This window comes from Carcharodon carcharias, chromosome 9 (assembly GCF_017639515.1).
Source record: "Carcharodon carcharias isolate sCarCar2 chromosome 9, sCarCar2.pri, whole genome shotgun sequence".
NCBI lineage: Eukaryota > Metazoa > Chordata > Chondrichthyes > Lamniformes > Lamnidae > Carcharodon > Carcharodon carcharias.
The window spans coordinates 131,786,546-132,074,903 of record NC_054475.1 but is presented as its reverse complement, the minus strand read 5'-3'; the positions used below and the strand labels follow the sequence as shown (position 1 = coordinate 132,074,903).

The following is a 288,358-nucleotide window of genomic DNA, read 5'->3' as shown; positions in this document are numbered from 1 at the left end:
AATTCTTAAGTGTATATATGACTTTTCCAGTATACCCATGCATTTTTGTGTATTCCTTTGTTCATTTCTCTGGATATCTTTTTGCCCCACCCAAAGCACAAGAAGAGAACACCGAATGCATGTATTGGTGTGTGTTTGTCTGTGTATCCATGTGAATGATCTCAACTAATAACAATATCAAAGCAGTGAGTAACTGAGCGAGGAATGTCCCAGACTCAATCCCTGGCCTGTGCTGAATTAGCTTGATCTCAGCAAGAGAAGTTGTAGCAAATTATTATTGGTCCCAGTACCACAGATGAAAGCTTGACTAGGATTTGTTTTCTTGATTGCAATCTAATGACTGCTGCTGTATATGCCTGTGTGGATGTTGGGTGAGTCCATTAAAACAAACGAAGCATTTGGGTCATTTCTAGCTGGATAGTATTGAAAAGCAGAAAAGCTTGTATAAAGTTGTATAGAACTTCAGTTTGACCACACTTGGAGTACTATTCATAGCTCTGATCTCCATATTATTAAGTATTGTGGCAGTGGTGAAGGTACAAAAGAGATTTACTATGATGATATCAGAGCTGAGAAGGTTATACCTGTCAGGGAACATTGGTCAAGATGGGATTCCCTTTTCTGGGAAAGAGAAGGCTGAGAAGTGACTTGATAGAAGTTTAATATTACAAAAGATGTTGATAGGATAAAAGCAGAGATGTGTGGAGACCAAAGCTAGGGCCAAAAATATATTCATTAATAAGTCCATTTTTCTTTACCTAGAGAGTAGTCAGAATGTGAAACTTGTTAGCACAAGGTATAGTTGAGATGATTAGCATAGATACAATTAAGAGGAAGTTAAATAAACACAAGAGAGAGAAAGGAATAGAAGGTTTTGTTGATGGGGATAGATGGAGAGGGGTGAGAGGAAGCTCATGTGGAGCCTAAACACTAATGTGGACTAGTTCAACCAGTGTGTTTCTGCATTATATATTTTATATAATTTTAGAAAATGATTGGGCTTTGACTGTGATGCTGACCTTTGCTCAATAGCCTTTCAACATTCAGTTTCTTGGCTCACATATGAAGACAAATTGAGTCAAATATTGGAGGTTGCCAGTGGAATCATTTGATGCCATGGAGTCAACTGGTAGAAAGGAGAAACTTGGTAGGAGCCAATGAAATCAGAACTCCTGGACCTTTGAATTAATTATTCCAGCTGTAGTCCAGTGCCATAAATGCAATAAAATCTACATCTAAATCTCAGAACAGCAGTCCCTGCTATTTTTTCTTGTTTTGTACATGATCTTTGTTAAATTAATGTTGTCTGCACTGAAATGGGGGTGGGCAGGGTTTGTGCTGGGAGGAGGCATTCATGTTGGTAACTAATATTAATCCCGAGTGTCATTCTGTGTATTGTAACTCTATCTTTTTCATTTACAGATATATTATTTTGAGGGCAAAGAGATATATATAAACAAAGAGTTCAAAGGCAGATTACTGGCAGCACATACCCCAGGAAATGCATCTATCACCATTGAAAATCTGCGTCCATCTGACACTGGGAATTATCTATGTGAAGTTGATAATCCACCGGATTTCACAGGCACTAACATCAAATCAATAGAGCTCACAGTGTTAGGTAATGCACAGTCACTATATCAATTTTCCCATAACCACTTTCCCCTCAATTTTCAAGCTTGTGCTCATCAAACTGAGAGGTATTAATGCTGGAGACTGGACACATGCATCCAGTGTCAGGTATAGCATGTCTAAATGTTTAGCAAAGTTCATCTACTCTGCCCTAAAAAAGCTGTCTCAGCCCCAATTTCAGCAGGTGTAAGACTGATCACAATGAACCAATGCAACATCGTTTCCAGTTCATACATTAGCCATCATCTGTTTTCTCTGCATGAAACTACTAATTACTAATTATTAGGGACAGTTTTGAGATGTTGATCCTGGAATTGGGTAGATTCTGAGCAAATGTTCCAGAGGTAATAAACAATGTTGTAAGCACTGCACTACCCAGTTGCAAATGCTCTTATTATAAGTTCCTAAAGCTAAGCTTACAGGCTGATGTTGAGGCTGGGCTATGCAAGCGACAGAGTCAGGGAAGATCGATCTGAGTGGAGATGCAGGATTAGGTTGGCAACTGTTGGAGTGGGAGATCAACTGGTATTAGAGAATGCTGTTTAACATAGTAGCAATTAATCCTCACTGATTTTCACTTTAGGACTGCTGCAGACAATTGTAGTACCTCTATGGTCACCTCTGCTAAGATTGCTAATTCAGCTTAGACTAGAGATGAAACCTGGCACCTTCTATCTTAGTTACCTAATGATCTTCAGAACTGAGGTTTCAGCGAGGTCTTTTAAGTCAATCTGCTAATTCAATGGTAAAGTATGCCAAATTCAAAGACCCACCCAAATAGCTCAACATGAAGGGAAACATTTATCTCATCTGTCAAGCAAATCCAGGTCCCAAAGAAGAACAGATATATTCCTCCCTGACTTTTCCCAGGATCCCAATGCGCTTTTGCCTGTCTTCACCTGATGTAACAGAGCTCTGCCTCCTTTTTCTCTCTGTAGTGCCTGGGAGCTGAGTGTTCCCCAAACTCTATGGCAAGATATATATATATAGTTTCTAACCAGTAACACTAACCGATGAGTCTTCGTGAACCCTTAATTATTATGGAGCATTTGTAGGAAAAATTATGCTTCTTTGCCGGTATGAGTTGGTCTCAGTCCAATGCAAAGCTTTCAGTTGGCAGCACATGTTTAACAAGAGGAGCATCTTATCCAGAAAGCTGTTTGTACGTAGAAGAGTCATTGCAATACCACGAAAACTATTGTTTGCTGCACATAAATGCGGGATATCAAAAAGATCATAACTGGAATATTAAATGAAATTTTCACAACCCCCCCCCCCCCACCGTCCCCAGCTGATACAGTTGAATGCTGAGATACGGGAGTCAGAAGGATGAGATCAGAAGAGCTAGAAGGATGAACTTCCAAAGTTCTTTTGCCAACTGTAATATGATGTAATATTGGCTGCATTATTTTCTCAGAGGCAACTGTTGATGATCCAATAATACATAAAAATCAATAATCTTCCAGATTGAAGATTAGCATGCAGCATAATAAGATTCAATGCTAGTGTAAAAGAACAGAACCCCACCCCAGCCCACCCCCTCTCCACCAAAAAGAAAACCCGTAAAAGGTTTGTTGTATAAATTATACATATTAAACATTTATTAATTTAACAACAAATTAAACACATACACGTCTACAAATACTACCAAAATAACTTTTAAACAAATTCTCAAATTAATCACTCCCAGGTAAATCTTCACCAAGGCAACAATAACCCATCGACTTTAAACAGACACCAGGCAAAGCACATTTGACCTTACAAATTCAAAATGAGGTTCCTTTCAATTTGGTTCCTTTTCAAACACAGTTGTAGGCTTACAGGCTGGTTAAATTTTAAATGCCTCTGACCCACACACACAAACTCTTTTCTGTTATACCTAGCTTCCCCTTTGAATGTAAATTTTCTATTGTAATACTAGTTTTTTTTAATTTTACCTGTCCTAACAATAATCCTTTCATTCCACCAATTTTATTAGTAATGCAAACACATTGCTTGGTGTCACCCAGCTAGGTGCAAGATTTTACCCATTCTTTTGAATGGTTTATTCAACAAATGCAAATATACTCTTTACCTTCTAGCCTTATGTTTATCTAATTAACATCTTAAACTACTACACATCAAACCACATGGACTAGCTGGCTTAAATCCAATTAAGCCACACACACAGACAAACACATAGGGCAGAATTTTGCCCTTGGTGGGCATGTGGGCCACACCGGCTCGGCAGCAGGCGGACAGCCGGGGCCTGCCACCATTTTGAGTGGACGGGCCAATTAAGGCCCGCCCAGCGGCCTGCCCGACAGGATGCGCTATGCCGTCTCAGGGAGATTAGTTACAGTCTAAAAAACTTAAAAAATAGAAAAATAAAAACATTAACATGTCCCCCTCATGTGACAATGTCACATGAGATGGGACGTGTTAATAAATATAACATTACATTTAGTAAAATTTTAAAAAAGGAACTTGAAACCTCATCCCGCCAGTGGATGAGGTTTTATGTAGTATTAGAAGCCTGCTGGGGCTCCCGGCCTGCACACCAGCCTTAAGATTGGACGGGCAGGGCCTTTAATTACTTTAAGTACCCTGTCAATGGCCTCAATTGGCCATTGACAGGTCGGCGGGTGAACAGCTGATTTCGCTGCCCGCCCGCCTTCCTGAAAATTTAAAGGGACCAGGATGACATCGGGGGTTCCTCCCGATGTCATCCCACGTCATTTTCCTGTCAGTGAGCGGGCCCCGCCCCCAAATCGCCGACGGGAAAATTCTGGCCATTGACACACATGTAGATACAGACCCCACTACAAGTCCAATTTAAAAATAATTTCCAATAACATTATACACATGAATATCTCTTCATGACAGTTGCTATGGTGAAATGATGAACTTTTCTCATATGTTGGAGGGAATGTAAAGAGTCACAGCCAGGCCAATTTTGAGCAGCTCCTAACAGCAGAATTCAGGACAACATTAGTAGAGATCTGGAAGCACATCACTTTCCTGCCCTTATTTTCAGGTGGGATGTGGACAGCTGGCTTCATTTCCATGAAAGACACTAGTGAATGAGTTGGGTTTTATGGCAAGCCAACTGTTTCATGGTATTGGTACCACCTATTTATTTCCAGATTTTATTAAAACTGATTTCAAATTCTTAAACTGCCAGGGTGGGATTAAATTTGCATTTGCTTTGGATTAATAGTCCAGTCACAGGACCACTATGCTCCTGAATGCAATTTGATACCAGAAGCAAAAGACAATTAAAACCTTTATTCTGGACCATAATGAAAAAAATTGATTGATAGCAAAATACATTCTCCGAACAAATGCAGCTAATTTCTAGGGTCAACTGTTAGGTAGAAGGGAAGGAATTCAATATTAGACTTTAATTTGGCTTTAAACAGTTTGAAATTTGGGCATTCAGCAAATGAGCTTAAGTTTGCCAGATTGAAATAATTTCACAATTAGATGTTCCTTTTTTGTACGCCCATATCAGCTCTGCAAACTGTTGTAATAGAAACAGACAGTCGAATACGCAGTGGCCAGAAATCTCCTGGATAAACAATAATATACTGCTGATTTAGGCTATTATAAATAACAGTCTACTCATTCTACATTGTTCAAGTTATAGTTTGTTGACCATCTCTGGCCCACAGACCCTGACAACTTAATCCATGAAGCCCAGGCTTATGTTTCTTATTCAGCAATGTTGCCAGTTTGCATTCTATGGGCATGGAGTTTCGAAAAGGACAGCTTTTAGTGCTATCACCCCCACTGGTATAAATCCTGTGCCAGAACCTCTAGCAGCTTCAGATATATGTAATTTAATACTAAATTTAATACTTGGGCCTTGTAACTCCATGGTATGCATCTAAGCAACCTATGAAGACAAGAAACTTGAAAATTCCTGGTTCAGACTGTACTATTTTCCTCCACCTTAGAAGCTCTCCTTGCCAATTCTATAATATTCCTCCTTCTCTTGCCACGGTATTGTGTTTATCGCCATCTTTTGGGGCTGAATTACATCGGGGGCATACTGCCTGCGCACCCCCCAGAATAAAGGTCAGTCCCAAACAGGTCGACTTTAAAAAAGGCCACTGCACAGTGACAGCATGCTGGGGGCAATCTGAACAAGCTCACAGTGGGACTTCCGCCCCTCAGTGGGAGGAAGTCACGCCCTCGCGAGCTGCTGGCCAATCTGATTGGCTGGAAGCTCTAAGAGTCTCAGCAGTGCCAGAATTCAGTAGTGGGTGCTGCTGGGACTATAAGCAGGCCCCGGGAAAAAGATCAATGGCATCTGAACCTAGGTAAATCCTGGGCTTTTAGGGTGGGAAGGTATCAGGCACCCTAAGGAGAGGATCAAGGGGGCTTGGGGGGTCTGCTTTGGAGCCTGGTAGAGAGGAACAAAGTGGGTGGGGGGAGTGCTTCTGATGTGCACAAGGCACCTCCTGAATGATGTGCCACCCTTCCTTCCCACCTTTTCAAAAAAGTTACTTCAAAAATGGCTTCTGACTCCCAGCCGCTTGCCAGTGCCCAGGTTTTATGGCAGCGGAGGTGGATTGAAGTCCTTAAATGGGTAATAATTGGCCACTTGAGGGCCTCAATAGGCATAAGGATGGGCGGCCTAGTGGGCAGCTTACCCATGGGGACCGGGTCACAGGTGGGCGGAAAGGCAGTGGACTAGCTACCCAACATATTTTGCATTCCTCCCGGCTGAATACATTCCCGGTGAGGGGGCTGTAAAATCCAGCCCTTGGTCTCTTAAATGTGGCTTTCAATTGCACTGCCCTCCAGGGGTGCTCAAAGAGTACAAAGAGTCAATTATAGATAAAGGTTGTATCCAGTACTCTAATGGCTTTGATCCAGTTCTTCCCTAGCTGAAAAGGGCAATGGTCCTGAGTGGAAGCTTATGCATAGAACAATTAGGAGAAAACTTGACTTCTCCCAATTTTAAAGTTTTTCAACTGCTCCTTGTTCCTGCAAATAACATTAGGGAACATAAATTATTTTAAAAAGCACTGTAAAATATTGTTCATTAATAACTACATGTAATTTATGCATACAAATTAGCAAAGAGAGAATTATTTCCTTCTAATCTTTGCAAGTTTATTCATAAGATTCTGTAGAACAATTTCACACCTTACAAGAGATTTGGATAATGTGAAATGTTCTATCATTTTGCTTCAATAATTTTGTTTTAAATGAATTGCCTTTGAAGTAATTTAATTTTTTTTGCAGTTCCACCCTCAAAGCCAAAATGTGGTATTGTTCCACATCCTGTGAAGACGAATTCGGCAATCTTAACTTGTCATTCCTCCCAAGGTGTACCTGCTCCAACTTATCATTGGGAGGAAATTGTAAACAATGTTCATCAAAATATCCCTGGCTATCCTGGTAAGAATGAAAACCCAATTATTTTAAATATTTAGTAAAAAGATAGCCAAGTTTTTAAATTTTCTTTCTTTCAGCTCTTCCCATCAATTTGTCCCACTAATAACTCTTTCTACTCATTTCCTCACCAGTTCTGAGGTCATTTATTTTGTTTAACCTTTCAGATCCAAGGACTGGACTGTTGACTATTTCAAACATTTCAGAACATGGACATGGTGTTTATGTATGCACAGCATCCAATTATTTGGGAAACCAATCATGCACTGTCGACATGTCAACACTCTGTAAGTCTCCCATAGCAATCTTGTTAAGCTTGGGCATATAGCGGGGTGGGGAAGTCAGTTATGACGATCTTTGTTAATAGGATTGGAAATAGCTTTCATTGAACAGTGCAAGAGATGGAGATTAGTAAAAGTAAGACACCTGAAAGCAAACTTATGACAGTCATTTGCTGTCAATCTTTTAATCAAAACTTGAGAGAATGACATAACCAGAGACATAATCCATAGATGCCAATGTTGCAGTACTGATTTTCTATAACCACGCTTGTTGCACTTCATACATACACTATATTGCAGCTACTGGGGGAAAGAAGAGTGAGATCTTGAACTGGGGGTATAGGGAGAAGAATGCCAGATTGAAATGAAGGGATGGGATGAAAAGAAGAATGAAGTAGGATAGAGGAATGGTATCCTGAACAGATTGGAGGAGGAATGTCAACTTCAGCTGAGATGAGAGGGAGGGCAGCAGAGAAAAGAAGGAGAATGTTAGAGGAGAGTATGCTATATTGAATTGGGACTTGCTATAGTAAGTTTACAAACTATCAATGGGAGTATTAGAGGGAGGAGAGTGACTGTTGAGGTAACTTTTGGGAAGGTGCTAGTCTGTTGAAAATCTAAATGTCACATTACTTTGCTTAAAAATCTATTAATTGTGAAGAACAGGGTGTTTAATAATGAACAAATCTACCATTTTAATATACAAATTTAATGCTCCTGGAAGAGCATGTCCTGTACCTCCAATTTCATGCCATTAGCTTCTGGATTTTTCCCTTCAAGCTTTCATGTATTTACTTTTTTTCCCCCCTCCAATACAATTGAAGGAATGTTGGGTATCCCTGCAGTTTAAGTTACAAAGCCTGTTACCATTACTTTTCACATATCACAAAATGGCAATCTTGAGTTGTCACTTTATATAGGGCTGTTTTTAAATCTGTTCAGCAGTGTTTGCTAGTTTTCTAGGTTATGTGTGGGTGTTATATTAAGTAAATAGCTAAAGCTTCGGGTCATAATCAGAACCCTGATTTTGGGTTTTCATCATATTCACTCCACAAGTCCAATTGTAGCCCTTCAATGTAGGCAAGGGGACGTGAATGGAAACTCTTCAGTTGGTTACTTACTTATATATTTCTGTTATGTTTTGGGTGAAAAAGTTCTACTGACAATGGTGTTAATGAGAAATCTTGCATGTACAATTACATCGGGCTGTAACTTCCGAGCTCCCCAGCATCGGATTTTGGGAGTACCCCAAGGATGCATTGAGGAATCCCTCTTGGAAGTTCCCAGGTAAAAGTTTGCACAGCAATTGCCCATAAGTGCACACTTCTTCTGGACAATTAAGCTGTGCTGGGAACCATCCAAAAATGCGGTTAAATTGCAAACTTCGGATGGTTCCACCAGGGTTACACCAGTAGTTACTCAGAAAAAGTTGGAAGAATTAAAACCTCTTCTAACTTCTGGGTACCTATTGTAAAGACCCAGACGACCTTACAGGACTTCCCTGAGCCCCCCAACCCCAAACTCCTACCCTTCCAAACCCCCACTCCCCTGACCTCCGAACCCCACCCCCCCGACCTTGGACACCCTCACTGGAACTCCGACCCCCCGCAACCCTGGACCTTGGGCACCACCCCGGACCTTGGACCTCCCCACCCCAGACCTCATACCTCCCCTTGACCTCTGAACTCCTTAACCCCCAACCCCTGCTGGACCCTCACTCCGCACAAACCTTGGACCCCCCAACACGGACCTCTGACCCACCACCACCCCCATCCCCCCCGGACCTCAGACCACCACTTTGGACCTTCGGACTCCCCCCCACCATCTCCCGGACCTAGGACCAGTCCCCAAACTTCCGACTCCTCCCGGGACGTCCGACCTCCCCCAAACCCCACCCCAGACAATCCCCCCCAACTCCCCATAGACCTCTGACCGCCCTCCCCACTCTTCACAGATTTCTGACCATCCCCCCCCACCCCACCGGACTTCTCACCAACCACCCTGCCTGACACCCCAAACCCGCCCCCCAGCAATTCCCCAAATCCTATCCATTTACCTTCTCCCTGGCTTGTCAATTTCCCTGGCCCTTTAAAATTACCTGCTTTATGGCAGCCAGTGTCGTAAAAAAGGGGACATGGCTTACTTGAATCTGCCAGAGCTGCACTTTGCTGGGGCCTGCAAGGAGTCTTTCAATGCAGCCCCAAACAACTCCGGAGAATGGGAGGGTCAGCATAATTTTCAAATGTGCATTTATTTTTTCTAATTTCTGCAGGCCAGCTCTTTCCGACGCTAGTTGGAAGTTATGACCCAATGAACCTGAACTGAAATTACACAATATGGTCACATTGGATTATTTTACCTTCCAGTGTACATCTTAGTTTCTTACTTATTGGGCTTCCTAAATTGAACCCACAATTTTAAAGCAATATACCAGAGAGCATCACTGAAGGGTGACAAGTTGTTTAGAATGGTTGTATGAGCGCTCTGCCACATATATTTGACTGACTGGTTGGATCAAATGACTTACTGATTGTGATTTTTCCCCATTTTCTTCTTTTTGCTCTAGATACTGCAAGCGATCACATTATAGGAGCCATTATTGGGGCAATACTGGCAGCAATAGTCATTGGAGCTATTGTCTGGGTAGTTACAAAGAAGGCAAAGAAAAAGGCAAAGAAAAATGTCGAGAAAGATACTGAATTTCAGTGAGTGCCATTTTCAATTCTGTATCGTTTTTAATTTTCGGACCTTGTGGGTTGGATTTTACACCCCTCCCCCCTCCTTGTGCCACGGGGTATTTGAAGGTAGGGGGTTTGCCTTCTTGTAAAATAAAAAAGGTGGCCTTTCCACCACCTTTCCACCCACCCCCCGGCTTGTCTCCCATATTACGGTGGGCAGGTGCGCTACCTGCCCGCCCTTGAACCTGTTGAAGCCCTTAAATGGCCAATTACTGGCCGCTTAAGGGCCTCATTCCACCTCCGCCAGTATGTTACATGTGGCAGGGGAAGGCAGAAGCAAGGCAGGCAGCCTAGCAGCTTTGCACGGGCTGCTGTTGGGGAGGAAAGGGGGCACTTCCTTTGGGGGAAGTTCCCTGTGACTAAATGAGACACCCCCTTCCAAGATCATATCCTACTTTAACCAACCCACCCCCACTTCTAAAACCAGTCCCCCACCACCCCCTTTCCCCCGCTTGCTGGAGTTGCCAAGCCAGGCCCATCCAAAACACTAGATTTATCTCTGAGTCCAGGCTCCAGTCCTCTTCATTCTCCAGGGTTTGGCTGTAGTCTCAGCAGTGTCTACCACTCGATCCTGGCACTGCCATTTAGATTGGCCAGTAGCTCTCAATGACACGATTTCCTCCCAGATGGGGGCAGAAGTCCCACTCTGAAGCAATATAGGCTGCTCCCAGCGTATTATCACTGTAGAGCAGCTAGATTCTGAGTCAGTGGGCTCAGGACTGACTTTTCCATCAGTGGGTGGGGGGTGGTGGGGAATATGCCTCATATTCAATCCAGCCTCAGGTTTTTTTGCCATCTGTTTTCAACTCTTCATAGCAGACACAGAGGAAAACATTAAAACCTGCCCTCTCCTAGGAGAACCCCTTCCTGGGGCACCCATCAACCAAACTTTTGATTGTCTAAGAACAGCCCACAAGCAGTTCGCATCTGCATCTAGTTAGTTGATCTCGCTCAGACAACTGTCTGGTGCTACAACCTCCCTGAGTTCCAATAAGTTCGAGGAGCCTGTGGATTTCTTTAACACTGTGTTCAGCTGCCTCTGCCAACCTCTCCCTTCTTCTAGCCTACCCAGCCAAATTTCCTCTGAGGTCCCCTGGCCTAACCCTGAATTTTCATCTTTCTCTAGTTTCTCTCCTGTCCCCTCATGCCCTTTCTGAGCTCATCTTCTCCCTGAGACCCACCTCCTGTTCCCTCAACCCTATTCCCATGAACCTGCTGATCACACAAATTCCCTTTCTGGTCCCCATGTTAGTTCATACTATTAATGGTTTTCTCTCCCCAGCTGCTGCGCCCCCCTTCCCTTCAAATATGCCATCATCTCCTCAAAAAAGCAAACCTGGAGCCCTCTCTTTGTACAGACAACTATCCCATATCCAACATCACATTCCTTTCCGGTCCTTGAATATGTTGTCATCTCCTAAACTCAATGTATGAATTCCTTCAATCAGGTTTCTGCCCTGCCACGGTACCTTGTCAAAGTCACAGATGACATACTATGTGACTGTGGCTTTGGCAAACTATCCCTCCTCATAATTCTTGAGCTGTGTGCAGAATGACTACGCCATCTTCCTCCAGCTGGGTAGGAATACATTTGCTTGGTTCCATTCTTATCTATCTAGACATCTATCTACCAGAAAATCACCTGCAATAGTTTCTTTTCTTTCTCTCACGCTATTGCCTTTTGAGTCCTGCAAGGAACAATCCTTGGCCCCTCCTGATTATTAGTTAACTGCTGTCTCTCAGCAACATCATCTGACACCACAATATCAGGTTTCACAAGCACTTTGTTAACACCCAGTTCTATCTCATGACCACCTCCCTCAACCCTTCCACTCCCTCTAAATTGTCTGAAATCCAGTGCTGGATGAACAGTAATCTCCTCCAACTAACTATTGGAAAGACTGAAGCCATTGTCCTTGGTTGCCACTGTTCCTTAGCCATCGATACATTCCCTTACACAGCAACTTGCTGCATTTGGGCATGGAGTGCAGCTCCCACAACACCCAAGAAGCTTGACAAAGCAGCTCACTTGATTGGCACCACATCCACAAACATTCATTCCCTCCACCGCCAACGTACAGTAGCAGTAGTGTGTACCATCTACAAGATGCACTGCAGGAATTCACCAAGGCTCCTTTTCAGCACCTTCCACACCAACTACCATCTAGAAGGACAAGGGCAGGATAAATGGGAACACCAGCACCTGTAAGTTCCCCTCCAAGTCACTCATCATCCTGACTTGGAAATATATCACCATTCCTTCACTGTCGCTGGAACTCCCTTCTTAACAGCACTGTGGGTGTACCTACACCACATGGACTGCCAAGGTTCAAGAAGGAAGCTCACCACCACCTTCTCAAGGGCAACTATGGGTGGGCAATAAATGTTGGCCCAGCCAGTGAAGCCCACATCCTGTGAATTAATAAAAAAAACTGCTTGAGGCTGAAACCTGAGTGTTTGCTACCTTGGTGTCATATTTTTCCCCAAGTTGACTACATATTCATGTCATCAGTAAGACCATTTACTTCCACCTCTGTAACATTGCCCAACAGTGCCATACTCCTGTAGCATGCCAAGACTCTCTATGTAGGTTCATAACTGAAGATCATGAACTGCACAAGAAGCAGGGGATTGCTGCTGCCAATAGGACTGTACTCCAGAAACAATCAATACCATTGGCTGGGATTTAAATTAAGAAATTCAGAGAGAAAAAAAAAGTACTTGTTAATTTGCATTTCTCAATCATGTCGAAAACATACGGCTATAAGGGATATCATAACTGTTCGTTATTTCTCTTTCTTCAAGGCTCAATCAAGAAGTTAGGAAAACATTTACTCCATATGCAGCTGTCCCCACTGATGGTGCTGCAGCAGCATCAATAGATGTGAATGATGCTCAGTTGCCAGAGGTAGGCCTGAGCGGCATGGAGGCATCTGAGGTGCACAGAGCTCCAACTGAAACTCCACTGTTGAGTAAAAATGCTGTCCCCTCTGGCACTGAAAAAGAAGCAAAAGAAGAGATTGAGGGAGATGGTTCACAGGCCACTTAATTTACCCTTCTACCAAAGCAATGTGCTACTTGAGCTGTGTCAGAATCTGAAGTCATAACATAAGTCACGATGTCTTTTAACATAGCAACATATTCTATTACAATACGTCTATTACTGGCAATGACTCTATGACAAAGAACTAATTTTCCTTTATTACTGGAAGTGTAAGTACTATGTCCAGGCCCAAGAACTAAAATCATCATTAAAGTCAAAATTAACATTGTGTAAGGCTGTCCCAGGTATATTTTGTTGTGTGTAACGTCTTTTTTTTTGCTATTATAAACCTTCCCAAATTAGTGAAACAATTTTTCTTTAACTTTGCACACAGAGCAAAATATATCCATCCAATAATACTTTTTAAATGTAAGTGCCAGATATCTACTGACCCATATGATTAGTCTATCACCTGATTTTTCCAGCCCAATGACTAAAGCACAACACTAGTAATTAGGATTTTACATTTGCCTAACCCATAGAGTCAGTGGTGGGGGTGTGACAATCAGCCACAGCATTTTTCAACTAAGGAGGGGAAAAATTAATCCAAATTCCTGCTCCTAATCATTGCCCAGAGACCCAAATTTGGATGTCAAGTAAGAAGAGGATTAGATTTGGCTAAAATCCCTTAGAATCAAAGCAGCCACTGATCACAGAATAATACCCAGCAAGTGTCTTTAGCAGAGGAGGAGGGGAAAATAAAAAATGAACAACCAAGGCCTTTGTGAAACTGGCCAAGCTCATTTCATATAGGACACTTATATCCAGCATTGTCAGATAATTTTTACCCTGTCAATATGGCCCAGGTTCAAATTTGGCTCCCAAAGATGAATTCACGCTACCTTATATTTGTGAATGTTCCAGTTATCCAATTATTCTAATTGATGAGGTGTCTCTTAAATGGCTTGCACTGTGTTGTATTATATATATATATTTATATAAAGTAAACACCAATGAGGAATGGGTTATTGAAGAACCAGTTTATGATGCAGCTACAAATTCCGTAATTTTTGGCGCAAGACAAAAGCATATATTATGAAACTGTGCACAGCCAACTTACGATTTTCCATCTATCATTATTAATGAATGGGAAACCTTGAGCCAGTTTTTTGAATATATGTACCCCTTGGGTAAGTTGGGAAAATACAAGTGGCACTTTTGCCCCATAATTCCTTTAATAGAAAGCTTGTTTGCACAACAGCCGAAGCTGGTAATTAAACTCTTAAAGAAAAAGCTTACGGGGTACAAGAAGGAACATAAAAATTGGATTAGAATAGATAGCTCCAAGTGAGCTTGGGTATGATGGCTGAATTGCCTTTCCTGTGCTGAAATCTTTATGGTTGTATTTTTTTAACCAAATCCTTCACTAATCAAGTTGCTCATCACATTTATTTTGTCGTAACTTGCTGCATTTTATAATCAACATCATTTTAAAAACATTTTCTATTTAACAAACAGTTCTGTCCAAGTAGCTATACACAAGTTAAAAGCTGGACATTCCTGTGGATTCTGCTGTTCCGACCCCTGTTGAAGCCAAATTAATCAAATCCAAAGCATAAGCTTATAAACTGCTAATACCAGATATTTGCTTCAGTGACGCGGTATCTTCAGAAAAGGACTGGAAAATTGAGTTTATAATGTTGTGAGCAATGTAATTTTTCAAAAGTTAAAGAAATGAAAGAGAAATAACACAAGCCTGCTTCCAGGTGATGAATTCTTGTGACACAGACTGAAATGTTTTTTGAAAAGCCTGTTGAAAAAAATATGGTTTCTTTTATAAAAATTTATAACAGATATCCTATTAGATTAACTGTGTGCCTGTACCTTTGAAAGTTTTATAAACCCTCTTAAATGCACTGATTTTGTGGGGAAAAATTTGTTTACATAGGCCGCTTTAAGCAGTGCTATGCAGACCATGGGCTGAATTTTGCCCTTCATGGGTGGGTGGGCAGCTGATCGCTGCCACCGAAATGGGCCCCGCTGCCATTTTACGTGGGCAGGCCAATTAAAGCCCGCCCAGCGTGCCACCTGACGGGAAGTGCTATGCGCTTCCTGTGCGGGCGGGGGGGGATGGGATTCCCCAACTGTGAGAGTGCACACATCTCCCTGAGGCTAAGTGCTGCCTCAGGGAGATCACTGAAAGGCTGTGAAAGAATAAAAATAGAACAATAAAAAAATTAACATGTCCCCCACATGTGAAAATGTCATACGAGATGGGACACGTTAATGAAGTACACAAAAACTTTATTGAACATTTTTAATTCTGAAAACAAACCTCATCCTGCCACTGGATGAAGTTTGATAAAAAAATCACTTACTCGCCTATCCATTGGGCCCGTGCACTGAGCCGGAGTTCGCACAGGCTCCTCAAAATCCTCGTCAATTGGTGACTTAATGGCCTTAACAAGGCCTTTAATTAATGGCGGGCACGCCGACCGGAACATCGCAATGCTGCGTGCTGACGTCGGGATGCTCACGCGACATTTTAAGCACTGACATGCGGCCTCCACCACTTGCACGTCAGCCAGAAGAGTCAGCCCCATGTTGATTCCCTGAGGGCAGACAGCGCCTCAGGCTATGCAACCAGTGCAGTGCTCGGCAATGATATCAATGAAGAAAGCTGTGCCGGCTGCATAGGCAGCGCCCCACAGTGTTGTCTGCCCCTGGGGAGTTGGCATCATATGCGTAGCGCTGCTTCATGAATGAATTTCCCAATATGGATGGAATTTTCCAAGATTTGCACCAAGTGCAGTAGTGGGTGCGTAAAAGGCCATTTCGTCCCAAACCCGCCTCATTATTTGTGCACTTTCTGGAAGCATGCCGTTTCCAGGATGGGTGGGCTCTCATTCACCTTGCCGGCCATCACCCAGCTGCCGCATCATGCCGGGCGCCATGTTTAAAGTCCACTGCAAGCACAGCGTTCACTGCTTCCAGCTCACCACTGCTGCACAGAAGGCATGGCCAGCAAAGAAAAAAAGACCACAGCCCCCCAGCTTCAATGACAGATCTCTTGAGGACTGCTGGATGCCGTGGAGGCCCACTGGGATGTCCTGTTCCCCCGCTCTAGCCGCAGGATGGGCAGCAACATGACCAATCTAGCTTGGGAGGCGGTGACAGCAGTGGTCAGAGCCAATGCCATTCAGAAGAGGACAGTCACCCAGTGCCGCATGAGGATGAATGATCTCCTGTGTTCTGCCAGGGTAAGTCACTCTTCTCATCACTCTCAACTCACACTCACAAACCCATCACACGTCCACAGGGCCCCTCACTCACTGCCAATGCAAGGGACATCACCATTCACTCTCTCACATAAACACAGTCATTGCCCTCACCCTGTCCATAGGACCATTCACCACCCAAACAGGCCAGACATACTTGCCACCTGGCCTGGCAGGCACCTTGCTTACTCTTTCTCCATCTCTATCCATGCAGAACAAGCTGGCACACAACAAGAGAGAGAGGTTGCAGACCAATGGCAGAATGCCCAAAATCAAGGTCCTCACAGACTTTAAAAACAGAGACATCCAGCTGGCTGGCCACGATCTGGACCGGTCCTGTGCTGATGGTGAGGTCAGCGTAGCTCTACCAAGTGAGGGTCCAGCAGTGCAACATGCATCAGACAACCATGCTGTGTGACGTGTTCCCTTTCACAGGTCACTGCCATGTACTAATTATCTCCTCTTGCGAAATTTCGCAGGCACATCTGCCAAGCCCCAAAGAAACTTCTGAAGAGTAACCTAAAGGCACCCTCCCTGAAGTCCCATCACAGCACTCATCCACACTCTCCACCGGCGCAGAGACACACACCTTGGTGGGACCTAGCTTTAGAGTAGCTCCGGGATCACAACCTGGTGAGCACATCACACAGTCTGATCCACAGCAGACGGGGGCAGGAACTCCCCAGGTGTTTAGCACTCGGAGGACTGCTGGAGGCCAGAATGTTGCTGAGTACGAGTCAGGTGACGAGACTCTGGACTCAGTCATGTTACAGTTGCTGGAGCTGCAAAAGCAAGCTTGGGAACATCAGCGAGGGATATCTGTTGCACTCCTCAGATTGCAAGGCACGACGGAGCAATCCATCTGTCTTCAGGCTGAGGTGATAGTTCCAGCATGCTGCGCACCGAGGTCAACACTGGCAGGATGGCGGCCGCCATGGAGACCTTGGTCCAGGATGTCACTCCTGCACTGCTGCGTGGGCTTAACTCCATTGCTGATGCCATATTTGGCTTCCAACAGTGTGTACTCGAGAGAAGTGCTGGGCAGCTCGATCACACTCCAGCTACCCCTGCTCCTCAAAGAGTCAGCCTAGTGCCCCCGGGCACCCATAGGCAGCAGGATCAGCAGGTGCACACTCCGGGGCCACCTATCCAGCAGACTCCGGGAGTGTCCAGCCCATCCGAATCCCCTCTTCCTGTGACCTTAGCAGCTCCAGCTCCACAGGCTGAGGAGGGGCCACTGCCATGCAGCAGGATGCTGAAAGCAGGCCAGAGCCCTCCAAGTCTCAACCATCCAGAGGACACCTGTCAAAGTCATCACAGACAGAGCCTCAGAGTCAGCAGGCTGCCTCCACCTCTGCTGTGGATGTCCAGGGAGCACCAAAACATAGCGGCAGGGTTAGGGAAGTTAAGGAGAATTAACTCTTTTGGAGTCAACCAAATAAACTAAATTAACAAAATCAGGGATAAAATAAACGCAGCCCCTAAATTAGGGAGACTGCAAAACCAAAGACAAAATTTAAAGGAAACTTACAAACATTAAACCAAATTGTGATTAAGGGGGTCAATAAAACACCCCAGTTCCCATGGTGCCCACCGAGCATGGACGGCCTTGACGGTGCCTGCAGACACCGCATGCTCCCTCTCCAGAGATACCCAGCCATGAACATAGCCGCGGAAGAGGGGCAGATAGTTGGGTTAGATGACCCCCTCAATCAACTGCTGACTGGACCTGTTAATGGCTAACTTGGCCAGGCCCAGGAGTTAAGGAGAATTAACTCTTTTGGAATCAACCAATTAAACTAAATTAACAAAATGAGGGATAAAATAAACACAGCCCCTAAATTAGGGAACTGCAAAATCAAAGACAAAATTTAAAGGAAAGTTACAAACATCAAATCAAAATATGATTAAATGGGCAAATAAAGCACCCCAGTCCCTGCGGTCCCCACTGAGCATGGAAAGCCTCGACGGTGCCAGCAGACACTGCGTACTCCCTCTCCAGGGACACCTGGCTGCAAACGTAGCTGCAGAAGAGGGGCAGACAGTCGGGTCAGACGGCCCCCTTGATTGTCCGCTGCCTGGACCTGTTAATGGCTAATTTGGCCAGGCCCAGGAGTTAAGGACAATTAGTTACACAGCCTGGGCACAGGCATTGATCACTTATACACACTGTTCACTATTGTCAATAAACTCCTAAGAGAAAGTTTCCCAGCCTATGGCTCCTTATTCTGATGAGCAATGTTCATGTCACTCAGATGTGAAACCTTTTTGCACAAGATTAAGACAGGTGTCTCAGTCCAGGGCCTCTTCCCTGTGCTATGTGCAGCTTTTAGACCAAAGTGATGGTCCAGGCTCACACTCCTCACACTTGCTGGAAACATTACTGATGTCTGCACCTCAGCAGTGCTGGTCATTGCTGCCAGAATGTAGTGGGCAGGTGCCACATAGTTCTCTCATACTCTTGATGTGCTCTCAGCGTCTTTAAGGAGGGTCTGGCCCCCATCTCTTCAGCATCTGTGACCACTGATGCTGTGCTCCAGCTCCTGAAGGGCTCAGGTGTTGAAGGCGGACAAAGCATCAGAACTTCCAAAGTTTCATGGCTGCGTCTTTGAGATGGCCCTGATCACGGAGCGCAAGTGAGCTGCCATCGGCCAGACAGGAGTCAGACATTCTCAGCGGCTGTGTGATGTTCTATGGAGTGTCCTCACTGCATGTTGTCATCATCCTTCTGCAATCGAGTGACTGTTAGGGCCTCCTCTGCATCCCCATGTCAGGAGCATTCTCACAGAGGTTATTTGTGCTGCCATAAGTCAGACTGGAGTCAAACATTCACAAATGCAATGTGAATATCCATGGGGTCATCTCACTGTATGGCGTCATCATCCTCCACAAATCTGGCAGCTATGAGGTCCTCCCAAGCGTACCTGCCTCGTCTAGCCAGTGTGAGGACCTCATCCCCATCATTGTCACCTCCGAGGGCCTTCTCAGCCTCATCCCCATTGGCGTCCTCCTCATCAGAGGAGACATACAGCTCCTCCATCTCCTCAGCCAGCTCCTCTCCCCATTGCAGTGCCAGGTGTAAAGGGTGCAGCAGACGACGATGATGCGTGATACCCTCTGCGGTCCAGGCACTGGAACTTCATCTTCAACATCCTGATGGTCTGCTCCACCAAGTTACGAGCTGCAGCATGAGCCTCATTATACCGTTGCTCTGCTGCAGTCTGAGGCCACCACATGGGTGTCATCAGCCACGACCTCTACGGGTAGCCCTTGACCCTGAGAGGCCAACCCTGCAGCCTCTGTGGACCCTGGAAGACTGCAGGGATCTGTGAGCGACTGAGGATGTAGATGTCATGCACACTCACTGGAAACTGTGCACAGACCTGCAGGATGTGTTTCTGGTGGCTGCATACCTGTTGCACATTCAGTTGCGGCAGATGTAGTCCACCGTGTGTAGCGACGAAGACCTGAGCATCATATGGGTGCAGTCAATTGCACCCTGCACCTGTGCAAAATCCGAGATCCGGGAGGATCCAATGGCCCTTGCATCCTGGCTGTCACGGCCCCGGGCGAAATGCACAAAGTTGTGTGCCATGGAGAAGGTGGCATCTGTGACCTCATGGATGCATTTGTGGGTGGCGGATTGTGAAATCCCACAGAGGTCGCCTGTGGAGCCCTGAAAGGAGCCACTGGCATAGAAATTGAGCACCGCGGTCACTTTCACAGCCATTGGCAGTGGATGCCCTCCATGTCCCCTTGGCACTAATTTCTGCAGTAAGTGGCAGACGTGAGCCACCAGTTCCCTAGACATGCGCAGTCATCGGTGACACTGGTCTTCGGTCATCTGCAGGAATGATAGGCGGCATCTATAGACACTGGGTGTTGCTAGGCGCTGACCAGCCACGGCTCGCTGTCACTCCTGGGCAGCATGTGCGGGAGCCCCAGCTGCCCCTTCTTCCTGAGGCTGCTGCTCCTGCCTTTGTGCAGCCAGGAGTCTCAGTCGCTCTCTCCTCAGTCTTCTACAGTCTCTGTAGGCATCAGGCATTCAGCTAGGTCACCAGGCTCCAGGCTCCTGATGTTGTCCTCCTGCAGCACGAAAGAGAGAGAGAAAGACGTGGTTATCATGGGTGTACTTAGCACCTTTCCTGGCCCTGTGTGACCGCCCCTTAACGCTTCCCGGAGAGTGTTGGCCACCCCTCAGATAGCCAGCGATGAGTGCGCTGCACGGCTGCCCTGTCAGACTGCGACATGGGGGAGACAGTTCCTAACCGGGCTGCTGAGCTTACAAGGGGTTGTGAGTGCCTAGAGCAGTGACTGCTACGTAGCCAGTGTTGGTGAGGATATTGTACAACTTGTGCAGTCCAGGAAAGTAGTCACGGACTTGCAGTCTGTCCCGGTGTCGTGGGGGAGGGTGGTGGGAGGGGGGGTAAGGTCTGAAGGGCTTGGTGGCACTTTGGTGCCTCCCATTGCTTGTGGATAGTCTAGGAGCCCGACCCCAATCACATCACTGTGGGTGCGCCTGAACTGTCTCGTTGCAGAGAATGGTCAGTTTATACAGGTGCCCCTACTGCGTGGCCACTTCCCTTGCCCACCCTGCCCCCCTCCTCAATTTTTTGTGTGTGGGATCCAACGCCAGGGCAGCAGTTGCCACTCCCCCCCAACAACATTCGTCTCTGAGGCTGAGCAGCAGTTGCCCCCAGACACCCCCCTGAAAACAGTCACCTCCAAGGCTGGGCAGCAGTTGTCCCCAGACATCCCCCAACCCGACAACAGTCACCTCCGTGGCAGGGTGTCACTTCACCCCGGCCCCCTGGCGCCCCTAAAGTCTGCAAAGAAACAGGCGACCCTGGTGAGCTCTGCAGAATGAAGTTGTTCACTCACCTCAGGTGCCCCCAAAGTGAAGGCCGCCAAGTGCCGTCATCTGTGTGCTGTTGTGAAACACATCGATTTGCTTTCCCACCGACGTGGATGGACGATCTGGTGGGGGTCCAAGAGCCTGGTGGGGTGGCCTTTTAATGATATGCTGATGTATTACAATGAGCTCCCCAATGACCATTGGCAATCTGCCATTGGCGGGCTGAGCAGAAGATCACGACCTGCCTTCCCGCCGTAATGAAACCAATCGCGCCATATTGTCTGCACACGGCTGCCAGCGGGCATGGAAAATTCTGCCTTATAGCTTTATATATGGCACACACACACACACACACACATACACACACACGTAGAATGACCTGTGAAGGTTCAAATGGAAAACCAGGAAATCAGTTTAAAAGGCTGAAGTGATGTTGACATGAGATAATACAGAGAAGCTGTTTGAATAAAATTAAAGACATTTAAGAGACACCGAGATTGAGCAAGTAATTGATGTGCTGATGATGGTTTGCTGAGGGGTAAGGCAGGCATGAAATAGAAATAGGAAAGGCTGGTATAATGGAACAGAACCAGGTTAACAAGGCTATGTATATATATATATATATATATAAAAATAAAGACCTGTGGCTCATTTCCAGAAGGATAGATTTGAAAAACAGAGACGTGATGTTCAACTTGTATAAGCCATTGGTTAGACTAGGAGCACTGTGAACTGTTCTGATCTCCACGTTATAAAAAAGATATAGAGGTACTGGAGAGGGTTTAAAAGTGATTGACTAGAATGGTACTAGAACTGACAGGTTACACCTATTAGGAAAGATTGAACAAGTCGGGGCTTTTTTCTGTAGAAATGAGAAAACTGAAGGACGACCTGATTATGGCACATCAAATAATCTTTAAGATTATGGTAGGGTTTGATAAAATAGACATAGAGAAGATGTTTCTACTTGTGGGGAAGACCTGAGCCACGTGCCATAAATATATGATAGTTACCAATAAATCCAGGAGGTCTTGTGTTTCAGTGGGTAGCAACCCTGCCTCGAAGAAAGAAGCTCCAGACTTAAGTCCCACTCCGGGATTTGTTGGCCATAGAAGGATTGTCCATGACACGGCTAAACAAGTTGATAACAAATGTATATGGTAGCCTGTAAGAGTGGGAGTGATTACTAGTTAGTATGCTTAATGTTGAGTGATGCCCCTCATGCCGTAACCACTTGTCTCTTTCTGAAACAGAGAGATGCCTACAGTCCCTTGCAGACTCTGGATAATTACAGGCAGACAGGCTAATAAATCCAACAGGAATTCAGGAGAAACATTTTTATGCAGAGAGTGGTTAGAATGTGGAACTTGCCATCACATGGAGTAATTGAAGCAAATAGCATTGATGCATTTAAGAGGAAGCTATGTAAACACATAAGGGAGAAAGAAATAGAAGGATATATTAATGGGGTTAGATGAATATGGAGCATAAACACTGACATGGACCTCTTGGGCCAAATGTTCTGTTTACATGCTGTAAATGCTTTGTAATTCTATGTCAGAATCCAGCAAGGGAATATAAACTGTTACAAAGGATGCAGACTGACCTGCCAGCACAGTTTTCCAATAGAGGGTTCTTACCTACCCAACATATCTTCCACCTCCCCTCAGAAGTTTTGACACACTATCCCACATACTGGTGATGTGGCATTTGTGTGTCAGCATTTCTGGGGCAATGTGAGAGATAGCTGACTGCTTGGGATGGGAACCTACATAACAGTGCTGACAGGTCATGTTGCACCCTTGGTGTCAGCTGGTTTTTCTCTTCTCCTCGGGTTGTTATATTCATTTTCACTTTGCCAGCTTTTCCTGTTTTATTTCACACTTACCATATATTTGTACCATTTAAGGAATTCACAGGTTTTCTGTCTTTTAAATGGCTTTAATTTATTTTTTATGCATTGTCATATAATTTAATGTTAATAGCATCGCAGCTATTTAAAGGTCTCCTGTTTTCCATTCAAACAGGCTATGATATCTCATTTTTATATGTGTTTGTGTTTAGGTTTTGCTTTTTCTCAATAGTGTTCATTGGGAACAGAAATGTTAAATTGTCACTTCCTCCAAATACTGACCTGCTGATTGTTTCCAGCATTTTCTATTGTTGATTTCCAGCATTTACAGTTTTCTACTTTTAATTTTTAGTTAGTAAACAGCTTTCTTTAATCATCTGATTCTTAATGTATTATTATAGAATTATCTACTGTCCAGGTGTGGGACAAGAATTTATCTGACAAGAGATAACCATGACTTGTCTTTAAGACACATGTAATTGATTCATTGCTTGTATTAGATTGAAAATACTTTAATTAATTGTGTTGTACTTTGTAATTCTATAAGGAGCAGCCTAAAGTTAAAGTTTTAATAAAACAGGAGTGGATTAATTTAACCTACTTTTTAAATAAAACTCCTGATTTCAATTTCAACAATGTGTAATTTCATCTCTTTTTATCAGCACAATAAATCAGAGGAATCATGACCATTAACTGTGAGCCATTTCCTACCCGGATATTATATTGAGGCGATCAAGTATTCTATGGGATGTAACAGTTACCGGGGAGGGGAATATTTTCTGTAGAAAGCAGCAGACCCTGGTTACATAAAAATATGAACTTTGTGATGGACAAATGTGCTGGAATTTTGCCTGACAACTTTTGGGGATCTATGGTCCAAATTTTGCCGTAGTAATGATGATGAAACTGAAACAGAATATTACTTCACGAAAACTGACAGCTACTTCTGGAGTCCACACCTGTGCACAATAAAGTGAAATCCCAGATGCTGTCAATAATCCTACACTTCTCCACAGGGTGCATTGCTGAGGCATTATTCTACCTCCACCAGTCATTCAGTAATCAGGTAAATCATTAGAATTATAAGAATTTAAAAGCTGTTAGTCTTGCTTCAAAATCTCTTGAGGCAGAATTTTCTGATTCTTAACATGTTATAAAATTGCCTGCTGTCCAGGTATCAGTCTGAAAATTGTCTGACTAAAGATAACCATGACTTGTCTTTAAGGCAACAGATTTGTAGTTGGGCAGGGGCTTGTAAAATTCCCTGGGTGGCCTTCCCACCCTTCTCTCACCCACCTGCAAACTGTCCATAATTTTAGTGGGGGAAGAGTGAAGCCTAGGGTAGCCCACCCACCCTCGCCCTAAATGAGCCACCTAAGTGGCATATTTATTGGTCACTTAAGGACCGCTTCCTACCTGACCTCACTTTTGAGGCTGGCAGGCAGAAGCCCGGCAGGTCCTCGGCAGGAAGTGGGGATGCCTCCCTCATGTGGCACCTTTCCACATCAGGTGCCACTCTAGGTCTTCCCCCCTGCAGGTGCCCCATTCCTCTCCCCTGTGTCTCTCCATCAAGACCTCCACCCTGACTCTCTCCAATCCCCTCCCCTCCCCTCCCCTCCCTTCCATGAGAGTCCCCTGCACTTAGCTGGTCCTGGAGTCCAGACTTAGAATCTGGAGACAGCATGTGGTCCCTGTCCTGGCCACTGGTGCTGCTGGGACTACAGCGCTGCTGGCATATCAGATTAGCTGGCAGCCTTTTTGAGCCAGGACTTCTGCTCAAGTGAGCGGCTGAAGTTCAGTCTTCAGCTGCATGGCTATGGCGCTGCTGTGCTAAGGCGGGATGCGTTTCCTATTAACCCTTTGGGAGGTGGATTGGAAAATGCAGACATCTGAAAAATCCTGCCCTTGTAAAAGTTACAGTTTGTTGAATGGGATATAACTACATTTTTCACAGCACTCTAACTTCATAATTACTGCTGAGGACCCTCACTGGTACTGGAAAACTAATTTTATACTTGTGGAATGTCAAATTTCTCCATAATGTTAAAAAATTTCACATTTAAAAAATGCCTTTTTAAATGTTTATCTTCATTTTAGCTTCTAGCTTTATCCAAATATAATCTTTTTTTAATTCATTCAAGGGATGTGGGCATCTCTGGCTAGGCCAGCATTTATTGCCCACCCCTAATTGCCCTTGAGAAGGTGGTGGTGAGCTGCCTTCTTGAACCGCTGCAGTCTATGTGGTGTAGGTACACCCACAGTGTTGTTAGGGAGGGAGTTCCAAGATTTTGACCCAGTGACACTGAAAGAATGGCGATATATTTCCAAGTCAGGATGGTGAGTGGCTTGGAGGGGAGCTACCAGGTGGTGGTGTTCCCAACTATCTGATGCCCTTGTCCTTCTAGATGGTAGCAGTTATAGGTTTATAAGGTGCTATCATAGGGGTCTGGGTGAGTTATTTTTGCTATAAAAATTTGAATTAAAAGTGAATGATTTTAACTGCTTTTAACTACCTAGTTTGCTGTGAATGAATACTTCAGTGTGATTGGCTGCCGACTTGCTTGCTGACTTCACTGCTTCCACACGCCAAGACATTCCGTTGACTTTACACCAAATTTAAACTGTCATCCAGAAAGGAAAAGATACACCACAGAGATCGCTAGATCTTTGTGGGAAGCTTTTGTTGAGATCTCCAACTCTCCAACAGCCTGGTTAAGGACCAGTAGCATTTTTTTTAAAGTAGACAAACTTTGAAATCCCATGTACTTACTAAGAGATTAAAGCCACAAGATTCCATGGTTTTAAACAAACAAAATAAACTTTACTATACAAATTCAGTAAAGCAAAACAATCTACAATATCTATCTTAAACTCTAGCATTCAAAATGAACATGAGGTAAATATGAATTAACAGGTTGAACACACCACACAGCACATTAAATGGCAGCTGCGCACAAGATAGAACCCACAGATTTCTCAGCAACCATCCAGAGGTCAGTGACCACTGTGAGTCACAAAATCTAGTTAAAACTTTGTCTCCTCATGAGGGATTTCAACTCTTCACTTTTGAAGATCTAGCCTCTGAATTCCTTCACAAACTTGGACTGCCTCAATGACTGCTCACCTCCCAATGATTCAACATCTTCTCCTGAGACGTGTTCCATGGATTCACAAAGTTTCACTCCCACCGCTAATTACCAACACACTCACACTTCCAACTCTTTTGCTAACTAAGCTGGCACTGCCCCTGGTTTTATCTGAACTTCAGTCTCCCAGCTGCACTAAGCTATAAATAGCTCCCAATGCTTCCCTGAACCCTAACTACCTGGTTTGGAACCAGGGACTTTCTGCCCCATCTCAGCTCCCCAGGACTTCTCTGTGAGCTGCAGACCACACAGGTCCAAGTTGCAATTAAATCCCTCTCCCAGCAAACACATAGATACATTGAAACTAGAGAATTTTCTTAAGCGCTACCCATCTCCATGACAACATAGTCTTTCAGGCTTCACTGAATTATCTTAGACTAATTTTGTTCTAATTCCGAAAGCAAAACATCTCTCTGGACTGCACTTCTTTGCAAGCAGTGGAGACATTTTGTCTCCAATTCTCCAACTAAATAAGCCCACCTGCTGTTTTATGGCTCCATCTCTTCTACTCTGACTCTATTACTCAAACATGAGTAACCTTCTGAACTGCCATTTTCTTTTTGGTGTTCTGGCAATCTCTAAACCCCAACATTTTAGTTACCTTACATTCACAACAATAATCTTCCCAGAACTAAACATTATCTCTAAAATATCAGCATGAACTAGATATTCATCACAGATCAGTGGGGAGCATGCTTGTTTCGCTGCTGACCACAAAATCTGCCCATTGTTGAAAAAACTTTGTGATTTAATATGAAATTATGTGACATGGGACCACATGGGAAAGATGAGTCCTTTGGGGAATGGGAGAATAAGCGAGCAGTAGGCCAGAAGAATTTTGTCAAGATCAGAGTTACCCTCCTGCTCATTATGGCCCTGGAAAATTTCCCAGTTTGGAGAGGTCTCCAGCAGTCCCAGTAAGGATCCAGGGAGCCCTTTTAGGACTGTTGAATCACCATTCCACTTCTCAATGCTTGGAAAATTGGGACTAACATGAAAGTGCAAGCTCTGCTCATTTTTTTCTTTAAAACTGCAATCGAAGTCCTGCTACAAACATAGATCCCCAGTTTGCACATCTAAACAACCTCCAACCTGTTTTGGTGGTTGTTCTGGATGCCCATTCTGGACGCCCCTGGAAGTTGATTTCAGTCAGATAAATTGGCCTCCAACAGACTTTCAACTGTCATTCACCATTTTTCAAGTGAGAAACAGGTGCCGGCAGTTAAAAGTCTTCCCCCACTCCAACCCAGATTATCATTTCACCAATCCTTGTCATTTAGCTGGTGCTGTGAGGAGTCTAAGACCTCACTCTGTACATTTTTATAAAATAGATACAGATATCCTGATGAAAATTTCTAAAATTTTAAGAACTAGACAAAGACCTTATAAAATGGCTGGAGCTATTTCTGTCTGTAACCCTCGAACCTAAGGAGCTTTCTGCCATGTCAGGGAAATTTGCACCTTGTTATCTCCGAAGAGATACTAACGACACCCTTGTCGGCTGCACAGACCAAACTTAAAGAAAACTACACAAAGACCATCTGCATTTCTGAACCCAGGTTGGCCAACTGGAGTCTATTCATCTGCTCGGATAAAGGACCCTGCAAGTCTTAATAGCTGGACCATTTAACCACCTCAGGGACACAGACAAGGGCTACACATTCCTTGTCAAAGAGAATGTGGAGAGATGGAACATGAACTTCTTAAAAAGGGGGAAGCAAATTGTAGTAATTATAGTTTTGGGAAATGTTGGACTGTAACTTTAAGAATAATCCTTTGCTGTAAGATCACATGATCTGTATAGACCAATGTATTAGCAGGGTGGGGAACCTCTACAGGGGAGTTCTTCTTTAGTTCTGGAATTTGTTGAACACATGGTAGTTGCTACTGCTGTCTTATAAATAAAGTCAAGTGTTTCCACTGAGAATAGTTGTCTGAAGATCAACTCTATAACAAACTGGCGATGAGGATAAACCAGAATCTGTGCTGTACCTCGCACAGCAATTGTATCTAAGTTCATTAAAAATAGAAGAAGATATACTCATCTGAAATGCCACAGTTTGGCAGAATCAATACCTTTGAGCCAGCCACAAATGATTAGTCTCAGTATATAAAACGTCTTACGCTCTTCTTTCAAGCAAATAAAATTATGGGGAAGAGAAGAGGAGAGCGATCCTCCTGAGTACTTGCGGGAGCAAGACCTACAGTTTAATTTGAAGTTTGACAGCCCCCAGTGCCCCAGATTTGAAGACTTTCAGTGAATTAGTAGACCTTGTTAAGGGACATTTTCAACCTAAGCTCTCAGTCACAATACAGAGGTTCAGTTTCAATTCACAAAATAGAGCCCCTGGTGAGACAATTGCCACCTACGTGGCAAAATTAAAGCAACTAACAGAATATTGTGATTTCAGTGAAACCCTGAATGACATGCTCAGGGATCATTTAGTATGTGGCATGCAGGAAGACACTATACAATGTAATGTATCCAAATTTGCTGACAATACAAAAATAGGTGGGAGGGCATGTTGTGATGAGGACATAAGAAATCTGCAAAGGGATATACACACAGAGTGAGTGGGTGAAAACTGGCAGATGGGGTTTAATGTTGGAAAATGTGAGGTCATGTTCTTTGGTAGGAAGAATCAAAAGGCAGACTATTATTTAAATGAAGAGTGACTCCAAAAAAGTGCAGCACTGAGGAATTTGGGTGTCCTTGTGCATGAAACACAAACAGTTAGCATGTAGGTGCAGCAAACAATTAAGAAGGCAAATGGAATTTTGGACTGTATTGCTAGGGGCCTGGAGTTTAAAAATAGGAGAGTCTTGTTACAACTGTACAGAGTGTTGGTGAGGCCATACCTGGAGTACTGTGTATAGTTTCAGTCCCCATATTTAAGAAAGGATATACTGGCACTGGAGGCAGTTCAAAAGAGGTTCAATAGACTGATTGCTGGGATGAAGGTGTTGACTCATCAAGATCAGGTTAGGCCTTTATTGATTAGAGTTTAGAAGAATGAGTGCTAATCTTACTGAAATGTACAAGATTCTGAGGGGGCTTGACCTGGTAGACGTTGAGAAGATGTTTCCACTAGTGGTGGAATCTCAAACTAGGGGGACATAGTTACAGAATAAATGGTCACTCATTTAAAACTGAGAAGCGAAGGATTTTCTCCTCTCTGAGTGTAGTGAATGTCTGGAATTATGGAGGCTGGATCACTGAAAGTATTTAAAGAGGAGGTAGATAGATTTTTGAAATATCGGGGAGTTGAGGGCTATGAGGAGCAGGTACGAAAGAGGAGTTGAGGCCTGGGGCAGATCAACCATGGCCTTACTGAATGGTGGGACAGGCTTGAGGGGCCAAATGGCCTACTCCTACTCTTATTTCTTATGTTCTTGTGACTACTGGCTGAAGTGAATCTTGATTTTAAAAAGGTATTAGAAATAGCGCTGGAGATGGAAAGTGCTGTAAGGGATTCACAAGCAATTCAAGGGGCGCAAAATGGCACCATACTCCATATCAGGTGGGAACAGTCAGCTGAAAGTGGCGTGAAAAGCAAGGACTCTGCCATGAAGTGGGAAACAGTCCCCACTAACTGAAAAATGAGAGGAAACAGCCTAGCAACTAAATCGAAAAACAACTTTCAATGATGTGGAAACAATTAAGCTTCTAACGATTGGCAATTTAAAAAAGTAGAATGTTATTTTTGTTGCAGAAGTGGGCACATAATGAGACAGTGCAAAGCAAGTCTTAAACAGGCTTCCAGGCAACAAACAAAGTCCAATGAAGTCTATAGTGTAGAGGAGCCAGAAACAACCAATTTTGACATTTATTCATTATTCAACATGAAAGTTGGGATGACAGAGCAAATATTTGTCACAGTGTTACAGTGCAAGTGAATGGTAAACCATTAAAAATAGAAGTGGTCACAGGAGCTTCTACCACTGTAATAGGAGAACACACTTTCAGATATTTAAATAAAGGTGATCAACAATTAAACTTGGAACAAACACCTGCCAAGTTGAAAACATACACAGGCGAAGAAATCCAAGTAAAAGGTATCAGCAGAGTAACTGTTCATTATGGAAACCAATTGGCATATCTACCAGTGATTGTATTGAAAGGCAGAGGACCAAGCCTTCTAAGGCAAAATTGGTTGGGGGAAATTAACCTTGATTGGCCAGTGAGATTTCAAAAGGAAGCTGGAAGAGTTCCTGAGTTGAAAAACGAACAAGGGCAAGGTACTTCAGAAAGAGTCTGGAGAGTCAAAGGACTGCGATAGGATGAAAAAGGAGTGTACAAGTATTCAGCAACCTGAAGAAATGAAGACTGTCTTAAACAATGACAGAGATGAGCAGCACAAGAAACTCAAGGAGACTCTGCTGAATGACAGAGTTCAAGATGAAGTTAATTAACTCTGCAAAGGAAAGGAAAGCCTGTTGAAAGACCTTCACATGCTACAAGATTCCCTCAGGTCAAAGGGTGTGGCTCTGGAAAAGTACGAAGAGAAATAGGAAGAATTTAACACCTCTTTGAACAAACTGAAGAACCAGTTGACAGAGAAGACACAGCACTGTTCAGGTCTCCAGGTGGAAGCCAACAGATACAAGAAGGAGACAGAAGAGCTTAAGAATCAGCTAAATGAAGCAAAAAAGTTTTTGAAAGCAAAAGCCATAGAACTTTCTAAGAGGCGAGCAGATAATGAAGTCTTGGGTAACTCAGCTTTTGAACTAAAACAAGTTGAGATTGCATCTGAGAGAAGTCTGGCTGACAGTGAAGTCAAAAAGAAGGCCAAGTGTAAATTCTGTGGTAAAAAGAAGACGACACATAGAAAGAAGATGCAGAATTATTGATGAGGCACCGTCTTTGACAAGACTCAGTCTGATACTTCCCAATTTGGAGGGGAAGGTGGAGAAAAGTCAAGGGAACCAAAAAGTGATTCATGATTTGCATAGCCGTGAGAGACAATTTACTGTTGGAGAAGCAGTATGTATAAAAAATTTTGATGGAGGGCCGAAGCGGTTACCTGGTAAAGTAAGTTCGGTGACCGGACCATTGTTGTACCACGTGGAAGTGAGGGCCGGATCACCTGTAAGCATGTGGATCATTTAAGCAAAAGAGAGATACTAAACAAGATATTGTTCCACCAGTAACCATTACTGAATCAGTGGTTACTATTGAAGATGCTCAACCAAGGACAGACATGCCTGATGTCTCAGTTGGAGCGGAAGACACTGAACTGCATGTGGCTAATGAGGTACCTAATGTTAATGCGGTTCCAGAGAATGTGTTTCCTGCAAAAATATCTGACGTCGTAGATCTGCGATGTTCCACAAAGATCAGGAAACCACCTGAAAGACTGAACTTGTAATTTAATAACCTGTGTAAATATTGTAATGTCATGAGTTAAATATCCTTGTAAATACAAAATGTACAGGAAAGTTAAAGGGGGAGGAATGTAGTAATTATAATTTTGGGAAATGTTGGACTGTAGTTTTAAGAATAATCCTGTGCTGTAAGATCACATGTTCTGTGTAAACCAACGTGTTAGCAGTGTAGGGAACCTCTTACATAGGAATTCTTCTTTAGATATGGAGCTTGATGAACGTGTGTAGTTGCTGCCGCTGTCTTGTAAATAGTCAAATGTTTCCACTAAGAAAAGTTGTTTGAAGATAACTCTACAACACAAATCAAAACACTTTTCTGTTTACGGACAGGTAGTGAGTGGAGAAATTAGTGCTGTTTAAATTAACCCCACTCCTGTCCAAAGCAGAAATTGCGAGCTCGAGTCTGGAATCACTCATTTGAATTTGACCAGAGTCCAAGTTAAGATAGGAGCAAAATTTGATATGAAAGAGTCAATTGGAATCCAAAAGGGGAAAACTCGGTGACTGGAACAGATTTTAAAACACAAGTAACTTACCGCAGCAAATTCCTTTTCCCTAACACTCAGAAAATGGCAACTTTTGATGCCCAGACATGAGTCAAACAGAGGAAGTTGAATAGTGAAATTTTAGCAGCCCTTAGCACAGAGCAACTGAAAGCTGTGGCTAGGGAGGTACAGTTAAAATTGCCCAGTAAAGTGAAGAGAAGTGAACTGATCCAGTTGTTGGTAGAACATTTGGATCTCATATTACCAATAGAGTGGGTAGATGTAGAGCTCAGCCATCACTCTGAATTCTCCTCCCCAGCCCAATTCGAGCTGGAAAGGCTCAGAATACAGCTAGAATTCAAGGAGAGGGGCCAAGAGAGAGAGAAAGGGAGAGTGAAAAATTCCAGCTCCAAAAATTAAAAATGGAGCTAGCAGCTCAAAGGGAAAGAGAGAGAGCAGACTGCTGAAAGCTGCAAGGGAAAATCAGTAGCAACCCCTATCTCTCTAACCCAAAACCACTCCCTGAGGTCCTCAAGTATGCTAGATTCATCCTCAAATTCAAAGAGAGTGATGCAGAGTCAATTTTTTGGCACATTTGAGAATAGGATAGCTTAAATGGCCATCAGAGATCTGGACATTGTTAATTCAAGAGGTCTACTCCATGCTGACTCCTGATGTGTCTATGAATTATGAGCAGACTAAGGCTGCCATCCTCAGTGCCTATGAGTTAGTTTCAGAGGCATATTGCCAGTAATTCCGGAATGCTCGTAAGAATCCCACTCAAACCTACATCGAGCTCAAATGGCTGAAGCAAATTACAAATGGGTAAGGTCCCTAAGAATCCCATGCACATGTGAGGGGATGCATGAGTTTGCAATGTTGGAAGAATTCAAAAATTGCTTAGCCTCCAATCTGTGGGTGCACTTAGAGGAGCAGAAAATCCTCACAGCAGACAGCTATGATCTCACCCACAGGTCTGGAAATCAGACAGACCCTTTCCAAACCATTCCCACAAGCATTGGAAAGAAAAGCAGAGTGACCTAGATAGGACAGGCACCCCGCACCCCCCTCCCACCCAGAAAAGAAAGCACAAAGGAGGGTGTGAGAAATCCTCCTGCAGCTCAAGAGGAGAACCCAAAAAGTGTTCTCATTGCAATAAAATAGGCCATTCCAGATCTGAGTGCTGGAGATTGTGAGGGAAGCCCATAGGTCTATAAGACTCCATATGTGTAGCTCCTTGAAGGACGCCCCAAAGGGTAATGCAGCAGAGCAGGCAGAGACTCTCATTACAGAAACGTACCCCCAGGAAGGCATGGCACTATGTGTGTCTGAGCTGCACAAACTCCCAGAAAGTTCCTGGAGTTTTGCCCTTTCAGAAACAGTGACCCCTACCAAGTCCGTTGTATTGCCCTGGGACATGGGAGCCACTCATTCCTTAATGTTAGAGGGAAAACCTAAACCTATCCCCTGAGTCCTCCCTGAAGGCCAAAGCCCTGATCAGTGGAGCGGGAGGGGGATCTGCATTTTCCCCCCCCTCCATAAGGTCCACCTAGAGTATGACCTTGTTCCAGGCCCAGGTAGGAACTTACCTAAACTGCCAGTAGGAGGAATTGATTTCCTCCTGGGAAAGGATTTGGCTGACAGTAAGGTGTTAGCCAAAAGAAAAGAGGCCCACGTCAGCCAGCAGAGATCTGCAGGAGAGCAGGAACCTGGGAAAGGTCCAGAGGTCCAAAAGGGTGAAATAGCACCAATAAAGATTGAACGAGTGCTCTCGAATGTAGCAAGAGCAAAGCCTGGCCCATGAAGTTAAAAGAGGAAAAGGCCTCACAGAATACCCCCGAGTTATACAGGGAGCAGAGAAATGCTAGGGCAGGGGAAGAGATAGTGAGGGATATGCCCCAAATAGTCGAAAAATCTGAAAGAAGGCTAGCTATTAAACCCAGAAAGGGTAAACTTAAGGAATTGTCTGAAGGATGGTTGGCAGAAACCTTTTCTTCCAAATTTAAAGAGGGGCAAGGGGAGTCCCCAAATCAATGAGCAAATAGGGAGTGAGATGCCTCACCCAGTTGAAAAAACACAAAGGAGTGTAGCTGGAGCTGCACCTCCAATTGAGTGCAGAAGTGTTCCAGGACTCATAGAACAAGTTAGGAGAGCACCCCCTCCAAAGCCAAAGACCCCAGCTAGGAAGCCAATGATTGGCTTAGCCAATAGCCATATAGCTATTTTAAATGGATCCCAGGAAAGTTCCCAAATTGGCCCAGAAAGAGTGATGGTGATGCTTCACATAGTTGAAAAGCCACCAGGAGGTATAGCGAGAGCTGACCATCCACCAGAGGGCAGTGGTGTTCCAAAAGAAATGGAGCCTACTATCCAACTGACCAGCACAGGGTTCCCATATCCATAATGCAGAATTATGAGGCAACTTGACAGGGTAAAATGACCCATACCAGCCCAACAGGCTGTAGCACTGTAGCCCTACCTGATATGGATGTGGGAGAGGCCCCTTACAGAAGGCCAGCTTCCTACCATCTGGGCCCAGAAAGGCTGGCCCAAGATCAGGAACAGACTGTCCGCCTGTTGCTGTATCAATCTAAAGCACCTGACAACAGAAGCTGGAACACTCCAATTGTGCTAGCGCCCAAGCCAGACACTGAACCAGAATCCCTGAAAGAGGCTAAAGTCTCATTAAAACACCCCAATATCCTGACCATTGGCCACAGTCCCTGGGCATGAGCAGCTGAACCCACAGGTTAACAAGGTAGACAGGATGGAGCTAAGCTGGACAAGAAGAGCTCAGCTCTATGATCAAATGACCTCACCGAGTGAGATACCCAGCATTTCCCTAAGAATAACCCAGCGCAGCTTGACCCTCATTCAGCCATTGAGTGCTAGCCACCCTGTAAAACCCCCAGGTCTTTTAGAGGATACTTAATCAGGGGCAGGATTTTCGGGTCGTCAGGTGAGCAGGGTGGGTGGGCCCGGGTGGGTGGGCCCCGAAGCGGCTGGGAAACGGCCCGCCGCCCGTGATTGGTCCCCGACCCACGATTTCATGCTGGTTGGCCAATTAACGGCCAGCCAGCATGATACACGCACTGAAAGGCTCAGCGCTGCTGGAGTGGGGGTGGGGTGGGAGGGGGTGGTGTACGGGGGGACAGGAGGAGGGTGAATGCTGAATTTTACACGAGCAATGAAAGCTCCTTGAAGGCAGAGAGCTGCCTCAGGGAGCTGAAGAATTTGAAATTTGAAATAAAGATTTGGAAAAGCTAGAAATAATGCCCACACATCAGACTCACTCACATGAACATATAGGTTATAAAAATTCTGTCAAAACATTTTTAAAAAATGAATATCGGAAACCTCATCCTCCCATGGATGAGGTTTCCTCAAAAATCCAAAGGCCGCCTGCCCATTTCGCTCACCCGCCAATTATAATGTTGGACGGGCAGTGAAAAGTCACACTTAAGTAATACGTTAATGGCCTTAATTGGCCTCTTAATTGTCAGTGGGCGTGCTGCTGACTTTCGCATGTGCCTGCCGGCCAAAATCTCAGGTGAGTGCGCGATGACATCGGGACGCTTGCCTAATGTCATCGTGCGCTATTTTACACCTAATCGGGTTGGGGGCGCACCCATCTGCGGACGTTAAATTCTTCCCCAGGGCTTGAACAAGCAGAGTTCTGAAACCAATGGTTTTGCTTATGCCTGATCCCGAACAGAGGAAATTCAGAACTCTAGCCCTAAATAGACTCCCCCATTTCAGGACAGGACAGTGTCCTTGCTCAAGCACTACCCCAAGTTTAAAGCTCAAAAAAGGAAAATGCAGCAGGGAATTGCCATTGGCCCTGCTAGCTTTGTGTCTGACCTGCCAGTGTGAATGACAGAATGCATGTATACTTCTTTACTTGCTATTCTTCCTTGATAAAACTACATATATTTAAAAAATGAAATAGAATTATTTTTTTTCTCTGAGGCTGCGAGGACTGTGAGGGGATGAAGACCTTACCCTGTATATTTTTATATTTAGATATAGATCCTCATGGTGGTTTTTTAAATTTCGAAAACTGGACAAAGACCTTTTAAAATCCCTGAAGCTATATCTGTCCCTGACTCTCAGACAAAAGAAGCTTTCTGGCAGTGTCAGGGAAACTCACACCTCTTTATTCCTGAAGAGACACTAACAACACCTCTCTGGGCTACACAGACCAAATTCAAACAGAACTATACAAAGATCATCTGCATTTTCTAACCCAGGTTGGCCAATCGGGGTCTATTCGTCTGCTACAACAAAAGACCCCACAACCTTCCTTTCAAGCCTTAATGGTTGGAACATTTAACCATCTCAGAGACTCAAATGAGGGATACACATCCCTTGTCAAAGACAACGTGGAGACTCCCAACTCTCTAGCTGGAAATACCAGTAATATTGTGTTGCTGTACTGCAAACTCAGTCTGCCATTTTACTACCTACAAGCAGCCTCTGAAGAAAAGGGACTCTGCCTACGCTCAATACCTGGCATCATCTACACTGTTTCTGCTGGAACATCTGTACCAATATTTATAAGACTGATTCATCTCTTTGTGCCATATCATTGTATAAAGTCAACTTCACTGGATACAGCATCCTTTTTTAGCTTGCTGGCCTCTGTGAAGGAATACCTTATTGGACTTTGATTTTGGACTCTGGAACCTATGTGAAGTATCATTTATTTCTTCTGTGGTCTTTGCACAGTCTTTCTTTTCTCAATCCCTCTTTTACTGTATGAGGGACAAGGAGACAAAGTTGCTACCTCCGTTCATGTTTGAGTGTGTGCAAATAAACTAACTCTTAGAGCTCATCCTATCTCAAGTTTGCTGTGGGGTTATTACTAGAAATTGGATCACATCAAAACCGAGGGGTTGGGAAATACATCACTATTTATAAAGGGGGAAACAAATCAACAACAGCTTTCTGTTTACAGATGGATGGTGAGTTGAAAAATTAGTGCTGTTTAAATTAACCCACCTCTTATCCATAACAGTACATTGAATAAAAAAGAATGTGACAGAGACCAACTACAATGCTATGGAATCCAATTACTTATTTATTTACCTCCCATTTTCTACTTTTCTTCCTTTCTTTACATTGCACATGTTGGATGAAAGGATGGCTAGTGATTTGTCCTAGACATCAGGCAATGAAAGTCCAAGAGGTGGATCAAACAACCTCTAGATGTGCAACAGGTATTTTGATTTTCTCTCCCATTACAATGTCATGTACAGTCACTATCCATTGCAATGTCATGTACGGTCACTATCATCCATTGCAATGTCATGTACAGTCACTATCATCCATTGCGATGTCATGTACAGTCACTATCATCCATTGCGATGTCATGCAAATGTCAACCCATGCATTATGTTGTCATGAGCAATCCCTCTCATCTGCTGTAATGTCATGTTTAATGAACCCCATCTGTTGTTATGTTATGGTAGTTTTCTTTCTAAATGAGTAAAGTCATGTGAATTATTCTGCACGGAACACTATGCAAATGTTCATTAAATTATTTCTAAGAGCTATGATATATTCAACTGAAATTAGTAACCCAAGAAGACACCAATGTTTGCAATACTTGAAGACATTGAGGAATTTTCAGAATGATGGACTTTACACTGTTTATTTGGGTGAAACTCATATTTCTGAAAATCTGATCACAGGTGACATCTCCTACAGTCTGGCCAAATCCAAATCTCCATCAGAAGGATTGACACTGATGCATGCTGGGGGAGTCAGAGGATGGGTTCCATGGCAATACAGGGTCTTCTTCCAGTCACAAGAACTGTGGACATCTCCAAAGACTATAGGCTCCAAAGAAGAAGTTTTCAAAGAATTATGTCAAGTGCTCAGGAAGTCCTATGGAAAATGCACAGTGGTGATCAAACCAAAACAGTGGGCTACTCCTTCAGGATTGAAGCACCAAAATCTTACTGATGACCCATCAGAGATTCCACCACAGAAACCAGAGGTCATCCAGAATGCCTTATTACGATCTTCATCAACCATCCAAATAACCAATATTTCTTACTGTCCTAAAATTGCTAGACATTACGGCCATGAGCTTTTGTACTTTCCTCCCAGTTATCCTCACCTCAGTCCTTTAGAATCAGCATGGTCTTCACTCAAATGGGCCATAATCAGTAGTAGGAAAGATTTTACTGTCACATCTTTTCCAAAAATAAGTGATTACAAGTGTATCTACTTAAAGGCTCTGATCGAAAATGGCATTGAAGGAGTAACTCCATGTAAATGGAAAACATCTTTTAATAGAGTCAAGAAGTGGGAAAATCGTTATCTTTACAGCCAACCTGAGTAATATCTCTGTCATTTGAGACCTGCAAATAAAATGTAAATGGAACATTTAGGGCTATTATTTTTTAACCATTTTAGAATGCCTTTAAGAAAGGCACTTTTTCATTTTTATAATTCAGAGATATTATTGTATCTCACCATCTACTGTTGATGGAATTCAAGGCAGCACTAATTACTGGGAACATATGAGGGCTACTTAATTGAAAAAAAATCATTTTTTGTAGGACAGTGCAGGATCTTATTAACCAATTAATTTTCCACCTTTCCCCAGCTCACTGCTTATCTTGCATTCAGAACTTGATCCCTGTGGTAATCTGAGGTGCAATACTCCTTTAAGAGAATATGAGCAGATTGACCACGTGACTGTATTACCCAATTGCTGTGTAGCGCGGGCTACAATGTTAATCAGTAGCTTAGAATAGGGCCTGGTTTGAGAGGCACACGTGTGTTAGTGCTCTGTTACTTGTGTTAATAAACAGCACGTGCTTCATCTTACATTGGTCTCTGCATCTGCAGTATCTTGTTTACCAACTCACTCACCAGTAGATAAGCGTGCAAACGTGTTCACTGAGCAAAGCGACCCGACAGAGAAGGAACATAACAACCCCATTTTTTTTTAATCAATAGGATCTCACTAAAGGTAACAATGTTGAATGCCTAACCCTCCATCACTCACAGCCTCCACTCTGGTGAAAGGGTTATATTTGTATCTCTAAATTTTCTTCACTGACCCTTTCTCCTTTTATCCTGTATCTTAACTTAGAAATGGAGCTAGTGTGTCAGCTTGAGCCAGTTGGTTAACAGTATACCCTCTGTGGCAAACAGCAATTAATTCAAGACCCCCACCACAAATTTCAGTTTATAATCTAAACTGATATTCCAATGCAATATTGTCAGACATGTTACTTTTTCTTCAGATCAAATGTTAAACTGAGGCTGTGACTGCCACATCAAGTGGTACAGGTGATTATTAAAAATCTAATAGCATTATTTGAAGGTCAGTGGGGAATATTTCAAAAAGCCTCTATTGCCATCATCAGTAACATGACTGACATTCATACTTGTCTATGTGATAGCACACTTGCCTCTAGGTCTTCAGGTTGTGGGTTTGGAATTGTGGTATTAGGGTGTTCAAGGCTGAAAATGTTAATGTGTGGGACTGGAGAAACAGTGCCCCCACATGATGATGTAAGTGTCATATGGCTAGGAGTCCAGAAGGCGAAAGCTCATGGTTTAGACTGAGTAACACCTCTAGTCTTGTATATCTATAAATAGTTATGTTCATCCAATAAACCAGTAATTGTTCAGATATATCAATGTCTCAGCAACCGTTCCTTAGCCAGTCACAAAAAATATGCAATATGGTGGCAGCTGTGTAGGGCCCTGAAATCTCTGCAAATCAACTTTTAAAAAGTTTGCAAGCCTGACCTGAGAATTATGCCAAAACTGAAGACTTCAATAAGACAATTGAAAATCTCCAAAATCTCCATAGAAGATGTGGAGGCTCAGAGGCAGAGAAAAAAAAATCAACTAATCAATTTACTAAGGACTACACAATAGCATGTGGTGGTGCATGAAAAATCCTGATCCAGAGGCAAAGAACTTGGTGACAATCCAGGAAGGGAGAGCAAACCTTGAAAAGGGTCAAAGTCTTCAGATTATTGGCACAGTAAGCAGGCAGCAATGGGAAAATTCTATTTTTAGTGAGCGCAGGTTTTGATACACCCTGCAGCCTCGGTCCGAGGACGGTGCCATTATACATGGCAATCACATGGCAGCAATTGAAAAACAAAAATGGCTGCTCAAAAACGTTTCCCCAACAGGAGGGGAGCAGTGAACACAGCTTGATAGTAACTTGCAGTAATTACTTTCAAAATTCTGCGGAGTTTAGAAGACAGGAAGTGTCAGTAGCTGCAGCTGGTATCATGGAAAATTCCGTTATTGCAACAGTAGTTTAAAAAATAAAGTCAAAAATCCTAAGAGCTTAAAACAGCTATGGATTCCAAATTCACCTTGCCAGACCAATACAGTCAAATGGCAGGGCCAGACAAAACACAGAATTGGGCACAATGGAGGAAGAGACCTTTAGGATTCAGAATGGCATTCGGATTAAACAATAAGTCAGAGACTGAACAAGTCAATACATTACTGTACTCTACTGGAGCAATTGTTGATGATGTCATAGCAAGACAAGGCATTAATGAAACACCAGACAAATTTGAAGAGGCCTTTGATGATTATTTTAATTAACAGAGTGACCAGATATTTAAAGATGCCAAGTTTATGAAAAGGGTCGATATAGTAATCTGAAATCAGAAGAACCAAAAGTTCCTTGCACGGTAGTTGTAACTAAAAGAAAATTTCCTTCTTGAGCGTCGAAGTAATCCTCTTAGAGCATGCTGCAATTTGGAAGAATGAAGCCTTTTGATCCAACCTCGGATGACTGGTCTCACTATGTTGAACAATGTTCTTCCTCCAGGCAAATGACACTGCGGGGGAGGAGAAGAGGCACGTGACCCTTCAGTCCACGTGTGGGAGTGAGACATATGTATTAATTCAAAATCTGTTGGCACCCAGTGCCCCAGGCTTAAAAAGTTTTGATGACTTAGTGAACTTCGTAAAGAATCATTACCAGCCCAAGCTGTTGGTGATGAAGCAACAGTTTAAATTTAACTCAAGAAATAGAACTGCGGGAGAGACAGTTGCTTGTTATGTGGCAAGTCGGAAGCAATTAACTGAATATTACGAGTTTGGTACATCTGTCAATGATATGCTTAGAGATGATGTGGTGTGCGGTATAAACGAAAATGCGATTCAGAAGAGATTACAGGCTGAAACAAATTTAGATTTTCAGAAGGCATTGGAAATTGATCTGGCAATGGAAGGTACAGTGTGAGACCCATAAGCCATTTGGGGAGTGCAAAATGGCAGAATCCTCCACATTGGGTGGGGAGCCTCAACCAAAAAGAGCGCGAAAGTGCAGAGCTTTACTCAGAAGTGGGAAGCAGCCACCACTAGCAGACAAATTAAAAGGGATAACTTAACAGCAAAAACATGGCATAATAGTAACAGAGATGGAAGCAGACAACCTTGTACTGGACTACAGTTTAAAAAGATTGAATGTTTCTTCTGCCATCGATATGGACATCTCATGAGACATTGTAAAGACAGACTCAGGCAGATTGTCAGGCAAAGGCAAAAATCCAATGAAATTAACAGTATTGAAAAGCCTGAAGTAATAGATTCTGATATCTATTTGTTATACAATTTAAAGGTAGGAAGAATAAAGTCTATCAATGTAACCACGAGAGTGAAAGAGAAGCCTATCAGAATGGAGGCGGATACTGGTGCAGCCACTTCGGTGATGGTGAGCATACTTTTAAATACCTGAGTCAAGGAGAATGTGAGCGGAACTTAGAAGAAACTGATTATAAATTAAAAACTTACACGGCGGAAGATGTACAAGTCAAGGGCGTATGTAAATTCACAGTACACTACGGATCTCAAACAGTGAAATTACCCTTGATGGTGCTAGCAGGCAGAGAACCAAGCATACTAGGGCAAAACTGGCTGAGGGAAATCAACCTTGACTTGTCACAGAGATTCCAAAAGAAAAGTGAAAAACCTGCCAAAAGGACTTCACACACTATCAGTTTCCCTCCTACCTCTGGTAGGGAGGGAAGAGAAACAGAGAGAGTTCTGCACTTCCTGGAGTAAAATGAAGGATGAGTTGGCAGAGAAGACACAACAATGCCTAATTTTCTAGGAGGCAGTACACCAATGCAAAAAAGATGGAAGAACTGAGAAGTCAGCTACATGAAACCAAAGAGGCTTTGGATGCAAAAGCCACTGAATTTTCTAAGAAACAGACAGATGATGAAATTCTGGAAAACTCAACCACTGAGTTCACTCAAGTTGAGCTTACATCTGAGATTAATCTGGCCAATATGGAAGTCAAAAAGAAGGCTGAGAATAAGGTCGGTGTCGGAAAGAAGGATGCCCATCGAAAGGAGACACAGAAGCACAAATAATACCATTAATCTTGGCAGCATATGAGTATACTTTCACTCACAGACCCGGAAGTCTAATTTCAAATGCAGGTGTAGTCAGTCGTTTACCCTTGCAAGTAAAGGATGAGGATCCTCAGGAATTTGTTTTGTTATTGAACTTCCTGGACTCATCACTGATATGTGCAAAACAAATTAAAGATTGGACAAACCGAGATCCAATCTTATCCAAAATGAGAAATCAAGTTCTAGATGGTTGGTTACAAACACAAGAATCTGATGAAATGAAACATATTTCCAGAGAAGATATGAGATAACCAGCCAAGACAGTGTTTTATTGTGGGGAGCTTGTGTGATTGTTCCGCCAAAAGGATGAAAGCCATCATTATCTGAACTTCATAGTGCACTTTGTAGAGGGATTTCTCAATTACACTTCTTGGGGTCTATTAATTTGCTAAGGGCTTCCTGTCAAATTAGTGTGGCCTAGACAAAACAAGAGAAAGCCACGAGACCCCGGCTAGAGGCAGACACAGTTGATTTTATTATCATTGCAACGAGAGATGTGGACTGCACCAGAGTCACATCTAACGAACACAAGCCTGTACCCAGTTTATATAGTAAGACAGTTTCATTCAGTGCTATGGCTAACAATACACCAGAGATAGTAAACATTACACGGAGATTGCTTTCCATTTCATTTAACGATTGTACACAGTCAAGTTCATGTTACAATGCAGCCGGCGGTAAACTCTGATAAGTATTGATAGCCTGTTAATGATCGGAGGTGAACTCCGATGAATATTGAAAGCCTACTATTGTTTACTTATAGACATCCATCTCCCTTTAACTGCCCTCCCATAATAACGTTATGGGTGTTCACAATGCCCAGATGATTCCGATTTTTAAAATACACAAAATACACATACAACCCACGTCAACGTCTGTCCCTATCTTACACAGATTTACATTATTAACTAGCTCAGCCTATTACCTTTGTTCTCAACTGACCCAGGTTGGCTCACGAGCAGCAGGGGTCTGAGCACTGGCACCAAGGAGTTGTCCCTACATACCTTTTCGTCTAGCTAATGTCGGGGGGGACCACCACACAGCCAAGGAACCATGTTCCGTGACTGAAAATCCCCCACAACAACATCATGGAATTTCCAAAATGAAGCCAATAGCAAGTGGCTATGTGTGGTGGCCGGGAATGGATGGAGAAATAGAAAACCTGGTGAGAAGTTGTATGCAGTGTCACCAAGTACAAAAATTACCTGCAAAAACTCTGTTACACCCCTGGGAGTGGCCAGGAAGACCATGGGTATGACTACAGATTGACTATGTGGGACCTTTTATGGGAACAAAGTTTCTACTTGTCATAGGACTTATACGAAGTAAGGTCACCCACATCTACAGCAACAATAGACAAGCTTTGACAAAGTCTTGCAATTAATGGGTTACCTGAAGTGCTAGTATCAGACAATGGAACAGTATTCAAGAGTGCTGAATTTAACCAATTTACAAGCCTCAATGGTATTGTTCATGTGAAAACATCTCCATATCACCCTTCTTCAAATGGACTCACCAAGAGAACAGTTCAGATGATCAAATCTGGTATGAAGAAATTGTCTGGAGATTCTATAGCGACTAAATTAGCACAATTTCTTTTCCATTATAGAGCAACACCTCATTCGACAACTGGTGTCACTACTGTGGAATTTTTGATGAAGTGCCGCCTCCGATCGAGACTGAGCCTAATTATCCAAAACTTGGGTGGGAAGGTAGAAAAGAGGCAGGAAGGTCAGAAAATGGGACATGATTGTCACAGTCAAGACAGAGCATTCAATGTAGGAGAGAAGTATTTGCGAAAAATTTTAGAGAAGGATCAGCATGGTTGTTCGGTGAAATAAGAGCAGTAATGGGACCTTTTTCCTACCATGTGAGAGTTGGAGATCGAGCAATAAGGGGACACGTGGATCACATAAGAAGGAGAGAAACCAAATACTCAGAAATGATTCCACCAGTGTTTGAGAGTGAATCAACATCTCCTGTTAAAAGAACTCAACCGAGTACAAATATATTTGAAGGGCCAACTGTACCTGAAAGAGTTGAAGAAATAGATTTACAGGTTTCTAGAACTAGATGCTCAGACGACTCCAGTAAGGGAATCCTTAATGAAATCCCCAGAGAGGCTGACATTGTAAATAATTGATCTGTGTAAATAACTTGATATATTGAAAAAATTGTAAAATGTATTTTTAGTAAAGGGGGAGGGATGTAATAATCTGAAATGTATTATACTTTTAAGACAAGTGTTGTAATGTAAGATTACATGATCTTAATGTCCAATAGCAGAGTAGTGAGGGCTACCTCTGAGTGAGAGAGTCTTGAGTTAGACACTGAAGAGTGAAGACAGAGTTTTAAGTTGTGAGCACACAAAGTGTAGTTGCTGAGTTTAGTTTGTAAATAAACAGCATGTGTTTATTCTAACAATGATCTACTGATGTTCTCTGTCTCTGCACTAACTCAGTCACCCCAAAACAAGGGTGCAGCCTGGATCCTTTAGCACCAACAAACCGAGGGTATCCGATCCCACAGTCCATAAACCTGGTAAACCAGTAGATATCTTTATCAATGACCTGTATCGACTGGCTGAAGATTGTGAATATGGCAATCTTAAATCTGAGCTGAACCAAGACTACATTGTAGTCGGGGTTACCGACGACACCCTATCTGACCAAGTGCAATCCAAAGAAAACTTAACTGGAGAGGGCAATACAATTAGGCAGACAATCAGTGGTCCATCAACATAATAGAGCCACACTAAGAGGGGAAGAGAAACTGTGGTTCAGAAAACCCCCAATGACGGTATAGCTTATTAAACAAAAGAATGCCAAAGACACTCCAGGGAAAAATACACCTTATGGAACAAAAGCTCAAGACGCCATTAAGCCATACCAGCACTGTGGTGCCAAAAAGCCTCACAGGTGTGAACAGTGTTCTGCAAGCACAGCAGAATGCTTTCATTGAAAAAGTTTTAGGCATTTTGGAAACATGTACAGAACTGAAATCTCTAGTTATGCAGAGGATAACGAGAGAATCTTCGCACACAAGGCCATTAATGAAATAAAGGAATCTCAGCAAACTGAGGAACAGCAATGTTTGTGACAATGGGCATACCACTTATTTCAAATTGAGTTCAGGAGCAAGTCTTGTCTGATAAAGAACCATTGCTAATAAAACAATGGCCAAAGACAACTGAAACCCAGTTATATGGTGCAGGAGGGATCAAACTACAAGTCCTTTGCATGCTACAAGCAATGCTCAAATACAGGATCAAACAGATACTGGAAACATTATATGTTATTCGCAGACAGGAATTTTATCTTCTGAGCCGAAACGCTTGTGTCATCCTCAACCTCATAAGACAGTGGAGGACGGTAATGAACAGATGTTCAATGATGATACCAAATCTGAGGCCCTCAAACCATCCAAATGCTCTGACTCCAATTGGGACTTCAGAGAATCACATAGTCCAGATTCTTTGGCCCATCGAGTCTACATTGACACGTGAGAAACACCTGACCTACCTACCTAATCCCATTTACCAGCACTTGGCCCATAGCCTTGAATGTTATGACATGCCAAGTGTTCATCCAGGTACTTTTTAAAGAATGTGAGGCAACCCGCCTCCACCACCCTCCCAGGCAGTGCATTCCAGACCGTCACCATCGTCTGGGTAAAAAAATTTTTCCTCAGATCCCGCCTTAAACCTCCTGTCCCTCACCTTGAACTTATGCCCCCTCGTGACTGACCCTTCAACTAAGGGGAACAGCTGCTCCCTATTCACTCTCTCCATGCCCCTCATAATCTTGTACACCTCGATCAGGTCGCCCCTCAGTCTTCTCTGCTCCAATGAAAACAACCTAAGTCTATCCAACCTCTCTTTATAACTTAAATGTTTCATCCTAGGCAACATCCTCGTGAATCTCCTCTGCACCCCCTCCAGTGCAAACACATCCTTCCTATAATGTGGCGACCAGAACTTCACACAGCACTGCAGCTGTGGCCTCACCAAGGTTCTATACAACTCCAACATGACCTCCCTACTTTTGTAATCTATGCCTCGATTGATAAAGGCAGGTGTCCCATATGCCTTTTTCACTACCCCACTAATGTGCCCTCTGCCTTCAGAGATCTATGGACACACACGCCAAGGTCCCTTTGTTCTTCAGAACTTCCTGGTGTCAAGCCTTTCATTGATGACTTCCTTGTCAAATTACTTCAATGCTGATTTTTTGACACTCTTCACTGCAGCCAATAAGCTATCCCTTTTCCAAGATGATGTCTGGAATGGAGAATAAACTTGTTCTTACTGAAGTGGTAACAAACCAACTGGACCAATGAGTACCTGAGTGTGACTATGATCCTCCATCATTCCGTTTGTCAGCTGAGAGGGTGGAAGCTGAAACTCAGGCAACAGAATACACTGGTACAATACCACATTCATCTGACTGTTGTGACCCCATGGTAAGTGCACCCACACCTATCCATTCATCAGAAGTGATAGTCTAGGATGCAAACAGTCAAACAAGTCCAGAACTGAAGACAGAACTGAACCAGACAATGCCCACCTCTTCCACGTTGGAAAGCACTGACATTATTGCTACACCAGGGTAATTGGAATTTGAGGGAAAGCAAAGTGTTGATCAGGTCCCTTCCTCACAGCTACCGGTCCTACCTACACAACTATTTCTGGAGGCAGCAATCCAGGATGACTCAAGGCTCCATGAGCAAGAAACTACAAAGAGTCATCACTCCAGAAGTAAAGGCAGCTGGACAAAATGGTTAAAAGGTGACAATATTAGAAATGCAGGCCCATTTAAGAGTAAACCAGGACAAGATTCAGAGTGAATTGAGAGCAGGTGATACTCATTGAAGCCTGTATTTAAGAACTGGGTTTTTTTCTCCCCCCCCTAGCAGTGGGATTTTTGTTTCTGGATGTGGAAAAGATCCAGAAAGGAAGAGTGCAAACTGGTATTTGTACTGAGCTATAGTTTAACAATATAACAGTTGTGATTCACAGAATTACTTCTGCCGCCTGATTTGTTAAATGGATATCCACCTATTAAACATGGTAGCAGAGGAGTGACCTCGACCTCTTCAGGTGGGAGGATAAAGAAAACCAAAAGCAATCCCTAATTATGACAAAAGCAAAGCTCCGGGTGGCTTTTAAGTGAAATGGCTGAGTCAGGCTGCAGGATCACAAACTTTGATTACCCACCGGTCTTTTCGGAACTGTAACCATACGAATAATGGAAGAATAAGGTGGAGATGTGGACTTGGGTTACTTCTCTAGCCAAAAGGAAGCAAGGTCTGGCTTTGGCCTTGTCTTTATCAGGAAGAAATAAGACTAGAAATAAAGTATTTTTGGAACTGTATGTAACTGACTTAGATGCCGAAGAGGGATTGCCAATTTTGCTACAATTTATGATCAGAATTTACAAAAAAGATGATTTATTAGAAGCCTATGAGGCGTGGTCAATATTTGATAAATTTAAGAAGATGGACAATCAGTCCACAGAAGAATATGTCATGAATTTTGAGAGGTTATATAAAAGACTAAAGACATTCGATCTAGAAATTCCAGAGTTTGTACTTGTGTTCAAATTATTAGACTGTGTACAAACCTTACACATGGATAGACTTTTGGTTTTGAAAGGTGTTCAATTTCGTGGTGATTACTCTCTTTTTGAACAAATGACTACTGTTCTAAAAAGATTTTTGGGGAAACAACCATCTGCAGTGGTACAGATAATGGAGGTCTCCATGATTACTGACTCTTGAAATTGACTGGGGCCTAGTTGCAGGCGTCTGTACAAAGAAGGGATTGGGTTGTACTTTTAATAGATTTAGGGATCAAGACGAAATGCAAGATTGGGGTGATAGCTGACAGCAAATGAATCCCAGAAATACACAGGGAATAATTAATAGGTGTTTCTGGTGTAACTCTAAATAGCATTACTTAAGGAATTGTCCAAAAATCAGAAATCAAGTACTTGAAGCAACTCACGAAACAGACAGTGCTGATGATGAATATGATAAGGATGAATGGCAAGAAAATGTTGTATTAGTGACCAAAAATTTAAGTCAGCCCATGAGTACCTTGGTTGCCAATTCATTCAGCTGTGCTGCAATAGAAAGTGGCTGTACCTTAACAGAGTGGTGGGGTCGATTGGCTAAACTGTTATTTGGAAGCCCTTGACAAAACATATAAAAATAGAGTCAAGGAATATGAAAGTACTACCTGCTTTTGATTTGGGGACGATAATACATTAACACCTTTAGAGTGATCTTCCCGTGTGAAATTGCAGGAATGCGCCATTTCATCAGCACTGATGTGGTGCAGAGTGACAGACCATTATTGCTGAGTAAGTCATTGATTGGAAAAAACAAAAATTATTGTATTTCACTGAGGAAACTGGGAGTTTCCTGTCAAGAAGTGCAAGAAATGTTGTTGATCTCTGGAAATAAGTGCCTGGCTAACAAGAAGAGAATTATCTAGAAATTGCATAAACAACTTGGCCATCTTTATGATGCATGTGGGCAATTTTTTGTGGAGGTGGGGCACTAATGGGTTTGAAGAAAATGTTATTAATCAAATTAGGAAGGGATTTCAAATTGGCAGTCAAACTTCTGGGGCTTTCAAATTTGTGGGTTTGGAGATGAAGCAGGGTGAATCAGATGTAATTTTATATCAATAGTCTTACTTGGACCATGTCAATCCCATCACAATTAGTTGTACCAGATCCAGACAGAAAGATGTGGCTGCTACCACGGATGATATAGAACAGCTGAGGAGTCTCATCGACAGCCTAATTGGTTAGGCACACAGACAAGACCAGATGCAAGCTTTGGTGTGCTGGAATTTAGTCTTGCCATGAAAAGTCCGAAGATGGAGGACATCTTTAGAAAATAGAGAAGCATTTGCTGATGTACTCAGCTTTGGGTGATTCCAATAACATGAAATGAATCATTTTTAGTGATGCCTCAAATGTAAACCTTGGTGATAGATTTTCCAGTGCAGGAGGGTTTGTGATATTACTTGTGGGAGAGAATGGGATAAGTTGCCCCTTGGCATGGAAGGCAAAGGAAATAAGAAGAGTGGTGAAGAGCACACCAGCCACTGAAACCCTTGTTTGAATTGATGCTGTTGACGTGATGTTCTATTTCTTCAATTCTTTGTTCTATTTTTTTTTGGAGGAAATGCTATATAAAAAAGAAACTGAAAAAGCAATACCAATAGAATATTAGATAGATAACCGATCTTTGTGGGATAATGTACATTCTACAGAAAGTATAAATGAGAAAAATCTTAAGATAGCCTTAGCCAGTTTAAAGCAGACGTTTGGGAGGAAAGAAGTCTCTAAGCTAAGGTGGGTAGATACTCGTCATCAACTATTGGATTGTTTTACTAAGAGGAATGCCTCTACAGAAAAATTGTTGAATGTTCCAGAAGAAGGATGTCTCGCTATGTGACACTGGGGAATCTGTAATTATTTTCTCCCATGTTTATATCCATGTACCTTTGCCAAAGTATAATTGTTAATTTTTCTTAAAAGAAAGGGAATCTGACAATGTTAGAAATGCAGGTCCCTTTAAGAGTAAACCAGGACAAGCTTCAGAGTGAATTGAGAGCAGGTGATGCTCATTGAAGCCTCTACTTAAGAGCTGGGTCCCCCAGCCCAGCAGTGAAGTTTGTTTTGGGACAGGGAAAGGATCTTGGAGGGAAGAATGGAAAAAAAACAGTTGTGATTCACAGATTGTCTTCTGTTGCCTGATTTGGTAAATGGATATCCAACTATTAAACTGAAGGAGCTAGTGACCCCAGTTCAACAGGCAAAGATAGGGAGATTGGGGTAGATTCTCCCGCTGCTGGAAAGGTAATTTTTTGAAGATTTTTTTAGCCGTTTTAACAACTTATTCTTGGAAATGTAACTCCGTAGATATCAAAGCAGCTTCCCTTCAAGGTACTTGAAATGTCAACTGGATTCCTCTCTGCAGATGCTGTCAGACCTGCTGAGTTTTTCCAGGTATTTTTGTTTTTGTTTCAGATTTCCAGCATCTGCAGTATTTTGCTTTTCCCTTCAAGGTAGCCTGCTCAAGAGAGAAGTGTCCTTACAACCTCTGAAGGAAGCACCAGGAAGAGAGAGGAAGCTCTGGAAATTGGTTAAATGACTCTTATCGGGTGTGGTTTTTTTTGGTAAGGGCAGTCTTAAGGTGTTTGCAACTGAAGGTGGACCCAGCCATGTTTTATTGGCACTGTAATGGAAAAGGTTTGGGCATCTTTATGATGCCAATCATAAGTGCAAATGCAAAGTGAGGGATAAACCCACAAAATCCAATCTTGAGAGAACAACATTGGATCGAGAGGTATAACAGCAAGGAGAGGAATGAGAGGGTCAAGTATAGATCCAGATAAGAGTCTTCCATTTATACATTTGGGTGATCCAGGTGTTGAGTCAAACTGACCATGCCCCAGATACTGCAACTCTTATCAAAGACCAACCAAGTCAAAGCAAAGAAGTTCAAAGGGAGACTACCAATCTTCCAAGTCTAACAAAAACATAATCAGAGAGAAAATGAAATCTCCAGACTGATTAAACCTATGAAATCAGAGACTTGGGAGGAGAATGGGTAGTATGTAAAATATATTTGGAGAAAAGCTTGGAGAGATGTAGTATTTGGGTGTTCAGGGCTGAAATGGTTAATATGTGGGACTGGAGAAACAGTATCACCCACATGATGATGTAAGTGTCATATGGCTAGGAGTCCAGAAGGTGAAAGCTCATGGCTTAGACTGAGTAACACCTGTAGTCTTTATAAACCAGTTATTGTTCAGACATGTCTATATTTCTGCAACGTTTCCTTTACCAGGCAATCATAATGCAACAGGAAAAATATCAGAATTTTGAGGCCATGGAACTATGGCATCATAGTGGTTATGTTAAACAATTAGTAATCCTGAAACATGAGTTCAAATCCCATCACAGCAGCTGTGGAATTTAAGTTCAATTAAATAAATCAAGAATAATCAGTAAAGGCGACCTTGATAGGTTTTTTAAAAAAAAGTCTGGTTCACTAATGTCCTTCAGGGTGACTGGCTCATTTCCTTCCTATCTTCTTAGGCAGTCCCTAGAGAATCAAGGATAACTTACTTCTCTGGTTTGATAGGTTCTGAAATGGTTGATAAGTCCAATGTGCGATTTTCAGACTCTGACACATGTGGTGCTTGAAGGGTTGGGTTGATGGATTGTTTGGAGGTTTATTCATTCCCTCTGATGCCTTGACTTTGCCTCAATGTGTTTGATGCCTTCTCCATTTTGGTTGGTTGCAAGCATGGGAGTGTCAGGAGGTATGTTTGACTTCTTCAGAGATGCTTTGAGGGCATCCCTAAAGCATTTCCACTGTCCTCCTGGGAGTTTCCAGCCATGGCTGAGTAGAGCAGTTGCTTCGGTAGTCTGGTGTCAGGCATATGATGACATGTTCCACTCAGTGGAGTTGGTTTTGAATGATTGGTGCCTTATTTTGGACAAGTTGGCTTGCAAGAGGATGCTGCTGATGGACCGCCTTTTGTGCCATTTAGATTTAGACGATATTGTGAAGGCACTGCTTGTGGTACTTCTCCAGTGCTTTGAGCTGCCTGCTGTAAGTATGTCCTATAAGTAACTCCAGACCCAGAACAATGTGGCTGATTCTGAATTGGCTTAATAAGACACTCCATTGTATTCAAGAAGGTGGTTTACCATTATCTTCTCGAGGACAATTCAGGGTGGACAATTAATGCTGGCCTTTCCAAAAAGGCTCATGTCTTGAGTGATTAACAACTGAATAACTTTTTAAGGGAAGTATTGACTGAATACCTCCATCGTTAGAGGTCCTCTCTTCAAATAAGTCATTAAGGTAAGATCTATTGTCGGTTCCAGTGTTTCCGGTAAAATTAATTTACTTAGTTAAATCTCCCTGAAAACATGGGAACAAATAATAAATCTCATGCCCTGTGCCTTTCATGTGTTGAATTTGGCAATATCTTTCTTTCAGAACATCTCTAACTGCAAAAAAAAACCTCATACATTTTTAACTTCTGGCTGAGTCTCAGTTTTTTTTGGTTAAACTTGACTGTCCTGTGCACCTTTACTCCTTCCCCATTAATTCTGGCCCCAGAAACAGGAATTCAACCAAATTGACTATCCCTTCTTTCAAGAATATATCTTCCTCAGATGCAGCATGAGAGGTGATATAGACAGAATTGTCGTCTTCACAATTTGTTTGAATATACTTTTGGTCACTGAAAATGAGGTGATGGCCAGGATTTTCCTTGCCCTCCTGTGTCGAGCGTGTTTGGTAACATGAGCGGACAATATGGCAAGAAGGCCAAAAATTGGTTTCACGGTGTCGTGAAACCAGTTTGCAATCATCAGCTCTGCCCATCAGTGGCAGGCCATATTTTATAAGGCCAGCCCCCCAGAATCATCCCCCATGCTTGATCATGCTGCCCGTGTCAGTGGGAAAACACGCCAGTGCAGAACATGTCTTGATAAGTGTGACGTGCAGAAGTCGGGACTTAACGCCAGGGCCTTGCTCACATTGCAGACATCCGAGGAGCAGAAGATGCTGGAGCCTGACACTTAACGGGACCCTGGAGGAATGACCATGGCATGCTGGGTGGATTCTCATGGACGTGGCTCTGCCGAGAAGCAGCTCATGGAAAGCGGAAAGTCTCCGTTGAGGGTCTGCTCACAACAGCTGATGGTTGAGGGAATGGACAGGAAGGTCTAGGATCGACTGGGAGAGGAAGAGGTGTCAAAGGGGGGGGTGAGATTGGGAAGGTGGCAACGAAGGTGGTGGGGGAGAGGTTGGGAGAGGAGGAACAAAGGTTTTGTGGAGGTGAGGTTGTGGGGTGGGGAACAGGTGTTGGGTGGGGGGACTACCATGCTGGCTAAATCAAAAGTGAAATGAGAGTTGTGGTGGGCAATATCAGGTGCTGCATTGGAGTGTGATCAGTGGGTGGGCAGAGATACAGCTCAGCTTAGATTGTTAACTGAAAGTGAACCCCAGCAGGCAGCATTGAAAATGCTCAGGACATTGAGGTGAGTGTGATATGAGAAGGATCCACATGTGTGGCAGAGTGCTTGCACGAGGCTCCGAAAGGCCCTGCCAGGCACACTTCTTCCTCCAGAATCACTCACGGGCTGGCTGTGTGCAGCTGAACTGCTAGTTGGGGGGATGCAGTGCGAGGACTCATGAAGCCTCTCAATAAAGCTGAAAGGCACCATTACACATTATTCAGTGAACATGAATATATTTCCAGATTTTAAAGTGACAAAATGTGTTCACCCATGCAACCACTTGTTATCAGAAATTCTAGACTTTTGAATGCCTTCGACTTCTAGTTGCTGCCCTGGCATCTGCAGTAGGGGTGGAGACAGCTTTTGCAATGGTTTGCCTTGTTGCCTTCAGTGAGAGTCCTCTGGAGAGCTGAGACCTTGGGGTCCCTGGCTTGCTTTGGCTGTCCTTCTGTGGGCCAGTTGCTCTCTCTGCAGTGACAGAGGATGAGGTTGAGGGGCTCACAAGCAAAGGGACTCAGGGAGAGGACAGCCTCTGAGATCCTGAGTGGATGACCCAGGGGTGTCCAGCTGCTGCTGCTCCTCCTTCCTTCAGGTGCCCAAACGCCCCAGCCTGACTCCTTGAGGGGAAGGAGCACGTAGGGGAATGCCAAGCTGCCCCCATTTCCCTCTTGTGTTTCTACTGCAGGAACTTACGCATGACTACCATGATGGAATGCAGGTCTGCACACTTCTCCACATTCTGCTGGGCCAGGGTCTCCACGATGTCCACCATCCTCCCCCATGGAGACCTCCATATGCGCACATGTGGGCACTACTTAAGAGAGCAGGTGGATGCACTCCTCCAACTCACATGCCACTCTGTTGAAGGTTTCCAACAGCTCTGTGATGTTCCCCTGACTTCTGCTGACACCCCAGGAGGAGTTGGAAGACCAAATCCAGAGGCTCGTCATCTGACTTGGACCTGACAGATGCCTCTCCTCCAGCAGTCCTCTGAGAGCCAGGGAGCTTGGCTGAACCTGCCTCCTCCTGCTGCAGGCATGTGTTCATGCAGTGACCACCAGATTGTGAGCCTGATCTAGATCTAGGCCCCACCGAGGTGTGTTTCTGTGCTGGTGGAGGGTGTGGTTAAGCACTGTGATGGGTCTTCCAGGCTGCTTATTTCCAACTCTTCAATGGAGGAGGTGTCCTCATGGCTGGAGGTGAGGATGTGGATGGAGCTGAGGGATTGGCTGGCTGAGGGTGTTGGTTGCTTGGCAGAGCTCCCAGTGAACCAAAGCAGAGATAATTAGTGCATAGCAGCACTAGTCAAAAGCAGGAGAGAGCACTTACGATTGCATTGAGAGGGGGATGACGTGGTGCAGGATCCTCATGAAGGTGGTCGTTGCTGACCTCACCATTGCTGCAGGCACAGTCCAGGTCCTCACCAGTCAGCACAATGGCATGCTTCTCAGTGAGTGAGAGGCCTTATGTAAGCCACTTCATCAGGGACCTCTCCCTGCAGTTCTAAGCCAGCTTCTCCTGCACGAAAACAGATGGCAAGAGTGTGAGCATGATGCATAGCACTGCATGGAATATTTGCGATGTGCGGAGACATGGACGGGCTGAGGATGCAAGCTCCAGAGGATGAGCCTGATGGAGATGTCAGGGTGTGTGAGACAATTAGTAGCGTTGTCCCTTGAGGTGTGAGATCCCTCTGTGTGATGGGTTTGTGACTGAGAGTTGAGTGATGAGAATAGTGACTTACCCTGGTGGAATGGATGAGACCATTCATCCTGTTGCAGCACTGGGTAGCTTTCCTCTTTTGCAGGGCATTGGTGCTGAGCACCGCTGCCATCGCCTTTCATGTTGGATTAGTGACACTGCTGCCCATCCTGCGGCCACAGCGGGTGTAGAGGACATTACAGTGGGCCTCCACTGCAGCAAAAAGGCACTTGAGGGACGCATCATTAAACCGGGGGGCTGCAGTCTTTATGCCTTTTGGGGCCATGTCTTCTGTGTTGTAGTCCTGGGCCACAAGCACAGATGTGTGTATGGCTGCATTTTAAAATATGGCGCCCAACGTGAGGAAGCAGTGAGGTGATGGCGTGACATGTGAATGAGGGCCCGCCCACCTGCCGTCAAACTGGTGTGTTTCCTGGGAATGCATAATTAATACAGCGGGATTGGGACAATATGGCAGGAAAACAGTGGCTGGCAGATAAAAGATTTTTCCTGCCCACCACTATGCTCAGTGCAAATCTGGGACGATTCTGCCTGATGAGTTTAATATTATAGACCTCAAACCTCACATCAGTTGGAGATTAGGAACTTGATGAAATTCAATTCATGGTTGATGGGTGACCATTTTACAAATCAAACTATTCCACAAATCTCCATTGAATTAAAGTAAATTTAAATGCTTAATGCAAACATCAATTCCAAGTTATTTTCCAATCCATTAGCACTGCCAATTCCTTTTACTAGCACTAATCAAAATTCAGCCCAAGTTACCATTGCATAGAGTTAAATGTATTTGATTTACAAAAGACTTCCTGTTTAATCAACAAAATAAATCCCTCGATGGAAGCTCTGTGGCTGAGTTTTCAGGATGTATGCAATATCTGTACATGATCGGTACTATCTTAAGCAAAGGCTATCTGTCAAATCTTTAGCAGCTAGTTAGTTGGTCGTAAAAGCATCTATTTGATTATCCAGATACTTTGGAAACATTCTGATTAGTTTTCAGCTTTCACTAAATCCCCCCAGGAACTTTTTTAATCCCCTCCACACCTATGGAATTAGTGCAAGAGGTAAGGGGAAATCTGGTCACTATCAGCCTTGTTCAGTGAGGGTGGAATTTTAACTGTCATGGGACTGTGCTGGAGGAGATCTGGGGTTGCTCAGGTTCAGATAGGGGTGTTAAGCCCTGGAAAGTGGCATCAGGTCAGCAACCAGACATAACCCTGCCCTTCCAGATTTAACCTGGGCAGGTTTGAAGGTGAATGGGGAAACCCCCAGGAGTTGTCAAGTAAATCATTAAAATATTTCAATCCCCAGTGAACTCAGGATTCAATTCAGCCTTCTGATCTTAACCGCCAGTGCAGTGGAACTTGCCAGGGTCAACCAGGCAAGAACACAGTGGGGAGTGTGTTCAGTGAAACTGACAGGCTGCGAAGATTTCAAACAGTGAAACTGATTAGCTGCAGCCCGTTCTAAGCGAGAGGCCACTGCTCACAGCACATCTTCTGAGACTGTTCGATCAGTACTTGACAAATGACTTTAAACTTCATATCACCGGTCTTGGACTTCAGTCACCTTTTAAACTGATCTTCCCTGCTTTCAGTCTTGACTGCAGCATGGGAGCAGCTCATAGAGCTCTACCCTGGACATCTGAGGAGGAACAAAAGGAGCAGCACCAGGAGTGACACCAGCTGCCTTCCCCTCAGCTACATGGCCCTACACAGGACAAAGTCTGTGGACAGAGATCCAGCTCCAAATAGGCAAGGCCCTCAACACAGGGTCTGTAGGCAGAGGATCAGCTCTCTTGACTTGTGTGAGCACCAGTGCCTCAGGAGGCTCAGGTTCTAAAACAGGTTATTGTGACATCTGCAGCCTTCTGGAACAAGGCCTTCTTCCCAATGAAGCAGGTGGGCATACTTTGTCAGTGGACATCACTGGAGGTCAACCACAACCCCACCACACACCTCCAAACCCTGGTTCTCTGCATCTCTCTGGAGTCCTGTGCTCTCTTCTACAAGGAGAGAAAGCAGAGTTGTGAGCATTAGAAATGGATTAGGGGAGATAAGGGAAGACAAAAATTTGTGGAGGGAGTAAAAACAAAAAAGGCTGGAAATATTCAGGTTGGGTAGCTTCTGTGGAGCGTGAAGAGAGTTAGAGGGCAGAATCTTCTGCTCTCTCTAGTGGTGAGCTCGGAGGCAGGAAGGGCATTTAATTGGATAGAATGGTGGCGTACCTGAACCCCACCACTTTCCTGCCTCCACCAGAACTAAGTTCTGGGAGGGAAGACCCTGCCCTGCCGCCAATTGAGGCCCTTAAGTGGCCAAATAAAGACCACTTGAGGGCCTCATCCCACAGCCGTTGGTATTAACTCAGTTGCAGGCTGGCCTGTAGCCATATGGCAAGCATAGCAGCTAAAACCATGCAGCCATCTTGTCACCTCCGGCTGGGGGAGTGGGGGGGGAGAAACCGGAACGTCCACCATTGGTCTTGCCACTGCTTGATTGGCTTGTGGATCGGTGGTACTTCCTAAAAAGAGGCAGTGCGGGTCTCTCTCCAGCTGGCAGACGAGACACCCAATGCCTCAACAAGATTCTGCCTAATGTTTCAGGTTTGTGAAAGGTATTCCTGCTGAGTATTTCCTGTATTTATTTCAGATTACCTGCATCTGCAGTATTTTGCTTTTGTATTTGTGGAGGGTGGGTGAGTATGAATGGCTGTTTAGATGGGGATTTGAGGAGGTGCCTTGAGAGAAGATGAGAAGCTGCATGTTTGCTGACCTGAGGGCTGTTGTGCAACGGAATACTGGGAAAGTCATACTTGGCATCTGAAAGTGTTATACTTCTTGTGTCCTTTCCTGAGACCCATGATTGGGTCTATCTCCAGGTTGGAGGGAGCATACTCCTGATGACTTCCTTGGCCTTTTCCACCCACATTTTCTTGCTTTGAGAGGCTGGCCTCTTCCTCATGTCCTTGGCGAACATTTCTGAAAACAATAAAATGTATCTGCAACAGATTAGGTCCTCAGATCATAACATGATTATGGGTAAGGAAAGTCATTTACCTGATCTTAGTTTATCAATCCTATTTGATTACTGTGTTCCCTCTTTCCTCTGAAGTTAGCCTTTTATATAACTGGTTCCTATATGTCTGGAAATGTTTGAATTCTGTATCAAGTTGAACTTCTGGTCTTCAATGCCTTGTCTTCCATTTCCTGAGTCTGGTACAAGTTTCAAGTCAAGGTGTATACTCCCCCTCGTGCTCTCTCACAGGATGGCAAATATAAGTAGGGAGTCACACCTGGAATATTCCTTGCTGCTTCTTGATGACCATTATATGGTCACTGATGGCAGCTGGTTCTAATTATCACAACCAGAGACATCGGACCAAGAGATCAATAGAGGGAAAAAGATGCAAATTAGTGATGAATTACATAAAATACTCCATAATGAGAAAACAAGATGCAACTGAGATATTATGCAATAGATTTCAGGAGATTGGATAGCACCAACCTCTGTACTGGTATGTAATTGGATCCCTGTTGTCTTTGAGTGTAAACATCTCAAGGTAGGATTGGTTAATTCAGATGGTTAAGGGTGTGAAGTTTAATAATGCCAACGGCATGGGTTTAGTCCCTTTACTGGCTAAGGTAGTTGCTGGATCCTGCCTCTTCTACATGCCCCATTGTGATATCAAAGCATTACTGATTAGCAACCCTTAGACACCAAGGGGAGAGAGGAAATTCCTGAGCTTTTTTTAAAAAAAAATAAGAATTATCCAAAGGTGAAGGTCTAGCATAGGCCTATTTCGGTTTATTTATCAAAAATGTCTCTATCCCTGACAGAATTTAAGGGTGCTACACTCTGCCTCACTGATAATATTTGCCTTTTTCAAATGAATTGCAACACATAATGTCAGATCTTTAACAATTGAGAGAGCAAATGGGGCAATTGTTAGTCATCAGAGAACATAGGAACTACTGTCTGTAGGGGGAGACATATCATATTTACAGAACTTTTGTTAAGTTATTAAGGATAATTAAGCACTTTCTATTACTGTCCAATTGAACACTCCCAGGTCATATCCAGTATGGAAAATAATGTAATTCAAATAATTTTAAGCATTGCCAACTGGTAGAGCATGAGTCAGTGGCTACAAAACAATAGAGGGAGTAACCATTGTTGATCATGGACTGTTAACAGTTTACAACAAGAAGATAACACTTCTGAACCAGCAACATAGTTTACTGAAGGTGTTTTTTAAAATTTATCTTTGGTGTTGCCTTGGTATTTTTTTTAGCCCAACCCTCTGAACTTCCCTCCATATCACTGAAATAACAGCATTGAGGGTGAGTCCAAACATGTGTAATTATCTCATGATAGAGGTGACATAACAAATGAATTTTGAAAATGGCAGTCTGAATTTATTCCAAAAGTTTTTATGCACATTTTTTAAAAGGCAGGGTGGAAAAATTAGGGATTCAACCAGCCACTGTGCCAATTACAGAATTCTGCTCCTTCAGCAGGTTTGATTAAATATACTGAATCATGCAGGTGATGTTCTATTCCTAATCCGTGTTGAGTTAAGTGATCTCTTCTGGAGTAGAAGTAATCTACTGTTTAAAAAAAAAAGTTTAGTCACTTGCTAATAATCTCCTATCTAAGTGGCTTTGCTAGGGTAAACATTTATGGGACAGTTGGAAATCTGGCTTGATTGTATGGTTCCCTCTTCTCCTTGTCTAGGATTACCCTTGAAAAATCATCTCTTGGATGAGATACTGGAGAGCTCTGATAACCTTGCAATAGTGTTTTAGCAAAGACCTAGCACTTCAGGGCAGAAAACTGAAAAATGGCGTTTAAATAAATAAGGAAAGACTTGCATGTATATAGCATCCCATGACCTTGGGACATCCCCAAAGTGCTTTATGGCCAATGGAATATTTTAAGTGTAGTCATTTTGAAAAGTAGCAGCCAATTTATGTGCATTATCATAAGCACCCACAAACAGTAATGTAATAACCACCAATCATTCTGCTTGTAAATGATGTCAATGGAGGGGTAAGTATCAGCCAGGATGCTATCATTATACCTCATTCAAACTTAAATTGTATTAGCAGTGAATATTTAAATGAATTCAACTTGCACATTCAAATAATCTATTGGGGTCAGTTGATAACTGGGGTAAATCCAACACTGGACCATCAACATCAAGGGCTGAATTTTTGCCATGGAGGTCTAAAATCCACCTTCGGGAGAAACTGATTAAAGTTAAAATGTTCTTGTGGATGACCCCTTAGTTGGTACAGAGAGGTCCAATTAAGGGTGGTGGGCAGGCTCTTGATGCTGAAGAGCCAATTAGAAGCCTTCCAGCTTGAGTGAAGCACCTGATTACAGTACAAGGTAAATTGCAGGGATGGTGCCTCAACAGCCACTTTTTTAAAAAAAAAAACTAATAAGACACACAGTGCAGCCAGGTCATCACTGTGAATGGTTGGCAACCTTCCAGGATTGGACTGGAGTCTCCAGGAATTCAAGATCAATCTCTAGGACACTGCTGTGTACAACCCTGGAGGAAAAATCATCGGGACATTAAAGAAGATTTTTTTTTTGTGATTTTCATTGAACATTTATCTTTATCAGATTATAAAAAAATATTGAAAATGGAGGGAAAAGGCTGTTTGGCTGACAGTCAAGCATCATCCAACTGGATAATAAGTCATTTTGCTTTCCAATTGGCATAGGAAGGCAGTGTATCACAAGGATGGATGTGTTGGCCGACTAATGGCTAGGGGGGGAAGTCATGTGATGAAACTCCCAGGAATACACTTCATCACAATTGGCAATCTAACTGGGGCCGTGGAGGTGGTCTTTGGCTGTACCCATATGCAGGCAGGAGGGTGGGTAGGCCTGCTTGGAGCACTGGTACCCTCGTCTGTGTTGTGTGCTCACCTCCAGCATTTGATCACATTGGTAAACTGGAGGCCAACTGAAATATCTTATTTGGCCTCCTGAACTTACCTTTAACAAAGTTCTTAATGAGCCTAATTGCCTGTACACCTCATGGGGGATGGGTAGTTTTCCTGAGGCCCAAACCCACCTTCTGCAAAATGGCTGATGCCAGGAACAGGGCCCCAATACTGACACATTTGCCCGTGCTGGTATTTTTAGGCTCTCCCTGCCTCTGCTATGGACTTCGGGGAGGGGCCTGAAAAGGTAGCCCCAAGTTTATAATTAATGCTGAACCATTTGCACCGGTCCAGCTGGCATCTATTCATCCACCAACAGCCTTCTGAGCTCTGAATCTATTCTCACCAATCAATCGCTGAGAGTCAGGCACCTATTCTGCTCACTTCATTGACTGGAAAGTATTTCTCCCATTTTTTCCAACCAACATTTTGATACATACCCAGTGAGAATAGAGTGGCATCAAGTCAAAAACCCTCTCCTCCTTTTAGATTAAAGCTGAGGGTAATGCATGTTCCTCTTTCCTTCCTGCCAAACCAATAGGTAATCAGATTATCATCATTGCCCCCCGATATCCTTTTCTTCATTTTTGTTAGGTTTTATGCATACTTTTGCATAAATATTAATCCTCATGATGCCGGGAAATATGACTTCATGAAGAGGCTGAACTTTAAATCTGCAGAGGTATGCTCACTAATCTAAGGGACAGCTTCAGTTTCTCATATGGAGTTCTTATTAACACAGTTCCCTCATTGTTCTCAGGGATAGTAAATCCTCTGAGTCAATTTTCCTTGGCATTAACACCAAAATTGGTTTAAACTGGAATTCAAAAATGTATGGAGCAGTTTTAAAAAAAAATAATAACTATATTTCTATTCACCTTAAAAATAAAATGCAGATTGTGAAGTATTAAAGGAAAGTGTCTCAACAGCATAATTTCCCCTTTAAAAATGAGACTTACAAACAAATAAAAACAATGTATAAATGTTAAAGAAAGGCGAATATCCATGAACATTTCCGTTGGGTTGGGGTTCAGGCTCAATGCACCCTACTTCACCAAGAGAAACATTTTGGTGACCAAACAGGAAGGGAATGAAGGCGGGTAACTGTATATTTTCCCAATGCTGGTTGTCATGCCGACTTGGCAACACTGTCGTGATGGTCATGAATTTTGTTCAGGAGTGGGGAAGGTGGGACCTGGAAAACCACCCAATTTGGATCAATGCCCAATTGAGCTTGTTACTGAGCTTCTTGTCAGCTCGTTTAAAGTTTATTCTGCATTTTTTTTTTTGTGGGAAGGTACAGTTTACAGGATGGATCAGGTACAGTCCAAGTAGAAGTAGGTGGCAACACATCAGGGAGCCAGTCATGGCTGCGCTATTCAATGAGATGAGCTCATAAAAGGGTACATGGCTGAGACAGGCACTCATTGATGCACAGGGGACAGTGGGTGAGCAGAGTTAGTGGAGCGAGTGTTCTGTTGTGCCCAGTCCCTTGAGGGGGTCATGAATTTCAGGGATCATAAGGGGGTATAGTAAGTATTGAGTGCCGCTGACCACAAGCAAAGCAACAGCTGGATATGGGGTTAAGGTACTCAGACAGAGTTGAGTAGCAAGAGGATCAGATGCAGACTTTGGGCATGAGGAAGGCACAGGAGAACAATGAAGGGCAGGTCGGCAACAAAGGCCATATGCTTAGAACTGAATGTACTGCTGAAGAAGTAGCTACGTGAATATGTCGCTGAATTAATGCCACAGGAACTTGTGCCTATCCAGGCAGATGGTAACAGATTTATGTCCTTTTGAGGAAGACTTCAGATCTCGTAATACTGCTCATCATGCACTGCCAGTAGCCTTTAAAGACACTGTAGCCTTGAACTTCTTTGCCTCTGGCTCATTCCATGGATCAAGAATGGAGCTTTGGGGCATCGTTCTAGCAGCAGCACACCATTGCATCTCACAGGTCACTGATGCCCTATTTGGGAGAGCTGGGCAATAGATATTATTTCATACAGATGAGGCACAAAGGGCATGGGATTCACCTTCAGTGCTGGATTCTCTCAGGTGCAAGAGCTCATCACTTGCACCCATGTGGCAAACGAGTGGCCAGTGGGATTCATGAACAGGAAGGGCATCCGCTCCCTAAATGTTCAGCTGGTATTTTCCCATAAGTCTTTTATGCATGCTCACTATCCTGGCAGCTGCCATGACACCTTCATCCTCCACCAGTCTAGGATGCTACATCTCCATTTCACCACCATGGATGGGGGGGGGTGGGGGGGCGGTGGGGGTGGTTAGTTACTGCCCATAGCTTCTTCGTCTGCCTTTCTCACTTCCTCCTGCTCACTCATGACATGCTCTCACCCAATGTCACCCTTTCCGATCATGCTTAAGGACCCACCAATGTGAATGTAACTGCGCTGCTGGAGGATGTGCTTAAATGATGTGACGGTGTTGTCTTTGCAGCATCTACCTCCTCTGAGGACACCAGTGATTTTGCTGCAGCACTGGCATATTACCCCTCTCCAACCGGGCCTGTGGGAAATATATGACGGAGATCATGAGAACCCTCTGACAGCAGATGCCATTGCAGATCTGAGGCTTCCCAATGCAGCTGAAGTTTTGGCATGCTGTCAGTTGAGGAGTGCACTCCAGCCCCTTCATCTACAGATTTCAAAATTTTTTTCACCCTCAGCTGCAGGTATTCCCAGTTCTCCATCGCCCACTTCCTCATGCAACGCCACCTTCATGATGTCCACTGCTGCCTCCTCCATTCTAGTAAGGATAGCGAGCTTGGGCACTCCTCTGTCAGTGGAGGCCCTCTCCCTGGAATTGTGTGCCCTCTTCTGTAAGGATGAAAGGGAGAGAGACATGGCAATAGCAGTCTCTCTCACCAATTCCAGCAGCTGATTTAAATAAGAATTAGCATTTATTAGCACTGCCAGCTTCTTGACCCTTGCTGACAGGTCCATTATTATCCTGGGTACACAATTCTCCCAGGTTCAGGAGCATCATGCATCCTCAGGTTGCTCAGCTGGTGTATCTGCTGGTGGCTGCAGACCTGGAAGCCTGTTGTTGGGCTGCACTCACCTTGCCAGAACAAGGGAGTGTATTGAACCTCTTTCAGCACTGCACCTAGATCCTCTGGACAATACTGCGACTGCTCACATGCTCTGCCACCTCCAGCCAGGCCTGCTTAGTGTGGTTGGGTAGCCTTCTCTTGTCACCCTAAAGGCACAAGACTCCTCATCTTTCTCACACTGCCTTCAGCATGACTTCAGGGATGGCAGCCATTTCATGGCCTTTGCCTCTCTCCTCCTCCTCCTTCAATTTTGCCTGCCATTGCGGCACAACACAGCTGCCACAGTAATGGCTGCCACGTGCCTTTAAGTTGAGCCTGTGCTTTCAGACTCCTGCCTTCATCCTGCGTCCACTGCCACTAATTGGCTGTCAAACCCACCTTCCTTCCAATTAGGGCTGACCTCAGAAAATCAGGACTATTGGCTGCTTCTCGCTCAAAGCAGAGTTGGTACCCAGATCTTGACCCTAAACAGAAAATCCTGCTGTAAGTACCTCACTTCATTAGCATTGCTCTGATGTACGGGGAATCAGGGGCAGAGGTTTCAAGGAGTATTGTGTTGTGAAACTGCATCACCCTCAAGCACCTCCCAACATCCAGACCATGAGTTGCATCAGCTAAATCATGGGAATGGGCCACTTGTTTAATCTCTCAGTTTGTCTCATTATTGGAAATTTAGAGAAGTGGTAATAGTAGGGGTGTGGAGACTACATAATTTGTCAAATAGCCTCTAAGAACAGTCTAACATTTATAGCCTGAAAGCACAGGCTCTGACTTGTATTTTGTTCCATAAGAATGTTCCATTCTTTATTTGTGTAATCCAACTAATAGACCAATGTGAGAGGGAGGTGGGCAGAGGAAGTTATTGAAGCTGAGCTCAATTGTGCTCTCTCCTGACAATCACAAACATTGTCTTTCTACCAGGGGTTACGGGATAACAATCAAGAGCAGAAGGCTTGGCCATTTTCCTCATTGCTAGCTTAGTGACACTGAGGCCAGTTAACTCAGGGTGCCTGAAAATGTGGATCTCACTACCCCATGGATTGTATGAAGAATATTGATGCGTCTAAGATTCATACACCAGTGAGGAGGTCATGAAGACGTAGTTAGTGTCCACCTTTTGTTGGGCCAATAGGGTGACCCCTGTGTCACCAAATAAAAATCAGCACAAGCGTCTCTCTTAAAGCACCACTAATACACCAATGAAACTAAAAAGATGCCAAAATAAGCATGACATGCCATGAAAATAAAAGGATGCTTCTCCACTAAATCATGATCTATTGTTATAGAAGCAAAATGCTGCAGATGCTGGAAATCAAACAAAAACACAAAATGCTGGAAATGCTCAGCAGGTCAAACAGCAGGGTCATCACAATGTGAAACATTAACTCTGTTTCTCTCTCCACAGATGCTGTCTGACCAGCTGAATATTTCCAGGATTTTATTGTCTCATGCGATGCCCACTGGTAGTGGAAGGAACCAAGCGTACTGGTAGACAACACAATAATTAGAGTGCGAGGAGGCTAGTGTGGAGTATAAGCACTGACCTGGACCATTATGTTGAACGGCCCATTTCTACCAAGTTCGAAGTAATCATGTTCTACCACTTATATTGTGGGCTAAATTAACCCTTTTATATCATTTTTTAACCAGTTTCTCTTTTCCCCTAAAGAACGTCACCAATGATTTATTTCATATGTGAAAAGTTATTATTTAAAACATCACAAGCCTATTGAAATTTATTGGAGTTCTTTGTAACAATCTAATGTTTTAAAAATTTGATGATGGTCCCTCCCTTCACATTCTATATGCTTCTGTTCACACCATATGAAATCCCCAGTAATAGTTCTCCCCTACTTTGGGGAGATCAAATACAGATTGGGTGACTGCTTTGCAGAAAACCACTGTTCAGTCCACAGGCTTGATCCTGAGCTTCTAGTAGCCTGCCCTTTTAATTCTCTGCCCCTTCCAATCTGACCTCTCGTCCTTGGCTTCCTACACTGTTCCAATGAAGCTCAACATAAGCCAGAGGGACAGCGTCTCATCTTTCAGTTAGGCATTTTATAGCCTTCTGATTCAACACTTGAGTTGAACACGTTCAGATCATAACCGCTGCCCCATTTCTTTCAGACAGTACTGCTGGTAGTGATTCTGCTGTTGTCATTTACATCTTTCTGAACCCATCTTTTATTTCTTGCCCTATTACCATCTCCTTTTGTCTTGCGGCATCATCCCTTTTGTCATTTAATCACTCCTGCTTTCTACCTTTGATAAGGCCCTACCCTTTTGTTAATTCCTCTCCTCTTTTCCCTTGCCTCTGTATAACATGTGAGATTTATAACTTTTGCAGTTCTGATGAAAGGCCGTCGACTTGAAACATTGGTTGGGGGGGCGGGGGGGGGGGGGGGGTGGTTAGGTGTGGCAGGAGCAAATGGGGTCATAAAGTGGATTTACCAGCATTTTGTCCGTAAATGGGCAGCACTCTCACCACATGCGGAGGTTACAAACTTCTTGGACACTGTCTACCTGCTCGGCGGGGGTGGGGCATTGGAGTCAAAGGTGCCATTGGCTGAAAGAGGGGACTGTAGGCTGAGAACGCATCCATCGCAACAGCAACAACATTTCCCAGAGCAGTTTCTCCTCTGAGCCCTCTGCCCTGAATTTATTATTTTCTATTTATTTGTTTCGAGGTCCCCTAAGGTGCCTTCAGCAGCACTCACCTTTCCGGCTTTAGAGCTGCCGGCCCTATGATTTGTCGGAAAGTGCGCCTGGACGCAACTGATTAGGAGGCTTCCCCTGGTAAAATCACTGAGCCAGTTCCGCTGCTGGCAAGTATAGCCTTGGAACCTACATTTGGTCCTGGCCTTGGAGTCCTGAAATCTGCAGTAAAATCCTGCCCATTAACTCTGTTTCCTTCTTCACAGACTCTCCTCGACCTGCTGAGTATTTCCAGCAGATTCTACTTTTGGCGCGGATTTCCAGCATCCGCGGTACTTTATTTTTGAACAATTGGACAACAGTGTCTTTATCGCGATTGGGAGTGAGCAGAACCTCATATTCCAGTTTTATTGGAGTGAAACAGTAAGGTGGTCAAGATGCAATATATTTCAATGTGAATCATAACAATATAGCGTTTTCTAACTAAACAAAAACAAAGCTTAGAAAACACGTTACAAAGGCCATTTTACGTTTTAATTGCCGAAACCTCTTTCAGATGGACGATTTTATTCAGAATATTTTATCCCTACGGAAATATTACTAATTTGACCATCTGAGACCCAGCACTCCTGTGGTGGATTTACTGATTCCCTTTTGCTGTGAAAATCCATTTCGGGTTTTCCCTCTGTTGGTGGCTGCTTATTGAGCTGGGTGTGCACAGATATCTGGTGAAGAGATCCTGTTAGGGTGGTGAGAGGACAAGCTGTAAAGTTTTCCTACTTAACGTAACAATGCTGACTTCCTCTTAACACCTGATGCAATTTATCAGAGAAGGTAAAAGTTTCTTTGCACTCTTATTGTGCTGATTGTTATATGTACTGCTTGATATGTTTAAGTTGTTTAATTTTACTCGTGTGAATCCATGTTTTGGAAGTTTTTGTTTCATTTCGAAGGAAGCCAATAATCCGCCCTGCCCTCAAAAAACACGCATGTTGAGCTTGGATAATTTTAGTTACAGTAGCTGGCTGGATTACTTTCTGTCATGTCAGATTGTTTTTCTTCATCAGGTGTGTGGCATATGCATATGTCAGCGCTCTGACTATACAGTAACTAGTTAGTCATTGATCTCCAAGTCTATCCCCTGTCCAGTTAAGTATCTTTTCCTTCCCCATCCTGCTCCTCCAGCGCTGTTCGGTGATTTTTTTTTGCGATGTCATTGTTTGGGTTTGAGAACGTTGTTCCCCTAGTGAAATGTAAAGAAGTGACGGAGAAGCAGGGTAAGGCCATTCGGCCCCTCGAACCTGTTCCTTTATTGAGTTGGATCATGACTGACCTGTACCTCAACTCATTATCCAGCGTTGTTCTGCATCCCTCTATTAACACAACAAAAATCGATCTAATTTCAGTTATTAAATTTCAGCTAACCCAGCATGTATAGCCTTTTTGGGAAGCGACTTCCAGTTTTACCATTTGAGTGAAGATGTGCTTCTTAATTTCACTACTAAATGATTTAACTCTAATTTTAAGATTATGCCCTACTGTGCTAGATTCCACCACCAGAGGAAATAGTATCTGTGTATCCTCTATTCAATCCCTTCATAATTTTAATTACCTTGATTAGATTACCGCTTAATCTTCTTAGCCCAAGGTAATAGATGTGGTATTTATACAAACTGTCCTCCTAATTTAACCCTTAAGATCTGGTATTATTCCAGTGAATCTGTGCAGTACTGCTTCCCAAGATCATTATATCTTACCTGAGGTTTGGGGGCCAAAAACGAATTAGGTATTCCAGGTGGGGTCTAAACAAGGTTCTGAGCAGCTGGAATCACAAAATATATTGGCTAGGAAAGCAGTAAATGGTAGACCACCAAAGCAGATACAGTTTGGATTCAAACCAAACATATTCCCGTAAAGAGGAAAGAAGAACACCCAACACTAGAGTTTCCTGGATGAGAAAAGAAATAAAGCTTAAACTAACACAGAAAAGGAGGTCTATGGCAAACGTTAGGTCGAGAATACAATCAAAAAGCAGGTGGAATGCAGAGAGTGCAGGGGGAAATTGAAAAAGGATGAGCAGGTAACACATAATGGAACCCAGTTTTTCTTAAACTTAAAGTAAAAGGATAGTTAAAAGAATAGTAGGGCCAATTCAGGACAAAGAATGAAATCTTGTGCAAGCAGAGGGCATGACTAAGATACTGAACCTGTCTTCACAAAATAAGAGAATGAAATTAATGTTATATTAGAGAAGAGGCAAGTAAAGATACAGGATAGAATAATAGATAGAAAGCGATGCTAAATAGGATGGCATCACCCAAAGTCAACAAGTCATCCTGTCCAGATATGATACGTTCTAAGTTGCTGAGGGAAGTTGGGATGGATTCACACACTCTGATCATAATCTTTCAATCCTCCTTCAATATTTGAGTGGTACCAGAGAACTGGAGGATTGCAACTGTTACAGCCTTGTTCAAAAAAAAAGGGAAAAATCTGGTAACTACAAGCCAATCTGTCTAATGTCAATGGTGGGAAAACCGCTAAAAGCTAATGTTGAGGGCAAGATCAGTTCTCACTTGGATAATTGTAAGTTAATAAATGGCAGCCAATATGGATTTGTTAAAGACAAATCATGTCTAACTTACCTGATTGAGTCCCTTGATGAAATAACAGACGATTGATGAAGGTAGTGCAATAGATGTTGTTTGTATGGATTGTCAAAAGGCATTTGATAAAGTATGTCATGAAAGACTTATTCATAAAATAGAACACATGGTATTAAAGGGATACTTGTAACACTAACTAAAGGAGAGGCAGAGTGTAGTAATGAACAAATGTTTTTCTGACTTGACAAGTGTATAAGTGGGGTTCCTCTAGGGGTCAGTATTAGGACCATTGCGCTACTTGTATGCATATAGATCTAGGGCAGGAGTTTGGGTTTTGGGTCAGGACCTTGATGACAGTGCAAATGGAGGTCATGACCCAGCACCTGGCAGTGATTTTCCCCAGTTGGCCACTTAGTGGTCAGAGGGTGAGCTTGCCATCCAACTAAAGATGATGGGCAAACTCTCAAAGCTGGAAGGTCAGTAGGAGGCTTCCCAGCTCAGAAGGAGCAGCACATTGTGGTTTAGACAAGTGAGAGGGCGCCTCCAAATTGAGGCATCCTCTCTACAACTTTTAAATTTTTAAAATTAAAACGGCATTAGCAATGAGGCTATCACGTTGGAGGTACAACCTGTCCACAGGGTGGCCTGACACCAGCAGGCAAGGAGGGATTCGAAGTTTATACGGAGCAGTGCTCTCCCATTGGGAGGCCTTCTCCAGGCAGCTGGCCTGGTCCCTGATGCCTTGGAGGGCCAGAGGCCAACTGGAAAATTTCACTCAGTCACTGACAATTGACTTTTAAAAGACATTAACTTACTTCAATTGGCAGGTAGCCCTTCAAACCATCATCCTGCATCTGAGAAAATGGCCTATGTGTGGGATGGTGCCAGGAAACTAGCATGCTGTCTGGCATGAATTTTCGCACCTGCTCCCTCCATACTTGCCCCCATATAGGAGTGACAATTCAGCTGCTGGACTTGGGTATAGGGAGTACAATTTTGAAGTCTGCAGGTGAAACAAAACTTGGCAATGTAGTAAATAGGATGTTGATAGCAGATTTCAGGAAGCCATAAACAGACTGGTGAAATGGGCAAAACATTGCTGATGCAGTTTAATATGGATAAGAGTGAAGTGATGCACTTTGAAGCAACATGGAGAGGCAGTATAATGGCACTATTTTGAGGGAGGGTTGCAAAATCAGAGGGACCTCAAGTCTTTGAAAGTGGCAGGGTTTTGTTGAGAAGGAGTTAAAGCATTTGAGATTCTTGGCTTTGTAAATACTGATATTGAATGCAAAAACAAACAAGTCATGTTGATCCTTTACAATCTCTGATTAGGCTTCAGAGTCAACCAGGGTATGACATAACAATTCTGAAGTATGCTGATGATACAGTACTTGTGGGTCTCGTAAGAAATTATGAAGTAAACTATAGGAACTTGGTGAAGAAGTTTGTGAGAATAATTCTCTTAAACAGAATGAAAACCAGGGAAAAGAACTTGTTATAGACTTTAGGAAAACGCCAATTGTTCCTACGAAGATTCACGATGCGTACGTTGAAACATGTATCTAGGTATCAAAGTAGATATGAGTTGAATTGGAGGGAACAGTGTAGAGATGTGGTGACCCAAGAGACTTACATGATTATACTACCTCAAAGTTAAAATCTTTTTGAGTGGATCATATAATCATGGAACTCTTCTATATGGCTGTGGTTGAGAGTGCTATCCTTTTTGAATATCTCCCCTAGTACTGTTGTCTTAGGAAAGGGTACAGAGATTATTGAACCAGGCAGGAAGGGTATTTGATGAGCAGATCTTTCCTGATGAAATATGCTCTTGAAGAATTTTGACAAAAGTAAATAGAATCATGGACGATGTCACTCCTTGCCTTAGTATTGCTGCTGGTTGTGTTTGGGGAAAAGGCTCCAATCTCTCATGCAGGTTTTTGAACTCATTTGTGCCCTTCTTGATAAAAACTTGTAACAGGAGTTTGATGAATGGATGAGGATATGCACTCATGATGGGAGTAGCTGATTTTAGAAAAAAAATTATTCCAATGCGTTAAAATTAATACATTTTAATTAAAGTTGGAGCTCTGTGATAGGGTAACTTTTTCTTTCTTTCTATTATTCATTTATATGTAATTTTTAAAGGAATGAGCAATGTACCTGAAATGAATTTCCATATGGACATAGTGTGAAATTGAAAGCTGGAGTATTATGCACAATTGTGGGCACTAAATTTTCGGAAAGTTGTCCAGACCTGGAGAGGGTATTGAGAAGGTTCATCAGCATGAACCAAATAATAGAAAATCAGGGGGCAACAGGGAGGAAGCAGCTTAAACAATGATTATTACTAAAGAAAAACTACTGGGAAAACTGAGTCTAAATGCTGACAAGTCAAATGGACCTAATGGCCTGCATCCTAAGGTCTTAAAAGATAGCGGATGCATTAGTTGGAATTTTCCAAAACTTTTTAGATTATGGACAGTCCCAGTAGTTTGGAAACAGCAAATATACTGCCCCTTTTCAAGAAAGGAGAGAAACAGCAAAAAACTGTAGATAAGTTAGCCTAACATCTGCCATTCTGAAAGTGCTGGAATCCATTATTAAGGGCGTAGTAACAGGACATTTAGAAAGTCAAGCAGAGCTTGGTTTTTATGAAAGGGAAATCATGCTTGACAAATTTATTAGAGTTCTTTGAGGATGTAATGAGCAGGCTGAATAAAGGGGAACTAGTAAATATAGTGTATTAAGGTTCCCAAAAGGCATTTGAAAGGGTGCCAACTATTTCTTATGCTCTTACACAAGGGATGTGGGAATTCAGTCTGACAAGTTGGACATTTGGGGTTGTTCTTAAGAGAAGCCTAAGAGAAGACTTAAGATTGAGGAGTTTTGACTGAACAAGTAAGGAGACACTATTCCCTTTGACAATTACGTTAATATCCAGAGGCCATAGATTAAAATAATTTACAAAAGAACTTGGGGGGAAATGATTGGGAATTTATTCTCAGAGTTGTGAAGATCTGAAACTACCTGAAGGGTGGGTGGAATTGAATTCCATAGGGACCTTTAAAAGACAATTGAATGTACATAAGAGGGTTAATTAGCAGGGTTATGGGGGAAAATCTGGACTGCAGGACTAAATTGTACTGCTCTTTCAAAGTGTGATGGCTTAAATGGGTTCCTCAGTGCTGTGAGATTTCAATTGAAGCAAAACTTACTCATTCTGAATTTTTCAACCTCCTGAGATAAAGACCATTTCATTTTGTGCACTAGCTTTTAGTAATCTGTGTATCTAAATTATTTTACTCCTTCAGCTCCTAGTCTCAACGTTAAGAAAATATTTCAATTTAACTTTGGACTTTTTACTTTATCAAAAAGATGATGTCTACCCTTTTTTCTGCCAAGCCACTGCCCCCCCACCACCACCACCACCACCACCAAACCGACCCTTTTTTCACAAAGACAAGGGAAGGAGTATTTGGTAAACATATTTAAAAGAATGAAGAGCTCTATGCATTTTTAAGCGTTGTTATGTTCTGACATTGCTTTGATTTTTTTTTTGTTTTTAAATTTTCTAATGCAAATGGCATCCCTACTTGGGTATAACAGTTTCAGGTGCGATGTGAAGATTTTAATGAATGTGTTGTACTCATGTCTCTGATTTTTTTTGTATGCCTTAAAGTGGGATTTATTTTACCTCCAAGTTTCTTCACTCCTTGTTAAGACAGTGCCTATTTTTGCTGATGTATCATAAGTTGCATTCTGGCATCCCTTGAGGCCTCATCCATTCAAAGGGTAGATAAATTGGAAGTCTTGATGATGATTATTGGCATGTTATTTGACTGCTGGGAGTGGCATTTGTGCAACTGGGGGAATAGGGATATGAATGAAGGAAAAGGAGGCACTACAATGAGCCCAATTTGACCCCCTCCTAAAACGCACATTCCAGCAGCAGTCATTAAGTAGCAGTCAATGGAAAATTTGGCTGCTTTTTTTTTTAAAGTCCTTTGTATTCCAGGGAAGCTGTGATCAATTGCACAATACTTACTGTTGTTCAACCTTGGATCAACTAACAGTATAAAGATTGATTGAGTCTTTCATAGTCTGTCTGGTCCAGTATCACATACAGCATTGTATTTAACCCCAAAGTATTGGTGGAGTTCCACAGGTTTATAATTACTACGCTCCTGGAGGGATTCCTGTTTGTCCATGTGCTGTAGTATCTTTGTATCAGTGACTGCCACTATAATTCTTTCTTTGGCCTTGACATAGGGGCTGTCAAAAATATATTTTATTGCTTAATCTGCGTCTGCTTTATCTTTTTTAAATTCAATTTTGGGATGTGGGCCTTGCTGGCTAGGCCAGCATTTATTGCACATCCCAAATTGTCCTTGAGAAGTTAGCAGTGAGCTGCCTTCTTGAACCGCAGTAGTCCCTGTGGTGTAGGTACACGCAAGGTGCTGTTAGGGAGGGAGTTCCAGGATTGTTACCCAGTGACGGTGAAGGAACGGTGATTTATTTCCAAGTCAGGATGGTGAGTGACTCTGAAGGGCTCTTCCAGATGGCAGTTTTCCCAAGTATCTGCTGCTCTTGTCCTTCTAGATGGTAGCAGTCATGTGTTTGAAACCAAGATAAAAGCAAAATACTGCAGATGCTGGAAATCTGAAACAAAAACAGAAAATGCTGGAAAAACTCAGCAAATCTAACAGCATCTTTAGAGAGAAAAAAAGAGTTAATGTTTTGAGTCTGTGTGACTCTTCAGAGCAAGTGCGCAATGATGTTGGGACGTTTACCCGATGTTAACGCGTGTCATTTTACACTCAGTTGAGTTAAAAATTTTACTCTGAGTAGGTAAGTCTGAGGCTGCCCATAGTAAAGCTAACTGCTCCTTTCATTGTGTACAGGTGTGAAAGATGGCACTTGGTTTTCAACAGGGCTTGACCTGGGCCCTGGCCCCTCTGCCCCCATGGCAACCAGGTCACAAAGGCTTATCATTGGGCAGAGCTAGTAGGAGGTCATATGCCTATCTCCTAGGCATGTGACCTCCATTTTATCTTTTTTAAAGAGGCAGCTTAGGACATAATGATCTTAAAGCTTTGTACTCATAACAACTTGCTCAGTCAAGTTGTGAAATTAAATTCAATAAATCTTGTAATTTGAAGGGTAGCAGTAGAAAACAGTCAATAAAAGCTGTCAGGTTGTCATAAACATCTTCAGGGAAGGGAACCCATAATCCTGCCATACTATTTGTTGCTATCAAGGTGACTGCAGCCCTCGTTTTCTTTTCCTCTGGCCGTTCCTTCACTGTCACTGGGCCAAAATCCTGGAATTCCCTCCCTAACAGCACTGTGGGTGTACATACATCACAGGGACTGCAGCGGTTCAAGAAGGCAGCTCACCACCACCTTCTCAAGGTCACTAGGAATGGGCAATAAATGCTGGCCCAGCCAGTGACGCTCACATCCTGTGAATTAATTAAAAAAAAAACTCAAGCCCATCACACATTCACTGGCACCTCACTCACTACCAGCTCAAGGGACATCACCACTTACTCTCTCACATATACCCTCACATCTCCATCTGGCCTCTTCTCCTCTGGAGACTGCCTCCTCAACACTCACCATCTTGAGGCCACTTGCACAGATCAACATGCCCCCATACACACCCTGGGATACCCCTTTCCCCAAGCAAGCCCTAGCCCTGAAGCTGTTGAAAAGCCAACCCTGCTTTACCGCTGGTCTGATAGGTGGCAACCTGCCCATGAGCTCTCCTAAAAGTGATGTGGTGCTGTCCATAAGGCCTGGCGCTGATGACCGTGAGTGCTGCCTGAAGCAAGGTAGGCAAACAAACCTCACAGTCCCAAGCAACATGCAGGTCATCAGGTGCATGCCGCTTATGTACAGTTGTGAAACACGTTGGCATGAGCTCATGATCCAGCCTGGGGATGATTTTGTGAGCAGGGTTTATAATGAGATGCTAAAGTATTGAAATTAAGTTCCTGATGTGCGATGGCAGGATACATGGCCTGCCATTGAAGGGTGGAACGGACAATTGCAAGCTGGTTTTACGATGATGTGAAACCAATTTTTGCAATCCCCCAATATTTTCCACTCCCACTTGCTCTGATGCGTGCTGCAAAAGGGAATGGAAACTCTTGGTGATTGACTACTGTTTTAGAGTTGTACAGGAGCTGGCTCTAATATTTCTCACGATGGCTAGTCTTCATGTCTCGCACTGTGCATTGAGAGAGGATTGGAGCTGAGCTTGATTTTTTTTTTCTTTATCCAGTAGCCTTCATTCATTTCCCAGCAGTGACTTACTTGATGAAGTGGAGCTGGAATGAATCCTGGCTGATTTTTAAATTTCCATCTGTACTCTCCCTTGAACCTCTGCAGGGGTGGGTCACTCTGGCTAACTGCAGCATCTCACCATGACTGAGATGGGTTAATTGAGCACAGATCAAAGAGACGAATGTTATTTTGACACTTACAATATGTACTACCTTATTGCTTTTCTGGGCCATAACCTGAAAATTCTTTTGTAGTGCTAAGAAAAACTGTGCAAGGGAGTTTTGGAGACAGTTTCAAGACAATACTCTCTAACAGCAAATAACTCTCCTAACAGAACATTTAAAACATGCTTTCATAACTTTCCAGCAATGCCTTCTAATTGCATTCCCTGACTATGTAAAAATGATCAAGATCACAATTTCGAAAAGGAAGTTCAGCACAAATTGGTTCATCACAGCATCTAGGAAGATATAGATTCCATTACCCAACCTGAAAGTCCATTCAAAACAAACTTCATCCTGTGTGAAGAAATTCCTGACATCAGTCCTAATGTTTTCCATGCTCCTTGTTCTTGCTATCTAGCTTTAATTTGAAATACTGTTCCTGACTTGCCTTTAACTTTTACTCTAGAGAGCCACTTCTGTCATTATGGGGTGGAAATTCTTTCAGGCCTGTTTTCAGCTCCGAAATAGACATTGCATAGGGAATGAGGGCTCGACTGAGTAGCCTGAGGCTGGTCTGGAATTAGGTCTCAGGCCTCATTAACATTATTTCACTGAGCTGCTTGATGTCTTTCATGCCCCCACAAAGATGAATATCAGGCTGTTTGCCATGCTAGCCCCAGATATAAGTCTCTGGGGGCAGGTTGGAGAGACAGCAGGGGTTTACTGATAGTACTGTAGAGCCAAGGGAGCTTTTCTGCAATACCTTTGGATCTCTTTCAACTGCATCCATTACTATTTGGACGACATTCATGGAATACTTGAGCCTTTTATTTTCAGTATCTGCCATTCTTACATTTGGTCCATATTAAACATCTCATCCTTTTGTTACATTCACTTCACTCCTATACTTCATGAAACAATAGGTGTACACTGGTGTGTGGTGAATGAACATGTTCAAATTCTAGTTTTAATTCCATGAGATTTCAGGGCCACATTTTGAGATACTATCATTTTCTGAGAACTCAAGCAATTATTGATCTCTTTATTGGAGATCTTTAAATGATCTCCTGAATACATTGATGGTATTAGGAACTTTATTGATGCTGTGCTGCTAGGGAAACTTTGAAAGCAGCTATATCTCTTTATTTAATTTAAAAGGTCCATCGTTTTTCATGAAGACACCTGAGCAAGAAGGAAGGAATTCTCGCAAGTATCTAATTTTGAATCAAAGTTTATAATGAAGGTCATTGTCAAAGTTTGAAGAGAAAATGAAGTATATAAGATCTCGAGCAGGAATAGGCTACTTGGCTCCTCGAGCTGCTCTGCCATTCAATAAGATCATGGCTGCTCTGATTGTAAGCTCAACTCCACATTCCCACCTACCCCCGATAACCTTTCATCCCCTAGCTTATCAAGAATCTATCTAGCTCTGACTTAAAAATATTCAAAGACTATTTTGAGGAAGAGAGTTCCAAATTCTCATCTCTGTCTTAAATGGGCGACACCATATTTTTAAACGGTGATCCCTAATTCTAGATTCTCCCACAAGAGGAAACATCCTCTCTACATCCACCTTGCCAAGGCCCCTCAGCATCTTATTGGTTCAATCAAGTCATTTCTTACTCTTCTAAACTCCAGTGGATACAAGCCTAGTCTGTCCAATCTTTCCTCATAAGACAACCTACCCGTTCCAGATATTGGTCTAGTAAACCTTCTCTGAACAACTTCTAACGCATTTACTCTTCACCAGTGCCCTGTACAACTGAAGCATAACCTCGCTACTTTTGTATTCAATTCCCCTTGCAAGAAATGATAACATTCTATTAGCTTTCCTAATTAATTGCTGTACCTGCATACTAGCCTTTTGTGATTCGTGCACTAGGATCCCTAGATCCCTTTGCATCTCAGAGCTCTGCAATCTCTCACCATTAAATTTTTATTCTCTCTGCCAAAATGGACAATTTCCCAATCTCCCACATTATACTCTATTTGCCAGATTTTTACCCACTCATTTAACCTTTTGTAGCCTCCTTATGTCCCTGCACAACTTATTTCCCACCAATCTTTGTGTCATCAACAATTTTAGCAACTATGCCTTTGGTCCCTTTTATTCAAGCCATTTATATACATTGTAAAACATTGAGGTCCCAGCACTGATCCCTGTGGTACACCACTCTTTACATCTTGCCAACCAGAAAATGATTCATTTATGCCTCTAGTTCAATCTTCTATCCATGCCAATATATTACCCCCTACACTATGAGCTTTTATTTTCTGCAATAACCTTTTATGTTGCTTAATGGCCTAATTCTGCTCCTATTTCTTATGTTTTTATGTCAAAAATTGAGGCTTTAGCATCTATAACCTGATGAGAGTTAAAATAAGGTTCCGTAGGCCTTAAAACTACTGCGGCAATTTTCTTTTCCAAACTCAGTAGGCATCACGTACCAAATGTTTTGGGAAATTGAGTCAATAATTTATCCCAAGTACTAGATTTGTTTATGCAAACGCGCTTAAGACTGAACAGAGATAAAAATCAAATACCAACAAAGCTTTTGAGAGACATTCGACACACCCTTGCTTTTCAAAGCGCCAGCTTTAAATCAAGAATAAGGTATGTACAAGAAATGTACAAGACTATACTGTGATATGAGGTTACCCCAAATTGAGCAAAATGGAATGGGCTATTTTTCACAGCCTTCCTTCGAGAGGTATAAAGCTATCATTTTAACAGCTCTGATGTGTAGATAGGCCTGAAAGCTACGTTCAGTTTTCATGATAGCATTAGTAAGGTTAGAAATGTTAACTTCTCTCTCTCAACTTAAAATCTTCCTCAATTTTACTATATTTTGGATCATAACATGTTACTACATTTTGAAGACTTGCAAAAGATCCAAAAGGATTCAGAAAGTTACTGTAACACTTGCCTGGATAAGATAGCTAATTTACCGAAACGTCTGTACAGAGTATCATTAACCTGTCTTTTCAATTGCTATTTTATAGCTTGAATGATGGTTAAAGTACGTTCTATGTCATTCCATCCTTAATGCTGGAATAATGTATACTGGATATATCCATTCAATCCTTATCCAAACATGACATTTACATTTTCAACTAGGAAACTATTTGTTTTTTGTTTGTGTCTCTGTATTCAAATTAGTTAGAAACTCAGACTGAAGATTTTGAGTTAGTTTTGGATATTTAATGTTTTGATCCCTAGTTTTTGGATACTGAATTCATTGAATTTTTCATCAGAATCCAATTGTGTAATTAGTTGCGGTCTTCAGTGTGTTACTACTGAGGACCTGATTGATTTCTCTTGTACTTTTCTTTGAAGGTAGATTTTAATTTGATTTTTAATTTGATTTTTAACAACCTTATGAAGATGTTAACTTTTGCTGAGATGTGATTCCATGTGTCACTCTCTAATACCTTATTCACACCGCCATTCTTCATGTATGAAGATAGGCCATAAGTATTGGCAGGCACTTCGACTGTAGAATCTTTGTATCATAACCTATCTTGTATTCAACCTGTATCCACACATGTTCCAATGGGGATCCCTGGATGGCAATTTGGAATTTCATCTATGCTTCCTCTCCAACTGTGTCCACAGGCTAACAATTCTAAGACCAGTTGTAACATCTCTAACACCAACCTGGCTAGAGGGGCTCACTCATTATAGATCCCCTGATCTTTCTACATTCTGTGGCTTTGTACCAAAGTGGGCAATGCGTCTTTGAACTCAAGAGGGCCCACATTTTAAGAAGCATTCTTGGACCAGTGATGCACTTGAGAAAAAAATGGAAGCAGCATGAGGGGCTAAAACAGATGTATGGTATTTCCATCACAATCATGTTTTCAAAATTCAAAAGTAAAAATGCATGACTTTTTTCCCCACTCTTGACAACTACTTTTGGATGACCATTGTACACTTCCTGTGTATCTCCTCCTTCCAGCTGGAAGTTAAGAATGCTCACAGCTAGATATCAATGCACTCATCATCGTCATTGGCAGTTGGATTCCAGGATGATGTCTGCTCAGGGTTGCAAGTTTCTGGGACTTCATGTGACTGTACAGGCCAATTCTTGACTCCCCAGTCTTTGAGCAAATGGGTAAAGGTGTCCCAAAGGCAGTGGGATCCAGAGTGCAGGATTTGCTTCCCTTTCTTTCCTTCTCTGCTGCTGTTCTGTCTCATTATTAAGTGGTTGTGACTCGACGTGCAATGCAGCTTGATGGGCAAGTTGTTGCCATTTTGAATGATGGGTAACAAGCTGCCCCTAATCATCAATGCCAGATTGTCTTTGAAGTATTTTCTTAACCCTCCCCTGGAACATTTGAGAATTAAAAAAAACAAGACATGGTGGGGTGCCATCTGGTCCATCAAAGTTGAATTTGCAGGAGTTCTGCCTGAATGCTTGCGGAGCTAACTTTGAGAAACAGTAGTGTTCAACAGCTGTCCCATTGAATCAATGGACTAGTCAGATGGGCAAATGGAGTTCAATCCACAAGTGAGGTAGTGCATTTGAGGAAGGCTGTTCTAACTATACCATATATTGTCCCCCATCAAATCTGACTCTACTTTGGCAATAATGCCAACTTGACCTTGTCAGCATGTTGAAACCCTTGTACACCTCAAACTGCAATCAATGGAAATCAATTGAATTGTTGGGAACTTCCACTCTTATGCTTTTAGTCTCACTGTAAAAGCCCTTGGAAAAAGTTACACTTTGTTGAATGAGCTGTAAATGGCTTTGTTATCGGCATACTAAGTTAATAATTTCTGCTAAACAGCCTCACTGGCTATGAAGGTGCAATTTTATATTGTTTGAGTGTCAAATTTCTCCATTATAAGAAATTTTACATTTATTTGCTTATATGAGCCTTTATCTCCTCCTCCAACCCCTCTCCCCATCACTGTTCTTTCACTGGAAGAGCCTTCAGCTTTCTCAATCTTACTGTCTGGAAGAGAGATGTCAGAGGACTGGAGGACAGTCAATGTCAAGAAGGTAGGAAGGGATAAACCAGGGAACTACAGGCCAGTCATTCTAACCTCAGTGGTGGGGAAACTATTGGAAGCAATTCTGAGGGGCAGAATTAATCTACACTTGGAGAGGCAGGGTTTAATCAAGGACAGTAAGCATGGTTTTGTTAAAGGGAGGTCATGTCTGACCAATTTAATTGAATTTTTCGAAGAGGTGACCAGGTGTGTAGATGAGGGCATTGCATTTGATGTAGTTTACTTGAACTTCAGCAAGGCTTTTGATAAGGTCCCTCATGGGAAACTGATAACGAAGGCAATGTGAAGTGATGCACTTGGGCAGGACAAACATGGCACAGGAATACACGATGAATGGTAGGACCTTAGGAAGTACTGAGGATCTGAGGGACCTTGGTGTGCATGTCCACCGGTCCCTTAAGGTAGTGGGACAGGTAGATAAGGTGGTTAATAAGTCAGATGGGATACTTGCCTTTATTAGCTGAGGCATAGAATATAAGAGCAGGGAGGTTATGCTGGAACCATATAAAATGCTGGTTAGGCCACATCTAGAGTGTTGCATGCAGTTCTGGAATCTGCATTAAAGGAAGGATGTGATTGCACTAGAGAGTGCAGAGGAGATTTACCAGATGTTGACTGGACTGGAGAGTTTGGATAGACTGGGGTTATTTTCCTTGGAGCAGAGGAGATTAAGGGGGCACATGATTGAGGTATATAAAATTATGAGGGGCATAGATAGGGTAGACAAGGAACTTTTCCCCTTGGTGGAGGGATTAATAACCAGGGGGCATAGATTTAAGGTAAGGGGCAGGAGGTTTAGAGGGGATGTGAGGAAGAATCTTTTCACCCAGAGGCGGTGGGAATCTGGAACTCACTGCCTGAAAGGGTGGTAGAGGCAGAAACCCTCATAACATTTAAGAAGTATTTGGGTGTGCACTTGTGATGCCATGGCATACAAGGCTATGGGCCTAGTGCTGGAAAATGGGATTAGAATAGTTAGGTACTTGTTTGACCGGTGGAGACTCGATGGGCTGAAGGGTCTTTATCTGTGCTAAAGACCTCTATGACTCTATAAACCTCTGTCTTACCATTTCTCTCCTTTTTAAAAAAAACATTCTCAAAACATATTTTCATGCAGTGCCAAAATTCCTAACTCTTCTTGCTCATTGTCTACTGTCTCTAATGTGAAGATATTACATAAATTATACAACTTGTTAAATATCAAGTTCCAATCTTTTCAGTATCATGCCAATATTTCTGCTCCTCCATCCAGTTAGTTGCAGTGGGAGATTCTATGATGCAGATTAAGCCTCTGACTAAGATCCTTATTGAACTGATGTCTGAGCTGCCCTCTCTTGTCTTTGTACATTGTTGCGTGAAGTTCTTTGACATCTACATACTCATTTGCAGGATGACAACACAGTAAATATCCTCACCCATAATACAAGCAAAGTATTCAAATATTTGCCTAATGTGTTCAGAATGCAATAAACCTGAGGTGTACTCCACATACAGAACACTCATCAAAATGCAGGGAAAGAACACAGCATTAATCTGGAAGTCACCTTTGTTTTGTTTTAAACATTTAAGTTCATACCAAGGGTGCTTGAGGCAGAATGCTATATGCAGTACTGTATGCGCTTTACTGGAATACAGCCAAATGATGTTTGGTGCTCTGTTTGCAGTCTGCGCTCTTAAGCGTATAAATCATGGGACCTACAGGGAATTGAGAAACAGCAAAGTGCCATAAAAAAATGTCTGCCTAAAATCTGCTGTTAGCTTTAGACATCCTGTTCCACAAAAATAAACTCAAAACAGATCCTGCATGTTTGCAGCTTGGGTCTCGTGTTACACAGGAGTCCAGCACCTGTTGCTGAATGAATAAGGAGCAGAGTCATGTGCAGAAGGCACTTACCAGGCAAAAACAAACTCTGATATGAAAAGGTCTTCATGTATATGTGCTAAGATTAAGTACAAATGAATTGTGGGTTCTTCACTGTAAATCTGCCCCAAGTATATTAATATATTGCAAATGTCCTCTGTTGTATTTGGTCAAGGTTACTTCTACTTTACCTGAAGATGGATACCCATGACAAAAATGTCTGGTACTCAGTTCAGAGAGACATTTGTAGCTTGCCTAGTTGTTTGCTCTATTTGGAGGGACAACAGTATGATGTGTGAGACTCGAGCGTAGAGAACTGGTTTTTAATATTCTAATGCTAAGAAGGGTGTCGTTAAAAATTCCAGAAGATAATTGTGCTGGCTGAACTTCCCTCTTTGTGTAACTCTGCATTGTCCCTCTAGTGCAGTGCTGTAAGGAGGGAGAAGATGAAAATAAGTGCGTCTATTCCCTGATGGTGTAGTCAAGCACTTGCAATGATAAATCTCGACCCCACAAAAAAAATCTGAATATGGATAATGAGAAATAGGAATGATTGCATTTATATTGTGTTTTGTTTAATCAACACATCTAAGCATTTCACTGAGCAAATGGAATAAGCCTTTTGAATGGTAACATGAATGGTTGCATTCTCACCTGAGTGATGGGTGTGGGGGAGGGGGAAGGTTCAAACTCTGGAGTTCTGGTTCTGAATTGTGGGTTGACATCAGGAGACTCATGTCCAACTGACTCTGTGAAGGAACCAAAATGCTGCTTCTGGATGGTAAACATTTTCATAAAAGTACATGATTACATTGCAGGGTACTTGTCATTGTGGAGAGGACAGCTGAGTTGCCATTTAGCCTATGCCACAGTCAATCTGAAGTGGTATAAGTAGACTTTACAGAAAAAGATGACTTCCGTGCTGTGACGAAAATCTGCTCATCACTTGGATCTCGAAGCTTGAGCAAAATTGGGAACTTAGTAGGATAAGCATCATTTGGGTTCCAATTCAAGTTACAAAACCAGAAAATAAAAAAATAATGTGACTGGTATGACCTCTATTGTGTCATCTAAATGGGTCAGCAGAGGTTTAGTGCTTTGGACTTCTTTTTGTTATTTAGTGGAAGTTGTCATCACTGGCTAGGCTAACATTTGCTGCCCATTACTAATTGCCCTTGAGAAGGTGGTGGTGAGCCGCTGCCTTGAATCGCTCCAGTCCATATGGCCAGGTGCACCCAGAGTGCTGTTAGAGAGGGAGTTTTAGGATTTTGACCCAATGACAGCGAAGAAATGGCAATATAGTTCCATGTCAGGATGGTGCATGATTAGTCTCCCACCATTCATGATTGAATGTGGCAGGCCTGTAGAGTTTTAATCTGATCTGTTGCTTGTGGGTTTGTTTAGCTCTGTTTGTCACTTGCTGCTTCTGTTGTTTAGCATGCATTTGGTCCTGTGTTGTAGCTTGTCCAGGTTGGTACCTCATTTTTAGATATGCCTGGTGCTGCTCCTGGCATGTTCTCCTGCATTGATCATTGAACCCCTGCTTGATGGTAATAGTAGAGCAAGGGATATGCAGGGCCATGAGTCTTCAGATTGCAGCTGAGCACTTGCTATTGCTGATGACTCACAGCACTTCACGGATGCCCAATTTTGAGCAGCTATATCTTTGAATCTTTCATGGGTGTGAGCATTGCAGGCGAGGCCAGCATGGTTGCCCTTCCCTAATCACCCTCTGAATCTATCCCATTTGCCTCAGTGGTAGTGCCACATAACAATCTGGAAGGTGTCCTCTATGAAAATGGGACTTCAGCTCCACGAGGACTGTTACGGACAGATGCATCTGTGACCAGTAGATTGGTGAGGATGAGGTCAAGTAGGTTTTTTCCTTTTGTTGGTTTCCTCACTATCTCTTGTGGGTCCAGTCTGGCAGATATGTCTTCAGAACTTGGTCAGTTCAGGCAGCAGTGATACTACCAAGCCACTCTTTGGTGATGGACATTGAAACCACACACCCAGATACATTCTGTGCCTCTGTTACCCTCAGAACTTCTTCCAAGTGGCATTGAACATGGAGGAATATTAATTCATCAGTTGAGGGAGGGCAATAAATGGTAATCAGGATGTTTGTTGCCTCATGGGGCCTGGAGTCAATGTTGAGGACTGCCCCCTGACTGTATATCACTGTGCTGCCACCTCTGTCCTACTGGTGAGGCAGGACATAACCAGGGATGGTGATGGAGGAGAATGGGATATTGGCTGGAAGGTATGATTTGAACTAGTTCAGACTGTTGTTTGATTTGTCTGTGGTACAAATACCCAGATTTCAGTGAGGAGGATCATAAAAGGTCAACTAGGCAGAATGTGCTATTGTCATATCTGGTGCCTAGGTTGATGCCAGGTGGTCTGTCTGGTTTTATTCTTCTTAAACCTTGCTGTGTCAATTTGATACAACTGAATGGCTTGCTAATCCATTCCAGGGGGCAACCACATTGCTATGGGCCTGGAGTCACAGGTAGGCCAGACCAGGCAAGGATGGCAGATTTCCTTCCTGCAAAGACATTAGTGAACTAGGTGGGGGTTTACAATGATCTGGTATTTTTATGATCATCATTAGAGACTAGCTTTTTATTCCAGATTTAGTAATTAAATTCCCTTGGCTGCTATGGTAGCATTAGAACTTGTGTCTTCAGAGAATTTGTCCAGGCCTCTGGATTACTAGTCCAGTAACATTACCACTATATTACTGTTCTGTCTTTGTACTAGGAACAACCTAATCTGAAAAATGCTTATGAAGGAAGGGTGTATGCAATGCAGTCACATGTCAGAACACTGCATTACGTTCAATACAGTTTAATTTTAGAACTTAACACCACCTTCATATGTACTCTCTTGTTTTCTGCAACAGTGCCTGCATTCTGAAACTGCTGCTCTTGATATAACTTTGTAACAGGGAAATGTATTTCCATTTTAAAAAGTGATTTCTGTTGTTACAAGATATAATGGCACAATGATTTTCACAAAATGCAAATGTGAAGTGTTATTATTTTGCCATAAAGGCGATGTGGGATTTGATCTTCCAACCCCTCTTTATTTTCCTTTTTTTTTCCCCCTCCCTTCCAGAACTCATTGATTTATTTGCCAGCTTATGGGAGCTGGGTGCACCCTGGTAGCATGCCTATATTCATGTAAGTTTCAACAGAATGTACGGACAAGCTGTTTAACAGTGGGGATGGGGGGGTGGCTGGTGAGGGGAACATCTTGGCCTGACTTAAGCCTATCCTTATCTGACCTCCTAAACAGTAAACTTCCAGAGAATTGGCTACTTGAATTCCTGGCTGTCAGAGTTTGCTCTGCAATACCAAGGTCTCAACAGTGTGGGAGAAAAAATGGCAGAGGTTCCACTCCTGATGACTTCTGGCACAGCCTACACTAATTGACATGTTTTAAAGGGCATTAGAATGAGTATCCCATGTGTGTGCCAGAAGCATGCAGAGCAAGCAGATCATGATGCCACTCGGCGTCTAAAGCTGATTTTGTGCATGATCTGCCATTTTGAATTTAAAAAAAAAGCCATACTCACCCCACCAGCTATTTGAAGACCTCGACATGCAACCTTCAGATGAGGTGTTTTTTGACTTTCTTTTGCTGTTGCAGAATTAGTGGATGTACTGTGTCGGGGGAGTTGACTGAATTTCTTTCAGTCAGTTGTGCTGGAGCTTTGGAAGAAGTTGTATGGTCTCTGAGCAGAAAACATGCTCTGAGTCTTGGGAGCTATGATATGGAGATGGAGAGGGGAAGGGAGGGAGGAGGAGGGAGTCTCTAACTAGGGTTTCTAGAGACCATTTTATCTACCTGCAAGTCTGCCAGGTGCAGTGTCAGAAGTGGTTATGCTTCTCCAAAGAGGTGGCCACAGAACTGTCACTTTCTGGAATGAGACAACCTGCAGCAGCGCAAGGTAAGAATGGCGCTGCCAGTGGCCGTCAAGATCACCATGACCCTCGATTTGTACGTCAGTGCATCCTTCCAGGCTAGAACTGTGACATCAGAAACATATCACAGTTTACCTCGCATCCCTGCAACAGGGAGAGCAGCAAGGCCCTGAACAAAGGAGGAGCTTCGTTGTCTTCGCTAAGGAGAGAGAAGCAAGAGGACTGGGCATGTTGCTTTGACCTGGTAGTGGGCTTCCTCATTGTCCAGGAAGCTGTCAGTTACACACATGTGGCTCTGCGGGTGCCAAATCTCAATGGGGAGATGTACTGAAACCACAAAGGGACCACTCCCTGAATGTGGAGTTGGTGTGCAACCATGCACAGATCATCATGTTTGTGAGTACCCATATCCTTGAAGGAGTCATGATGTTTTCATTTTCTGCCAATCTGCTCTTCCCAACATCTTCGGGTTATCACATAAAACCAGAGGGTGGTGCTCAGCTACAAAGGCTGCCTGTTGATAAATGGTTAATTATTTCCCTCTGCTACTCGATTACTGTACACATTCGTCAGTGATCCCATAATGACGGCTGTCATGGAGCAGTCCATCAGCGTCCTGCAACTGATTCTGCTACATGAACCACTTGGGGGAGTGGTGCCCTACAGTACTCACTGGCATGTTTCTTCTGATTCATGGTAGTCTTACATTCTTCACAACTTGGTAATCAAAAAGGTGTAACCATGCCGCCAGGAGTTCGTCAACTACCCCAGGTAGAGAAGAGGGGGAGGAGACATCTGGAATGTCGTTGCTCCGGGCAGGCTACCTGTAAGTGTCTCATCAGGTTCCAGTTGCTCAGATCAATGTTGCTTCAAACTTTCCCACCTTTCCATCCCTCTGTTACAGAACATCACAGTATTCTCTGGGACAAAATCCTGCATCCTTTAGAGAAGAGGCTGCAGAGATAATGGATGCATTGGTTGTAATTTTCCAAAATTCCCTAGATTGTGGATTGGAAAACTTCAAATTCAACACCTCTGTTCAAGAAAGGAAGGAAACAGAAAGCAGTTAGCTATAAAAACAAAAAACTGCGGATGCTGGAAATCCAAAACAAAAACAGAATTACCTGGCAAAACTCAGCAGGTCTGGCAGCATCGGCGGAGAAGAAAAGAGTTGACATTTCGAGTGCTCATGACCCTTCGACAGAAGTTCTGTCGAAGGGTCATGAGGACTCGAAACGTCAACTCTTTTCTTCTCCGCCGATGCTGCCAGACCTGCTGAGTTTTGCCAGGTAATTCTGTAAGCAGTTAGCTATAGGCCAGTTTGCCTAACATCTGTCATTGGGGAAAATGCTGGAATCTATTGGAGCAGGACATTTAGAAAATCCTAATACAATCAAGTAGCATCAACGTAGTTTTATGAAAAGGAAATCATGTTTGACAGATTTATTAGTGTTCTTCGAGGAGGTAACAAGCAGGGCGGATAAAGGGGAACCCTTTATTTGGATTTCCAAAATACATTCAATAAGGAGTCACATAAAAAGCTACTACACAAGATGGTCCAGAATGATTCCTGCATCGCTTCCATGGTGCAGGGTAAATGCACATTGCAATCCTCACTGACATTTTTCTTTATTCTTTCATAGAATGTGGGCATTGCTAGCAAGCCCACCATTTTCTGTCCACCCCTAATTGTCCTTGAATAAGTGGCTTGTTAGGCCATTTAAGAGTCAACCACACTGTTTTTGTTTTGGAGTCTCAGGTAGGCTGGACCAGGTAAGGACGTCAGATTTTCTTCCCTAAAGAACATTAGTGAACCAGTTGGTTTTTGCAACAATTGATAATAGTTGTCATGGCTATTACTGAGATTAGATTTATAATTCCAGATTTTTTAAATTGAATTTAAATTCCACCAGCTCACATGGTGGGATTTGAACTTGTGTCCCCAGTGTCTCAGCCTGGGCCTCTGGGTTTCTAGTTTACTGGCGTTACCCCACACCTCCATCTCCCTGGGCTTTATCCAATTTTTAGTCTTTGTTTTTTCCTTCACCCCTTCCTGGCACAGAGCCGAGCTGGTTAACTCTTCACAATATCTTTTCCTTGTGTTTGAGAATGAACTTTGAAATTAGGCCAGCTCCTTTGATTACAAACCAGCTGACTCTAATTTTATTTGGATAATATCTGAACTCTTAACGGCTCAGGATGTCTTCCATGGCTGCAATAGTGTAATGATTTATGGCTCTGGAAAGGCAATCCTGAGTCACAAGTTAACCTTGTTCATGGTAATTTGCGAAATTGAAACTAACAAATCTTGTAATTTGTGGCTCACATCAGAAGTTGAGGATGGGGGAAATGATCATAAAAATTGCCCAATTGTTGTAAAAATCCAACTAGCTTACTAATTCCCTTTGTGGAAGGGACTGTGCCATCCTTCCCTTGTTTGGGTTGCATATGTCCTGTCTGCATCATATCAGTCACATGACGTATCCGGACAAACCGCTCAATTATACAATTTCTATGTGAGGCAGCTCAAAGGCCTACCATAAGCTTCTAAGCTTCGCATTCAACTCAATTCTTTTGGCAAGGTAAAATATTTGGCTTCCAAATGACTATGTTGCTTGATCTTTAAGGAAAAAAGCTCTCAGACATGCTGAGATGACATTAGTGAGGGTGCTGTCCTTGCCATACATTTGCTCGACATTGTAGGTCTTAAATATTGTTTTTCTTAAAAATGAATTGTCCATTGATTAGAAAGTAATCTGCGTGCTCTCCAATTCTCACTTCAATAGCTGAGGGCAAGAGGAGAAAATAAACAATATTGGTAAAACACCTTTCTTGCATTTCCTTTCCCTTTCAGTAACAATGATTTAAATCTATGGGTTGGAACAAGAGGAAAAAAGGCTGTAAAATCCATTGGGAGTCATTGATTCCCTTTGCGAAGGGAAACATGCTATGCCCTACCACATTGTTCTTAACCTAAGCCAGACTTCTGGTTTCACGCTTCCTGTGTTGCCCATAAGCAGTGTTTCATCAAGACCTTGGCATTGAATGAACGAGTAATTGGATTTTCACTAAAGATTAAAAACCGAGAATGAAGCTTAATAAATCATATGCAATGTACCAGTGTTGGCTTGGAAACCAAAGTCCATGAGGTCAAATTGGAGTTATTTGATTCCTCACTCATTTTCTTATTTTGAGTTTAGCGACTTGGTAATCTCCAATTGCTAAGATTTGTTGAATTGCTTGACTTTGCTACAGTTAATAGCTGCCTTCAGACCTCTTCCTTATCATGCATCTTGTGCCCCTCCTACATGTACAAATGTATTTCCTGCTTCTGTATACCTTTAGTGGAAGTGTCACTTTAGATAATTAAAGATTTTGTTGTAATTGGAACTATAATATGAGCTGAAGCAAACTGTATTCATTATAAGCACTTTCATGTACGCTTCCTCTAGCTTTGCTACTTTTATTAAGATTGATCTGGTTCCTCCGTTCGAATCCTAGCAGTGGGCACGGGAATGGAGATCTAAATCTTCCTTCTATTTACTTAATAGAAACGAAAATAAACATTTTCTGGGCTGCCTTCCTCTTATACCATAATGTTTAGCAAAAGTACAAATTGAAGATTGAATAGCTGCTGAATGGATCTATCCTGGATAAAAATTTAAGGAATTTTTAAAATTCATTCACGGGATGTGGGTGTCACTGGCTAGGCCAGCTTTTGTTGCCAATCCCTAATTGCCCTTGAGAAGGTGGTGGTGAGCTACCTTCTTGAACCGCTGTTTCCATGTGGTGTAGGAACACTCATAGTGCTGTTAGGGAGGGTGTTCCAGGATTTTGAACTAGCGAACAGTGATATATTTCCAAGTCAGGATGGGGAGTGGCTTGGAGGGGAACTTCCAGGTGGTGGTGTTCCCATGTGTCTGCTGCCCTTGTCCTTCTAGATGGTGGTGGTTGTGGGTTTGGAAGGTGCTGCCCAAGGAGCCTTTGGTGAGTTTCTGCAATGCATCTTATAGATAGTACACACTGCTGCCATTGTTTCAGTGGTGGAGGGAGTGAATGTTTGTGGATGGGGTGCCAATCAAGTGGGCTGCTTTGTCCTGGATGGTGTCAAGCTTCTTGAGTGTTGTTGGAGTTGCACTCATCCAGGCAAGTGGGGAGTATTCCATCACACACTCCTGACTCGTGCCTTGTAGATGGTGGACAGACTCTGGGGAGTCAGGAGTTGAGTTAGTTGCCACAGGATACCTAGCCTCTGACCTGCTCTTGTTGCCACAGTATGTATATGGCTAGTCCAGTTCAGTTCCGTGTCAATGGTAGCACCCATGATGTTGATAGTGAGGGAATCAACAATGTTAATGCCATTGAATGTCCCGGGGTGATGGTTAGATACTCTTGTTGGAGATGGTCATTACCTGGCACTTGTGTGGTGTGAATGTTACTTGCCACTTGTTAGCCCAAGCTTGGATCTTGTCCAGGTCTTGCTGCATTTGGATATGGACTGCTTCAGTATCTGAGGAGTTGCAGCTGGTGCTGAACATTGTGCAATCATCAGCAAACATCCCCACTTCTGACCTTTTATATAGGAAGGAAGGTCATTTGAAGCAGCTGAAGATGGTTGGGCCAAGAATTCTACCCTGAGAACTCCTGCAGTGATGTCCTGGAGTTGAGGTGATTGACCTCCAACAACCGCAACCATTTTCCTTTGTGCTAGGTATGACTCCAACCAGCGGAGAGTTTTCCCCCCGATTCCTATTGACTTCAGTTTTGCTAGGGCTCCTTGATGCCACACTTGGTCAAATGCTGCCTTGATGTCGAGGGCAGTCACTCTCACCTCACCTCTGGAGTTCAGCTCTTTTGTTCATGTTTGAACCAAGGCTGCAATGAGGTCAGAAGCTGAGTGCCTCTAGCGGAACCCAAACTGAGCATCAGTGAGCAAATTTTTGCTAAGCAAGTGCCACTTGATAGCATTGTTGATGACCCCCTTCCATTACTTTGCCGATGTTGGAGAGTGGACTGATGGGTGGGTTGAATTTGTCCTGCTTTTTGCCAGAACGGCAAGTTCTGGAGCACATGTTCTCAGTACTATTGCTGGAATATTGTCAGGGCCCGTAGCCTTTGCAGTATCCAGTGCCTTCAGCTGTTTCTTGATATCACATGGAGCGAATTGAATTGGCTGAAGACTGGCATCTGTGATGCTTGGGACCTCTGGAGGCCGAGATGGATCATCCACTCGGCACTTCTGACTGAAGGTTGTTAATGATTCAGCCTTTTGCACTGCTGTGCTGGGCTCCTCCGTCATTGAGGATGGAGATATTCATGGAGCCTCCTCCTGTGAGTTGTTTAATTGTCCACCACCATTCATGGCTAGACGTGGCAGGACTGCAGAGCTTAGATCTGATCCATTGGTTGTGGGATCGCTTAGCTCTGTCTATCACTTGCTGCTTATGCTGTTTGGCACGCAATTAGTCCTGTGTTGTAGCTTCAAGTTGATACCTTATTTTAGGTACGCCAGGTGCTGCTCCTGGCATGCCCTCCAGCTCTCCTCTTTGAACAAGGGTTGATTGTCTGGCTTGGTGGTAATGGTAGAGTAGGGATATGCCAGGCCATGAGGTTACAGATTGTGTTTGAGTACAATTCTGCTGCTGATGAGTGCCTCATGGATGCCCAGTCTTGCGTTGCTAGATCTGTTAGAAATCTATCCCATTTAGCATGGTGGTAGTGCCATACAATGGAGGGTATCCTCAATATGAAGACAGGACTTCGCCTCCACAAGGACCTACTGATACTGTCATGGACAGATGCATTTGTGGCAGGCAGGTTGGTGAGGATGAGGTCAAGTATGTTTTTTCCTCTTGTTGGTTCCCTCCCCACCTGCCATAGACCCAGTCTAGCAGCTATGTCATTTAGGACTTGGCCAGCTCGGTCTGTGGTGTTGTTACTGAGCCACTCTCGCTGATGAACATTGAAGTCCCCCCTCGCAGAATACATTCTGTGCCCTTGCCACCCTCAATGCTTCCTCCAAGTGGTGTTCAACATGGAGGATTATTGATTCATCAGCTGATGGGGGGTGGGGTGGGGGTGTGGGGCTGGGTACGAGGTAATCAGGAGGTTCCCTTGCCCATGTTTGACCTGAAGCCATGAGACTTCATGAGGTCCAGAGTTGATGTTGTGGGCTCCCAGGACAACTCCTTCCTGACTGTATACCACTGTGTTGCCATCTCTGTTGGGTCTGTCCTGCTGGTGGGACAGGGCATACCCAGGGATGGTGGTGATGGTACCTGGGACATGATCTATAAGGTATGATTCCGTGAGTATGACTGTCCGGCTATTGCTCGACTAGTCTGAGACAGCTCTCCCAAATTTGGCACAAGCCCCCATATGTTGGATATCATAAGTCTGTGAGCCTACTCTTTGGATAGAGGACAACTTGTTCATAAATGACAGGGAGAAACAATGAATTCTACTATCCATGATTTAACAGTTTATGCAGTTAAGTGCAATGAGCTTGGATATGCCTCTTAGGCTTGAGGGGGGATACGAGGATTGGGGGGATGGGGGGGAAGGGTATGGGTGCAGAGTCGGGGAGTCTTGCAAAGAGAGATGGCTCAGAATGGGCTGAATCTCTTTCTTTTGTCCCTTTTGGCCGATTGGGTGTGGCTGCTCTATCTTCCTGCCTGTGGGCTGATGCCAGCTATTGTTTGCTAAGCAACTCATACAGCCATAAGAAAAATAAATTTCCATAAATAAAAATGACTTCATAAAACACTCAAATCAAATATATATTAAAAAAAAAAATTTTTTTTTTAATTTCGCTTTTTAAAAAATGCTGTGCTGTTAGCAATTTTCTCATTTGGAAGGCTATGGGTCTTCAGAGTATCAAGTTCAGGCATGCAGATGGATTGAAAAAATGTAGAGCTGATTCCTTGTATTGCGTGCAGGGACTTATTTATTTGTGATGCAACACATAGGTTTACCTACAGCTGGTACTACAATACAATACTAATGTTTGTTCCAGGAATTAATCAAACTCTTCAGCTCTGGAATCTATTCCTTAACTATTATACCTTTTTCATGCACACATACTATTAATCACAATGAGGGAAGTACTCTTTGTTTTTCTAATAGCTGGTTAAAAACTGAAAGCTGGTTTGTGTGCAGTTCTGCTTTCTGGTCACCCTGCCTCACTGCTTTACTAAAAGCTGTATGCAAAAAAAATAGAAAAGGTGTAGTACTTATCACTCATACAATTTTGTCACTTTCAATTCAGGATCATTTTAATATCTATCAGAATGATGGTTTTTCCTGTAATTTTTTTAAAGAAACCTCAAACTTGTGCACAGTGCACTATTCCTCTGAATATGTAAACTAAGCATTATTCAGTTCATCATGAACAACTTTATCATTGAGGATTTGGTCATAATACAATAACAAGTAATTATTCAGGAATTGATCGGACATTGGATAATTTTGCGGATTTAAAAAAATATTGGCTGGAATTTTAACAGCCCCTTGGGTGATGGGCTTGGAGATGGGAAGGCTGGCAAAATGGCATGGGGAAGCATGTCTGGCATCTCCCTGCCATCATGTAATTTTGCCAGCAGTGGGAAAGCTAGCAGAATGGCCCCAGGCTGGGAGCCCAATTGAGCCAATTAAATAGCCAATTAAGGATCTCTTCCAGCCTCTGTGGATACTTTACCAGCAGCGCTTGGCCTAAATAGCCAAGTGGTTATGGTACTGGGTTTGTAACCCCAAAATCGAGAGTTCAAATCTCACAATGGCAAACTATGGAACAATGTGACTTCATCTGAAACAGATGGAAATGGGTTTGTACTCGAAAGAGTTACATCCTCTTAATGCTTGGCCTAAATAGCCAAGTGGTTATAACAACTTGGCCTAAATAGCCAAGTGGTTATGGTACTGGGTTTGTAACCCCAAAAGCAAGAGTTCAAATCTCACAATGGCAAACTATGAAACAATGTAACTTCATCTGAAACAGATGGAAACGGGTTTGTACTCGAAAGAGTTACTTTACCAGCAGCGCTTGGCCTAAATAGCCAAGTGGTTATGGTACTGGGTTTGTAACCCTAAGATCAAGAGTTCATATCTCACAATGGCAAACAATGTAACTTCATCTGAATAGGAACAGATGGAAACATGTTTGTACTCGAAAGAGTTACAGTTTGGCTTGGCCTAAATAGCCAAGTAGTTATGGTACTGGGTTTGTAACCCCAAGATCAAGAGTTCAAATCTCACAATGGCAAACTATGAAACAATGTAACTTCATCTGAAACAGATGGAAACATGTTTGTACTTGAAAGAGTTACACCTAGTACAAAATTTGCTTGGCCTAAATAGCCAAGTGGTTATGGTACTGGGTTTGTAACCCCAAAATCGAGAGTTCAAATCTCACAATGGCAAACTATGAAACAATGTAACTTCATCTGAAACAGATGGAAACGGGTTTGTACTCGAAAGAGTTACTTTACCAGCAGCGCTTGGCCTAAATAGCCAAGTGGTTATGGTACTGGGCTTGTAATCCCAAGATCAAGAGTTCAAATCTCACCATTGCAAATTATGAAACAATGTAATTTCATCTGAATAGGAACAGATGGAAACGTGTTTGTACTTGAAAGAGTTATTTTACCAGCAGCGTAAGGGCTGCTGCTCTGTAGAGAGACCATCTAGTGAAACCTGGTGGTCCCCCAGCACACCTCCTGGAGGGATCTCCTTTTTTGGTCATTTAATGTTCCCTAGCGGCAATGGCCATCCCCGCAATGACAGCACTGCCTGCCTCCAGTGGACTCTCTCCCTTAATCACGTTGGGGGTGGGGGGGTTGCTGTTTGCCTGGCCCTGGCATCCCCAAACCCCACTTATCTGTCTTTGAGGGTGCATGGTCATGGATTCTCAGCTTGCAGATGCAGCCTCGGCAACAGCCACTGCTAGTGGTGGCTCTGCTGAGCTGCCAGCATTCTGACTGGGCTGGCAGCTCTTGGGGGTGGCCTGCCATCCTTAAGAGATGGCAGATGGCCACTTAGCTGGCCACTTCTGGGCATATGTCTCCCTGGGTCCTGCCGCCGAACAAAGCGGGGTCACCCCACGCTTTCGGAGCTGATGCTGGGGCTTCAGCTTTCCTCATAAACAGCTGTGGTGCTGAGGGTTTAAAGTTGATTTCTGGAAAGTGGCTGAGAACATTTGCCAAACTGATTAGACAATGAAATAATAGTATGGGCCTATTACTAATACTGTTGTTGTTCCAGCCGTCCAACCCGTTCCCTATTCCTTCTCCTCCAGGATGGAGGACGAATCTGATCCGGTTATACTTTGTACCCAGTGGACTTTGCAAAGCATCATTATGACAAGAGGCTTGGTAGCCTGCCAACTTCACAACCGAAGTAAATTCAGGTGGAGGATAAAAATTCAAGTGACTCCAAAAACCCCCGTAATGGCCCTCTTTTACTCAGTGTATGTGAATAGCGACTGTTTTATCTTGATAAGGCACTTCAAATTCAATGCAGTTTTGACTTAATTTCTTTACTTTTCTTTAATTCCCTTTCCTTCCACCACCAATGCAAAAAGCACTTGTTTTCCTTAACAACTGGGCTTGGAATTAGATGCTTGTCCCATTGTCCTCTTGTGTTCAGTGCCAGCTAATTGGTAACCATGGGAGTATTGAATTTCAAATCTTGTCTATTTTATCAAATTACGTAGAGCCAAGAAAGTGTAAAATCATCAAGCAGTGACCAAAGATTCTCTGCCCTTCCTGATGTGATATGTGACCCTGCAATGTTTACTGGATTATTAAAAACTTCCTATGATCAGTGGGATCTTCATTCATTAAGACCAACATATTATGCCTGATTTTACTATTGGAGACTTGTAAAGTATTTCTCCATTCTATTCATTGTCTTGCTGGGAAGAGCTGTTGATTTATTCAGGAAAGACCAGGGGAAATTAACCTATGTGCTAAGAGTTCCTTGTTTTTAAAGTTGCCTGTCATATTCAGCTGGCAGGTGTATTCAATGGGATTAATAAGGAGGGAAAAATTAGAGTGAGAGAAGGCTAGCTAGTAATATGAAGACGGATAGTAAGAATTTCTATAGGTAATTAAATAAAAGTGTTAACAAAGTGCGCCTTGGTCCTATAGAGAGTGCGTCTGCGGAATTGATAATGGAAAGTAGGGAGATGGCGGATGAATTAAATGGCCATTTTGCTTCGGTTTCACTATGGAGGACACAAGTAACGTCCAGGAAATAGCTGTTAATCAGGAAATAGAAGGGAGGGAGGAACTCAGAAAATTACAAGCACCAGGGGAGTGTTATTGAGCAATTTGTTGGGGCTGTGGACTGACAAGTCCCCAGGGGAAAACTTTTCCTGTTTGGTTGGAGGGGGGGGGGGTGTGTGTGTGTGGAAGTGTGGGCACGGGCGGGTGCGTCTCTGATTGGCGCCCCCGTTTGGGGGCGTGACATCTGCCAGGAAGTGTTATGTGCTCCCTGTGCGGTGAGGGGGGGGGGGTTCCCTCAGCCAGGAGTGTGCTCTTTCGTGCATGCACGTGAAGGAGCGGACTCATCTCCCTGAGGCTAACTGCTGCCTCAGATAGATCGGCTCCAAATTAATATTTGTAATACAAATGATAGAAAAATTTCCCTGACATGTCCCCTCATGTGACACTGTCATGTGAGTTGGGACATATCCATAACTTATATTGAAATCTTTATTAAAAATTTAAATACCCTCATGAAACCTCACCCCACTCGTGGATGAGGTTTCATGCTTTTTCCAAAGCCCGTCAGTGCTCACGGCCTGCCCGCCAACCTTAAGGTTAGACGGGCAGGTCCGTTAATGACTTTAATTAGTTTTTCAATGGCCTCAATAGGCTGTTGAGAGGTCAGTGGGTGCACAGCTGACTCTGCTGTGCCCCCACCGATTTGAAAATGGAAATGACATGGGGTGACGTCAGGAGTTCCACCTGACATCATCCTGCATCATTTATACGCGTTGGCGAGCGGGCCCTGTCCCTGCTCGCTGACCGGAAGATCCTGCCTCAGGTTTGGATGGACTTCTCCTTAAGGCCTTGAAAGAAGTGGCTAGTGAAATAGTTGATACACTGGTTTTAATTTTCTAAAATTCCCTATTTTCGGGGAAGGTTCCATTAGATTGGAAAATAGCTAATATAGTTCCTTTATTCAAAAAGGGAGGGAGACAAAAAGCAGGAAACTATAGGCCAGTTAACCTAACATTTGTCATAGGGAAAATATTAGAAGCTGTTATTAAAGATGTTATAGCAGGACACTTAGAAAGATTCAAGGCAATTAGGCAGAGTCAACATGGTTTTGTAAAAGGGAAGTTATGTTTAACCAATTTATTGGAGTTCTTTGGAGGAGTCACGTGTGCTGTGGATAAAGGGGAACCAGTGGATGTACTGAACTTAGATTTCCAGAAGGCATTTGATAAAGTGGCACATCAAAGGTTATTGCAGAAAATGAAAGCTCATGGCGTAGGGGGTAACATATTTGCATGGATAGGAGATTGGCTAGCTAACAGGAAGCAGAGAGTAGAGATAAATGGGTCTTTCTCTGGGCAGCAGGATATGACACGCAGTGTGCCACAGGGATCAGTGCTGAGGCCTCAACTTTTTACAATTTATATAAATGACTTGGATGAAGGGACTGAAGGAATGGTTGCTAAATTTGCTGACGACACAAAGATAGATTGGAAAGTAAATTGAGAAGAGGATGTAAGAAGGCTACAAAGTGACATAAGTAAATCTGGCAAATGGTGAAAAACGTGGGTAAATGTGAAATCGTTCATTTTGGCAGGAAAAATTAAAAAGAAGCTTATTATCTAAGTGGTGAGAGATTGCAGAGCTCTGAGATTCAGAGGGATCTGTGTGTCCCAGTGCATGAATCACAAAGGTTAGTATGCAAGTATAGCAGGTAATTAGGAAAGCTAATAGAATGTTATAACTTATTGTGTGGGGAATTGATTACAAAAGTAGAGCGGTTATGCTTCAATTGTACGGGGCACTGGTGAGACTGCATCTGGAGTATTGTGTACAGTACTGGTCTCCTTATTTAAGAAAAGATGTAAATGCTTTAGAAGCAGTTCAGAGAAGGTCTACAAGACTAATACCAGGAATGGGTGGGTTGTTTTATGAGGAAAGGCTGTACAGGTTAGGCTTGTATCCACTAGAGTTTAGAAGGGTAAGAGGCAACTTAATTGAAACCTTTAAGATCCACAGGGTGGATGTGCAGAGGATGTTTCCTCTTGTGGGAGAATCAAGAACTAGCGGTCACTGTTTTAAAAATAAGGGGTCGCTCATTTAAGACAGGGCTGACGAGAAATTTTTTCTGAGGGTTGTGAGTCTTTGGAACTCCTGTCCTCAAAAGGTGGTAGAAACAGAGTCTGAATATTTTTAAGGCAGAGCTAGATAGATTCTTGATTAACGAAGGGTGAAAGGTTATCGGGGTAGGCAGGAATGTGAAATTGAGGTTACATGAGGTTACAGATCTGCCATGATCTTATTGAATGGCAGAGCAGGCTCAAGGGGCCGAGTGGCCTACTGCTTGTAATCCCTATGTCAAAATGTATGTTTGTAGGAGTTGGAATGTTTCATTATATTAAAGGTGCAGTGAAAATATTAATTGTTGCGATTTCTTAGGCATGATGTACATGTCTAATATATTAATGTTGTGACTGTAATCTTTTTCTTGTTGCAGGTGCTTTTATATATATTTTCTCTGAAGCTGTTGATGAACATAATCTTTTGTGCACCATTTACAGATGCATGCATGCTCATGTGGAAATACACTGAGGTTTTTATTGAAGGCTCTTTCATCTGAAGCAAAACCTGACAACTCCTGGATATGGATGCTTTGATACTAATCCTGCAACCAAAACCTACTAAGAGAAATTGATACCTTTTGGAGAACTATTGCTGGGATTTATTATCCAATTGCTTGTGCAGCAAACTCTGATCACAGAGGATTGGGTTGAATTTTGCTTGTGAATCCAGTAGTAGTAGCAGTGCTTTGTGCTTTCTGTATCACCACCTCCCCTAACTCCCCACGCCCACTCTGTGCTACTAAAGAACGGAATGAAGGGAGTGATGGATAGTTACCTGGACCTCAGTTTCCTGACAGAGGATGAATATCAGGCAGTCTTGAAAGTAATTCAGAGGGATTCTGAACTCAAGGAAAGAGACAGTGAGCGAATCAGGTGAGACCCTTGTTTATCAATCTTCATTCACTTAGCAGCTGGAACTTGATCTGTGTTGATAATTGTTCCATGTTGTAATGTAGCTCTCATGCCAACATGTGGGTGTATGCATGCCATCCTTAAGATATTACTAGGGGCTCTAAAGAATGTGTATCTGAAAATCCTCCCATTGAAACATAGAATTGCTGCAGGCCAAAACCTTTTTGTTTTCGTCATCATCTTAATTCATCACAAGCTCTTCCTTAGCTTTTCATGCTCAATTTCCTAAATTCTAATAAATCCATTGCCAACTTCAGATACACAGAAATAGTCTTAAAAAAATAGAACTTAAAAATCTTAGCGTATTGAGATGCAGCAACAAGCTTTCTTTCTAACTAAAACTTTTCACCTGATGTTACGTAGGTGTGTTTCACTGCTGTTTGTTCATCTTGATCAATTTGGTTCAGCGCCACATCATGCAATGCATTTCCTTATGTATTACTAGATTGTTGAGCTTTTTGGAAGTATACTAGTCCATTGACATTTCAGCAAAGGAGAGGTCATGTTGGCACACTGTACTCATTTCTCCAACAGAGACTCCTCCCAAAAGCAGTTCCATTTCAAAGATCAATGACTTGAATTGATGATATAGAGAATTCTGCCCAAAATATTGGGCAACCTTTTATTTTTGCTCTTTTAAAGTATAAAAAAATGAGTAACTGAGGCAATGATTATGTAAAGTTATTTTGTTTTTATTACTGGGAATTCAAATGTCTATACTTATCGTTTCCCACTATTAAGCAATTACAATGCAAATGATTTGAGTTTAGATAATTAAAATGTAGCTCTTGATTGGCTCAGTCACCCTATTGCTGGTCCCAGAAAAGTGTTATCTCTGTTTTCCCAGCTATGACCCAGTAATCGAATTCTTCAAAACATTTAATATGCTAATATAACTTTTAAAAGTGATTTAAGGCATTCCCCAGATTTGGCTGCAAATGTGTCGCACATTGTTTCAAGGGCAGATTGGAAATATTTGTAAACAGTGCACAATCCACACACGACTGTCAGTGAAACAGCATATTGTTAGATTCATTATAAGCTATTAAGGTGATTGCCTAACAGTGCGACATCTGCAATCTTAAAATACTGGCGCTTCTGAACTTGAAACCAACTAGCACATTATATTGCAGAAATCTTGCTGATCAAACAGCTGTTAACCTTTTGAGTCTATGTATAGCAATTAGGCTGTTAGCCTTAAATTAATCTATCTCTTAAAAGACTTTCAGCAATATCATGTATTATATAGTAATAAAACACTGATCAGAATACTATCCAATTTATTGCATGCACTGTTTAAAAGGTTAGCTTCATCCGCCAGTGAAATTTTAAGATGTTTCTTGTGTATGAACAGTTCAGAGATCACCCTCTCAGAGCTATTCACGACAATCCTTTGCACGTGGCCTTGAAACATGCTCTAAGTAAACAGTGTACTTGTACCATTACACAGAAATCTTCAAGTTCTAAAATCAAGATAGTCAAGGTTGACTTATGAATTTTCATTTCTGATTGTCCATTACTTGTGCAATAATCAATGTGCTTTCAAACCTGCAAAACTCTTGCTCCGCTCCTTCCTCCTCCATTCCAGTCTTCTTGTAAAGCTTCCTGCTTGATTAGAAGATTCTATGACACTAGAATGTAACCTTTAATGTGAGGAAACTGAATACTATTTGAAACTGTTTGAAAACCCTCTCTGCTCTTGCTTCAGGACAGCACAGAAATCTATTCAAGATGAAAAGAGAAGGAAGTTAGTTACTGGGCAGTGGTTTGATGAAGTTAAAGCAAAGCGTTACCGGAATTCTTTACTTGGAATGGAACTGATCAAGGCCTCAATAAGGGGGAAAAAGCCCATAACACACGGTAACTTATTGCAAGAGCATTCATCAATTGAATCCATCAATGTTTTAACTTTGTACAAAACACGTGAGATCAATGACCAATAATGCATTTTGATGTAAGTTGTATATTTTCTACAAGCCATATGAAGCTTAGCTTTTCTAAAATTTGTTTTTAAATGCAATACTGAAATGATATCTTCATACAAAATAAAAAAGCAAGCGCATACAGTGTCCTTCATGATGTCAGAAATATCTAAATGTATCATAGCCAATTAAGTATTGTTGAATTGTAGTCACTGTTCTAATATAGGAAATGCCAATTTGCATTTAGCAAGATCCCACTAATAGCAATTAGATTAATAACCAGACAATTTGTTTGAGGTGTAGTTGAAGGATAACTGTTAGCTAGGATGCCATGCCCGTCAATTAGTGCCGAGGGATCTTTAATATCCACTTGAGAGGCGATTCTTGTTAGCATTTCATCCAAAAGGCATCTTACTATATAGGTCTGATGAATAAGGTTGTTTTAATTCTTTTATAAATTCTTCTTTTGGTTTCAATATCATTGACCTTTCATGTAGATCTATTGGGAATAGATAAAAGTTACAATTTGGATGCAGGCCACCTGGTCCAATTAGCAATTATTTTCCATGTTGTTCTAATTGGTATTTATTCATCAATTCCCATCGATCCTACTTTCCTCCATCCACCCATCCATCCTAATCTTCAATGGTTGAGAGTCTGTGCCTCAACTATTAAGCCTAGAATTGAATAGCACAGCCTCATAATTCCATATAAAGAAATTTCTGCCGCCCTCTTCTTCTAAATCTCTTGCATGTAATTTTGTATCTGTGGCCCCTTATTCCTGTCATCTCAGCCACTGGAAAGAGTGGCTCAAGGACTGGTGTCAGAGAAATAGGTTTCAATTCATGGGGCACTGGCACCAGTACTGGGGAAAGAGGGAGCTCCACTGTTGGGGCAGCCTTCACCTGAACCGTGCTGGGACCAGTGTGCCGGTGAATCATGTAACTAGGGCTTTAGGGAGGGCTTTAAACGAAATAGTTGTTTGGGCGGGGCGGGGGAATGGATGGGCGGGCCGGGGGGTGGTTTTACGTAAGGGGAGATTTGGCAAGTTGAAGAGAAAGGACAAGGGGCAATAGTGCAGGGTAGCAATGTACGTAATGATAACCAGAGTGCTACATGAAGGGACAGAGCATACAAACATGAATGCAGCAGCAAATAAGGTCAGATTAAGGAAAAATGGTAAAAAGCTAGAATTAAAGGCTCTTTATCTGATTTCATGCAGCACTCATAACAAGATGCATGAATTGATAGCACAAATAAAAATATGAGTATGATATGGTCATTAGAGAGCCGTGGTTGCAAAGTGACCATGGCTGGAACCTGAATATTCCAGGATATTTGACATTTCAGAAGGACAGAAAGAAAGGAAATTGGGATGGAGTGGTTCTGTTAATAAAGGATGAGATCAATACAGTAGTGAAAAATGATCTTGGTTTGGAGGATCAAAATGTAGAATCAGTTTGGGTGGAGATAAGAAATAGCAAAGGAAAGAAGTCACAGATGGGAGTGGCTTACAGGCCCCCTGACAGTAGCTACACTGTAGGACAGAGGTTTAAATCAAGAAATAATGGGGCTTGTAAGAAAGGTACTGCAATAATTGTGGGAGATTTTAGTCTTCACATAGTTTGGACGAATCAAATTGGCAGAAATAGCTAGGTGGATGAGTTCATAGTATATTTGGGGTAGTTTCTTCGAACAATATGTTCTGGAACTAACCATAGAACGGGCTATTTTAGACCTGGTAATATGTAATGAGACAGGATTAATTAAAAGGGTATGAAGATAAAGTTGGCTAAAATGGAATGGGAAAAATGGGTTAAAACAGTGTTTCCCAAATCTTTTCCTGATGTGACCCCCCCCCCCCCCCATTTTAATGCCTCAGACTTCATGTGACCCCAGAATGAAAATTGATAGTGGAAGGGGTCTGGGGTGGCAGGCGGGTGGGTGGGTGGGGTGGGGGAGGGGTGGAAATGTGGAGGTTAGAGAGTTGTTGATTGGAGGAGGGTTGTTTTGCAGGGAATATTTGTTGTTCTGGGTGGGGTGTTTAAAATTGCTGGGTCTTCCCTGTAAAAAGGTGGTCCTTCAATTTTTTCAGGCTGCGGTAGTAGCAGCAATTGGGCCTCAGAACAGATAATTAAACCATGACCACCGACAGAAAACATTATGGGCATTTAAAGGGACCTCGCAGATGTCAAAACTTGGTCTGAACTCCACAGCCGCCATTATTGCCTGGGAGTCCGCAATCCTAGCAGGCGTCGCATTCCACAGTGTGGGAAGCCCTGGGTCAAATGAGAACCCCTAGGTTAATATGTAAGACAGGAGAGAATCAGTGGGGCAGACATTTAAGGAGATTTTTCGTAACTCTCTAATCAAAGATATATTCCGTCGAGAAAGAAGGACCGCACAAGGAAGATGTACAATTTGTGGCTAACTAAGGAAGTTAAAGATGGTATCAAATTGGAAAAACAAGGGCTGAGATTCTCCAGCCCTATCGCGGGTAGGACCCGCCGTGGGCGAGGTGGTGCCCCAGCCAGAAGTCCATTGACTTGCAGTGAGACCGGAAGATCCCGGGGGCAGGCGGGTGTGGAAAATCCCGCTCAAGATGTGCAATGATTGGAAAACATTTAGAAATCAGTAGAGGATGACTAAAAGAATAATAAAGAAGGAGAAAACTAGCAAGATATATAAAAACACAGTAAAAGCTTCGACAAGTATGTGAAAAGGAAGAGAGTAGTTTAGTGTTAGTCCCTTAGAGGGTGAGACTGGGACATTAATAATGGGAAACAAGGAAATGACAGACAATTTGAACAAGTATTTGTATTAGATTAAATGGCCTACAATTTCCTGTATTTGACTTCACAGTAGAAAACACAGAAAATGTCCAAGAATAGCACAAGATAAAGAGGCAAAATGGTGGGAGGAACTTAAATCATGAGCACCAGAGAAAAAGTACTAGGAAATCTGATGGGACTAAAGGCTGACCAGTTGCCTGGACCTTGAGTTCCCTGGATTGCTTGAATCCTAGGGTCTTAAAGGAAGTGGCTGCAGTTTTTAATGCATGCATGCACTGTTTGTAATCTTCCAAAATTCCCTAGATTCTGGAAAGGTCCCAGCGGATCGCTATTCAAGAAAGGAGGGAGACAAAGCAGGAAATTGTAGGCTATTTAATCTAATATCTGCCATTGGAAAATGCTAGAAACCATTATTAAGGGGGTAGCAGCAGGACATTAAGAAAATCATGATACAATCGGGCAGAGTCAACATGGTTTTGTGAAAGGGAAAGCATATTTGACAAATTTGAGTTCTTTCAGGATATAACAAATAGGGTGGCTAAACTAGTAGATGTCATGTATTTGAATTTGGAGTATCAAAAGACATTTGATAAGGTGCCACATGAAAGATTACTAAACAAAATAAGAGTTCATGATGTTGGGGGTGATATATTAGAATGGATAGAGGATTGGCTAACTAACAGGAAAACAGTTGAGATAAATGGGTCATGTTCATGTTGCCAAACTGTAACTAGCCAAATGTGCTGATGATACAAAGATAGGTAGGAAAGCAAGTTGTGAGGAGGATACAAAGGGATATAGATAGGATAAGTGAATGGGCAAAAAATTGGCTGATGAAGTATAATGTGGGAAAATGACGTTGTCCATTTTGGCAGAAAGAATGGAAAAGCAGAATATTATTTAAATTGAGAGTACAGAATGCTGTAGTACAGAGGGACCTATGTGCCCTTGCACATGAATCACAATGTTAGCATGCAGGTACAGCAGGTAATTAGGAAGCCAAATGGAATGTTGGCCTTTATTGAGAGGGGGATGGAGTATAGAAGTAGGGATGTCTTGCTACAGCTGTACTGGGTATTGGTGAGACAGCACCAGAGTACTGCTGTAGTTCTGGTTGCCTTACTTAAGGCAGGATGTATTCACATTGGAAGTGGTTCAGAGAAGGTTCACATGGCTGTTTCATGGGTCTTATGAGGAAAGGTTGAGCAGGTTGGCATATACTCATTGGAGTTTAGAAGAATGAGAGGTGATCTTTTTGAAACATGTAAGATCCTGAGGGGACTTGACAGAGTAGATGCTGGGAGGATGTTTTGTCTTGTGGCGGAATCAAACCAAGAGCACAGTTTAAAAATAAGGAATCTCCCATTTAAGATGGAGAATTTTTTTCTCTTGAGATCACCAGTCTTTGGAATTCTCTTGCACAGAGAGCAGTGGAGGTTGGTTCATGGAATTTATTCAAGGCTGAATTAGACAGATGTTTGATCGACAAGGGAGTCAAAGGTTAAGAGAAGATATGATGGAGCAGGCTTGATGGGCCAAATGGCCTACTCCTATTGCTTATGATCTTACCCTGACAACTCTTTTCATAATTTTAAGCACTTCTATTATTTGGCCTGACATCTCTTTTATAATAAGGGAAATAACACAATTTTTCATGCTTTCCTCCCTATTTGTATTTATCACAGACAGTAAGCTAGTGAATCTGCATTGCAACTTTTCTAAAGCCTTGTGAAACTCAGTACCACACAGTTGAGGTTGCAACGAGCCTTTAAATAGAATCAACATTATCTCTAGGCTTTTATATTCTATGCCTCTTGTGATAAATTCTACAATCCCATAAGCCTTTTTTTTTTTTACAGCTTTATCAACATAAGTGCTGCCTTTAATGCCCTGTGAACCTATACCCACAAATCTTTCCATAGCACTGAGCCAACTTCCATTCAGAATATATTTATTGTTTTTTAATCAAACTGAATAACCTCAAACTAACTAAAATTGAGTTTTATCTGCTGCTTTTTTTTTTTGCTCATTTCTCTCTTATCAATCTACTTTTGCAGCTTACTTTGATCTTCTAAAAATTGGGATCGTTTGCAAATTTAACATCCTTCGTTTAAACCTATATCCAAATTGCTGAAATGCACCATGACCAGAAGTGGCCCCAGTACAGAACTTTGGAGCACCACAGTCCACTTCCAAATACTCCAAAAATTGCTCTTGACCTCAATGCGCTCTTTTATTCCCTCAAAGATGAATGACTTGCATTTATGTAGTGCCTTTCATGACTTCAGAATGCCCCAAAGTGCTTTACAGTCAAATGAAATATTTTTAAAGTGTAGTTGCTTTTGTAGTGTAGGAAACACAGGAGCCAATTCACTCACAGCAAGCTCCAACAAACAGCCAATGGTCAGATAATCTGGGCTGGATTTTCACTGAGACAGGATGACTTGGGAGCCCTTTAAAAATGATGGACGGGTCCAGATTCCAGGATTCCTAAACCCATTCCTGGAGTTTCCGATTTTCTTTTAGAGGTGCAGGCTGGTTCAGGTCAAAAGCCTGCACCCGCAGTCCCGACCTGAGCAGCTCCATTGCGGGAGTAGGCACAGGCTGGTCCTCCACAAATTTCATGGAGTTGGGCTGGGTTTTCAATGAGTCATGGCTCATGGCACCTTGAGACATCATGAACCATAGTCTGCATGAAGGGGTCTTTTGAAAGGTAAGTTCAAAAGGTCCCCCTCATGCCCCCCCACTCCAATGCCAATTTATGCCCTCCCCCTCCAAACCATAGACAGAGCTGTCAATCAAGCAGTGTTTTCTCTGTGGTTCAGGTGTTTTAGTACTATAATGGATGCCTGGGCTGTCAGCCAAGAATACATAATAAGTCTTACTGAACCCAAAAATCCACTAGCCTGTTGAAACGCCTGAGCCACAGAGAAAACACTGCTTGATTGACAGCTCTGGACCTCTGATCGATGCTGTTAATTTGGCAATGTTTATTTTCACAAGATTGAGATTTCATTGAATCATAGAAAACAAGGGCAGGAATAGGTCATTCAGCCCTTCGAGACTGCTCCCTCATTCACTTTGATCATGGCAGATCCTCTATCTCAATGCCTTACTCCCATGCTCTCCCTATACCCCTTGACACCTTTAGAGTCCAGAAATCTATCTATTTCTTTCTTAAATATATTCACTGACTTGGCCTCCACAGCCTTGTGTGGTCGAGAATTCCAATAGGTCCACCATCCTCTGAGTGAAGAAGTTTCTCCTCATCTCAGTCCTAAATGTTTTGCCCTGTATCCTAGACTGTGACCCCTTGTTCTAGAGATCCCAGCACGAGGAAACATCATCCCTGCACCAGTCTGTCCACCCCGTTAGAATTTTATGTTTCTACGAGATCGCCTCTTATTCTTCTAAACTACAGTGAATACAGGTCTAGTCGGCCCAATCTCTCCTCATACGACAATCCTGCCATCCCAGGAATCAGACTGGTGAACCTTCGCTACACACTCTCTCTGGCAAGTATATCCTCTCTTAGGTAAGGAGACCAAAACTGCACACCATGCTGTAGGGGCAGAATTTTGCCCTCGGCATACGGGCTTTGGCAGGAGTGGTCAGGAAGCTGACCGCTGCTTGTGATCGTCACCGCACCGCGATTTCACGCTGGTAGGCCAATTAAGGCCCGCCCAGGGTGGTACGGGTGAGCGGCAGCGCTCAGCACTGCCTGTGGGGGTGGGGGGAGGAGGGCGAGCGGGCCTCGTGCAGTCTTCACACATGCACGCGAATGAGTGCTTCAATCTCCCTGAGGCATATAAAGAATGCTTCATAAATAAGACAAAGAAAATAAAAATGTCATAAAAATGTCTCCATGTGGCTCTATCACATGAGCAGGGATATGTTTTTAATTCAGGTGTAAAATTTTTATGATTTTCATTTGTTTTGGGAAATCTCATTCCGCCCATGGATGAGGTTTCTTAAAAAATGCAAAGTCTGCTTGGCTATTTTGTCTGCCTGCCAACCGTTAGGTTAGACGGGCAACCTAAATTTGAATTTAATTACCTTTTTTAATGGTCTTTACAGGCCTTTAAATTGTCAGCAGGCGCTCTGCCGATTCCGGCGCGTGCCCGCCAAATGAAATATTGCGGGACTGCATGATGATGTTGGAACACACGCCCAACGTCATCGCATGTCATTTTACGCTCGGCTGGGTTGGGTGCACGTGCGTCTGCCCACCAAGCTTAATATTCTGCCCCAGGTGTGGCCTCGCCGAAGATCTGTACAACAGCAGTAAGACATCCTTGCTCCTGTACTCAATTTCTCTCGCAATGAAGGCCAACATTCCATTTGCCGCCTTAACTGCTTGCTGCACCTGCATGCTTGCTTTCAGTGATTGGTGTACAAGGCCACCCGGGTCACTTTGTACATCAACATTTCCCAATCTACCACCATTTAAATAATACTCTGCCATTCTGTTTCTCCTACCGAAGTGGATAACTTCACACTTATCCACGTTATACTGCATCTGCCATGTATTTGCCCACTCACTCAACCTCTCTAAATCGCCTTGAAACCTCTTAACACCATCCTCATCGCACACATTCCCACCAAGTTTCATGTCGTCAGCAAATTTGGAAATGTTACATTTGGTTCCCTCATCCAAATCATTGATATATATTGTGAATAGCTGGGGCCCAAGCACTGATCCCTGTGGTACCCCACTAGTCACTGCCTGCCACTCCGATAAAGGCCCATTTATTCCTACTCTGTTTCCTGTCTGCTAACCAATTTTCAATCCTTGCCAATATATTATCCCCAAACCCATGTGCTTTAATTTTACATACTAACCTCGTAAGTGGGACTTCATCAAAAGATTTCTGAAAATCTAAATATGCCTCCTCTACTGGTTCTCCCTTATTCTGCTCGTTACGTCCTCAAAAAAAACTCCAGTAGGTTTATCAAACATAATTTCCTTTTCATAAATCCATGTTGACTTTGTCTAATCCAATTGATATTTTCTAAGTGTCCTGTTATCACATCCTTTATAATAGATTCTAGCATTTTCCCAACTACTTATAGGCTAACCAGCCTGTAATTCTGTTTTCTCCCCCTCCTTTTTTAAATAGTGGGGCTCCATTTGCCACCCTTCAATCTACCGGGACTGTTCCAGAATCTACAGAATTTGGAAGATGACAACCAACGCATCCACTATTTCCATGGCCACCTCCTTTAGTACCCTGGAATGTAGATTATCGGGCCCTGGGGATTTATCGGCTTTCAATCCCGTTAATTTCTCAAGCACTATTGTTTTAGTAATACTAATTACCTTCAATTCCTCCTTCTGACTAGACCCTTGGTTCCCTAGTATTTCTGGGAAGTTATTTGTGTTTTCCTGTTAAGTCAAAATTGAAGTAGTTGTTTAATTGCCATTTCCTTGTTCTCTATTATAAATTTTCCCATTTCAGTTTGCAAGGGGCCTACATTTGTCTTCACTATTCTTTTTCTTTTTACATACTTATAGAAGCTTTTATGTACCTTGCAAGTTTACTCTCATACTCTATTTTCTCACATTTTTTGTACTATGGCCCTATTTGCTGCTAGCCCTTATTTCCTCTGCCATTCACTTTTGCTTTCTACTTTTCTGTCTTTCATTCCTATCTTTGTTTCCCTCTCTTGTGCTACTGCTGTTGTGGAGGGTTTAAACTAACTCAGCAGTGGTGTGGGAACCAGGAGAGGATATTAGAAAGTAATGCCAGGGTGCACGAAATGCTGGGAGAGGCAATTAGCACTCAGTTAGAGATTAGTAGATTAATAGATGGAGTTGGAGTAAGGGAGCAAGAAATGACGTCTAAATCAGGGTTACACTGCATGTATGTGAGACAGATTGCCTTGTGGATTTATGATGATGTGGCGATAATGGAGACCTGGCTTAAGGAAGGGCAGATCTAGATGTTAAATATCCCTTGTTCCAAGCTGTTCAGAAAAGATACGAAAGGGAAAAAGGGAGGAGGGGTGGCATTTTTGGCTAAGGAAAGTACTGCAGCACTGGAGAAAGTGAATGTGTCAGAGGATTCAAGGACATAATCAATTTGGCTCGAGCTAAGGAATAAGAAGGGTGGAATATATAGATCACCAGCTGGTAGGAAGGATATAGAGGAACAAATCTGCAAGGAAATTACAGAGGTGTAAGCATCATAGAGTAATTATTGTGGGTGATTTTAATTACCCCTTTATAGATTGCGATAGTGGTAGTGTAAGGGGCAGTGAGGGACAAACATTCCTAGATTGTGTTCAGGACAATTTCCTACAGCAGTATGTGTCCAGTCCAACAAGAAAGGAGGTACTGCTAGACCTGGTTCTTGGGAATGAGGTGAGCCAAATCGATCAAGTGACAGTGGGGGAACATTTAGAGGACAGTGATCATTGTATCATAAGGTTTAGGTTGAGGGTGGAAAATGACATTGGTCAATCCAGAGCAAGAATAATCAACTGGTGGAGAGCGGACTTTAATGGGGCAAGAACGAAACTGGGCCATATAGACTAGAACCAAAGGTTGGCAGGAAAAACAGTAGCTGAACAATGGGCTACCTTCAAAGAGGAGATGGTTTGGGGACAGTCAAGGTATTTTCCCTCAAAAGGGAAGGGCAGATCTAATAAATCCAGAGCTTGCTGGATGACAAAGGAGATAGAAATTAAGTTAAAGAAGAAAAAGTGTGTTTATGACAAGTGTCAGGTAGCAAATAGAATTGAGAACCAAGCTGAATACAGAAGATTCAGAAGGGGTGTGGAAAAGCAACTACGAGAAGCAAAGAGGGATTATGAGAAAAGACTGGCAGCTAACAGAAAAGGAAATCCCAAAGTATCCTATAAGCACATCAGTAGTAAAAGGGTGGTAGAAGGAGGAGTAGGGCTTATTAGGGACCAAAATGGGGATTTACGCAGAGGCAAGAGGCATGGCTGAGGTGTTAAATGAACACTTTGCATCTGTCTTTACCTATGAGGCAGATGCTGCCCAGGCCAAGGTAACCGAGGAGGAAACTCAGTCACTAGAAAGGTTTAAAATTGATAAGGAGGAGGTACTGGATAAGCTGTCGATATTTAAAATTGATAAGGCACCGAGACCGGATGAGATGCATCCAAGAATATTGAAGGAAGTGAGGGTGGAAATTGCAGAGGCACTGGCAATAATCTTTCAATGTTCCCTGGATTCGGGGGAGGTGCTGGAGGACTTGAGAATTACAAACATGGGCCCTTGTTCAAAAAAGGTTGTAAAGAACTGCCCTGCAATTACAGACCAGTCAGTTTAATTTCAGTGGTGGTGAAACTTCTAGAAACCGTTATTCGCAATATAATTAATAGTCACATGGAAAAATGTGGATTGATTCAGAAGAGTCAGCATGGACTTGTTAAAGGAAAGTTGTGTCTAACTAACTTACTGGAGATTTTTGAAGAGGTAACAGTTGAGTTGATGTGGTGTCTATGGACTTCAAAAAGTGTTTGATAGTGCCACACAAGAGCCTTGTGAGGGAAGTTATAGGTCATGGAATAAAAAGGAACAGTAGCAATGTGGATACAAAATTGGCTGAGGGATAAGACGCAGAAAGTAATGGTTAATGGGTATTTTGTGGGCTGGAGGAAAGTTTGTAGTGGAGTTCCCCAGGTGTTGGTATTGGGACCCTTGCATTTCCTGATATATATAAATGATCTAGATCTTGGTGTGCAGGGGACAATTTCAAAGTTTGTGGCTGACACAAAACATGAGAAAATTGTAAACTGTGGGAAGGACAGTGTAGAACTTCAAAAAGACAATGACACATTGGTGGAGTGGGCAGACAGTGGCAGATGAAGTTCAATGCAGAGAAATGTCAGGTGATACACTTTAGTACAAAGAACATGGAGAGACTGTATAAAATAAAGGATATTATTCTAAAGGGTGTGAAGGAGCATTGTATATGTACCTAAGTCATTAAAGTTGGCAGGACAGGTAGAGAAAGCTGTTTCTAAAGCATACAGTATTCTCGGCTTCATTAGCAGTGGCATAGAGTACAAGAGCAGGGAGCTTATGATGAACTTAGATAAAACACTGGTTAGATTTCAGCTGGAGCATTTTGTACAGTTCTGGGCACCACACTATAGGAAGGATGTGAATGCATTGGAGAGAGTGCAGAAGAGGTTTACGAGAATCGCTCCTGGGATGAGACAATTCAGTTATGAGGAAAGATTGGAGAAGTTGGACTGTTTTTCCTTGAAGAGGAGAAGGCTAAGAGGAGACTTGATAGAAGTTTTCAAAATCATGAGGGGTCTGGACAGAGTAGATAGGGAGAAACTGTTCCCCCTCGTAAATGGATTAAGAACCAGAAGGCACAGTTTTAAAATGTTTTGCAAAAGAAGCAAATGCGAAGTGAGAAAAAACCTTTTCTCACAGTGAGTAGTTAGGGTTTGGATGCACTGCCTGAAGTGTGGTGGAGGCTGGTTCAGCTGAAGCATTCAAGAGGTAATTGGATGATTGTTTCTATCTAAATAATGTGCAGGATTACAGGGAAAAGACTGGAGATTGGCACTAAATTAAAATGCTCAGAGAGCTGGTGCAGACACGATGGGCCAAATGGACTTCTACACTATAACAATTCTGTGATTCTGTCTCCCCGTCCAGGTTCCCATCCCCCTGCCAGTCTAGCTTAAACCCTCCCCAACAGTACTAGCAAAAACTGCTGCAAGGACATTGGTCCCAATGCTGCTGGGTACAACCCATCCATCTTCCCCACAAACGGTCCCAATGCCTCGGGAATCTAAATCCCTCCCTCCTTGCCACCTCTTCAGCCACGCATACATCTGGTATCAATTTTCCTATTCCTGATCTGACTAGCACATGGCATTGGGAGTAATCCTGAGTTTACTGCCTTTTGAGGTCCTGCTTTTTAATTTATTTCCTAGCTCCCTATATTCAGCTTTCAGGACCTCATCTCTCTTTCTTTTTACCTATGTCATTGGTACCAATATGGACCACAACCTCTGGCTGTTCACCCTCCCCCTTCAGAATGTCCTGCAGCTGCTCAGTGACACCAGGGAGGCAACACCATCTGTTCCATTACGATAGAATCCCCTATCACTATTTCTCTCCCACTCTTTCCACCCCCACCCCCAACCTGTGCATTTGAGCCATTCATAGTGCCATGGACTTGGCTATTGCTGCAATCTCCTGAGAAACCATCAGCCCCAGCAAAATCCAAAACTGAAAATCTGTTTGAGAGGGAGATGGACCCAGGGGACTCTTGCATTATCAGCCTAATGCATTTACTGTGTCTGGTAGCTATCCATTCCCTTTCTGTCTGCGCACTCTTTACCTGTGGTGTGACCACTTAACTGTACGTGCTATCCACGAAGGTCTCATCTTTGCAGATGCTCTAAAATGACTCCAGGCACAGCTCCAGCTCTGAAATGCAGATTTTGAGTAGCTGCAGCTGGAGACACTTTCTGCACACATGGTCATCCTGCACACTGGAAGTATCTCTGATTTCCCACATCACAGAAGAGGAGCATTCCGCTTGGCTGAGCTGTCCTGCTGTGACTTACCCCTAAACTACTCCCTTTACTTTAACTTCCTCTAGTTTAGAGAATATTAAGGACAGAAGAAATACTTACCAGGTCCTACTTACCAAGGCCTCCTCTCTTCTTACTGAGGAAAGATAGAAAATGAAAGGATCCCTTCTTCCCTCTTCACTGAACTCCCTCTCTCAGCAAACTCCAACTGAATCACTCTAATACAGCCCAAAGCAGCACTCCAGTGCAGACAAAAGCAGCACTGTAGATGGCTTGCTTTTATGCTGTCTGAATCTAGCTTCTGAAAACTTGTTTAAGCCAGTTAAATAATTTACTTGCTGCAGTTGCAAGCAAAGTCTGTATAACCCCTGTTTTAAAGCTGGACTGAAACTCACTTTCCCCCAACCCAAACAGCAACTTTTAGTTAGTTGCTAAGTTAAAGAAAGATTAGACTTTAGATAGAAATTAACCCTTAAAAGTCCCTCTTTCACCAAACGCCAACTGAAGCACTCCAATACTTACGGTTTCTATTATTGATACTTTAAAGGGTCTGGATGTTTGACACATTTATTAGGCTGTAGAAAAAGGAGTTTCTTTTAAGAAAGTCAAAAGTTAGCAATGATTTAAAACATCCTACTGTCACTATTGAGCTCACTGCTTCTACACAGTGCCATAGCCTTCTAATTAGCTACCTGCAAGCCTGCCACCCAATTAAGGATGACTGGTGGGCTCCCAATGGTGTCTGCCCAATCAGAGGGCCAGCAGCACTGAAGCCTCAGCAACACTGCCAGGAAAGGTGGGCACTGCTGAAGCAGCTGAGGCACCTCAGGGTACTCCCAGACAGGCGAATAAAAACTAGATTTCAGGATGGTTGGGGGGAAGGCCCCGCAGATCTGTGGTCAAACCCTATCCAGAGGGATCGTTGGGACCATGGAGGTTGCCTTTGTTGGCCATGGCCCCCCTCTGGGACATGGAGCCTCCATACCCTACATCCCCTGGGACTATCGCAGGGAGTCCAGCTCCCTGAAGCTGGCGGCAACCCCATGCAGCAGGGGCTGATTTGTTGTCAGCAAAACTACAATGGTGACATAAAATGGCCTTAATTGGGCCCTTAATTATACAATTGGCTGTCAACCTCCATGGAGCAGGCAGTTGATTCATGTTGTAATACACCACTGGGACAGCAATGAGGAATGGTCCCAAAACGGCTCCCTGCTTTTTTTTATGGAAACCACCCCCCCGCCCCTCCTCTGCTCCCTGACACTTCAGATCCTGTCATCCAGTGGCTGGTAAAATTCAGCCCATAAATTCTAAGGACTCAATTGTTGTCGTCTTATCTCTCTCAGAATCCTATGATCTATGCTTTATCATCCCTTAACTTAATTAACATCTAAATGTTTTCTTTTCTCAATCATATTGTAACTCATCTTGCTCTCAACCACTTCAGGATGTGCCTCTTGTTTGATAACCTTTTCTCATTAATAAAAACCAGTGCAAAGTATTCATCAACTACCTTCACCATTTTTGATGGTCATCTAGAAATAGGCAATCCTCTGAGGAGTCTCATCTCTGGTTGGCAAGGTGGTAATGAGCATAAATATAATAAAAGCAAAATGCTGGAGATGTTGGAAATCTGAAACAAAAACAGAAAATGCTGGAATAACTCAGCAGGTCTGACAGCATCTGTGGAGAGATCAACAAAGTTAACGTTTTGAGTCTGTATGACCCTTCAGAGCTGAAAAGAAGTGGAAATCTGATTAAATTTATACTGTTTAAGGGGGAGTGGGGCAGGTGGAGCTGGATAGAAGGCCAGCGATAGGTGGGACAAAGGAGGGATTGACAAAGATGTCATGAACTAAAGGACAAAGGGATTGTTAATGGTAGTTAGTGCTGAAAAGGGTGATAATAGTGGTGTAAAGGCAAGAAAGCAAAATGTTGTTACAGCAGAACAAGGGTAGCATTGTGTGAAAGAACAATATGGAACAAGTGGCAGATGGCCCTGTAGGGGATGGGCTGGGGGGAGGGGTTGGTGGAAATAAAAGGGATTAAAAAAAGGGGTAGAAAACTATAGATAAATGAATAAAAATAAAACGAGTGGATTAAAAAATAAAAATGAATGTAGGAGAAAGGGGATAAAAAATGCGGTGAGGACGGAGGAGAGAGTTCATGGCTGAAGTTGTTGCACTCACTGTTAAGTCCGAAAGGCTGTAAAGTGCCTAGTTGGAAGATGAGGTGCTGTTCCTCCAGTTTGCGTTGGGCTTCACTGGAACATTGCAGCAGACCAAGGATGGACATGTGGGCAAGAGAGCAGGGTGGAGTGTTGAAATGGCAAGCAACTGGAAGGTCTGGGTCATACTTGCGGACAGACCGGAGGTATTCCGCAAAGTGGTCACCCAGTCTGCGTTTGGTCTCCCCGACCTAGAGGAGACCACTGGTAATGAGCATAGTTATTTCAGATAATCAGCAATACAAAGGAGCATAGGGAAAAAGATCTTTAAAAATACTGGTTACAGTGGACGTGATGAGTTGCATGCAAATATCAGGAGTGCATAATTTAACTATTGATCCCTTTTTGTCACAAATGCACAATTCCACTCTGTTAAAGGGTGCGTGGCAACATGACAGGTCAAACCAGTTGGACAGCATTTTGTAAACAGGCAAGGCGACAGCATTGCTTTACTGCAGTTTGATGTCAGTTATGACCTTGGGCAATCGCAACTTTAATGATTTGGACGCTTGTCCCAAGTCAGAGGATGGGGAATAAACCCACCAACAATTCTTAATGCTCATTACTACAGGATTCAAGATGTCTTGAGATCCCAAGTTTGTTGAATAGTTACACTTACTGCCTGCTGTAGACATATTAGGAAGACCTTCAGTTTTTTTTAAAATGTACTGAATGAGTTGACTCTCTGCTAGCATATTATAGGTGCTACAACTCAGGTTGGGATGATGGGGAGAAAAAAAACACAAGTTTTTTAGTGTCCCTTGGGGATTCGCGGCCTTGTCTCCAGGGAGCAGACTCGGAGGGAGGAGCACCGGAGCGGTGACCTCGGGGCACAGAGTAACTGAAGCTAAAACTCAAAAAGTGACATCAGTGGAAAGCTGTGACCTGATTGGTTGGTAGGAAATCTCCACCAAATTTGACAAAAAAACATTGCAAAGCTAATTTATAAATTAATTATCTAAGTCTAGATGGCTGGGCAGGTGATGTGCTGTAGCTGTATGATGTGGGAGCTGGCAAGATCCCATTGCGAGCCGCAGTGACCACATCTGCAGCAAGTGTTGGTTGCTGGAGGAACTCCGGCTCAGAATTGATGAGCTGGAATCCGAGCTCTGGAAGCTGCGGCACATCCGGGAGCAGGAAAGTTACCTGGATGCTTTGTTTCAGGAGGCGGTCACACCCAGTAGATTAAGTACCTCCAGTTTGGTCAGTGGTCAGGGTCAGCAGGGTGTGACTGCAAGTGAGGCAGGTAGAGGGATCCTGTGTTCAAGAACACAGGAGCCTCAGCTCTTGACCTTGTCTAATAGGTACAAGGTACTTGCTCCTTGTGTGGATGAGGAACAGGGCTGTAGGGAGGATGAGCCAGCTGACCACGGCACCATGGCACAGGAGGCCATTCAAGAGGGGGGAGCAAAAAGACAAATGGTAGTTGTAGGGGATTCTATAATTAGGGGAATTGATAGCATCCTTTGTAAGCAGGATCGAGAGTCCCGCATGGTATGTTGCCTGCCCGATGCCAGGGTGAGGGACATCTCTGACCAGCTTGAAAGGATATTGGAGAGGGAGGGGGAGGATCCAGTTGTTGTGGTCCACGTCGGGACAAATAACATAGGTAAGACTAGGAAAGAGGATCTGTTTGGGGATTATCAGGAACTAGGAACTAAATTAAAGACAGGTCCTCAAGGGTTATAATCTCTGGATTACTACCCGAGCCACATGCAAATTGGCATAGGGACGTGAGAATAAGGGAAGTAAACACATGGCTAAAGGAGTGGTGCGGGAAAGAGGGGTTCCATTTCGTGGGGCACTGGCATCAGTATTGGAGCAGGCGGGATCTGTACCGTTGGGACGGTCTCCACCTGAACCAATCTGGGACCAATGTTCTAGCGAAAAGGGTAAATAGGGTGGTCAACAGGACTTTAAACTAGAAACTGGGGGGGTAAAATTCCAAGAAGTATGACGAATGGGAAACAAAGCAGCAGGTTAGCATGTGGGTGGGTTCAACTTCATGGAAAATTATGAAAAAACTGAAAAGAAAGGACAGCCCAGGAGAGGCTATTAAAGTCTCCAGAACACACAATAGGACAGAGTGTTTGGAAAGGGCTAGGAATCTAACTTCAAGCACATCAGATAAAGCGACGACAATGAGAAAGGGGTTGGGAAATACAGGACTGAAGCTGTTGTATCTGAATGTACGCAATTTACGAAATAAGGTAAATGAGCTTGTGGTGCAGATTGAAATTGGCAGGTATGATGTGGTGGGCATCACGGAGACATGGCTGCAAGGGGATCAGGACTGGGAGCTAAATATCCAAGGATATTTATATCCTATCAAAAAGATAGGCAGTTTGGCAGAGGGGGTGGGGTTGCTTTGTTAGTAAGAAATGAAATTAAATCGATAGCAAGAAATGACGTAGGGTCAGATGGTGTAGAATCTGTGTGGGTAGAGTTGAGGAATCGCAAAGGTAAAGAAACCATAACAGGAGTTATGTACAGGCCTCCGAACAGTAGTCAGGATGTGGGGCACAAGATACACCAGGAGATAGAAAAGGTGTGTAAGAGAGGCAAAGTTACAGTGATCATGGGGGCTTTCAATATGCAGGTAGACTGGGAAAATCAGGTTGGTAGTGGATCCCAAGAAAAGGAATTTGTGGAATGTCTATGAGATGGCTTTTTGGAGCAGCTTGTGGTGGAGCCCACTAGGGAACAGGCAATTCTAGATTTAGTGATGTGTAATGAGGCAGATTTGATAAGGGAGCTTAAGGTGAAGGAACCCTTAGGAGGAAGTGACCATAATATGATAGAATTTACCCTGCAAATTAAGAGGAAAAAGCTGGAATCAGATGTAACAGTATTACAGTTGAATAAAGGCAACTGCAAAGGCATGAGGGAGGAGCTGGCCAGAATTGACTGGGCGATGAGCCTAGCAGGAAAGACAGTGGAACAGCAATGGCAGGAGTTTCTGGGAGTAATTTGGGAGACAGGGCAAAAATTTATCCCTAGGAAGAAGAAGCATACTAAAGGGAGGACGAGGCAACCATGGCTGACAAGGGAAGTCAGGGACAGCATAAAAGCTAAAGAGAAAGCATACAATGCGGCGAAGAGCAGTGGGAAGCCTACAAAGACCAACAGAGGACAACTAAAAAAGAAATAAGGAGGGAGAAGATTAAATATGAGGGTAAACTAGCCAGTAATATAAAAGAAGATTGCAAGAATTTTTTAGATATATAAAGGGTAAGAGAGAGGGAAAAGTGGACATTGGGCTGCTGGAAAATGACCCTGGAGAAGTAGTAGTGGGGGACAAAGAAATGGTGGAGGAACTGAATAGGTACTTTGCGTCAGTCTTCATGGTAGAAGATTCAAGTAACATCCCCAAAGTTCAAGAGAGTCGGGGGGCAGAGGTGAGTATGGTGGCCATTACCAAGGAGAAGGTGCTAGGAAAACTGAAAGGTATGAAGGTGGATAAATCACCTGGACCAGATGGATTACACCACAGAGTTCTGAAGGAGATAGCTGAAGAGATAGTGGAGGCGTTAGTGGTGATCTTTCAGGAATCACTGGAGTCAGGGAGGGTCCCAGAGGACTGGAAAATCACTAATGTAACCCCCCCTGTTTAATAAGGGAGTGAGGCAAAAGATGGGAAATTACAAGCCAATTAGCCTGACCTCGGTCGTTGGTAAGATGTAGAGTCCATTATTGAGGATGAGATTTCAGAATACTTGGAAGCACATGGTAAAATAGGACAAAGTCAGCATGGTTTTATCAAGGGGAGGTCATGCCTGACAAATCTGTTAGAATTCTTTGAGGAGGTAACGAGTAGGTTAGACAAAGGAGAGCCAATGGATGTTAGCTACTTGGACTTCCAGAAGGCCTTTGACAAGGTGCCGCACAGGAGGCTGCTCATTAAGATAAGCGCCAATGGTGTTAGAGGCAAGGTACTAGCATGGATAGGAGATTGGCTGTCTGGCAGGAGGCAGAGAGTGGGGATAAGGGGGTCCTTCTCAGGATGCCGGCCGGTGACTAGTGGAATTCCGCGGAGCTCGGTGTTGAGACCACAACTTTTCACTTTATACATTAATGATCTAGATGAAGGAACTGAGGGCATCCTGGCTAAGTTTGCAGATGATACAAAGATAGATGGAGGGACAGGTAGTATTGAGGAGGCAGGGAGGCTGCAGAAGGATTTGGACAGGTTAGGAGAATGGGCAAAGAAGTGGCAGATGGAATACAACGTGGGGAAGTGTGAGGTCATGCAATTTGGTAGGAAGAATAGAGGCATAGACTATTTTCTAAATGGGGAGAGAATTCAGAAATGTGGAGCGCAAAGGGACTTGGGAGTCCTAGTCGAGGATTCTCTTAAGATTAACTTGCAGGTTAAGTCGGTAGTTAGGAAGGCAAATGCAATGTTGGCATTTATTTCGTGAGGACTAGAAAACAAAAGCAGGGATGTGCTGCTGAGGCTTTATAAGGCTCTGGTCAGACCACATTTAGAATATTGTGAGCAATTTTGGGCCCCGTATCTCAGGAAGGATGTGCTGGCCCTGGAGAGGGTCCAGAGGAGGTTCATGAGAACAATCCCAGGAATGAAAGGCTTAACATATGAGGAACGTTTGAGGACTCTGGGTCTATACTCGATGGAGTTTAGGAGGATGAGGGGGGATCTGATTGAAACTTAAGAATACTGAAAGGCCTGGATAGAGTGGATGTGGGGAAGATGTTTCCATTAGTGGGAGAGACTAGGACCCGAGGGCACAGCCTCAGAGTAAAGGGAAGTCCTTCTGGAACAGAGAATAGAAGAAACTTCTTTAACCAGAGAGTGGTGAATCTATAGAATTCATTGCCACAGAAAGCTGTGGAGGCCATGTCATTGAGTGTATTTAAGACAGAGATAGATAGGTACTTGATTGGTAAGGAGATCAAAGGTTACGGGGAGAAGGCAGGAGAATGGGGTTGAGAAACTTATCAGCCATGATTGAATGGCGAAGCAGACTCTGGGCCGAATGGCCTAATTTCTGCTCCTATGTCTTATGGTCTTACTGCAGTGCTTCCCAAACTCTTTTCCAATATGACCCCATTTTAACACTTGAAAATTAACTAGATTCCAGATGCCATTAGAAAAAAAACAGCAATAAAGCAGCATAGTGACATTCAGCATATTATTAAAGTCTGCGTGTTATAGGACAACATATAATACATTGTATAAATGTGAAAATCTGTGCCTATAAAGTACTTTGTAAAAGTGTTATTATTTTACGTATTCACCGGTCCATTACTCCATCTGAACTGCTCCAGCTCATGGACCTTGGCCAGGAAACAGCAAATACTATTGGCGTTTGCATTTGCATTCAGCGTTACTGAGCCATTGTGACATCATACCATATCTTCCCTAAGGACTAGTTTGACATCATTGATTTTAATGTGAGACAAATCAAATAAACTTTTAATTTTTTACTGAGGAATTCAGCTGTGTTGTTTCCCCCCAACCACCCCCCCCCTTCCCTCTGTCATGCACACGTGTGCACACACATGTGCATGTACACTGTAATCAGCCTGCTTTCAAAAATGCACTAGATTCTGGTAGGGCTCCAGCAGATTGGAAAATAGCAAATGTAACACCTTTTATTCAAGAAAGCAGGGACCTATAGGCCAATTAGCCTAACATCTATCACAGAGAAACTGCTAGAATCCATTATTAAGGAGGCTTTGGAAGGATACTTAAAAAATCATAATGGGATCAAGCAGAGTCAACATGGTTTTGTGAAAGGGAAATCGTGTTTAACTAATTTATTATAATTCTTTAAGGAAGTAACAAGCAAGGTGGATAAAGGGGCACCTGTAGATGTGGTGTACTTGGATTTCCAAAAGGCATTTAAAAGATGCCACATTAAAGGTACAAGATGAGAGCACATGCTGTAGGGGGTACCATATTAGCATGGATGAAGAATTGCCTAGCTAACAAGAAACAAAGTAGGGATAAATAGGTCTTTTTCAGGTTGGGAAGCTGTAACTAGTGAAGTGCCACAGGGATCAACGCTGGGGCCTCAACTATTTACAAGTATATCAAGACTTGGATGTATGTGCCAAATGTATGGTAGCTAAATTTGCTGATGACACCAAGATAGTTAGGAAAGTAAGTTGTCAAGAGGAGGTAGAGAATCTTCAAAAGGATATAGGTGGTTAAGTGAGTGGGCAAAAATTTGTCAGATGGAGTATAATGTGGAAAAATGTGAGCTTGTCCACTTTGGCAGGAAGAATATAAAAGCAGTATACTATTTAAATGGAGAGAGCAGAACTCAGAAGTGCCGAGGGACTTGGGTGTCCTGATACATGAATCACAAAAAGTTAATATGTAGGAATAGAAAGTGATTAGGAAGGCAAATGAAATGTTGTTGCTTATGGGAATGGAATATACAAGTAGGTATGTTTTGCTACAGTTGTACAGGGCATTGGTGAGACCACATCTGGAGTACTGTGTACATTTTTGGTTGCCTTATTTAAGAAAGGATATAAATACACTCGAAGCAGTCTGGAGAAGGTTCACTTGACCGATACCTGGGATGGTGGGGTTAACTTATGGGGAAAGGTTGGGCAGGCTGGGCTCCGTTAGAGTTTAGAAGATTGAGAGGTGCTCTTATTGAAATGTATAAGATCCTAATGAGACTGGGTAGGATGGATACCAGGAGGATGTTTCTTCTTGTGTTTGAAACTAGAACTAGGGGACACAGTTTAAAAATAAGAGGCCTCCCTTTTAAGTTGGCGATGAGATTTTTTTTGAGTGGTTTAGTCTGTGGAATTCTCCCCAGAAAGCGGTGAAGGCTGGGTCATTTAATTTATTCAAGGCTGAGTTAGATTTTTTTGATAGGCGAGGGAATCAAGGGTTATGGAAGGACAGACGGGAAGCTGGAGTTGAGACCACAACCAGATCAGCCATGATCTCATCGAATGGCGGATCTGACTCAAAGGGCCAAATGGCCTACTCCTGTTCCTAAGCCTAAGTTCCTGTAGGCCCTGCCCCACTCCACACACACACACTGCAATCTGCTCCTTCATTTGCTATTTCTGTGACCTTAATTGGGGTTATTTTGCAGCAGTGTCCAATCTTTAGTTCCTGGAGGTTCGAGGAAAATCCTGGAATAATGGTAAACCCACCCTAGCATTAGTCCTTATTTTCAGAAAGGAGAGGGGTAATAAAGTTTTGTTCATTTTAATTTTTATTTAAGTTTACGTTTGAATGAGGGGCAGAAATGGGCATGAATGTGCATTTGTCATCCATCATGTCAGTTATACAGTGGGTAAAGGCACCTTCCTCTCACCTCCAGAATGTTGATTCATATCAATTTCAACAGGATTCAAAATAATGTGGCTTTCCTTCTCTCTCTTTCTATCATCTTCTCTAATTCACTGACTCTCTCATACTCTCCCTCTCTCCCTCTTGTCTCTCACTCTTGTTTCCGATTCTTCTCTTGTCTCCTATTCTTGCTCACCCTTACACTCGTTTGCTCATTCTCGCTCTTATGCTCTTGCTTACATTCTCGCTTGCTCTTGCTCATCCCTTTTCTTTCTCGCTCTTTCGCTCTCTCTCTCTCTCTCTCTAGAATCACCTATATCCCTTTAGACTCGGTGATTACCAAATTCAGGCTGCAAGCAAAACCATAGGAAGTTGGAATGTCATGCTAGCACCTCAGTGATTGTTTTTCTTCAGTTTTATATCTGGTATATTGGGACTCTGACAAAGGAGCTTTACATCTTTGTTTTCATGTTCTGACCTGCGAGGCCTTCATTGTGCAATGTAGGTTTATTTGATATCCTGCACTCCTCAGTCAGTTACAGCATACGCCTGATACATCTACTGGACAGATTGTGTTCTGTTTCCCCAGAACAGAGCTCTTTGACACATTTCACCCTTTACAGCAAAACATACCTTTTGCGTTAATGTGTAACATACCAAGGACACTTTGGAAAAATCTTTCTATTTGCTTAGGTACATACCAGTAAACTGGACAGATTAGGGATACTATTTTAAGTCCTTTTTTCTGCTTGATGATCATCAACTGGAAAGTTGATTTGCATTTGTAACCATGCCAATGCAAATATTAACTAATTTCCTATAATTTGATTGGCCTATGCTTCTGTGGGAATCAAATGACCTCTCCTAAACTGAAGTGGAAGAATTGAAATCCTGGGATGGATTTTCTCCACGGGATTGAATTAGAGAGAGGATGAATCACAATTCAACCTTGTTTTAACACTAATGAAGTAATCAGGTGGAATTAAGTGAAGAAGAGGCAGAAACTAAAATATAGATGCTAGATTCAAGGGGCTGTCCATCATCAACATAGTTCAAGGATCAAATGCAAAATTCTGCAGGTTTAGATATTGTTTCTTTGGGGAGAGGAGAAACTTTAATTAGTTACATGAATTGACAGAAAACTAAGGCCTCCCAGGTCAGAACATCAAAACAAAGATGCGGGAAGAAAAAGTGGGAGAAAAAAGGTCAGGATGAGTTCCACATGTGCAAACATGTACATGCATGAGTGGAAAATCCTGGCAAGTCCTGCAATCATTTATACAAAAATAATTTCATAATGCCCATGGTGGGAATTATTTCTGTTCCCAAATACTAACATCTGTCAAATTATTTGTAAGTTTTCATTGTTACGTGCTCTCTTAGTCTGGCAGTATGCTCTGATTTGGCAGATTTTATACAATTTGTTCAAGTATGCTAGGAATCAGGTTGAGGCCACAAGAAACTCATTTCACATATGGCTCCTGCAGCTAGCAGGGGGAGATGGCTTTTAACCCATCAGGCTGGGCTGGATATGAATCTAGTTCCTCGAGGTGAAAGGAGCAGTGTACTAAGACCCTGCCACGCTAAGTTCCAATAGGGTTTTATATAATGGACCTGTTGGCATTTGGTGTAGTTATAGTAGCACATATGTACCATCTGAGGACTGCAAAAGTTTAATCTTGTGATATGTTTAGATTGATCTATTGTGCTAGATATGGGGCAGGATTTTATGTTCTGTGGGCGGGCATGTGTCCGATTGGGTGTAAAATAGTGATGATGTCAGGCAAGCGTCCGACATCATTGCGCACTCGCATGATATTTTGGGTGGTGGGTGTGTGTGAGTCAGCAGTGCGCCCGCCAGCAATTAAGAGGCCTATTAAGGCCCTTAATCAGTTAATGTAAACATTTTTCACTGCCCATCCAACCTTGCGTTTGGTGGGTGGACAAATCGGCCAGGCAGCCTTTTGATTTTTTAGCAAACCTCATCTACGGGCGGGATGAGGTTTCCACAATTAGATTAAAAAAATATATAAATTTTGGAGCAGAATTTTTATCCTGTTCATGTTATTGTGAGTTAGTCCCATGTTGGGACATTTTTTTAAATTTTAACTATTTATTTTTGATTTAAAAATTGTTCAGCTCTCTGAGGCAGCTCCTTGCCTCCAGAGAGTTTTCAGTGCACACTCCCCCGCACATGCGCAGACTTTTGCGCTTGCATTCTTCCTGTCCCCAACCTGGCAGTGCTGAGCCTTTTAGCACGCGTTTCACGTTGGCAGGTTATTAATTGGCCAGCCAGCGTGAAATTGTGGTCGCGGGCGGCAACCTGTTTCCTAGCCGCTCCTAGGCCTGCCCACCGTGCTTGCCCAATGACCTAAAAGTCCTGCCATAGGCTCTAAATTGTGAACTGAGTCACGTCACATTTTATCAAAAGGAAAAGCGTGATTAGTTTCCCTTCAGTTTGTATTGCTAAATGGACAAAGTTATTAAGAATATTCAACATAATATGGCTTATTGAAAATGTAATTTCTTGGCAATACTTACAACAGTTAATATTTGGTATTTACTAAAGTAATTATTTAATGCTTGATATTTTGTATGTCGTTCGTGTATTTGTAGATTTACAGCACATGTTAGCAAATTATTTGTTATCGGATCTGAGCCCAATCCTTTTCCCTGATGTGTAGCTGTTACTAAACATTACATTGCTAAATCACATTTTTAGTGTTTCTGGGGAAAACAACATTGTGGTTGGAAGAGGCATAAAATGTTTTCTGAAATCATTTAAATTAAGTTTTTTGAGCAAATAATCATGCTTCCTTTAGAATGCTTGTTAGCTTTACTTTTTTTTTCTGTTTACAGAGACTACCAAGAAGACTGAATCACAGCAAGCTCATCTGACTCCATCATTTCCTATCCCAAAATTATCCCAAACTACAAAATATAAAGATACGAGGTTACAACTTTCAAATGTGACATAACAGCAAATGTTTCCAAACACTGGTAGAAAGTCGCTTTAGAACAGGGGTCAGCAACCTTAATAAAAAGAAGAGCTATTGTTAAAACTTAAATGAAGAGACAATGGATGGAATTGTCCCAGATTTGCACAAAGTGCACACTTGTATGTGGAGGCCTGTAAGATCCCACAGAGGTCAGCTGTGAGGCCCTGGAAGGAGCCACTGGTGTAAAAATTGACAGCCATGGTCACCTTCATGGCCACTGGCAGTGGATGCCCGACACATCCATGTGGTGCCAAATCCTGCAGAAGGTGGCACATGTGACCAACAAGTTCCCTAGATATGCTCAGTCTTCAGCGACACTGGTTCTAAGTCATCTGCAAGAATGACGAGTGCTGTCTATAGATCCTGGGTCTAGCTAGGCACCGGCCCACAACGGCTGATTGTAGCTCCTCAGCAGCGTGCACAGGAGCCCTTGCTGCCTCTCCTTCCAGACGGTGCTGCTCCTCCCTCTGCCCAGCCTGGCGTCTCTGTAGCTCCCTTCTTTGTCTTTGCCCCGTTTAAGCCATGAGGCATACAGCTAGGTCACCAGGTTCCATGCTCCTGATGTACTCTTGCGGGATGAAAGGGAGAGAGAGACGCGTGGGTTAGCATTGGTCCCCCATGGACCTGTCACGCTCACATGTCCGGCTCCATCTCTTTCTCAAGGCCCCTTAACATATCTCGGAGAGTGCTGGCCACCACGTGAATGGCAAGAGTTTAGTTATCTGCGTGGCTCTCTGAAACCCCTCCCATCTCCACCCAACTCCACCTGACCGATTGGCAGCAGCTTTGCCTATTGGACTGCATGCTGTGCTCTCAGATCAGGTGCAGACATTCTCCTCAAATGTGCTGCATGGCAACACTGTTAGCTTGAACCATAGGGGAGACTCGTCCAAACCTGAATGAAAATATTGCAAAGGGCTGTGAGCACCTCTACCAGTGACTCCTCCCATGGCTAGCTTTCACAAGGAGATTGTACAACTCGCCCAGTCACCCAATTGTTCTGCAACCCCCTAAAACTCTCATTAATTTATAGTCTGCACCCGAGCGGTGAAAGATTCAGGAGCATTCGGTGGCAGATAAACTCGAGGCCCAACTCCAAGCATGTCAATGTAGCTGTGCCTGAACCATCTCAGCTATGGAAGAATGCTCATTTTATACAAGGTTTCCCTAATGGGCGGCCATGCATGTGTTTGTGCAATACCATCAAACCGTGCTGCCTTGCTCCCCCCACCCCACCCCAACCACAGTGCAGTCCTTGCTCTGGCATCGCACTGTCAGCCAGTCGGGAAAAAGCGACAAGCCTGTGCTCTCTCCTGAATATGCAGCGCCTCTTCCTTGAAGTCGAACGGGTGACTCTTGCGAGTGTTGTACAACACTAGTTTGCACTCACCTCCGAGTTCCCCTTGACGTTCAGTTGGCCAGGTGTACACCTTTTAAATGCTAGTGTGAATCATGGCATTCTGAAGTCATGCTGACGTGGGAGGTGATTCTGGTGGGCAAGCAAGATGATGAGATGCGAATGCATTGAAATTACATTCCTGACGTTGGACAGCAGGAAAGGCGGCTCGCCATTGATGGGCGGAGCAGAGGATGGCTAACTGGTTTCCCAGCACCATGAAACTGATTTTTGGCCTTCCCACCACATTGTCTCCGACTGCCTGTCATGATGCCCACCACCATCAGGGGCAGAAAATTCTGTCCAATACCTTAAGAGCTGCAATGCTGTTACTCCAAAGCCAATAGTAATAGAAAAAAACAGGACAGAGACACAATTCAACAGCATGTTAAAAGTTTTTATAGAACCGTTGTTAATTGAATATATTGAATTGTGAGAAAGTATCAATGTTAGTAGAAGCTTAAGAAAACTGAACAAGCCATTTAAATATCATAAAAATTGATTTCATTGAACAAGATCAGGAGCCACACATTAATTCTGATGTGGCTGCGAAGCTGCAGGTAGATTCCTGCTTTTGGGAATGGTGGGTTAGGACAAGGATTCTTCTGCTCAGTGGTGAGTGAGGGTGTTTAAACTTTTAACACTTGTGCAATACCTTGGGGCTGTTGTCAATAGAATTGTATCTTTCTGTTAATTAGGATATAGGGAGAGAATATAGGTAACTGGAGCTTCACTTAACATTTAAAATTATTTTGTCTCTGCGTTTCCTGTTTCTCTTTTCTTTACCCCAGCCCCCAACCACCTTGTGCCATCTACTCTTAAACCGTTTCATTGAGAGTCTGAACAGTCTGGGTCGACTTTCTTTTTCATTCTCTCATTCCCCACCCCCAAATTGCTGTAGGGTAGTGCTGTTCCCCCTCAACTGATCTGTTAGGATCAGAACATTGTTATATGGGCAACTGTAAGTGTGAACATGTTTCCTGCTGGCCTGTGGTACACTAGGTGGTTTTGCTTTGGCTTATGCAGAGATTAATTTGTGCCCACCTATTAATTATTAAGTGCTTTATGTGGCATGTAATCAGATAATATACACGCTATGAAAAAACAAAGAACTATGACCTCCAAACAACAATTTCATCTCAATTATTTATATAATGTAAAGAGAGTTGATGCGATCGCAGAATGTGATCATTAAGCACTAATTAAAGATTCTGAAAGCCTTTGTTAGAATAGAATTTTACATTAGTCAAGCAAATCAGTGGAATATTGGTGTGGCACTTTAAAACAGCATTGTATTCATGAGGATAGATTCTGTGGAACAAAAGGTTCACTGTGTTACTGATAAATTATGTCAAAATGCAACAATCTGCTTGCATAGATAACCAGCAAAAGAATTTCATCCTCCTATTCCTGCTTTCTAAAATATTTTGATAGTGAGGTTACTACTGTACAGACTTGTTTTATTAGTGATATGTGAAAATGTGATTGTCTTGGCTTGTAGCCATATTGTTCCAAAACAATTAATTTCTCTTTATCTTTCTTGGAGTCTACATTGTTTACTTTTGGCATAACACTCTTGCATTGCTGCTTGAGCAGCTCAGTGCAGGTAAATAGACAATTCCTGCCAAGGTAAATGGAGCGAGCTTGAGGAACTGTTCGTGGTACATATTGGTACATCTGCACGCCCTTGTTAACACAGGCTTTTATCAATATTTAAGAATGGCTGTCACAAGATGTATTTTATGACATGTCTGCAGACAAGCTTAAATAATTCTTCAGCCAGTTTGCAGATATTTGGCTTCAATATGATCGATATGTTGATCTTGTGCAGCACCACTGCTGGGTTTCCCATGATACTAAGGAATGTTGAGGATTTGTTCAAGTTGTTTTTTTCTGTTATCATTATGCCCTTCATTTTACAAAAGAAAAAAATAGAGGGTGTGGACCTCTGGACAATGGCACTCATTCAGTTCAGACCAGGGTAAAGTTATGTTGTAGGCAGGCCACAGTAGTGGAATTCAAATTAATTTTATAGAATTGTTGTTGGGTTAAGAAACTAATGCTGCCTTTACTACAGAACATGACCTCCTGCTATTCTTCCACACGTTAATGGATTCATGGTCCAGGAGGCGACTCTGTAGTAACTAGGCTTGGCTTGACCTGACCTTGTGCCCAGCAGCATTTGTGATCTCACTCTTTTTTTTTTTTAGTGTTTCAACTGATGAAACCAGTGAAGAAGCTCCAGGTGAGGAAGAAAAGATCGCAGCGAGACAGAAAATTAAAGCGAAGCCTGTGTTTGAACAGGACATTCAGGTAGAAAAGACAGTATTGGAGTGTAGATGCTTGACCGTCTTCACTGAAAGCTATCGTATATACTCCTGGTTATCACTCATATTATTTTTTACTTTGATCTCTTTTGAATTTGTCTTCCAATTTCTAGCCTCCCCTCAAGTCATGTACTTAGCCCATAGATGCTAGCAACTTTCTGGCAATTTGCCATGACAGCTGTCTTACTGTGTGATCCATGTTTGTAAAGGGTATGTGGGAGAAAGGAAGGGAGAAGCATTCCATGTGTTCTGGTCCTGCCCTAGATCACATCACCAAACATTCACAGCTAGATAGGGTTGCTAGATACTGATGGGGAGGGAATCCTGCTTGATTTTCATTCCTTTCTCTTCTCTCCTAACCTACTGATACTAGCCAAAAGTAAAGGACCAATTATATCCATATCATTATCCTTGTCCCCTCCCCCAAGCACCCAGGGAATGTATTTTTTAAATCAGTTACTTTTCAATGGTAAATCAAATGTCTGTTCATAATACCAATAATTCATCATTCTCCATCTCTTGAGCCCTTTTTATGATCAGTTCGTGGTCTTTCAAAAAAAAAAGGCTCAGTTATGGGGTGGAATTTTCTGTGCTCGCTGGCATTGGGTGAGTTTGGCAGTGTGAACAGACAATATGGTGAGAAGGCCAAAAATCTGCTTCACAACATCATGAAACCAGTTTGCAATTGTCCACACACCCACCAATGGCGGGCCACGTTTCCTGTCAGATGTTGGGAACCTCATTGTAATACGTCTGCATTTCATTATAAGCCCAACTCATCGGAATCCTACTCCCATGCTGGCACATCGAAGTGTTTTATAACCGTACGTAAGTGACATGCACCTGGTGAGCTGCACTTCACTTGGGACTTCGAGGTTTGTTTGCCTACCTTGCTTCGGGCAACACTCGCAGTTGTCAGCGCCAGGCTTCACAGGCAGGACCACATCACTTTTAGGGGGGCTCACATACAGGTCTCTCTCTACCAGACCAATGGCTGCAGGGCTAGGGCTTTCTTGGGGAAGGGGCAGAAGTGGCCTCAGGCAAGGGAAGAAGCTGCAGGGCGAGGGCTGTACTGGGGAAAGGGTGGGGTATCCCAGTGTGTGTGGGGGGGCACAAGTTGATCTGCGTAAGTGTCCTCAAGATGGTGAGGGCTGAGGAGGCAGTCTCCAGAGGAGATGAGGCCAGATGGAGATGTGAGGGTGTGTGTGAGAGAGAGAGTAGTGATGTCCCTTGAGCTGGCAGTGAGTGAGATGCCAGAGAATGTGTGATGGGCTTGAGTGTGTGAGTTTAGAGTGATGAGATGGTTGCCATATCCTGGTGCCATGGATGAGATCATCCATCCTCTGTCTGCATTGGATGGCCAACCTCTTTTGTGCAGAATTGGCATGGATCACCACTGCCACTGCCTACCGAGCCAGAGTGGTAATGTTGCTGCCCCTCATGTGGCCAGAGTGGGGGTAGAGGACATCACAGTAGGCCTCCATAGTGTCCAAAAGGCACTCGTGGGACATGTCACTAAACCTGGGGCTTCAGTCTTCCGACCTTTTGGTGCCATGTCTCCTTTGCAGCAGTTGTGTGCTGGAAGGACTGAGAGGTATGTGCATGGCTACATTAAAATCTTGAAGGATATCTGAAGAGCTAAAAGAAGAGATTTATTTTCATGATTTTTAACATTGTTTTCTTTGATCCATCCCAGCCTCCAATTAGAATGGTTACAGCACAAAACAAGGCCATTCAGCCCGTAATGTCCATAATGCTCCACTGCAAGAACAATTCAGCTCATCCCACTCTCTGCTCTTTCCCCCATGGCCTTGCAAACTTTCTCTTTTCAGATAATTATTTAATTCCCTTTCGAAAGCCATGATTGAATCTTCCTCCACCACACCCTCACGCAGTGCATCCATATCCTAATCACTCAATGCATAAAAAAAATCTTCCTCATGTCACCACTGGTTCTTTTGCCATTCACCTTAAGTTGGTGTCCTCTGGTTCTCTACTCTTCCACCTATGGTTCTCTACTCTTCCACCTAATGGGAACAGTTTCTTTCTCTCTACTTTGTCCAGACAACTCATGATTTTGAATACCTCTCAACCTTTTTCTTCTCTAAGGAGAGCAGTCCCAGCTTCTCCAGTCTATCCACGTAACTGAAGACCCTGATCTCTGGAACCATTCTCGCTAATCTTTTCTGCATTTTCTCTAAAACTTCATGCCCTTCCTAGGGCAGGATTTTTCATTCGGCATGCGGGATGGGCCGGACATGTAAAATGATACGTGATGGCATTGGGCGTGCGTCCCAATGTCATCGCACTGAGTTGCGATGTTTTGTTCGGCAGACTCGCGCTGGAGTCAGCTGCACGCCCGCCGATATGAAAACAGCCTATTAAGGCCATTAAGGATCTAATTAAGATTATTGTAAACGCTGCCTGTCCAACCTTAAGGTTGGCGGGCAGGCAAAAAGGCCAAGCAGCCTTCACGTTTTTGAGGAAGCCTCATCCACGAGCGGGATGAGGTTTCCTAAAGCTTTTATTAAATAGATAAATAAATTTTCATAAATATAAAAAAATGTCCCATCTCATGTGACACAAATAAATTTTTAAACCTTTTAATTAATAATTTCAAAAGCCCTTCAATCTCCCTGAGGCAGCTCTGTGCCTCAGAGTTTGAAGTGCTCTTTTGCATGCATGCGCGGAAGAACGCTGGCCCCGACTCTCCTTCCTCCCCCTGCCCGCGCAAGTAGCGCTGAGCTACTGCTCATGTCTTAGACTGGGCGGGCCTTAGTTGGCCCACCCACATAAAATGGCAGTGTGGAGCCTATCGCAGGTGGTGATTGGCTCCAGAACTGTTCCCGCCAAGCCCGCCCGCCTTCTGAAAAATTTAGGCCCTAAAGTGTCTCACAGTTGAGACAGAACTAGTATTTTATAAATGTTCACCATAACTTCCTTGCTTTTGTGAAGCCTAGGATCCCATAGGTCTTATGATCTACTTTCTCTGCCTGCCATGCCGTCTTCAATGATTTGTGCGCACATACCCTCGGGTCTCTCTGCACCCTCTTCAAATTGTATCCTTTATTTTATATTGCCTCTTCTCATACTTCCTATAAAAATGAATTGCTGTTCACATTTCTCTGTATTAAATTTCATCAGCTCATACCGCCAGTTGTTTATCCTTTTTTTAAACCTTGAAGTTGTTCAGGCAAATACGAAAAGTCTCACTTCTCCAATTGTTTTTCACAACCAATGGCTCTGCCTTCCATTACATCACATGCCTGAGATAAAAGTGGGTAAGACATTGAAGTTACTTAGGCATTTGGAATAAACCTGTACTTTATTTTTTAAAAAATATTTAAAACACTTGCACATATGCAATTAAATGCATTGCAAGCAATTGGAGCTTACCATTTTATCTTTGCACTTAATATCCTCATCAGGAACACTCAGCTCTTGGATTGAGCATAGTACAGGTTAGATAAGAACATGAATTGCAAATTAGAAAACAATAAATCCTGGATTTTTGTTTCTGGTTTTGTGCAAATTTCACCTTTCGAAAGAAGATTTAGCTATGTTACGGACTAATTCATATTGTGTTCTCACCCAGGTATATACAGACATTCCCTTGTGCACATGCTATCTATTGCAGGCAACCCAACAGCCTTTTCCTTTCTCACTCAAACATTGCAAGGAACTTGCTACAGGCCAACAACAACTGTAGGAGAGGAGAGCGTACTCTTCAAGCAGATGATGGGGGCCACTTGCCCCCACGAAATGTCTCATTCACTTCATTTTTGACATTGTGGTCTGGATGGTGTGAAAATGAATCCTGCTATCAGCAGTATCTCAGCATCTTTTCAGGTTCTCATCCTTTCACTTACCTCGGCTGGCCTGGTGAGATTGCTAAAACAATTCCAGCACTGAACATCTCTGTGGTGGTAGAATTGGCACTAATTACTGGTGTTACTTCCCTCCGGACTGGCTTTGCTTCCTTTTTCTGCCATTGCTTTTCTGCTTTTTGCTTTAGAGGCATTGGAGGAGGATGGTGTGATTGAATAGGATTACTTGTGTACAAGGTTTTTGGAGGGAATGGATTTCATAAGTGAAGTGATCTTTTTTCGGAGTTGTATAGCTAATAATGCCCTAGTTGAGATTTTGATTATAGTTTAACCTGTAGATTTAACTCCTCTTCTCTCCTTCTGCTGCAGAAGAAGTCATGGTGTGATCCTTGGGAAATCAGTAGTGATGAGCCAAGTTCTACAGATGTTTCTATACAAACACTGAAAAAGGGTAATTAAACAATATCTGTATGAGATTGAATGATAGTTTATTCTAATTATTGGTCCATTTACAATGGGGCGGTACACCAGCTCCACAAATCATTGTTTGTGCAATGACGTAGAATTTACAGCACAAAAACAGGTCATTCAGCCCATCTGGTTTATACCAGAGTTTATGCTCCACATCAACCGCCTCCTGCCCCTCTTAATTTCCTTCCATTTCTTTCTCCCTCAAGTGCTTATCCAGCTTCCCATTAAATGTTTTATTAATGCAGATAGAATTCAAATCCAGTTGTTGGGCTACTTTGCTTGGCATTGTAAGATGAATATAGTATTGGAATAAACTTTTATAGCTGCATTTACAGAAATGCAGTATAGTTGCTTGCTCGAGCATTCTAGGATTGGATAAAAGTGAAATACTGCAGATGCTGGAAATCTGAAAGAAAAACAAAAGGTGCTGGAAAAACTCAGGTGCGGCAGCATCTGTGGAGAGAAGAACAGAATTGACGTTTTGAGTCCGTGTGACCCTCTTCAGAACTCTGAAGAAGGGTCATACAGCCCCATATGGACTCGAAACGTCAACTCTGTTTCTCTCTCCACAGATGCTGTCAGACCTGCTGAGTTTTTCCAGCATTTTCTGTTTTTCATTCTAGGATTGGATTCCGTTTGGAAATTTTAAGTTTTGGGGGATGTGCTAGAGTTAGAGCTGAATGATCTATGCTTAACTGAATACTTTAACAGTGCTCGTGATTGGCTGGCAGCTCTTAGATGGGCAGGATTTTCACCTCCAGGGTGCTTGATACAAGGGAAGGTATGCTGCTGCCGATTTAAGTATTTGATTGACACTTAATTTGGCAGGCCTTCTGGTAAAGAAGAGACGTGGGCTCCTCAGCCAGCAAGCAAGACCCCCTCCTCCACCCAATGGCCTCCATTAAATATTGCTCTAGCTGTCTAATCCTAATTTCACATAGTCAGGCGGAGTATGAGGAGCTAGGCACTCATTCAAAAACCTCAAAGGTGGTAATCTCTGGATTATTACCTGAGGAACGTGCAAATTGGCATAGGATACATAAAATTAGAGAGACAAATACGTGGCTTAAAGACTGGTGTGGGAGAAATGGTTTCTAGTTTGTGGGGCACTGGCATTGGTACTGGGAAAAATGGGGGCTATACCATTGGGACAGTCTACACCTGAACTGTGCTGGGACCAGTGTTCTAGAGAGATGCATAACTAGGGAAGTAGAGAGGGCTTTAAACTAAATAGTGGGGGCAATGGATCAAATTTGGGAAGATGTGGTAAATCAAAGAGTGGAGACAAGACAAAAGAGAAAGATATTAATGTGGGAAATGATAAACACACCATGACAGGAAGGGACAGAGCACTGAGTATAAATCTAAGAGTAAATCAGTGTATAAGGCTAGAGGTTATAAAAATAATCAAAGGGCAGAACTAAAGGTTCCATAACTGAATTCACGTACCATTTGAAACGAAACAGATGAATTGAGACAGCAAATAGAAATAAATAAATATGATATGAATAGCCATTACAGAGACATGGCTGCAGGATGACATAGCTTGAGACCTGAATATTGAAGGGTATGTGACATTTAGGATGGACAGGAAGCTAGGGAAAGGTGGAGGGTTGGCTGTGTTAATTAATGAAGGTATTAGCACATTAGGCAGGGATGACCTAAGTTCACAAAACCAGGATGTAGAAGCTAGAAATGATAAATGCAAGAAGTCACTTGTGAGAGTGGTGTACAGGCCCCTTAACAGTAACCATACAATAGGATGGGGTATAAAGGAAGAAATAATGGGAGCTTGTCAGAAAGGTACAGCGATATTCATGGGGGTTTCTAATCTGCATATAGACTGAGAAAATCAGATGTGCAAAGGTAGCCCAGATGAGGAATTCATAGAATGTTTCCAGGATAGTTTCTTAGAACAGCATGTTCTGGCACCCACCAGAGAGCAGGTTATACTAGACCTGGTATTGTGCAACAAGATGGGATTAATTAATGACCTCATAGTGAAGGCGAGCCCTAGATAACAGCGTTTATAATATGATTGAACTTTACATTCAGTTGAGGGAGAGAAGAGTGGGTTCAAGACCAGTATTCTGAACTTAAATAAGGGCAATTATGAGTGCATGAAAGCACAGCTAGCTAAAGTGAACCAGCAAATTAGGTTAAGGGATATGTCACTGGAGATGCAATGATGGTTTAAAGGGATATTTCAGAATACACAATATATATATATATTACAACGAGAAAGAAAAATTTCAAGAGGAGGACCCATGATCCATGGTTAAATTTAAAATAATTAAAGATAGTATCAAACTTAGATAAAGCATATAATGGCGCAAAGACGGGTGTCTTTGAGGTTACAATCAAATCAAACGTGATCTTATTGAATGGCAGAGCAGGCTTTAAGGGCCGAGTGGCCTATTCCTCCTAATTCATATGTTCATATGTATTTCCATGACCATTCTATATTTGAAGGCGAATTTTTGGTGAATATGGTGAATTTTTGCAACTTAACGTGAAAGAATAGCTCTTGTGATCCTGTCCTGTATTTGCCTTAGTTTACAGATCAACAGACTTTGGAATGCAAATGTGGAACATAAAACACCACATTATAGTTAAAGTTCTGACTTTGAAATGTGAAATATGACCTCAAAATGCTATAATAAAGCCCCCTCTGGTGGCTGAACTAAACTATACAACAAATATTTTCATAAAACTAATCTGCAGCAGATGCTAGAAATACTAGACAGGTCAGGCAGCATACGTTGAGAGAGCAATAGAGTTAACATTTCAGCTAATGACCTTTTGTAACATTCTGTGGCTAATAGGATGAACTAGTAATCACTCCTCGAATTCTACCAATACCACTTTAACCAATACACAATGTGCAACAGTGGCTGAAGATGCCTTGGTGATTCATCCTCCTTCCCTCATTCAGAGTAAATATTTACCTTCTATTCTGGATTGTTTTTGCTTTCTCATCAATACAAAACACAAACAGCCAACCTGAAACCCCTGTTAAAATAGACATACGCCTGGTATAGGGTTGCTTTGGCTTGGTTCTGTGATGAGAGCATTTCCTCCCATCACCTTCGGACTAAATCTATGGTGGGAGAGACCGATGTAGCTGCAGAATTGGATGAAGTGGCTATTTTGGAGAGTGAATGAGAATCTGTTGATGTAGTTAAACTCAAATGGAATGTTTCATGTGTTTTTGGTTTTTTTCTTTTTTTTTCTCCTCCTCCAATTTCTCCTTTCTGATAAGATTGAGGTCATTAGAATGTTGTTAGGTTAGAACATCAAGGAATATGGATCAAAGGTGGTGAATGGAGTTTGAGGTACAGTTCAACAATGATCTGACTGAATGTTGGAACAGACTTCAGAGGTTGCCTGGCCTGCTTGTAACTCTTTCGAGTACAAACACGTTTCCATCTGTTCCTATTCAGATGAAGTTACATTGTTTCATAGTTTGCCATTGTGAGATTTGAACTCTTGATACTCTTTTGAGTAAACCTGTTTCCATCTGTTTCAGATGAAGTTACATTGTTTCATAGTTTGCCATTGTGAGATTTGAACTCTTGATCTTGGGGTTACAAACCCAGTACCATAACCACTTGGCTATTTAGGCCAAGCTAAAATGTTGTACCCAGGTCTTTTTACCAGCCTCCTAACTCCTGCAGGTCTGGCAGCATCTGTAACTCTTTCGAGTACAAACCCGTTTCCATCTGTTTCAGATGAAGTTACATTGTTTCATAGTTTGCCATTGTGAGATTTGAACTCTTGATCTTGGGGTTACAAGTCCAGTACCATAACCACTTGGCTATATTCCTATTTGCCTCTGTTCCTCCTCAGCTGAATGTTGTTCCATAATGACTGGATTGGAGAAATCCTTATAAGGTGGACAGATTAAGCAAGAAGGAGTAACCTTTTGTACTAACCTGAGCATGGTCTGCTTTAGTGAGGTGTCCTGATACATAGGCCAGGATTTCCCCGTTTGGCAAGCGGGGGTGCTGGGCCTCCTCGCTGACGCTTAAAATGATGCGGAATGATATCGGGCGGAACTCTTGATGTCACCCTGCCTCATTTCAATTTTCGGGTCAGCAGGAGCTCAGCCGAATCAGCTGTGCACCCGCCGACCTATCAATGGCCTTAATGTTATTAATGGACCTACCCATCCAACCTTAAGGTTGGCGGGCAGGCCAGGAGCCCTGGTGGGCTTAAAAAAAAAAGCATGAAACCTCATTCACGGGCGGGATGAGGTTTCATGTGGGTTTTTAAATTTTTAATAAAAGTGTAACTAACAGTGATGGACATGTCTCAACTCATGACAGTGTCACATGAGGGGACATGTCAAGGTAATTTTTTTTTCTATTAACATCTTTAAATGTGGAGTCGATCTCCCTGAGGCAGCACTTAGCCTCAGGGAGATGAGTGCACTCTTTCATGCGATTCCTTGGCTCAGAGAATCCCCCCCCCCCCCCGGCCCACACAGGGAGTGCATTGCACTCCCTGGTGGACACCACGCTGGGCGGGCCTTAATTGGCCCACCCACGTAAAATGGCGCGTGACCAATTGGGGGTGCCGATCGGAGGCGCGCTTCCATGTGCCTGCTCCTGAACTTCCCCCTATAAATCCTTAGTTCTAAGAGAGCTCCTAAGTTTTCTCAACTGGTGTATGTTGCAGGACAACAAAGAGATACAGGACCTAATGTATCCTCTCCAATATCTGAGCCAGCTTCAGATGGGCAGAAACAAGCCAAGAATATGGATATTCACCATCCACAAACCTACCAGATTCCTACAGGTTCTGACATTTCCACTGACCTGCAGACGAGATACACTTCCAGTGTTTCTCGAATTCCAAGAAGAATTCATTCTATTGGCGCTTCAGGAGACTTGGGCAGAACTGGGGAGCCAACAGCATTAAATGCCAATATTGTGGAACAGGACCATGTGAATGGTAAGTACGTAAAAGGGAAGTATGCTTCATTGAGATGTGCCATAATTCCTAAATGGTGGTACAGTCCACTGATAATTTGATTGTTTTGAAATTCATAAAAAAATTAATTGTTTAGCAATTTGATCTAACCAACATTAATATAGAAAAGGAGGAATATAGTGCTTTAAAAGTATCTGACGGTTTGACTGGGCTGTATTTCTATACTTATATTCTTACACCCTTTTTTTGCATGGTTTTAGAACTAGGCATCTATATATCCTGGGACTTTTTCGTACTGAATGACCTTGATCTGTGCTAGTGAAGCTCAGCTGTGATGATTTGAGCTATGGCCGTTCATCAACATGTGAAGTTCCACACATGAGACTGTATCTAACTGATTTAGTTTTAGACTATAAAAGTGATAACACGATTCAAGTAAAACAGTATACCTGCAGGTAATATTTAAAATTGTATAATGCAAAGCAAAGGTGGGATGATATCTTTCAGTGAAGCTTGGGATGGGGCTGCGGGTTAGTGGAGAACAAGTATTTTAAAGGACAAGAAACAGATGGAATAATGAGAGAGTGGTGGACCAAGATAAGGTACTTGAATGAGATGGAGCCAGATCAATAGAGTGAGAAGCCAAGACGTAATCTGGTTATAAGGTGGGGTGTGATGGTTTGGATTGGTTTGTGGGTTGTCTTTCGATTAGGTTTTGAATAAGATTTGTTTAACAAAGTCAATCATGGCTTTACCCTCACTTACTCATTTGTCCGGATATTTGTATGGGCTCTGGGAAACCTGACCTGCACAGTTTTACACCTTCCGAAATGGACACCTGACCCATGTGTGACTTTGCATTGGATTTTTGTCTTTTCACAAAGGGTTTAAATTTAGAGCTCATTTTGTGAGCCTTGATGGAGTGCATAAGGAGGGTGGGCACGGAGGTAGGCTGTTTAGAATCCAGCCTTGTTTCTCCAGCACAGCCCATCTCTCAACATCGTTTAAGGACCACATAAACTTCACTACTCACCCACTCATCCATCCATGCTACCTCTATGCTCCCATATATCCTCCATTGCCACTCACCCAGTATGCACTCTGGTCCTCAGGAGTCATGCAATAGCTTTGGGAATCAGTTTAAATTTGTGGCAAAAAAATCCTCCAATAATCTAAAACAAAATTCAGAAAAATTAAACACCCCATCATTGATACTGGAAAGGAAAAAAAACTTGCAGTGCAAAAAGAAATCTAATCCTTTAAGTGCCTGTTAGGTTTTAGTAAACAAACAAGAAACCACATCAAAGACAGTTTGTTATTACAGCCTCTTAAAAGTTTCAAATCCTCTTGGCTCAATAGACAACCTGTTGAACTGAAGCCATTATCGCCTTTTGAAACCCAGCCAAGCATTCATTATTGCCACAGCTGTCATAACAAAACCTAGTTACTTTCCTGGAAACTGGCAGAACAGAATGGGTTCAACCTCAGGGTATTTTTTTTAAAGCCAGAGCTTAAGTCAGTTGATTTAAATCACAGGGCAAAATGTGTCAGAAGAGGCTTATGGGACATTTTTTCAAAGCATTGTGGCACTTTTGACAATTAGAAAAGTACTGTAATACATGACAGGGATTACACAATGCAGATCAATTACGCAATGCAGGTCAATTACACAAAGCTGGTCAATGTAAGGGCCAACTTACCTTTGCAGGTCAGATCCCTAAGATGAATCACTGTATTAAAAACATATTTACATCACAATACAGCACTGGATAATGACATTTGAAGGTGTCAAACACTTACCTTACAGGATGTTCCTGGCTCTTCAGCGGGCTCTTCCTCCAGTGGTCACAAACTCTTGAAGGAGGTTCTTTTTTTTTAGGGCTGCCAAAACCCACATTAGCGCATGAAAATAGTTAGTGGGAGGAAATACAATTTTCCTGACCTCAGCAGAGGTGAGTTTTGCACCCAAGCACCAATGGGCTACACAAAAATGTTGTGGGGTCGGGAGAGCACAGGAAAATTGTTGTCCTAGCAAGAAAAAAACTAAAGGTCAGCGTTGCGCAATCTGATTTGCACCTCAGTGGGGAGATAAAAATCTGGTCCATTATGCCCAGACTTATAAATAAAGTGATTTCATATATATATGGGCACAATACTAAACAACACTACGTTGTCAGTAATATACAAAATAAAGATGCCTGAAATGTAGGATCCTATTGAACCTGAAACTAAAGTCTTAATATACAATGGGATGGGGACTTATAACGACATTTTTCTTCTGGTGGCTTTCTGCACTTCTATAGGGCATTCTTACTCACACTTTGAAATTATCCAGTCTGCTTATGGTTCTATATTTTAACCATGAGTTAGCAAATACAAATGAAAATTTTGAGGGGAATTGCAGACAACAATATTGCCTATTTCAAACATAGTAACTTTGTTCTCCATTCTGGATTTTGTGAAGCGTTTGCTCCATTTTAAACCCTTGATTTTTTAAAAATTCATTTTAAATACACATACTAAGGCATGAATTCTACCATTGGTACAAAGAACTCCACAGAGGCATCATCCGATATTAAGCCAAAGGTGGGCTTGACATCTGTCTGAATTTGCTTGTTCAAAACAAAATTATTTGACTTTTTTACAGTCGGGGAAGTAATTTTTTCATTGTATTTCTTAATTTAAATGAAAAGAGAACTAGTGTGGAGCCATTGAATTCCATTGCATGAAGAAGGTAATTTAATGGGTAAGATCAGCTTACTAAATGTTTTCAAGCCACTCTCTTTATAAATACCCAGGTACCAATAGTTGCGGGGAGAGAGCAGGAGAGCATGGTTGTTGGGGAGTGGGGATGGAGTGGCTGTGAACCCTGAAAATCCTGGGATTGCAGAGGTTCTGTCTCTCACTCTCTCAAAAATATTTATATATTTATATTTTTTATATATCATATACATACTGTCTCACTTAATGGCAGAACCTAATTATTATTTTACTTCATTTCCATTCAATGCTGGAAAGATTGTAGGCTGGCTGGCTGCGGTAAAATGACATTGCTGGGGGATGGTGAGGGTGGGGATGGATGTCAAACAACAATCAAGAGGGAGGAGGGGCTGGGAGATGTTTGGATGTGGTCAGCTAATCGCAGTAGCTCTGAAAAGTGCTTGCTTGCTTGATCCAGCTGTTCCAGCCTCCTTTCACCTGCCTTGTTTCTCGATCCCTGGAAAACCCGATCCGCAACCACTGAATTTAATTTGCCCCCTTCCTCGTATTGTGGAGGCTAATTTAATATAATGAAGTGTCCCATCTCTTAGGCTAAATTTTCCCCCCGTTGTGGGGGGGAAGTTAATGCGTGGGCGCGCTTCCGATTTGCACCCCCAATCGGAGGCACGGGGCCATTTTACGTGGGCGGGCCAAATGAGGCCCGCGCAGCCTGACATCCACAACGAAGTGCTATGTGCTTCCTGTGTGGATGGGGGTGGGGGGGGGAATGCCTATAATCAAGAGTGCGCTCTTTCGCGCATGCGCATGAAAGAGCGCACTCATCTCCCTGAGGCTAAGTGCTGCCTCAGGGAGATTGCCTCTACTTTCAAAAATTTTAAAAATAGGAAAAAAAAATTCCCTTACATGTGCGGGGACATGTTCATAATTTCCAAAAAAAACTTTATTAAAATTTTTAAGACCCTACATGAAACCTCATCCTGCCTGTGGATGAGGTTTCATGTTTTTTCTAGTTGTCGCCGGGGCTCCTGGCCTGCCCGTCAACCTTAAGGTCAGGTCCTCTAATTGCTCTGTCAACATCCCCAATTGGCTATTGACAAGTCGGTGGGCGTGCAGCTGATTTTGCTGCACCCCCACCTTCCTGAATATTTAAATGGGGTGCGGTGACGTTGGGAGTTCTGCCTGATGTCACCGCGCGTCATTTTACGTGTCGATGAGTGGGCCCCGCCCCCGCTCGCCAACAGTAAAATCCAGCCCTTAAGCAGGACACAGACATGACGCAAAATCTACCACTCTAAAAGTTACAGCAGCAAATTACCCAGTGGGTTGGAGTGGGGTTAAACGGCTTTTTAAAATTCTTGTCCCCACTGCCCATTATGGGGTTAAAATTACCCTCTTGGTTGTCAAAAATTAGTTTAAATCATTTGTCTACCATTTATCAGATTTGAGAGCACTGATAGTAAGCTGTCGTGAATTGGAATCCTTCAACAGCAGAGATATAATATCGCTTGATTCTCATCAAGACTGGGGCAGTATTAAAACCTCTCGAAATATGATGCAGTCTCTTGAATCTACCAGATGCTCAATATTGATTATATATCAGCAGCTGAAATGTACACAAGATAAATGAATTTGGGGTGGAGGACAATTACATATGACACATTCTTGTCATTTTACACCATCCTCCTCCTCCTGACTCTTGACCTTAGGTATAACGAGAAAGTGTATAGCTGCAGGTATTTCTGATTTTGCCACTTGGGAGAGAACAAAAGAAATGGGAGCAGGAGTAGTCCATTCGGTCCTTTGAGCTTTCCTGTCATTTGTGGCCTCAACTCTGCTTTTCTGCCTGCGTCCCATAACCCTTCAAATCAAAAAGCTGTCTAACTCGGCTTCGAATATATTCCACTGATCCAGCTTTCACTGATCTCTGGGGTACAGAATGCCAAGGATTAATGATCCAAGTCATTAATATAGAATGTAAATACTGGTAGTTGAGGCCCCAATATTAGTCCCTGTGGCACTGCACTAGTTACAGTTTGCCAACCTGAATGTTACCCATTTATCCTGATTTTGTTAATTAGCCAGTTGTCTATCCATGCTAATATATTACTGTACCACCAACACCACGAGCTCTTTGTAGTAACTTTTTATGTGACACTTTATTGAATCCCTTTGAAAATCCAAATACTCTGCATCTACTGATTCCCCTTTGTTCATCCTGTTACTTCATCAAAGAATTCAAATTTGTCAAACGTAGTTTTATGAAAGACAAATTATGTTGATTCTGCCTGATTGTATTATGATTTTCTTAATGTCCTGCTGCTACTGCCATCATAATGGATTCTAGCATTTTCCCAATGACAGACGTTGAGCTGACTGATTTATAGTTTCCTGCTTCTTCCCTCCTTTCTTGACTAGGGTCTTTCCAATCCATTGGGACCTTTTCAGAATCTATGGAATTTTGCAAGATTTCAACCAATGCATCCACTATCTCTGCAGCTATTTCTTTAAGATCCTAAGGTGCAAGGGACTTGAGCCTTCAGTCCTATTTTTTTTTTCCTGGTTTCTCTAGTGATAGTGATTATTTTAAAGTTCCTCCCTCCCTTTTGCCTCTTGATTTTCTATTCTTGGGATGCTTTTTGTGTCTTCTGCTATGAAGACAGATACAAAATACTTGTTCAAAGTCTCTGTCCTTTCTTTGTTTCTTATTAGTAATTCCCTAGTCTCATCCTCTAAGAGACCAACCGTTACCTTAGCTACTCTTCCTTTTTATTTACTTGTTGTTTCTTATTGTTTCTTGCTAGTTTACTGTCATATTCTAATTTCTCCCTCTTTTTTAAAGTCACCCTTTGTCGGTTTCTAAAATATTCCTGATCTTTTGGCCTACCATTAATTTTTGTAAAATTGTGCACCTTTTCTTTTAATTTGATACCATCCTTAACTACTTCAGTTAGCCACAGATAATGCTTCTTTCCCGCAGACTCCTTCTTCTTTCCCGCAGACTCCTTCTTCTTTCCCGCAGACTCCTTCTTCTTTCCCGCAGACTCCTTCTTCTTTCCCGCAGACTCCTTCTTCTTTCCCGCAGACTCCTTCTTCTTTCCCGCAGACTCCTTCTTCTTTCCCGCAGACTCCTTCTTCTTTCCCGCAGACTCCTTCTTCTTTCCCGCAGACTCCTTCTTCTTTCCCGCAGACTCCTTCTTCTTTCCCGCAGTCTCCTTCTTTCCCGCAGTCTCCTTCTTCTTTCTCAGTAGAATTTATCTTTGCTTAGGGTTGTGAAATATCTCCTTAAAAATCTCATTGCTTATCTACCCTCTTTTGTTCTAACTTTTTTCCCCGACTACTTTAGCGATCTGTGTCTTCATACTTTTGTAATTGCCTTTTTTTTTTAAGTTTAAGACACTAGTTTCAGATCCCAGTTTCTCACCCTAAAACTGAATGTGAAATTCCATCATGTTATGATCACTCTTCCCTATAGGATCCTTTACTATGAGATCATGAATTAATACAGTCTCATTACACATTACCAGGTCTGAAATGGCCAGTGCCCTTTTTGGTCCAGAACATATTGTTCTAAAAAGTTATCCCGAATGCACTTTCGGAACTCACCTTCAAAGCTACCTTTACCGATTTGATTTGTCCAATTTTTATGAAGACTAAAATCATCCACAATTATTGAATGCCTTTCTTATATGCCCCCTTTATTTCTTGATTTATACTCTGTCTTACACTGTAGTTTCAGTTAGGGGGCCAAAATACTAGGCACACCCAGTGACTTTTTTCCCTTGCAATTTCTTATCTCCGTCCAAACTGATTTTATTTCTTTATCTTCCAAGCCAAAATCATTTCTTACTACATATAGATCTCAACCTTTGTCAATAGAGCTACCCCACCTCTTTTCCTTTCTTCCTATCCTTGGATGTTCAATTCCCAGCCCTGGTCACTTTGCAACCATTCCTCTACAATGGCTATCGTAAAATGAATAGGGGCTCTGCATATTCTCAATGAGAATATGAAGCTAAATTGTGATTTACCTTGACATATTGGAACCAAAAATGATCCTGATATCTGTCTGATGTTGCATTGGTGGGGCCATATTGTGAAAACACGATTAGTTGGATTGATTTAATCTGGTCTTTGTTACAGGTCAGCAAAGGATTCCTTCAGTTTCCAGTGTAGAATCTCCTACTTGTGAACAAGTTCCAGACCTGATGAAACAAGACAATGTTGCAGGTAGCCACTGTAATAGGACACAAGCCTACCAGGCTGCTGAGATTAGGGACCAAAGAATTGCATCAACTGATGACAGCACTCTGATGACAAGAGCACAGAGTAATTTAGAATTTACAGAGAAAAGATTGAAGGCTCCAGAAGAGCCTGAGCACAATAATTTGAATGGTGAGTCTGTGGACTTGAAATGAGCCCAATGTGTAACGATTCAAGCCATGTTATTTTTTTTTAAGTGACCCACTTGTCTCTGTCTCCAAATTTTCCAACAACCTAGTTAAACAATAGTTCAGGAGGGTCATTAATTGTCAGTAACATTGTAGTTCGAAACCAAAGTCCTTTAAAATGACCTAATCAGTGATGCATGGGAAACTAACTGGGAACAATTTATGAGGCTGACCACATGAAGGGCCTGATTTAACATTAGTGCAGAAAATTGCAATTGATCTAATGTGCCTAACCAATCTATCCCTTTGGTTGAAAGTATGTTTATCCAATTTTCTTGCACTTTCTCCCACTCTACTGTTGACCATCATATTATACAGCCCCCTCATTGCTGGGGGTCAGCAGTTCTTTCCATTTTATCAGTTTGTCAATGACAATAACTTCACTATTAATTCAGTTCCTTCACTCTGGTTATTCTCTTCCTAGTTAGAACCTTCAAGATCATCAGCACTCAGTTTAACAATTGTGTATATTCTTTTAAAACAATTGAAATGAAAATAGAAAACTTATGCTGTTAACTGACCATCCCAATGTGGGAAATGGAAATTCCTCTATATCCATTCAAACATCAGACCCAAGGGTACTAAAGATGATGTGATCCCTAGTGCTGGACTCACTTGACAGAAAGAGCACATAAGTTAATCAAAAACTAGAGATTACTGTACCATAAATATCAAAGTTCTATCGTATTTTTTTAAACCTGTTGAGAACCATGAGTGATTTTTTTTCCCCTTCATTTTCATAATAAGTTTCTTCTGTTGTAATGCGGGTTTGTAATTGAATTTTTTTTTTTTTTTTGAGGAGAAACTTTATTAGCTTCCTTAATCAATATGGAACAGTTAAGGTTTTCCATTTGCCATGTCTTCCTCATGTCTGCTTTAGTCGACTTTTAACTGAAAGGCAATTATAAATGATAATTCTGCAATGTGGCCTATCAAACACTGATCATCCCAGCTTACTCTGCTGGCTGCAGAGCAGCATTTACTGAATCCTGGAAAGAAGTTCTTTGTCCCTTTTAATATGGAGAAGAAAATATATTTAAACATCTGGTTTCATGACAGTTCTTGTGACATCATTTGAACCTTGAGCATGAATTTGAACTTACCTTAACCTCCAGTATATGTAGTGTGGTGAGACAGTGGGCCGTATTTTTTGCAGAGTTGGGAATCACAAAATCACAGTGCAGGAGAGGCCCTTCGGCCCATTGAGTCTGCACCAACACTTGAGAAACACCTGATCTATCTAGCTAATCCCATTTACCAGCACTTGGCCCATAGCCTTGAATGATATGACATGCCAAGTGCTCATCCAGGTACTTTTTAAAGGAACTGAGGCAACCCACTTCCACCACCCTCCCAGGGTAAAAAAGTTTTTCCTCACCCCCCCCACCCCCCCCCAAACCCCCGACCAAACCTCCTGCCCCTCACCTTAAACTTATGCCCCCTTGTGACTGACCCTTCAACTAAGGGGAACAGCTGCTCCCAATCCACCCAGCCCATGCCCTCAATCTTGTGCAGCTCAATCAGGTCGCCCCTCAGTCTTCTCTGCTCCAATGAAAACAACCCAACTCTATCCAACCTCTCTCTTCATAACTTAAATGTTTCATCCCAGGCAACATCCTGGTGAATCTCCGCTGCACCCCCTCTAGTGCAATCATATCCTTCTTATAATGTGGCGACCAGAACTGCACACAGTGCTCCAGCTGTGGCCTCACCAAGGTTCTATACAACTCCAACATGATCTCCCTACTTTTGTAATCAATGTCTCGATTGATAAAGGCAAGTCCCATGTGCCTTTTTCACCACCCAACTAACATGCCCCTCCGCTTTCAGAGATCTATAGACACACACGCCAAGGTCCCCTTGTTCCTCAGAACTTCCGAGTGACATGCCATTCATTGAATACTTCCTTGTCAAATTACTCCTTCCAAAGTGTATGACCTCACACTTTTCAGTTCCATCTACCACTTATCTGCCCATTTGACCATCCCACCTATATCTTCCTGTAGCCCAAGACACTCAACCTCATTGTTAAACAGCCGGCCAATCTTTGTGTCATCCACAAACTTACTATCCTATCCCCCATATAGTCATCTATGCCATTTATATAAATGACAGATAATAGGGACCAAGCACAGATCCCTGTGGTACGCCACTGGACACTGGCTTCCAGTCACTAAAGCATCCTTCTGTCATCACTCTCTGCCTCCTACAACTAAGCCAATTTTGAATCCACTTTATCAAATTACCCTGTATCCCATGTGCCTTTGCCTTCTTTTTAAATCTCCCATGTGGGACCTTGTCAAAGGCTTTGCTGAAATCCATATAAACTACATCAACTGCACTACCCTCATCTACACACCTGGTCACCTCCTCAAAAAATTCAATCAAATTTGTTGGGCATGACCTCCCTCTGACAAAGCCATGCTGATTATCCCTGATCAAACCTTGCCTCTCCAAGTGCAGATAGATACTCTCCTTCAGAAATTTCTCCAAGTTTCCCTCCCACTGATGTGAGACTCACTGGCCTATAGTTCCCTGACTTATTTCTACAGCCCTTCTTAAATAGTGGAACCACATTAGCTGTTCTCCAGTCCTCTGGCACCTCCCCTATGGCCAGAGAGAAATTAAAAATTTGGGTCAGAGCCCCTGCAATCTCCTCCCTTGCTTCCCTCAGCAGTCTGGGGCACAAATCATCCTGACCTGGAGATTTGTCCACTTTTAAGCCTGTCAACTCCTCCAATTCCTTGTCACTCCCTATATCAATCTGCTTAAGAACCTCGCAGTCTCTCTCCCAGAGTTCGATACCTTCATCCTCATTCTCTTGGGTGAAGACAGACGTGAAGTATTCAACAACACTCTAGTGATGTGCTCTGGCTCCACCCATAGTTGCCCCCTTAGTCCCTTATGGGCCCTACTTTTTCCCTGGTTATCCTCTTCCCATTGATATACTTATAGAATGTCTTGGGATTTTCCCTACTTTTACCAGCCAGAGCTTTCTCATATCCCCTCTTTGCTCTCCTAATTGCTTTCTTAAGCTCCACCCTGCACTGTGTGTACTCCACTAATGCCTCTGCTGATTTGTTTCCCTTGTACCTGCTAAAAGCCTCTCTTTTCCTTCTCATTGTAACCTGAATATCTCTGGTCAGCCATGGCTCTCTGGGCTTGTTACTCCTTCCTATCACCCCCAGAGGGAACATGTTGAACATGTACCCTCTCCATTTCCTTTTTGAACACACCCCACTGTTCCTCTGTAGATTTCCCCACAAATAAATTTTCCCAGTCTACCTTGGCCAGATCCTGCCTTATTTTACTAAAATCCACTCTCCCCCAAGCCAAAACATTTTTTGCAATTTGTCGATTTCTTTGTCCATAACAAACTTAAACTGTACCATGTTATGGTCGTTATCACTAAAATGTTTGCCCGCCACCACCTCAGCCACCTGTCTGGCTTCATTCCCCAGAATTAGGTCCAGCAATGCACTGTCCCTTGTTGGACTCTCTATATATTGACCTAAAAAGTTCTCCTGTACACATTTCAAGAAATCCACTCCATCTAAGCCCTTAACACTACGTCTATACCAATTTAATATTGGGAAAGTTGAAATCACCTAATATAATTACCCTATTGTTATTGTTTTTACACACCTCCACAAATTGTGCACATATTTGCTCCTCAATTTTCCGCTGACTATCTGGGGGTCTATAATAAACACCTAATAATGTGGTTGTCCCTTTTTTATTCCTAAGCTTCATTCGATGTCCCCTCCAAGACATCATCTCTCCTTACTGCAGTAACGGACTCCTTAACTAATAATGCAGTGCCTCCTCTTTTACCCCCTCCCCTGTCACACCTGAAGATTCTATATCCCGGAATGTTGAGCTGTCAATCCTGCCCTTCCCTCAACCACGTCTCAGTGCTGGCTACTATATCACAATTCCACGTGTCAATCCTCACCCTTAACTCATCCGTTTTACCTGTAATACTCCTGGCATTAAAGTAGAGGCCATCCAGCCTTGCCTTACTCCCTTGAAGCTTATTGCAGCTGTACTCCCTCTGACTTGATTGTTTTACTGTATTATGATGTGTCCCTATTCTGTTAACATTGTGTCCCCTCCCCCTGCCGAATTAATTTAAACTCCTCCTAACAGCACTAGCAAACGCGCCTGCAAGGATGTTAGTCCGGCTCTGGTCCAGATGTAGATCGTCCCGCTTGTACAAGTCCCACCTTCCCCAGACACGGCCCCAGTGATCCAGGAATCTAAACCCCTCCCTCCTGCACCAACTCTTAAGCCACGTATTCATCTGCGCTATTCTCCTATTTCTGAGCTCGCTAGCATGTGGCACTGGGAGTAATCCAGAGATTACAACCCAAGAGGTCTTGCTTTTTAGTCTACTACCTAACTCCCTGAATTCTTGATGCAAGACCTCATCCCTCTTTCTACCTATCTCATTGGTACCAACATGTACCATGACCTCACCTTTATCACCCTCCCCCTTCAGGATGCCCTGCAGCAGTTCAGTGACATCCCAGACCCTGGCAACAGGGAAGCAACATCCCATCCTGGAGTCACGTTGACGTCCACAGTCGTGCCTATCTGTTCCCCTGACTATAGAATCCCCTATTACTATTGCTCTTCCTCCCCTCCTGTACACTTAGGCTGCTTATGGTGCCAGAAGCTTGGCTTTGTCCACACCCCCTGGAGGAACCAGTGCCCTCATCAGCCTCCAAAACGGAATACCGATTTGCGAGCGGGACCCCTGGGGACTCCTGAACTACCTGCCTGTTTCTCTTGGACTGCCTGGTGGTCGCCCATTCCCTTCCTTCCTCAAGTCCCTTCATCTGTGGTGTGACCACCTCTCTAACTGTGCTATCCACGAAGCTCTTAGACTCGCGGATGCTCCACAATGTCCCCAGCTGCCATACCAGCTCTGAAACCCGAGCTTCCAGGAGCTGCAGCTGGGGACACTTCCTGCACACATGCTGGTCCCGGGCACTGGAAATGTCCCCGGCTTCCCACGTGGAGCACGAGGAGCACACCACAGGTTTGAGCACTCCTAACACAACTTATCCCTTTAAGATAAAACTTTTAAGTCAATTACTTTAGGGCCCTTCTTTCCTGATCCCTGTTACTGTAGAATATACAAACTGTAACCCACAAAAAGACCTTAAACTATAAGTGATTAAAGTAGTAAATACCTTACCCACTACTTACCAGTGACTCCTTTCCCTTGTAGCCTCTCCTACAGCAGCACACTCTGAAGGTTTAAGAAGTTGGATAGCAAGGAAAAAATGCAAAGAGCACCTCATACCCTATGCACCGAATTCCCACTTTGCACCAAACTCCGAATACCCACTCTGTCTGTGCCCCACTCAGGATGTGTTCACTCTCCTGTTCCTGTGCAAGCACACTAACATGCTTCTAGATAGTCCCTTTCTTAAATACAGCTGACTTGACTCACCACTAGTTAAGCTTCAAATAGTAACTAACACCTATTCAGGTCCTAATCAGGCTTCAGGTGATTGACAGTTAACTGTCGCACAGTCAGCTGAGTCAGCTACCTTACCAACCTTTTAACTAGAGTACTGAACTTACAAAAATTAAAGAGAAAGACTTACCAGTTCAATTCCTGCTTTACACCAAATTCTGAATACCCCCTCTGGCTGTGCCCCACTCAGGATGTGCTTGCTCTCCTGTTCGTGTGCAAGGCTTCGCAGACCATTAAAAATAATGGGCAAGACCCGATTGCAGAGGTCCCATCCCTGTTTATGACGGATCCAATTTTTGCCACTAGGGGAAAGGGAGCACGGTGTGATTCATGCAGGAGGGAAACCTGAACTCAGCAGCACCATTTTAGCCTAGTGCTGAGTTCAAACACCCAATTTTGGCTGTCATAAAGGCCTCAGCCCACAATGCGGGAGTAACGAATTGGAGTAGACAAAATGCTCTTGAAGCGTGGATGAGGTCTGTTTAAGTGTCATGATCTGAAGTTTTTAATTGCCCTGCTCTTTAACATTAACTCAGTGGCAGCTTTAGCCATTTAAAAAAAAAAAATTCTGCTGGACTCCTATAATTGACAGGCCAGCTGATATAGTTTAGAAAAAAAATGAGCATCTGGTCGTGCAGCTTGACTTGAGTTCTTTGTTGATATTTCTCCAAGGGCTATTACTATATCGTTATGAATGTTTGGCAGAGTTTCAAAAGCTACAGTTATGGGGTGGGTGGGGTGAAGGGATGAGGGCTAGAGGACCTAACAGCTGGTAAAACAACCGGGACAAAGTTCCAGAGAACAGAAGCAGAAGTTTTTAGGTCCCTTACAGTCCAAAACAGGAGAATTTATTATAGAGAACAAGGAAATGGCAGAGCAATTGAACAATTACTTTAGTTACATCTTCACAAGGAAGACACAAATAACTTCTCAGAAATGCTAGGGAATCAAGGGTCTAGTGTGAAGGAGGAATTGAAGGAAATTAGTATTATTAAAACGATAGTGCTGGAGAAATTAATAGGACTAAAAGCCGATAAATCCCCAGAGCCTGATTATCTACATCCCAGGGTACTAAAGAAGGTGGCCATGAAAATAGTGGATGTGTTGGTTGTCATCTTCCAAAATTCTGTAGATTCTGGAACAGTCCTGGCGGATTGGTGGATGGCAGATGTAACCCCACATTTAAAAAAGGAGGGAGGGAGAAAACAGCAAACTACAGACCAGTTAGCCTAGCGTCAGTAGTAGGGAAGCTGCTAGAGTCTGTTATAAAGGATGTGATAATAGGACACTTAGAAAAAATCAATGGGATTAGAAAAAGTCAACATGGATTTATGAAAGGGAAATCATGTTTGACAAACCTACTGGAGTTTTTTGAGGACCTAACTAGAAGAATAGGTAAGGGAGAACAATTGGATATGGGGAAGAATTTCCCCCCGTGACATCTGCCAGGAATACTGTGCAGGTAAGGGTGGTGGGGGGGAATTCCCTCAATGCACGCAAAAGAATGCACTGATCTCCCTGAGGCTAAGTGCAGCCTCAGGGAGATCGGCTCAGAATTATAACTTTGAAGGTAAATGTTGAAAAAATTTCCCTGTCATGTCCCCTCACGTGACACTGTCACATGAGTTGGGACATGTCCATTACTTTAACTCAAACATTTTTTACATTTTTAAAAACCCTCATGAAACCTCATCCCACCCATGGATGAGGGTTCATGCTTTTTCTGAAGCCCGCCAGTGCTCCCAGCCTGCCCACCAACCCTAAGGTTGGACAGGCAGGTCCATTAATTATGTTAATGTCTTTTTTAATGGCCTCCATAGGCCGTTGACAGGTTGGCGGGCACACAGCTGATTTGGCTGCGCCCCTGCCGACCTGAAAATGGAGATGACATGGGGTGATATTGGGAGTACCGCCCGACGCCATCCCACGTCATTTTGCCACTCCCCTCCCCCCCCCGCCCCCACCGCTCACGTAAAGAGCCTGCCCGTGGTGTATTTGGATTTCCAGAAACTCATTATAAATTCTACTGTTTTGGACTGTAAGGGACCTAAAAACTTCTGCCTCTGTTCTCTGGAACTTTGTCCCGGTGGTTTTACCAGCTGTTAGGTCCTTTAGCCCTCAAAGTCCCACATAAGAGGTTAGTGTGTAAAATTAAAGCACATAGGATTGGGGATATTATATAGGCATGGACTGAAAATTGGTTAGCAGACAGGAAACAGAGTAGGAATAAATGGGCCTTTATCGGAGTGGCAGGCAGTGACTAGTGGGGTACCACAGGGATCAGTGCTTGGGCCCCAGCTATCCACAATATATATCAATGATTTGGATGAGGGAACCAAATGTAATATTTCCAAATTGCTGACGACACGAAACTTATTGGGAATGTGAGTGGTGAGGAGGATGTTAAGAGACTTCAAGGCAATTTAGACAGGTTGTGTGAGTGGGCAGATACATGGCAGATAAAGTATAACATAGATAACTGAAGTTATCCAGCTTGGTAGGCAAAACAGAATGGAAGAGTATTATTTAAATGGTGATAGATTGGGAAATGTTGATGTACAAAGGGACCTGGGTGTCCTTGTACACCAATCACTGAAAGCAAGCATGCAGGTGCAGCAAGCAGTTAAGAAGGCAAATGGTATGTTGGGCTTCATTGTGAGAGGACTTGAGTGCAAGAGCAAGAAAGTCTTACTGCAGCTGTATAGGGGCCTCGGTGAGACCACACCTGGAGTATTGTGTGCAGTTTTGGTCTCCTTACTTAAAGGATATACTTGCCGTAGAGGGAGTGCACCAAAAGTTCATCAGACTGATTCCTAGGATGGAAGGATTGTTGTATGAGAAGAGATTGGGCCAACTAGACCAGTATTCACTGGAATTTAGAAGAATGAGAGGGGATCGCATTAAAATGTATAAAATCCTGACAGGGCTGGACAGATTAGATGCAGGGATAATGTTTCCTCTGGCTGGGGGTCTAGAACAAGGGGTCACAGTCTCAGGACACAGGGTAGACCATTTAGGACTGAGATGAGGAGAAACTTCTTCACTCAGGCTGGTGAACCTGTGGAATTCTCTATCACAGAAGTCTGTAGATGCCAAACCACTGAATATATTTAAGAAAGAAATAGATTTCTAGACTCTAAAGACATCATGGGGTGTGGGGAAAGAACGGGAGTATGGCGCTGAGATAGGGGATCAGCAATGATTATATTGAATGATGGAGCAGGATTAAAATGCCGAATGACCTACTCCTCCTAGTTTCTATGTTTCTAACCAGCCTGCCTTAGCAGTCACTCATCCCTGTGACCGCCTATGTTCTGCTTCCAGGGTTGGCAGATTCAACTCTACCCCACCCCCACCCTCCCACTGGAGCAGAAATTACATATATCAGGGCACTTTTTACTGAGGCAGGCCTGGCAAGTCAGGAGATTTCCCAACTCCAGGATTGAAAATCTGGTCCAGATTCTTCTCTCTGCACCGTGAAAAAAGTAGTCAGCTATGTCATTGACAGTGTGACCTATAGAAGCATGTGGCTTAAGGTGGTATGAATATCATGCACAATGTACTGGAGCTGTAATTGAACAGAAGTTTATCATGTTCCCTAGAGAAGCTTTTCCTTGTGGCTAAATATCCTCTCCCTACATGATACACTTGTTTTCCCCTCTGTCAATAGTCATGTAATAGTGTGGTTAATAGGGCAAAAAATAGTATGCTTGAGAAATCTGACTCTACCACTGTAGGAAATTTACTTTGTGCTACAATTTACCATTGATTCCAAAACGAAAGCTTTGTTGCTGGTAGTGAACTTCTGTGAGTATCAGGATAAAAAAAACTCATAATGGGGGTTCAGACAGTAATAAGCACCCCAGAACCATGAGATGAAATAATAGTTGTGGTTTGAATTTATATAGCATCCTTAAAAAAAAATAACAAGGTGCTTCACAGTTGAAAATGGGCATAAAGCCAATTGAGGAACAAATAAGAAGGGTGACTAAAGGCTTAATCAGAATGGGTTTTAAGGGGGAGAAGGAGATGGAGAGACAGCAGAGATATTTGGGGATGAAATTCTAGAATGGGAGCTAGGTAACTGAAACAAAGCTATCTGTGGTGGGGTGAGACTGTGGAGGGAAGATTAATGGCTTCACTTTCTCCATTGTTCAGCTAGAGGAAATTGACTCGCTCAGTTGAAGGACAGAAAATATTGGCTTCGCTTCCTCTCCAAGGAGATCACATATGGGTGGGATTTTGATTTTTTTTTTTCCTATACTTCTTTTCACTCTTATACCTCTTCCTGCCATTTATTTTTGTCATTGTTCTGGTCAGTATCATGCTGGAGACTCTTGACCAACCAGGCACTGAGTTTAACCAAACATTTTCTAGCAGTTGATGGAGGGGAAATATTTGCCTCTCCATTTTGAACTAGATTTAGTTCAGCTGTGCTATCTACCCACTTGTTCGTCATCTTAAATCATACAATTTGTGTATATTTCAGTACTGAAAGTGCGATTGCAGTGAATTTATTGTACATTCTGTGACCTGAGAAGGTTGTTAGAAAATAGCTCCTTGTTAAGTGAGTGTCTTTTTTTTTTGTTTCAGGTCAAGGATTTGCCACAGTCTCTACTGTTGCAATGCCAGTGAGTAAGAAGGCCCTGGATGTGCCAAAACCAAGGAAGAGCATGGCCACTCGCTATAAAGGGGCACCCATTTACCATTTTCCAAAAGCCAGTGACCTAGGGAAAATGGCTACCTCTAGTGTTACGTGGATTCCAAAACGGAGGAGCTCATCCAGAGAAAGTGAAACACTATCAACTGTGAAGCCAGAAAGCCTTGCCCCTGAACCAGGTGACATATAGTGCCTACAATTATTATTTCAGTAAACTTTTCCTATACCCTAGCAGATAAAGGGAAGACGTTAAAAGGGGCATTGCTATCTTTTGAGAAATATCTGACCAGCTTTTTTCTCTTAAAATAGAAGTGTTAACATAATTTGCAGCATTGTTATATCAGTTAAGCGTGAAATCTTGACAAGTGAAATGTGGCACCCCTTTCCCTTTCCTGTTGTGTCTTGTGAAGATAGTCCATTGCATTCAATTCACTAAAAAAACAATTAGTTGGCTTAGTATCATTTGAAACTTGCTCCATACGTTTAAAGGGAGCTGCCAACTTAAAACAACACTTATTTGTCCTAATCACACATGTTTGTTTGAATTTGTGGTTTGATTCCTTCAAGTCCAGCCTGAATAATCCTTGAAACTTGGTATTGACTTTGGACAAGGACAAGATTTCTGAGAGTACACTGGTTTTAACTTGTATATTGTGACTGCTTTAACAGAGCCAGTACTGATTCTCAACTGGGCAAATGCTTCATTTTTATCATGGGAAATTTTATGTTTTAATATCTAGCCCATTCACCTTGGTGGAACTTAACAAACCTAAGCATTAGATGTAATTAACAGAATGTTGTTTTATAAACTGTAGGCTCACAGGGGCAACCATTAGCCACTGCTGATGAAGACCAACAAGCACACCAGACACTTGAGAAATTGGACCTGTCACCCACATATCAGATTCCAAGACCAAAAATTGCTTTAGAAGCAGCAGCAGAAACTCCAAAAGCACCTGTTGAGGATCTGAAGCCACCAAGTAGACAGTTGGCAGGTAAAAATAGGACTGCGGAGATGACTGATCAAGCAAAGACTGCCTTCGAACCTGCTTCCAGAATAGCTAAATATCAGCCATCCTCTTCAGATGATGAGAGAGAAAAAGGCCATAAACCGGTGTTCACCATACATGCTTTGAGTAATAAGCACCTTGAAGAGGAAATCCTGACTGATCCCAGCCATTTTAAAACTTTGAAAGATTTTTGGGAAACAGGAGTTGAATCCAGTAAAGCAAACAATGAACTTCCAAGTAATATTTCCAAAATTCCAGTTAGAAGACTTAGATCACCAGATTATAAAAGCTGTCCCACTGAAAGAAAGCATTCCACAGTGGAAGATCCCAAGTCCAATTTGGTAACCAGGGAAATTCCTCCGACAAATAGCTTTCTTAAATCAGAACATCAAAGGAACCAATCAGTAGCTCATTCTTCTGAGGAAGAAGGAGAAGCTGCTCAGTTAACCAGGGCTAGCAAGTTTGCTCCTGTTCCTGCACCAAGAGTCAAACCAACTGATAAAATGGGACAGAATGATATGTGGATGACCAAGTGGGATAAACATGCAGAAGTAAATCCTTCCGTGATTGTTGAAGTACCTAAAACTGTTGCCCAGCGAACTCATAGCAATGATGATCGGGCAAAAGACTCCTTTGGACCGGAATCCTTTGAACATGGAAGATCCACAACATTGATGTCTTCCAATAACTCGAGTTGGGATGAGTCTCTGTCAAACGTGAAAAACAGTCAAACTGCTTCCGATTACAATTCAGAAGAACCCATAAAAAAGGAGATTCTTCCATCAAAAGAAAATGAGAGAAAGGAGATGTACAAGAAGATAAAGAAAATGGCAGCTGAATCAGCCATATACGACCCAGCACCAGTAAAGGAGTTCACAATGATAAAGGCTGACGAAGTGTGCAGTGAGAAGCCAATACTGCTTGACAATGGTCACAAATCAGAGATGAGGACCCCTGTAGACAGTTATACAATAGGACTCAACAAAGAATGCCAACTTTTTCCGAACCAAAAAGCTGAGGAAATCACACTGAGCTCTTCCAAGTCCGATATTCCTGTGTTGGAAGAGGAAGTGGTCCCAGTAAAAAATGACCGTACCATCATTTCTTTGAAGAGGCGGGTAGAAGAGCTGGTGGACAAGTCATCTGAAGATGATCTAACTGAACCTGAGACCATCCTGAAATACAATAAATACACAGTATCAAAAAGTGGAAGTGAAGAATCAAAATATTTATGCAAGAACGCACATTCTGGAGATGCTGATGTGGGTGCATCATCTACAGATGAGCTCAATTGTTCACTCAAAGTAAACCCTGCAGTCAATGGCAAATCTTTAACTTTTGCTGGTACACAAGATAATGAAGATGACCTTTCGGGCAATGCAATAAACAGTAATTCCACAGTCCAGAAGGAGGAATCCTCAAACCTTGTCCATTCTATGGATGATTCGGAAAGTAATGATGATTTTCAAAGGATGGAGTCAGGTTTGACTTTTTATATTTAGTAACTTATTTTTTATTGATGGCTGAATGCTTAAAATCCTGAAACCTACCCCTTCTTAGTTTATGCACTTTGCTGTCAATGTAAACGGAATCATGCTCTCAATCTTGCACACCCCAAAGAAATTGTGGTTTGACATTGCTTGCACCCCTCAATTAGATGCTTCTCTAACTTGTTTGTTTATTCTGTATTGTACAATGATCCTGTTCCACTTTGGGAAAACCATGATAAAATGTAGAAAATTAAACAAACTCATTGGTTACCTGAAAATTGAGAAGCTTCAGGTTAAGCAACAAAGGCGAATCTGGGTCGAAAGATTGGGAGCAAAGTTCTCCTTTAGAGAAGAGATTTCAATGTGTCTTTACCTGAAGTTTAAGATTTTGAGAGGAATTGATAGTTGCCAAATGCAGATAGTTCATAATGGACAAAGCATTCAAATATCAGGAGGAATTATTAAAAAATTGGAAAGTTAGAGGTGTAAAGGGAAGCTGAGCTTTTACATCTAGAGGCCAAAGTTAATGGGGAATGTCATTGGAATATGTAGTAATAATGAGTTAAACGAACAACAAAGGGCGAGGGGTGGACAGTATTGATAATAAGGGGAATTAATCAGTTCATCTAAGAAAAAGCTTCAAGCTTGTTGGACCAAATATCTTTTTTAAAAAATTGAGTTCCCATGGAATTTCTATTCAGGTTCTGAAACAAACCAAACTATGATGTTCAAATAGATAAAAACAAAAAACTGCGGATGCTGGAAATCCAAAACAAAAACAGAATTACCTGGAAAAACTCAGCAGGTCTGGCAGCATCGGCGGAGAAGAAAAGAGTTGACGTTTCGAGTCCTCATGACCCTTCAACTGAAGGGTCTGTTGAAGGGTCATGAGGACTCGAAACGTCAACTCTTTTCTTCTCCGCCGATGCTGCCAGACCTGCTGAGTTTTTCCAGGTAATTCTGTTTTTGTTCTAAACATTTGAACATCATAAAACAAAAAGTACTTTGTAAACAGATTTGTAGCAAAAAAAGCAATGAAAAAAATGATTCAAGGCAGTTTTAACTTATTGCTTCTTCTCACTTTATGCTACTACTAAGAGGATAATTGAGCCCCTGTCTTACAGGTTTCTACCAATGCTTCAGCTTTTCTCCAGCTAAAGGAGCTTCCCTGGTTCAAAGATTGAAGGTCAATGCTTCAGCTGTTTGGATGTACTTTGCTGCCATGTATGCTATTTTGTAATGTGATCGGTTTTGTATGAACATTTTCTTCTAATTTTAATTCAGATTCGACTTATGGATTGTCTCCGGTAATGAGGGCTTTAGCCAGAGCTAGGAAGACTAACACTAAGAGTATGGACAACCTAAGCTCTATTACAGACAGTAAGTATTGGCATTGCCTGTAAATTTAATCTTTCATATTTAACATTTTAAAATTTCAATAGAGTAACAAACATTTTAAAATGAGGAAATGGTGGCATATTACTGCCACTGAAGCAAAAAGATCTCATATTTAGATAGTAATATCCAGATCCTTGGGATGTCCCAAAGCATTTCCTCAAGAAAATTAATTTTGTCATGTCATTTATGGAGACAAATGCAATGAATTCGCATATTGTAAGATCTGACAAACCACAATGAGATGAAAGACCAGCTAATCTGTTTTGGTGATGCATAATGAGGAATCTATGTTGACCAGTATTAATTGCATTCAGGTGGTGGGTATTAATTAGGAACTTACCAATGCTCATATATGTATCCTTCTCCTTAAGCAGTTCCTCAAGTTCGAGAATGACTTACTTGCACTCAGTTTTGATTGGCTCTGGGGTGGCTGATAAGTCCAATGTGTGATCTGACTTTGTCACATGCTGGGCAAGGTCAGATAGATGAGCTGTTTGGAGGTTTGTGCGCTACCTCCAATGCCTCGACTTCATGTCGCTGACAAAATCTGAGTTTGGTGCCTTCCTGAATTAACCTTCTCCGTTTTGGTTGCTCACAAGCCAGGGGGACTCCCACAAGTCAGTGAGGATGTTTGATCTCTTTAGGGGTGCTTTGAGGACATCTCTAAAGCATTTTCACTGTCCACCTAGGAGTCTCCTACTGCGACCAAGTTCTGAGCAGAATAGTTGCTTTGGAAGTCTGGTGTCAGGCATACAAGCGATATGTCCCACCCAGTGCAGCTGCTTTTGAGTGATTAGTGCCTCGATGCTGGGCATGTCGGCTTTGGAGAAGACACTGCTGTTGTCCAATATTTCTTGCTACCGAATTTTGAAGACCTTGCAATGGCACAACTGATGGTATTTCTCCAGTGCTTTGAGGTGCCTGCTGTAGGTTGTCCAAATCTCCGAAGCATATAAGAGCACAGGGATCACTGCTGTTCAGCAAACCATAATCTTTACTTTGAGATCCTGGTCCTCAAATACTCCACTCTTCAGTTGGCAGAAGGCTGAGTTGGCACAGTGGAGGTGATGATGAATTCCATTGTGTATACATAGGAGCGAACTGAAAGAGGGATTGTTTTTAGTTGGAGGTGTATGGTACTCAATATGTGCCTCTGTAAATAGGAGCTTGTAAGCAAACTAAGATGAGGTCCCAGTTTTCCATCCTTCACCATCTGGCTATCTGAATTTTGACAGCCAGGACACTGGAAAATTTTGCTCACCTTTGAATAGTGCAGACAAATCTTTTACACCCTCTCGAACAGGCTCTTGAAATGGGGAAAGATGATCCCCTTTGACAATACAGCACTCAGTACCACACTGAAGTATGCAGCATGTACAAGTTGGCTGCTGTGTTTCATTATGTGAAAATAGTGATTAGATCTAAAGTGTTAACAGTTAAGATGAGTCCATGATGTATTACATGGTAGCAGATTGTATTGACAAATGTACAATTTAATGGAAAACATATCTGGTCAAGGTTGTGTGCTCAAGGCTACTGAGTGGGAGAAGAAACTTGGGGGAAATGGTGTATGAGCCATCAATTGTTTGCAAGACTGTTGTAAAAGCTAATAGGGTGTCAGGCTCAATTGTTAGATAAATGTAAAGCAAGATGTACTATCCTTTCTTTCAACAAAGCCTTTATCAGGCTGCATCTAAAACTGTTTTTCATCCCTTCATGCACTGGGGGGATGGGGTGGGAAGCGTAGACTTACATTGAAGACATTCCAAGTATTCAAGGGATTAGAATATGTGCATATGGATAGGCTTTTTGAGCTATTGGCAAGGGAGGAACTGGGAACATAAGTACAATTTATGAAAATCTAGAACTAGATTCCATGCTTTGTTGGTCTCTGAAAAAAGCCAAGATGCAGAAATTGAAGATTTGCTGCACATGTTCAAAAGGGAGCAGCATGAGTTCTTATAAGAGATAAGCATCTTGAATTAGAAAGTAGATGATCCATTGGAGCTAGTGACACTGGTAACTCTGTTAAACTGAAATTATATTAACCATATTTTTGTTCAGAGAGGAATTCCCCAGTGATTTTCTATTGTCTGTGTGTTTGTATGTGTGTGGCAGGTGGATAGGTCATGATTATGTGCACAAGTTGCACCTTCTGTGATAGAATTGGCTCAAAGCTGTGTTTTTCTTCCTTTCTGTAAGTTGTAATTGGAGAATCCACCATGTGCTTGTTCCTTATTGTATTTCTTCTCCATTTCATGTATAGAAAGTTATTTCTGTAGGGGTTATACCATTAAAGTCTCCTCATCATTGAAAAATGCAAAGCGTGAGAAATAACCCTTTGCATCTCTCAAAGGTGAGCAGACCTCACGATGGCATAATCACTGCAAAATTGTTTTCTGTACTTAAAATGAAGAAATAATAGAATCATAAAGATTCACATGGTTGTATTACTTGCTTAAAAGGGTTGACTAACTAAGATTAACAATTATTGAGTTGAATGGATTTCTGCCCAGATGACAAAGCAGAGCTGTGAGGTGAAATTCTTCCTATCAATTGAACATGAACAAAACAGGCAGCTTAAGTACAAAGAGGAGGATTAATTTTGGATTCTGGCATTTTTGGTAAATGTTTTTTTTTATTCATTCATGGGATGTGGGCTTCGCTGGTTGGGCCAGCATTTATTGCCCATCCCTAGTTGTCCTTGAGAAGGCGGTGGTGAGCTTCCTTTTTGAACCGCTGAACTCCATGTGGTGTAGGTACACCCGTAGTGCTGTTAGGAAGGGAGTTCCAGGATTTTTACCCAGCAACAGTGAAAGAACAGCGATATATTTCCAAGTCAGGATGGTGAGGGACTTGGAGAGGAACTTCCAGCTGGTGGTGTTCCCATCTATCTGCTGCCTTTGTCCTTCTAGGTGTTAGTGGTTGTGGGTTTGGAAGATGCTGTCTAAGGAGCCTTGGTGAATTCCTGCAGTGCATCTTATAGATGGTACACACTTCTGCTACTGTGCGTCAGTGGTGGAGGGAGTGAATGTTTGTGGACGTGGTGCCAATCAAGCGGACTGCTTTGACCTGGATGATGTCCAGCATCTTCAGTGGTGTGGGAGCTACACATTCAGGCAACTGGGGAGTATTCCATCCCAATCCTGACTTCTGCCTTGTAGATGGTGGACAGACTTTGGAGAGCCAGGAGCTGAGTCACTCATTGCATGATTCCTAGCCTCTGACCTGCTCTTGTAGCTACAGTATTTTTGTGACTAGTCCGGTTCAATTTCTGGTCAATGGTAACTCCAAGGATGTTGATAGTGGGGGATTCAGTGATGGCAATGCCATTGAACTTCAAGGGGTGATGGTTAGATTCTCTCTTGTTGGAGATGGTCATTGCCTGACAGTTGTGTGGCGTGAACATTACTTGCCACTTGTCAGCTCAAGCCTGGATATTGTCCAGGTCATGCTGCATTTGGACATGGACTGCTTAAGGAGCTGAGAAGTCGTAAATAATGCTGAACATCGTACAGTCTTCAGCGAACATCCCCACTTCTGACTTTATGATGGAAGGATTGATGAAGCAGCTGAAGATAGTTAGGCCAGGAAGCAACTCTGAGGAACTCCTGCAGTGGTGTCCTGGAGCTGAGATGACTGACCTCCAACAACCACAGCCATCTTCCTTTGTGTTAGGTATGACTCCAACCAGCGGAGAGCTTTCCCCTGATTCCCATTGGCTCCAGTTTTGCTAGGTCTCCTTGATGCCACACTCGGTCAAATGCTGCCTTGATGTCAAGCACAGTCACTCACACCTCACCTCGGGAGTTAAGCTCTTTTGTCCATGTTTGAACCAAGGCTGTAATTAGGTCAGGAGCTGAGTGGCCCTGGCTGAACCCAAAATGGGTATCAATGAGCAGGTTATTGCTAAGCAAGTGCCACTTGATAGCACTGTTGATGACCCCTTCCATTAGTTTTCTGATGATCGAGAGTAGACTGGGTGGTAATTGGCCGGTTGGATTTGTCCTGCTATTTGCGTCCAGGACACACCTGGGCAATTTTCCACATAGCTGGATAGATGCCAGTGTTGTAGCTGTACTGGAACGGCTTGGCTAGGGGTGCGGCAAGTTCTGGAGCACAAGTCTTCAGTACTATTGCCAAAATATTGTCAGAGCCCGTAGCCTTTGCAGTATCCAATGCCTTCAGCCATTTCTTGATATCATGTGGAGTGAATGGAATTGGCTGAAGACTGGCATCTGTGATACTGGGGACCTCCCGAGGAGGCCATCATCCACTCAGCACTTCTGCCTGAAGATTGTTGCAAATGCTTTAGCTTAGTCTTTTGCACTACTGTGCTGGGCTCCTCCATCATTGAGGATGGGGATATTTGTGGAGCCTTCTCACCCAGTGAGTTGTTTAATTGTCCACCACCATTCACGACTGGATGTGGCAGGACTGCAGAGCTTAGATCTGATCCATTGGTTGTGGGATCGCTTAGCTCTGTCTGTCACTTGCTGCTTATGTTGTTTGGCATGCAAGTAGTCCTGTGTTTAAACCTTCACCAGTTTGAGACCTTTTTTTTTAGGTATGCCTGGTGCTGCTCCTAGCATGTCCTCCTGCACTCTTCATTGAACCAGGGTTGATCCCCTGGCTTGATGGTAATGGTAGAGTGGGGGATATGCTGGACCATGAGGTTACAGATTGTGTTTTCGAGTACAATTCTGCTGCTGCTGATGGCCCACAGCGCCTCATGGATACCCAGTCTTGAGTTGCTAGATCTGTTCGAAATCTATCTGATTTAACACAGTGGTAGTGTCACACAACACGATGGAGGGTATCCTCAATGTGAGGGCGGGACTTTGTCTCCAATATGACTGTGTGCGGTGGTCACTCCTGCTGATACTATCATGCATAGATGCATCTGCAGCAGGCAGTTTGGTGAGGATGAGGTCAGGTATGATTTCCCCTCTTGTTGGTTCCCTCCCCATCTGCCATAGACCCAGTCTAACAGCTATGTCATTTAGGACTTGGCCAGCTCCGTCACTAGTGGTGCTACCAAGCCACTCTTGGAGATGGATGTTGAAGCCCCTCACCCAGAAGTACATTCTGCACCCTTGCCACCCTCAGTGCTTCCTTCCAATTGATGTTCAACATGGAGGAACACTGATTCATCAGCTGAGGGAGGGCAGCACATGGTAATCAGCAGGACGTTTCCTTGCCCATGTTTGACCTGATGCCATGAGACTTCCTGGGGTCCAGAGTCTATGTTGAGGACTCCCAGGGCAACTCCTTCCCGACTGCATACCACTGTGCTGCCACCTCTGCTGGGTCTGTCCTGCCAGTGGGACAGGAAATACCCAGGGTTGGCGATGGTGGTGTCTGGGACATTTATCTGTCATTTATGATTCCACAAGGTTGACTATGTCAGGCTGTTAGTTGACTAGCCTGTGAGACAGCTCTCTCAATTTTGACACTAGGGTCGACAGGGCTGAGTTTGCCATTGTCGTTTCCGGTGCTTAGGTTGATACTGGGTGGTCCATCCGGTTTCATTCTTTTTTTGTGACTTTTTGTAGCAGTTTGTTAGAACTGAGTGGCTTGCTATTTCAGATGGCATTTAAGAATCAACCACATTGCTGTGGGTCTGGAGTCACGTATAGGCCAGACCAGGTAAAGGTGGCAGATTTCCTTCCCGAAAGGACATTAGTGAACCAGATGGGTTTTTACAACAATTGACAGATTTTTATTAAAATCAAATTCCACCAGCTGCAGGATTTCAACCTGGGTCCCCAGAGCATTACCCTGGGTCTCTGGATTACTAGTCCAGCAGCAATACCACCACACCATTGCCTCCCCAAGAGAGTAAATATGTGAATTGCAGCTTTGCCCATCAAAGACTGTCTTCTTCAGCTATGATGAAAGGTTATTGATATGAAATGTTAACTCTGTGGCCACAAAATTGCATTCGGTTTTTGTGCCAAATGGCATTCTGGTGCATCCTGTGCTCGCTGTTATCCTGGTGAGGTTATTAGTGTGAGCATGAGGAGCTTGTGCCAGAAAACTGTACAGTAGGCAGATCATCAGTCAACATGTAAGATTGATTTGGTGCCAGTGCTGCCATTTTCAACCCTACCATTCCTGCTAGCACCCTTTCTTAAACACACACACTGAATATGTGGTCAGCAGCAGGAGGATCAGCCACCAGTTCTATTTAAAGGGATCATTAATCACTCTCATGTTAGTTGCTGATTAATTTCTGCTGGCTCAAGTTTGTAAAAGTACTGTGGTTTCCAAAATTGCAGGGAATGCTGCACTTGGAAAAGGTCTTGTTTCTGACTAAGTGTTCTAGACAAACTACTCCCTCCCAGTCATGAGTGCTATAGTTGCCCATCCCTCTTGGGTTGCAGCATGGGAGGAATATTGAACAGAGACAGCTCAGGTGAGGACAAGCTTCTCACTGAAGGAGAAGAAGGGGCAGAAGTGCTTTCAACAGGAGATCTTATCCACCAAGGGTCTTTTGTGAGCGTTTCTCTTACCTTAACCGAAGTGAGGAGCAGTGCATGTGTTGTGATGACCTTTGGCCTGGAAGCAGTACAGGAAGGACAATTTGTAATTCCTTTAAAATGTCCATGGAATCTGAAATTGGTTTTAAGAAAGTTTGAAAGGGACCTTTTAAGTGTTTGCTTCAGTAGTAAATGGATCAATTGTAATTTTCTTGAATATTAAGAAACCCTGGTCCATGTGACCTGAGATCATTGATCTGGAAGCAGTTCCAACAGGAAGTATGTTAACATATGAAAGCTGTGTGGCCAGGTAGCTGCAGACAAAGGAGAGCTGCAGCAGAGGGGAGAACAGCAAAGGCACATTTGCAAGGATGTGTGTGGGTAATACAGTTAAACAGGACAAAAAGCTAAAGACACCATTAGAACAGGGGCTGTGAACTGCTGCGGCTTCTGTTTTGCCAGAGCCAACCAGACCATTTTAACAGGGTTTGATAAGGGAGTCTCTGGGGAATCTGTGCCATCAAGACTGTCATAAAGCTAGCAAAGGAGGTTCTGTGGGAGTGTGCCGTTCAGGTGATGACCGTCTCCAGGCATCTTGGATGGAATATGGCTGGCAGTGAACGTGACTCGAGAGCCAAATCGATTTGAGTGGGCAAGAGATCCTACCAGAGGCCGAGTTAGAGAACTTTGGAACTGCATATGGTGCCACATGTCCGCGGGGAGTGATGGGGGTGCTTGTGGTTGTGTAAAACATATCTTTGTTGTATTGACTATTTAAAATGAAATTTACCTATTTATTTGAAGGATCATTTGCCTGTTAATTCATATTTAATTCGTGTTAGTTCTGATTTGTGTTAAAGTAAAAGTTACATGAAGTGAAATCTTGTTGGTACTCTTTTCGTTTTGGGGTCATTTGGTAAATTTGGTTATTTTGGTTTACGGTTCCCCCACGGGGATCATAACAGCGCCATCTGTGCTTTATGAAGGAGATGTTCACAGAACTGTATAACTCTTGCAGCCAGACCTGCACCCTCAGGGTAGGGTGAGGACAGCAAGGCCAGAGGCTGTGAGGTTGTCTGTGGCCATGAGTTTCTTCACGTTGGAGCAGGCAACATCTGTAACATCTCTCACTTTGCTGTCCACTTCTGTATAAAGCCAGAAATGGAGAATTCATTGTGTTCTTTCTGACCAAAGAGAAGCAGACAGTGTGCTAGGATAGCAGCCTTCCCTGTGGTGCAGGGTGCAATAAATTACGCACACGTGTACTTATGACTTTGTGGGAGCAACATCTATATTTGAGATATATCACAACTCCAATGGGTTCCATTTGCTGAATGTGCAGTTGGTGTGTAACCACCCTCAGCACCATATGCTGGTGAATGCCTACTAACCTGGCAGCAGTCATGATGCCTTCATTCTGCACTGGTTTGCTTTCTCCTCAGTTTTTGATCTTCATATCAAAGCACCTGACTCATGACTTCACTGTGCAACCCAATGGCCCATAGCTTGTACACTGAGAGCCATGCTGCAGAACAGACTGCTGGGGTAATGAAGCAATGGTTCCACAGTCTGAACCACTCTGGAGGAACTCTCTAGTACTTACTGGAGCATAGGTCCTGATACTTGACAATTTGCTATATCTTCTATAAACTTGCCATCATGAAGGCACAGCCCTTACCCCAAAGGAAATGACAAGCAGCTTAGGTAAAGAGGAAGAAAGGAGGAGGCAACCAATACATTCCCTTTCCTGCCACACTGTTCATAATTTTCTCATCCAACTATGACTCCACTTAAAACAGCCCCAAATTTCCATTGTACAACAGTCACACATCTTACCATTTCTCTATTACTAATGATCACAGCATTCTAGCCAAAATAATGAAATAAAAACCACAAAAAAACAACCATTACAAACCAACTTTATCTAACAAGCCATCCAATATTCCATACAAAAGTCAACTAGTCACCTTTGTGCATTCCCTTAGTATCTTCTGGTACCTTTGCCAGATCGAATGCTCCTACATATTGCCATCCCAGTGGTTGAAGCGTGGCTGGTGGAAGGCTGCTGACTCTTATTGAGGGAGACCACAGATAGCCTTGCAAGGCGATCACACGCAGCTCTGAGCTTTGAAAATCTGACTTTGGACTCATCACCTCGGAATGGATAGCAGCAGTCTGGGTTGACTGCCTGAGAGGCAAGGGCACTAGAGGAGTGGTAGTGGTGGGAGGACAAATGCTGTCCTCTTGAGAGAGTGCAGCAGGTTTGTGCTCCAGAGTCACTGCCATTGAAGTGGGGTGTGCGCCTCAGCCATCCCAGCTGTGATACCTCGAAAGCCTGTTTGAGCACTGATATCCACAGCCATGATTGGCAGCAGTCTGAGACTACATGGCAGCAAGACCTCCATCTGAGCTTCCACTGTGATGATGAAATTTCGGGAGGTGCTGCAAAGGAGGCTGAGACACAGCCGTCAGATACTGCAGCATGATGGGGTCATCTAATACTCGTATGAAATTGGCCACCGCTTCCACGCTGGAAAATATTGGCTTCAAGCTCTGTGCAAAAACCTTGTGCCAAGTGGCTGCTGCAGTCCTCCATGCTCCTTTCTGGCAGGCCTACCGCGACACCAAGCATTTAATTCTGCATGTCCATCAGCCTTTTCCTGTACACGCCCCATCAAACTCCTCATCTGAGTCCCCTGCAGAACTTGTGACCAACTGGGGAGCTGACACCTGTGGCCTTTTTCCCCCCTTGCCTGACTGCAGGTCACTTGTGACTCAACACAGGGAGATCACACCTCTGTACTACTGTCTAAAGTTTGTGCAGCACCAGTATCTAAGCTGGTGGTTTAATGTCTGAGATTGAGTGACAGTATTTTCTCCTTCATAGGTTTCCTGCTGCTCTTGCACTTCACGCTCCTGCACCGGTGTTTGACCAGGTGGCAGTTTTTGGATATCTGAAAGGAGAAAGGCACAAGGATGGGGATGAGGCGAGGGAGGGGAAGGAAAGCATGAGATGCATATTTAAATCATCCACAGTTTATATGTCAGAAGAGATTTTGGGCTGAGGGGGCAGAGGGCTGTGAGAAATGTATTAGATAGGAACATATGGGGCCAGAACTTCTGAGGAGTGGCTTGTCGCTCCGCTCCTGTTTACTTACACTGAAATGCAACTCTACATCTTGCACCTGACCTTCCGACTCGAGCTGGGTGAGAAAAGTGCAGCGCAGCTGTTCAGGAATCTGATCAGTCGAGTGCAGCAGCAGTACTAGCTACTATGAGGCATGTATGTCTAAAGGTCCAGCCACTTTGAGAAGTCAGGGAGAAAGTAAGTGTGTGAGTTGAATGGGTAAGATGGGGGAGTGGGATGGGTGTCTGGTGATCAATGGGAATGGGGGTGGAGTGGTGTTCAGTGCAAGGGACTCGGGAGGTGGTCAGTGCAGGGCTTGCATGGTCAGTGAGGGAAGGTGGTCAGGAGGTTGAGGGGGTGGGTGGGGGAGATAGTTGGAGGGGATGGGGGTGCTCAGAAATATAGATACCCAGAAATGAGAAGTGGTTTTAATTCTCCTAACTTTTCCTGGGTAACTATTCTGGTAGTACAATTGGAACCATCTGAAAGCTGCAGTTTAAATCAGAGTATCAGATGCTTCCCAGTGCAGGGTAATCCTTACATGGGGACTTCCAGTGGGAGGGGGGTTCCCCCAGCACATTTTTGGGATATCTTCTGGGTATGATGCCCCAGAGATCATAAGTTATGGGTCATGATTTTTTGATGTTTTAGCGCAGTAACAGGCCATGGCCTCAGTTGTGGCCAGTTCGATGATGGTGAGCACTGTCTCCGCCAGTGTTTGAGGACACAGAGCCTTGATTGGCCTCTGCTGATAACTGCCTCCAGTTATGCCCTGTAAGAGGGAGGAAATTGAGTGTCGTGCAGTGTGTTTGGGTTATGTGCCTTTACAGTTGAATGCTGGCAAGCTAAGAAAAGTTGATGTGAGGCTTGCAGCAGTGCTAACTATGTAAGGGTGAGTTGAGACTATGAATATTAGGTCGGAGTTATGCTTGATACAGAATGTTGGTAGGTGAGTGAATGGGGTGATGAATGGAGCGGTGTGGGATTCAGTTGTAAGGGTATGACATTTGAAGATGCATTCACTAACCTTGATCACTTGTGTGAGGTCATTAAACTTCTTCCTGCTTTGCATCCTGGTGTTTGGGACTAGACTGCTGGCATTGACAGTGATGATCATCTGCTCTCTCTGCTTTCTCAATGTCTGTCTGGAAGGGCTCCTAGTCCCCTGAGGGAAAAGGATTTCTCTTCCCCTGTGCAATGCCTGCACCGAGGCATCCAGTGCCACATCAAAGAGCCTTAAAGCCAGTACGCTCTATTTGTCTAGTTGTGCGATTTCCACACTCCTTCCTGTCCAGGGAATCTTCTGCAGCCAGTTCCAGCACCTGCTGCAGCCAGAATGTATCTCACCTTTAAATGAGGCAAAATGGCTTTAACTGGTTCAAGTCTCACACAAATATGGGTCCCTTGCTGAGGCACGCAGCCACTCAGCAGTGCGTATAAGTGCTGGGCTACATGCCACAATCGTTTAAATTTGCAGGCAGCACAAAGTTTGCATGCTGTCTGAATCGCAACCAACGGGCACAGGTTAATCAACATTACGATCTTCCTGCCTTATCCAATTTTTTCCCTGTTTCTTTCTTAACAGATTCTGCCTGACCTCGAGTGTTCCCAGCATTTTCTGTTTTTGTTTCAGATGTTTAGCATCTGCAGTATTTTGCCTGCTCCTCCTAAACTGCTCCCTCCTGTTCTTCTTATGTAGATGGAAGCAGGAATCTTTTGACTCTTTGGCACAATTTGTGAATATATTCATCATTTTAATAACAGCCAGAATTCAGTTTTGTTTTCCATTTACAGGAGAAACCATCACTTCTTCAGTGGATGAGAATGAAATAAAAAGAGATGGTGAGGAATTAATCATTAAGATGTTACCTGTAGCAAAGTTGTTTTCAAATTTTTGCCCAAAAATTGACCACATTGGGAAACCTGCATGATTTCTCAATTTATTGAATTCTGTGGTGTTCTTTCACTGTGTGGAATTGGTGTCTAAGGTACATAGCCTTCCCTTCCTCTTTCTGATATAATTCAAAAAATGCAGCTCACATAAAATTAAGGAATTTTTTTAAAAAGGTCATGAGACCAAATTAACTAACTAATACTCTTCCATATCCCAAATCAGTTTTTAAAAAAATTTAAGTGAATGGATCAACATTCCTATCAATTACTCTATATTGGTTTAGTTTTAATGATAATACCAGCAACTATCTGGAGGTTGGAGGCATTCTAAAGCCAATGGGGTGGGCGGTGGTGAGGGGGTTATGGGTTTCTCTTGAAATACATTTATATTCTTCTCAGAATAGACAAAAATCAAGAAATAAGTATTAATGTTGCAAGTTATTGCAGTCTTGGTAAAGTCATTTGACACAATTCCTGAGAGAGAGAGAGAGCGAGGGAGAGAGTGTGTGTGTGTTGTGGGGGGATGGTGTTGGGGGGTTGTTTGTATAAAGTACCCAAGTGAAATGGATTTGGCTCAATCTCTAACTCACTTCATCCTAAAACAAGACCAAAGTTTAAAAAGAAAGAGCTCTACACTGCTCTTTAACACAGTTCTGACCTAAAGCTGAGGTTTTTTCCTGTATGCTGATAAAAATGTCCCTGACTGGATGACCAAATTCATTCCACTCGCTCTTTTGAAAGAACAAAGTCATCATGAGAAGTTGATTTCAATCTTGTTTTATTTGCAAATTTGTGATGGCCTTCAACCCATCAATACATTCATGCCTGATGCCAGTATAAGAAAATCAGTGCATACTCCTCCCCACAAATATGCTTTCTCATAACAAAGATAGCCTTAATGTACACATTCCCTAAACCAAACTGAACAATTTTTTAAAAATTATTCTTTCACGGGATGTGAGCATCACTAGCAAGGCCAACATTTGTTGTCCATCCTTAATTGCCCTTGAGAAGGCGGTGGTGAGCTCCCTTCTTGAACCGCTGCAGTCCATCTCATGTAGGTACACCCACAGTGTGTTAGGGAGCTAGTTCCAGGTTTTCAACTCGGTAGTTTAATTGGGGCGTTCCATTGTGCAAAAGTCACGATCAAAGTTTGACTCTGTTAATTATAATGAAGCCTTTGTTATGTGACAGTTGATTTTTTTCTACTGTGCTAACTTGACTTGCTCTAAGCTGCTGTATCTAATTTGTTCATGCAAGGTGCTTTAATGGGTGCAAAATTGTAACATGGTTTACCAGAGGCAAAACAGGATATAACAATACTACGTGCACACTTTCTGTCTGATTTTTCTATATTGTGATTACCTTTGGCTCCTCCCTGCATCTATAGGTCTGTATAAAAGGACTCCAGTTAGCTGTAGTATTACTCCATTTAGTTTGGAATGAATGATTGCTGAAACTCTTCTGCATTGATGCTAAACATCAATGTTTAACTTAATTTTTAATGATGGTCTAATAAATAATGACCAGGAATTTGCAGCCACTGACTTTGAACTAAGTCTCGCCAAGAGACCCAGTGATCTTTCTGGTGAGAATTTCACCTCTCTTGCCATGCAGCGGTACTGTAACTGATTATAGTGTTCTTTACTCTAGCTCCACATTGCCAATGCCCAGTAATGGCATCAAGCTGTACAAGTAGCCAATCACATAAAGGATTTTCACAGATACCCAACCAGGAAACAAAAAGCAGTAAAATAAAATAATTAAATATTTTTTACATAAAGCAAATTAGAGATTGAGACATACACATGAGCTGAAGGCAGAAGCTAAAGTATTCTAAAATAAAATAAGTCCTAATATTTTGTAAAAATTAGATTAAAATCTACTAAACAGTATTCCATGAATATAAATTTTTTTAGGGTCTGTTCTGTTGTTCATCAAATTTTATTAACCACACCGCTATTTAAGCCCCGGTTACGTAGGATTGAGCACGGTGTAACTTTTTAAGGGTAATGTGGGATAGGAAAGTTGAAATTCTTGTAGATTTCAATGATTGCGAGCTGTGGGGTAGCCCACAGCACAAGCCTGTATTAAAATAGAGCACTGAGTGACAGGTCACAAGTTCAGGATTTCCGTCCTAATCCGCACATGCCCTGCGTCCTGAAGTTGCCATCAGTTTCAGAGGGGTAATGCTGAGCACCACACCTGCCAGCCCCACAAAATCTGGCCCAATATCTTCCACTAGTTTCCAGTGACTAATTGTGGCATAGTTGGTGAAGGCTTACTTTTCATTAATTAGATTGAAGAGATACTCATTTTACTGAAAAAAGATACATGTCTAAGCTTTCCATTTTGTGACAGTCAGGACAGTTGCAAGAATACCAATATAAGGAGGAAATCAACAATTTATACTGTATGTGAAGAGAGTACTGATTGATGGGAATTGGCATTGCCATGGAGAATGCACCATTAATGATGACTGACAGTTAACTGCCAAGCATTGTTTGAAATTTAAACCAGGCAGCTTAACCTTGATTGGTCAAGGCATTGCTCCGAGGAATGAGTCAGCGAATGAAAGTCACTTATTTTGTTTAGCTGAAACAGGCGTAATTCTTCACACATCGAATTATGCTGACAACTAATTTAAGATTGTCCGTCAGGCTCGCAGTGTGGTACATTTGCGTGTACTGGAAGCTACAAATATTAATACACAGGCCCTGTTTTTTGCAGACGGCAAGAATGTATGTACAATGCGCCATTTCAGCTAAACAAAATAAGTGACAGCCGTTTGCTGACTCGTTCCTCAGAGCAATGCCTTGACCAACCAGGGTTTAAATTTCAAACAATGCCTGGCAGTTAACTGTCAGTCACCATCAGTAGTGCATTCTCCATGGCAATGCCACTTGCCAACCAGCACTCTCTTCACATACAGCATAATTTGTTGTTTTCCCTCTTAAATTGGTATTCTTGCAAGTATACTGATGAGTGCAAGAAGAAAAGCTTAGAAATGCCTCTTTTTTTTCAGCAATACTCAAGTTGTGTACTACTGAATGACTATTTAGATACTCACCAAGGGACATTTTTAAAAAGAATTTTTTTAATTTGTTTTATTTAGTGGTGCTCTGCTGGGCGACTGGCTGTGGAAAGCTATTGAATTCAATAATAGAAGGAAAGCATACAAACAGTAGCAGTTAGGAGATAGCTTAATGACTTTGCTAGGCTTATGTATTTAAGGATGACTTTGACATGCAGTGGAAGTTCTTGTGTACAGACCATCACTGCAGCTTGTTTCTTGCATGTTAGAAGTAGTTCCATATTGTAATGTCAAAATCTGTTTTTCCAGCTGATGACAAACCACCTGCAGTAAACCTTCCAATTCTGGAACATGCAAGAGTGAAGGAGCTGAGCAAGTCTGTTCCTATGCTCATAACTGAGGTAATGGAACATAATTTGTGAGCAGGAAATATGCATTGAAAATGAGAGCTTTTTATATAAATTAGATGAACAGAATTAATTTGACCCCCTCCATCCAAAATGTTGAGCTATTGAGTAGTAATGGGAATAAATTTTGGCGATTTAAGAAAAATCTATCAACTTCAACCCTTGTGTTAGATTGCTAGTTATATGTGACTTCATTCAATGATTGTAAGATAATGCATTTACAACCAAAGTCTCACTTATTTAAAGTTTAATCCTGCAAATAAAATGAAGCACTTACAAATTGAGTGAAACTGATTCAGGAAGGTGTGGCCTATTGTGTATACAGATCAGTTGTCCTAAATTAAAACTACTACAGGATCAATGGGAAAAGTTATGATGTTGGTTGATGTGGGTGAAGATGTCTTCAACTTGCAATATTATTTCCAATGTTATTAGTGTTGCATACTTCTTATTCAATGTCACTGGACCAATTTCATTTGTGTCCTGCATAATGTCATATATATGGAGTTTTTCAAAACTTGGGGTCGGGTAAGCATATAAGTGCTCACTTTGTCTTCGGAGGCCAGCGATAGGATTCCAGTGGAAAAGACAAATGCATGAAATTCTGTAGATTAACCTCTACCATTCCTTAAAATATATATTACCCCTTTTCGTGTCATCTAACACTTGCCCTACAATGTTAATCATTAGAATTTATTATATACAAACTCCATTGCTGAAGCTACTTCCAAAATCCTGTTCCATGGGAAAATGTGCTTTTTCTCTCAAAACTGACTTTAAAGCCTGTCTGTCCAAGCCTCAAATACTGCTTCCATTGCTGAGGTGGTTCCTCTCAGATCTGTCTCTTTTCCAGATAATATGACTGTTCTACATATAAGACACCAAACTGAGATTTCCATCTGCCTATTCAGGTGGATGTTAAAGATCCCATGGCGCTATTTGAGCAACAAGTCTTACTGATACACTGGCTAATGTTTCACCCTCAACTAAATGATTAAAAAGCAATTCAATGATTATTTAACCCATGACTAATTGTGGGGTATTGCAGATGTAGAATGATTGCTGTATTTCCTTACGTAACAGAACAATTGCATTTCCAAAACAATTCGTTGTATGATGTATTTTGATCTGCAAACTTTGAGCTGCTTTAATACTATGGATTACTAAACTAGCATGGTTGCTTCCTAATGCAACCCTTGTGCAGTTGGCCGCATCTCAAAGATAAACCTCCAGAAAGGCTTATATTTTTCTCCCACTGGATCTTCCTAGTGGTCAACCTAAGTGAAGCCACAGTATCTTTAAGCTGATCAAACTACCGTGCTGTGTGTCAGTGGTACCCATATAGGCAATAAAAGGAGCAGCAAGAATTTTAGAAATCCTTTAAATAATTTTAGAGATGAAGGAAGGGAAAAACAAGTGTTAACTTATTTTGCCTCTGACTTATGATTGAGGGTCTTGTTCATTTTATGTGATTTGAAGCTGAAAGATTTTGAATTACCTTATTTTGATAGAGTGAATCGGATTCTGCTTCAGAGGTCAGCTTCAACATTGGATGGCACAGGAAGACTCCCAGTGATGCCAGCCACTCCTCAGATATGGCATCTGTGTCTTCGGTATGAATTTATTTGTGAGCTTTAAACAAAATCTTCGTATATTTTAAACCTGTGTTTGTTGGGATGCTGAATGTTAACAGTGTATGTGTTATATGTGCACTGTTACATAACAAAGACTCAAATCCCTCTGTTCTACCTAGTGATACTGCAAACTCTATTGGCTGTGCTTCCCAGGACTTATGTTTATTTTGTTTGTTGTCAATAACAACTGAGTATTATTGAATGTTTTGAACTGACATCTTCTAGATGCAGTAGAGGAACCAGTCAGCAGCCAAGTATTCAGTGACTCAGGAAGACCATGGAGTACTTGGAATTGGCTGAAAACCAGCTGTTTGAACTATAGGGCTCATACCTGCCCCTGTCTGGTGGTTTGGCTTACTTTTCCCAGGATGGAAAATAAACCCACCTGTGAATTTTAGCCTGAGAGTGTAGTTGGAGGCAGGAGGAATCATGTGCACAGGGAAGGTAGTAATGTTTTTGTGGATAAGAATTTTGGAACCAATGTAAAGCAAGTGCTAGAAAGCTTCCTCACTTTATGTAGCTGATAAAAGGATGCTGCCCAGTTTCAGCCTGAAGCTGGTTGTGAGTGAATTTCAAACCTTGCAAGCATGAAATTCCCCTGCCTGTCAAATGTGGAGTAACCTGAATGAAGTATTTTCATAGGCCATTAGCTAACTTTTGAAGGAATTTATATCACCGTTCTTCCATTTTTCTGTAACTCCCCAGTGTGAATATTGAACATTACAAATTTGTAATAAGTAGAATGCAGTTTCCTATAGTTGGAATTACTGACCACCCAAACCTGTTAATTAACAAACATCATATGTAAAGAAACAAAAACTGCTGGACAAACTCAGCAGGTCTGACAGCATCTGTGGAGAGGAAGACAGAGTTAACCTTTCGAGTCCGTATGACTCTTCATCAGAACTAAAGAGGAATAAAAATGTGGTGAAATACAGGCTGTTTAAGGGGGGGTGAGGCAGGTGAAGCTGGATAGAGGGCCAGTGATAGGTGGAGGCAAAGGAGAGATTACCAAAGATGTCATAAATGAAAGGATAAAGGGATGTTAACAGTGGTGACATTAGCTAAAGGATGTGCTAATGGTGACATTAAGGGTAGAAAACAGGATGAGCAAGTGACACATGGCCCTAGTGGGGGTGGGGTAGGGGGAAGGGATCGAAATAGGCTAAAAGATGGAGATAAAACAATAGATGGCAATAAATTTTAAAACTAATAATAGAAATAGTTGGGAAAAGAAAAAATATATTATAAAAAAATATAATAATTATTAGAAAAAAGGGATCAAAAAGGGGGTGAGGATGGAGGAGAGAGTTCATGATCTGAAGTTGTTGAACTCAATATTAAGTCCGGAAGGCTGTAAAGTGCCTAATCAGAAGATGAGGTGCTATTCCTCCAGTTTGCATTGAGCTTTACTGGAACAATGCAGCAGGCCAAGGATGGACATGTGGGCATGAGAGCAGGGTGGAGTGTTGAAGTGGCAAGCGACAGGGAGGTCTGGGTCATGCTTGCGGACAGACCGAAGATGTTCCGTAAAGCAGTCACCCAGTCTGCGTTTGGCCTCTCCAATGTAGAGGAAACCGCATTGGGAGCAGCGGATGTAGTAGACCAAATTGAGGGAAGTGCAAGTGAAATGCTGCTTCACTTGAAAGGAGTGTTTGGGCCCTTGGACAGTGAGGAGGGGGGAAGTAAAGGGTCAGGTGTTGCACCTTCTGCAGTTACACGGGACACCCTGGCCACTCCTCCATCACCCTCTACACCTCAACCCCCTCCCATGGCACCTTCCCACGCAACCACAGAAGGTGCAACACCTGCCCCTTTACTTCTCCCCCACCTCACCGTCCAAGGGCCCAAACATTCCTTTCAACTGAAGCAGCAATTCACTTGCACTTGCCTCAGTTTAGTCTATTGCATTTGCTGGTCCTAATGCGGTTTCCTCTACATTGGAGAGACCAAATGCAGACTGGGTGACTGCTTTGCAGAACACCTTTGGTCTGTCCGCAAGCATGACCCTTCCTGTCGCTTGCCATTTCAACACACCACTCTGCTCTCACGCCCACATGTCCATCCTTGGCCTGCTGCAATGTTCCAGTGAAGCTCAATGCAAACTGGAGGAACAGCACCTCATCATCCGATTCGGCACTTTACAGCCTTCCGGACTTAACACTGAGTTCAACAACTTCAGATCATGAACTCTCTCGTCCATCTTCACCCCCTTTTTGATCCCCTTTTTTCTAATAATTATTATTTTTAAAATTTATTTCCATCCATTGTTTTATCTCCACCTTTTAGCCTATTTCGATCCCTTCCCCCCCACCCCACCCCCACTTGCTCATCCTGCTTTCTACCCATAATGCCACCATTAGCACATCCTTTAGCTTATATCACCACCGTCAACACCCCTTTGTCTGTTTGTTTTTGACATTTTTGGCAATCTTTCCTTTGCCTCCACTTATCGCTGGCCCTCTATCCAGCTCCACCTGTCCTACCACCCCCCCCCCCCCCCCCCCCCCCCCCCCCCCCCAGGCACTGCCCTTAAACAGTTTATATTTCACCACATTTCTATTCCTCTTTAGTTCTGAAGAAGTCATATGGACTCAAAACATTAACTCTGTCTTACTCTCCACAGATGCTGTCAGACCTGCTGAGTTTATCCAGCAGTTTTTGTTTTTGTTTCAGATTTCCAGCAACTGCAGTATTATGCTTTTATCTTAGCATATGTAAAGAAGTATCTAGTGTTATATTGACCCATGTGTTATGCATACATGACAAGCATCAATGTCTTACGTTCATGGAGAATGCTTTGGGCCCCCTTGAATGACTGCATTTTTTTTTTGCTTTTATCTCAAAACCTTGTTGGTAAAATAAGTAATAATAATTGGCTATAGATTCTGTTAGGCACTAAAGAATATTCATGATGTTTCTAGCTAAAATTTTGCTTATAAACCTGAGTTGTGCCTCTTGGTTATTTGTAGATTATTTGAAGAAGAATTTTACTGTTTTGTGTACTTCAATTCCAAAGTTTTGATTTCTACAAAGGGGAGAGAAAATCTTATGTAACAATGATAAATGTAACCATTTCCTGTACTCTATGCAGTTGCATCTGTTAATCTGAGTCATGTTATGTTGGGTTAAATAGAAATAATTGTCTGTTAATACCACCTTCAGGTGAGTGGAAGCATCATGAGTGTCTACAGTGGTGATTTTGGAAGCATTGATGCCCAGGGGTCAGTTCAGTTTGCTTTGGATTACAGCGAGAAGAATAAAGAGTTCCAGATTTACGTGAGTCAGTGTAAGGATCTGGCAGTAGTGGATGAGAAGAAGGGTCGAACCGATGCGTAAGTCGATTACAATTCTCAAACTTTTTTGTTTTTAGAAACCAACATTTTTCCTGCTGTTTCTTTCCTTTTCCCTTCTTCTTAGCCCAATAACTGAGTTTACTTTGAAGGCATGATATCAATGCAGGTAAAATAAGTTATTGGAGTGCTATCTTTCATGTATTTTTCATGGGATATTCAACTTTGAAGAAGCTACTGGTATCACATCCTTCGTTGACATCCACACATGTGCAACAATCACTGAATAATAATCAGCAGTGAAAGCCTCCTGATGACTTTATTCACCCTTTTTCCCCTTCCTTAGCACAGGAGCATTTCTTACTTTCACCTAGCTTAGACCACTTTTACTTGGCAAAGACTGAGAGTGAACCTTCCTAACCTTTTATGGATCATTTGTCCTATGGAATGCCACTAATGTTGGGAGAAGAGCTAAGAAAGTTTGTTTCCCCATTGTGTCAAAGTTGTATTATGGATCGAACAGCTGAAGCATGTTGTTCTGTGTAATTGCAGATATGTTAAGACATACTTGCTTCCAGACAAGGCACGTATGGGCAAGAGAAAGACGTCTGTCAAGAGGAGAAACGTTAATCCATTCTACAATGAAATATTGAAGGTACAACAGTGCCATTTGCACTCCTTTGCATGAATCTGAGGACTGTAGATTGCTTTCAAAACCTAAACATTATCTTGTTAGAAATCTCATTCTGGAGCTTCTCCTGTGATAGACCAGCCTTGCCAGAAGAAAGTTCCTCACATCCCAAAACCATATCCATCAGCATTGGTTTAGCAGTGCATAACAGAATTAGGTTTACAGTTAACTTTTGTTGAAGCCTGCTTTCTCAGTCCAGGATGTGAGCACATAACCACTTCTTGTTTGTCCTTCGAGGCAAAAATGATTATGTTCATCAGTTGGGATGTTTGGTAGGGTTCTGGTAGGTACATAGGTTATGCAGATTCGCCTTAGCAGTCATCTAAGTTAACATTGAAGTACAGGAACAAGGAGACCCTGCATTGTTCAAGCTGCCATCTTGTCAATAAAACATTAAACTATTAAATCATTTAGGGGAAATTGAAAGATCCTAAAGATTAACTTGAAGAGCAGAGAGTTCTGAATCACATGCTTTCCTTTTCTGATTCATTGAAGTCTTCCTTTACTGTTTACAGGACCTTGTGTGCAAATTGGCTCCCATATTTGCCTACATAATATGGGCATTACTTCAAAATTTGAATGTGAAGTGTTCTTTTTTAAAAATCTCCCTTTATCTCAATTCTTGCTCGCTCATTTTCTCTCTCGCTTCCTCTCTGTCTCTTGTCCGTTCCCTCCCATCTCAGAAGTCCCCAGCTAGCATGCCCCTATTCTCTGAAACTAATTTTTTTTCATTTTTCTCCACATTTCCTTTTGCCTGCCTATCACTGTGTAAACATTAACATTCCTTACAGATTGCTCTTCTCTTTAGGGGATTGTAGCTCTCTGTAGCTACGCACTACTCTGAATGCTGGCAGCTGAAGGCCATCAGGTGTAAAGTTGTTTTGGGTAGTATTTGTGATTTCTGTTTGTGATCTAGCAATCACATTCTTGTCCATCCCTCCATGGAAGCTGATTGCCTTAAATACACACTTTGTTCAGAACAGGGGCAGGATCCTCCGTACGGTGAGCGGGGGCCAGGCCCACTCGCTGACACACAGAATGACGCAGGATGATGTCTGGTGGAACTCCCATCACCCCCGTGTCATTTCCATTTTCAGGCTGGCGGGGGCGCAGCCGAGTCAGCTGTGCGCCTGTCGACCTGTCAGCGGCCTATTGAGGGCATTGAAAAACTAATTAAAGTCATTAATGGACCTGCCCATCCAACCTTAAGGATGGCGGGCAGGCCGGGAGTCCTGGCAGGCTTCAGAAGAAGCATGAAACCTCATCCATGGGTGGGATGAGGTTTCATGACGGTTTTTAAATTTTTATTAAAGGTTTCAATTAAAAATTATGGACATGACCCAACTCATGTGACAGTGTCACATGAGGGCACATGTCAGGGGAATTTTTTTAATCATTTGTATGACAAATTTAGATTCCGAGCTGATCTCCCTGAGGCAGCACTTAGCCTCAGGGAGATCTGTGTGCTCTTTCACGAAAGACCGCACTCCTGGCTATGGAAATGCCCCCCCCACTCTGCCCACACAAGGAGTGCCTAACACTTCCGAGCGGATGTCACGATGGGCAGGCCTTAACTGGCTTGCCCATGTAAAACGGTGGCGTGCCACCAATTGTGGGTGCCGATCGAAGGTACGCCCCCCCCCCCACAAACGGGGGGGAAATTTTTCCCCAGGAATTCTTGTGCCTTTAGCTGTGGTTTACCTTAAAAGCATATATAAATCTTTGGAGGAATCTTCCAACAGCTTGCTGCTTCTGAGTCCTAGTTCACTGATAGGCCAGCTGAACACCTTCTTTCACAGCCAATTTACCTGCATGGGATCCTCATGAATAATTTGTTTGTATTAACCATTCTGAGGAGTGGAGCACCTTTTGCATCAAGCAATGTTCAGATTGAGTGCAGCATATTAAATGTTCTACAATACTGAGCAGACTCTTGCATACTGACTGATCTCAGCGGCTGCTTGCTACAAAGGATGATGGTAATTATACAGAAAGTTGCCAGCTGCCATTATGGAAAAATAATAGCTTGTAGGATGAGATCAGACGAGTTGCGGGGTTATGTACCTTCATCTCAATAAGAGGTTTAGGGATGGAAATTTGTCCCAGGCCATGGCACAAAAGGGCAATCAATGGAATTAAATATCAGGCACTGATACAATGTAATGCGATCTGATTCTGCATGTTTTGTGCCACTGTTAGTCATTTACCCCTCATTAATCCCTGATTAAAGCTTTATCTAAACTGTCATCCTGCCACTAAATTTAGCTCTATACCGTGCACTGCTTTGGTGCGATCATTCCATTTCTTTCTCCAGCAATCATGATGGGTCCTTTGCATCACATTTCCAATTGTGTGCTAAATATACTAAATGACACAATTTTATTTTTATTTTATTTTGTTCACCCTAGTTTGCAAGGCAGAGTTGAAAATTCTTGTCTGTTTTCACTTGCCAATATTATGGCTGACCTGGAGCAGGAGACGTTTTACCAAATCAATCTGAACTAGAATTGTATCTTGACTGCAAAGATAAAAAGGTTTTAAAAAAGAAAAAGCCTCACATTTACATAAAACATTTCATATCTTTGGGTAGTCCCAAAGCATTTCGCAGTTTGTGAATTGATTTGAAATGTAGTCCCTGTTTGAAAAGCATGGTGGTGAATTTATGCCTCTTTAGACAGCAATGGAATTAATAACCAATTAATTTGCTTTCTGGTATTATTGGTTGAAGGACTTGTATTGGCTAAGATTTGAAAAATATTACTGCTTTATTTAATTACACCAGCAATCCACCAGGCAACTGATTTAATTTTAAACAACTATCTCAAATGAGTAATTGTTTTCTTCCCCACAGTATAAAATTGAGAAGAGCGTTCTCCTAATCCAAAAACTCAATCTGTCTGTCTGGCACAATGACACTCTGGGCCGGAATAGTTTTCTGGGAGAGGTGGATGTAGACTTGGCCAGCTGGGACTGGAGTAATCGAGAACTCAACTGGTATCTTCTAAAATCAAGAGTAAGTAAATTATTAAATGCTGCAAACCTGAGTGTAATCCTTTTGCCGATACCCATTGTAGCCTTTTAGAAAAATTGGTTCTTTGGGATGACAAGTAGCAATGATGAGGGTGATCAATTCCTATGATCCAAATTGCAAAGATTCTGAAAAGTCCAAATTGCAAAGCCTATCACAGTGGCTATCAGGATAGTGCATTGGATTTCCCCCATCCCTTCGTTATATGATAGTATGTAGGTCTCATAAGGACCTTTTCTTCTTGTCTCTTCAGCTCGAACCTTGTACCAATTTTGTCTTTGTTAAATTGCCTTTTAGATGGCATTACAGTTTTGGAAAATTCTGTTTCCCTGAAGTCTAGATTATTAAAATCATTCGAAAGCGGCTTTCAGATATTCCATTCACCTAGATAAAAGAAATCTAGAACAAAAACAAAAATACCTGGAAAAACTCAGCAGGTCTGACAGCATCTGCGGAGAGGGATACAATTAATGTTTCGACTCCAAATGACTCTTCATCAGAACTAAGGAAAAATAGAAAAGAGGTGAAATGTAAGCTGATTTAAGGTGGGGTAGGACAGGTAGAGCTGGATAAAGGGCCAGGACCAAATATCACCACCGTCAACACCTCTTTGTCCTTTTGTCTATGACATCGTTTGGCAATCTCCACCTATCACTGGCCCTCCTATTCAGCTCTACCTGTCCCAACCCCCTTAAACCAGCCTATGTTTCACCTCTTTTCTATTTTTCTTTAGTTTTGATGAGGAGTCATTCGGACTCGAAACGTTAACTGTATCCCTCTCCACAGATGCTGTCAGACCTGCTGAGTTTTTCCAGGTATTTTTGTTTTTATTCCATTCACTTTGCTGGTTTTCTTCACAGTACAGCCGAGGACTGAAAGAAGAGATGGCTCTAGGGTAGAATTGGAGTTTGTAAGGATAAATGAAGTTGGGGATTATCATTTATTATGTGGGACAAGATTGTTGGTGAACTGTAGAAATCAATGCAATATCATGCCAAGAATGAAAACTGGCCAAGGATATGGAATGTCGGCTATAACGTTAGATATTGTGGAGGTTTACCTTTTGTGGGAGGGGGGGTGGGGTGGGGTGGGGAAGGGGGAATCTTTTTCTGACTTTTGAGAGATAGTGTCTTAGGAGACAGTATAATGGAATAGATGATACATTTTCTGTGGGACGAATGGCCTTGATGGTTTAAATTGTTTTGTTTCATTAGGCCAGATCTTACTGTCAAAGTAACAGAAAAACTAATGGCAATTGTCGTTATTTACATGCAGATGGTGCAGCAACTTTAGGCAAAGGGGAAAATGCATGGTTAAACTCAAATATCCAAAAGTTGCAGTCAGAGTTGCCCCGTTCCACTGTCTCATGTATTAGGACAGCTGTACTTCAGTGTGTTCTCTGTGAGAGCCTTTATTGAACTGATCAGAAATGGCAGCCTACAGTCAGTTTGCCTCATGGCAGAGTCACATGACTATGGCAAGCCAGGTAGTACACTTAGGTTTTGGAAATGTAATGTTTACTAAACATCCCCTTTTGCATATTGAACAAAACATACAAATAACCCCTTTTCCTAGCAAACAAAAGACACACTTGCATGTATGATCCTGTGTGACTGTGGGTTACCCAGGTTACCCACCATATACCCACTGTTATAATGCATTAACAATTTTGTTCTGCTAGTAGTCTCTGCACATGTATTGCACACACAGTCTTTATATTGTTCTGGTCTCTTGATTGTCCATGTGCACGTTGACATTGGCTATACATCTGGGTGATTTTTCTTCTCTGGAGAGTGTCGTTCCCATGGCAATTCTAGCCTTGGTGACTATTGTCCCATTGGAGTTATTGGAGGCACATGGACCTCTGGGATTGATGGTAGTTCTGTACTCAGTACAGCTGGTGAGATCCTTTCTCCTTGACCAGCTGATTGTGATGAAGGAGCAGCTTTGCTAGCTCATCGTATATGCCAATGGTTGGCCCTATAGAGCTGGTTGAGATTTTTCAACTACTGCGTTGAATTGCCAACTGTGGTATTGAGAGTCATTATTTCTTCCCGATACGTTTTGTGTCGTCTCTGAAATTTGTTTGTTCAGATCTCGCACAGCTTGATTCATTGAAGGCTTGAGGTTATCGTGCGTTTTCAATGGCATATACCCAGCTGGAATTTTGCCCTTCAGATTTTCCAGTTTAACTCTGATGTGTACATATTCCTGTAGAACTGCTTCATTGACTTTCTGCCCATACATTTCCTTGCACTGACCTGGTCGGAGAAAGATATAATAAATTCCAATAATTATGAGAATTATTATAAAATAGTGGTGTGTGTGTGTGAATTGTATTAAAGGCAGCTGGTCTGAAGGCTTTGATGTAAGCATGGTAAACATTGGGGAAGTTTAGAATGTAAAGTGTAAAAGGACATTTGCATTTTCAAATTAACCAAACTAGATTCTTTTCAAAGGAGGGGTGAAAAGTGTCACCTAGCCAGGTGAAGTTTAGAACCAGTTGTTTATTTTTCCCAAACATTACTGGTAAAACTTAGTGCTATGAGAGATTTTTTTATCAGAAAGATGAAGTCCAAAGACTTTATCACTCCAGTGATGGTGATGGGAATTTGCATTCAAAGGGGAAAATATGTATAAAGGAGCGAAGGCTGTGTGTAAGGGTAGGCATTTTTAAGATCTAACAAGTATGAAAAGCCTACAGCATCTATTCCTCAAGCTGCTGTTTTCAAAGGACTGTAGTTAAGAAAATTCAAAGTGAGTTCACTTTGAATTCAACTGGTTCAGGGTATTGTGTATCACTTTGCCTGGGTCTTTTAAAATCAATGTGTCTTACAGTTGCCTTAACACAAGTGTAACAGGGAGTCAGATTAAGTAGGGGATTTAGAAGTTATCATAGTAGTAATTTGTAGAACAATGTATGTATTTAAAATCATTCTCTTATTAATAAATATTTAATCTAATTTTGTAAAATACCTGTAAGACTTGGTCTTATTATTACTGAATACAAGGACCGCATCTCAAAATTTATATAAATTACAAAACCGTTGTGGCAGTTGTTCCAAGTTTCCCTTTGGGATTTGAACAACTCGGCATTTATCATCAGCTGTGCCATAATATCAGCAACCATCTTGTGGTTTACTTACATAATGTCTCCCTCGCTAACTAGTATTTACTTGTATATGCGTTTGCTTGCCTTTTGCTTGTCCTTTTGTGTTTGCCTTTCCTTTGTCGTTGTTTTGCAGCTTTGTGCTTTTCCTGAACTATTTTTTAGCAGCAGTTTTTCTGGGATTTGAACATTTGTGTGTCTTTCTGAACTGTGTCTTCTCTGCATAATTTCCAAGATTAAAAAATCTATTTTTCTTCACTTCCTGACATCATGTTTCATGTGTGTTCTCTGTGAGAATCTTTATTGAACTGATCACAAATGGCTGCCTGCAGTCAGCCTTCCTTGTGGCAGAGTCACATGACTATGGCAAGCTAGGTAGCACACTTAGTAAAGATTGCATTTCCAAAACCCAAACATCCACCATTAGTTTTACAGAAATGGCATTTCACTGTCTGTCTCACCATTCATAATGCATCAAAAAACTGAAGTTGCTGTATTTGTGCATAAAAACAAATTAAACTCACCTTACAAAGTTAACTCTTTTCCATGCCAATCTAAATATTCTTTTAATGAAATGATGTGTTAACTACTGCTAATCAACTTCTCTGGGTGCTGAAAGTTAACTATTACAAACATGGAGTCCCATTCCTCTATTTGTGATTCATTCATGGGATGTGGGCTTCGCTGGCTGGGCCAGCATTTATTGCCTAACCCTAGTTGCCCTTGAGAAGGTGATGGTAGGCTGCCGCCTTGAACCGCTGCAGTCCATGTGGTGTAGATACACCCACAGTGCTGTTAGGAAGGGAGTTCCAAGATTTTGACCCAGTGACAGTGAAGGAATGGTGATATATTTCCAAGTCAGGATAGTGAGTGACTTGGAGGGGAACTTCCAGGTGGTGGTGTTCCCATCTATTTGCTGCCCTTGTTAGTGGTAGTGGTCTTGGGTTTGGAAGGTGCTGTCTAAAGGAGCCTTGGTGAATTCCTGCATCTTGTAGATGGTATACATTGCTACTATTGTGCGTCAGTGGTGGAGGGAGTGAATGTTTGTGGATGTGGTGCCAATCAAGCGGACTGCTTTATCCTGGACAGTGTCAAGCTACTTGAGTGATGTGGGAGCTGCACTCATCCAGGCAAGTGGGGAGTATTCCATCACAATCCTGACTTCTGCTTTGTAGATGGTGGACAGGCTTTAGGGAGTCAGGAGGTTGGCTACTCGTCGCATGATTCCTAGCCTCTGACCTGCTTTTGGAGCCACAGTATTTATATGGCTATTCCAGTTCAATTTCTGGTCAATGGTAACTTCCAGAATGTTGATAGTGGGCGATTCAGTGATGGTAATGCCTTGGAACGTCAAGGGGCGATGGTTGGATTCTCTCTTGTTGGAGATGGTCATTGCTTGACACTTGTGTGGCACAAACATTACTTGCCACTTGTCAGCCCAAACCTGCATATTGTCCAGGTCTTGCTGCATTTGGACATGGACTGCTTCTATCTGAGGAATCATGAATCCTTCAGGAACTGTTGGGGATATGAATACTGTAAAAAGAAAATTTTAAAAATATTACTTTTTTTCTTTGTCTTTTTCACTCTCTTAATCCAATATTTCTTTCCTTCCCTTTATTTCACTTTCTTACCTGATTTGACATTAAATTCACCTACTCTAATTCACAAACTTTCTCTAACCTTACACAGTTAATTTCACAATCCTTCAAACTGATAGTTTAAGGAGATGCATAATTGTTTGTCCTGTTTAGCCAGAAACAAAGGCAAGAAATACATGGGCTCATTGACCATGGGCTGGAATGTGAGAAGTCTGGCAAATGGCCCAAGGAGGCTTTGTGGGGGGGTCATTGCCTAATATCTTCCCACTGCCATGCATTTTGCCAATGGTGGGGGAGGGGGTGGGATAAGTGTCAGACAAGCCACCCACCTGGAACCCAGTCGTGCCATTTAAGGACTTCTTTCCACTTCTGTTGGCATTTTAGAAGCAGTGGGGAGCTTGCTATCACATAGGAAGACTGCCAGCTTACCCCTGGTGACCTCAGCAGCTGGGGGGCTCATTTTATAGCCCATGGAGGGACCACCCCGCCCCCAGTGGCAGTGGCCACCCCATGGCATCAACGTTGCCTGCTCTCAGTGACCCCTATCTGGTTTTGGCACCCCCAGATTCCATTTGGCTGACTTTGGCACACGGCCATCAATGTCTCCTCATCCACCAGGTGCAACCCCAGCAGTGGTCACTGCTATTGGTGGCGCTGCTGAGACTTGTCCAGTGGGTAGACATCCTTAATAGGACAGCAGTCCTGGCAACAGCCACTTAATTGGCTGCCACCTGCAAAATGTGACCCTGTGGGCCCCAGAAATGGGGTCTACCCCTTCTTTCAGCCCAGGCGGCAGTGCCCCTGCCACCTTCTCAAAGTTTGCTTGCTGTGACATTATGAACAATCTGCCATGCAAAAGAAAATTAAAAGCTAGATTTGTAAGTGGAAGTCTAACCATAAGCCAGGCAGCTGCTACGGCAAATAATGGTCCATTGTGTTCTTATTCTTCACAAATTGAATTAATTAAATGTTTTAAAAATGTCCTTCCACCCTAGTGATATACAATTAGGTAATGTTCTTTAAAATATCTTGGCTAAAGTCCTATATTACAGCTAAAGAAAAAGATCTTCAGCTATAACACCTGGGCAGTAACCAAGCACCTGGGTTACTTTTGAAGGCAGAATAATGCATCCAGTCCAAAAATTGCTTCAGAGCTACCCTGGGATGTTGTGTGCTGCAGCGCAAATGATTAAGACTAGTCAATCTCCTGTAGCACTCTGTAGCCTTCAGCTGAAGCAGGATTTGAGAGTGGGTGAAAATTAAACCTGGGTATGCATGGTAAGATTTTTTAATAAGATATAGGTGTATAATATCCAGTCCCCATTGTAACCTTAGTCATTTTGTCCTTATTTTTTATTTGCTTACAGTTAAATGAAGGAAATTCTGACCTTGGGAAAGAGAGATTAAAGCTTAGGAAGGAAAAGTTTGTTCTGTGTTTGCTGACTTATGTTGATCCCACTGGAGCAGGCAATGCCACAGGCTGCCAGTGCAGCTTCTACAGCATTCTTCAATGCTATCAATGAGAGAAAAAAAACACACGGCTTGCAGCTCAGGGTACTACGTGAAAAAATATGCCCCTGAGGAGTTTCTCTGCAGTACGCCTGTAGGTGTTGGAAATCATCAAATTGGGGTACAATTAGTGCCACCACTGGCAGGAGGGTGTCATTAGAGTGACACATTTACATAGACATTTCCCATTCAAAATGTTGATGAAGGAATTTGCAATGGGTGGGGGCAAGGTAGTTGACAAACATATGGCAAACTTGACAACAGAAAGTAGACATTTGTAGGTGGGATCTGTATGTGTGCATGACATCTAATATGTAGATCTTTTAAAGTTTCGCAATGAACTACATTCATTACAGTTCAGAAGACAAATCAAGGACATATTTCATGTTCTCCATTGATACTGGTGGTGATATTTTATCATCAGACTGTTCCTTTTTCTAAAAAAAAAATCAGACCAGTAAATATTGTGATTTGGAGAGGAAAAAATGATGGAATGCTCAATGAATAATATTGTAGTGACAATGCTGTTTTCCTCTATAATCTCCAGAGTAAGGATTCTATTCTGAGTAGGCATTTTTCCAATGATTATCAAATGAGCAAACTGTGACTGAACTGATCACTTTTTTCGTACAACTGTCAATTTTTTTGCCTTTCTTTTGCAGTGTCCTGCTGTGGGAATTGGAATAGATCACAGAGGGGAAATAAGCCTTGCCATCAAATATGTACCACCGGGTGCTTTAGGTAAAAGGTCAAACTATCTTTCAAAGGCGCTTCAAATTATGTTCCAGCAAAGAGCATATAAATTGCAGTTATATTCTCTCCCACATTCAATTTGAATCCTCCTTCCCAAGATGGCTGAAATTTATCAATGTTCTTTGAAAACTCCAGAGGGGATAATGGGTATATCCTTTTCCAACTTCTCTCCTTGTCTCCTGCCTTCTCACTTGTGGGCAGAATGTGCAGCCTCTGTTGAATGACGCTTCAGTGATTTTGCTGTGTAGTGAAGCGTAGCCAGAAGCCTAAACCTGCGTTTCAGCATTCTGTGACAGGCCATCAACATGCAACAATCCAACTGCTTTTATTAACTAGGTACTTCCATTTGTGCAGTAGAAAATGTTGATAACAATTGTCAACTTTCAGCTCCATTTTCTGTAAGATTTATCATGCTTCCAAATTTTCTTTGCATGCAATAGTGCTGGATAAGAACCTCCCCACCCCCCACTTTACTATTTTGCTAGTAAGCAGGAATCCTTCTTACCAAATGATTGCTGTTGGCTAACAAGCATTGTATAAAGACACCTTTTATCTTTTCATTGGAGCAACAACAAATAGTTAATCCATGTGTACGCTTGTGGATCTTCAGTTTCTCTTGTGGATTCACAATTCAATGGAGGAATGATGACGAGAGGATCATAGTTTGTAGAGCTGTGGAAGAAGACAACTCATGCAACTTGAGTTGTTATTCTGTACAAACTAGAACCCTGTGCACCTAATTCTGAGATGAACAATCAAGCATTGAGGTATAATTCAGAAAGGAACTTCACTAGAACTTAATAACAATAATTATCATCATGTTAATGGACAGATTAATGAAATTAGTTTTAGTCTTGTGATGATGGCAGGGATATGGGGATGGAGAGGAGAAAATAGACATGAAAGGTAGATTAAATCTTATGGTGATGGATGGTTAATCCGGGCAAAAGGTTCGAAATGAGAGGATATACTTTTAAAAACAATGACTATATTGTGAGTTTGGACTGAACATTTGCACCATGGGTACTAGCTGCTTAGAGCAAGTTAGCATGAAAGACCATTGAAGCAAGTAGTACAATGAAGATCAAAAGATGATTTATAGAGGAAGTTTGTGGGGTGATATGCTGAGAAAGTGGATGGGTATGAGAGTTGAGGGTAGGAGATGAGCAACGAGGGCCATCGGGTCTCATGCCTCTTTGTCTTCCTGTACATAGATTGAAGGATGATGACGCTGTGATCATGGAGAGCATTCTTTTTGCTCAGTGTCCTTTTGTGGTGGAATGAGGAGGATTTAGCCCTGATCAACCACAAAATGATAGAAACACCTCAGCATATTTCTTCAATTTCACCTAGTAATTTTAATTTACAGCATTGTTTTACGAAGTTGATATATTTAGTTTTGAAAGGATTAATTTGAGTTTTTATATAATTTATTAAGGTGCTGGAGATCCACCCACTGGAGAGGTACACATCTGGATGAAAAATGCCAGGGACTTGCCCCAGCTTCGATCATCTGGAGTGGATTCATTTGTGAAATGGTATTTTATTAGTTATATCCTGCATAGAATTCACAGACTTACTTCATTTTCAAATCTACAAAGAGATTTGTAGGGAAAGCGGGATTTTTTTCTCATTGTCTCATCTATTTCTTGTCATTCATAAACCAGACTCTGGCCAGGATTCTGTTGGGTTGACAGGGGTCTCACCCAGAGGTCGGAAAATCGGTGAGGAACCACCTTCTGGTCTGTGGGGGAGGCCTAATGGAGTCACGTGCTCTTCAGGCACATAAGTAGTCACCTTCGGGCTTTCCCTGGGATTAAGGTTCCTGGTGGTGGAAGCCCCACCTGCTATGATCTGCCAACCAATCAGAAACTGGCAGCTCCTCATGCTGCCAGTGGGAGCAGTGGCAGCTGGTGGCAATGCACCACATAGAGGTCCAGGATCATTGTGGGATCCCAGACCAAAGGTGAGTGATGTGGGATAGGAGTTGAGGTGGAGCAAGGGCCAGGGTTGTCTTTCAGCAGAGCCACCCCTTTCCCGACGCCAGGGCCTTTGATCGGGCACTGTGAATGAGGGACTCCCCACAACCCCCCCACCCCCACCACCTGTTTTTAATGGGCCACGGGCAAACATGACAGAATTTGCTGGGCAGCCTTCGGGAGGCAAGAGAAAGTCATGTGACTCCCATTTAATCCCTGAGGCACCACTAAATTGTAATGGAATTAGGCATAATAGGTGTCAGTTGACTCATTAATTTCTTCACCACCACCACGTACCCCCACCCCCCCGGCAACGAAGACCACTTTAACTTCCCGCATTATTTTATCCTCAGTTATGTGCTTCCCGACACTAGTAAGAAGAGCTATCAGAAGACTCGGATTGTGAAGAAGGACACCAACCCTATTTATAACCATACAATTGTGTATGATGGCTTCAGAACAGAGGATCTTAAGCAAGCCTGTGTTGAGCTGACAGTATGGGACCATGAAAAACTGACTAATCACTTTCTGGGCGGACTCCGACTGGGCTTTGGCACTGGTAAATGTATCATTCTTATTTGTGCCTGTGGAATTTTCTTTTGAGGTCTGTAGTTCTCTGTGACAAGGCGGTAAACCTGGTTATAGATGCTAATTGACCAATGCTGCTCCTGGGATTCATTTTTGTAATGTGGGACAATGATAGTCTCCTGTCAGTGATGCCTACAAAGAAACCAAAGTGAAATGATAGTCAGACAAGTAATGAATATTGTACAGGAGGCTGCTTGTAGCGAAAAGGTTGGAGGAGACTGGGTGGGACAAGACCATGGGTGGATTTGGAAATAAGGACAATGATATAGTACGTGACGGGATGATGGAATCAGAGGAATGGTTCATGGCCATTGTGCAAGAGAAAAGATGGACAACAGTGTTCTAAATGGCCTGTAGTTTGTGGACATGGGATGGGCAGCAAGGAAAGCTTTGTAGAAATTAGCTCCTCAACAATCATGGGAAAGAGATAAGAAAGGTAGCAGACAATATTTTTAGGTGAAGGGGGAACTGAAACAGTGTTTTAATGATTCAGATGTGGGGTAGGAAGCTCAGCTGAGGACAAGCTTTAGCCAAAGGTGCCCAGTCTGAGACAGCAGCCACATGGGTTGGCAGAATTGAGGTCAGAGGTACATGGGCACCAAGACACGGAGAGAAGAAAATCTACTATATTTCTGTGAACATTAATCTGGAGGAGACAGCAACTTATCCGGGCTTAAATCTTAAACAGGCAGTTGGTACGAGTTACGCTACCATCATAAAAAATGCTGCACTGCAATTGCAAGGAGTCCCAAGTTGCATGTGACTCTTAATATATTGGTTAACCTTTTTTGTGGTGATAACTCTGCCAAAAAAAAGTCTGTTTATAATTCTTTGTCCTGCACCTAGTCACCATGCACATTCTTCAATGATATGTATCTCTACTGCTGTTCCTGTTTACTTTTTTATTGCTGATGTTCCCGTTTACTTTTTTATTGCAGATGGAGTTGAGATTTATTGTGCCTGATGTCAGGGATAAATAGGGATAAATAGGCAGCCACATTTGCATGATCATCACATAATTCTTGCAGTTACCCTTCAGATTGGGCAGTATGTGCATGGAATGCTGATTTGCCAGAACTGCAGTTGCATAAAACAGATATCCAGCTTCTACATTATATAGTACTATGGACTACATTTACAAGCCACTATTGTAAGCGGGAATGATTTTGTTGATCATTCCACTGCCAACTACTCATTTCAAAAAGAGTCTCCCTAAAGATCAATGCTTAATTTAATATTGCTTTCCAGTAAATGTTTGAATAGGCAGCTTCTCACCCCCTCCAATACATTGCTCTGGATTTTACTGTGGGCTTTGGGGCTCCAATATCAGGACCGAAGGTGAATCCTGAACCCACAATTAGCAGAAATGCACCAGCCTCCTAATTGGCTGCCCCTCCATTTGCTGTCCTATTAAGGATGACGAGCATAATTTCAATGCTACCGGTGTAATCAGCGGGCCGGCATATCTGGAGCCTCAACAGCAGCAATGGGAGAGGTGGGCCTTGCTAAGGCAGGGCAAGAAAGAGCACCTCAATGAAGAGATGCCCTCTGAAGAATTGAATATTCAACATAACATACTGCTGTCACAGCTGTGAGGCCATTGTGAAGGGGAATCCTTCCACAAGATGGCTTGCAGTTGTGTCCCTTGCAGCCCAGCTTTGGAGGATGTTTCTCTGGGTCCCAACCTGGCACAGGGGAGGCTTCCAGCCTTTCAGCTACAGGCTCCAGCCACATTGGGAGGGACCTGTCTGTCATGTGGAAAGTCCAGATGACATGTGATGGAAGAATGTGAATGGAAGCCCATAATGGTATCTAAACTTTGGTTGAAAAATGTTAGTGTGACCCAAAAATATGCATGCAGCAGGATTGGGGGCAGCATCAAAAGGGAGAAATTCTATAAGGTTCGACTTATCAATATTGCCTGTGATTATTAAAGATCTTTTAAAATATGGCAGATGAGCATAATTTACAACTTGCAAAGTCATGTGTTAGTGCTGTTTTGCCTTCGCCCAATAAAGTAACCTAGTCCCATCATGATCTGTGTGTCTGTGTCAACACTAGGGTGAACGAACTTTCACACTGCTTGTGCTAATGTTTTGCAGGTTATAGTTATGGAATCCCAGTAGAATGGATGGACTCCACAGAAGAAGAGGTGGCTCTTTGGCAAGAAATGGTGTCCAATCCCAATGAATGGATACCAGGGTCCCTGCTACTTCGGTCTCAACTGGGAGGCAAGAAGCTGAAATGAAATAGCACTTTGTGCAAAAAGACCCTTGATAGTCTCTACTGCCAAAATGTCATTTGTCAATCAACGACTGATAATGCACTTAGTGGACTTGATAACGTGAACCAAGACATGTTTTTTTCTGTTTCAAATATTTTACCTTCTGAAATGACTGAATCTATTGCCATACTTGAATCATGAATTCCTTATAAAGAAACCATTTCAAATGTTTGTAAAGAACTATTTTCTTACAATCCTTTGTATCCCAGCATTGTAACTAAGTATTTGCGATCTCCTGGTAATTTTCTTATGAGCCTTCATCACATTGCTCACTATTTTCTGTGAATCATCTTCCCTGATTATAGACCTCACAGTTACACTGGGCATGTAATAGTATGAAACCTTGGGAGTTTCATCTGGTTTATTGCTTTTCAGTAATATTTCTCTCCAATCCTGAATGTTGTCTTGCTGAAATAAAAAAAAATTGTTGGAAATACACAGCAGGTCTAGTGGCATCTGTGAAGCTAGAAACAAGTGTTAACGTTTCAGGACCACGAGCTTTGTCAGGTCACAAATGAAGGGTCATCAAACTGAAACGTTAACATTTTTTCACTCTCCAAAGATGCTTTCTGAGCTGCTGAGTATTTCCAGCATTTTCTGTAAGTTTCGATTTCTAGCATCCATACTATATTGCTTTGTATCATTGTCTTATTCAAGGTATTCTCAGGAACACTCCAATATTTTGTACCAAAGAATGATGGAATGTATGCCTCTGTCTATAATTTCCCATTACAGTGAGCTTCTGGTGCCACCCAGAAAGTTACTGTGTAGGCTAGGTAAAGACCTTTTAAGTCTTTGCGTGCCTTTTAATAAAAACTCTTACTGTTCAGTTAGAAAAAACAAAACTGATAATGTTAAGCAGCTGAATGGGTTATGAACGGGCCCAAAGAAATGCTGAACCAAGATCTGTCAGATGCAGCAAATATTAGAGAAATAGTCACCGGCAGCTTCTGGGCTGGATTGAGATTTGCTGACCCAGATGAATCATTTAGTAATGTGGAGAGTGCACTTATATATCTATTTTGCTATAAAGGATTCTTCTAACTCTTCTATTTAGTGTATAGGCTTTTACCTCCATTAGTTATCATTTATAAGAAGTTTCTGCTGAAAATTTGCCAGTTCTTGTGCTATTTTTAATGGAGCACTTTTGGCAAATTAGCTTTTGCACAAATGCTAAACACTACATTTACTTGCCTCACAGATATATCACAACTAATGTAGTTCAGAAAATAAATACTATAGGAAAAAGCTGTGTTGGAAAAGGATCATAAATAGAGCCAGTTCATGAATCATAACATCCATCTGGCTAAAGTGGGTTTAAAAAAACACTGCTGCACCTGGAGGGCTGTAATGCTGTTACTATAGTAGAAATGTAGCTGCCAAATTGCCCACTTAGATAATTGCTGTTTCATTATCAAGTTCAATTGAGGATTTAATTTTTGTTGGATTCCTTTCTTGGCTGTTTGTCTCAACTCTTCAATAGTTGGATTGTTCCCAGTGTTGTATAGCAGCACATGCTCTGCATTCCAAATGTCCTTGTTTTATTATTGCAACATAACAGAAAGGAGGCAAACAATGCATTTTGTAAATGTTGTAGTTACCCTCCAGTCACATTGTAACCTCTTGAGTTTAGTCATATGTTGCTGTAGAGTGAACCAGCATTGCCTTTGCTGTGCATATTATGAGCTCTTCATCTAATGACAGGAATTCAAACTTCAAACATTTCCTGCTTTTTAAAAACAGTGAATTGCTTGGATGTGTTTTAAATGTGGTGACAATACTTCATTGGTTGTGTTACATCTAGTCAGCCTAACAAGGTGGTTGGAAACTTTTTGTAGTGTTGTTTTGAAGTTCTAATTGAAATGGATGAAATGCCAACGTAGTTGTCTATCACACAGTGGCAATACTTATGAATTCCTTTCTCTCTTCCCTTCACCAGCTATATTTAGGAACCTTATCAAGCACTATCTGAACATACTAATGAAAGGAGAGTGTTTTTTTACACCAGTAGCAAACCATGTTTGGTCCAACCCTCTGATAACCTGATTGGTGAACAAGATAGCTATTTATCAGTCCATTTACAAGTGGACCACATTTCACTTGTGAAAAAACATCTGCTCCTCCCTGTAATTTTCTGCCCTGAAAAAAAATTGATTTGCTAAGCAAGGAAGGCATGAATGAATACCAAGGGCTGAATCCTCGGCTCAGTGAGCAAGGGCGGGGCCTGCTCACCGAGGCGTAAAATGATGTGGGGTGACGTCGGGCGTGCATCCTGACATCACCACGTGTCATTTAGATTTTCAGTTCGGCAGGTGCGCAGCCGACTCAGCTGCGTGCCTGCCGCACTGTCAAAGGCCTGTTAAGGCCATTAATGAACTAATTAAGTTTATTGAGAAAACTGCCTGTCCAACCTTAAGGTTGGTGGGCAGGCGAAGAGCCCAGGCGGCCTTCGCATTTTCCATTGAACCTCAGCCATGGGTGGGGTGAGGTTTTATGAAGGGTTTATAAATTAAATAAACTTTTTCATTAAAGTGACACTGTCACATGAGGGGACATGTCTTAAAATATTTTCTTTATTAAAATTTTTGGAATTTAAACTGATCTCCCTGAGGCAGCTCTGTGCCTCAGGGAGATTTCTGCGCTCTTTCGCACACATGCATGAAAGAGCGCAGGCCCTGACTCAGGGAACCTCCCCTCCCCCCGCCCACAAAGCACTTCCAGGCGTGCATCATGCTGGGCGGGCCTTAATTGGCCCACCCACGTAAAATGGCGGCGTAGACCCAATCGGGGGTACCGATTGGGTCTGTGCCCGCCCGCCCTTGCACAAACCCCCAACGGGGGAAAATTCTACCCTAGAGATTTGAGATAAGACTTTACCTCGTTTATAATATTTTAAAACATCTGTTTAACTTTACACCATTACTTAATGGTTTGTTGCTGCTATTTTCTGACACAATGTTTACATGTTGTAATATATTTCAGTGTCTGACTAGCTGGTATTTAATTTTTAATAAGGAAACATTAAGGTTTTCCCTGGTCCCAATCTAAATTCAGGATAGCTTTTTGGTGCAAAATCAATGGATCGCAATGGAGTTGAATTTGATTTGCATGATGCTAATATTGTTTTTTTTTCAAATTGAACTTAAGAAATGAGAAGTGAAAAGCTGGGCTATAGTTTCATTCTAGTGCAATGGTGGATAATAAAAAAAATATTAAATATGCCAGCTTCTTTTGTGTCTGTTGACTATCTGAAAGCTTTTTCAGGCCGAACTAATTCTTGAAAAATATCAAATCAGATTCTTACAGGGAAAATCCATTAGAACATGTGGGTTTATCTATGATATAACCAAATGAATTGACTTCTTGATGGTGTCCTGTATTCTATTTTCCAGTGCTCATTGGTAATTGGTAAGCATCACTTCCTCCACCCCCCTTAAACAGTATAAATTTCATTACATTTTTACTTCTCTTTAGCTCTGAAGAAGAGTCGTACGGACTCGAAACATTAACCCTGTTTTTTTTTCTCCACAGATGCTGTTGGATCTGCTGAGTTTTTCCAGCATTTTCAGTTTGTTTCAGATTTCCAGCATCAGCAGGATTTTGCTTTTATCTCATTAGTAATTTTTCTTGTTTAAACAACCTTTTTTCTCCTTTCTTGGTGTCTCTCTCTCCCTCCACCTCTTTCTCCTCCATGCTCTCCACCACCCCCCCCCCTCCCCCACCCCACCCCCACTCCCAACTCTGCCTGAGTGTTGACTGAATAAACATTCATGTGCTGTTGTAGCCCATTCCAGTACAACTAAACCCGTCAGACTCGTTTCCCATGCCCCTGCTGATTCACCTCCTGATTTTACCCCTTCTCTCCCCTACTCCAAGGGTATTAACATTTTTTTGTAGTCCTCAGGTGATAGTGGGCCAACCCTGGCTGGTGTCTCTTGTTTGACAGAGTATTACTGTACTGCAGCAAGAAAATTAGAGTGCAGGTGGAGCTGCCAGAGGATCCTTGTCATTGATCAGTTAAAGTAGTGCTTTGTCTTTGTGTAAGGAACAAACTTAAAGACATACCCGAGGGCACAAAATGTATTCTCTGCACTGGCATAATCCAATGTTATTGAACTCCATGTTGTGGAGATTTCACCCTGAAGGAAGTACTGAAATATCGGTAAGGGAATGAAATGGAAGCTTTACTTTTGGATTTTGACCCAGCTTGTCCAACATCTAGTCCTGAGTATGCTACGATTTCCTCCAGTTCAATATAGGGAAGACCAAAGTCTTCATTGGCAGACTGTTATAAACACCGCCACTAAAACCATCCTCTTCACGGTCACTGTCTTGGGTTGGCCCAGACTGTCTTTCTCGCTCTGCCTGTCCCTTGATGCTACTCCCCAATTTTGTGCCCTATTACCATCCCAGGATGATATCTCATACAAACGAGCCCATGGCGCCTTTCTACTCCTCCTTCCTTGGTATTTTCTGCCACACTCATTTTGTCAACCATTGCTGGCCCTCCCTGAACAGCAGCCCCAACCAAATATATTCTTGGCTCCCTGCTCTCTTTCCCCCACCACCCGCCCACCTAAACTTTTTCTCCTTTCTCAGTATATGCTTCTCATTGGAGACATCACCAGAAGACATTGGGGGACAAATGAGGGGGCGCAAGGTTTAACACATGTTAATGACACCCAGCTCCACCTCTATCAACTCCTCAACTGCTGCTGTGTGGTTAGGTTGGTTTTTTAAAATTATTATTTCATGGAACATCTCTGGCTGTGCCAGCATTAATTGCCCATCCTTAATTGCCCTTGGGAAGGTGGTGAAGTGCTGCCATGAACTGCTGCAGTCCATGTGGCATAGGTACACCCATGGTTCAGTTAGAAAGGGAGTTTCAGGATTTTGACCTGGCTTCTCCAACATCTAGTCCTGAGTAGGCTACGATTTCCCCCAGTTCAATATTGGGAAGACCAAAGCCATCATTGGCAGACTCTGTTATAAACTCCGCCTCTGAAACCATCCTTCTCACAGTCACTGTCTCTGTTGACTCAGACTGTCTTCCCTACAGTTTAGAAGTAAATCCACTAGTGGACAAATGAGGAATTGATTGGACAAATGAGGAATTGACTGCAGACTTGTAAATAACGAAGCCAGGGCAAAGTTTGTGTATGGTTATTGAAGTATGAGTACATATCTCCAATAAAGTCTAAGACTTAGCCTGCACTCTAATGATGAAAATTGAAAAAAGCAATTTCATTGGATTATCCCAGGTTTTATGATGCTCTGTAATTTCACAGAAAGCCACAGTCTACTGGGCAAGTTCCTCATGAAAGTCAAATTGCAGTTGATGGGCTGAGTGTGGCCATGAGAGAGATTGGGATTTGATGGGGAAGTGGCAGCCTGGGGTTTGCCACTTTGCAAATAGGGATCTACTGGATCATTAGTATTTGAACTAATGCATGTACACACAGCATTGGCACCAGTGGTTATCATAATACAATCCAGGCACCACTTTCAGCAAACCCCTCTGCATGTCTCTGAACTTTAATTCTTAGCTGGCAAACTGCCTTGTTGCTTCAACTGGGATTTAAGACCATGGGCTGAATTTTTAAGTTGGTGGGCAGGCTTGGCAGGGGTGGGTGGGGGTGGTTACAGAGCCGATCGCCACCTGCAATCGGCTCCGTGCCACCGTTTTACACGGGCAGGCCAATTAAGGCCCGCCCAGCGTGATACGCAAGCTGTAGCGCTCAGCGCTACTTATGCAGATGGGGGGGGGGCAGGAGAGAGAGTTGAGGCCAGTGCTCTTTCGCGCATGCACGTGAAAGAGCACTTCAATCTCCTTGAGGTACAGGCACTGTGTCACATGAGATGGGACATGTTTTTATATTTATGAAAAATTTTAAATTTAATTCATAAAAGCTTTAGGAAACCTCATCCCACTCGTAGATGAGGTTTCCTAAAAAACGCGAAAGCCACTTATCCTTTTCACCCGCCAACCATAAGGTTGGACAGGCAACCTTAACAATTATCTTAATCAGTTCCTTAATGGCTTTAATAGGCCATTTATATATCGATGGGTGCGCAGCCAATTCTGGCACATGCCTGCTGAACGAAACATTGCAAGACAGCACGATGACGTTGGAACGCACGCCCGACATCATCGCGTGTCATTTTTTGCATTGGCAGTCGGGCCCACTCCCGCATGCTGACTGAAAAATCCTGCCCCATAAGACCATAAGATGTAGGACTATTCAGCCCATCATGTCTGCTCTGCTATTGAGATCATAGCTGATCTGATAATCCTCAACTCCATTTTCCTGCCTTTTCCCCATAATCCTTGATTCCCTTACTGATTAAAAATCTGTCTATCTCAGCTTTGAATAGATTTAACAACCCAGCCTCTACAGCCCTCTGCAGTAAAGTATTCCACAGGTTGACTACCCTCAGAAGAAATTCCTCCTCATCTGTTTTAAGTGGCACCCCCTTACTCTGAGATCATGCCCTCTGGTCCTAGACTCTCCCACAAGGAGAAGGAACCTCTCAGCATCCATCCTGTCAAGCCCCCTAAGATTCTTATATGTTTCAATAAGGTCGCCTTTCATTCTTCTAAACTCCAATGAGTACAGGCCCAACCAACTCAACCTTCTAAGAAAATCCCTCCGTCCCTGGGATCAACCTAGTGAACCTTATCTGGACTGCCTCCAATGCCAGTATATCTTTCCTTAGATAAGGGGACCAAATCTGTTCACAGTATGTTCTAGGTGTGGTCTAACTAGTGCCTTGTATAATTTATACAAGACTTCCCTATTTTTATACTCCATTCCCTTTGAAATAAAGGCCAACATTCCATTTACCTTCCCTATTACCTGCTGAACTTTTATGCTAGCTTTTTGTGATTCATGCACAAGGATCCTCAAATCCCTCTGTGCTGCAGCTTTCTGCAGTCTTTCTCCATTTAAATAATATTCAGCTCCTCTATTCTTCCTGCCAAAGTGCATAACATCACACTTTCCCACATTATATTCTATCTGCCATGTTTTTGCCCACTCAATTAACCTGTCTATATCCCTCTGTAGATTCTTTTTGTCATCCTCACCACTTGCCTTCCCACCTATTTTTGAGTCATTCGCAAACTTGAAGATAATGACTTTGATGAGGGAAATGAAAGTACTAATATATATTGTAAATAATTGTCATTCCCAGCACTGATCCCTGTGACACTCTAGTAGTTACAGGTTGCCATCCCAAAAGTGCCCCCCTTGTCCCAACTGTCTGTCTTCTGTTAGTCAGCTAGTCCACCATCCATGTAAATATACTTCTCCCAACACCATGGAGATGCTGTTTATTTAATAAAGGAGATGTTTTTTTAAAGTGTGTTGTTTTATAGTTGGTCTGTTAGAGTAACTGAAGCAAAATGATGTGACACTGCACCAGAAACTGGTGAGTACCTGAGCTGTGAAGCTTCACGGGTGGAGGCCAGAGATTTTTTTTTTTTTGAAAAATATACTTTATTCATAAAATATCTGGAAGAACATTACAAAACATTTCTAAATTGCCATCACAAAAAGTGAAATCAGATTCAATGTTTACACATGGATCATGAGGTGCATCAATGCAATCAATGAATATTACAGTCATTTCAATAGGGCCATTACAGACAGTCAGACAGTACCATGGTATTGGAGTTATTAACATACATCATGTTGCATTCTGAGATGATTCAATACAATTATAGTACAATTAGTATTCTATGCATACATTCATTGTGAGCCGCAGAGCCCGAGGGGTCTATACAATTCCCAGCCCCTTAGTGCACTATGGCAGAAATGACTTAGACAGCGACCTTTCCCCATTGTGCCTTTGTGGCGGCTGCCCCAAGCTTTAGTGCATCCAGCACATAGTCCTGGGCCTCAGAATGTACCATCTACAACACTCGGTCAGGGACAACTCTTTGCACTGGAAGACCAACAAGTATCGGGTAGACCAAAGAGCGCCTTTCACCGAGTTCATGATCCTCCAGCTGCAGTTGATGTTTGTCTCGGTGTGTGGTGGAGGCCAGAGATAATCTCCAATCAATTCTCTCAGCCAAAACAAAAACAAAAATACCTGGAAAAACTCAGCAGGTCTGGCAGCATCTGCGGAGAGGAACACAGTTAACGTTTCGAGTCCGAATGACCCTTCAACAGAACTAAGTAAAAATAGAAGAGAGGTTAACCAGCTTATATTTCACCTCTTCTATTTTTCGTTCTGTTGAAGGGTCATTCGGACTCAAAACGTTAACTGTGCTCCTCTCCACCGATGCTGCCAGACCTGAGTTTTTCCAGGTATTTTTGTTTTTGTTTTGGATTTCCAGCATCCGCAGTTTTTGCTTCTAATTTTCTTAGCCAGTCAGTTGTGTAGTGCATTGAATCTCTAGGAGGTGAAGAAGAGTACGTGAGTTTTGTAAAACAAAGCATTGTGATTGTAGTAATACAGATGCAAATAATTAGAGTGGGCAACAAAGAGCTCACTGAAGTACAAGAAAGTAACAACAGTGCTATGTTCCTCTTCAGAATAAAACCCTCCTGCTCTCTGCAGCTGCTTATTACAGCTATGTAGCCTCCTTCGCAATTGTCTGACACACAACTTTGTACAGAAAGAGGCTTTTGTGCTGGTGCTAGCTACGGATTGGTGCAATGTATTTTAATTCCATTTCCCTGATCTACCCCTACAGTACTTGGTATTTTTCTTCGTGCTTATGCAATTGCTTTTTTGATTTGTGATTGAGTCAAGGTGGAATCATCCCAGATTTGCACTGTGTAGTAACCCGCAGGTAAAACAACGTTTTACCTGTCAGCCGCGATGGTGGCTTTTCACCCCTTATTGTCCCAAGCCTGCCACAGCAATTATGCATTCCTGGGAAACATGCCATTTCTATGGTGGATGGGTGCTTATTCACCCACCATGCCATCACCTCACTGCTTCACCACATTGGGCGTCATATTTAAAGCCCAACCAAGCACACAACTCTGTTTCCAGCTCATGACTGCTGCAGAGAAGGCAAAAAGACTTCAGCTCCCAGATTCAATGACACATCGCTTGAATGCCTTTTGGACACCGTGGAGGTTTGCCATGGCCGTAGGATGGGCAGCAGCCTCACTAAATCGGTTTGGGAGGCAGTGACGGAGATGATCAATGCCAATGCTCAACTAAAGAGGACAGCCACCCAATACTGCTACAGGATGAATGGTCTCATCCATTCCATCAAGGTAATTCACTCTTCTCATCACTCTCAACTCACGCACTCACAACTCTATCGCACATCCATAGGGATCACACACCTCAAGGGACAACACCACTAATTCTCTCACACACTCACATCTCCATCAAGCTCATCCCCTCCTGATCTCGCATTCTCATCCTGTCCATGCCTCCGCTCACTACACAAACATTCCATGCAGTGCCATGTGGCCTGCTCATACTCTCTCCATCTGTTTTCATGCAAAAGAAACCAGCTCACATCAGTAGGGAGAGGTCCCAGACCAGGGGTAGAGTGACCCACATTAGGCCCCTCACTCACATTAGAGAATGTGCCATTGCACTGACTGGTGAGGACATGGACTGTGCCTGCAGTGATAGTGAGGTTGGTGCTGAACACCCTCGTGAGGATCCTGCACCATATCATCCCTCTCTCAATGCCACTTTGAGTGCTCTCTCCTGCTTTTGGCTGTGTTGCCATGAACTAATTATCTCTACTTCAGTTCACAGGGAGCTCTGCCAAGCGGCTGAATCCTCAGCCAGCCAGCCCCTCAGCTTCATCCACGTCCTCACCTCCAGCCAAGTGGACATGTCCTCCAATGAAGAGGTGGAAATAAGCAGCCTGGAAGCCCTGTTACAGTGCTTATCTATACCCTCCACCAGCGCAGAGACACACACCTCGGTGGGACCTAGATCTAAAGCAGGCTTGGGTTCACAATCTTGTGGTCACCACACGGACACATGTCCACAACAGCAGAAGGCACTTTCGTGCAAGCTCCCCGGCACTCGGAGGACTGCTGGAGAAGAGGCATCTATCAGGTCCGAGTCAGATGACGAACCTCTGGATTTGGCCTTTCAACTTATCCCAGAGAATCAGCAGAAGACTGTTGGAAACCCTCAGCAGAGTGGCACACAAATTAGACAAATGTGTCCGCCAGCTCTCTAATGAAGTGGTGCCCACATGCATGTCTGGAGGTCTCCATGGGAAGGATGGTGGATGCCATGGAGACCCTGGTCCAGCAGAACATGGAGATGTGTGCAAACCTGCACTCCATCATGGTAGCCTTGGGTGAGTTCCTGCAGTGGCAACGCGAGAGGGAAACGAGGCACCTCGACGTCCTTCCAGGTGCTCATTCCCTTCAAGGTGTTAAGTCAGGGCACCCACAGGGAGGAGAAGTGGCAGCTGGACATCCCTGGGTCATCCACTTAGGACTCTCAGAGGCTGTCCTCGCCCCCTGTCTCCCCTTTGCCTGTGGGCCCCTCAACCTCATCCTCTGTCACCGCAGAGGGAGCAGCAGCCAACAAGTGATTCTGGAGGGAGAAGTATGTGTATGGCACGGCCTTTCGGAGCCTCATGTAAGCAGTCTCCCAAGCATGCGGATCCTTCATGTATCATACTCACCTCAATGACCTGAGCATTTTGAATGCTGCCTGCTGGGGTTCACTTTCAGTTGTTCACCTGAGCTGACCTGCATCTCCGCCCACCCACTGATCACACTCCCATGCAGCAACTGATCTCGCACACCACGACTGCCTTTTCACTTTCGATTTGGACAGCATGGTCTGGATTCAGTTTTTCGCTCGCTCACTCCCCCATCTCTTCCTCTCTCCCAGTCATTCATTTCCTTTCCCCCATCACAGTTGACTCCCTGGCATCACCTTTCGCCTCCCCTCTGACCTATCAGCCACATCCCTTTTCCTTCGGGGATGTGCACATTTCCTTCCTTCCCAAAAATCTGAGCCCCATCCACATTCACCTCCCTGACTTCCTCCTTCCCTCCCCAGGATCCATGTCAGCCTCCAAGTCCCCACCAACTACCCTTGCCATCCCTTCTACCCTTGCTATCAAACCCGAACCCTCACCTTCCCAACCTACTGCCTACTCTGCCCATTCTCACCATTCCATGCCCACCCTCAATTCGCTCACCAAGAGGCAGTCATGGATCCATCAGACCCCTCCCACATTCACCTGGACATCCCCTCTTGACCTCTTCCCCCCCCTCTGGACCTCTTTTCCCCCCACTGGACCTTTTCAACCCTTCAGACCCCTTCCACCCCCCACACCCCTTTCCCCCCTCCAGATCCCTTCCCTCCCAGAACCCTTCCCAACCCTTAGTCCTCCACCCTCATCTGCTTAGTCCCTGCCCCTTCCTGACTCCATCAGACATCCTTATTTCTTCTGCCACCCTTAGTCTTTCCCCCCTCCCGACTTCTTCCTCGAGCCTCATTTCTTCCTCCAGCTTTACTGCTTGCCACTTCCTAATTCCTTCAGCCATATTCATTTCTTCCTCCAGCTTTATTCCTTCCCCCTTCCCAACTCCTTCTTCCACCCTTACTTCTTACTGCAACCTTCCTCCTGTCACCGTGCTCCGTCCTCTCTCTGCCCTCCTTCCTCCCCTTGGACTCCTTCCACTCTCCGTACTCCTTCCCCCCTCCAAGCCCCTTCCCTTACAACTTTCACCACCCCCCTTACACCTACCTCTCCAGTTTCCATCTTCTACCCTTTTACCCTCTCTTCCCCCATACTCCCACCCACCCTCCCAACCGCACCCCCCCGACACATTCATTCCATCCTAGACCTTGCTCTCCCACCCCCCCGACCATTGTCATCCATTCTGAGTATCAGCTGTGACTTTCCAACACCCGTGAGCTGCTTCGCAGCAGAACCATGTCCATGGGAATCCACACAGCATACCATGGATGTTCCTTCAGGATCCCGTTGCTGTTGGGCTCCAGCATCTCCTGTTCCTCGGATATCCACAATGTGAGCAAGTCCCTGCGTGTCACAGTTGTCAGGACAAGTTCTGCACTGCATGTTTTCCCACCGATGTGAGTGGATGATCCAGCTGGTGGGGGAGTTGGGGGGGGGGGGGGGGGGGGTTGTGGAGGAGGAATGAGGCAAGCGGGCTAGCCTTATAATGATATGCTGATGTATTACAATGAGGTTCCCGACATCTATTGGAGGGAATGTGGCCCATGATCAACAGGCTGAGCGGACGATCGTAAACTGGTTTCACAATGTCGTGAAACCGATTTTTGGCTTTCTCACCATATTTTCCACTCACACCACCAAATACGCCCGACACCAGTGGGCATGGAAAATCCCATCCTCAGTTTCACTAACTACTTGTGGTAATTTTGCATGAAAATATTTCATGCCTTCAAACCTCTTAACCCTAAATTTGTACCTAAATTTACTATCAATTTATGTAGTAATTAAGATATTATTTCAGTGTTTGCTTTTTCAAACTTATTCAAAATCTTACTCCAACCATCCTGCTTCAGTGCCTTAGGCATCAAGTCCTTCATAACTATATTTTCTCTTTCTGGTTTCACTCTAATGAATCTGCATTGCTCTTTTTCTGTGATAGTACTATCATTTCCACAACAAAATAGCAACTGGTACCCCAACTCTACCTGACATCTTGTACAGATTCATCATTCTCCCTTTGCAAACGGAACGCAGCTGACTAACTAAATGAAGACCTGGAGTTTGGGGAGAGAGGAGTTTTAAGTGTTAATTTTGTTCTTAAATTTAGATCTTAAAATCTAATCTAGTCTGTAATTAGCAATAACTAGGAAGTACTATGTAAGCAGGCTAAGACCATTCTTACTTGCAGTTTAGGCAGGGTAAATTCACTGTCAGCTGTAGGAGCCGAGTAGTTAATTAGTTAATTGGTTGATTCTGGAACTGTAGCCCCAGTTCAGTTTACTATAAATTAAGAGTTCTTTAGTGCAGCCAAGACTAACTGAATACTTGGAGTTTGGTGAGAGGGGAGCTTTAAGTGTTAATTTTGTTTGGTAAAAGGGGAGGAGTCGTTTGTTTCATCTTTCTATCTTTCTCACCCCATAGAAATTGTTTCTTGCTCTATTACAGGGGAAGGAGCTAACTGTTTGGAGAATACCTGGCAAGTGGGTAAACTCTATTCTATCCCTAAGGTTTAAAATAGTACACAATTTGGTGATAAAGTTAATAAAATATATAAGAAAGCAACATAAATAAGTGATTAATATAATTAAGTAATTATTTAAAAACACATTAAGGATGGCAGGACAGGTGATGTGTCAAGGCTGCAGCATGTGGGAGCTCCTGGATAACATTGTGATCCAGGGCAAACACATCTGCAGTAAGTGTTTGTGGTTCAAGGAGCTTTGGCTCAGAGTCATTGATCTGGAGGTGGAGTTGCAGACTCTGTGACACATCAGGGAGGGGGAAAGTTACCTGGATGCTTTATACCAGGAGGCAGTCACACCACTTAAGATAGGGTCTTCTGATTTGGTCAGTGGCCAGGGACAGGAGGGTGTGACTGTAAGTGAGGCAGGTGAGGAGACCCAGAGGACAGGAGTGTGAGCCTCTGCAATTGTCCAACAGGTTTGAGGTTCTCTCAGCTTGTTTGGATGAGAGTGGGGGCTGCAGGGTGGATGAATAAACTGACCATGGTACCATGGTACAGGAAGCCATCCAAGTTGGGGGAGCAAAAAGGAATGTAATGGTAGTAGGGGATTAACTCTGTTCTCTGCAGCAAAGAGCGAGAGTCCAGAAGCTGTATTACCTGCCTCATGCCAGGGTTTGAGACATCTGTTCAGGACTGCAGACAAACTTGCAGTGGGAGGGGGAGGATCCAGTGATTGTGGTCCATATAGGTGCCAATGACATAGGCAGGATGAGGAAGGAGGCTCTGCATAGTCAGTATGATGAGCTAGGCACCAAATTAAGAAGCAGAACCTCAAAAGTAATAATTTCTTGATACCTTTGAGCCACATGCAAATAAGATTAGAGAAATGAATGTGTGGCTCAAAGACTGGTGAGGGAGAGGTGGGTTCCAGTTTGTGGGGCACTGGCACTGGTATTGGGGAAAATAGAAAGTGCACCATTGGGATGGTCTACACCTGAACCATGCTGGGGCTGGTGTCCTTGTGAGCCACCTAACTAGTGAAGTAGAGTGCTTTCAACTGAATAGTGTGGACAAGGGATCAAACTTGGGAAGATGTGGTAAACCAAAGAGTAGAGACAAGGCAAGAGAGACAGGTATTAATATGGGAAATGATAAACAGACTGTGACAGGAAGGGACAGAGAGTACAAATCTAAGAGTAATTCAACAGATAAGGCTGGATGCTAGAAAAATAATATAAGGACAAAACTAAAAGCTCTGTATCTAAAAGCATGTAGTATTCCAAACAAAACAGATGAACTGACAGCACAAATAAATAAGCACGTTCTGATAGAGACATGGCTACAGGATGAAATAGATTGGGACCTGAATATTGACGGGCATGTGACATTTAGGAAGGACAGGAAGTTAGGAAAAGGTGCAGCATGTGGGAGCTCCTGGATATCATTGTGATCCAGGGCAAACACGTCTGTAGTGTTTGTGGCTCAAGGTATAATTAATGATGGTATTAGCACATTAGAATGGAATGAGCTAAGTTCAAAACCAGGATGTAGAAGCGGTTTGGGCCGAGATGATGAATAATAAGGGCAAGAAGTCACTTGTGGGAATGAAATACAGCACCCCTAATTGTAACTACATAGTAGAACAGAGCATAAAAGAAGAGATAATGGGGGCTTGCCAGAAAGGTACAGCAATGACCCACAACCACTACCATCTAGAAGGACAAGGGCAGCAGGTACATGAGAACACCACCACCAAGTTACTCACCATCCTGACTCGGGAATATATCGCTGGGTCACTGTCGCTGGGTCAAAATCCTGGAACTCCCTTCCAAACAGCACTGTGGGTGTACCTACACCACATGGTCTGCAGCGGTTCAAGAAGGCAGCTCACCACTCCCTTCTCAAGGGCAACTAGGGATGGGCAATAAATGCTGGTCCAGCCAGTGAAGCCCACATCCCATGAATGAATTTTTTAAAAAAATTATGAAGGATTTTAATCTACATATAGACTGGAAGAATCAGATGAGAAAAGGTAGCATAGATTAGGAGTTCATAGAATGTTTTCAGGATAGCTTTTTAGAACAGCATATTCTGGAGCAACCAGAGAGCATATACTAGACCTGGTATTGAGCAACAAGATGGGATTAATTGATAACCTCCTAGTGAAGGCACCCCTAGATAGCAGTGATCATAATATTATTGAATTTCACATTCATTTTGAGGGAGAAACGAAAGTGTCCAAGACTAGTATTTCAAACTTAAATAAGGGCAATTATAAGGGCATGAAATCAGAGCTAGTTAAACTGAACTGGCAAATGAGGTTAAGGGGTATGTCAATAGAAGTTCAATGGCAGACATTTAAAGGGATATTTCAGAATACACAATATATACATCCCAATGATAGAGAAAAATTCCAAGGGGAGGGCCCACCATCCGTGGTTAACTAAAAAAAATTAAAGACAGTATCAAACGTAAAGAAAAAGCACAAAGACGGGTGGCAGGTCAGAAGTTTGGAAAGAATATAAAGAACAGTAAAGAATGACAAAAAGATTAATAAGGAGGGAAAACTATGAGCCTAAGGGAAAGCTAGCTAGTAATATAAATATGGATAATAAGAATTTCTATAGATATTTAAATAAGAAAGGAGTTAACAAAGTGAGCATTGGTTCTATAGAGAGTGCATTTGGAGAATTGATAATGGCAAGTAGGGAGGTGGCAGATGAATTAAACAGGTATTTTGCTTCGGTCTTCACTATAGAGGACACAAGTAACATCTCAGAAATAGCTGTAAATCAGGAAATGGAAGGGAGGAAGGAACTTGGGAAAATTACAATCACCAGGGAAGTGGTATTGAGCAAATTGTTGGGGCTGCGGGCTGATAAATCCCCAGGTCCGGATGGACTTCACATTAAGTGGCTAGTGGAATAGTTGATGTACTGGTTTTAATTTATAAATGGGTCTTTTTCTGGTTGGCAGGATGTGATGAATGGTGTGCCACAGGGATCAGTGCTGGGGCCTCAACTTTTTACAGTTAATATAAATGACTTGGAATGAAGGGCCTGAAGAAGTAGTTGCATTTATCCACATTGCACCGCATTTGCTACATATCTGGCCACTCTACTAACATGTCTGTCATCTTGCAGACTCCCTAATTTAAAACAGATAACTTTGACATTTCCTCTATTCAGATCTAACTGCTTGGATAACAAGGGTCCCAATACTGAGCCCAAAGAATTGCCTCTAGTTATATCATGCCAAGCCGAGAAATATTGACTTATTTCTACTTTCCATTTTCCATCCTTCACCTATCCCTCTATTAAATTAATCAAAATTACCATTATAAATCCTCATTGATTGTCTACAATTAGCTGATAACTAAGTATTTGCCATCAGCGTCAAGTATTATTCCTTATTATTGTCCCCAATAATTTTCCTGCTAGTGGTGTGAGGCTAACTGGTTTGTGGTGTGGCTTATCCTCTTCCTTTTTTTAAACAGAAGTGTAACATTTGTTATCCTCTAGTCTTTGATGTATTTCTCATTTCCATTTAGTTTTGAAAGTTATGGTTAGTATCTCTACTATTTTAGAATTAACCTCCCCCAGTGTACTAAAGTGCAGACCATTCAGGCCTTGATGACACATCAACTTCAAGTTTCATCGTTAGCAACTTTTCCTTTGTATATCTATTAATTGGTATGCCAAACACACCTCAAATACTGAGATAAAAACAAAAAAACTGCGGATGCTGGAAATCCAAAACAAAAACAGAATTACCTGGAAAAACTCAGCAGGTCTGGCAGCATCGGCGGAGAAGAAAAGAGTTGACGTTTCGAGTCCTCATGACCCTTCGACAGAACTTGTGTTCGAGTCCAAGAAAGAGTTGAAATATAAGCTGGTTTAAGGTGTGTGTGTGGGGGGCGGAGAGATAGAGAGACAAAGAGGTGGAGGGGGGGGGGGGGGGGGGGGGGGTGTGGTTGTAGGGACAAACAAGCAGTGATAGAAGCAGATCATCAAAAGATGTCAACGACAATAGTACAATAGAACACATAGGTGTTAAAATTAAAGTTGGTGATATTATCTAAACGAATGTGCTAATTAAGAATGGATGGTAGGGCACTCAAGGTATAGCTCTAGTGGGTTTTTTTTTATATAATGGAAATAGGTGGGAAAAGGAAAATCTTTATAATTTATTGGAAAAAAAAGGGGAAGGGGGAAACAGAAAGGGGGTGGGGATGGGGGAGGGAGCTTACGACCTAAAGTTGTTGAATTCAATATTCAGTCCAGAAGGCTGTAAAGTCCCTAGTCGGAAGATGAGGTGTTGTTCCTCCAGTTTGCGTTGGGCTTCACTGGAACAATGCAGCAAGCCAAGGACAGACATGTGGGCAAGAGAGCAGGGTGGAGTGTTGAAATGGCAAGCGACAGGGAGGTTTGGGTCATTCTTGCGGACAGACCGCAGGTGTTCTGCAAAGCGGTCGCCCAGTTTACGTTTGGTCTCTCCAATGTAGAGGAGACCACATTGGGAGCAACGGATGCAGTAGACTAAGTTGGGGGAAATGCAAGTGAAATGCTGCTTCACTTGAAAGGAATGTTTGGGTCCTTGGACGGTGAGGAGAGAGGAAGTGAAGGGGCAGGTATTGCATTTTTTGCGTGGGCATGGGGTGGTGCCATAGGAGGGGGTTGAGGAGTAGGGGGTGATGGAGGAGTGGACCAGGGTGTCCCGAAGGGAGCGATCCCTACGGAATGCCGATAAGGGGGGTGAAGGGAAGATGTGTTTGGTGGTGGCATCATGCTGGAGTTGGCGGAAATGGCGGAGGATGATCTTTTGAATGCGGAGGCTGGTGGGGTGATAAGTGAGGACAAGGGGGACCCTATCATGTTTCTCCGTAGAATGACCCAAACCTCCCTGTCGCTTGCCATTTCAACACTCCACCCTGCTCTCTTGCCCACATGTCTGTCCTTGGCTTGCTGCATTGTTCCAGTGAAGCCCAACGCAAACTGGAGGAACAACACCTCATCTTCCGACTAGGGACTTTACAGCCTTCTGGACTGAATAGTGAATTCAACAACTTTAGGTCGTAAGCTCCCTCCCCCATCCCCACCCCCTTTCCGGTTCCCCCTTCCCTTTTTTTTTCCAATAAATTATAAAGATTTTCCTTTTCCCACCTATTTCCATTATATAAAAAAAAAACCCACTAGGGCTATACCTTGAGTGCCCTACCATCCATTATTAATTAGCACATTCGTTTAGATAATATCACCAACTTTAATTTTAACACCTATGTGTTCTATTGTACTATTGTCGTTGACATCTTTTGATGATCTGCTTCTATCACTGCTTGTTTGTCCCTACAACCACACCCCCCCCACCCCCCCCCCCCCCCCACCTCTTTGTCTCTCTATCTCTCCGCCCCCCACACACACACCTTAAACCAGCTTATATTTCAACTCTTTCTTGGACTCGAACGCAAGTTCTGTTGAAGGGTCATGAGGACTCGAAACATCAACTCTTTTCTTCTCCGCCGATGCTGCCAGACCTGCTGAGTTTTTCCAGGTAATTCTGTTTTTGTTTTACACCTCAAATACTCCTGCAGCACTTCCTTCATTCACCTACTATCGCAAATAGAAATTAAATATTTAAGGATCTTGGCTATTCCTTTGTTCCTTATAATGATTTCCATCTTTCTTTGACTTCCTCTTGCTTTTGGCAAACTGATTAAACTTCTCTTATTGCATTTTAGGAAAAAGGAAAGGTCATTCCATCCCTCGAACTTGTTGCACCATTCAGTTAGATTGTGGCTGGCCTGTATCTTCACTCCATTTCTCTGCCTTGCTTCTATATTCCTTAATACCCTTGCCTAAAAAAATCTAGCAATCTCAATTTGAAATGTTGAATTGAAACAACCTCGATACATTTTTGGGGAAGGAGTTCCAGAATTACACTACCCTTTGTATGAAGAAGTGTTTCCTGATTTCACTTCAAAAATGATCTAACTCAAATTATGATATTTTTAATTATTTGTTCAGAGAATGTGGATGTGGGGATCACTGGCAAGGCCATTATTCATTGCCTGTTCCTGAATGCTTTTGGAAAAAGTGATAGTGAACCTTCTTGAACCACTGCCGTCCATGTGGTGAAGGTATTTCCACAGTGCTGTTAAGTAAGGAGTTCCAGGATTTTGACCCAGTGACAATGAAGGAATGGTGATCTATTTCCAAGTCATAATGGTATGTGGCTTGGAGCGGAACGTAGAGGTGATGGTGTTCTCATGAACCAGCCCCCTTGTCTTTCTAGGTGATAGAGGTCACAGGGTTAGAAGGTGCTGTCAAAGAAGCCTTGGTGTGTGCTACTACAGGGCATCTTGTAGATGGTATGCACTTCTGCTACTGTGCATTGGTCTTGGCAGTAGTGAATGTTTATGTTGGTGGAAGGGGTGCCAATCAAGCATGCTGCTTTGTCCTAGATGATGTTCAGCTTCTCGAATGTTGTTGAACCTGTACCCAACCAGTCAAGGAAGGACAGTATTTCACCATGCTCTTGACTCGTGCCTAGTAGGTGGTGGAAAGACTTTGGGGAGTCAGGAGTTGAGTCACTGCCATGATGATCCATGTGCTGGGAAAAGCCTGTATTTTCTTTTGTGCAATGTCTGGTTGAGACCAAAGTGGATTGGGGAGTATTCTGAAAGAGGTTTAAATGGTTTCCTAATTATGACACCATAAGTTTCCAAGAAAAACCAAGTGATCTGAGGTTGCAGTGGGGATGAACAGCCAAGAACCTAAAGGTAAATGGAAAGCTAATTGCAGTGGAGTTTGATCAGTCTGTGTTTTGTGACTGACCGCTCAGAACACACTCAGAATTCATGTAAAGAGGGAACAAGCAAGGTTCTCTCCAAATGGAACAATTTTCAGTTTGGCAGTCTTTGAACAAACCCTAGTGTTCAAACAGGTATCTGAGAGTAGATCAGAGACTGGTTGCTGTGTGTGTTACACAGTTGGAAAGAGCAGAGAGCTGAAAACAGGAAGAATGATGGATTGTGGATTTGACAAGACCCATGGCTGCTATTTTAGTGTTGTCAGAACCCTCCAGAACGTTTAAAGGTATCAGAGAAGGAAATCTCTGGGGACTGTGTGCCATTGGGACTGTTGTGATGCGACAGAGAGGGTTCATAGTCATGGACCTTTTTAGGGGTAATTTGTCTGGGGACTTTAAATGAAATACAGCTGCCAGTGAATGCGACTCGTGGGCCAAAATGATTGAGTGGGAAGTGAGGGACCATACATAGTGCAAGCCAAATTTGAAAGACTGAGAGATTGCATGTGATCCTACATTTGTGTGGGAAGTAATGTGAGTGTCTGTAACTACATGAGGCTTATCTTTGTTGTACTGACTATTTAAAGTGAAATTTACCTTTTTATTTGGAATACCCTTCGCCTGTTAATGTTGAATTGTGTTGATTTTACAATAAAAGTTTTAAATTGAGATCTTGTTGAGCGGTTTTCTTTACGTTGTCATCGTGGGGAATCCTTTCATTTCAAAAAGTTGTCGGTCTCTAGGGGGATTGTAACACTTGGCATAGATCACCTAGGCTGTTGTAGCCACAGTATTTATGTTTCTGATCAACGGTGACCACCTAAGAAGTTGATGGTGTGAGATTCGACAAATGGTCTTCAATGTGAAGGGGAGGTGGTTCAATTTTTGTGAGAGATTGTCAATTTAAAATTATGCCCCCTTGTTCTGGACTCCCCGCCAGAGAAAATGGTTTCTCTTTCAAATCCTTTGATCATCCTAAACTGTTCCAAACCTCATGCTCCAGGGCTCTGGACAGTTTGCTCCATGCTTCAGCTCCCAGCCCCCACACCCTAGATTCTTTCTAGAGTTAAAATTGTCCCTCATGTACATTCACATAAATGTAGAAAGAAAAGCAGCGAATGCTGTGATTCTGAAATTAAAGCAGAATATTTTGGAAGTGCACAGCAGGCATTTGTATTAGTATTTGAAAGAGAAGCTACAGATAAATGTTTTGGGTATAACACCATCAGGCACTTGTGATGAAGGGTCTCACCTGAAATGTTAACTGAACATTCTGCCATACATTTAAACATATTTATCTATATGAATTAGCTTCACAAATAATATTATCTATTTGTACTCTATTGAAAACTTGATTTTATAAACTTAAATATTCCTTTCAGTTAATTAAAACATAATGTAAATGACTATTTATTACATTTTTATTAGGCAAGGCAAAATCATACCTTTTCTAAAAACCCGCTTTGAAATGTGCATGTGGACCATTGCTTGGTAAATACATGCAGAACTGCAATTGCAAACCCTGGTTGCAGGGTAGGGGGAGGCTGTCTGCTGTAGACGGGTGCTGATGTTGCAGTGGAGGAGGAGGCTGTCTGCGTTGTAGATGGTGCTGATGTTGCAGTGATTTCATCAGCTTTCGCCCAGAGCTGCAACCTGCTAAAAACAGTTTGTGACTCCTGCATCAGTGAGAGGGAGGAGAGGCTGCAAGCCCATCCCCGGGGAAAGCCAGGCACCATCTTCCACCCAGCGCCGGCTGCCATCGCCCCAGTCTCGGGAGTCTCGCCTTTTCGGCCTGTTCGCCATTTAATTGTGTGGTAGATATTTTAAAGCGCTGTGGTTGTTTTTTTTTCCCCTCTCTCTCTCTCTGCGGCTCCCAGAGTGAAGGACGCTGCCGGCATCGATACTATTAAAACCAAAAGAGTAAGCTTTGCGTTACATTTATTTGTAATCTTTACATTAAAAAAATTAATTGTTTTTGCAAATCAATTTTTTGCTGCAAGTTTGCAATCTGTTTTTATGTATATTAAAAACTATTGATTTTTAAAAAAAAACATAAATTCGCCCGTAAAATTGTATTTTGTGTTTAGTTTGCTGAAGTGTTGTAATTGCAATCAATTTTCTTGTTTCCTCGAAGCGGCTCTGCTTCTCTCTCTGAGGAGAGCCATGGGAGCGACCTTGGAAGGAACAAGTAGCCATTATTTGGAAATTGGGTTCCTGGTCAGGCTTTAACCCCAGCGCACGGTGGCCGTCAATTTTCTCGCCAATTCTTGCATTCGATGCGGGCCACGCAGTGGTAAAGCTAATTCTTCTTATTGCCTGAATCTCACCGAACTGCCCCCCCCCCCCCCTCCCCTCCCCTCCCCCCTCCCTCCATGATTCTGACAGCCCGCTGTTGCATGAATGTCTTTCTCCTGGTCGATATTGAGGAAGATTTAAAGATGGAGACTGCTTGAGTACCATCCGAGGTGTGATATCGTGAGAGCAGCAAGCTGGGAGCCCAACGCGTCTGCATGCGAGTAAAAAAAATAACAGCGGCAGCAACAAACAATATCTGTTTCTGAGGATCCTGACCTGAGCCGCTTTGAAACACTAGAAGCTTGTCTAAGCAAGGATATTTATCTGGCGATGTGAGAAAATTGAAGAAGGTATGGACTGATTCTTGGACTGAATGCCTTTGTGTCTGCAAATGCTGGTTTTTGAGCAGTTGATCATGGTGACCTGCCTATAAAGATTAGGAATCGGTGCAATTCTTGCTGCTCCTAGAGACTCAGAGCAAGGCCAGAAGATTTTTTGTTTTTCTCTGTCTGCTGGGTTTATGGTTGATGTGTAGACAACCTCAGTAACCTGGGCATACCTGTGATACTGCCTACAGACTTGATCCTTTTGGGCTGAAAGATTTATTCATTTTGGCAAGAGGCAATCACAATATCTGAGAAGATGGAGGCTATCTGGGTATATCAGTTCAGGCTGATAGTCATTGGGGACTCCACAGTGGGAAAATCATGCCTGATTCGTCGCTTCACCGAGGGACGCTTTGCCCAAGTGTCAGACCCCACGGTCGGCGTGGATTTCTTCTCAAGGTTGGTGGAGATCGAGCCAGGAAAACGGATTAAGTTGCAGATTTGGGACACAGCTGGTCAGGAGAGATTCAGGTAAGTCTAAATCCCTAGTATATCAGAGGAAAAGCTAAAAGGGAGCTATATTTAACTGATTTAGCCCATAATCTTGTGTTCTAAAGGGGCAAACCAATTTGCTTGAAAATATATCATTGTTGTGCCTTCTTTCGTTTTACGCTTTAGAACGACTGGGAGCAGACATTTTGTGCAGAAGGCCCTTTGTGTGATATCATGAGTTTCCAATCCCATGATGCCACAAATGGAGGTTACTCTCTGCAGATAAAGATTTCCATTCACTATGTCATTGAAATCACCACTCAAGAGCAGGGAGTATCAAACTCTGTAAGGAATCCCTCCAAATATTGACAGGTGAGCAGAATCCTCTGCAAACATTTACATGTCACCAGCACCCCGCAAATATTGAGGCATTCCCAGCACCCCTGCAAATATTGATATATTACCAACATTGGCTGCAAATATTGACACTATCCAAGTATCCTTTGCAAATATTGACGCGTTCCCAGGATCCCCCGTTTTATATTTTGAAAGCCTTTGTCAGCCATCCAAAAGAAATTGTTGTTATCATTAAGGATAACATACATTATTTTTGTTACTGTATGCTAATAAAATACAAAAAGCAAATAATATAAAATTCTCAAGTCTTTGTGCTCGTGATATGTCCAGTCTCAGAAAAACAAAAATCTGATGATCCTGCAGACCCCATGGAATGCAAGGACCTCATTTTAAGAACCTTTGCGTGAAGGCTATTCTTCAGATCTTTTGTGTTGCACTCATCCTGATGTGACACCATGAATAGTGAGTGATATCTATTGCCATCTACCCACCATTTCCATCCACAATACCACTCAAGGGAGAATGCCATTCAAAATGCCTACTGCAGGCTGCCTCTACATATAAAACTTAGTGACTGAGAAACATTAGTAAATCTACACACATAAAATTCTGTGCTGATTAATACCTTTAAAGAGATGTTTGGTCATAAAGCAACATTGAGGGTTTTGTGGCTAAGTAGGAATACAGATAATTAAATACCGTGTGGAATACAGTGGTTGTTTTTAAATTGATGGGACAATGGAAGAATTATGCCAAAGAAAGGAATTATTTAGGATGAATATTATGTTAAAGATAAGGTTATTCTAGATTTTTGTGTTACTTATTTACCTTTGAAGGGCACTCTTTCCTCTGTGTAAATACGTACATGCTTTCCATTTTGAGAAAGCTACCTGACAAACTGAATCGTCAGCAATTTTTCAACCAACGCTAGTTCCCAGCAGGAGAATAGTGCAGGTCACTCAGGATACAATGTGATTGGCTGAATGTACCTTTTTAAAATCCTGGTAACCATCCAGGAAGGTCCTGAAGCACACTCTGCATAAAGGAGCTGGCAGGGAAAGCCGTGCAGGTTAGCACAGAGGAAAAAGGAGAGCTGGGGGCTGAGAAAAAAAGTGCGGAAGGTAAAATAGTAGAAAAAATAAGTTCTAAAAACTCAGGCACCAACAGAACATTAAAATGTGTCACTGGTGTATTATCAGACAAAGGATGTGACAGTAAGCCACATGGAGATATTAGGATGGGTAAGGAAAAGCATGGTTAAAGAGATAGGTTTTGAGGAGCATCTTAAAGCAGAGGACAGATGTACAGAGTTGGAGACCCAATTTGGCAAGACAACTTACACAAATTCTCCTCCCTCACGCTTCCATTGCCACCTTCGTGGGGCCATAAGATTCTGCCCAAAAAGTCTGGTAGATGGAGTACAATATGGGGAAATTCATTTTGAAGAAGTGGAAGAAAGGTTGGGAGAATAGCATATTTTCCAAATGGTGAGAAACTATTAAATGTTGCTGTTCAGAGGGATTTGGATGTCCTTGTACATGAAATATCAAAAGTTAGCATGCAGGTATAGCAAGCAATTAGAAAGGCAAATGGCATGTTGGCCTTCATTGCAAGAGGTTAGAGGACAAGAGTTGGGAAGTCTTCCTGCAATTGTACATGGCTTTGGTGAGACTTGGTGAGACCTTACCTGGAGTGCTACGTGTAGTTTTGGCCTTCATACATAAGGAAGGTTATACTTGCCCTTGAGGGGAGTGCAACAAAGATTCACTAGGTTGATGTTTAGCATGAGAGGCTGTCCTTTGAGGAGAGATTGAATAAATTGGTCCTTTATTCACTGGTTTAAAAAATGAAAGATGATCTTATTGGAACATATAAAATTCTGAGGGGGCTTGATGGAGCAGACCCTGAGAGACTATTGCCCTGGGCTGCAGAGTCTAGAACTAGGGGACATAAGCTCAGGCCGAGGGGTCAGCCATTTAGGGTTGAGATGGAGAGAAATGTCTTCAGTCAGAGGCTTGTGAATCTTTGGAGTTCTCCACTCCAGAGTGCTGAGGATGCTCAGTCATTGAGTATATTTGAGACAATGATAGATTTTTGAACTCTGAAGGAATTTGGGAATAGGGCAAGAAAGTGCAGTTGAGGTCAAAGATCAGCCATGATCTTATTGAATGGTGGAGCAGGCTCAGGGGGTCGTATGACCTACTCCTGCTCCTTTCTCTTATGTTCTTATGACCAATGCTACTGCAGTTTCCTTACTTAGTTAATTTAGTGCCCTGAGATGGAGAATGTCAATTCCTGGAGATTTGTCTATCCTAAGTTCCATTATTTTCTCCATTCTCATTTTTTAAACTTATATTGAATTGAATAAGTTCCTCCCTTTAATTTATTTTGGGCTTTCTTTTCATCTCTGGTAATTTATCCTTGAATTCTCAGTATATGTATGCCCTGCAGATCACCTGATGTGGCTGATATTCTTTGGGGTGGCTTGGAAGAATCAGTAGCTAGAAAGCTGTTTGCTGTGGTAACTTTCACTGCTATGGGGAGAGCATTCCTTATCTAGATGTTATAAGCATGTCATCCTGCAGCAGATGGTACTATGCTAGGACAGTGTGCACAAAGCAGATATGGAGAAGATCTGTCTCATCTAAAACATGCAGGTTCATGTGGAGTTACATTTAAGTGCAGTTGGTGGGATAGTAAGAAGCTTTTTAGGTGTTTTTGCACCTGCAGTTGGTTGTCTCTCATGAACTCTTCATTTTCACCTAAATTATGGCACATGTTCAGAAACCTAAATGGAATTCCCATGCTTAGCACTCTATTCAAGTAGCAGCAGCAACTGATGATCGTGGGAGAAAATATTATCTGGAAAAGTCCTAACAATGCAAACCCAACTAACAAACTGTGCAAAATGCAGCAAAAGTGTAATTAAGAACAGAAAAAAAGGACACATACTTATAACTGAAGTTGTCAATTTATGTAGGCCTTGCTGCAACTGCAAGATTCAGCATCAGCCCTGATTTAAATATTTAATGAACTCCAATGAGGCCCACACATGTTGGTCTCATATTCCAATTTGTGCCGGGTTTTGCCATTGTTGGAGTGAGTGAAAGGGGGTGCTGCAAGTGCTAAGCCAGGGTGCACATTATTATATTTATTAAGGACAACTATAGGATCAAAATATATATTGCAGTGTTGCCGGTAAGATACTCTTCAAACATAGCTTATGTGGCAAGCTTACGTGTGTTAAAATTGATACAGGTCAGAGCACGACTACTTCAGTAAGCAAACAAATAATTGGGGAGGAGGGGAGAATAATGAAAAAAATGTACAACACTGGTGCTGAGCATGGATTGACTGCCCCATTCCCTCATTTACATCCACTACCACAATTTTTAGGGGTCTCTCCTCATGGATTGCTTGCTATGCTTCCTCCAATTAGCAATTGCTGGAGCCTACTAAGTGTAGCATTCTCCCATAAGTAGATCGAAAAGCAACATGTTGGAAAGAGAAAGTTGAGAATAGATGTGTGTCAACCAGATTTACAGCCCAGTTTCTACCTCAAGTAAGCTGCTGAGCACATAGTGCAGAGGCAATTTCTACTTGCTGTTTATAGCCTGATGTATTTAATAGATCATAGGGCAAATTCATTGATTTGGCAGCAATATACGTGCACAGCAGAACATCTAGGGCATATCTGTACACTTGGGAAGTAGTTGAATTGTTACCAGAGTACTCTTCTTCTGTGTTGCTGCACCAAGCTGGCAGTGAAGTTCTCAGTGAAATTGTAAAGTATAATGGTGCCCAACTTGACAGTATATTGAAATCTAACTTTCTTGCACGTCTGCCTCCATGATGTATGCACACATCATTGATCCTTCCTGCCTCCTGCTTTTGTGGAGCTTTTCATGAGAAAGGACTACAATTCTGTCCACAGCCTCTGAAGTAGGAGTTCCAGAGTTGCATCCTGATATTGTGCCCTGCTTCCTATTAGCCTTATTCCAACCATTTCTCTCCTTCAGAAGCAGTGCCGCTTGAAGGTAACTAGCAGCCTTTTAATAGTTGCAGAGGTCAACAACTTGCCCTCTTGAGCTTGATGCTTTCCCAGCATGTCATACATTGAGCAGCTACAGATCTGTAATAATATTCCCAAGCCTGTGGGCGTAGGTTCTGCAGTGGGTAGCAGGTGTACTTGTTATTGGGGAATTGCAGAGTTGAGCATGCCCTGTGAAAATTTCCTACAAGGTGGCTTTCATACGAAGTTCTGTGGTCACCTGCGTTGTGTGTGCTGGAGAGCTTAGATTCACTTTGTGCCTCAGCTTCATTAAGGCAGTATGTTTTAATTAACACCTAAGCACAATTCCGTGAGATTTGTTCCAAGTTTGCTTTATTTTGTGCATCCAATTGGAATGAAGGCGAAACTGCATGGGTGAAAGAAGTCTTAAAATGGCACAGGCTTTATATATTTGTTGCAATGCTCAGTGTCTTTTTAGCAGTGTTTTTATCAGAGAGCTTTTCCATATTTGCAAATTTATAATTACTAATTATTTTTTAGAAGAACATTTGAAAGTTATTTTACTCATTGTTTAAGGTAAAATGCCTCAAACACAAAATTTCATGGCTGAGATGGAAAAAGGTGTGCCAGGGAGATCAGCAAGGAACAGGCGATATTTTGAAACCCTGACACAGCCACGTTCTGATGACCAAGGACAGCTCCTTCACTTGTTGTGGATCAGCTGAGAGCCAGTTGCAGAGCTTTGCTATCTGCAGCAAGGCAACTGCAAACAATTTGCAACACGGACATCACTATGAATGATTGCCATATTCACTGCTGGCCCATTCTACCTCAGCCTCAGTAAACATTATAATATCAATAAAAGTGCACCTTCTCCTGCATTCGTTACTTTGCCCTGCAGGCCTTGTACATAACAGTGGCCCTGTTCACTCCAAGTTGCCAGAGAATACATTGCCATCTTGTGCAGAGAGTGCTTTGGATTGCCAAATAGGGTAACCCCTTCATATGCCCACAGGCTCCATTTTGTGGCTCTGGATTAGATTTTCCTTCGCTTTCAGCGACTGCTTCTTTCTCCTAGCAGAGTCTTTGGAAAAACTAATATCTTTAAAAGTATTTTCAGCCTTTTGAAACTCTGAAAGCATATTTATCTCCCCTATGCAGCTAATTATATTTTAATGGTTGCACCCCTATAAATTTTTCTATCAGCCCATAGTGATGCAGCTCCCATTCATCGTGCAATTGCACTTCTTGTTGCTGTGCCAGTGGTGCACGTGAATTATATTTTGATGTTTAAATGATCTTGTAAATTCAGGTGAGGTCAAGTTACCACCAAGCTTGCATGCAAAACAGAAGGATCAATTTGACAATGGAATTGTATAATTAACCCCATAGATCTTAGTAACCTGGGTAATGCCAACCACAGTGAAAATGCTTTATCCTTATTAAGTATCTGTCAACTGTTAATATTTTTCTCAAAAAACTGGCCAGAATGCAGCATTTTTAACATTAAAATCCAATATTTACTGAAAAGAGAAAAAACAAAGATGGATGTTTCTCACACATGGAGGCAATATGTAGTGCTGTTCCCCAAGGATCAGTTTTGGCTCCATTACGCTTCAGTTTTTATAAACGACCTAGATTCGGATATAGGCAGCAGTATTACAAAATTTGCAGATGAAAAACTTGGCAAAGGTGTAGATCATGATGAGGATAGTTATAACCTGGCTAAAAGGGCAGAAGGATGGCAGATGGAGTTCCATGTGGGGAAGTGTGAAGCAATGTTCTTTGAGTGGATTAAACTGAACAACAATATACTATAAATGGCACGATTTTGAAAAGTGTCGATTAACAGGGAGACCTTGGTGTCCATATATTCAAATCCTTAAAAATAGCAGGAGAAGTTGATGAAGTGTTTAAAGAAACATATGAATTGCTAGGGTTTATAAATAGAGAAATAGTATATAAAACATTGGGATCTTTCTAGAACTTTATAAATCACTGGGCATCAGCTGGAGTATTGTGGACAATTCTGGACACACAGTTCAAGAAAGATGAAAAGACATTAGAAAGGGTACGAAGGAGACTTACCTGGAAACTATCATAAATGGGGACTGTAGTTATGAGGAGAGATTGGAAAAACTTAGGACTATTTTCATAGAGATAGAGAAGATAAAAAGATTACCAAATAGAAGTTTTCAAGATCATGAGAGGTTTTAATAGAGTAAATAGAGGGAAAATATTTCCTTTGGTGAATAGGTCAATAACTGAAGGCCATAGGTGCAAAATAATTGGAAGATGATCTAGAGGGGAGGTGAGGAGAAATTTTCCAGAGTTGTTGAGATCTGGAACACCATACCTGAAAAGCTGATGGAAGCTGATTCTATGAATAATTTTAAAAGGGAGTTGGAAAGACACTTTAGGATGAGGAACTTACAACTTGCTGCAGTTGGGATGTGGGAATAAGCACGATTGTTCTTTCAAAGAACCAGCACAGGCCCAATGGGCTGAGTGCCCTTCTGTGCTGTAAATTTCTATGATTCTATGAAGTAATGTTCAGCAACCTCCTGTGAATGCATGCTGCAGCTTCCTGCATGGAGAGGAGCAGGACTTGGAAGAAGTGCCTTCAGTTTTACATTTACTATCTAGATCCCAGGGGTAAGAAGGAAGTTTTCATCAGGTGAAATGGGTTCAATACGGTCATGATGGATTTAACTTTACCTGGTCAGTAGATGGAACAGGCTTGCTGTGCCTTTTCTCGTACAGTATTGGCTCAGTTGGCAGCATTCTTGCTTTTGAACCACAAAGTTGTGGCTTCCAGTCTCATACCAGGATTTGAGCATGTAATCCAATGGAGTACTAAGGGGGAGTTGCACTGTTGGAGAGGCTATCCTTAGCTGTAGGACTTCTTGATATTAGTTGAAGGAGAGCAAAGTACTCTCCTAGTCTTCCCTCCCCCCGCCACCTTAAACCAGCTTATATTTCACCCCTCTCCTTGGATTCACCCAGTTCTGTTGAAGGGTCATGAGGACTCGAAACGTCAACTCTTTTCTTCTCTGCCAATGCTGCCAGACCTGCTGAGTTTTTCCAGGTAATTCTGTTTTTGTTTTTTATTCTCCTAGTTGCCTGGCCAAGATTCTGTCTTTGATTAAATTCACCAAAACAGATTAACCGGCCATAACAGTTGCCACGTTTTAAAATAATTCATTGTATGTGAAGTGCTTTGGGATGTTTTGATGTTGTTACATCAGGCTGATTCTGGATACTTTTTTATTGCGCTCAAAGCCAAAAGTCTATTTCCAAAGCTGAGCCCTATCATCATGCAGAAAAGTAAGTCCACACCAGATCATTGGTTATATTAAAATATTTGGTCAAATTTATTTGAAAATTAAAATAAGACACTGAAGTAAAAAGGCCTAAAGGCCAAGTATCTCAAACATATGAAAAATAATTTAAATCAGTCCACAAGGTATTAGTGTAACCTTTTATAGTAAGCTATTACAGGCTGCTTTGATAGTAAATGATATGAAATGGTTCTTCATGGGGTCCTGTTGGCTAATGGCATATTTCAGTGGCAAGATTAATTGAGAACTAGAGACCACTAAGGGAGTCATTTTTGTGATATAGCTTTTATCTGTTTATGTAGGAAAGTGTGGGTTCATCAACTTTAGATCCAAGAAGAACAACTCTGATTATTTTGTTAATGGCGAAAGACTAGGAGCTCATGCAAGTACAAGAACAAAGAGATAATGCTGAGCTTGTATAAGATGCCAGTTTGACCTCAGCTGGTGTATTGTATCCAGTTCTGGGTGCAGCACTTTAGGAAAATTTTGAAGGCATTCATTTGAAAGACTGCAGAAAAGATTCACGAGCATGGTTCCAGGGATCAGGAACTTCAGTTATAAAGATAATTGGAGAAGTTGGAACTGTTTTCCTTGGAGAAAAGAAGCCTGAAAGGAGATTTGACAGAGGTATTCAAAATCACGAGTGTTCTGGGCAGAGTAGATTGGAAGAAACTGTTCCTACTTGTGGAAGGATCGAGAACAAGAGGGTACAGATTTAAGGTAATTTGCAAAAGAAGCACAAGCGATATGACAAAATACTTTTTCACGCAGCAAGTGGTTTAAGGTCTAGAATGCACTGCCAGAGTTTGGTGGAGGCAGGTTCAAACGAGGCATTCAAAAAGAAATTAGACTATTATCTGAAAAGAAACATCGTGCAAGGTTATGGGGAGAAGGTGAGAGAATAGGACTAAATAAATTGCTCATTCAGAGAGCTGGTGCAGACATGATGTGCTGAATGGCCTCCTTCTGCACTGTGAAAATTTTGAAGGGGGAATTTTCCATGCCTGCTGGCGTTGGGTGTGTTTGGCGTACAGTATGGAGAGAAGACCAAGAATTGGTTTCACAATGTCATGAAACCAGTTTGCAATCATCTGCTCTACCCATCGATGGCGGGCTGCGTTTCCCACCGTAGGATGTCAGGAACCTCATTGTAATACATCTATTTATCATTATAAGCCCAGCTCGCCGAAATCATCCCCCCATGCTGGATAATCTGAGCACGTTGGCATGATTGCACACCGATGTGTTTTACAATTGTATATAATCAACTTGCACCTGATGAGTTGCATTTTGCTCGGGACTTTGGGGTTTGTTTGCCTATCTTGATTCAGGCAGCACTCACAGTCAACAGTGCCAGGTTTTGCAGACAGCCCCACTTTTAGTGGGGCTCTGGGGCCGCTCTTTACCTATCAGACCAGCCATAAGTCACTTCTCATTGGCTGCAGGGCTAGGGCTCCCTTGGGGAAGGGGGAGAAGTGGTCTCAGGCAAGGGAAGAGGCTGCAGGACGAGAGGTGTACTGGGGAAGGGGGGTATCCCAGGGTTTGTGTGGAGGCACAAGTTGATCTGTGTAAGTGGCCTCAAGATGGTGAGGGCTGAGGAGGTAGCCTCCAGAGGAGATGAGGCTAGATGGAGATGTGAGGGTGTGTGTGTGAGAGGGAGAGGGGTGATGTTCCTTGAGCTGACAGCGAGTGAGATGCCAGTGAATGTGTGATGGGCTTGAGTGTATGAGTTTAGAGTGATGAGGTGGTTGCCTTACCCTGGAAGCACAGATGAGATCATTTATCCTCTGTCTGCATTGGATGGCCAACCTCTTCTGTGCAGAATTGGCATGGATCACCACTGCCATTGCCTATCCAGTGCAGTGATAATGTTGCTGCCCATTATGCTGCCAGAGCGGGGTTAGAGGACATCATGGCGGGCCCCCACAGCGTCCAAGAAGCGCTCAAGAATGTATCATTAAACCGGAGTTGGGGGGGAGGGGGGGTGTAGGGGTTGGGGGCTGCAGTCTTCTTGCCTTTCAGGGCCATGTCTTCTTTACCACAATCCTGGGCTGAAGTTGTGTGCCCGGCTGCACCTTAAATGTGGCGCTGTCGTGATGATGTGGCAAGATGATGGTGTGGCGGGTGAATCAGAGCCCGCCTTCCATCAAAACGGCATGTTTCCTGGGAATGCGTAATTAATGAGGTGGGATTAGGATGATACAGCATGAATGGCCGCCATTCCGGGCGGAGAGTAACATGTCTTTTTTCCCACCTGAGACTGCACCTAGTGCAAATCTGGGATGATTCCGCTGTGTGATTCTATGGAGGAGCAAAGGGATTTGGGTCTCTATGTGTCCAAATCATTGGCTGGGGCCAAGGGCTGCACTGCGGTCGAGGTGACTTGGGGGGCCAAGGGCTGCACTGCGGTCGAGGTGACTTGGGGGGCCAAGGGCTGCACTGCGGTCGAGGTGACTTGGGGGGCCAAGGGCTGCACTGCGGTCGAGGTGACTTGGGGGGCCAAGGGTTGCACTGCGGTTGATTGTAGTGCACAAGCCCGTGCAGGGTGGAGGGGCAGGGAAGTGGCCACATATTAGGGAAATCTTGTATAAAGTGACAATTCCTCCACAGCTAAGACAGTTTACACACAGCCACATTAATACGCTTGGAGTTGGACCTCAGGCTTATCTACCCACTCAAGCAATGCAGAGGCATCAAAGTGCCACCAAGTGCTCCAGAACGTTTCACTGCTTGGGCACAGGCTGAAAACTTATGAGCGTTTTAGTGGACTGCAGAACAATTGGACAACTGGGCATGTCGTATAATCTCCTTGCTAAAGCTGGCCAAGGAGCAGTCATGGTCCCTTGCTATGTCATCATTCTAGCTTGGACCAGTCTCCCCTATGGTTCAAGCTACCAGTGCAGCCTTGCAGTGGGGGTTAGGAGAATGCTGGTGCCTGAGCTCAGAGCACAGCATGTAGTCCAGTGAGCAAAGCTGCCTCCAATTGGTTAGGTGGACTGGGGTGGAGGTGGCTAGGGTTTCGGGCAGTGCACTAAACTCTGGCCATCCAAGTAGTGGCCAGCACTCTCCGGCATGCATTAAGGGGCCTTCAGAGTTAACCAAAAGAGATTCATAGTATCATGATCCCAGCTGATGTTACCACTGGACAAGCCTGATCACAGGTTGGAACCTGGCTTGATAGATCCTAACTTCTATTTTTTTGTTTAGATACGTGGAGAGTGGCTATGTTTGAAGAGTATCTTACTGGCAGCATTGCAATATACTGAGAACAAATATCGCCAAAGACTGCGTTTGTCCAAGGAACTGCTCGGTCATATCTGCCAGCTGCTGCAGGATTTGGCACCACGGGTACATGGAGGGTATCCACTACCAGTGGCCGTGAGAGTGACCGCAGTGCTCAATTTTTACACCAGTGGCTCCTTTCAGGGCTCCATAAGTGACCTCTGTGGGATATCACAAGCTTCCACCTGGTCAGGGACCAGGAGAGCCAGGATACAAGAGCGCTGGGATTTGCCCAGATCTCAGGTTTCCCACAGGTGCAGGATGCCATTGTTTCTGTTTTTGTTAAGGGCTTCCATTTGCTGAATGTGCAGCTGGTATGTGACCACCACAAATGCATACTACAGGTGTTTAGACATGGTTTCCAGGGAGTGTCCATGACTCCTACATCCTCAGTCGGCCACAGATCCCTAGAGTCTTCCAGGGTCCAAAGAGGCTGTAGGGATGGCTCCTCAGGGACATGGCTGATGATACCCAGCCTCAGACTGCAGCAGAGCGATGGTATAATGAGGCTTATGCTGCAGCTCACATCTTGATGGAGCAGACCATTGGGATGCCGAAAATGAGGTTGTACTTGTGTTGGTCTGGAGGAGCCCTGCAATACAGTCTGCAGAGGGTGTCATGCATCATTGTTGCCTGCTGTGCCCTTTACAACCTGGCGCTCCAACGGGGAGATGAGCTGGCTGAGGAGGAGATGGAGGAGCTGCATGTCTCATCTGAGGAGGATGCAGATGGGGATGAGGCTGAGGAGTTCCTCGGAGGCGACAATGTCGGGGATGAGGCACTCGCACTGGCTAGGCAAGGCAGGTGCACTCGAGAGGCCCTCTTAGCTGCTAGATTTATGGAGGATTATGACAACATGCAGTGAGGTGACCCCAAAGTTCCTCACATTGCATTTGTGAATGTTTGACTCCAGTCTGGTTTATGGTAGCATGAATCCACTTTGTGAGAATGCTCCTGTCATGGAGAGGTGGTGGAGGCCCTAATAGTCACTCGATTGCAGGAGGATGATGACGACATGCATTGAGGACACTCCATAAATCTTCACATAGCCTCTGAAAATGTCTGACTCCTGTCTGGCTGAGGGCAGCTCGCTTGCGCTCTGTGATCAGGGCCATCTCAGAGACTCAGCCATGAAACCCTAGAAACATCTGATGTTTTGTCCGTCTTCAGCACCTGAGCCCTTCAGGACCACAAATCACTGGTCACAGATGCTGAAGAGATGGGGGCCAGCCGCACCTTAAAGTTGCTGACAGCACACAGAGAATAACGGAGCTCTGTGATGCCTGCCCACGACGTTCTGGCAGCAATGACAAGCACCAACGAGGTGCAGGCATCAGTAATGTGTCCAGTGAGTGGGAGGCTGACCATCACTTTGGTCTGAAGGCTACACAAAGCACAGGGAAGAGCCATGGACTGAGACACCTGCCTTTATCTTGTGCAGGAACGAAAGTGTCACATCTGAGTGACATGAACACTGCTCATCAGAACAAGGAGTCATAGGCAGGGAGACTTCTTGGGAATTTATTTACAACAGTGAACATTATGTACAAGTGATTAACACCTGTGGCCAGGCTGTGCAACTGCATCTACTTCCTAAACTTGTCACTACATCTTGGTGCTCCACTGACATCCACAGCAGAAGTGGAGACAGCTTGCTGACTGCTATGCCCTATCTGTGATGACCTTGGCGGGCATCGTCTGAGACCTGGAGTGCCCCGGCCTGCTTTCAGGGCTCTGCTGTGTGGCAGTGGCACCCTCCTTGGCCTGTGGAGCTAGAGCTGCTGAAGTCACAGAAGTCGGATGGGCTGGACACTCTTGGAGTCACCTTGATGGATGGGCCTGGAGTGTGCACCTGTGGATCCTGCTCCCTATGGGTGCCTGGGGTTTCCAGGCTGACTCCTTGAGGAGCAGGGGTGGCTGGAATGAGATCGAGCTGTCCAGCACCCCTCTCACATTTCCACTGTTGAAGCCAACTATAGCAACAGCGATGGAGTTGAGCCCACGCAGCAGTGCCGGAGCGAAATCCTGGACCAAGGTCTCCAAGGCAGCTGCCATCCTACCACTGTTTACCTCTGTGCATTGAGGTGCCAATGCTATCACCTCAGACTGAAGGTGGACAGACTCCTCCATCATGCCTTGCAAGCTGAGGAATGCAGCAGACATCCCTTTCTGATGTTCCCAAGCTTGCCTTTGCAGCTCCAGCAACTGAGGTATGACTGAGTCCGGAGCTTTGTGATCTGATTCAAACTCAGCAGATTTCTGGCCTCCAGCAAACCTTCGAGTGCCAGAGACCTGGGAAGTCCCTGCTGTTGCATGCTGTGGATCAGACAATGCGATATTCTCACCAGATTGTGATCCCGAGGCTCCTCTAAAGCTAGGTTCCACCGAGATGTGAGCCTCTGCACTAGTGGAAGGTGTGGGTGAGTGCTGTGATGGGTCTTCAATGAAGGTACCTTCAGATTCCTTTTTAGAGGTGTCTTCGGAGCTTGATTGGAGGCCCTGGGTTGTTGACTCTGTCGGCTGTCTGCCAGATGTGCTTACGAAAGCAAGGAGTGATAATTAGTGTATGCAGGGCACTGCAGAACAGGGGAAGTGACTCACAGCATGGTTGTTTGATGGATGTTGCACTGCTGGAGGATCTTGGTAGAGCACCACCGACCTCACCGTCTGTATAGGAAAGGCCCAGATCTTCACCGGCCAGCTGGATGACTCTATTTTCAAAGTCCGTGAAAACCTTGATTTTGGCATTCCTCCACCAGCCTGCCACCTCATAGATGTCTACAGCACGGAAGGAGGCCATTCAGCCCATCATGCCCATGTCAATTAACAAAGATCTGGCTACACTAATCCCATTTTCTAGTGCTTAGCCCATAGCCTTCCAGGGCTATGGCAATACAAGCGAATTTTTAAATACTACGAGAGTTTCTGACTCAACCGCCCTTTCAGGCAGTGTGTTCCAGAATCCCACCACACTGTACATGAAAAAATTTCTCCTCAACTCCCCTCCTGGCTTTCTACCTCTTACCTTAAATCTATGCCCCCCTGGTTATTGACCCCTCTACTAATGGAAAAGATGCCTCCCTATCCACCCTATCTAAACCCCTCATAATCTTATACACCTCCATCAGGTCCCCACTCAACCTTCACTGCTCTGAGGAAAACAACCCCAGCATATCCAATCTTTCCTCATAGCTCAGACCCTCCAGCCCAGGTAGTATCGTGGTAAATCTCCTCTGCACCCTCTCCAGTGCAATCACGTCCTTCCTTTAATGTGGTGACCAGAACCACACATAGTACTCCAGTTGTAGCCTAACCAGCGTTTTATACAGTTCCAGCATAACCTCCCTCCTCTTGTATTCTGTGCCTCGACTAATAAAGGCAAGTATCCCATATGCCTTCTTAACCACCTTATCTACCTGCCCTGCTACCTTCAGGGATCTATGGATATGCACACCAAGGTCCCTCTGATCTTCAGTACTTTCCAAGGTCCTACCATTCATGGTGTAATGCCTTGCCTTGTTAGCCCTTCCCAAGTACATTACCTCACACTTTTCCAGGTTGAATTCCATTTGTCACTGCCCAGCCCACCTGACCAGCCCATTGATATCCTCCTGCAGTTTACAGCTATCCTACTCACTGTTTACCACCCTACCAATTTTCACGTGTCCAATTCACGTGTCACCTGTGAACTTCTTGCTCATACCCCCTCGATTTAAATCCAAATCATTTATGTACACCAATAACAGCAAGGGCCCCAGCACTGAGCCCTGCGGAACCCCACTGGAAACAGACTTCCAGCCACAGAAACATCCCTCTACCATCACCTTCTGCTTCCTGCCTCTTAGCCAATTTTGGATCCAACATGCCACTTTGCCTTGGATTCTATGGGCTCTTACCTTCTCGATCAGTCCGCCATGAGAGACCTTACCAAAAGCCTTGCTAAAGTCCATGTAGACCATATCAAACACATTACCCTCATCAACACTCCTGGTTACCTCCTCAAAAGATTTGACTAAATTTGTCAATCATGACCTCCCCTTAACAAATCCATGCTGACTATCCCTGGTTAATCTGTGTCTCACCAAGTGCAGATATGTTCTGTCCCTCAGAATTCTTCCTAGTAACTTCCCCACCACTGAGGTTAGACTGACTGGTCTCTAATTTCCTGGTCTATCCCTTCTCTTTTTTGATAACAGGCCAAAGTTAGCAGTCCTCCAGTCCTCTGGCACCTCACCTGTGGCCAGAGAGGACTTGAAAATTACTGCCAGAGCCCCTGATATCATTTCACCTGCCTCCCTCAACAGCCTGGGATATATCTGTCCTTCTTGTTGTGTGCAAGCTTGTCCTGTATGAATACAGATGGAAAGAGATTAAGTGGGACACCTGCCATGCCAGATAAGTATGCCTGGCATGTTTGAGAGGTGAGTGGTCCCATGGATGGGATGAGGACAATGAAGGTGTGTGTATGTGAGAGTGAATGGTGATATCCCTTGAACTGGCTGTGAGAGACCCCTGTGAATGTGTGATGGGTTTGCGACTCTGAGTTGGAAGTGAAAGGAAGAGTGACTTATCATGGCGGAAAGGAGGATCATTCATCTTGTAGCACTGGTGGCTGTCCTACTTTGCAGGGTGTTGGCACTGACCACTGCTGCCGCCATCTCCCAAGCTGGATTGATGATGTTGCTGGCCCTCCTGCAACCAGAGCAGAGATAGAGGATGTCACGGCAGGCCTCCATGGTGTCCAAAAGGCACTCTAGGGATGTGTCACTACACTGAAGTGGGGAGGGAGGAGGGGTGGCGGCGCGGAGTGGGGGGGGGGGCGCGGTGTGGTGGGGGGGGCGGAGGGGGTAGCGGGGGCAGGGCGCTGCAGTCTTCTTTCCTTTTGGAGCCATGTCTTCTGTGCAGCAGTCCTGGGCTGGAAGCTCTGAGGGGTGGGTCTGTGGCTGCACTATAAATATAGTGCCTGTTGTGATAAAGCAGTGAGGCGATGGCGTGGCGGGGGAATCAGAACCCACCCACCATCAAACAGCGTGTTTCCTGGGTTAACAAGGTGAGATTGGGATCATACGGCGCAAAAACTCACCATTGCGGCCGACGGAAAAACGTTCTTTTTCCCGCTCGCTACTGCACTTAGTGCAAATCTGAGACGATTCCACCTTTGGGTTTGATGAGAGGGGGAGTTCAGTGAAGGGAAGAGGAGGCACTTGTTTCCTATTTTTTATCTTTCTCACCCCATAGGGTTCTTCCTCTGCTACAGGGAAAGGAGCTAACTGTTTGGTGAGTATCTGGCAAGTGGGTAAATTCTATTGTATCTCTAAGATTTAAAATTATACATAAATTGGTGGTAAAGTTAATAATTACTTATTTATGTTGCTTTCTTATATATTTTAATATCATTAAGTAATTATTTAAAACACATGAAGGCTGGCAGGACTAGGTGATGTGTCAGGGCTGCAGCATGTGGGAACTCCTGGATAACATTGTTATCCAGGGCAAATGCATCTGCAGTAAGTGTTTGCGGCTTGAGGAACTCAGATTCATTGATAAAAACAAAAAAACTGCGGATGCTGGAAATCCAAAACAAAAACAGAATTACCTGGAAAAACTCAGCAGGTCTGGCAGCATCGGCGGAGAAGAAAAGAGTTGACGTTTCGAGTCCTCATGACTCGAAAGGGTCATGAGGACTCGAAACGTCAACTCTTTTCTTCTCCGCCGATGCTGCCAGACCTGCTGAGTTTTTCCAGGTAATTCTGTTTTTGTTTCAGATTCATTGAGCTGGAGGCTGAGCTGCAGACCCTGTGACACATCAGGGAGAGGGAAAGTTACCTGGATACTTCGTACCAGGTGGCAGTCACACCATTTAGGATAGGGTCTTCTGATTTGGTCAGTGGCTAGGGACAGGAGGGTGTGCAAATCTGGGAAAATTCCGCCCTCTGTTTCCACTGCCTTTTCAGTAAGAGTTCCAAAGACACAAAGCACTCAGGGAGGAAATATTTCACCTCATCTCTGTGTTTTAAATGGGCGACCACTTATTTTTAAACAGTGACTCCTCATTCTAGATTCTCCCACAAGAGGAAACTTCCTGCTCGCATCTGCCCTGCCTTAAAAATTTTCCTGAGTTTCTCCCTCCCCTCCATTTCCTTATTTATAGCTGCTTCTGGGATGTTTCTTGTATTCTCTATAGAGAAGACTGATGCAAAATATCTGTTCAATTCATCTACCATCTCCTTGTTTTCCATTATCAATTATCCAGACTCGCTTTCTATAGGACCAACACTCACTTTGTTCATTCTTTTCTTATTTTAAATATTTATAGAAGCTCTTACTATCTGTTTTTATATTTTTGGATAGCTTTCTCTTGTACTTTAATTTTTCCCTCCTTATTAATCTTTTAGTCATCCTATGCTGTTCCTTATATTCTGTCCAATCTTCTAACCTTCCACCTGCATTTGCATAATTATATGCTTTTTGATACTATTGTTAACCTTTCTAGTTAATCATGGATGGTATGTCCATCTCTTTTTCTTATTCGTTGGAATGTATCTATGCTGTGCATTTTGTTGTATCCCCTTAAATGTTTGCCACTGCATCTCTATTGGCCTATCCCTCAACATAATTTGCCAATTCACTTTCGCCAACTCTGCTTTCATGTCCTCATAATTGCCCTCATTTAAGTTTAAAGACATGGTCTCAGACCCATTCCTCTCTCCCTCAATCTGAATGTAAAATTCAATTGTATTATGGTCACTGCTACCTAGGGGTGCCTTCATTATGAGGTCATTAATCCCATCTTGTTGCACAATACCAGGTTGAGTATAGCCTGCTGTCTGGTAGGCTCCAGAACATGCTGTTCTAAGAAACATCCTGAAAACATTCAATATACTCCTCATCTAGGCTGCCTTTGCCCATCTGACTTTTCTAGTCTATGGGCAGAATTTTCCGCTCATTGGGCAGGCGTGCGTCGGACCCAAACGAGTGTAAAATGACACGTGATGAAGTTGGCAAGCATCCCGACGTCATCGCGCACTCGATCGATATTTCAGTCAGCAGGACCGCACAGGAGTCAAAACCGCACCTGCCATTAATTAAGAGGCCAGTTATGGCCCTTAAGAACTCAATTGACACCGATTTAATGTTGCCCGTGGGACTTTGCGTTCATCGCATGGGCAAAACGGGCAGGCAGGCAGTCCATAATTTGCAAAACCTCATCCAAGGGCGGGATAAAAAGAATCAGCAGCATTGCCAGTGTGAGTAGAGAGGAGTTTTGGAGATAGTTTGCTGCTGGTGGCTTATCAGTTCTTGGCAGCTTCATCTTTGTCCGGGGTTTCATTCTTAGCCTTTCCAGGCTTCATTTCAGGACTCATTGGTGTCTCCAAGGCCCCCTGAGGATTTGGACCATACCCTTCCAGGTATCGGTTACCCTGGTAATCGGGATTGTGGCCTCCACTGGTGGCACTTCCTCCAAGGAGGAAGAGAGAGGCAGAAGGGAGAGGAGGCCAGGCGTCCCAATGCAGCTTCTACAGGAGAGACCTGTGGGAGGGGAGATTCAGGCACAAGGGGCACAGGCCAGCAGATAGTCCAAGACTGAAGGCGTCACTGAAGACTTCACTATCCTGCTGCTAGAGTTTACAGGCAGTGATGCAGGTACCTCAATATGTCCGAAGTGCTAGAGGCTCCACTTCTCAAGGGAGGCAGTGACCTCCATTTGTCAGATGATTGGGCCTGAGCTCAGCCTCGACTGTGTGGGCACCCTATGTCAGTGGCTCTGAAGGTCACCGTGGCCCTAAACTTCTATGCCAGCGGCCCCCTCCAGGGCTCAGTGGGGAATCTGTGTGGAGCCTCCCAATAAGCTGTCCACATTTGTGTCAAGCTGGTGACAGAATCTCTGTTCAGGTGAGTATTGATTTTCCTCCATTTCCATATGGAAGAGGCCAGCCAGGCTGAGTGAGCCAGAGACTTTTCAGTGATTGCTGGGTTCCCTCGCGCCCAGGGTGCCATCGACTGCACACGTGGCCATCACCAATGGGTGAGCCACGTGCCTTTGTCAACAGGAAGGGATTCCACTCCACGAATGTGCAGATAATGTGTGACCACAGGATGCAGATTCTGCAAGTCTATGCAAGGTACCCTGGCAGCTCCCATGACGTGTACATCCTCAGACACACTCCCAGGTGCTGAGGCTCTTCAGTGCTCCAGTCTGACTAGATGGATGGCTGCTGGGTGATCCCTTGAAAAGGTGGTTCATGATGCCTCTCTGCCACCCAAGAACAGAGACAGAGCAGCAGTAAAATAGGAGCCATAGGTTTTCTCAAGATGCTCCCGATGCCTGGACCATTCACGGGTGCACTACAAAGCCCCCCAGAGCGGGTGTCACTGATAGTGGTTGCATGCTGCACTCTCCACAATCTGGCACTGACAAGGGGGGACCCAATGGAGGAAGAGGATCTTGACACAGCTCCATAGGCCTCAGATGATTAATCCAGTAGTGAATCAGAAGAGAAGCATGATGAGGAAAATGCTAAGGGTGTGAGCCAGACCTCAGTAACCTCCAAAGAGCAGGGACACCAGGGTCACCTTGATCCAATGCCTCTTCAGCTAGGCTGCCAAATAAGCACTACTTCCTCAGACCAGGGCTGCCGCCACCATCCTGGATGTCAGAAATGACCCTTTCCTTTGCCCCCAAGATACACACACTCAGTGCCTGTGCATTAAAGTATTGAGCCATCCACATCTAGCATTACATACTGGCGTACCCTGTACCTACGAAACAAAACATACTCAGGCCAATAACACAAAAGCAAATGTAATAGAGTGTTTGCACTCTCAGATTATGAACAGAATAATATCCAGTGTTGATTATAAAAAGGAAGAAGAAAATGGGAGAACAAAAAATCAGCCGTGACCAGTCCCTCTTGTGCTTATGGTGCTTTAAACTTACATTTGCGAGTGCTACGTCTTGGTGTACCTCCCTCGCTGGCACCGGCATTGGAGACAGCCTGCTGACACTGGTGTTCTGTTGGGCTCGATGACCTTGGGGGTCATCCTCTGGCCAGTGGAGCCTGTGCTGGTCCCGCCAGGGAGCGAGTAGCCAGTGCCAAGGCTGGCATCTCCCCAGTTGCCGCAGCCTCATCAGATGCCACAGTCACTGGTAGATGGGTGGAGGAGCTGCTGCCATCATCCAGAATGCCCTGAGAGGAGCCCGTAGAGACGACAAGCAGCATATGTGTCAACATGAGGTCACTGTGGACCCCTCTGCTTGCCATTGATAGATGGGCAGCTAGTTGGGATACTGGGTGCCTCATCCATCTCACACACGGAAACTGACCACTTGAGGTCAGTGCCTGTGTGAGGGCTTGCAGGTCTGAGTACATCCTCAGGAACCCCTGAGGTGCTAGTATCTGCGCTGGTGCCTGCTTCAGAGAGCGGGTGTGACACAGGTGCTTCTGGAGCCTGGTGGACCTCCAGTGTCAGGGGTAGCTCCTGAGATTGGCTGCTTGGTGGTAGATCTAAGGGAGAACGAGGATACATTATTAGTTTAAGGCATCACACTGTCACTGTGCATGCCAGGCACCCTGGTGAGATAATGGAGATCTACATCATGGTCCCATCGTCTTTCAATTATCAATGGGGAATTCGGTCTGGAGGCTCCCATCGATGATGAAACTACACAAGAATGTTTGCACCATCTGAAACTCTCAACTCAATGCACTGCGCTCTTACATTCGTCTGACACCTCAGCCTCTCCGCAGCCATATGACAGAGGTGCATGGCACCTCTCGAGCTTCAAGGTGTCCTGCTTGTATCTGGAGAGGATAAGGAGATGTGGGGGTTGTCCGCCATCCACGACCTCTCAATATTATTATGGGATGTCTTTTCCTGAAAGGACAAAGGAGCATTGATTACCCCACTCTCTACCTGCAGCGCCACTGCAGCCTGGCCAACCCCAGCTGAGGAGCACCTTGCAGAGCACATCTGAGTAATGGCCCTTGAGCCACAAGGCACTCAGTCCATGGCTCACCTCCTTGGCTAGTTCCAGCGTCATTGACAGTTGTAATTAGACTCTAACACACCTGAGCTCCACGGGGAGACAGTCAACCCTTAACACTTCAACACAATGACCCATGTCAACACAGTACTCACCCTTCCTGAGCGCAGCAGGTCATTAAACCTCTTGCGGCACTGCACCCAGGTGAGCTGTACCGTGCCATCACTGCTCACCTGGGCAGCCACCTCATCCCAGCCCTCTTTGTGAGGTGCAGTGGCCTCCTCCTCCCATCTCTGGGGACGAGGGTGTCCCTCCTGGCAGCCACCTCCTCCAGGAGGACGGCGGGGCACTCGTTCGAAAAATGGGGGCTAAGTGCCCAGCTGACCTCACCTCCCGCCTGGTGTCTACATCTACCTTTGCAGCCGTGTTCTTGCAGCAACTCCAACATGGGCAGCCTCTCTGGGGCTGCCTGTGCCGTTTTTGAACCGCCCAACGAGGTCAAAATTCTGCCTTACATGTAGATTAAAATCTCCCATGATTATTGCCGCGCCTTTCTGACAAGCTCCCATTATCTCTTCCTTAATGCTTCACCCGACCATGTGGTTACTATTAGGGGGCCTGTACACGACTCCCACCAGTGACTTCTTGCCTTTACCATTTCTCATCTCTACTCAAACCGTTTCCACATACTGGTTTTAGGACCTTAGGTCATCCCTCTCTGTTGTACTAATACCATCACGAACTAACAGAGCCACTCCTCCACCTTTTCCTCACTTTTTGTCCTTCCTAAATATCCTGTATCCTTCAATATTCAGGCCCCAATCCATGTCCTTCTGCAGCCATGTCTCTGTAATGGCTATCAATCATACTTATTTATTTCTATGTGCACTCTCAGGTCATCTGTTTTGTTTTAAATGCTTCGTGCATTCAGGTACAGAGCCTTTATCCTTTCATTCTTTTTATAACCTCTCATCTCATCTGTTGGTGTACTGTTAGGTTTGTACTCTATATCCCTTCCTGTCACGGTCTGTTTTTCATTTCTTGTAATAATACCTTTCTCTTTTGCTTTGTCTCTACTCTGATTTACCACGTCTTCCTAAATTTGGTCGTTTCCCCCACTACATAGTTTAAAACCTTCTCTACTTCCCTAGAATGGCAGACTTCAATCCCCAAAAGGACATCAATGAACCAATTTTTTTTTTACAATTGATGATAACTTCATGGTTACTGTTGTTAGCTTTCAATTCCAGATCTTTATTAATTGAATTTAAATTCTACCAGCTGCCATGGTTGGATTTGAGCCCGCATCCCCAGATCATTTCCCTTGGTCTCTGGATTGGTAGTCCTGTGACATTACCCCTCTACCACCTTATACGAATCATAAAATGATTTTCTCCAAACTTTAGAGAATGGCAAAGTATTACTTGGTTATAATTGTGCCTTTGTGAGATTCACTGTTTTAAAGGTGCACCTGCAACTTTGAAACAACTATAGTCAGCCTGTGTGGAAAAAAAGGATGCAAGGAATGCTTTCAGTATTATCTTATGTATTTTGATTATTTGTGAAAGCTTTACCCAATTTATTCTTTAGCAGATACCCCTTAATCCTCCCATTATTAAAATAGTTGTAAGACGTTCTGGGGCTCTTGCTGCCCTCTGTGATTTGCTCCATTTTTCTTTTTTTCTGATGTTTCTTTCATTATCTGTGGTTGCCATTTGTATGAATCTCAATAACTTCCCAGTTTTATTTGCTTGAATCTTTTAAAGTATCTAGTAATGCTATTTATGAACATTTTCCTATGTTTCACATTTTTAAATAAAATATATCTTTTTTTCCTCATTTTGTATAATAGCCTCAACAACAAATTCATTTGTTCCATTTCTATGTATGGATTCCCGATACAAATTCACAGTCTCTCTTCAGAGCTGCAAAGTCAGCAGTTTTGAAGTTTTATACCACTACGTTTTGTTCTTGATGTCCGTTTTGCCAATAATATCCAACCGACCAATACAATGATCAGTGAATTAGAATACAATACAATAGACAATACCACCATGCCATCAGCAGACAATACCTCTACACCATCGTCTCCCCCACATATAATGTGGGTGTGGTGGTATTGTCACTGGACTAGTAATTCAGAGACCCAAGGTAATGCTCTGGGGACCCAGGTTTGAAACCTGCCACGGCAGATGGTGGAATTTGAATCCAATAAAAATATGGAATTAAAATATATAATGATGGCATTGAAACCATTGTCGATTGTTATAAAAATCCATCTGGTTCACTAATGTCTACTAATGAAGGAAGTCTGTTGTCCTGGTCTGGCCTATACATGACTCCAGACCCACACATGACTCCAGACCCACAGCAATGTGGTTGACTCTTAGATGTCCCTGAAATGGCCTAGCAAGCCACAAGCCACTCAGTTGTAACAAACTGCTACAAAGTCACAAAAAAGGAATCAACCCGGCATCAACCTAGGCACCGTAAACAACAACAGCAATTGCAGCCCTGTTGACCCTGCCAGGTCCTCCTTACTAACATCTGGGGTCTAGTGCCAAAGCTGTCTCACAGACTAGTCAAGCAACAGCCTGACTTAGACATCCTCATGGAATCATACCTGACAGATAATGTCCCGGACCATCACCATCCCTGGGTATATCCTGTCCACCAGCAGGACAGACCCAGCAGAGGTGGCAGCACAGTGGTATACAGTCAGGAGGGAGTTTCCTTGGGAGTCCTCAACATCAGCTCCTGACCCCATGAAGTCTTATGGCATCAGGTCAAACATGAGCAAGGAATCCTCCTGCTGATTACCACGTTCCCCCAGCTGATGAATCAGTGCTCCTCCATGTTGAACACCACTTGGAGGAAGCTCTGAGGGTGACAAGGGTGTGGAATGTACTCTGGGTGGCAGACTTCAATATCCATCACCAAGAATAGCTTGGTAGCACTGCTACTGACCGAGCTGGCTGTTTCCTAAACGACACAGCTGCTTGACTGGATCTGCGGCAGGTGGTGAGGGATTCAACAATAGGGAACAACATATTTGACCCCATCCTCACCAACCTGCCTGCTGCAGATGCATCTGTCCATGACAGTATCGGTAGGACCCAACAGAAGGCGCTGGTGAGAAGTGACTGAAGCATTCTGGGAGAAGTCATCGCAGCCACCGTGACTCAGGAGGAAATCGAGGAGGACCTACTGTCAAAGAACGGAATAGCCCCAAACATTACATTGCCGTAGTGTTTCCATCCCTCCTCCTCAAAAATAAAAATAAGAGAGAGAGGAAGAGGCAGTGCCTTCAGGAGTGCACCAGACCTGCGAAGGACACTCTTCTGAAAGTGGATTTTAAAGAAAAAGCAGCTGATTGGTGAGTAATCCTGGGAGCAGACTCTGAGGGAGGAGCACTGGAGCGGTGAGTATAAATATAGCTTACCTCGGGGATTCGCAGCCTTGTCTCTAGGGAGCAGACTCGGAGGGAGGAGCACCAGAGCGATGACCTCGGGGCACAGAATAACTGAAGCCAAAACTGAAAAAGTGACATCACTAGAAAGCTGTGACCTGATTGGTTGGTAGGAAATCTGCATCAAATTTGAAAAAAAAACACTGCAAAGCTAATTAATAAATTAATTATCTAAGTAGAGATGGCTGGGCAGGTGATGTGCTGTAGCTGTATGATGTGGGAGCTGGCAGATCCCATTGCGAGCCACAGTGACCACAGCTGTAGCAAGTGTTGGTTGCTGGAGGAACTCCGGCTCAGAATTGATGAGCTGGAGTCAGAGCTCTGGACGCTGCAGCACATCCGGAAGGGGGAGAGTTACCTGGACGCTTTACATCAGGAGGCAGTCACACCCGGTAGATTAAGTACTTCAAGTTTGGTCAGTGGTCAGGGTCAGCAAGCTGTGACTGCAAGTGAGGCAGGTAGAGGGATCCTGTGTTCAGGAACAGAGGAGCCTCAGCTCTTGACCTTGTTCAACAGGTATGAGGTACTTGCTCCCTGTGTGGATGAGGAAGAGGGCTGTAGGGAGGTTGAGCCAGCTGACCATGGCACCATGACACAGGAGGCCATTCAAGAGAGGGGAGCAAAAAGACAAGTGGTAGTTGTAGGGGATTCTATAATTGGGGGAATTGATAGCATCCTTTGTAAGCAGGATTGAGAGTCCCGCGTGGTATGTTGCCTGCCCGGTGCTAGGGTGAGGGACATCTCTGACAGGCTTGAAAGGATATTGGAGAGGAAGGGGGAGGATCCAGTGTTGTGGTCCAGGTCGGGACAAATAACATAGGTAAGGCTAGGAAAGAGGACCTGTCTGGGGATTATCAGGAACTAGGAACCAAATTAAAGAAGGGTTATAATCTCTGGATTACTACCCGAACCACGTGCAAATTGGCATAGGGACGCGAGAATAAGGGAAGTAAACACATGGCTAAAGGAGTGGTGCGGGAAAGAGGGGTTCCATTTCGTGGGGCACTGGCATCAGTATTGGAGCAGGCGGGATCTGTACCGTTGGGATGGTCTCCACCTGAACCGATCTGGGACCAATGTTCTAGTGAAAAGGGTAAATAGGGTGGTCAACAGGACTTTAAACTAGAAACTGGGGGGGTGGAGGGAAGGGTAAAACTCCAAGAAGTTATGACTAATGGGAAAATAATAGGAAATTTGTGGAATGTTTACGAGATGGCTTTTTGGAGCAGCTTGTGGTGGAGCCCACTAGGGAACAGGCAATTCTAGATTTAGTGATGTGTAATGAGGCAGATTTGATAAGGGAGCTTAAGGTGAAGGAACCCTTAGGAGGAAGTGACCATAATATGATAGAATTTACCCTGCAATTTGAGAGGAAAAAGCTGGAACCAGATGTAACGGTATTACAGTTGAATAAAGGCAACTACAGAGGCATGAAGGAGTTGCTGGCCAGAATTGTCTGGGAGATGAGCCGAGCAGGAAAGACAGTGGAACAGCAATGGTAGGAGTTTCTGTGAGTAATTTGGGAGACACAGCAAAAATTCATCCCCAGGAAGAAGAAGTATACTAAAGGGAGGACGAGGCAACCATGGCTGACAAGGGAAGTCAGGGACAGCATAAAAGCTAAAGAGAAAGCTACAATGCGGCGAAGAGCAGTGGGAAACCAGGGGATTGGGAAGCCTACAAAGACCAACAGAGGACAACTAAAAAAGAAATAAGGAGGGAGAAGATTAAATATGAGGGTAAACTAGCCAGTAATATAAAAGAAGATTGCAAGAGTTTCTTTAGATATATAAAGGGTAAGAGAGAGGCAAAAGTGGTCATTCGGCCACTGGAAAGTGACGCTGGAGAAGTAGTAGTGGGGAACAAAGAATTGGTGGAGGAACTGAATAGGTACTTTGCGTCAGTCTTCACAGTGGAAGACACGAGTAACATCCCAAAAATTCAAGAGAGTCAGGGGGCAGAGGTGAGTATGGTGGCCATTACCAAGGAGAACGTGCTAGGAAAACTGAAAGGTATGAAGGTGGATAAATCACCTGGACCAGATGGATTACACCCCAGAGTTCTGCAGGAGATAGTTGAAGAGGTAGGGGAGGCGTTAGCGGTGATCTTTCAGGAATCACTGGAGTCAGGGAGGACTGGAAAATCGCTAATGTAACCCCACTGTTTAAGAAGGGAGTGAGGCAAAAGATGGGAAATTACAGGCCAATTAGCCTGACCTCAGTCGTTGGTAAGATTTTAGAGTCCATTATTAAGGATGAGATTTCAGAATACTTGGAAGTGCATGGTAAAATCGGGCAAAATCAGCATGGTTTCATCAAGGGGAGGTCATGCCTGACAAATCTGTTAGAATTCTTTGAGGAGGTAACGAGTAGGTTAGACAAAGGAGAGCCAATGGATGTTATCTACTTGGACTTCCAGAAGGCCTTTGACAAGGTGCCGCACAGGAGGCTGCTCAGTAAGATAAGAGCCCATGGTGTTAGAGGCAAGGTATTAGCATGGATAGAAGATTGGCTGTCTGGCAGGAGGCAGAGAGTGGGGATAAGGGGGTCCTTCTCAGGATGCCGGCCGGTGACTAGTGGAGTTTCGCAGGGGTCAGTGTTGAGACCACAACTTTTCATTTTATACATTAATGATCTAGATGAAGGAATTGCGGGCATCCTGGCTAAGTTTGCAGATGATACAAAAATAGTTGGAGGGACAGGTAGTATTGAGGAGGTGGGGAGGCTGCAGAAGGATTTGGACAGGTTAGGAGAATGGGCAAAGAAGTGGCAGATGGAATACAATGTGGGGAAGTGTGAGGTCATGCACTTTGGTAGGAAGAATAGAGGCATGAACTATTTTCTAAATGGGGAGAGAATTCAGAAATCTGGAGTGCAAAGGGACTTGGGAGTCCTAGTCCAGGATTCTCTTAAGGTTAACTTGCAGGTTGAGTCAGTAGTTAGGAAGGTAAATGCAATGTTGGCATTTATTTTGAGAGGACTAGAATATAAAAGCAGGGATGTGCTGCTGAGGCTTTATAAGGCTCTGGTCAGACCACATTTAGAATATTGTGAGCAATTTTGGGCCCCGTATCTCAGGAAGGATGTACTGGCCCTGGAGAGGGTCCAGAGCAGGTTCTCGAGAATGATCCCAGGAATGAAAGGCTTAACATATGAGGAATGTTTGAGGACTCTGGGTCTATACTCGATGGAGTTTAGAAGAATGAGGGGGGATCTGATTGAAACTTACAGAATACTGAAAGGCCTGGATAAAGTGGACGTGGGGAAGATGTTTCTATTAGTAGGAGAGACTAGGACCCAAGGGCACAGCCTCAGAGTAAAGGGAAGACCTTCTGGAACAGAGATGAGGAGAAACTTCTTTAGCCAGAGAGTGGTGAATCTATGGAATTCATTGCCACAGAAGGCTGTGGAGGCCAGGTCATTGAGTATATTTAAGACCGAGATAGATAGGTTATTGATTGGATCAAAGGTTACGGGGAGAAGGCGGGAGAATGGGGTTGAGAAACTTATCAGCCATGATTGAATGGCGGAGCAGACTCGATGGGCCAATTGGCCTAATTTCTGTTCCTATGTCTTATGATCTTATGGAGTGATTGTGGAGACAAAGTTCCGCCTTCACATTGAGGATACCCCCCATCGTATTGTGTGGCACTACCACCATGCTAAATGGGATAGGTTTCGAACAGATCTAGCAACTCTAGACTGGGCATCCATGAGGCACTGTGGGCCATCAGCAGCAGCAGAATTGTACTCAACCTCAATCTGTAACCTCATGGCCTGGCATATCCCCCACTCTACCATTACCGTCAAGCCAGGGGATCAACCCTGGTTCAATGAAGAGTGCAGGAGGGTATGTCAGGAGCAGCACACCAGGCATACCTGAAAATCAGGTGTCAACCTGGTGAAGCTATAACACAGGACTAATTGCATGCCAAGCTGCATAAGCAGCAAGTGATAAAGCTAAGCAATCCCACAACCAATGGATTAAATCTAAGCTCTGCAGTCCTGCCACATCTAGTCGTGAATGGTGGTGGACAATTAAACAACTCACTGGGTGAGGAGGCTCCACAAATATCCCCTTCCTCAATGATGGAGTAGCCCAGCACATCTCACTTCAGTCAGAAGTGCCGAGTGGATGATCCATCTTGGCCTCCTCCAGAGGTCCCCAGCATCACAGATGCCAGTCTTCAGCCAATTCGATTCACTCCACGTAATATCAAGAAACGGTTGAAGGCACTGGATACTGCAAAGGCTATGGGCCCTGACGATGTTCCAGCAATAGTACTGATGACTTGTGCTCCAGAACTTGCTAAGTTCCCCCTAGCCAAGCTGTTCCAGTACAGCTACAAGACTGGCATCTACCCGGCTATGTGGAAAACTGCCCAGGTATGTCTTGTACACAAAAAGGACAAATCCAACCCGGCCAATTACTGCCCCATTTGTCTACCCTCGATCATCAGCAAAATAATGGAAGGGGTCATCAACAGTGCTATCAAGCGGCACTTGCTTAGCAATAACCTGCTCACTGATGCCCAGTTTGGGTTCCGCCAGGGCCACTCAGCTCCTGACCTCATTGCAGCCTTGGTTTAAAAATGGACAAAAGAGCTGAACTCCCGAGGTGAGATGAGAGTGCCTTGTCATCAAGGCAGCATTTGACAGAGTGTGGCATGAAGGAGGCATAGCAAAACTGGAGTCATTGGGAATCAGGGAAAAAACTCTCCACTGGTTGGAGTCATGCCTAGCACAAAGGAAGATGGTTGTGGTTGTTGGAGGTCAGTCATCTCAGCTCCAGGACATCACTGCAGGAGTTCGTCAAGGTAGTGTTCTAGGCCCAACCATCTTCAGCTGCTTCATCAATGACCGTCCTTCCATCATAACATCAGAAGTGATGACTGCACAATGTTCAGCATCATTTGCAACTCCTCAGATACTGAAGCAGTCCATGTCCAATTGCATCAAGACCTGGTTGATATCCAGGCCTGGGCTGACAAGTGGCAAGTAATGTTTGCATCACACAAGTGTCAGGCAATGACCACCTCCAACAAGAGAGAATCCAACCATCGTCCCTTGATGTTCAATGGCATTACCATCACTGAATCCCCCACTATCAACATCCTGGGGGTTACCATTGACCAGAAACTGAACTGGACTAACCATATAAATACTATGGCTACAAGAGCAGGTCAGAGGCTAGAGATTGTGCGATGAGTAACTCACCTCCTGACTCCCGAAAGCCTGTCCACCGTCTAAAAGGCACATGTCAGGAGTGTGATGGAATACTCCCCACTTGCCTGGATGAGTGCAGCTCCCACAACACTCAAGAAGGTTGACACCATCCAGGACAAAGCAACCTGCTTGAATGGCACCCCATTCACAAGCATTCACTTCCTCCACCACCAACACAGTAGCAGCAGTGTGTACCATCTACAAGATGCATTGCAGGAATTCACCAAGGCTCCTTAGACAGAACCTTCCAAACCCAAAACCTCTACCACCTAGAAAGGACAGGGGCAGCAGATAGATGGGAACATCACCCACCTGGAGGTTCCCCTCCAAGAAACTCACCATCCTGACTTGGAAACATATTGCCGTTCCTTCACTGTCACTGGATCAAAATTCTGCAACTCCCTTCTTAACAGCACTGTAAGTGTATTCACATCACATGGACTGCAGTGGTTCAAGTAGGCAGCTCACCACCACCTTCTCAAGGGCAACTAGGGATGGGCAATAAATGCTGACCCAGCCAGTGAAACCCACATCTCATGAATGAATAAAAAAAATCTCTCACAAACTGTTCTGGTAGCTTGCCATCACACGTTGTATGAAGAAATAATCCCTCACCACATCAGTGCATTTGCTTGTGCTTTGACCTCTCCCTTTAGACTGATCTGATCCATCCCATTCAACCTTTGAGATTTGAAACCTCTCAATAATTAGCACATTACAATTCCCTTGCTAGCACAACAGTTCTGTACTCTTTAATTCACCTTGCATTGGCAGTTTTTAGCAGTAACAAATTCATATTCTTTTGTCTTTTTCATTATTTTGTTTTTTGCAATTTTTTTCAAACTCCTCCCTCCTAACCCCATTTTATGTGGTTATTATATCATTCCTCACCAATAAAGCAACTGCTCCACCTCTTATAGGTTTATCTTTGTGAAACATTTTATACTACAGTCTCTCAGTTCCAGTTATTGGCTATCCTGCACCATCGGCCATCTCTTGAGATACTAGTAATATCAATATTCACAAAGTGTCTGAATCTAGTGTCCTATACTTACATTTGTATAAAGACACTTCAAAATATTTATTTGCCCATTTATTTAACTGCATTAATTTCCTTTATTTTTGTCTGTTTTGTTTATTGTTCCTCCACTGGACTATTTAGATATCAATGTGACAAGCTTTTATTTTACAGGGTGACCCAAGCCATGACTGCAGCTTGGAACACTCCTGTAGGCCCAGTTTAAACTACTTCAGTGAACTGAATGTTGACATCTTGCAAGTGTTCCAGGCTCAGGAGACGGGAGCAGTGGGGAATACGGCTCAGTAATCCTCCTCAGAGCAAATTTGGGACCATTATCACTGAAGGCTGACTCATCAAGGGATGTGCTTGTGAAGATGAAAGTTAACACCTGTGACAGGAAAGATTTCCTTTAATATAAAAGCACAATTCTTGTTTTTCAACCATTACTTCAACATTGAGTGATGTTGTACTCAATGACATAGGAATCATTTTGTTCACATTTGCTCACAAATATCTGAAAGGTTGTACTCAAAACTTTTGTACATCATCAGACTGTTAAAGAAGTGTATAGCAGACTGGTCCTATCATTATTGTTTCAAGGATTACTTTGTTAGTTTCTTCCAGTGCTTGACTACTTCTGGGTATTATCTTCATTGTCAAAAAAAACTATTTAAAACTTTAATCATTGGTCTTGCAGTATTAATGCTTTTCAGAGCAGACAAGAATGTGAGGGGCATCTCACATCAGGAGAAATTTAACTTTTTGATCCACTGGGAGCATTGGTGGCCATGAGTACACAGGAAACTCAGAAATTGTGGTTTCTCAACATACTATGGAGGTTCACCACCACTGTGTGTGTGCGAGACATCACTGATAGATTCCCCATCTGGAAATCAGCCTGGTTGGCAGGCTGGACTTCCAGTCAACTGGGGAGCACTCTGGAGGAGACCACAGGACAGGTTAAATGAGAAGGAAGCTTGATCTCTGATCCATCCAACCCCCAGAGTGTGGCGTGGTGTCAGGTCCCAGGGCGAAGGGTGGGTGAGATCTGCACTCTGGGCGGGAGGTTTCAAACCCAATGTTAAGTCAGAGGAATGATCCTGAGGTAGGGGATGGTCTGACCCCAGGATGGGTTTGTCTGAGTCTTTATCCCAGGGTTGTGGTTTGTATTTGTGGGGGGGGGGGTGGGGGGGTGGGGGGGTGGTGCTGTCTGATGGTGGGAGGAGTTTGAGGGCCCAGTCAGAAGTACTGCTGCTCTTACTGGCCCACAAGGTGTAGCCCCAAGGACAACCTTGCTGCAGTTGCTGGCAAACCCAGCAGCTACAGTTGGACCTGCAAAGCAGGTTAATTCCCAGGCTTTCATCATTTTGACATTTTAAAATGCCAATCTGTCTCCTGGCTTCCGACCCTTTTTCTTGAACAAGTAAAAGCCAGAAATTGGCAGACTGGAGCCAGATTCCCAAAACATTTCAATTTTGTGGTCATTTAATGCTCCTCTCACACCCAGGTCCCCCCATAATCTCTGATGTGTTATACCATGGGCTGGATTTTCAATCCGGGATTGGGTACTTGAAATAGGGGAAGGAGAGTGCGAAGGAGGAGTGTGTGAGCGGAGGACCCTGAGACAGGCAGTCAGCAGGGCATAGAGGAGAGTGTGTGAGGAAGGCCTGGGGACAGACAGTCAGCAGCGCCTAGAGGAGTGTGTGAGAGATGGGCCCTGGGACAGGGAGTCAGCAGCACCTAGAGATTGCGAGAGGAGGACCCCAAGTTGGGCAGTCAGCAGGGCATAGAGGAGAGTGTGTGAGGAGGGCCTGGGGACATACAGCAGCACCTAGAGGAATGTGTGAGAGGAGGACCCTGGGACAGGGAGTCAGCAGCATCTAGAGGAATGCGTGAGAGGAGGACTCCAAGCCAGGCAGTCAACAGCACCTAGAAGGGAGTGCGAGAGGAGGACTCTGGGACAGGCAATCAGCAGCACCTAGAGGAGAGTGCAAGTGGAGGACCCCGAGCCAGGCAGTGAACAGCACCTAGAGGAGAGTGTGAGAGGAAGACCCTGGGACAGGCAGTCAGCAGCACCTAACACCTAACATTACAAGAGAAACACAAGTTCATTGGTTGGTGAGAAACTGCAGTTAGGGAGTGTCATCAAGTAGCTGAGAATTAGAAAGCACATATTTCTTAAAAGAAGGGGTACTTACATTTAAGTAAGAAACACAGGTAATAGGGAAATAAAGTTAGGTTGAGGCCAGGTGAAATAAAGTTGCATAAGTAAACCAAAGTAAAATGAAGTTAATGCAAGGGAAATAAATTGGAGCCATGGCAGGACAGCTTGGTCATCTGCAATGTGTGCCCTGTAACATGTGAGGTTGTGGACGCCACCAGTATCCTAGACGACCACATGCAGGAAATGTCACCAGCTGTGCAGAACCTTGAACTTTGGGTTTCGGAGCTCAAGTGGCGACTGGAGTCATAGTGGTGCATCTGCGAGGCTGAAAGCTATGTGGATAACACTTCAGAGAGATGTTCACACCACAGATTAGGAGCCTGGAGGCAGAAAGGGAATGGGTGACCGCCAGGCAGTCCAAGAAAATTAGGCAGGTAGTGCTGGAATCCCCTGGGGTGCTGCTCACCAATCGATTTTCCATTTTGGATACCAGTGAGGACGTTGGCTCTTTGGAGGAGTGCAGTCAGAGCCAAGTTTTTGGCACCACAGGCAGCTCTGCTGCATAGGAGAGGAGAAAGAAGAGAGGAAGAGCAGTAGTGATAGAGATTTGTTAGGGGAACAGACAGGTGTTTCTGTGGCTGTAAACGTGACTCCTGGATGGTATGTTGCCTCCCTGGTGCCAGGGTCAAGGATGTCATGGAGAAGCTGCAGAACATTCTTCTAGGGGGAGGTGATCAGCCAGAGGTCATGGTCCACATTGGTACCAATGACTTAAGTAGGAAAGGGGATGAGGTCCTAAAAGCAGATTTCAGGAAGCTAGGAAGGAGATTGAAAAGCAGGACCTCTAAAGCAGTAATCTCCAAATTATTCCCAGTTCCATATGCAAGCAACTATAGAAATAGGAGAATTGAGGTGAATAAACACATGGCTGGAAAGTTGGTGTAGGAGGGAGGGCATCTGATTTCTGAGGCTTTGGGACCAGTTCTGGGGAAGGTTGGACCTGTACAAGCTGGACGATCTACACCTGAACAGGACTAGGATGAATATCCTTGCAGGGAGATTTGCAAATGCTGTTGCTGGGGGAAAGGGGGGGAGATTGGCAGGGGGATAGGAACCTAAGGGCAAATTCAGAGCAGGGAACGGAAGATGGAGAATTAGTGAGTGACTCTGAAAGACAGAAGCAGCCAGATTAAAAAGTGTACAGCACTGGAATTTGGCAGTGTTAAAAGGTATATATGTAAATGCAAGGAGCGTAGCAAATAAAGCCTATGAGCTGAGGGCACAGATAGAGACAGGGCAGCATGATATCATCGCTATAACAGAAACTTGGCTTAAGGAGGGGAGAAAATGGCAGCTCCACATCCCTCGATATAGAGTTTTCAGGCAGGATAGAGAGGGGGATACAAAAGGTGTGGGTGTAGCATTATTAGTTAAAGAATCAATTACAGCTGTGAGGAGAGATGATATACTATATGAAGCATCAAATGAGGCTATATTGGTTGAACTCAGAAATAAAAAGGGGCAGCCACACTGCTAGGAGTGTACTATAGACCCCCAAATGGTGGAAGGGAGTTAAAAGAGCAAATATGTAGACAGATTTCTGAGTACAAAAACAATAGGGCACTAATCATTGGGGACTTTAACTACCCTAAAATCAATTGGGATACGAACAGTGTGAAGAACACAGAGGGCACAAAATTCTTAAACTGCGTTCAAAAGAACTTTTTTAGCCGGCACGTAACAAGCCCAATGAGAGGGGACAATTCTAGATTTACTGATAGGAAGTAAAGCTGGGCAAGTGGATGAAGTAGCAGTGGGAGACCATTTTGGAGATAGTGACCACAATATAGTTAGATTTAGCATCAATGTGGAAAAGGACAAAGATCGAACAGGAGTAAAAGTTCTAAATAGGGGGGAGACAAATTTTACGAAGCTGAGAGGTGAGCTGGCGAGAGTGGACTGGATGGAGCTATTGGAAGGAAAAACTGTACTGTGGGAGGCATTTAAAGGGAAGATTCTACGGGCACAGTGTAGACTTGCCCTCACAAAGGAAAAGGGCAGTCCTGCTAAATCTAGAGCCCTCTGATTATTCAGAAGCATGCAGGCCAAGATAAAGCAGGAAAAGAAAACTTATGAGAGTCACAAAAGACTTAACACTGTAGAAAGCCTAGAAAAGTAGGGCAAACTTTTCTGCCTATCGGGCGGGTGGGCCCGACCCAATCTCCAGTGGACGGGGAGCCAATTCATGCCAGCGAAGTGGGACGCACTGGCATTTTTACGTGGGCGGGCCAATTAAGGCCCGCCCAGCATGATGTCCGGCAGGGGCGGTGGGGGGGGGTGGATTCCCCTAAAGCTAGAATGCACTCTTTCGCGCATGTGGACGAAAGAGCAGACGTCTCCCTGAGACTAAGTGCAGCCTCAGGGAGATCGCTTCCACTTTGAAAAATATTAAAAATAGAAAAAAAAATTCCCCCTCATATGACAATACCACATGAGATGGGACATGTTCATAATTTACATAATAACTTTATTAAACTATTTAAAACCCTACGTGAAACCTCATCCCGCTGGTGGATGAGGTTTCATGTTTTCTCTATTTGCTGCCGGGGCTCCTGGCTGACCCGCCAAGCTTACAGTTGGACGGCAGGTCCTTTAATTGTGTAATTGATCCTGTCAGTGGCCTCAATTGGCCATTAACGGGTCGGCAGGCTCGCAGCTGATTTTGCTGCGCCCCCACCTTCCTGAAAATTTAAAAGGGGCGGGATGACGTCGGGGGTTGCACCTGACAACATCCTGCGTCATTTTACATGTTGGTGACCGGGCCCCGCCCCCTGTTCACTGATGACAAAATTCTGCCCCAAGGGTGAAATAAAAATGGGAATTAGGAAAGCAAAGAGAGGACACGGAAAGATATTGGCAGGTCAAATCGAAGAAACTCCAATATGTTTTACCAGTACATTAAGAGCAAGAGAATAACTAAGGAAAAGATAGGGCCTTTCAGAGATGCACATGGTAACTTGTGGGTTGGTACAGAAGATGTGGGCAGGGTTCTCAATGAGTACTTTGTCTCTGTCTTCACTATGGAGAGGGATGATGCAGGCATTCTAGTTAAAGAGGAGGAGTGTGAAATATTGGATACAATAAGCATAGTGAGAGAGGAAATACTGGAGGGACTGGCACCCTTGAATGTGGATAAATCATCAGGGCCAATTGGATTGTCTCCCAGGCTATTGAAGGAAGCCAGGGAGGAAATTGTAGATGCTCTGTGGATCATTTTGCAATCCTCACTAGATACAGGTGAGGTACCAGAGGATTGAAGGTCTGTGAACGTTGTACCATTATTTAAATAGGATGCAAAGGATAGGCCAGAAAATTATAGGCTGGTCAGTCTGACTTTGGTAGTGACAAATTATTGGAAACAATTCTGAGAGGCAGGATAAACTGTCACTTAGAAAGGCGTGAATTGATCAGGGATAGTCAGCATGATTTGGTTAGGGGAAGATCATGTCTTACTAACGTAATAGAATTTTTTGAGCAAGTAACAAAGAGGATTGGTGAGGGTAGTGTAGTGGATGTTGACCACATGGATTTTAGTAAGGCATTTGACAAGGTCCCACATGGCAGACTGGTCCGAAAAGTGAGATCTCATGGGATATAGGGGAAAGTGGCAGGTTGGATCCAAAATTGGCACAGTGACAGGAAACAAAGGGTAATGGTCAATGGATTTTTTGCAAATGGAAAACGGTTTCCAGTGGTGTTCCATAGGGCTCAGTGTTGGGGCCCTTTTGTTGTATATGTTAATAATTTAGACTTAAATGTGGGAAGCATGATTGGGAAATTTGCATTTGACACAAAAATTGGCCATATGGTTGATAGTGAAGAGGATAGCTGTCGACTCCAGAATGATATCAATGATTTGGTTGAGTGGGCGGAGAAGTGGCAAATGGAATTCAATCCGGAAAAGTGTGAGGTAATGCATATGGGGAGGGCAAACAAAGCAAGGCAATACTCAATAAATGGGAAGTTATTGAGAGGTGTTGAGGAAGTGAGAGACCTTGCAGCGCATGTCCACAGGTCCTTGAAGGTGGCAAGACAGGTTGACAAGGTGGTCAATAAAGCATATGGAATGCTTTCCTTTATTAGGCAAAGTATTGAATACAAAAGCAGGATGATGGAACTGAATAAAATGCTGGTTAGGCCACAGCTGGAATTTTGTGTACAGTTCTGGTCACCACATTACAGGAAGGACACAATTGCTTTGCAGAGGAGATTTACAAGAATGTTGCCAGGGCTTGAAAATTGCAGCTATGAGAAGAAATCGTATAGGCTAGGGTTGTTTTCCTTAGAAAAGAGGAGGTTAAGGGGTGACCTAGTTGATGTGTACAAAATTATGAGGGGCCTAGTTGGGTAGACGGGAAAGATTTATTTCCTCTCGCTGTGGGGTCAATTACCAGGGGGCATAGATTTAAGGTGATTGGTAGAAGGATTAGAGGGGACATGAGGAAAATATTTTTCACCCAGAGGGTGTTGGGTGTCTGGAATTCACTGCCTAAGTTGGTGGTTGAGGCTGAAATGCTCATCTCATTTAAAAGGTACCTGGATCTGCATCTGAAGGCAATGGATCAGTTGCTGGAAAATGGGATTAAAATGAATGACACCTGTGAGAAATGTCATTTTTCTCTCAGAAGAGTTAGCTATGTCAATTCTGTCAAGTGATTGAGTACGGGAGAAAATTTCATGATGATGCAAATTGTAGGTGGTCTTTTTAGAGATGGTATTTCCTTATTTTTATTTTTCGTAAAGGCAGGTAAAATCATGATTTCTATTCTTTCCGTCTCCTAGGCCATGCAGCAATTACTGCCAAAATCAAAGGCTGCAAACAAGCAATAAAGTTTTCAAGCTCACTGTGCTAAAATAGTATCCACTTTATGTGTTATGAAACCTGAGGTTTTAGTTATACTAAGCTCTTTTCAACCTGTTTCTCCCTATCTTTTAGGTCCATAACTCGTGCGTACTACAGGAATTCAGTGGGAGGACTGCTCTTATTCGATATAACCAACCGTAGGTCCTTCCAGAATGTGCACGAGTGGTTAGAAGAGGCCAAAGTTCATGTCCAGCCATTCCAGATCGTTTTCGTGCTGGTCGGCCATAAATGTGACCTGGCAACCCAGAGGCAAGTGTCAAAGGAGGAAGCAGAAAAGCTTGCTGCTGCTTACCGGATGAAATATATAGAAACGTCTGCAAGAGATTCCATCAACGTTGAACAGGCCTTCACCGATCTGACAAGGGATATTTACGAACTTGTCAGAAGGGGTGACATTATGATGCAAGAGGGATGGGAAGGAGTGAAGAGTGGCTTTGTTCCAAATGTGGTCCACTCATCAGAGGAAGCTGTCAAATCAGGCAGGCGATGCCTTTGCTAATTTGAGTGGAAACATTTAAACTTGATAAGTTCCCTCGCACGTAGAGACTGTACCAAATAAATACTGTAGGCCTTTTTAAATTTGTATCACAAATGATTCACTATTTCCACAATATGGACACTTGATCAGTCTCTTTGTAATTAATGGGATCCTGATGTATGAACCAGTTCCCTAATTAGCCAGCTGTTGATCATGGAGAGTTTTCACCTACTGTTTGAATCTCAGGGGACGGGGGACAAGAAAGAGCTCATTTATTTTTGAAAGCTGCCTAAAAAAAAAGTAAAAATATCTCAGACAGTAACTAGGTTGATAGTCATCATTTAGTTTTTACTGTAATTGAGGCAGTTGAAGAACCTGAACTGCTACTTTAATTCAATCTGCATGTCCTCATTCCCTGGTACAGTACAGGTGAGGATCTTCATTGTAACCTGCCTACTTTTGATTCACTGGTACAGTAAAGTCAATTGCCTATGACATAATTTGAAATGATTTAAATTGGGACCAGTAATAAAGACATGCATAAATAAATATTGATATTTTTCTGCCTAACATCTATAATGAAGAATATTTATATAGGCCACCTCACCCAACTCACTCAAACAGGTAGATTTCACTCTTGGGGTACTGTTTTATTAAGCTTATTTCTTCCCAAAATTTTCCCTTCCTCTATCCTTCCTGGAGATAACAGCTGCTTGTTGAGATACAATGCAGCTCTGTGACACATTGGCAAAGTTATTTATCATGTTTGAATTAATTCACTAAGTATCACCAACTTATTGGACTGCAGTGCTTGGCCTAAGAGCTGAACCAAATCTTGCCAACATGTGCAATCTCCAGCAAGATTCATTGATATCATTCAGAACAGGAACCCTGAATGATTTTGTTTTCCTTTCGAAATCAATGGTAGCATCCCAAGTTCTACTGACTCAACCTGTTCAGCGCAGACTGGGACCCAGACTAGGTCCTTCATGATTAAAATGGCTCTTGTAACACACTGGCTGGTACAATCAGTTACAATCCCACTGGGAGAGTTCTTGATAATATTGGTAATATGAGGGAGAAAGTAACGGAGAAAAATCAAAAATTAAGTTAAATAATAACATTTGCTGAGAATAAGTAGTGAACATTTTGAAATTACAGAATTAAGAAGGCCTTCACTAGCCTCCCATGTGTAGTGACTGTACAAACAGATAAAAATATTTGTAAATCAGTAAACCAACTATATGCTGTGTATGATAGATCAGTGCTATTGAATGAATCATTACTTTGCTGAATAAATGGTAAATCCATACAGTCCTGGTGAGGAAACAGGAACTCTATTCAAGTACATGATGAGTGACCCTTAGCTTATGAATAAACAGAAACTCTGTGTAGTTGGAATCATTAACTCTTGCCTTGCTGAATAAAAGGGGCTCAGTACAGTAAAAAGCTCATATAACTTTTATCCTGCTGAATAAAGAGCAGCTGAGTACAGTGAGTAGACCGCATCCTGCCAAATAGACAAGAACTTTAGAGTTATATGGTGAGAAACTCTTACCTTGCCAAGTAAGCAATAACTCCATACAGTCACACGACAGATAACTTCCAGTTGCTATGTAAACAGAAATTTCACCCAGTGAGTAACTGCTGAACAAAGATCTCTGTAGTTATGTGAGTTATTCCTACCCTGCTGAATGCATAATTCCAGATTAATTCCAGACACAGTACTTCTTATCTGACTGAAATGCAGTAATAGCAAAACCATTTGAACCAGATGCTAATTCTTAATTAGTTGAATAAGCGGAACTGTTTGTGGCTTTATAGCAAGTGCTTTGATTATTGATCTCACCAGGTTTCTGAGACCTGATACAACTATTAGAAGAAACCAATATTGATGAAAAGAGAGACATGTTGCCGAAGCTTTTTGTCTTGTACTAGTCAGAACAAATGCAAGAATGCCAAATTTCAAATGATCACTACAATTTATAGCACAGGAAAAAAAGGCTGCTGATTGGTTGGCACATTGATTCTGATTGGCTGAGATGCTGCCATGGAGAAAGCAATGGAGAACTATAGGTGACCCTTGCTACTGGGTAATTCGAAAAAGACCTGAGGCTTGAGCATGTTTCTTTGTTTGTAGAGAACAGGTCTCTGCATATGAGGGCCAGTGATAGGTGGAGATTGCCAAAAGATGCCATAGACAAAAGGACAAAGAGGTGTTGACAGCGGTGATATTATCTAAGAAATGTGCTAATAGGTGACATTAAGGGCAGAAAGCAGGACGAGCAAGGTACAGATAGCCCTAGTGGGGTGGGGGTGGGGGTGGGGGTGGGGTGAAGGGAACGAAATAGGCTAAAAGGTAGAGATAAAACAATGGATGGAAATATATTTTAAAATAATGGAAATAGGTGGGAAAAGAAAAATCTATATAAATTATTGCCAAAAAAATTGGTACCCGCATGGACCCCAGTTATGCCTGTCTGTTTATGGGGTATGTTGAACATTCCTTGTTCCAGTCCTACTCCAGCCCCCTCCCACAACTCTTTCTCCTGTATACCGATGACTGCTTCGGTGCTGCTTCATGCTCTCGTCGGGACCTGGAAAAATTTATTAATTTTGCTTCCAGTCTCCACCCCTCCATCATTTTCACACTGTCCATCTCAGACACTTCCCTTCCCTTCCTTGACCTCTCTGTCCACCAATAATCATTACAAGCCTACCGACTCCCACAGCTACCTTGACTACAGCTCGTCACACCCCGCTTCCTGTAAGGACTCCATCCCATTTTCTCAGTTCCTTCACCTCCGTCGCATGTACTGATGATGCCACTTTCAAAAACAGTTCCTCCGACATGTCTTCCTTCTTCCTTAACTGAGATTTTCCACCCATGGTGGTTGACAGGGCCCTCAACCGCGTCTGGCCCATCTCCCGCACAACCACCCTCACACCTTCCTCTCCCTCCCAGAACCATGATAGGGTCCCCTTTGTCCTCACTTATCACCCCACCACATTCAAAGGATCATCCTCCACCAACTCCAGCATGATGTCACCACCAAACACATCTTCCCTTCACATTCCACAGGGATCATTCCCTCCGGGACAACCTGGTCCTCTCCTCCATCACCCCCTACACCTCAACCCCCTCTCACGGCACCTTCCCATGCAACCGCAGAAGGTGCAACACCTACCTCTTTACTTCCCCTCTCCTCACCATCCAAGGGCCTAAACACTCCTTTCAGGTGAAGCAGCATTTCACTTGCACTTCCCTCAATTCAGTCTACTGCATTCATTGCTCCCAGTGCAGTTTCCTCTACATTGGAGAGACCAAATGCAGACTGGGTGACCGCTTTGTGGAACACCTTCGGTCTGTCCGCAAGCATGACCCAGACCTCCCTGTCACTTGCCATTTCAACACTCCACCCTGCTCTCATGCCCACATGTCCATCCTTGGCCTGCTGCAGTGTTCCAGTGAAGCTCAACGCAAACTGGAGGAACAGCACCTCATCTTCCAACTAGGCATTTTACAGCCTTCCGGACTGAATATTGAGTTCAACAACTTTAGATCATGAACTCTCTCCTCTATCTCCCCCCCCCTTTTTCCAATAATTTATATAGATTTTTCATTTCCCACCTATTTCCATTATTTTAAAATGTATTTTCATCCATTGTTTTATCTCTACCTTTTAGCCTATTTTGATCCCTTCCCCCCCCCCCACCCCACCCCACCCCCACTAGGGCTATCTGTACCTTGTCCTGGTTTCTACCCTTAATGTCACCTATTAGCACATTTCTTAGCTAATATCACCATCGTCAACACCTCTTTGTCCTTTTGTCTATGACATCTTTTGGCAATCCCCACCTACCACTGGCCCTCTATCCAGCTCTACTTATCCCACCCCCCCCTTAAGCCAGCTTATATTTCACCTCTCTTCTAGTTTTCCTTAGTTCTGTTGAAGAGTCACACGGACTCGAAACATTAACCGTATTCCTCTCTGCAGATGCTGTCAGATCTGCTGAGTTTTTCCAGGTATTTTTATTTTTGTTTTTGTTTTTGATTTCCAGCTTCCGCAGTTTTTTGCTTTTATCTTAGTGTTTAACTGACTGCCACTTCTCTTCAAGGAATGCCTACCTTGAAGAAGTATTGCTCTTCTCTCTGACAGGATTTCCGCCTCTCTCTTTTGCCTTGTTCACCTTCATTGCTCTCCATTTCTCTCCTGGTGTTTGACAAGGTGTTTAATAAAGCTCACTTTCACAGCCATATTTCCTTCCTCAGTGACTGTCTCCGTCTCCGACTTACCCCACGTGGATTTCAACTGAAGTTCCATCCCTCATGTTTCGAACTCACCCAGGATTACAGGTATCTGGGGCATACAACGCTCCTCGGACTGCTGTTCTCGTCGCATCCTGAGATCCACACTCAGTGCCATGCACCGCCATATGAACACACTCGACCTCTCCCTTCAGCAGCACAGACACACCCTATTTCTTAGCTGCCCGTGCCCCCAGTTTCATTTTATTCTTCGTCTCATCCGCCTCAACAAGAAACTTTGTCTCTTTCTTTCAGGTGCAAAGGAACGCAAGCTCCAACTCATCGACACCAACGCCTATCCTGGATCCTCCACCTATGCCCGTCCTTCTATCCCCATCCTGTCTTCCAATCCCAACCCCAGCCGTGTATTCACCATACCCCTTGACCTTCCCCTCTCTGATGTTGAAAATTCAGTGCTAAGCAAAAGACTTAGTTTTATAGCCTTATGCCCTCATCTCAATGAATTTTGGGCTCGGCATGATACTGAACTCATCTTCCGCCGTCTTTGTCTCCGTGCTCACTTCTTTGGGCAGGAGTCCTCTCCCCATTCAATGGATCCTTTTACTCACCTCCAATATTCTCCCTCCACCAGGACCACTCCCTCTGGATTCTTACCTTCTCTTGATCTTTTCACTGAGAACTGTCGGCGTGACATCAGTCATCTGTTGAATATTCCTTGTTCCAGTCCTACTCCAGCCCCCTCCCACAACTCTTTCTCCGGTAGATCGATGACTGCTTTGGTGCTGCTTCATGCTCTCATCTGGACCTGGAAAAATTTATTAATTTTGCTTCCAATTTCCACCCCTCCATCATTTTCACATGGTCCATCATTGACACTTCCCTTCCCTTACTTGATCTCTCTGTCTCAATTTCTGGTGATAGACTGTCCACCAATATTCATTACCAGCCTACCGACTCCCACAGCTACCTTGACTACAGCTCCTCACACCCCACTTCCTGTAAGGGTGCCATCCCATTCTCTCAGTTCCTTCACCTCCGTCGCATCTAATCTGATGTTGCCACTTTCAAAAACAGTTCCTCTGACGTCTTCCTTCTTCCTTAACCAAGGTTTTCCGCCCACAGTGGTTGACAGGGCCCTTAACCGTGTCCTGTCTATCTCCTGCACATCCGCCCTCACACCTTCCTCTCCCTCCCAGAACCATGATAGGGTCCCCCTTGTCCTCACTTATCACCCCACCAGCCTCCGCATTCAAAGGATCATCCTCCGCCAACTCCAGCATGATGCCACCACCAAACACATCTTCCCTTCACCCCACCGGCGGCATTCCACAGGGATCGTTCCCTCCAGGACACCCTGGTCCACTCCTCCATCACCCCCTACACCTCAATCCCCTCCCATGGCACTTTCCCATGCAACCGCAGAAGGTGCAACACCTGCCCCATTACTTCCCCTCTCCTCACCGTCCAAGGGCCCAAACACTCCTTTCAAGTGAAGCAGCATTTCACTTGCACTTCCCTCAATTTAGTCTACTGCATTCGCTGTTCCCAGTGCGGTTTCCTCTACATTGGAGAGACCAAACGCAGACTGGGTGACCACTTTGCAGAACACCTTTGGTCTGTCCGCAAGCATGACCCAGACCTCCCTTGCCATTTCAACACTCCACCCTGCTCTCATGCCCACATGTCCGTCCTTGGCCTGCTGCAATGTTCCAGTGAAGCTCAATGCAAACTGAAGGAACAGCACCTCATCTTCCGACTAGGCACTTTACAGCCTTCCGGACTGAATATTAAGTTCAACAACTTTAGATCATGAACTTTCTCCTCCATCCACACCCCCTTTCTGATCCCCCTTTTTTTCCAATAATTTATATAGATTTTTCTTTTCCCACCTATTTCCATTATTTTAAAATTTATTTCTACCCATTGTTTTATCTCTACCTTTTAGCCTATTTTGATCTCTTCCCCCCATCCCATCCCCACCAGGGCTATCTGTACCTTGCTTGTCCTGCTTTCTACCTATTAGCACATTTCTTAGCTAATATCACCACCGTCAACACCTCTTTGTCCTTTTGTCTATGACATCTTTTGGCAATCTCCACCTATCACTGGCCCTCTATCCAGCTCTACTTGTCCCACCACCCCCCCCCCCCCCCCCAAACCAGCTTATATTTCACCTCTTCTATTTTTCCTTAGTTCTGTTAAAGAGTCATACGGACTTGAAACATTAACTGTGTTCCTCTCCGCAGATGCTGTCAGACCTGCTGAGTTTTTCCAGGTATTTTTATTTTTGTACTTGTTTTGGATTTCCAGCATCCACAGTTTTTTGTTTTTATCTCTGCATATGAATGTATGTCACTTCTAGCAAGCATAAATAAGTCACATTATGAGTTTGATTGATTATCTTAAATTGGTTGATAGTTTCATTATTAGCACATTCAGGGTTGTTCAGCAAGTGCTGCTCAATCACAGAATCACATCTAATAGCAGATATTTTGTTTTGGGTTTTGCAAGCGTGGGCTGATTGATTATAATCTGTACTCTGCCTATTGCCAAAGGCCAGAGGAATATGTTTGATTTGATCAGCCAATCATTGGGATGTACCTGGCATCACACCAGTACTGAAATTCATAAACATCATAGCTTAATTGTGTGGTAGGCAGAAAATCTTTTTGGACTGATGGCAGCATCTTATTAGTGGAAATCGCCACTTGCGTTGCAGCTGCGTAGTAGCAGCATAAAACGACTTGCTTAAACCATTGTTCAAATTTTTCAGATATTTTGCCTTTCCAGGTTAGGCACTTTTCAGGTCTGAAAGTGGCCATTTGCGAGTTTGCACAATACACGGTGAATAATGATCTAATCAGGATAGCCACTGTCCTGCAGGATGCACCCTATTTGATATACTCTATTTCTGTGCCAAGCTTGCAAGGTGAGCAAATGGCAAGGGCGCTATTTACATGCTTTTGCCATGGCAACATGTCAGCCGATCAGAGTTGACTTGCCAATCAATCAGAATTCCTTCTGTACTATAAATTGTTGTGACTGTTTGAAATTTGGCATTCTTGTGTTTGTCCTGATGAGTGCAAGACAAAAAGGTTTAGCTCTCTCTTCAGCAATATTCAAGTTCTATATTGCCAAGCGACTGTTAATAGAGATGTTTCAAAAATAATTGGTTGTTAACATATCACATGATTTTGGATTGCTTTCAAAGGTGATCTTTAACCCCATTCCAGCACGAAATATCACTTCACACCTCAGATACGTTTAGAGTTTATTGTATCTGATTTTCTTGAAAATGTTGATCAACAAACAAATGACTTTCATGCACTCGATCCTGTTTGACTTTGTAAATCGTACGAAGCAAAACATACTAGACATTTTTAGTTTTAGAAAACCAAAACATCACAGTGAAACTGACCTGAGTCTAAGGGAGACTGAAAACTTGCGACACTGCTTAGCCATTCTCTTCCAATGAATAATGCAGCACATTCTAGTACAGGTACAGTGTCTCAAAACCGGCAATCTTGAGTCCAAATCTCTGTCGGATTTTGGATTTTGACGGTTTTCAATTGGAGCGGTTCAGGTTGTGCGGTTTGGGGTGAGTTCAAGGGTCACTCACACGGTGGGAAAAGACAGGCAAAGCCAATAACTAGTCGGCTCACCAATGCAACACTTAGCCCAACAAGCCAGTAAATTATTTTACTCATGTAATAATAATAATTCATGCATTGCAGCTTAAAAAATGTCAGTTTTTCGGACATCACCGGTTTTTGGATAGTTGGATTTGAGACACTGTACATGTATAGCTACATAAAAATTGAAGTTTAATTACCTCTGATTTGTCCGTTACACATTTTTGATGTGGCCATATTTGGGGAGGAGTCCGGTATCAATTTGAGTAATTTTGACTTCGGATGATTGTTTAAACAACTGATATCAGATCAGTTGCTTGATATGCATTTCCCAATTTTCATTTCCATTCATGTACAATAGGCAGCTGATTTGATATTGGCCATTTTTCCTATCGCCAAAAGTGAGAATTAGACCCAATATGTACAGTATCAGATGCTGCAGGCGTGGCAGTATCATAAATACCATCACAAATGAGGGAAGTCTAGTTTCTCCATCCAGTAAGGGGAAAATATGCATTTATATAGCACCTTATCACATTCTCAGGACATCCCAAAGCACTTCATAACCATTAACTTCCCTTGTTTTTCAAGAACAGGCATTGTCATATTAGTAAATGTGGCAGCCAATTTGTGCACAGAAAATTCCATGAACAGCAAATGAGGTGAATGACCAGTTACTCTGTTTTTAATGATGGGACCAATGTTGACTAGAACATGAGGAACACTTCCTACTCTCTTCAAAAGGGTTGATCTTTTATGAGCAAATGAACTATTAGTAAAAGCAGACAGAACGTTGAGGAAATATTTCATAGAAAAATGGTATACCCGACAAAACAGTGCAGCCCTGAAGACTTAGCATAAAGATGATGTGCTCAAGTCCACATACAATCTTTTGACCTAGAGGTGAGAGTTCTTCCACTGAACCAACTTGACGATAGATTTTGATAATGTCATCTTGAGTGATGCTGGATCTTGAGTGAATATGAGGTTTTATTTCCGCTGTGCCACCTAAAAGATCATTCCAAATGTTAGTCATTCTCTCCATTAACCCATTCTTCCAGACATCGGTCTTAAATTGGTCTTTCACTACTTTTATTTTATGCCCCTTTGTTCAGATACCTTGATTTACCTAAATTGTGGATTCTGCTACTTTGGATTTACCATAGCTATAACATTTAATATTTTAAGTGCTTCTACATCATGAGTAATGTTGTAAAATCAAAACGTGGTGGGATTCTTCTTTCCATGCCTCCTAGTGTAATGACAGAGGGTGAGCTGATGGTGATCTGAAGCCCAAAATAAGCTAATATGGGACAAGTGGTCTTAAATTTTCAAGTTTGGTGTTTTTATTTTATTGAAAAAGGAAGGTGAAAGTCCAAGTCCCAATTATGCAGCACACCACCAAGGCTGAAAAAGAGTAGAAAAACACTAGATCAATCAGGAAGTTGTTAGTTTGGATATTAAAGCCATTCCATTGTGGGAGCAAAGGAAAACTGATAATGGTAATTGAAAGTTCCAATGTCTTCGGGACCTGGCAAGGTAATCCCTCGCTAATTAATTATATATCTCCTTAATAAGTGACAAAGCAGGCTGATTGAAGGCAGTGCATGTCAAGGAGATTTCCTTGGAATGAGACATTTTGAGGGACAAATTGACGAGTAATTTTTCGCTGTAACTGAAGACGCTGATCAGCCAGGTGCCAGTTACCTATGAGCACTCGGCTCGCACTGCGTCTGCCGATGCAGGCATGCTTTCTGCCACAAAAACAAAAATTGCTGTAAAAACTCAGCAGGTCTGACAGCATCTGATGAAGAGTCAAGGGGCCTCGAAAGGTTAACTCTGTCTTCCTCGCCACAGATGCTGTCAGACCTGCTGAGTTTTTCCAGCAATTTTTGTTTTTGTTTCAGATTTCCAGCATCCGCAGTATTTTGCTTTTATCTATGGATTCTGCCATTGTTGATGTGCCAGTCAACCTCCTGCTGCTGCTGGCTCGTGCAGTGACCAACACTCCCCTGAGCGTTCGCTGGGAAATGCACTTCTTTGCACCTCACAGCAGGACACCTTGACCCGAAGCACCATTGCACCATGCTGAATATGAAAGTACACTGAAGAGCTCGGATCAGTGCCCAGTTAATGCAATGCAAATATACAGTTATTATTGCTACTTTTCATGCTGGTTCAGGTAGACTGGCTACCTAGAGGCTCGGTGAAACCTGAAATCATTCATCTTTGAAAGGAGGTGCGGAAGCAAATAGGAATCAATAAAAACACGTGCCAGCAAAATAAAGCGCATTGTCATTGATGCTGTAAGATTTCCATTTTTATGTATCGGTTAAAATGGTATGTGGTTTTCATTCACTCTGGTACCAGACTTGCTAGTCAGACTTCTTTGGAACAGGTTTTTAGAGTTAATAGTTTCAGTCACTGAAACTGCCGTCAGTGCAAATACGTGCGATCTCACCAAAAAGGGCAACAATTTTTTTGATGTGTATGCAGTGGGCGCTGAGGGACCAGTATCTGATGTTTATTCTTTGCAGAAATTATAAAATAAAAATAGTTCATTCCATTGAATGAGTATATCAATTGTAAAATTAAAAAGTAGTTGCATTCCGAAGGACACCTTCATTCTGCCTCATACTAATGCTGCAATGGAAGATGAGGGGCGATGCAAGTAGGATTATGTAGAAACCAATCCGTCAGCGGTTGTAACAATCACCTTGCCTACTACTTAATTAACACTTAACTGCATAAGTTGTGAAAGGAATCACTTAAGTGATAATGAGAATACTAAGAGATTCATTTTAAAAAATGCTTGCGCGCTGAAGAAGGGTCATACGGACTCGAAACGTTATCTCTGTTTCTCTCCACAGATGCTGCCAAAGCTGCTGAGTTTTTCCAGCATTTCCTGTTTTTATTTCTATTACTTGACTGTTTGCTTTCACTCAACTTTTCCACCCACTAACTGGCTGTTTTTAATGTTTAGTCAATGGCAAAGTCTGAAACAATTGAGGTGATTTTGACCTAATTCAGAAATTGGCTGCAGGGGCACGTCTAGGTAATGACACAATTTTTATGCTAAGTACTTGTGTGCAGTAGCTGATGCATTTAAGTATACGAATATTTGAGTGTACATAATAGCGCAGTAAATCCATGGGGGGAGCAGGACAAATGGAGAGATTGTGGAGGAAGCTGACTCAAAATTAGGGAAGGCCACAGTATTTTCAATGGTTAGATTCACAGCTTAGACTTCTATATATTATATATATATATTATATATAGAAGTAAGTTGTATATTTTTATATATTTTATATATATTATAAATAGATAAAATGTAAAAGGATTACAATGGCAGGACAGCTGGGATCCCATGTTATGTTGGATGCAAAAGTCCCAGATGGTCTGAGCAACCAATTTCAATAAGTGGCATTGCATTCACTCATGCTCAAAATTACCCAGGTGGAGAAAAAGCGATAGAAATACCACAAGGAACTTTAGGATTTAGATTCTTCAAAAAGTTTTCCAGGAGCTGCATAGTATTAAATGGTATTTACAACACAAAAACAGGCCATTTAGCCCAATAGATCCAAGCTGTTATTTATATTCCATATGAGATTCCTTCTACTCTATTAGTTAGGAAGTAGATTAAGAAGTAGTAATCTCTATGCCATACTCAAAATAGTATAGGGAACAGCATAATTAGAGAGGGTGCAGTTTACTGGAATGGCACCAGAGATAAAGGACTTTGGTTATGTGGAGGAACTGGAGATGCTGGGATTGGTCTCAGTGTAAATTTGGAGACTCTGATGAAAGGTCATCGATCTGAAATGTTAACTCTGTTTTTCTTTTCACAGATGCTGCCTGACATGCTGAGTATTTCTAGCATTTTCAGTTTTTATTTCATATTTCCAGTATTGGCAGTATTTTGCTTTTGTCCAATAGGAGAAACTGTTTCCAGTGGCAAAAGGGTTGGTGGATTAAGATGGTCTGGCAAAAGAACCAGAGAGACACAAGGAAACATTTGAGACATCAAATTAGCGATTGGATCGGATGGTGATTACATTACTGGATTAGAAATCCAGAGGCCTGACTAATGATCAAAGGCATGATATTCAAACCCCACCATGGCAGTGGGGAATTTCAATTGAATTAATTAAATAAAATTGTTAATTTCAGTGACATTGATCAGGAAACTATTAGATTGTTGTAAAACCCATCTGGTTCACTTTAGGGAAGGAAATCTGCCATCCTTACTTGGTCTAACCTATATATGACTCCAGACCCACAGTAATATAATTGCGTTCAAGAAAGTTTTTGAAGAGCCATAAATGCTGGCCCTGCTGCATCCTGTGAATTAATTTTAAAAATCTGAAAGGGTGGTGGTACTCAATAGCACTATTAAAAGAGAATTTGATAAATTTTGGAGGGGAAAAAAATTACAGAGCCATGGAGAAAGAGAGTAGGGGAATGGGCCTAATTGGACAGATCTTCCAAAGAACCAGCACAGGCATGATGGGCTGAATGTCCTCCTTCAGTGCTGAATAATTCAATTATTGCAGCATTGGAGGAAAGGGCTCTGAATTCTGTGGCATTGCGACCAATTTTGGACAGAAATTTAGCTGTACTGACATGAAGTTCTACAACTGAATAGAGTTGGGACCAATAACTGAGGACATTAACTTGAGCAATGGGGAGGTTTTTAATGAATATATTGGGAGGGGGTGTATAAAGCAAGCAAGCCAGTTAGCAGTTTGAAAGGAGCAGTGAGTGGACTCTGTTTGTATTGGTAATAGAAATATTTAAAGAGGTTAAACAGAACAGGGTAGTAAAAAAAAGAGAAATTGCTGAATCAAGGAAATCTGAACTAAAATATATGTACATCAATGCACAGACTACAGTTAGTGACATTTTGGAACTGGAATCATTGATTAAAAAAGTGTTAGGAAATAGAGATATTTTAAGTAAGCTATATTTGTATTAGGAATGAGTTTTAGCTTTAAAGTTTAAGTTTTATTTATATTTCTGAATCTGTGTGTTAAGAAAAGGTCAAGTTGAGTTTTAGTTTCATTTTAAAAGGTGCCCGCATTTCCAATGAGTGTTAATTACTATAAGAGGAGTTAAGAAAACACAAGAGTAGAAAAACTGGGCTGTTGCCTAGCAACAGATGTCCAGAGAGGCAGGCCCCACCCACAGACATACAGCAAAAACCAGAAACAGCAGTTTTGATTTGAAAGCTGTCTGAGTCCAGTTGGTTTTGAAAGTAGCTGCCAGGAGAGACTAGAGCAAAGGGGGACAGACAGCCAGTCCCAATCTAAAGAAGAAAGTTCTAAAATCCAGGGGAGTGGAACAGGACAAAGTTCCAAGCAGACCTTTTAGTCAAGGGAAGGACAAGAACCGGGAAAATGTCCTGTTCTGTGGAAGCGAAAGTAAGGAGCAGAAAGGAATGCTCCAAACTTCAAGCTTAATGGAAGCAGATTTAAAGCAAGAGGCCAGAAGGTCCAAAGGGACAGCTGAAGTTCTGTAACTCTTTGCTATGGGCATGTGTAGCAATGGTGTACTACTGACAGCTAAGTTGGTGAGAGAGAGTGCATGGAAGAAAGCTTAATGCATGCGGGGACCTAGGGGAGAGGAACATTTGAAGGAGAGTTCAAAACCCTGGGGGTGAACTCTTGCAGAAGGCTCTGTGAGAAAGCATCAGTTTGGGAGAAGATTCCAAGGCAAGTGCTTAGAAAGTGGAGGTTGGAAACCCTCAAGTGAAAGATGGGGTTCAGTGAGACTGGCTCATGGTGTAACAAGGATCTGGGGGGAATTGAGGAGAGATCCATAGCATCTGTCTGGGGTGGCATCTGTCACTTGGTTTCAGAGCGTGGTGTGTCTGACCACAGGTTGCCAGTTGGTTTATATGGACTGTATTTACTGTGAACATTAGAATATAAGATAGCTTTTGTAACTTGTGTTACCCTTACAAATCTGTATATATCTGTAAAGGTATAGTTGTGGGTGAAGGAGTATTGTAATATAGTTCATTTTTCTTATTTAATAAATGCTTTATGCTTTTGTTAAAAGTTCATTAGCTGACTCTGGTGACTCTGTTCAGTAGCCCCTCTCCATGTATCTAAACAAACAAATAAAAGTTAGGGTCTATCAAGCTGGGTTTCACCCTGGGATCAGATTTATCCAGTGGTAACCTCAGTTGTGAATTATAACACAAGAAAATAATCACAAAATTGCAGTACCTGAAGTGTAGCAACAGCTTGGAAATAGATAGGCAATTACAAAAATGGGAAATACTCAGCAGATCAGGCAGCATTTGATGAGAAAGAAAGAGTTAACTTTTCAGGTTGTTGATCCCTCCTCAGAGTTAAATGTCTTAGAATTATCAGTTTACGCATAGAATCAGGAAAAAGTGGAAGTAGAGCTACAGGGGTGAAAAATCAAAAGGAGAAGCCTGTCCTAGAATTATTGTCATTAAATGATAAAAAGCGATGATGGTGCAAAGCAAAAGGGGGTGGTAATGGAACAACAACAATTTGTACTTATTTAGCGCCTTTAACATAGTGACCATCCCAAGGCTCCTCATAGGAGCATTAGAGATTTTTTTTTTAATTGGCACGTCTTAAAAGAAAAGAGAATGGAAGAAAAGCAGAGAGGTTTAGGTGGAGAATTCCAGAGCTTAGGGTCTAGGCAGCTAAAGGCACGGCCACCAATGATAATAGTAGGCATCTACCTATCTTGGGAAAAGGTGGACTGCAACTAGGGTGCATGTCACTTCTGTATTGAACATTGTTTATTGTGACAGTAGAGGCTAATTCGTGAGTGGCAGTTCCACAGCTGGCATGGATGAATATTGACCTGAGGTTAACTGATATTTTTTCCTTCCGCCAAGCTCTTTTCCATCACTTGGTTGTTTCTTTTGGCCTCTGCTTTTTCCACATTCTTCCTAACTGCTTATATCCAGTCACTACAAGGACTTGCCATACATCAAATCCTTCCTCGTCAACTTGAGGTTTCGCTTATAGACATCATGTAGCACAGACATGGGTGACCTATTGGTCTTGCACTGATAGCAAGCTCGCCATAGAGCATGTTTTTGGGAAGGACCCATCACCCATTCACATAACCCAACCAACCAAGTTGTCGCTGACTCGAGGGAAAACTTGCTGGGGATCATTGCACACTGGTGTATTTTCACATTCAGCATTCTTTTCTGCAAGGAGGTGCCCAACATATTTTTGAGGCAGTGGAGGTAGAAGCTATTCAGCTGTTTTTCTTATATTGCATAAGTTGCCCACTCTTCAGTACTGTAAAGGAGGGTGCTGAGAACATACGCCTGCTACATGCAGATCTTTGTATTTTTGGTCAGTTTGCTGTTGGTCCACACTTGCCTTTTCAACTTTAACATGACAGCTGCAGCCTTGGCGATCCTGGTGCTGACTTTGGCATCAAGGGATATACAGGGGTTACCAATGGTAGAATGATTAAAATCAGGGATGCCCAAAAAGCTAAGATTGGCAGTGTGCAAACATCTTGGAGGATGTAAGCTTGAAGGGGCGAGGGGATAGAGGGTTCTGAATATAAGGATAAGAATTTTAAATCTAATCTTTTCTTAACTGAGAGCAAATTTGACCAGAGACCACAGGGTGATGGGTTAATGGGACTTGGTGCAAGTTAGACCATGGGCAGCAGAGTTTTGGATGACCTAAATTTAGAGGACACAAATGGAAAAAGCAGCCATCAATGCAATGGAATAGCCAAGCCTAGCAGTAACAAGGGAATCTATAAGGGTTTCAGCAGCAGATAGGCTGAGGTGGGATGGAGTCAGATTATGTTAGGGAGCTAAAAATAGTTGAATATAGTGACGGGGCAGATGTGATTGCAAGCTCATCTCCGGATGAAATATAGCCCCAAGGTTGTAGACAGTTTGGTTTAACCTCAGGCATTTGCCAGGGAGAAGATCAAGTAGTTGACTAAGGAAGTGTGTTTCTGACTGGGACCAAAGACAATGGCTTCAGTCTTCCCAATGTTTAGTTGGAGGGAAAACTATATTGCTCATCTGGTACTGGATGTTGGACAAACAAGCTGACAATTTAGAAAGAGTGGGGATTGGTGTTGGGGGGGTGTCGAGTGAGACAGTGATAAGGTGGAGCTGTGTGTTGACAGTCCATGTGTTTTTGGATAACAGCAGAGGGGTAGTATGCAGACAGAAAATAACAGAGGGCCAAGGATAAATCTTTGGGGGACACCAGAGGGAATAGTGTGGGAATAGGAAGAGAAACAATTCTTTGGCTACAATTGGATTGATAGGGATGGAGCCAGGTGAATGCGGTCCAACCTAGATAGATGATGGTGAAGAGGCAATGGAAGATTGTTTGGTCAAATATGCCACAGGCTGCAAACAAGTCGAGGAGGTATAGATACCCTTTGTCACAGCCACATAGGATGCTATTTGTGATTTTGATGAGTGTGTTTCAGTACTGCTACAGGGATGAAAACCTAATCGGAGGGATTCAAAAACAGATCCGGGAAAGATGGGCACAGATTTAGAAGGCAATAGAACGTTCAAAGACTTTGAAAAGGAAACGGGGTTAAAATGGGCATTAATAGAAAGGACAGTGGAGTTGATTTTCCGAGAGGGTGATGACGACAGGTTTGAAGAAGAATGGGGCAATAGCTGAGCAGAGAGAACCATAGCATGGGACCCAGGAAGGAATGTTGACTGATCAGCACTTTAGCAGGAATAGGGTCAAAAGAGCATGAGGTGGGTCTTGTGGACAAGATGAGCTTGGAGATGGCACGAAAGGAGAAAGGAGAGAAACTAGAAAAAAGCATATGCTTACTAGTTCAGGGCTAAGGCAGCGAGGGAAGAATCATAAAGAAACATGAGATGGATCTAGAGGAGCTGTAATGGTAACAGCAGAACCACTGCTGGCAGCTGCTGTTTGAAAATATGGGAGCAAGGACTGCTCCCCCCACCCACACACCGCCACCCCCCCACTCCCCCCCACCCCCCCAAGACCATGGTCAACTTGACAATCACCTCTGACATGCTTTCCACAGAGCCTTCCTTTGCAAACATAGGAGATACCTCCTTCCTTCCCACCACCCAGGACCCTAAACAGCCCTTTCAGGTGTAGATGAAACAGCAATTTATTGATACTTTTTTTCAGTTTAGTATACTGTATTCACTGCTCACAATGCAATCTCCTCTACATTATGGAGACCAAATGTAGAATAGATGATCATTTTTCTGTCCACAATTGTGAACCTGATCTTCCAGACCATTGCCATTTTAATTCCTCATCCCACTCTGACCCCAACCTCCTACAGCTTTCCAATGAAATTCAACAGAAGCTCAAGGAACAGCACCTCATCTTTCAATTGAGTACTTTACAACCTTTCAGGCTCAACAGAGTTCAACTTCAGATCATTTCCACTGCTCCCATTAATTTTGCTGTTGTCACTTATACCTTCTTTAGACCAATCTTTTGTTTTTTCACTTGTGTCATGTCTACCTCATTTTGTTTTGCACCATCATCCTTTTGCCATTTAATTGTCCTACCTTCCATCCTATTACAGACCTCCACTTTGGCTTTTTCCAATGGCCTCCATCTTGCCCTGGCCCTGTACTTGCTTTATTATTAAATCTCTATTTCCAGGTCTGATGATAATTCAAGTTGAAAGGTTAACCCTGTTTTTCTTTCCACAAATGGTGCCCGACATGCCAACTCAAATTTACAGCAAGATGTGTAATCTCGAAGTAAAATTGAACCTTGCATATGATCTTGCTCTGTAACCTCAGAATTTTATGACTTAAAGTTGTATCAGTCCTTCTGCTTTTGTTTGGAGTTGCCTGCATCCTGGGCTCAAGATGCTCCTAACACCCATCTCACACTGGCTCTAACAGCTCTGGCTTGGTGGTGGGCGGGGGGCGGGGTGGCGAGTGTGGGGTGCAGGCAGCTGTATGTCAGTGCCTGTGCAGAAACCTGCAGCAGGGGTCTGGGCTGTGGCTTGGATTGGTTTTCATGGTGTTTCCCATTCCAGCTTCAACTTCGCCCATCTTTATCACCTTCCTAGCACTGTGGTCTGTTGGAAGTCAGTGAGCATGACACTGCCAGTGAACAGTTGCTTCTGAGGGCTTATATTGTAAATACAAGCCATCTCAAAGCTGCTGGGTATGTGCAGTGGCTTGAAATGAGACAGGAGCAAACAATTACTTTCAAAATACAAGACGGAGATACACACAAAACAATTAAAAAATAATATACAAACCCATTGATAACTTAAAAAGCTGTAAAAATTACATTTACAATTGAGACACACAAATGCAGCAATGAATATAGAAATACCTTTATAAAGTTTATAAGTATTTGATTTTGCCTATTTTACACAAATGCATTTATTAACAGATATTAAGTACATTCATAACTAATACAAGTGCAAAGACATTAAAAATAATCATAGCCTAACTCATTTGAGCATAAGAGATATTTGGATCTGACAGACTGATGCATATAAATGCATTAATTTAATGATGCACCCACTCCTCTCCCTGCCCAGCATTCTGTTTTGCATACAATACCTTTTGCTGCAGGCTAACTGACCTCTGAGAATATAAGAATATTATGTGGCATTTGCCCACTCCACCTCAGGTGTATCAGATCACAGTTGGTCTTTTCAAAAATGTTTTCTGTAAAGTATTTTCAGATGCATTAATATAGTTTTTGTAAAGAGTTCTGATCAGTTAGAGATTAAGAAAGAGGTTTATAAACCAACTAACTATATGAATTTATGTTTGGAAAAGAAAAACAAATCATGATTTTTACACCAAATCTCTTGATTTTCACAAGTTTGTCTCATGATTTAAGAGATGGTGGGAAGAAAATGAAAACCTATTTGGACTAGTATGGGTTAATGGAGAGCCAGCAAGGATTTATTAAGGGTAAGCCTTCAGAGTTTTTGGTGAGCTATCAGGGAGAGTGCTGCAGTTGATTTTGTGTATATGAACTTTCAAAAGGCATTTGATTAGGTAACACCACATAATAGGTGTGTTCATAAAATTGAAGCCCATGGGATAAAAGGGACAGTGGCTGTATGGATACAAAATTGGCAAAAGTAAAGGAAAACTGAGTTGTGATGAATTGTTGTCTTTCAGGGAGGTAAACAGTGGTGTTCCCCAGAATTCAGTACTTGGATCACCGATGTATTTGATATACATTAATGGCTTCCATTTGGCGGGGTACAGGGTGCAATTTCAAAATTTGTGGATGACATGAAACTTAGAAGTGCAGTAAACAGTGAGGAAAACAGTAATAGCCTTTAAGAGGATATAAACAAGCTGGTGGAATGGGAGGACTTATGAAATTCAACGCAGAAAACTGGAGAATACATTTTGATAGGAAGAATAAGGACACAGTATAAACTAAATGGCACAATTTTAAAGGGGATGCAGAGCAGCCTGGAGATGCTTGTGCACAAATCCTTTCATGCCAAATCTGTATAAAACACTATTTTGGCCCCAGTTGGAGTATCCTGTTCTGGGCACCACACTTTACATACCTCCTAAAGATTTGAGTGTATACCAAAGAAATTTATTAGAATGCTTTCAGGAATAAAGGATTACACTTACATGGATAGACTGGAGAATCTTAAGAGCAAAAAAGGTGAAGAGAAGATTTGATAGAGGTGCTAAAGTCATGAAGGGTTGATTCTATTTAAAGAGAAATGGCTGAAGGATTGAAAAGCAGTGGGCACTGCTGCAAGATGATTGGCAATAGAATACACTACCTGATAGGGTATTGGAAACAGATTCAACAGTAGCTTTCAAAAGAGAATTGGATAGATATTCAAAGGATAAAAAAATTGCAGGATTGTGGGGCATAAAGACAAGGATTGGGACAAATGAGTTTCTCTGCTGTCTATTCTATGATTCTAATGGCTGCAATGGTCCTAAATTTGAAAGTTGGATCGTTCCTTTCAGTACCTGGCAGTCTCACTCAAAGACCATAAGATGGTGATATGGGAAATGAAAAATATTAATACTGGTGCAGTCAAGTTTCAAAGTTTGGAGCTGAGTTTTTACTTCCCACCTAACCTATACAATACCTGATGTTGGAATGTTAATTGCGACATTAAGTGCCTGAAATAGAAAATACTGCTATTCCCTTAGCCCCGGCATTCCTCGCCTTGAGAATAATTTACACAGGAAAAAAAAAACAATTAAATAATGCAGGAGCAATTGTTTTGTTCTGTTCAGCAGTTTATTAACACCTCATGATAGAACCATACAAAATCTTTACAGGTATCGTATCACAGCAAGAACCAGTTGCATGGATACACAAGATGTCCACTGTCTGTACGACTGGGCTGCAAGACTGCAGCAAGTGTGGCTTGTTGTGAAAACTGGCAACAACAATACATTTTGAACCTGTACTTTATATCTTTCCTTCCACTTCCACAAATGCCATATAAGCATGCAATAAACCAGTATGTCTACATATCTGTAGTTTCAGTCTCTTGCCTGTTCTTAGGTTTAACATTCAATTTTTCTTTGTTTCCAAAGACTAAAATAACTGCAGCTTTCCAAACACAAATGTTGCCAAATTGGTGGATGTTTTTTAAAGAAAGCAAAAGTGAGTTTTGTAAACTGTGTAAAAACGTGTTTTTGTGAACTATGCGCTACTTTTAGAGGCTGCTTCAGAACTTCTCCTTTTAACATCCCAGTTATAAACTCTTGCCATATCTGAAAGACAGCTGGTTAAGGAGAAATCAAACATATTATTGACACTTACAGTGGATTCAATGCTGACAACTCCTGAATGCCACTAGATTTTCCGTTAGTAAAAAGTAAGCTTTACAAAAGGAAGAGCTCCTCAAATGGTTCCCAAAGAGCCAAGATAATCTAATGTTTTATCTCTGGTTGTTGAATATGGTGTGTAATCGTTATGGTACTACGTTTGCATCCCAGATGTCATGGGCTCAAGTCCCACCATGGTACATTATGAAGTTAAACTCAACAAAAATGACATAAAGGATTGCTATGAAACCCAGTACAATTAACAAAGCAATGCCCTCCCCAGCGAAAGAGCCTGCGAGCTGTCTGGTCTGGTATATTTTTGACTTTAATCGCACAGTGGTTGGTTCTTAATTTCTCCAGTATAATCTTTGCTCTCTCTGCCATCCTGGTCGATCCCCTAGTATGGGCCCATCTCCTTCAAGTCTATGGTTACAGGTGTGAGTATCTTGCACATAATTAGTTTACCTAATCATCACCAGATCTGGATGAACAACAACTTGATGCTTACTTTCTTCTGCCACTTCCTCTCAAACACCTCTCGGATCATCTAGAACCAGGATAATGCTTGGGTAATTTTCTTTGGTTTCTCTATCGACCTTCATGTCCTCTCCTAGCTCATCTCATTCATGAGACCCACCTCTTACTCCCTTCACCCAGTTCCCCAAATTGCTGACACCCTCAACCCCCAATTTTCCTTCCTGGCCCCCAAAACAGCTGGCATTGTAAACAGGAACATAGAAACAGTTAGATGAAAAAAGATTAATATCCACCTCTACTATCCTGGTAGCGAATGGAGTTTTTGATTAATCATAGCAACCAATCTCTATCAATTAGTCTACAGCAGACTCAAAGGGTGGTATGTCATGAATCTAACTTTTTTTCATTACATTATTGGGGATTATTGTAAAGTAGGTTTATGGGCATGAGTGTAGATGATTTTGTCTTTATGATTTAATTGAATTAGAGTCAGATAGACTGCAAGCTTGAAATTATCAAAAGTAGTTAGGGGTAAAAGGCATTTGAAATGCTAATGAGTAAACATGGATGAGGGCTTAGCGTAGGAAAGAAAAGGAAATTTGCATTTGTAAATAAGTGAAGGGGTTATTTGGATTTCAGGGGGATGATAGGATGTTTACAATTAACAAGATAGGCAAGGGCAAGCAGTATGTTTATTTCTCACAAAGGTATTGACCATATTGGCAACATGAAAGATTTTTATATTGTGGGAAAAGTAAATTTCCAAAGACATATAGAACAATGGAATTTACAGATTAAAGAGAGAGAAAACATACATAAAAAGGGATGGAAGACTACGTAGAGAAGTGGTCATAAAAAATCCTGAAAGGTACACTATGTGACAGACTTGGAGGAAGCCGCTAGTGACTTTTGCAGAAGTCTGCTATGTCTAGTAACTAAAGTTGTGTTAAAAAGCCTTTGGAATTCCACTGTCAAGTGGGTGCTGTGGTAAACTTGCTGGCTTGCATATTTAAATTTGAAATCTATTCGGAACTGTTGCCTTAAAAGGGGGTGTGTATTTGTGAGTCAGGTTAATTCGGAATTTTGGGATTTGTTATAGTTTTAAGTAACTGTAATCATATGCATGCGCTTGAAATCTTTTATTTTGTTAATAAATGTTTTAATTTAGTTTTTAAAAAAATCTCTAAAGCTGTTAGTGGACTCATTACTTTTGAGTTCAGGGTACACATCTTCTGGTAATAAGTACAAATGATAGCGTGGCCAAGTTTCCCTTTTGGATTTGGTCCGCCTGGCACACATCACCTGCCATGTCATAACAGGTGCACTTTGGGAACCATGGATTCGAGGTTGCCTTTTTCTTCCTAAGCTTTCTACACAGTTGTTTCTCAAATTAGTTATATATATTAAATTGCAAAATGTCATTTTCTAATAAAAAACATTTTTATTTGAATAAATCAATACTAACTGCTTGCAGGCTTCCTTGAGTCCATTCCACAGGTTGACTACTCACTCATTAAATATTGTTAACGCAGATTAGTATTTAATAGTGTCCTCTGGTTGTATTGGACACTGAGCGTTGCTGCAGTTTGGGATATGCCAGTACCACTCAGCTCTTGATTTCATTACAGCTTTGATGTAGGGATGAACATAAGAGCTGAATGCTAGATATCAAGATTTCATTCAACTGAGCAGGGCATCAAGGAGCACCAGCAAAACTGAGGACCAGGGAAAATTCTTGAGTTGTTACAAACATATCTGAAACACAGGAAGATGGCTGTGATTTTTGGAGGCCAATCACTGTAGCCCCAGAACATTGCTACAGGAGTTCGTCAAGTCAATATCCTCAGCTCTATTGCCAGCAGCTTCATAAGATTGGGAGTGAGGCCGTTTGCTAATGATTCTATATTGAGCTCCATTCAGAACTATTTCAATAACAAAGTAACCTGGGCTGACAAATGACAGAATAATATTCAGGCTTGGGATGACAAATGGCAGAATATTCATGCTTGGGATGACAAATGGTTATCTTCCACAAGGGAAAGCCCAATTACTTCTCTAACTTTCAACTGTACCATCAGTTTTGAGTTCCCGGTCAGCAATATTTTGTTAGTTACCATTTATCAGAAGCTTAATTGAACCAGTTTAACTGATAGTCTGTTTACAAAACCAGGGCAGGGGTTGGGTAGCTCTGCACTAATTGGCTCACATCTTGACCTTGCAGAGCCTCTTCCCATCAAGGCAGCTCAAGTTAGGAAGGCAGTGGAATACTTACCACTCCCCTGGATGGGTGCAGCCATAACGACATTCAACATGATCAACACCATCAAGGACAATAGTGTCTACCTGATCAGCATTCCTGCCATTACCTTAATATCCAATTCTTTTGTCACTAGCGCACTGTTGATTGCATTCTGTACTATTTGTAGCATGACTTTGAACATAAAACTTGCCCTTAATCATTACTGGGTCAAAATATTGAAATTTCCTATCAACGACCGTTGTGGGAACACTATCAGCACATGTACTGCAGTGGTTCATGAAGGTCCTCCATCTCTGGAAATGGCAATAAATGCAGCCCTCCTAACATTGCCCATACCTCGAGATCAAAATGAAAAAAATAACATGATTTCAGCTGGAAGTCCAATACAATTGGCCCTAATACCAATCAATCACAGATGTGGAAAAAAAATACAGCCAAAATCCTCCTTCATGATCATTATCCATGTTAGCAATGCACATGTAGACAATGCATATGGATTGACTGATGTACTGAAGTCAAATGCCTACCAATATTCACCGTCTCAAGTCAAGCTTGAATAACAACTGCTCAAGCGAGGTAGTGGAGAGCATCCCCCACCCATTAAATTGTTTTTCACCATGATTTAATGTCTTCAATAGGAAGAAAAAAAACTGAAAAAGAATAGAAGGGCAACCAAAATATTGTGCCACACAGTGGGTCTGTGTCCATGGCTCTCAAGCATCCAAACATTCTCAGCCAGCCTGGACTCCTTGTGATGGCACTAGGCCTACATTTTCCCTCTGGTATTTTAAAATAATGAATGGGTTAACAAAGACAAACTTTTTACAGAGTACCGAGTGATTCAGGCCATACATCATAGGTCACCTTCAAGTAAAATGCACTCTATCTCAACAGCAGTAAATGTGAGACTAGGTAAATAAGTAACTTATATGTTACAAAGAGAAGGTGGCCAGAGATACAGTGATACATTTAAGCTTCAAATAGCTTAGTTCTGCACAATGGTAAAGGTTTGTTCACCAATGTTGGGTATTCAAGTGAAGGCCAAATTGCTGTCTGTGGATTTCTCTTTACCTTCACCATCCATATTTTAATATACAACTGCACGGATTATTCAAGGCAATAACTGTTGCTTGTCTTAAGCACACTACTGTATGGAGATACACAGTTGGGCCTATCACTATTTGTCCATGAAAAGGGAAGGAAAAATTCAATGGCAAATCTGAATTGAACTACTATATACCTCCTCTGTCAGATTGAGAGTGGTACACATCCTGAGAAATACTCTTTTATCCACCTGTCCTCTCAGGCAGTCAGTTTGCAACCTGGAATTAGCCTCATGTGACAAATGATAAAAGAAATGTGAACAGAAGTCTCACAAAAAAAATAAGAAAAATAATTAAATTACCATATCTCCCAATGTCAATTTGGTATAAAGGATACTGACTTCTGTGGTAGTGAACTGATCTCGAAGGAAGTCCAGGTCTTCTTCTAGTCCTTCCAGATTACGGGTTGCAGTTGTCAGATTCTTCTCGAGTAATGCTCGAGCCTCATCAATATCATATTCAAGCATTACATTAGCCTACGGCAAGACAGAGACACTACTTATTTTTCTGTCAATCCTCCACACCCATCCCTTGCCTTCGCTGACTCCTCAAAGTATGGTGCCACATGTGCCAGGGACTTAACATAATTTCTTGTTTTCCATTAATGAGCAGGATAGTGAATGCTAGCAGACTAATCGCTGCTGTGGTGTCACAATTGGCCCTGCCCACATTTGATTTCCATAGATGCACTGTCCAGCAAAGGCCTCTGAATAGCGATCAAGAGCAAGACCTATGGCTGATTCTTGGCATCCAGGGATGCCAAGGTCAACAGTAAAGATCCTACTGCTACCCAAGTGGAGATTTCTTACTCAAAAGAGAACAAGAACCTCACCCATATGGGTCAGTTACCCATTTCCTTTACAACTAAGCCAAGGTGCAGGGGGAGGAAGGGAACTCTTGGCTGAACTATTGTACTACTGTTGAAATTAACCTTAAAAATATTTTTATTTTTATGTAGTGCACGGCTGCTGACAAAAATATTCTTAGCCTGAATAGTGTGAATCTGCAAATAACAGAGGTAATGTTTAATTTTTAATTTAGAGCTTTTTAAAAATTAATAGCTTGATTTTAAATTTCCCCTGAGAATACACACACATACATTCAGAAACTTTTTTTTTTAAGTAACAGTTCTATAATGTCAAAAAAGGTACAACTGACCAGGCATAACAAGTATTAACCTCATCATCACTGTTAAGTTACAAGTAATTCATTCTACATAGTCCTCTTCCTCCCAGCATCCTCATTATATTGGAAATAAGACATCATACTTTCTCCTCTAATATTCTTTTCAAGTATTCCAACCTCTTTCCCCATGTTCCCTTTCTTTTACAATCTACAGGCTTGCAGAACCCATGATTACTGCCACCTAACTACTGTGCCATGATCTATATTTTCTCTCTTACTCATTTCAGCTTTGGCAGTATCCTGTGGCTCCACTTGGACTTTCTTCAAGGTTACTCAGTATTAAAGAAAAGAAACATAAGCACCCATGAAAGTTTTCTGTCTCCAGGTGTACCAGGGGGACAATAAGACATACTGAATTGTCTTTCTTACATACCGTATATATTGTTCATTTTTGCTGGACTGGTAAGATGATGTACACTACCCTTGAAAATAAGTAAAAGGCTGTTTATTATGACAATTTTATTGACAATTAGAATTAAGGTATACCTATCATAGTTTTAATTGTTTACAGTAATTGTAGGCAAGAGATTAGGCTTTATTGCCTTAACTTCACAATAACATACCACAGATCTTATTCCGTATGTCTTTACAGAAGTAGAAACTGCTTACTGTTAGAGATGAAATCTATTACATTTCTAACTTTGTCCAGTTCTGATGAAAGCACATTGATCTGAAATATTAATTGTTTCTCACTCCACAGGTTCTGCCATACCTGAATATTTTCAGCATTGTGTGTCTGTAGTTCAGATTTTCAACATCCACAGTATTTTGCCCGTGTATGTTAGCAGAAGATAGACTTTGGAGTGGCCATTCATAATGCCTGTACCTCAACTATTGCCCAAATTCACAATGGGGAAATTGCACAAAGGAGAAATATCAGGAAGAGTTATTTCTGATGATGATCCTGCAGACTTTGCTCCCCATACGTTTTGCTGCAACACACAGCAAAAAAATGCTGTACAAGAGATAAACCATGGCTTTGAACTTACCCCCAACCATAAGCACACTTTGTCTGTAGGAGTGATTGATGCTTTAGCATACAAGTTATCTGCGAGTAAAAACAGCGTCTCCATTGGATCTGTGGAATCCTTAAAAATAAAAAGCAGATAGATGCAAAACTGCATTACTGATGAATAAACTAAGCTCTCTCTTTCATTTCTGTAAGAAGCACATCATCCACAGTGGCCCTGCACATGGTTACAGCAATGCACTTTGACACTTAAAAAGTTATGACAAAAAATGTAGCAGGAATAGCAAGTTGGTTGATGAGCAATAAACAAAAGATTCAAGTGGATTACGGATATTGTTTGGATTGGAGATCGGTCAGAAGCACCTCTCAGGTCAGTGCTGGGTCCACTTTTGTTCTTTCTCTATATGATTTGGATTTGAGTCTTGGTTTTAATAGGGAAAGAGGACTTCCTGTGGATGGGGAGCCAGTGACAAAGGTTTCCTATTAAAAACTGTCGCAAAGAAATTTTAAACAGAAGTTAAGAGAAATTAATTTATGCAGAATGATTAAAGCAAGGAGTATTTTGCGGAAAAATAGAGTTGAAATGAAGGACAATAGAAAGTCATGGGGAAACAGCATCATGGTTATGGGTATGTGAGGCAAATTTGTCACTGCCTGTGAAAACTTATACCTTGATAGCAAGTTTCAAAGAGGTGACAGAGGGGCTAGCACAGGTCATTGGCCAACTCCAGCAGGAGAGAAGAAAAAAACACTTAATGCTATATTCTTGTCAATTCAGGCACATCCTGGTGAAGGTTATTTTTACAATATTAAAATTCAACATTCTGAAAATTCTTTATCTCCAGCTACTCATTTGCCCAAAACAAAATTAAAAAAGCTATTTGACTAAGCATGTACAAGAAAACAGAAAAAATAAATTGAACAGCAATGGACAAAGTAACTGACAATCAGCCAGCTTTACATGAAGATTTACTGAGTTTTACCTTTTTCTTCTGCATGTGTTTTAAAATCTCTAACGTTTGTTTAATTTCTGGGATTTGACTTTTTAGCCTGGGGGAGGGAAGAAAAGATGACAAGTATAAATGGTTCTGTTGACCAAAAGAGCAATGCTTTTTCAAAGAACAACTTTTATCTATATAGTGCCTTTAACATAACAAAATATACAAGACGCTTCACAGCAGCATTATAAAACAAAACATGATAACGAGCCACATAAAAAAAATATTAAGCAGGTGCCCAAAAGCTTGGTCAAAGAGGTAGTTTTAAGGAGTATCTTAAAGGAAAGAAGTGAGGCAGAGGGGTTTAGAGAGTGAATTCCAATGCCTAGGGCTTAGACAGCTGAAGGAATGGTGGGGCAATTAAAATCAGGATTAAATTTAAAGAAACCATAATGAGAGAAGCGCAGATATCTTGGAGGGCTGTGGAGCTGGAAACAGTGGGTGGTGAGCTCATGAAGGAATTTGAAAACAAGGATAAGAATTTCAAAAATCAAGGCTTTGCTTAACTGGGAGCCAATGTAAGTCAGCAAGGACAGTGGAGACGGGTGAATGGGACTTGGTGTGAAAAAGGACATCGGGCCACACTCCTTTGGATGACTTCAAGTTTACAGATGGTAGAACATGGGAAGTTGCCAAGGAGTGCGTTAAAATAGTCGTCTAGAAGTAACAAAGGCGTGGATCAGGGTTTCAGCAGCAGATACAGCAGGGGCAATCAGGTGGCTTTGCAAAGGTAAAAATAGGCGGTCTTGGTGCTGGCATAAATAGGTGACGGGAAGTTCATCTTGGGGGTCAAATATGACATCAGTCAAGGAAGCCAGGCAAGTAGAAATCTTGAGAGAAACAAAAGGTCTCTAGTTTTTGCATTACACCACATCAGAATACAACCTAAATGACTACACCAAGGAAGCTGGGCATTATTTACATTTGAAAGTGCCCGCATGCATAACCAATTTTTTTGTTAGCATTCTCTAGTGCCAATATTTTCACAATGTAGGAAATATTTAGTTTTTAATTTATCTCCAGCAGCACAAGTTCAGGATTCTGATAGGAATTAGGATGTTTTTTTTCCCCCTAGCCCCAACATCCTTTGGTTACTCCTGGTTGAAAAAATTGCACAATCATGTTTCACTTCCCCAATATATATATGACAATAGATTATCTTAGATGGTTTGTTTGTAACTTTGGCTTTGACAGGCACAATGCTTGGATATTTTTTAATCAATAGGTGGTGGTGCTGCTCCTCTTTGGTCAGAAATACCCAGGCCAGTGGTTCAAACATACTTGTTTCACAATTATATTCTCTTAAAATACATACAGTTAGCATATTTTTCTTGACAGCTGGCATTTTTGCAAGGGTCAGTTTTTAGTCCTTGGAAACACAGCTAGTTTTTGGTTTTAATGGGAAAACTGATGGAATTTGAGAATGTATTTGTCAAAACAGAAGTATCCCATCTAATAAAAATTGAATTTGGCTTATTCAGTTAATGCAAAGCAGCAGCAAAGAGGTACAGGAAGGTTTTCTCTCACATAACCAAACAGTACAAGATCACTTGGGTGTCTTTCTCAATCACAGAATAAATTGAAAATCCATTTTGATGTATTAAGAACAGTGCACTTTTAACATACTCAGCTAAACTAGCTAACAATCTGGATATTTTTGCTTCCAGGCAATTTATCCTCTCACCTTCTTTTCTTTTGCGATAGATTCAGTTCCATGAACTTGTATTTTTGGTATTGCTCGTCTAGCCTCCTCAGCACTAGGTCTGCTGTCTCATTACCTGGCTGCTTCATAAATGCAATAACATCTTCCTGGGAGACAGATGATTAAAAAAAACAAATAACCAGATTAAGGGATGGACTTGTAAAATGAAAATCACTTACGCGCCAGCAAAAGATGGGAAAGAAACAAATGAGAGGAGCTGAGTTGTATTGGATCTCCCACTATCAACATCCTGGGGGGAGGTGGAGGGTTACCACTGACCAGAAACTTAACTGGAACAGCCATTTAAATACTGTAGCAACAAACACATGTCAGAGGCTGGGAATTTTGTGCCAAGTAACCCACCTCCTGGCTCCCCAAGGCCTGTTCACCTACAAGGCACAAACCAGGAGTGTAATGGAATACTCTCCACTTGCTTGGATGAGTGTAGCCCCAACAGCGCTCAAGAAGCTCAACACCATCCAGGACAAAGCAACCTGCTTGATCGTTAGTCCATCCACCACCTTACACATTCACTCCCTCCACCACCGAAACAGTGGCAGCAGTGGACACCATATACAAGATGCATTGCAGTAACTCACCAAAAGTTCCCCCAATAGCACTTTCCAAACCAGCAGCCCCTACCATCTAGAAGGCCAAGGGCAGCAGACTCATGGGAACACCTCCCCTCCAAGTCACACACCGTCCTGACTTTGAATTATATAAAATTGTTTCTTCATTGTCGTTGGATTAAAATCCTGGAACTCTACACCAGCAGTTCACCACTAACTTCTCAGGGGCAATTAGGGATGGGAAACAAAGGTTGGTCTTGCCAGTGACACACACATCCTATGAAAGAATAAATAAGAAAATGCAGCACAGAAAAGTTCCCAGGTTTGACCCTGCTGAGGGAGTTAGCTTTGGCAGAGATCTGCAATCAGCTTCAGTACAAGGATGGTAATATCAGCAAGGGTTTCCTCTCCTGATTCTAGTCATTAGAACATAAGAATAGGAGTAGGCCATTTAGCTCTTCAAACCTGATCTGCCATTCAAAAAGATCATGGCTGATATTCTACCTCATTTATACCTTTCTGCACTATCCCATATCCCCGGATACTCTTATTCAAAAATATGTCAATCTCTGACTTGAACATACTTGATGACTGGCATCCACCATTCTCACTGGTAGAGAACTCCAAAAGCTCACAACTGAGAAAAGGTTTCTCCTCATTTCAGTCATAAATGATTATCCCTTTATTCTGAGACTGTGACCCCTAGTTCTAGACTTT

General features: G+C 42.9%; 3 protein-coding genes and 1 long non-coding RNA gene across 11 annotated transcripts in view; 2 read left to right on the top strand and 2 right to left on the bottom strand.

The window, feature by feature from the left end:
• The first annotated feature begins 67,623 nt into the window (after window positions 1–67,623).
• On the top strand, window positions 67,624–196,554 carry LOC121282055 (synaptotagmin-like protein 2). Of its 5 annotated transcripts, none has more exons than XM_041195450.1 (21): window positions 67,624–67,747; window positions 99,504–100,002; window positions 101,750–101,901; window positions 126,661–126,754; window positions 130,407–130,509; window positions 134,720–134,801; window positions 139,502–139,777; window positions 146,618–146,869; window positions 157,007–157,252; window positions 157,889–159,565; window positions 160,858–160,953; window positions 172,375–172,422; window positions 175,817–175,908; window positions 177,426–177,527; window positions 180,714–180,883; window positions 181,394–181,496; window positions 184,384–184,545; window positions 191,442–191,520; window positions 192,971–193,070; window positions 193,865–194,070; window positions 196,202–196,554. In XM_041195450.1, the coding sequence occupies exons 2-21, from the start codon at window positions 99,881–99,883 to the stop codon at window positions 196,345–196,347; spliced, it is 4,308 nt and encodes a 1,435-aa protein (XP_041051384.1). In that variant the 5' UTR covers window positions 67,624–67,747; window positions 99,504–99,880; the 3' UTR covers window positions 196,348–196,554. The 5 variants fall into 5 exon arrangements, with proteins under 5 accessions (XP_041051384.1, XP_041051383.1, XP_041051386.1 ...); XM_041195449.1 differs by having other exon boundaries at window positions 67,626–67,747; window positions 99,568–100,002; XM_041195452.1 differs by lacking the exon at window positions 139,502–139,777 and having other exon boundaries at window positions 67,627–67,747; window positions 99,568–100,002.
• Window positions 185,947–187,982, bottom strand: LOC121282056. Its single transcript, XR_005943989.1, has 2 exons — window positions 187,707–187,982; window positions 185,947–186,821 (listed from the first exon to the last, which is right to left on the bottom strand). It is a non-coding gene; the product is annotated as an uncharacterized LOC121282056 (long non-coding RNA).
• Window positions 196,555–219,163: 22,609 nt separating the features above from the next.
• On the top strand, window positions 219,164–259,037 carry LOC121282137 (ras-related protein Rab-39B). The gene is made up of 2 exons (XM_041195641.1): window positions 219,164–219,466; window positions 257,280–259,037. Exons 1-2 carry the CDS (start codon window positions 219,252–219,254, stop codon window positions 257,704–257,706), a joined length of 642 nt encoding a protein of 213 aa, XP_041051575.1. The 5' UTR covers window positions 219,164–219,251; the 3' UTR covers window positions 257,707–259,037.
• Window positions 259,038–266,562: 7,525 nt separating this feature from the next.
• The window catches only part of vbp1 (von Hippel-Lindau binding protein 1), a 26,893-nt gene continuing 5,097 nt past the window's right edge, over window positions 266,563–288,358 (bottom strand). For 3 of the 4 annotated variants that reach the window (XM_041196031.1, XM_041196033.1, XM_041196034.1), the window contains exons 2-6: window positions 287,055–287,179; window positions 285,356–285,422; window positions 284,392–284,490; window positions 282,555–282,693; window positions 277,828–278,323 (exon numbers count right to left, since the gene is read on the bottom strand). In XM_041196031.1, the coding sequence (XP_041051965.1) occupies window positions 278,253–278,323; window positions 282,555–282,693; window positions 284,392–284,490; window positions 285,356–285,422; window positions 287,055–287,179 (501 nt within the window). In that variant the 3' untranslated portion in view covers window positions 277,828–278,252. Of the gene's footprint in view, window positions 266,596–277,827; window positions 278,324–282,519; window positions 282,694–284,391; window positions 284,491–285,355; window positions 285,423–287,054; window positions 287,180–288,358 lie in introns of those variants that run through there. The other variant, XM_041196032.1, reaches the window with a different exon arrangement.

Excerpts from the sequence above, each read along its gene's own strand:
- LOC121282055 (XM_041195450.1), top strand. The coding sequence starts at position 99,881 with ATGAAGGGAGTGATGGATAGTTACCTGGACCTCAGTTTCCTGACAGAG. Across the intron at positions 130,510-134,719 it reads TGTTTGAACAGGACATTCAG|AAGAAGTCATGGTGTGATCC; the intron begins GTAGAAAAGACA and ends CTTCTGCTGCAG. Across the intron at positions 146,870-157,006 it reads TGAGCACAATAATTTGAATG|GTCAAGGATTTGCCACAGTC; the intron begins GTGAGTCTGTGG and ends TTTTTGTTTCAG.
- LOC121282137 (XM_041195641.1), top strand. The coding sequence starts at position 219,252 with ATGGAGGCTATCTGGGTATATCAGTTCAGGCTGATAGTCATTGGGGAC. Across the intron at positions 219,467-257,279 it reads GCTGGTCAGGAGAGATTCAG|GTCCATAACTCGTGCGTACT; the intron begins GTAAGTCTAAAT and ends CCTATCTTTTAG.